This window comes from Cupressus sempervirens, chromosome 11 (genome assembly GCF_028749045.1).
Source record: "Cupressus sempervirens isolate cs-2001-9-10 chromosome 11, ASM2874904v1, whole genome shotgun sequence".
NCBI classification, from domain to species: Eukaryota; Viridiplantae; Streptophyta; class Pinopsida; order Cupressales; family Cupressaceae; genus Cupressus; species Cupressus sempervirens.
The window spans coordinates 277,106,021-277,394,378 of NC_143128.1; the positions used below are offsets into that span (position 1 = coordinate 277,106,021).

Here is a 288,358-nt window from a genome sequence, read left to right on the forward strand (position 1 = left end):
CTCCCGCCTTGCGCGACCAATTCCTCTCGCCTTGTGAACATGCGGCGACCCGGAAACAATCCGCGGTCTCAACCTACCAAATTTGGAATATTCTTAGTTAAACAGTATACATCACAACAACTATATTAAAAAATTTCTTCGTTAAGATATGATATGATATGATATGATAGATTTTAATGATATGATAGTGATGGGTTTGTATTCTTTCCTTTTTAACATTATTTATTCTAAAGAGATGGAATTGTAATATTAAACTGTGTGATCAGCCATGCTTTTATATCAGAATTCATACCGCATTACATTTCCCTTCATCAACTCACCCCAATTCATGAGATTATGGGTGAGTCCGCTCAAGCTCCATTATCTTGGAAAACACTTGGACCCAAAATTAATTTGGTACCCATCCTATCAAATGTTGAAGTCTCGGCTTCATCCGTTTGGTTACTCCGTATTGTTTATATCATTGGATGTTTGTTACAGGCAGCTCAAGTCATAGCATTGACAGATCCCACTGAAGGCAAGTTCAATTTATGCAACATTTTGTTTTGTAGAGTAGCATGCTGTTTATTGACTTTATGCCATTTTTGAATTTAACAGTTGCTGCAGTGAGATCGCTTTCTCGTAAGTGGAGTATTGATTCATCCCCAACATGGAACCTCACAGATCCTTGCTCTGGCCTAACCATTTCTACTGCAAATATTGGAAATCCTGGCATCAAGTGTGACTGCCCAGACACTAACGGAACCCTCTGCCACATTACACAAATGTAATGTCTACAATAACTGAGTTGCTCAATGAATTGTATTATTCATCATACGATTTATTAATTTCTATGAAACAAATAAAACTGACCTAGGACCTCATATTAGTAAACCAAGCTCCCCAGCTATTGGTCCCTTTGCAGTACCGAATTTGGGTTGTTCTTCCAACAGAGAAGTGTTTTCCCAACTCTTCAAGCAACATAGATCATATGTAACGAATATTTTATTTGAGAAATCTTTGGTGAGGTTGGGAAACTTAAAAGAGAAAGTCGTTTCTTACATGTGAGTTGGTGTCTGAGACTTCCTTTCAAGGATTTTAAAAAACTGCTTAATGATAAAAAAAATCTCTAAAATTCATAATGTTGTTTGTTGTTATTTCCTAATTAAATTGGGTTGGAATTATTGTATCAAAATTTCAGATCAATCCATTGTCGAAATAATTAAAAACTAATGATAAAGAAAATATTTTTCAAATTTTATGCTCACCTAGTTGTAAACCCGTGCTTACTAGCTTAATAGTTTCTAAACAGTTCATCCAACAAAACTTTGACAACTTAGCAATCCACCTACATCATTCGGAGTAGATTTGAATGGAAAACCCAAATACGTTTTTCCACATTTGTTCCATCTTAATGTGGTATTCCAGTAATTTTAGAAAAGATCGAAGGAAAACATAATGGGAAGTTCCTTTTTTTGGAACGTTGGCTGAATAAGTTTCTTAGTTTGGGATTGGATGTCGAATTCGAACTGAAAATACTAACACAGATGAAACTAAAACAGAAACACTAACAGAACTCAGAACACCGAATTTTGCTGTGGTTCACCTTAAAATGCTACGTCCCCTATCCACAGGGATTCTCTGATTTTGTTATCTCTGGTTTTTTGTGATTACATCAGGTCAGCCATTTAAATGGCGATAACTTTATAGAAGAGCAGTCACCCAATAACAATCTAGAAAATAGGAGAAAAGACGATGGTTTTTACCACCACGAAGCTGTTGCAAACAGCATATTGGTACCAGTTCACACCAACCAAGGACAGTTACAAACAGCTCTGACATGGGTGTTTCAGTCAGCGCGGGCAGTTACAAAATGAGTGGGCTTTACCTGCGCAACAATCTCCCACTCAAAACGAATCACCATCAGAGAAGAAACATCCATTTCTCCCAAGCTCCAGATTTGAAATCACTTCTGTAAAAGACCGGGAGAAACTCTACAGAGTTCAAACTTCTCTCTTGAGCAATTTGATCAGAGCATCTGCTGGGTTCATATCAGTAATGAATTTTGACCAGCTGAAACCTGTCTCTAGCAAGTACCAACAGCTTGATGACGACTATGGAAAGCTGGATTTTTAGCCAAATGAATGGCACTAGCACTATCACAATACAGAGTAAAATCAGATTGCTTGCACCATAATTTGCCTAGCACACACTGCAACCATATGATTTCCTTGGTTGCCTCAGTGATAAAAACATATTCAGCTTTAATAGAAGATTGAGCAACCACCTGTTGCAAGTGGGAAACCCAGCTAATTGCTGCCCCGGCAAAAGTAAACACATAACCAGTGGTAGACCACAGCTCATCATAATCTCTGCTTTATTAGACTCTGCATAACCACACATTGAGTGTCCTTACAAGCAAAACGTAAGACATATGAGAAGTACTTTTTAGGTATAGGATAAGCCATTGAACTGCTTGCCAATGTGATTTTCCTGGATTACTCATATATCTTCTCACATCTCCCACTGCATGAGCAATATCCGGACGAGTACTAACCATGGCATCCATGAGACTGCCAACAATGGATGAGTATGGAATATCATCCATTTCTTCTTCTTCTTCTGGAGTTGGACACATTGCAGAAGACAAACAAAAGTGATCAGCCAAGTGGGTACAAACCATAGTTACACTGCCCTGGGGGATGAAGAGATGTTGGAATGGGGGAACAAGTTTCCGAGCAGGGGGGACAAAGGAGCCTCAATTTGGGGATGGCAGGATGACATCAGGGGATGGGATGGGAGGGGAGGGTGTATACTATATACTATACACTATGTGCTAGCTATGAAAAGATGTATAACATAGACAATATGATACATAAAGATGTAAAATAAAAAATTCTAATTTTATAAAATTTAAATACTTGAACATTGAACTATAAATATTAGAATTTTAAATACTTGAATCAGCAAAGCCAAATAATAATAGTCATAGATATCAAATTTCCAAAATTATGAGTATCTCATCAATCATCATCAAGGTGATTACATTGAGAAAGTGCAACATAATGTCAACTCAATATGATATTCAATGTTCAATGTTCATATATCAAAATCAAAATGCCAAGGGCCAAGGCCTAAAATGTAGTGAATGAGGCCTCTAATCATCCCTTGAGAGGGCAGCAAGTTCGTCATCATCGGAACTATCAGACTCTCCAAGGTTAAGAGCCGCGAAAGGAACGCCAACCAGTCTTGCTACATCCTATCGTGTTGTGGGGCTCTCCTTGTACACACGTGTCTTGCGATCATTCATAAGCAATAACACAAGATACCATGTACAACCACTAGCTTCTCTGCTCTCAAAGAGGGAAGCCTGTTCCTCTTAATAGAGTGGATAAAGCTACATGTAGACTAGTTCCTCTTAGAAGCTAAAGAACCAAATACTTGACATAACAATTAAATGACTACTATGAGAAAAGTTGAAAAGTAAAACTCTTAAGTTCCCTTAAAGTTAAAAAATAAAGACTTAAACATTTTTTGAATACAAATAATTATTAAATTGGTTTTGAATTTGAGGAACTAGATACTTGAGACAAGAAATGAATATCTAGTGTGGTAGTTGTTGATTTCGGTCCATAACAAGTCCAGCACAAAATGGGATCCTCCTGTGCCATAATTTATAGGTCTTCCTTTGCTACAACCCAATAACCCCTAAGAGTAGCGAATTTGATCCACTCAAGGTGAACCTTTGTATTAATGTTTTAAGCTTTAGTTGGATAAACCTATGAATAATTATATATGAGATATAATTTGTTAATTATATATAAAGTTATTATATGTATGTGTGTGTGTGTGTGTATGTTATTATATAAATTATGTAATTAATGAATAGACATGTCCCTTCATGTCTCCTCACAACCTTATTTCCAATATAAATGCGAGAGAGATTGCTGCATTTGAAACAAATAGAAATTATGGTAGTATTATTTCATTTGCAGCAATCCTCTGATTTTAACATGGTATCAGAGCTAGGTTCTACTCCTTGGCTGTGAAATCCAGAAGGAAAATATTGTGAAGTCTGTGAAGACAAATTTGAAATCAATACCATGTTTCCTAGGTGATGATTGTGGATCCTTAGATTTCACACAAACCTTTATTGGAGACTGTAGAGTTAAGGACTTGTCATTCATGAGAAATTGTGCAACTTCTCTTTTCACCAACTTTGTTTCTACTTACACTCACAATGACCCTATTAAATCTATTGATAAAAATCACATGCCCCTAGGCAATGGGGGGCATAGGCACTCTTTTAGTACCATTATTGATCATAATTTAGGATGCATGCAACAAAGTGTTGAAACTCATTCTTTATCCACATCCTCTCATATATCATCTCCTATTAATAAAGAACTTTATTTTCCTAAACTCTTTTTTGCTAATGTGATTAGTTTAAATTTGTGACTACGTGGATGATTCTTCAGACGATCTGAGTTGGGGTCAAATATAATATTGATATATATCTTTGATTTCCCTATAGTTGGCTGGAACATTAGTGATGAAATTGTAAACTCTTGTGACAAAGACTGATTTGATTATTTTTTGTTTTATTTCATATCTGCCATGAGAAGTATTGGTATTCCTAGTGGGAAATCAAATAGTAATTCAGTCATCTTTATTGGTTTGATTCTTTCCTGTCCACCAAATGACAATCTTCTGATTTTGAACTCAGAATGTCTGTGTCTGTGTATCATATGCAACTGAGGATATAATGCGATCATTAGAAGGAAGTTGTAGAGGTTATGATTGCTGTGGTATGAGAAGTTGTTGTTCAATGGTTTGTCGGATGAAGGCATAGGAATAAGGATCAATGAAATATGATTGCCAAACTAAAGAATCTGAATCAAAATGGAAACTATTTCAGTTGCAGTGATCAAGAAAGAAATATTGAAATTAGATGATGTACAGCCAATGGGCTCTGGATCAGAATGATATCTTCAACATCTGCAATGGTGATATTAATGTTGTCAAACCAAGAAAATTGTCACTCGGTTCAGAACAAATTGTATTGTGAATATAGAGATTGGAAATTTCTATCACTTTGCTAATGTTGATGTTTGCAATGCCTCAATCTCAGTATGATGTATCTGCCGAGAGATCTTTCATATTCAATAATTTGGGTCTGAAATTGGTGTCTACTAACTTGCTTAACTAAAATGGGTACATCGTGTAATCTGGCATGGGTGTACCACGAAAGAAAAGGTCTCTGATTTGTGCAGTGTCATGATTTCCAAGAGTCTTGAAAAGATGAAAGGTTTTTTATATGCTATTCTATGGAAGGAAGTCATGTGTATAAAACTCTCTAATGCAGCGCCATGCTCTTTAAATATCGCATGCAATATGAATGAAACATGATGAGTCTTATAAGTTTCAAATTCTTCTCTCTAGAATGTGGCTGAAGGTCTACACATAGGTGAAGCAAAATGTGACTGCCTGCGTGCCCGAGCACTATGAGAGTTTGAAGCCACCTTCATGCAATTAATTTGATAAGTCCTCAAGCTGCAAACGCTTGATATTAATATATTATTATAGTGATTGTAATTTGTACAGGATCCTCTAAATACATATATATGCAACCTTGATGGTAGAAATATCCAATGGAACAAAACTTAGTCACCTTTAATGTTGCAAGCATCTTCTGCGAGGTTCAATAATTTTCCTGAGGTTTAGACGCATTGGAACTCCTGTGAGTTTGAAGATTGGCTTGATGAACATTGTTGATGAGATCCGTATGAGAAATGGTGACAATAGACTCCATCAATCACATTCTAAATGACCAAATAAAAATTAATGAAGTAATGATAATCCATTTTGACAGGTGGTTGGTTGGTTGTTTAAATTACTAAATTTTTCAGTTACAACCCACTTTCCAATTTACAAGGCATTCAATATACTCTCTTTCATTTGAATGAATAAGTGTGTTCACTAGGGTGATTACATTTGTACTATACGAAGAAGGATTGCTGCCACCCCCTCTACAAAGATAAGATATGCATCTAAAATTCTTACATGGAGAAGATTATTGTGCTTGTCTCTTGAATAGAGAAGAGGGACGACTATCTTCGCTGTTGTGGTTATGAAAAAGAGCCATATTTTGCATGGAACGACTATGGTGGAGTAGAGGCAATAAACTTTATTCTTTACACCTGATATCAAGGGTTGAGGGTTTTGAGAAAACCAAAAACATTGGAAATTGGAAACAACTCGTAATTTTCATCTGTATATCTTGTGTGCTCTAAGACTGAGTTGAATCGACTTGCCTCTTACAGTGTAACCTTAGCTGTGACGAGATATTGAATCACAGACAAGTAATAGGGACAAGACTACTAAACAAAGAACTTTTGCAGCATCAAGTACCTATTTTCCACAATGGTTGTTCTATTTAAGATGATAAGAGTTTCGTGAACAGAGCATCACAATATTTGGAGCATAACATAACAATGATCAAGAAACACTGAGATTACGTACGGATTATTGGCTCACTCCTAAAGAAAATTGGAAGATATGTTCTAACTCCATAAAATGGAATGAGCGGGAAACTTTACATTGTGGGGGGATAACATAACCAATGTTCCATTTTCACTTAAACCATCTTTAAGAGGAGAGATGTCAGTGAAGGGACATTATTAGAGTTTCAACTTTTAATAATCCTTTGATTTGATGCATATGGGCCTTCATTGGAGTAACTTGTATCAAAGATCTGCAGATAAGTATTCATTAGCTTTGAGTATTACTAATCTCTATATTCTCTCTCTTTATTGTATTTCCATATGTACTATAAGAGTTAATTGCCTTGCCTTTTTCCCTTGTTTCTAAGGATTTTTTTGTAGGAAAAAGAGCGGTATATTAGGCATGCTACCTAATATGTGTACCCTTCTATAACAAGAGGGAGTTTGGCATATTTATCAAAGAGGGAGTTAATAGATGATATGTCTTAGTTTGCTTCCAAGAATCTGTCATATTGGTTTAGGAGTAGACTATGCTGAGATAGTTTTTCTACTAATCAGAAAATTATAGCAGTTAAAGGGACTATTATTCATGGGATGAAGTTCCATGTGAACCAAGGATGTCTAGACTATAACATTCCTAGATAGATGTATACTTATTGAGCCAGGGAGCATGACAGTTTATTAGAGGCAATTTTGGACAAAGAGAGGGAGCAAATAAGAGGACATGTTTCAGATTCAGAGTGAGTCTTGACACCTTATTGGAAATAACCTTGACAAGGAGGTCAAAAGGTTAGCATTTCTTCATGAAGAAGAAGTTCCAAGTGAAATCCCTTGTAATTCATTCTTCTCTATGAGAGATAAGTTTGAGGTGAAAACCTTATTCTCTAATACGATCCATGGTGGATGTCATGACAACACCATATGATAGTATCAATGATGACTTCATGTGTGTATGGGCCTGCCTCCTATGTATATCATGAGGAAGTGATGACTTCGTAATGATTATCACTTGTACTTGCAAAAGTTATTTAAAGGTGACGATCTTACAATAACTTAAATCATGATATACATTTTATGTATGTTGAAATAAATCATGAAAGACTTTATCTTCTAAATCAGCAACTAAGTGTTAGATGTTATCAAATTGATGGTCTATAAGTTGTTTGTATAGATATATGGTAGGTATTTGGTGAATACATTACCTTGATTTTCTAACAGGCCATTACTGTATTGAGTACTTGGTGGATATCATTAATTTGATATTCTGATAGGCCATTACTCAGAGTCATTGGTGGATGTCATTAATTGATGTTCTGATAGGCCAATGCTCATGCTACTTGATATGATATCAAATTAGTACTTGGTGAATATCCTATGTTGATATTCTGATAGGCCAATACTTGTATGATTTTATATATTGGAAGTCTTCTGATCAAAGATTTCCTTTGTTGTATTATTTCTAAATATTACCAATGGTGTTCTGTTTATCCTGTGTTTATCCACCCTAGCTAAGAGGGAGTATTAATGTTTTAAGCTTTAGTCGGATAAACCTGTGAATAATTATATATGAGATATAATTTGTTCATTATATATAAGGTTATTATGTGTGTGTGTGTGTGTATGTTATTATATGAAGTATGTAATTAATGAATAGACATGTCCTTGAAGGGACATGTCTCCTCATAACCTTATTCCCAATATAAATGTGAGAGAGATTTTATGCATTTGAAACAGACAAAAATCATAGGTAGTATTATTTCATTTGCAACAATCCTCTGATTTTAACACTTTGCAACAGTCTCAGAGTCAAACATCCTATCAATGTACTTGAGTAACCCTTCCTTTACCAAGAAAATTAAAATTCCAAAATATTGGCAAATAGAAGATGCTTGTTATGGAAAGGTTAAAGTATCAACATGTATAACAATATAAGACATAAAGTTGATTAAAATAAGTAGCATGATATGAATCACCTCATCATCATAGTGTGACTCTACCAGTCCTAGGCATGTATCACTTGGGATTTAATGCATCGATGACCATATGTAGGGGAGTGTTTAGGCTGGCCCATTTATGTTGAATGATAGGCCAAATGTGCTCATGGTAGAATGCTAAATTGGGATCCTTCTCTTGCAATGTTGCCTTGATCTGGCCAAGCATAGAATCGGTCACTCATACACCTCTCCAAGGCTACACACATCCCCATCCCCATATCTGAGGTCCTAGAAAATTGGAGTGATCATAGAGACTGTGTATTTTGCATCACTCCAAAATACATCACTCTTTACTATCTCCTTCACTCTCCTTCCCTATTCAGTCTTGGATCCATCCCACCTATTCCACCCATTCGTCGTAACCATGAGTTGCAGTGGCTCTTGCAACTCAAGCATTCTCTCCAAAAGAATGTAGTAGAATGCATATCTAGTCTCAACTGGTTTAAGGAGCTCCTTCGCGAAGCTCCTAAAGAGTGCATGTAACATACCATTTTTACTAATCTGAAAGTAGAGAACATATTCTAAGATTATAACCAAATACCATAACATAATGACATAAAGTAGTTGATAATCCATTCCATCATAAAGAAAGGAAACTATTAACTGAATTCATTATACAAGATATATAATCAGAATTTAAGCAATGACCATATTTATTTCATATGAAAGACAACTAATTTTATTTCCATTACAAGCTTCTACAATTACATTTTGAAAGAAACTAACAATTTAACTATATTTTCAATTATATATTTCAAGTAACATAAAAAGTAATGTACAAGTAAAAGATTTAGAATTTGTACATGTAATGTAATAATTGTCGATGTGTTGTGCAAACCTCAACATTTGGTGAAAAGGAGAAGCATTGACGTTGGCTTAATCTCCCAATCGCGGACCTTAACATATCCTCACACAATCTCTTAGGAGAAAGGCCCTCCTTACCTCGGGTTTAGGCTTGGGGCACCATAGTCCTGCTATTTGAGCATTCTGGTGTTAGAGTGTTGGCTAAGCAGTAGACAAGGTTGTGGAATTCTTCCAACAACCTCCCCTCTGTCAGCTAGCACTTTGACCCCTCTAGTGATCAATTGTGGCAAGCATGCCTCTAATCTAGCTTGGCCAAGGATTTAGGTGGGCAAATGGATAGTCCGATCACCACTGCTCGACTTGACAACTAGATATATTTTGGACAATCATGAGCTGACTTGGATTGAACAGTTCTTTTAAATGTTCATGCACTTTAGTTACTAATTTACAATTTATTTTGTAGGGATATCTCTCCTCTTCACCCATCTATACTTGACTCTACTGGTCATGGGTGCATCCTAGGAGACTGTTGGTAACTATGTGATTCTTATCAATTAGAATCTGTGTATTCCAATTTGATTCTTATCTCAATTGGTATATGGAAAATGCCAGTGTGCAAGTCAGATATGTATACTTTGTGCAAAATGATGGGACTGTCCTTATGCAAATCGTACAATATTTGTGCATTCAGCCTTGGAATCTTATCGGATTAGACTCTACGGGTCTGCACTCGATATGCATAGATAAGAAAACAAATTGTGTATAAAGATGAGCAGGGCTGATGCTTGCCAGAATTCTTATTACATCTTGAGCCTTGGTTACGACCCAGATACATAACCAAGCTTGTGATCACACATTATCATAGTAATTCTTCATTCTACAGTGGAATTCAAAAAGAAAGATTTGCATTGTAAAAGGCATAGCATAGGAAATATGAAAAGACTTGCAAAAAAAGGTTTCATGACTTGATGTGCAACTCAATTTGTTGTTGCGATCCTGTGGCACAACTCCACTCGATATCACTAACACAAGCGTGGCTAACACTGTCATTCAAGTATGGTAATATGATCCAAAATATTGATGGCAAAATTATAGAGAGGGAAGAGCTTTGACTCAGAGCAATTGCATGCCAAGAAAAAAAATGAATGACCATCCTTTGTCCTCAGCTGCAGGGAGAGAAAGATAAAGCCTCCCATGGCTTCTCTGATTACAAGAAAAGAAGCTCAATCAAGGCCAAACATTGGTTACAAGAACTTCATAATTTTCAAAATTTAAAAGATTGATGCTGCTATGAAGGTGGCAAATGTTCATCGACATGAAGCCATAATTAGAACGTAAAGATTATACTTTCTTATGCTTTATATAAATAAATAAATATTATGTCATCATGCTATTGAATTCTACCTATAGTTGTACATACACACACATGCGTGTATGATTTTGAGAGCACATGTACTTTTTTAATCATTGTATTGCCTGTGCACTCACGCATATACACATATATGCAACTTATCGATGTTAGCGAAATAACATGGTGTCATTATATATATATATATATATAGATACACATATACATATATACATATATATAAAAAAAGTGACAATTGTTGACCATTCCACAGTCTCACAAGTAAAAGAGAGGTAATAATTTTTTCAAGATATTAAATGTTTAATATTTCCCTTATTATAAAAACTGACCAAGTAGCTCATGACTATCCAAGATATATTCCGTTGCCTAGCCATTAAATCCTTCACTTAAGTAGTTATAACCCATACCTGGTGGTCTAACAATGGACTAAGTTGGTGCCCCATTCCTTAAATCTCGTTTAGCAATGATTTCCCCCCTTCGCCTGCTCCTGCAACCAAAAATGCATAATTCCACAATAATATATGTTCCTCCATTTAAATCAAAATGTCAAGAAAACACAATAACTGATAACTGTCATAAAGGCTAACCACCACTAACATTTAAGCATTCATTTTTTCATCGAAATAACAGAAATCAACTAACAAGTCATTTTCACATGAATCAATTTGGTTAACCATAACTTCCATTTCACCAGATCATGACATCTGAGAGTTTTTAACTAACCATTACAACAATTGTAAGATTATTTTAAAAGATCAAAAAATTGGGGATGTAATAGTGCATGTGAAGTGTGGTTGTTGCAAATATACATCTACACATCTCTAGCATTCTTGACCACTCTCTTAATTCAACCAATCTTTCCCATGTCCTTGACTGTATTGTTCATGGCATGCACACAACATGGAGTTCACCAAATATGTCTATATGCTGCCTTAACAAACCTTCTCACTGCTCTACACATAGGTGCTACATCAGTCACCACTTGGACCACATTTTGCGACCCAATCTCCTCTCTAGCTGTCCGAAAGATGTCGAACTGAAAATCAACATCCTTTCGATGCCTTGTACAATTAACTGCCTTGAGAAAGAATGGGCCATTTGAGCATGTAACTATAATATTGATAGTGGACAGTTCCTAATGCCTGTCCACCCATCCATGATAATGCTGCATATTGAGTCCTCCCAAAATACCCTCATGGTCTCCATCATTTGACCGATCTTGGCATACTCATTATCTAAAATTGTGGTCCTCAATTTGTGCTCACTTGGTGGCACAAATGATGGTCCTCCCCCCATTGCAACCTTTTGTAACATCTCCTTATGATAAGGAGATCAAGCTATATGAAGTGGTATGCCATTGGAAAAAAAAGAATCTACCAATGGATTCCTCTATCTCCTCTTTTATCTCCTCTTTCATGCATGTATTAAATAAATCTTCTATGGGGTTATTCTCAATTGTCACCTTTTGTTTCCCATTGCTTGGTCCCACTTCAGCCATAACACTAAAAGTGGAAGAAGGTCCTAAGGCTATCTCATTAAATGATGATGCTCTTGGCTGCAATCCAGGAGAAAAAACACGTGGCCGCCCTTATAATTGCTGCTCATATGACTACTGAACAGATTAAATCTGTTGCCTACTAGGTAAGGTAGTAGGCATCTGAATCCCCAAGTCATATGAATGCCCCATATTGTATAATGCAATTTTTTTTCTATGGCTTAGAAGCTCAGGCTGCCACACACCTTTTCCTATCCAAAAGAGGAAGTGTGCATTTACACTAGTGATGCTACCAAACCATTTTGTACCACATATGTTGCATTTCCACTTCCTTGTGCCACCACCTGCTTGTATTAGAGCATTTATCCCGATTGTGAACTCTCTACGAGGCGATTTTGAATCATATTTACCCCTAACCCGCTCTGTCAAAAGTGTAGAGGGGCAATCAGTAGATGGTGGACTAGGTGGCCAAGTATTTGTGGATTGAGATTCAGTTTTCTCATCCCCTCGTTGTTGTGACAAGCTAAAATTTCATAATAACTAATCAACTGAAAATATCTCAAAATAACATACATTTCAATTTAACATGAAAGGTAGCTATAACTATTTATGCATTTATCTATTTTTCTTTTATCGACATAACAAGTAAATGATTAAGTAATCTAACTGCTTTAGTCTATGCACATGGAAATAATCATTTCATCTAACTATAATTCTTATTCGAAATTGGCAAGATATTACAATGAAATAAAGTACCTCATTTATAGATGATTGCAAAAGCCATTGACCTTGAGTTGTACAAGCCTTGGCTATCCGAGGATAGGATAAGCAGTTGCATTGGGCTTAACCTGCCAAACACAAATTTTTTAAGTATCCTCACACAATCTCTACCGAGAAAGACCCTCCCTACCCTGGGAATTAGGCTGGGGGAATCAGTGTCCAACCACTGAGCATCCTGGAGTTAGAGTATAGGCTAGTCAGCTGTGGACATCTTCCATTAACCTATCTTTTAACTACTAGCACTCTAACCTCTAGTGACAATAGCAACAAGCATGTTGCTAATCTACCTTGGCCAAAGATTTGTGAGGGCACTGTGCACCCAATCATCCACTGTTTGACTTGACAGCAAGACTACATTAAGGACTATCATAAGCTGACACAGTTTCTTTTAATAATTTACTTTCTTGTTTGACTTACTGATGTTTCCTTCTTTTATCATGCAGGAGTATCCTTTGTTCACACCCTTCATCTCGAGCATATCGGTCTTCTTGGGTGATTCATTAGGTGGATGTATGAGTAATGGTAATCACAGCCAATAGTCTGCCTATCTAGCCTTGGCTAATTAAAGATAAATATGAATTCATAACTTACTAGGCATGGTCAACTCTTTTGCCATTCTGGTGTTGGCATTTAAAAAGAAAATTTGGTAATGTTTAAGTATTCATATAACAACCAGTATATCTGTCACTCTGGCGTTGGTAACATAATGATAGTTTCCTTTAATCAATTCAGTAATCAACCATTCTAGCTTGCTAATACACATTAGTGCAGAAGTTTGCCCTTGACAAATTTAAATCTCCGAGGTACAAAATTCTCATCGTAGGAAGCATATTGCAAAATGCCCCTGTATAAATTTGCACTTGTACTAGTTTATATTTCAATAATACTTTCAAGAAATTATAAATATTGCAGTTTGGCATAGTCATGCCATTCATAAGAAGATCATCGTTTCATTTACAATCAATAAAACAACATAGGAAAATCTTTAAATGCTTTAGTCAGGCATTATGATCTATTCACAAAATATATCGATTCATGTGCAGAGGTAACAACATGATCTGGTTAATGGTCGGATTTGCATAGTACGAGCAGCTCTGGTTGATGCACAAAATGCCTCCTCCAAGAGGCTTCAAAATGCAATGATGATTATGGATTGATGTAAGAAACCCTAAATGTAGACGCCTGTAAGGGTGTATCAATTACAGTGAAAGTATCGAAAGTAGAGTAGGGATCGGAAACGAGGTAATAACAGTGTCTTGATATTGCAAAGAAGAAAAGATATATGCAATCAAGAGCCATCATGTGAAATGTAGCCTTCTTGGCTTAGTTATAAGCAAGATACAAGGGTGGCAGGAGTTACAAGATTCTTTGGCCATTGGCTCATGTAATAATATTAATATTGATAATATGGCCATCCAAAAATAAATAATAAAAAGGCCGATGAGAGCAATATAGAAATGTGGGTGCTCAAAGAGAAAAATAAACTATTGCCAAGAGTTATTAATTCATCTGTAACACTTAGTACACTAGTGTCATCCACCACCTATGTATACTTGTGTATGTATATACGCACATATGTATGTATACGTTGTATATTAGCAACACATTTAACATATATGTCATATATAATGTGGACACATACATACATCTAATTCACGCATACATACATGCGTACCATTTACCTATACTTGCATATACATACATACATACATGTATGTATATGCAAGCATAGGTAATTGATATGACACTAATGTACTAAGGCATGGCAACATCACATGAAGTTCTGAGATCATTGTTACTGATTTTTGACTCATGTCAAAAAACTCAGTCCTAACTAGTGAACTAGTGGAAATAAGCTGAATGTACATGTCCTCCCACACAAGCGGTGAGGTTACCTTTCACTACGAAGAATAATCCTATTGTATTCTAGTGAAAGTACAAAAAGAAATGAAATGAATGAGCACAAGGATCATAAGGAGCCAATCATTGCTTGGTTACGACTGGTTGTTGCATGCTTGGGTTCCAGTTTGGTCGTTGCTCTAGCTCTACGAAATCTAGGACCCTATGATGAAAAGAGAAATATGAGTTAGATCATTTCGATCTAAGCAATGCCGGCTCACCTCCCCTCAAATGCAAAAGCATTTCATTCATGTTGTACTTGCTTAGAATTGGAAAAGGTATCAATAATAAAGTATCAAGTGGAAAATACAGAAGGAATGCAATGCACAGAGAAACTCCAAGCAATTAAGCAAGTAAAGTCAGAGCAGCAATAGAGTAATAGTCTCACATGCAGTAATCAGAAAGAGAAATACAGAACATAGTAATCACTGTGTTACGGGGGAAGTTACAGAACAAGACGTCTTTTTTCAATAAAATCAAAGCATTTCTAGCTGTGATTAAGTGAAGCATTTGAAGCAGTAACAAACAATCAAGCTTCATAGAGATCCTCATCATAAAATTCAAAATTTATCTCAATACTATAGGACAAGTTATATAACAGCCTCATGAATGACAAAGAAAGAGCAGATTTTGTAACGGGGGCTGCTGTAGCTGCACTATAACCAACAAAATGGAAGACAGTAAGCTGTAAGAGCAATTTTATGATAAGCTTCATGAACAAAGTGATAATTCAATGCTAAAAACAAAGTGACATATACAGAAAATTATAACAGCATACAAAGCAGAAACTTCAATATCACCAGGTGCCCATATCATCAAAATGGCGTCAATATAATGGTACAGTTTCAACAGAGTGAAAGCAAAATAAACCATAAACAATGTAGGAGAGGTTGTATTTTTGTGATGATCTACAAGCATGAACCCTTAATAGAAAACTTCATCTGAAATACCCATTATATGAGAATAGGAGTTCTCTCTTATGCAATTTTTTGGCTCTTGGTGATTTTCTTGGTCCTTTGAGCAAAATTTCTGTATGATTTTGTAACTCGGTGATATTTGGAAGCTACCTTGGAGACTATTTTGGCACATTTTTATCATCTTCTTGTCATTTGTAGAGTTGTGTTAATATGATTTGATTGAACTGTTTGTGAAAGCTTCATTTTGCTTTCAGTTTTGTCTCACTTTTGTACCTATTCTATGATAAATGTATGGCACAGGTTGCAGGTTGTGTATTGCAGATGTAATATGTTCTCTATTGTGAAAAGTTTCTTTTCCTTTTATGAGCAAATAGCCATTTCAACTTTCTGCGAAATATTTATGTGCATACATTAAAAAGACAAGTTGTGTGAGTTTTTTTGAAAATTGTTTTATGGTTTTCAAGTGTAAAAGTTCTCTGAATATGAATATCACAGATTCAAAGTTCAGGTGCTTCACCATAGGTTTAGTTTTGTTCTCCGTTATCTTTCTATCCCTTCCCCTCATAAGTTTTTCAAGTTTTAAGTGAAACATCTTACAGGAACTAGCCTAGAAATCAGAGGTCTCACTTCAATTGCATGTCCCACATCGAAGTGATTCCCATGTTATACCAAAATTGCTGAACTCCTTCAGTTCAATATCGGGTGCAAATTTTGGTACTTAACAATCATCACATATCAAAAGTTATTACTTTTTAATTAATGCGTAGTGTTTTCTTATTAGTGCACAATTATTGACCGGGTAGCTCGTGGTAGTCCTTAACATACTCTTGCTTGCCTAGCTGTTTTACCCCTTAGCCTTGGTGGTTAGGTTTCATACTTATCAAATTCTAGAGGAAGTGGTGTCCCTCACCTAGCTCCTTTCTTGGCAATGCTTCCCCCCTTCGTTGTGCTCTTGCAAGAAGAAAATCCTCCACAATAATATCATATTCTTCAAAATATTCAAAATAATTTTAAAAAGCTTTTAATTATAAATCATAACAACTAACTACCATTTCATTTCTCATGAAAGAATAACCAAACTTCCCAATATTCCAAAATAGCAATTTACAACATCATACCTGATAACTAACATGCCATCTTCACATGAAATCCTAACTTAACCATCTTACTATTTCACATGATCATAACCAACTTTAATTGCCAACTGACTTCATATGAAAAGCATGACTATATGAGTTGTTTAAACATTAAGCAAAAATTAGGATATAACATACACTTTACCTTGTGATTCATCGTCCTCGATGAATTACACAAAGAGAACAAACAAAAATGCCCCATTTACATCATAATAATCATTGTATCAATTTGAAAATCTGTTTATAATTCAAGTTTTTGGAATTAAATGTGGAAATTTTTGGAAGATTTCATCATAACCTTCTCAAGTGGTATTTTCTTCGGTTTATTGGTTGTACTAGACCTTGCATTAGGTAATGTCTTGATTTCACAAGTGAAGCTTACACACTTTGAGTATTCTGAGTGGATCTATGTCAACCACCCTTGGCTCTCGCACCTGCAAGATTCTAGTCAATAATGTACATTGCAAGTTACATATTTCTTAAGATATGAAATGTGAAATACATTATGCATTCTGGCAAGGGTTGGTGGTAGAGCAATTCTGTAAGCCATAGGGTTTACAACTTCCAACACCTCAAAGGGTTCCACATATCTTGGGGTTAATTTGGCATTCCTACCAAATTTGATAGTACTTTTTTGGGGTTTGACTTTCAAGAGGACCTTTTCTCCTACTGAGAACTCCCTAGGTATCCTCTTCGCATTTGCATAGCTTTTCCTTGGTCGTTTGCCTCTTTCAGTCTTCGATGAATTTGAACTACCCGTTCATCTCTAGAAGCATCTTGGGCTCGACGATGATCCAGTCCTCAGTTCTATTCCAACTCACAGGGGTTCTACATTTACGCCCGTATAGGGCCTCAAATGGTGGCATCTTAATAGTAAAATAGTATGAGTTGTAAGAAAATTCGACCAAGGGAAGGTACATCTCCCACTCATACTGTTAATCCTACAATATACTCTCTAAAGGTCCTCTACAACTTGGTTTACCCTTTTTGCATGACCATTTGTCTTTGGATAGTAGGCTAAACCAATGTTTAGCTTTCTACCCAAAGTGAAAAACAATGTTTGTCAGAATTTGGATGTCATCCTCACATCTCTGTCAGATATGATCTTTTCCGGGACTCCGTGAAGTCGAAATATTTCCCTCACAAACTTGTGAGCTATTTTTGGTGCTTTATCTGTTAAATTTCTAGGGATGAAATGTGCTACCTTGGTTAGCCGGTCCACCACTACAAGAATGGTATTATGCATGTTTCGTGTCATGGGTAGCCCTTGGATGAAATCCATTGTGATTATTTGCCATTTACATTCAGGGACTTCGTTTGGTTGCAATAATCCTGTTGGGTATCAGTGCTTTGCCTTATCCCTTTGGCATTTGAGGCATCCTGCCATAAATTCTGTTGTTTCTTTCTTCATACCTTTCCAAAAGTCTAATGGCTTTATATTAGCCAACATCTTGGTTACTCTCGAGTGTCCTATATAAAGGGGTGACATGCTTCTCTCAGAATCATCTTTCGAATCTTTGGGTCCTTGGGTATATACATCCTATTCTTATATTTCAGGAGTCCATCTCCTTCCAGTTGGTATCCTTCATATCGGGAATCTTGAGGATCCCTAATGGGTGCTTGACGAGCCTCATTGTAAAAGTCTTATCTAGGCAGACACTGCAACACCTGCTCCGTGAGCCCCATGTTTATTACTACCATGGCTGAAATATGTCTTCACCTACTCAAGGCATCGACGACTTTATTTTCCTTACCCTTGATATAACTAATCTCAAAATTGTAAATTGGTAAGAATTCTACCTATCTTCTCTGACAAGCATTGAGGTTGGGTTGGGTGAATAGATATTTTAATTCGTGATGATCCCACCTGAGTTCAAATGGTTTTCCAATTAGGTAATGCCTCCACATCTACAAAATATGGACAATAGTTGCTATTTCTAGGTTGTGTGGTACATAATTTTGTTCATAGTTATTTAGTTTCCTAGATTCATAAGTGATGACTTGGTCTTATTGCATTAGGAAACCCTACAGTCCTTCCCTAGATTCGTCTGTTATAACGACAAAATGGCCCTCAGGATCTAGTACCCTAAGTATCAGTGCAGAGATAACTTATCTTTTAAATATTCAAAGGCTGCTTGACACTTTTTAGACCATATGAATTTCTTGCCCTTTTGTTGTAGGGTGGTGATGGGATGTGCTATCCGAGAGAAATCCCTAACAAATTTCCTGTAAAAATCTGCCAAACCCAAGAAGCTTCTAACTTCTGACACATTCCTAGGCACTGACCATTCCTTGATTGCCTTGATCTTGGCAGGGTATACTGCTATCTTATTGGCTAATATAATGTGTCCTAGATACTGTATTTCTTTGTGATAAAAGAAACACTTGGATTTTTTTTGTACAACTTGTGTTCACATAGTGTTTGCAATACTACTTCAAGGTGCTTCTGATGCTCTTCTTCATTTTGGTAGTAGGCGAGGATATCATCGATGAAGACTAACACAAACTTGTCTAAATAGTCTTGGAATATACTATTCACGAGATTCATAAAAGCAACAGGGGCATTATTAATCCAAAGGGTAGAACCGTGAACTCATAGTGCCCATAGTGAGTTCTGAAGGTAGTCTTAGGTTAATTTTGGAAGATATTGTTGCCCCTCTCATGTGATCAAATACGTCATCAATCCTTGGGAGTGGATATTTGTTCTTGATTGTGACCTTGTTAAGCATTCTATAGTTGATGCACAATCTCATGGTTCCATCCTTGACAAATAGTATTGGGCCCCTCCAAGGTGATACACTTGGTCGGATAAGTTTCTTGTCTAACTGAACCCGTAACTCCATTAGATTTATGGTTGACGGACAATATGGTTCTCGTGATATGGGTTTTGTCTCGGGTACCAAGTCTATGGTGAAATCAAATACCCTAGAAGAGGGTAGGCCGGGAAGTTCCTTTGGAAATACATCCCAAAAATCTCTGAGATATGGATAGTTCTCTTCAAAATTTTTCTTCATCTACCCCCATGGTTATACAGAGGTAGAGACGAAGCCGGGCCCAACCCCTTGCTCGTCTTGATCCTTATCCCTCTGTACGGGATTTCTTGGTACCGGGAAAGGACCATTGGTCCTTCTCTCTTTCTTCTGGTTGTTTCTTTTCCCTTTTTGTAGCTCTTTTTTTTTCCGGTCACCATGGGGTGCTCCTGTTGGTTACTTGTCTTCATTGTACTGTTGTATCTTTCAGTCCCTTAGACCCTTGTTGGTCTCTTGTTGGACATTAATATCATTATCTTATCTTATCTTATCTTTAATCTCCCATCTTTATAGATATAGTCATCCTGATAAGTGGTTTCTAGGGGTTCTCTCAAGTATTCAATGTTTACTACAAAAAATTCACACCCCTTGCTTCTGCATCTCTTAAGTTGCATAGCTGACCATTTGTCGAGGTTTCACTTCATGCATAATCCCTTGGATGCTTACAGGATTGGTAAAGTCGGATTGACCATTGGTAGTAGACATAGCAGTAATGAGGGGAGGCAACGTATGAATGATGCACAATGAGTTAATGCCAGAGAGCATGAGGGGTGAACATTGAATTTGCCCCATAATCACCAGAAAAGGATTGTGAGGATGCTAAGGAAATAGACGTAGGTATGAAAAGGAGGTTTTGCAGACAAGAAGGTCGCAAAAGAACAGTAGGAGGTAATAAAACAGTGGATGCAAAACTAAGGGATTTTCCCTTTGTAACATGTCCCTGAGGAATCAAATTGAAACCATTGTGAAACAAATCAAACTTAACAAAATTATTAGAAGTTGTGCTCTATTTTTGCAAACTTGAGAAAGACTTTTCATTCAACACAACATCATGATTGCGAATCACTTCCATTGCAATTGAATCCCAAAGGTGAAAACCAAATTGATCCTCACCATACCCCAGAAAATACACTTCAATTTAAAATCCAATTTAGTTCTGCATTCTTTCAGAACATGCACAAAAGCATCACAACCAAAAACTTGCAAATGAGTTAAAGAAATTCTCTTACAAATCCACCTCTAATGTAGAATGTAGAAATCTAGGCAGGATGAAGGCGCATGATTAATGAGATAAACAACAGTATTACATTCCTCCACCCATAATTTCCTACCCAAACTGGCATTAGAGGGCATACAATGGGCTGTCTCCATGATTGTCTGATTCAACCTCTCGGATGCACCATTTTCTCGAGGGGTGAACGAGACTCCCTTGATCCTACGAATGCCATGATCTGCACATAAATTATCAAACTCCAATGAACAAAACTCACTATTATTGTCAATTTTAGGACACTTGGTTTTATAAGTACTCTGGTTTTCATTGTTCAACAAGAGCTTTAAACTATTTTAATTTTGAAAATACCTCAGATTTCATATTCAGCATGTAAATCCATATTTTACATGTGCAATCATCAAGAAAAACTACAAAATAATTTGCAGAGCCAAATGATGTTACCTCCATCAGACCGAACATGTCTGAATGCACAAGCTCTAGGGGAGATGATTTCGGTTCATGGCCCATTCTCAACAAAAAGATTCTATGTTGTTTACCATAAAGACAATGCTCACACATTCCAAGGTCAATCGATTTAAGACCTGGGAGCTGACCTCGTTGAAGCATTACTTTAAGATCCTTTTTTCTCAAATGCCCAAGCCGGTTATACCAAAGTTTGGCACCACTGTCCATAGCAGCTATCACTGCTTCTGCTTCACCATTACACTCTAAGACATAAGAAGTCCCTAATTTCATGCCTTTAGCTAGAACCATCCGACCTTTATTTACTTTCCAAGAGTAGAGTAAAATTGTAAATCAAAACCTTGAGCATAGAGTTGACTGACAGAAATCAGATTTCATTTGAGAGAGGGAATGTGTCTCTTTATTGTCTCCAAGAAACACTCAAACAAAACCTTCCTTATAGTTGACAAATGCACTCTGGCATGGAGTCGCATGGAATGAGGCACCAGAATCAAGGACCCACAAATCTTCAGTCACATCACATGCAGATAAAAGTTGAACACCATCATCAGCAGTGTTGGCTTTACTATTACGAACCATATCTTGGCACGTTTGGTAGTTCCAACACTGTTTCTTGGTGTGACCAGATTTAACACAAAACCAGCAAGGACCCAGTCTTCCTCTAGAATTAGAATGCTTTACAGATTTAGACTGCCTTCTATCCTCATTCCTGCTCCTATCTTGACTCCTACCTTAAATTTTTGTACAAACAGCAGTTAAGGCGTCTCCAGAAGATGATTCCTGATTTTTGTTTTCTCATAGCTTCACTGAGAAGGGTGGCTGCTACTTCATCAAACTTAATCTTACTTTTAGCAGCTACTGAAGTACTAATTGCCATTACAACCCCTTCCCAGCTATCAGGCAAAGAAAATAATAGCAAAATGTCTTTTATTTTATCATCTAGAGTTATTCCAACTGAAACTAGTTGACTGACTAATATATTAAACTCATTCACATGCTTAGCCACAAAACCACCCTCTTTCATTTTTAGTTTGTATGATCTTTTCATGACAAATACCCTTATTGGACGCTGAAGCTATCTGATAGAGCAAAGACAGCTTGTTTCAGAAATCATGTGTTTTCTTGTCAGCTGAAACCTTGAATAAGACATTGCTGGGCAGTGATAAAAATATGGTTGATCTTGCCTTTTGATCGTGCTTCTCCCATTATTTGTCTGACAAATTGCCTTTCCCTTTCAATTTTAATTTTTTTCAGAAGGGCATTCAAAAGGTCCTGTTTAACCAACAGTGATTCCATCTGCACTTTAGACAGTACAAAATTCTGGCCTGCAAGCTTTTCGATTTTCCATTTATCTGCATCATCCATGGCTTCAAAAGATCTTCACCAATTTCCAGAAAACCAAATCAAGCTCTTGTAGCTCTGATACCAATTGTAGAATTTGAACTGAAAATACAAGTACAGATGAAACTAAAACAGAAACACAAACAGAACACAAAACACCGAAATTTACATTAGTTCACATAAAAAAGGCTATGTCCACTATCTGCAGGGATTCTCCGATTTTATTATCTCTGGTTTATTTGATTACATCAGGTCACCCATTTAAATGGCGATAACTTTATACATAAAGTAGTCACCCAATAACTATCTAGGAAATAGGAGAAATAGAAGATGGTTTTAACCACCACCAAGAAGCTGTCACAAACAGCATTTCGGCACGAGCTCACCAACCGAGGATGGTTACAAACAGCCCTGATATGGGTATTTCAGTCAGAGCCACTGGTTACAAAATGAGTGGGTTTTACCTGCCCAACATTGGAGAGCTTTAAAAAGTTTCTAGTGTGTCAATAGCTCAATTCATCTGAAAAGGACTGGTTCTCATCTCAGTGATGGATCTTAAAGGAGAACTGAAACTTCAATTTGATTTCTTTTCATACACAACTGTTTCTAAAGAATCTTTTCCTAAACAATGTAGACCGTGAAAGCTTAAAATTTAAAACCATTGTAAATATTTGTTTAGCTCAAAGATTTGGGCTACCTGAAAAAGACCTTAAGAATAATAAGGACCATATTTCACTGTTCATACTGTCATATAAACCCAGTCACATTCAGCTAGTGTTTGATGTGTTAAAAAAATTCACTACATATTGCTACATCATTTGTTTAAAAAGCTTACTTTTTACTCTTCATATAGATGTTGTTGGTTGGCAACTAGGCTTTTGTTAATATAATAAGAACTATGTTATGTCCGATTCACTCGAGTTAGAAGATTTATATACATTTTCATTCTATAAGTATAAACCATTCTTGCTCAACTTAATTATCCTAGATTATCCTGAGAGGGATTAAGAATTGATGAAGTTTTAGGTTCAGCTTGGTAAACATCTTCTTACATCAACTCAGGTGAATTGAATTTGTCAGAATCTTGATAATCCCTCAAATTTCAGTTCAGCTTTGTTGTATAACTTTTACCTGAAAAATTCTTCACATTTCTACTCAGATTTGTTGAGTTTACTTACGTTTGAAATTTTTTGTCAACATTACGCAGTTAAACCATGAAGAGTTATTGTTAGTTAGTAGTTATTTACCCTAATTTTTCTACAGTGAGGTTGAGAACTTTTTAACAAAGTGGAATGATAATTAGAAATGTGTTCAATACTACTCCATTGGGGACCTTTCTTCTTTCAGGTGGGTCAATGCATTGGACAAAACAGGAGAACTTCCAGAAGAACTGGCTAATCTGACTTACCTCTTTGACCTGTAAGTTTAAAGCTTGTTGGTTAATATGTTTCTGTTCCACTTGTTTGGATGATAAAAACGATGTTCCCTATGTGGAAATATTAACTCAGTGAAAAACATATTAAAATCCCCTATTAGAAAAACAAGCTAGATAGTATATTGTCTTCAAATGACTTTTCTTTTGATGAAATTTAGAAAAGTAATACTGTGATAGATTTTTTGTTCCTCTCTAATATTGCATGAGATGGTTCTGTGGATTTTGTTGGTAGAAGCCTGAACAGGAACTGTTTCAGTGGTCGCATTCCTGCTTTCTTAGGGAACCTCATCAACCTGCAATACTTGTGAGGCTTTCCTCTTTCTCTAATGTTCCACTTGTTTTAGTTTAAGACACCAAATCAAAGTCACGCTCATCAGTTAAATCACTATGATTCATTTGGGTCACATGGGTCAGCTCATTCAAATTTATTTACTAACAGAACTTTGATTTGTATATAAATAAATCTTACACTAATGGTCAAACCATAAAAAACATTCTTTTTTTTGCAGGGCCCTTGGCATTAATAACTTTTCTGGTCCTGTACCAAAGGAGCTTGGTAATCTTCAGAACCTGAAATCATTGTAAGCTTTTTCTTTCTATCCATCCATCAATCTACCTGTATATTTAGATATTGCATATTTACTTGAGAAGAGTGCAGGCTGCTCCATAATGAATCCATGGATCCATCTATCTCTATATTTCCTAGTTACTCAAGGAGAATGCAAGCTACCCATTCAAAATAGAGCAGTGGATAGAGGTTGACAAGTTTTGATTCTTTTGAACTTTTCATCCATCCTGTCCTATATTATAGATTCACAATTAGCTCAGTTGGACTGATGTCTAATTCATTTACATAAATATTATGCCTTATAACTTTGTGCAATTATGTGCATTTCATAGTACCATATCTATTACAAAAAGACGTAGAGTGTCTATATTGCATCACACAAACAACTGGAAAATGAACTTGTAAACATAGAAGGGAAAATTTATAACATACACACAAGATTAATAACAAAAGATTTACCCAGAAAAACCAAGTGGGGAAATCTGGCAAGTAGGATTGCACCATCAATTTATTATCATGAATGACTGCAAGATATAAACTCACAAGACTATGAAATACAATCAAAACCCCATCTTTTTTGTGTTGCATTTCTCCATATGTTCTTTATTGCTCTTACTAGTATATGCTCTGCAATAATAAATTCAAACCTTAGATGATTATTCAGTTACTCCCTTAAGATTCTTGCTGACCAAAGTATATTGAAAACCAACAAAGGACTGTGGTCATGCTGTGTTATCATAAATATTTGTCACTTTTATAGCAGATTTGGTTGTAAATTAATTGTCAGCTTGGGTGGTGTAACTTATATTGTAGTTATAAAGGATTGCGTCTTAACTAAGAAACATCAGTTCTACAAACAAAATGTCCAATATCAGGTTAGGGATGTCATTTTGACAAGTCCTCCCTGGACCAAAAAAAAGTATTGTCTTGATTGTGTTTGTGCTCCAATTGTATGCTCCCAAATCCTAAATGAAGTGCTTCTTTGAGTGCTAGATTTGTCCAATTTAGGTCTAAAGATGCATAACTTATGATCGGGTGTGAGCAACAATGGATCTTTTTGCTAAGGTGGGTAGTGCCTTTTTCAACTTAAGGCTTCTTTAGGCCAACGGGGGCGGGAAGGGAGGGTGTAGTGGGCGGAGTTCCTTGAGGTGTTGTATCAAAGATAACTATAAGGAAAGGAAATAAACCGTCAATCAAATGATACTTATTGCATAAAACACTTTCATTTGTCTGTCATTAAGTACCTATACATTGGCTGGATAATATAAGGGTTGGGCATTCAAATAAAGTAGATGAGCACCCTTGCAAATATTTTAAAGATGTTTCTTTGACAACCTCTAATGAAATTGCATATTTATGTGCATGAAAGTGAACGTAACAATAACAACATTGTTATAACTAGAAGATTAATTTTATGTTTCCCGAGTTTGCTGATGAGATGGAAGTTTGAGCTAAAGAAAATGAGGGTTTTTATCTAGTAGGGGCAAGAAAGTTTTAGGTTTTATGATCCAAAGGGAAACACCAAATAAGACCCACTTGATATCTCAATGAAGATAACAATAAGGACTATATGTCTAGATTCCACACATAAGTAGGCTCTATGTATGCAAACAAGCAATAGATGAGATAGTTTAGATTGTAGGACATCCTAAACCTATCTTAGATATCCATAAATAAACCTACACATTTCTCATTTTATTTTGATAAGATGCCTTGTAAAAGATTCCAAGGGAGTTTTTGTTTTTTGCTCAAACCCGTGACCATCCCCCCTTGCAAGACCATCCTCGTGCATCCATGTTTTCTCTCCGCGTGATCACCCCTCCGCGCGCGTGACTGGTTCTCTACTTCCGCCCATTATGATTCTGCATGTTGGTGATTGACGAATTCTCTGGTTTGTGTTGGAGTCGTGTGTTCCTGTTTTGGTGTGTTTGCTTGGTCCCATCCTTTGCTTCTGCCCGTGGTTCTGCCCTTGTTCATCCCCTCAGTCTAGGGTATATTCTGTGCTTGTTTGTCTTCATCTCTTATCGACAGTTCTCCTTGCTTGTTCAGATGGGTGTTTGCATTTGGATGGTTGGGTGTTTACCGCTGTATTTCGGCTGTTGCTTCTTGCACTTGCTTTCGACTTACCTGTGTTAGAGTTCTTCCCAGTTGTGTTGGAGCTTTCTCTTCATGTCGGCTACAACCACTATGGTGCTGAATTCCGACAATAATCTGCTGATGCTTTCAACAAGTAGTTGTAATCTTTTGGCCTTCATTTTGGGGTCCTAGTCCAATGGGTATAATGTGGCATGTGGTTGCTATCCACTTCTGATCTAAGTAGGCTCTATGTATGCAAACAAGCAATAGATGAGATAGTTTAGATTGTAGGACATCCTAAACCTATCCTAGATATTCATAAACAAACCTACACATTTCTCATTTTATTTTGATAAGATCCCAAGTTTTTGTTTTTTGCTTCCCCCCTTGCAAGACCATCCTCGCACGACCATGATTTCTCTCCGCGTGATCATCCCTCCTTGTGCGTGACTGGTTTCTACTTCCATGTTCGTTATGACTCTGCATGCTGGTGATCGACGACTTATTTGGTCCGTGTTGGTGTTGTGTGTTCCTATTTGGTCCTAACCTTTGCTTCCGCTCATGGTTTTGCTCTTGTTCATCGCCTCAATCTAAGGTGTGCTTTGTGCTTGTTTGTCTTCATCTCTTATCGATAGTTCTCCTTGCTTGTTCAGATGGGTGCTTGCATTTGGATGGTTGGGTGTTTATTGCTATGTTCTGGCTGTTGCTTCCCATGCTTGCTTGTGACTTTCCTGTGTTAGAGTTTTTCCCAGTTGTGTTGGTGCTTTCTCTTTGATGGGACTCTAAATTTTGGCAAAATTTAAGACATCCATTTATGAAATAATGCTGGAGACTTGATAAAAACTTGACAGTAATGTTGGTTTGCTGAGGAAAGGAAAATTTAAAGATGCAGTAGTAGTGATGATTCTTACTATGCTGTTTGCATCATTCAATATAAGTCTACAAAAGATGGATCAGTGTTTAGTGTAATGTGCGACATAGAGATATTAATCCACAAAACATCTACTATGCAGCTAGAGAGGATAATCATGGTAGCAGGAACAATCAAAGCACACGAACATCTTTCACCTCAGCAATATTAATGACATCTTTGACACATGGCTAGGATTACAAAGTGTTTTGTCAATTTCATTCGGCCTCCTATTCTGCCATAGAAAATACCCACCTCCAAATAAAATGCCAGACTTGCAGTCACATATTGTATATGCATTAGGACATCTTGCATATGAAGCTTCTACCTAAAAATTTTTTTATGCACATATGTCAATGAACTAAAAACTGTATGTATCACACTAGCATGAAGATTTCCTCGAATCCATTTATCTGCCAATATAGGTCCAGTCACAAAGAGTGTGTTAAAGATTAAATAATTTCAGATAATTTGCATGGAGCTGCTCAGCACTAAATTTGCTTGGTTGAGGATTATGAAAGTGATCACATCTATTATTTAAAACTGTTTTGTCAGAAAGATGGCAGGAGCTGGCCAAACAAAGGCTCACATTTAAAGTACCTATATTCAAGCTTTGTCCTCCACACTACCACATACAGGGAATCTCAGACAGCTGGTTGCAAGCGAATGTCTTTAATATTGTCTTCTCTCAGCAATTGTACATAATCCACATACTAAACTTCTTGAAGCCCCTTGGCAATCATAACTATGAGGAAATATACAGCTTCTCACATTTCACTCATTTTGAAGCTCAGGCATTTCATATCATATACCACAAGACTGTCCTCCTCCAAATGGGAGAATGATAGCTACAGAATTGATGATGCTTCACCTTTTCAACACTCAACCAGACATTGAGGTTATTGCACTAGTTAAGACTTGACTGTTCGCCTGTGTTGATGTAATATTGTCATCAAAAAAGCAGTCAGAGATTCATTGAACTCACGCCCATACCCAACACAGTTCGAAAATACATATGAATAATGATGCAAACTAGGTTTGAATTCGGGTGTCAAATACTCCAGACAGAGCAAACTTGTGGACAATATGAATCACGGTAAAATGTATGCACAGAAATCCTAGATTCAAAGGACTGGAAAAACTTGAGAACAAGGAAACATGTGCTGCACTTTCACAAATAACTATGTATGCCATCACTTCAAAGTCAAATCCAGTTTGAGCATGTGTAGTCTGTCTGTAAGGATTTTCCAATCGCAAATGCTCTGAAGCCTCAATGTTAATCCCCAGACCACACGCAGATGATGTCAGGGCTGTTGATGTACGAAAGAGACTTGCAGGTCAAGAGGACGATACCAGAGGTGAAGGCCCTAAATAATTATCCACCGTGGAGGCTCGAAGAAGGCCCAGGCTCAATGCGTAATGCCTCGAAGGAAAGTAATAAGAGACCATCGTCTAGTCACTTTACGTCACTGGAAAACAAAGAAGAACAAAGAACAAGCATAGCACCAAATACATTACGCAATGGTCATAGTTTCACTGCCGCGGGTGTTGAAAAGGAGAGAAGAATTAGGACACGAATATATATCTAGTGCCGAGGGTGATGGCAATAACGTGTATGTGGTAAAGGTACGGGAGCGATCAAAATCAATTGAATATGGCTTCGAAATGTTATGGATATACTTGGCGATTGGGAACATCAACAAATATTGTATTTGGTGCCACGAATTGGTTAAGTGATTCTATAGTATTAATCTTGGCGTCTCTACAAAAGTTCTAGGTGTTACATCTTCCATTGGACGGATGCTTTCGTTAAGAATGTAATCTTATAATTCTGCATATTGTTATTGCAAGTCTGGGCATTATGTTAATCAGTCTTTAACAAATAATGAAATTTTTAATGCAATTAAAACAATGCCTTATCAATGTTTTAAATGAAATAATGAGAAGGTGCAATTTAATAAAAGATACAATGTTTCATATTGAAACATTACACCTATTTGTGAAGAAGGATATAAAAGAGGAGCAGAAAGATACAATTCAGGGGGACATATCCGAACATTCAGACATTCAGTAGAAGAGAAGTATTTTATATTTATTGTATGGAGAGATAAGGGCAATAATATGATTTTATAATAAAATTCCATTATTTTATTATTATAAAATTATTTTATTTTAATAATAAAATAAAAATGTTCTTTGTTTATCAGTAATGGCATGGAGATTTAAAACTCAAGAGAATCGTCCTTCATAAATATATTTTAAAATTCTGTATATGATTTTGTTATCAGATAAGTGGACATGGTCAATTAAGCATTTTTAAATTTGATTATCACAAGTGTTGTGAAATATTTAATTGTTTCCGCAGCTGTGTCCAGTTTGTCTCAGTGGAGTTAAAATTCAATCTGGACTAATTTAAGATTGCATCATAATCGGTCTGTCGCATCTAGATTATCAAAGTTATTGGTAGTACAAGTGCATTGAACATTATGAAGTTGTATGTAAAAATTCTCTAAAGTTGACTCTATCGCCCGGATGAGCAAAGGCACTGGTCTTTTTATTGAAGTCAGAAAATCAATATATTCCTCCTGCAAGCATCAAATTCATTATTAACAAAATTTATACAAAACATTCAAATTATAAAGTATTCAGCATCTAGTTTCAGTTTCATTTTGATCGAGTTCAAGGACCTTGCCAGCCGAGGAACTCGTAAAGTTTAAATTCGCTATAGAAAACCCTTGAATTGAGTAGTCAGTGTTCAAGGTGAAGGTTTACCCGCCTGGGTATAGCGGAGCCCGAAGTGCAGGGGAATCTAAGTGATTTTCGTTCGTTGGCCAAAACTGATTGAGAAGTCCTATCGGAGAAGTGGCAGGCTCTTGGATTTCCAATCTGCGGTTTTGAGAACCAACACTCGTCATGCTGGTTGCAACCGCTATGGTGTTGAATTCCAACAATAATTTGCTGGTGCTTTCAACAAGTCGTGATCTTTTGACCTTCGTTTTGGGGTCCTAGTCCGATGGGTATTATGTGGCATGTGGTTGCTATCCACTTCTGGTCTGCATCTTACCTTCCACTATGACATTACCACCTTATGGTGTTGTTGCTCTCCACTTCTAGTCGTTGTGAACTCTGTTTGCTAGTTTCTTGTCCCGTTTGTTGGTGTTCTTTCCCCGCTTAGTGCTTATTGTTTTGGCATTGTTCGGTGCTTCACCATGGCTGCTAGTGACGACCCACCAATCCACCCTCCATCTCTCACCTACCAAAGGTTGTTCGATAAAAATCTCCTTGGGCTGGTCCCCTTCCCCTAGATTCAATTTCTCTAGCTTAGCCTCCTCATACTCTATTCTTTTATCCTTATGAAATGTGTGTTGGAGTATAATCAATTGAGGCCATACCTTCTATGTACTTGTAACCCTATGGATATCCTTCCTCAGGTTCTATCTCATGAATCTGCAACATATTACACTCTAGTTGATATACTTCATAACCCCCCATTTGCTAGTGAAATTGGCTGTTGAGGGAATTTGTTACATCTTTTGAACATTCTCCCAACTGCTTAATGTCTTCTTTGTCTAGTTTGATTCCATTGCCATCCTCTCCCTCGACTTTTGAATCAAAAGCGAGTTCTTGACTGGAAGACTGACTCCTTAAGTCAATTGTGTATTTCTAACCATCTTCTTCGATGGATAGTGTATTTTTATTCCAGTTGTAATTTGACTTTGTTGAGATTAACCATCCTCTCCTCAATAATGCATCATATCCCTTCTTCTCCAGGGTAATCACTACCAAAACTAGGAAGAACTGCTGAGTCCCAATCACCACTTTTTGTCCCATTAAGGTTCCAATGGGTTTGATCCCATGTTGATCTACTCCTACTAATTGGAAAGTGGGTGGCCAAAGGGTTGGTTTCCCTAGAGCCTTCTAAGTTTTTTTAGGGAGGATATTAACACTCGAACCTCCATCTACAATAGTATAGGTCAATTCGCACCCCATAATCTCCATCTCCACCACCACCAGTGTCCTTCCCATCCCTATGGTAAATATAGAGTTATTGTCCTTACCCACTTTTACTTCCTCCTTCAATGGTTCCTCCTTAGTATTGTTTCCGTGAGCTATTGCCACCCTTAAATGTGGTAGGGCCTCCAACAAATCCCCAATATTTACCGATACAATGGTCTCTACGACTTGCTTCATGACATTAGTTTTTAGGGTGGATTTGGTGGAGGAAGTTTAAGGAGTACTTACCTTTTCTTCCTTATCCATTAAATCTTGAATATTCCTCTTGGCTTCATCCAACCTCTCCTTTTCCGTACTCAAATCTAGATATGTGAGTTTTCTAGCTTACATCCTAGTGATAGCTAATACTCTTGCCTCTAGTTCTTCTACCTCCAACATGTTCACATTTTTTTGTTTGGGACAGTAGGCATCCTCGTGATTACCTAGTCCACACCATTTGTAGAGCATCCCCCCATTTTGTCCTCCACTTTGACACTCATGTGCAGAGTGTCCCCATTAATTGCATCTCCTACGTTGTATCATGGGCTGCCCCCTTGATTCATAATGAATTCGGCTCCTTGGTGAGATGTTATTACTATTATGTTTGTACCCCTCCTGTTGTTTGGTATCCTCTAGGTGATGCTTCCATGTTTTTGTTGCATGGAGGAGTAGAGGGAGGTGTGGATGACTCTCCTTGAGTAAAAAGTACGTGGGCATTACGTGCTTTCAAATTGTAGGGACAATCCTTAATAGAGTGCCCCATTACCTGACATATGTCACAGAATGCCTTACTAGGGCAAGTGTTCTTCGTGTGTCCTTTTTCACAACTTGTACACCATAATTCTTTTCCTTCCTATTTCTCCTCCTTGCTTCCTATTATTTCCTTCATCATCCTCATCATGTCTTTTTGCAATGCCTGAATTCTATTAGATTCATCCCCACTTTCTTCAGAACTCACTCCTGCTTCCGTGCCTCCTTCCTTTAGAAATTTTGCTCACTCTCTATATCCATCGCATGTGTACATCCCTCAACAAATGATGACTGCGGACAATTTTCATTTTCCTTTGTAGGGACGAGGTTAGCCCTTCAATAAACCACATTTTCTTAAGCCCATCTACGGTTTTGTTATCCAATTTTCCTATTAACTCCTTTAGTATCTTACTATATGCTCTTACAAATTCAGTTTTCCCTTGTCTTGTGTTGTATATCTTTGTTACGATCTCATCCTCATCCTATAAGAGTCTAAATTCCTCCTCGAAGGTTGTACATAGATCCTTCCATGTGGCCTTCTTCCTAGCCTCCAAGTCTATCTACCAATCAATAGCCATACCCCGTAGAGTGGCAGGAAATGCCTTTAGCTAGTCATCAGTGTCATTTTCTCCATTCGCTAGCCATATAGCTATGCAGGTTCTACAATGTCTTGCAAGGTCTTAAGTTCTGCCCCCTGTGAACCTTAGGAGTTTTTGTTTTTCTGTGGCCCATCCTTTTCCTGCTCCTCCTTTGATTGTTCCCTCTTGTTGGTACTATGTTCCCTCCTGTTGGGAGTGTGTTCCCTCTTGGCAGGAGGGTTTCTTGGGTGCTTGGTCTAGAGACTTCATTTCCCCCTAGCTCCTCTCCGTGACTAGAGCTTTGTTCTTTATTATAACAGTGTTCCCTACATGTCGGGGTCTCGGGATCCATCCACCCTTCTTTCTTTCCCCTTCCTCCTGACATTGCCAAATTGGCAATGCCCTTTATTGTATTTTCAATTAAATTCTCTTCAAGTTGTTTTGGATCCTGGGATTGATTAACAAGTTCTCTTAAGTGGTGACATCCTTCTTCCTGTTCCCTATTCCATAGGAGTTGCCGGAAGGTAGTTTCCCCCTTGGTTTCTTCTTCTTGTACTCGCCTTGGGTCCTTGTTTGGAAGTAGGGGCATGAATTATTTTATTGCCTGTTTGTCTTCCTTGGATTCTCTCTCTCCTGAAGTTCCTGTTTACTTCTTTGGGCTAACTTTTGGAGCAATTGTTGCCTTTTCCGCTCTCTTTGTAGTTCTGGTCTTTCTTCCTCTACACATACCATGTTTCTTGCCAGTAATTGAGGAATTTTCCCAAGGCCGTACACTGTTGGTGGTAGCAAAAATTTGTTTAGTATTGTTTTTTTTGGAACAACTCTCTTTTGGGCTTCCCTTTGCACGTATTGGTCAACAGAGACTTCCCAGGCTACTACTAGATTGCATGTCACCTGATCTTCTCTTGTGATTTCCTCCTCTTCTCCATCACTCTTTGTTACTTGTATTCGTGGAAGGAACAGTCTACCAATTACTCGATTTTGTCTAATATATGACTTCTAGGATTGAACTTAGGGAAAAACACCAAAATGTAGAATGGATACTAACCAGAACAATAAAGCATATATTCAAGATACAAGAATCAACAAAGTATTTCATACCAATAGTATATGTACCAAAGTTGGTGAGGGAAACCATTATATTTTATTGATTACCAAAAAACCACAAGTACATTCAAGCTCCAATGTTTCTTAAATAATGGTCGGTGGGTTAGGAAAACCAACCAATGCAACCCCTCGCTAGCAAACTACCCAAATCCAAACTATCCATAAGTACATAATTGTATTATTACGTCCTACATGCACTTCTCACAATATATACCTCATTGGAATCTTGGTCATCACCAACAACCCCTGCATAAGATGAAGCTACAGGAAAATGTGGTGCAACATGTGTTTCTCTATTCCTCTCAGAAAATGCACTCATCTCAATTGCATTGATAACACTTATAACTACAACTGATACAGCCACATCCTCATCTTTATCTATGGATATTGGAACATCATCAACTGTTGCTACAGAAAACTGAATTGTGTATGCAAATGGTGTAAACTGTGCCCAACTCCACTTAGGTTAGTGATCAAACATCAACCTTAACAAGCGGATTGTCACAAGACTATGTTGTATCCATCTCGAATAGAGGATTGTCCAAAAGTGAACCTCAATATTGTGTTGATCTGCATTATGACATGAGACTTTTCTACATCACTCTCCTCATAATCAACCACAATGTGTGTGCTATCATTAGTACATGCATCAACAACCGCATGCGTACTGCTAAACACCTCAACAAATGGTTAAATTGGCACGGAGGTATCTTTTGATTTAACAATATCATTTTATGCTTTCATACCCAGATTTTTGCATTAAAAAGTCATGTTTTTGTTCAAAAAACTCAAAAAATGGCTTTTCAACTCATACATTTGGATCAAGAGGGGTCATTTTTTAGTTTTAATGCGTGCTCTTGTCTTTGGAGACCACATTTTTGGCCTTCTCATGTCAAATTCGACCATTGAATGTTCATTACATGCAAGTACAGAAAAAGTCAAAAAGTTGTCTAATAATCCGGATTTGAGGGAGAATTGGTCTTCAAGTCTATAAAACTTGCTATTTTGGCTCTTTAACCTCCAAGTAAGTGGACATTTTCAAACTTGCTCATCAATTCATGCTTATCTTACTATTTCCATGCATATTATGGCTTGTTATTATACATTTGCCCATATATATGCCATGAAAAGTGCATTTTGCCTTTAAAAATGATGAAAATTCTCATTTTTCACACTTTTGGAATTTCCCCAAATTCCAAATTCGAATTTGCACTTGAAAGCAATTTGCATATTGACATGTTTAAGACCAAGGCATGTGTTTGTTTTGTGCTTGTTTTTCGTTGTTTGCTTGCTTTTTTGTTTTTCTTCTTTTGGAAGAAATTGCAAGTTTTTTCCCAAGAATTTGAGCACGTTTCACTTCATTTCACATTCCATTTCCATCTTTCCATGTCACAACACTTCACATCTCATCCGACAAATGCAGTTACATGTTTTCCATCTCATTCACCATCCGCACATGCATGTAATCCCATTTTCTATTTCCATTTTCACTCATCTCACTTTTTGCATCCACTCACACGACACGATTACATGAAATGCCTTACGTATAATTGCATCCAAAAGGTCCGATTTTGATTAAAAGTCACTTTTTGAAAAGTAAAAAAGATGTCATTTTTATCTTTCATGTATTTTGACTTCACCTTTTCACCAAAGATGACTATAAAGTTCATTATCCCTCTTCCATTTTCCATTTCCATCCCTCCATATGCATTTGTGCCTTCATGAGCAATTACATGTTTTTGCATCATTCCATGCTTTGCATCTCATCCATTACCTACACTTACATGTAAAGTGCGTCTTCCATACGCCTTTGCATCACATTTCACTTTCCATTCCTTATTACATGTTGCATTTACATGTAATCCATTTATGTGCAATGACATCTTGAAAGCCCAAGTCACTTTTTAAAAGTCAAAAGTTCTCATTTGCACGCATTCCCATGCGTCAAACACTTAAAAAAAGAGAGTTAAAGGTGTTGATGGAAAGTTGTTCCAAGTTTACATCCGGACATCGTCAAGAAGGTTTTCAAAGTGTCAGAGAATCTAGTTTGTGCTGATCGACAAAGGAGAATTCACGACAACTTGAGGGAGAACAGTTGGATCACATCAAGTTTCCACATGACATTGGACAATTCATCAAAGTTAGAGGTTATCAAAAGACGCAACACCATGGTTATCAAGGTGAATGCAACGGTACAAAGTACAGGAACTTCCGATCCTGTGATCATGTGGGATTGCATCGTCAAAGCACAAGGCCCTTCAGAACAATCCCTAGGATTGTTTCCTTCTTTTTCGTCTTCTTTCTTCTTCTTTCATTTTTGTAGTTGGAGAGGATGCATGACATGAAAAATGTAATTACATGTAATGCGAGTTACATGTATGTTAAAAGATGTAATGTGAGTTGCACGTGCAGTTGCATGTAAGCCTAAAATTTCTCTTCTCATTAGATCGGGTCAAAGGTGGTTGAGTTGTTCCCACTCCATATTTTTCTCAACTCTTGTACCTACATAAAGGAGTGCCTCCTCATTGTAAAAATCATCTTTTGTTGTATGCAAGAAATCTCTGCCACATTTTGCAAGCATAGCTTTGATTGTGTAGTACGAATTTGGGAGAAAAGCAAATAAAAGAAGCAATTGGATTCAAAGCTTTGATTGGAAGCAATTGTGATAGAGCAAATTAGAAGCTTTGACTATAATTTGTGCCTATTGTCTTTGATTCATGTTATTACTGTGTGTTCAATAATAGAGCATAGTGATTTAAGAAGCAATCGGAGCCGAAGCTTTAAATGAGAGCGGTTGTGGAAATATATAGCTAGAAGCTTTGTCTGTAGCTTATACTTCCTTCTTAATTCACATAATAGTCAAGTTATTTTTACTTTTAGGAGTTTGTGCCCTAATTGTAAAACTTTTCCATATAGAAGTACGACCAAAGCTAGAGCCAAACTAGTACATTTTCAGCTAGCCTTTGAGTTAGTAAAAGTTTATCGGTATCACTGTTTCTAGCTCTTGATAGAAGTGTAGTTAGAGATTCACCCTGCCCATTACTCGCTCCACGAGTAAGTGAATTCTCTCTTGAAAGTTAAGAAGAAATGATATTGGTAACACCCATTTTACAAAATCTCTCGACTTCTTGCTTACCTTGAGTTGATCCAAGGAACAGTGAGAAGGGAGGGCCTTCCCTTTAAGGTAGGAGAGACTCTGTCTCACATGCTGTGGCTGGTCATCCTATTTTGCGACTGGATTTTTACCCAAAACTGTTGGTTGGTCAATGGGCCCTTGGTCTATTGGTGAAGTTGAATGACTTACAAAGAGCCCATCAGGGATCAAGTCTTATTGAGTGCAAGGCTCCGACATCATAAGGGATGAGGCCGGGATCGTACCACGGGTGATTTTGACGGTGTGGATGCCCCTCAGTCATTGGCTCTAAGCTGAAGAGGTTTCAGGCACGAGTGGGCCTGTATCGGGATCCTAAAAGTCTATGTGATGGCCTTCGCTGGTTGGTAGCTCGTAGGCTTCATGCTTTGTTGGGCTGCCTCGCAGGTCTGAACCCTCCATTAAAAAAAAAAAACCTACCGGTTGCAAAATATCCACCCAACACTTCATTTTTTTGTCGGACGAGTACTCTCAAGTTTAACTCTCACATTTTTATAGACACAAAAATCTAGGGGCAAAAATGTTGATGCATGCAAAATGCTTGTTAGAATGTGTAATTCACGTGGTGTTTTTGTTACAAAACCATGCATTTTCTCTTTCAAGATGTCAATTTCTAATTTTAATACATTTTGTAATTGATTTTTACCATGGTTACGAGGAGACCTGTCTCCCCCTTAAAAGAAACGTCCTATAGACAGAGATGCGTCTCGGAGACTTTTTGATCTTCGGAGACCTTAGAAAAAGGTTGGAGACTGCATGACGAAGTCTCCTGAAGTCTCCCAGTCTCCTAATCGAAATACTGAAGTCTCCCTGAAGTCTCTTGATAAAAAATAAATGTAAAATATAATATTAAATTATTTATGTATTTTAGCCCTCATTTTAATGTTTTTAAAGAAAAAATTAAGACCAGTGACAATTTAAATGATTTTTTGGAGAGCGTGATAACTGAAGACCTTGAGATGGATGATCACAACCTTGTGGAGTAGATGATAGTGCCATCAACATACTAGTACTAAATAGATTTTGGTTTTTGTTTATTGTACTAAGTTTGTTCAGTTTAGTTTGTATATCGGCAATTTAGCATCAGACTATACTTTTTTGAATTTGAATATGTAATGATAATCTCAGCAATTATCAATCTGATATGATGATAATCTCAGCAATTATCAATTTGATATGATGATGATCATATGCAATATTCGGAAAACAAGTATGACTGTGAGATACCGTAATGTGATTATGTGAGTTTTGAAATATTTGACTCTATTTTAATGTGACATTACTATTATTATTTACTTTACTCTTTTGAATATGTAATGATAATCTCAGCAATTATCAATCTGATATGAATTTGAATATGTAATAATAATCTCAGCAATTATCAATTTGATATGATGATGATCATATGCAATATTCGGAAAAATTTGAATATGTAATGATAATCTCAGCAATTATCAATCTGATATGATGATGATCATATGCAATATTCGGAAAACAAGTATGACTGTGAGATACAGTAATGTGATTATGTGAGTTTTGAAATATTTGACTCTATTTTAATGTGACATTACTATTATTATTTACTTTACTCTTTTAGTTTTACACTATTAGTACTTTGTATTTAGCATTAGACTCTTTAAACTATTAAAAAAAATTGCTGTCTCCAAGTACCCCTATCTCCTATTTTTGAAAAATTGGCATACCAGTACTAGTACCAGTATTGGAGACCTCCAAGTCTCCCCGTCTCCCATTGACCTTGATTTTTACAAACAAAATATGTTTCTTTAAGGGATTTTAATATTTAGTTCTTTCAATGTTGCCGAGTTTTTGTCAAGTTTTCTCCGGGTTTTTGCGGAGTTAAAATTTTTGGGCTTGCCGAGTACTCTCCGAGTCCGGGTTTGCAAACTATGGTTAGAAGAATCCCCTGGTCACGATTGTCGGCTTTCTCATCTTCAACACCTATTGCAAATTTAAATGATTTCCATGCTTGATTTTCTACAGTTATAACTATGAAAATTCAAGCATGTAGGTTGTTTAAATGAAAGTTTGTTCATATTGGAAGTTTGAACGATTTGCAAACTTGAATTATCACCGATTTAGTAGTGAAAATTAAAGCATGTGTGCCATTTTATTGATTTTTTTCTGTATTGCAAGTTTAAATGACTTGTAGGCTTGAATTATAATTGAAACAATTTAACACTTCCAGACTCCAGCTTAGAAAGGATTATTTTGTAAGCATCGTAAAAAGTTCAGACTCCCTAGAATAATACAAATGCAATGGCTTTGAATTGAATTACCTCTCAATGGGATCCAATTTGGTTCATTTCTTCAGACTAATTTATCTTTGTGTGAGTTGCATTTATTATATTCTTGTCCCTTTAGGAAAAAAATGTTATAAACTTCTAAATGCAGTCTGGTGAAGTTGAATAATTAAATTCAAATCTATGCATACTTATCCTTTTCACGTCTCTCATAAGTAACCAGCTTTAAAATTGTTCAAAGTAGTATTCAGATATGGAAGATTCCAAATATATCTCATGATTTTTTTTTCCTCCAATTCAGGAGCTTTGCGTCAAACAGTCTTAATGGAGCATTACCACCAGAGCTTGGTAACCTGACTCAGTTGGAACAACTGTAAGCTTGATATCTTGCACTTGGAAACTACTACTTTAGTAACATAATTTGATTGTAGATATAACTAATTGTAGTTTAGATCAATATCTGATAAAAATAATTTAAAAGATGCAGTCATTCCAATATAACTGCCAAGTCTCTTCTTGTACATCAAGGCTGACTCAAGTAATACAACATTTTCGCATTTGTACAACCGTTTTAGGAAATATAACTTTTTATAATTAATTCCTACATTTTTTCTCCTATATTATTGTAGGCAGTTCTTGATTATGTGGTAGATGTTCAATTGTAAGAATAATCATTCTTGTTGATTGGACAGGTATATTGAGAGTGCTGGAGTAAGTGGAGAGATTCCAAACTCTTTTAGAAATCTACAGAAATTGAAGAAAGTGTGAGATTGTGCTACAATCACAGCCTGTGCTCATGTTAGATTCACAGATTCCATAATATTTTCCACCTGTTTGGAGGATACAAATTCTCACTTTTGTTTGGTCCTGCAGGTGGGCATCTGATAATCTATTTACAGGTTCAATACCGGATTTCATTGGAAACTGGACTGATCTAATTGAATTGTAAGATGCTTTCTCTGCACAATTTGGAATTTATGGCTGTGAGTTAACATGTATCAGTTGGCCATTAGTCGAGCTCAATTTATACTCATATATATGTGTGTGTGTGTGTGTGTGTATGTGTATGTGTATATATATATGTATATATATGTGTATACACACACACACACACACACATATATATATATATGCACATGTGTGTTCAGGGTAGTCTGCTTTTAATTACCATATTGTATCATGTTACATTGGAACTTCTGTTGCAATAGGAGAGAATTTATAGCCCCAAGGTTCCTTGATGTGACAACTTCCTCAGCATTTGTTCATAGATAGTAGAGTCCCATCTTTCCTCAGTAACTGTTAAACTTATTTTATGCTGCATAATCTAATGAAGCAATTCCTGGAATGTAAAACTGGCAGTGTAATAACCCTTCCTTGCTGTACCCAAAAGCTAATCTAATCAGACTGTCTTTTTGTTAAACACGTTACATAAGGCCTTTAAGAAATTTTAACAAACACTCTGCTTGCTAGTGTGGACATAATGTTAACAATCTTTGCAAGGAACATAACTTCATATTTGCATAACAGTGCACTAAATTTGACAACGTGAATAATTTCCATGTAAAGCATGAGATGCCATGCAACACACAGAATAATATAACAATTCTTTGCTAATAGAAAGTTAATTATTGAGAAATCACAAATAATATCTTCCAGTAAACAATAGCCACAAAACAACAGTAATACAAAAGCTAACCTTGCTCTACAAATTCTTCTAGAAGTGGTTCACTCTGCCTTGATCCTTTCCAAATATCTTTTATAAACCATAACAGTCAACAACAATGATTGAAAGTGCATATTATTTTGTCTAGACTCAAACTGAAATTATTTAGAATGTAAACTCCTCTGCTAATGTAGATGACTCTTCAAACATAATGGAAATTATTTGTTTTTTCTGATAGGCTAATGGCAATTATTTCTTTATAGAAAGTCGTATGGTTGAATAAAGTACTATCTAGCTCAGTTATGACCCACTGTCTGCTGCATTTAGGTATCACCTGGAAGAGGTAAGTTCTCAGATGCACATAGAATAAGGATCCTGATAGTACAACCAACCTGTATTCACCATTTAGTAGCAAATCATACCATTACATTATAGTATTGGCTTAGCAACCATAAATATATGACGACCTGCTATATTTGATACTAAATGCCAGTTCCACTCCATGATATCTTCATAATTCTACCTTCCTTGTTTGCTGTGATCTATCCTTTGCCAAAGTTTGATAAATAAATCTTTTGATATATTGATATTTACTAGAGAATCCTTGATATCTTCCTTTTCAATAATATGATATTAATATCCAATATTAATTATTTGGTCAACTTTTATCTTCATAACATTATATCATATTCACCCACGGAAATATTATTTAACGACCTTAAAAATATAATATTTAAAATATAAGCTATAATCGCCTGTGCAAGTATCACGACCTATATATGATTCCGGAACAAAGTATTTTCATTAACTTCACAATATGGAGAATATTTCCCTTCTGCAGAGAAACTTGACTGATTCACTGGATGCAAATCTCCATGGGTAATAATAGAAACACTCTCTTCTAATATCCATGGTCGTCTGACTTCTGTTAACTTCAGGTAGGCACAATTAAGAAACTTGTGATGATTTTTCCAAGAACCACTTAGAACAGGTCTCTCATTGTTGAAATTGAAAAACTCATGTACACCCCCCAAAATGAATTTGAGAAAATTCTCAAATCAAATAAATATCAATTCTGCAAATCATAACCTTCTCCACTCCATCATTAAATAATATTATGCTTCAGTTTTATTTCAGTAGGATTATAATTCATAACTTTAACTTCCAAAAATAGTTATTGAATATTTATCATTTGTAAAAATATTAAATAATTAAATATAATTATTTTTTTGACTTGGAAATTAATAAAATTTCCAAAGCTTTCCAAATGGGGAGATTACACAGAGGGTGCCAAAAACAATTAAATACCATGTTTCTTGAATTTACTTGTCATATGTGATGACCCAAACATATGTTATTCTTAACATAACTTGTATAGTACAAACACGTGTTGCACAAGTATACCGTGTGACTGTTTGAACTTTGAAGACAAGGTGTCTTGGTGGAGTTTCTTGAATCTAGCTAAAGGGACTTTGAGTTTATGTACTTCCGACATTCATTGGAAAAATATTGGTACAAATGTATTAACAATTCAAGATAGTGATTTTTTGGCACACCTAACATTTTTCCTGCATCTTGTGATAATCTACCTAAAATTTTAACATGTGTTATTTAGAACGTTTAGTTTGTGGAAGAACCCGACACGAGATTGATATCCTCTCACTAAGATACCAATATAAATGAATGAGCATATTGTAATTGTTACACTATACTGAGCACTGCATTCTGGAGTCAAGGCTTCCTCCAAGAATACATACAAAAATCTGTTTTTTCCTCCATTGTAAATATTTGACCACCATATATCATTGGTATTGAAATTTTTTGTGTTCTTGCCTACTATTTCAGGTCCAATCTTTATCTGTTCTATAGATTTAGGTATATATTAACCAATTCGTTATGCAGGAAGGTTCGGGGTACTGCTCTCAAGGGTCCAATTCCTTCAAGCTTCTACAACTTAACTTCTTTAACGACTCTGTATGTGTTGTTTCATTGTAACTTTTGGTGCTTGTTCTTATCTTGTCTTTGTTTAATCGATATTCAAACGCAAGGAAGTAAATCAAATCATTAAGCGGACTCAATATGACCATTTTTGATCTATTCTGTCTATTATTAATCTATCAGGAGAATAAGTGACTTAACTTCAGGTGTCACATCACTGACATTCTTAAGAGGCTTGAAGAAATTAACACAACTGTAAGTAAAATAATGTGCATCTAAATAGAGAATTATTTGTTTATTATATAGTATTTTTTAACTCATTATATGCTGTGCAGAGTCCTGAGAAACAACGAGATTTCTGGCGAAATTCCTTCATATGTTGCTGAATTGAGTGAATTAACTTACCTGTAAGCTAATGTTACGTTAAGTCATATTATTTTATTTGTTCTGTCTTTTTATCCCTTATTCAGCATGGCCATTTTTGTTCAGTGATAAGTCAGAAAGAGCAGACAGTAATTTTAGATTCATTTTTTCCTTCATTTTTTCCCCCTTCAGAACAACAATTAAACTGATTTCTTGCAGTATACCTGATGTGGGGAAAAAATTATTTCACATACTCAGCTACCTATATAAGTAAATCACTGAAGCAGACTGCCTTGTTCGATAAGAAACCAAAATCTTTAAATGTTTCTAACTTTGGGATTGATTTGAACTACATTTTGCATGGTTTATTAAAATACCTATCATTATAATTATATAAAAATCAATATTGTAGCAATGCAAATACATATATGGTTGAGGGCAGGTATACATTGGATCCAAATAATGAGAAAACAAGACACTTTTTGGAAGTATACTAAGGTCAAAATGTTAAGGAAAAATAAGAAAGAAGAACATGTCGAATGTCTGCATAAGCATAAGATGAAGTTATGCCCTACATGTGATGATGAAAGTATTACAACATTGATAAGGCCTACAATTTCCTATGATAACATAAATCACTTATACATCAACTTGAAGGGAAAATCTTTAGTTAGGTAACAAGCTAAAAATTTTGACAGACAAGAATTTTTGCTCATCTTCTCAAATGATTTTTTTCTTTTTCCTTTTCTGTAACTTAATAACTATTTGTGCTAACAGGGTTGACTTGGCACTAAACTTTTGTCAATTAAATAATCAATGGTTCTTGGCACTCTTGCCTCTTGAGACCATCGTCCCAAAATTCTAGAACAATATTTCACTTTTTAGGCCAAGGGTTATCATCATGAAAGTGAAACTGAGGATCTATAGATTATTTGGGGTTAGAGGCCATTGAATAAGATTGGGTAATCTCTCTTGCACTTTTGGTTTAGCTAAAAATCAAGAGGGTATTCCTAGAAGTGATCCTAAGGGTATTGAAGGTGTGAAAAAATTAAATAATAAGATAGTTTTTGAAGTGTCGCAAGTACTGAAAACACAAAAACACAGTGATAACACCGAAATAACATCAGAATTCAGAGATCATTGATTAGAAGTAGAACCAATGCACAATAGATATAATGATGCCACAGATGCAATGCATGTGAGCCCTTCCAACAATGATATATCTATGTTGGGAGTTGTGCATATAATCGATATCAAAATGATTTTTCAATTTGTGAAATGCAGATGGTGCTGATACTGATCACTACTATGAGTAATCTTTGTATGCTGAGTGGAATATTGTTGATGCTGATACTGCGCATAAGCCACCCTCTGTTTCAATTACCATGGCTGGGATGTTAAATGGTTGTGCAGAGTTATATGAGTGATCTGCAAATGCCGAACCTCTAAGTTTTTTGAATGCTGCCATGCCAATGCCATGGATAGATGCATTTAGTATGTATATAAAGTAGAGGCCACATGGATGCTGAAGGATGATAGAATGAAACAATCACAGACACGAAGTCAGGGCATAGGGTATGATAAGATGCCTCAGCTGTAGTATGCTGCTTGGTTATGACGAAGGTAAGTTTGAAAGCATTTCTTATCTTTCCTAGCTTGTATTCAAGTCTCTCAAATCACTTGATATCCTTTGGACGCCATTTTCCAAATTCTTTGCATGTTGCACATTGCTTGGTCAAAACATTTGCTGAAATGATGCAGTTTTTTGCTCTAACTTCTTACACTTGGCAAGCTATGGATTTTGACTCATCTCTTGCAAGGATTGAGTCAAGATTCAAAGTCTATCTAACACTTCATCTTGCAATCTTTCTAAATCCAAGAAATCTCTTTGATTGCATTGTCAAATTTTTCACTAGTGTTTAAAATGATTTCATCTCTTGCCTCTTGATAAAAGGGTATGATTCCTTGTTATTTTTCCTTAAGGCATTTTGGTCTTGTTGTTTTTTTTATTGCAAGTCTTTCAATTTACATTTTCAGATTTGCATGTTTTGGCATATATGTTATCTGTTCTTTTTCTTCTGTCTTTTTCTTCAAGTTGCATATGCAAGGTCCCATTTATTTGCATATGCAGTCGGGGTAAAATCTCATTCTAATATGGAAGGAAATCTTTGTTTTCCCCTCATTAGAATGTAAGTGCAAGTCCCATCAATATGCATTCCATGAACCTCCATATGGCTGCCCTATGGCTGAAAATGAATTTCCCACATGCTTGCCGGATACATAGCATGACTTATGCCTATTGAAGCATGCTAAGTTTCCTTTTCAGTACACTTTACCAAGGTAAGTTTGAAAGCAATTTCTATCTTTCCTAGCTTGTATTCAAGTCTCTTAAATCACTTGATATGCTTTGGACACCATTTTCCAAATTCTTTGCATGTTGCACATTGCTTGGTCAAAACGTTTGCTAAAGTGATGCAGTTTTTTGCTCTAACTTCCTGCACTTGGCAAGCTACGGATTTTGACTCATCTCTTGCAAGGATCACGTCAAGATTCAAAGTCTATTTAACACTTTATCGTGCAATCTTTCTAAATCCAAGAAATCTCTTTGATTGCATTTTCAGATTTTTCACAAGTGTTTAAAATGACTTCTTCTCTTGCCTCTTGATAAAAGGGTATGATTCCTTGTTATTTTTCCCAAGGCATTTTGGTCTTGTTGTTTTTCTTATTGCAAGTATTTCAATTTACATTTTCAGATTTGCATGTTTTTGCATATATGTTGTCTCTTCTTTTTCTTCCATCTTATTCTTCAAGTTGCATATGCAAGGGCCCATTTATTTACCGGTGATAAAATCATGTTCTAATATGGAAGGAAATCTCTGTTTTCCCCTCATTAGAATGGAAGTGCAAGTCCCGTCAACGCTGAAAAAGAATTTCCCACATGCTTGCCGGATACATAGCATGACTTATGCCTACTGAAGCATGCTATGTTTCCATTTTATTACACTTTACTCCTCATTTGCACATTTTAAAGCTCGTTGGCCGCATATGCAATCCACTCCAAAAAACCTATTTTTGGCTATTCTAGTAATTTTTGAGTCATTCTGAGCTTGACCCATTTGGTCATTTGCTATCCCTAACTATTCCATTTCCTTTCCCTATACATATCTTGCTTGAATTTGTGTTTTTACACACCTAGGTTTGCTATGGACCCTTCATATGATAATGTTCATACACTATGGAACTTTCATGTGATAGTTGCGTAGGCACACCATTCGACAATGTCAAGAGAAGATACACTAACAAAAGGGAAAGAGACTACTACTGGATTGAATGACATTCTCAAGTCACTCAATCATGAACTCGAGTTTCTGGACCAAATATTGGTGCCTAGAACAACATGATGGAGATTGATTTGGACTTCTTGTGTGAGTACGAAGTCATCAAGTTTGTTGAAATGTGCCATGATTACGCACATGTGATGACCAACAAAGAGAAAGTTCTACTGAAGGCTTTTGTCAAGTCTTTTTCATTTTTCCTAGTTTGTCAAACCTATGCTTATTAAAATCACTTAAAGTGGACCTTTTTCATTTCATTACATGTAAAAATCACTTAAAGTGGACCTTTTTCATGCCATTGCATGTAAAACTCAACTTAAAGTTTAAAATCACTTAAAGGTGGACCTTTTTGATGCCATTGCATCTAAACTCACTTAAAACGTGCAATGACATCAAAAAGGTGAGCTTTGGCCTTGAGTTTCATATGCATGTTTTTAAAACATGTAATCACCTAAAAAATGTGAGTTTTTAAACTGAAGACATGTTTTTGATATATGCATACACCTCCAAAGGGTGAGTTTTGAAACTAAATACATGTTTTTAATATATGCATACACCTCCAAAAGGTACGTTTTGCATTAAAACACATGCTCTTGCCCTTCCAAAACCCGTTTTTGGAGAAACTTCATGCAATGAGTTCTGAGAACACATTTTTGGTGTTTTTGCTTGATTTCCTCCACGAAATTTCTTGAAATCTTCTCCGTTGGGGTCATTTTTGCAAATCTATGTGTTTCCAAACATTGAATGTTGAGATTTCATGCTAAAATCAAGTTCTTCATGATGTTTTTTAGTCATGTTTTTCTCAAAAGACATCCTTTTTTAGAGTGATTTAAATCACGTTTTGCAAGGAAAAGAGGCATTTTGGCATGTTTGATTATTTGCAATAAATTAAGGGTCATGTTTTTGCAGTTGGAAGTCAAAAACAAAATATTTCAAGCTCTTAGAGATTCACGTTTTTTCCAAAAATGTCCCAAGGGCATGCATTTGCCAAAAATGTTGGGAGTTCGAGCATTTTTAGTGCATGTTTTTGGCATTGTCCATCAAAAACGCCTCATTAGCTGTCCACTACAGATTCCTCTTGCAAAATTTGAAAAGATCTAAGTTTCTTGGAGAATTTTCAATATTGGAGCTTTTCCCTTCATTTTTAGCACTTAATCATCATGTAAGTGGACATTTTCCTTTTTGTTAATAAATTTGTGCTTATATTGCTGATTTTATGCACATTTTAGCTTGATGATTGCCACTTGTTGATTTTGTTGCCATGGAAAGTGTATTTTTCCTTTAAAAATGATGAAATGGTTCATTTTCATGTTTTTGGTTTTTTCCCAAACACCAAATTTGAAATTGCATATTGAAGTGCTTTGCTTGGTGACATGTTTGAGTCATTTGCCAAAGGTACGTTTTTCTATTGAAGTTTTTTTGTTGTGCGCTTGCTTTCGGTTTTTCTCCATTTTGGAGAAGTTGCAAGTTCTTTCCTAAGAACTTGAGCATGTTTCATTTCACTCCACATTCCATTTCATGCAAGAGCATCATTTTATTCCATTTTTATCTTTCCATATCATAACACTTCGCTTTTCATTCGTCAAATGCGATTACATGTTTTTAATCTCGTCCATCATTGGCACGTACATGTAATCCCATTTTCCATTTCCATTTCTACTCATCTCACTTTCCATATCCAATTGCATGACATGATTACATGAAAAGTCTTATGTGTAATTACATCTCTAGAACCCGTTTTTGACTAAAAGTCACTTTTTAAAAGGCTAAAAAATGTCATGTGCATGATTTCCCATGTACTTGGACTTCACCTTTCCACAAAGACGTGTATAAAGGTTCACTTCACTTCAACGCACATTGCATTCATTCTTCCATATGCATATACACTTCATGAGCAAAACACGTCATTCCACTTCCCTTGTCATAACACATTTTATATGCACTTATATGTAAGCTCATTCTTCGTCTGCATTCGGATGTCATCTTAGGTTCCATTCTTCGTTATATGTTGCATATACGTGTAATCCACTTTCCGTGCAATGACATCTTGAAAGCCCAAGTCAATTTTTAAAGTCAAGTCTTCATTCACACGCATTCCTATGCGTTCCACTTTCATGTTTCGAAGCATATCCATCCTTCCAAGTCTGACTTTGGCCCTTTCCATCAAAATACATATGCTTTCCAATTCATTTCCAACCATCATATGTGTTCCATAAGTATCTAATCCATACTTCGAATACCCACTCCTTATGGATTCGTCATTGTAACTCAAATTTCAAAGCGTTCATGGATTCAATCCCATTGAATTTTTCATGTTGCAGCAAGTCAAGATATGCCAGAATTTCTATAAAGAATGAAGACATCTAGTAAATAAGGCATGCTTCAAATCAAAGAAGCGAGAATTCTTCTGGTCTCCATTTTTCCAATGGTTGTTTGAGAGCACGAGTTCGTGACGGAACGCGCCAAACACTTTGCTTCAAAAAAGAAAGAAAGGTAAAGGTGTTGGTGGAAAGTTGTTCTAAGTTTATAGCTAGACACTGTCAAGAAGGTTTTTAAAGTGTTGGATACTCCAAAATGTGCCAATCTACAAAGGAAATTCATAACAACCCAAATGAGAAAAAAAGCTTGATTACATCAAGATTTCAAATGACAACGGACAATTTGTCTGAGTGAGTCAGAGGCTATCAAAAAACACAAGACCATGATTATTAGGGTGAATGAAGTGGTACAAAATACAAGAACTTCTGATCTTGTGATCATCCGGGATAACATCGCCAAGTACAAGGTCCTTCAAAACAATCCCTATGATTGAGTGTCATTTGATTTCCACAATCCATTAGTAAAATCTGATTGGTTCTTCTGGAAGTTGATTGTGTCTGAAGTTTTTTGCATCAACGTTTCGGATCACACACAGTGATCCATTATTTTTCTCTTGCTCTTCATCCTGATGATGGATCACTGTGTGTGATCCGAAACATTGATGCAAAAAACTTTAGACACAATCAAATTCCAGAAGAACTAATTAGAAATCCCTATGATTGTTTCAATTCTCTTCTGTCTTTCTTCTTCTTCTTTCATGTTTGTAATTGAAGAAGATGCATTGCATGAAAACATGTAATTACATGTAATGCGAGTTGCATGTAACCCAATAATTTCTTAGTTAGATCGAGTCAAAGTTGGTTGAGTTGCTCTCGCTTTTTCCTCCACTTTTTTATCAACTCCTTTGCCTATATAAAGGAGTGCCCCCTCATTTTGAAAATCATCTTTTGTTGTATGCAAGAAAGCTCTGCCACATTTGTGCAAGCATAATTTTGATTGTGTAATATGAATTTGGGAGGAAATTGAATAAAAGAAGCAATTGAATTCGAAACTTTGACTGGAAGCAATTGTGATAGAGAAAATTAGAAGCTTTGACTATAATTTGTGCCTATTGCCTTTGATTCATGTTACTATTGTCTGTTCAATAATAGAGTATAGTGATTTAAGAAGCAATCGGATTTGAAGCTTTGATTGAGAGCAGTTGTGGCAATACATAGACTAGGAGCTTTGACTGGAGCTTGTATTACTATCTCAAATTCATGAAAGATAGTTAGAATTCCCTACTTCTGGAAGCCTTTGTGCCACAATGGTAGAGGTTATTCTTATAGAATAGGTTAAAATAGGACTTAGAGCCAAACTGTTATGCTTTCAGCTAGCCTTTGAGTTAGTGTTAGTTTATCGGTATCACCGTTTACAACTTTAGATAGAAGTGTAGTTTGAGGTTTTATCTTGCCCATTACTTGCTCCATGGGTAAGTGGATTCTTTCCTGAAAGTCAAGAGGAAAGAGTATTGGTAACACCCCTTACAAAATCGCTCAACTTCTTGCTTATCTTGAGTTGATCTAAGGAACGGTGAGAAGGGGGAACCTTCCCTTTAAGGTAGGTGAGACTTTGTCTCACACGCTGTGGCTGGTCATCCTATTTTGTAATTGGATTTTACCCAAAACTGTCGGTTGCAAAATATCCACCCAATAGATATCAAAGCACAAATATGAGCAAAATGGAATTAAATAAACCACATTTGAAGCAAATAAAAGAGAATGCAATAGTATAACAATGAAGGAAAGAAGAAAGTTCAGCTATGTTTCCAGATTAGCATTCAATGTAAACCTTCAAAACTGAACAATAACGTTTAAGGATTAAACAAAAAATAGTCTCATTTTCATAGTACATAAGTTAACAATGCAACCCACATTTTGATTGCAATGGCTAAGGGTTTGTTAAAAAGAAACCTCTTCAAAATAAGAAAAGATAAGTGGACGTAAATGAAGAAGTAGGAGTTTTTACAAGAGAAACATGTGCATACTTACTAGCTGAAGGACCAAATTTCACAACAAGAAGAAAGGATTTCTTTGTAGACTTTCTTCAAGAGATATCTACAACAATATCCTTTGCTACAAAATGCGAAACAAGATATGGGAGTCAAATAATGTAAAAAAAAATGTACATATATTTCTCTCTAAAATCTGCCAAGTGTTTGTAACTTGTGGCATGATAACAAACAAAATCTCCATTATTTCCTCCAAAACTCCAAGTTCGAAACCAAATGCAACTTACAGAGTAAAAGAAGAGAATCCAGTTGTGGCAACAAGTGTGCCTCACAACACCTGTAATCAATAAAAAACCGTAACAATGTTGAGTCAACAATAGATTGGGTGTGAAAATTAGCTGATGGAAGTCCAGAAAAAATGAAAAACATCATCAGAAACATAGTGCCAAACCTTTCAAAACAAAAGACTTCTTTGATGCAACTGATCAAATTATAAGTGAGCATATTAATGCGGTAAACCATGATGAAAAGGCATAAATTTGTGGCGGAATACAACCAACACTTCCTGATTTTCTAGAATTGCGTCAAAATACATAGATGTAATACGTCATAAAAAGTCATGTAAAACTCAAAAAAAAAAAACAAAAAAAGAAAAAAAAAAAAAACTCCTTTAAATTGCAGCACTCACCTAAAGATCCTGTCACAGCAAGGCAAGGCTCTAAAATGGCATTGAAATGCCCAAAATTCAGGTGTAAAATGCTTCAGAAGACACAAGAACTATCCAACATAGGCGGCTAGGGTTTCAAGACCCATGTTTCTCGCATTCTCCATTTTCCAAATACATTCATGACCAAATGAATTTTGATTTTGGTTTTTTATCTTTCCCTCAATCGGAATACAATGTTGTGTGGGGTCTGCCCATGTAATTGTGGGAAATGTGATTTTTATTTAACATAGTTATATAAATGACTTTATTCATCTAAAGTTGTATATTACTATGTTAATAAAAACATTATTATTTTGTTGTGAGTATTTTAAATGTAATTATTGTTATTATAATTTTCTTTTTGGATCAGTAAATGGCCGAAGCCTAGATTAATTATTATTATTTATTGTAATTAATTATTTTTATTTGTTAAGCGAATTCGAACCCACGACCTCCCACATGAGAGGCTGACAAGTTACTGTTGTGTTGTAGGCTCTTGCCTGCTTTATTGTTATTATAATTGATGTTCGATAAATCAATTATTTAATAATATTTCTTTTTGCAATAGAATGATAATTTGGGGAAAGATTTGAATTTTAAATTCAAGATAAGGGTAATGGAGTCGTTTGTTGACTAAGTGTTGCTAGGGATAGGTGGTATTTCTAATTGCCAAAATTTAGGGGTTGGCTTTAGTTTTTGAATTATAAGTTGGAGTTTCATGAGTGATTGTTTAGTGGTGGCATTTGGTAATTGCCATGTGTCCTAGAAGTCACTTAAGATCACGAGTCTTACATGATGACTTTTGAGTCATTGTAGGGCTGATTTTGGGAGTTCTTGGAGTTTTCATCATGGACAGTTGATAGAGGAGTTTTAGATCAATGGTACACATTTTGGAGGTTCCCAGAGTCATCTTTGGAGCACTTTTTTCTGATATCCAACTTGCATTCCCTGATTTTTAGGGAAGGTTTATTACGATAATAGATAATCATCTATTATTAGTTAATGGTAATCTATATTGTAATCTATTGTATATATTAAAATGTTTCTAATATTTAGATAACTCTAGTTATCTGTTAGTTTTTTTAGCTTTCTTTCAATTAGAATAGAGTGTTTCTATTCTTTATGATTGTTTCTTAAGGAAACATCGTTCCATTCTTTTATATATAATGACCTCTTGGTCTCTATTAATAACAAGCAAGTATTTTACAAATTACTTCGTAATATGGTATCAAAGACAATACTTCAATTTTTTTTGAAAATTTTATAATTTCTTTTGAAATTATTTGCTCCAAATTTTTGAAATTATTTCTAAATGTTGTATAGGGTTTCTGGTTTTTCGTGAAACTCCTCTATTCGTATCTGGTTCTTGACTAGGATTTTAAGGATCTGGAAATCACAATTTTTCTCTAGGCAAGAGCAAAATCACGAGCTGAAAATCACGACATCTACAACAGCTCGTGTTTTTCAGAATTTTTGGCTTGGAGTTTTTATTTGGTCTGCAACTTGTGTTTGCAATCGTTGGGGGCTTGTTGTTTCTTGCAAGTCACGGTGTAGAAATTGATATTAAACTCACATTTTTGCTCTACAACTCGCGATTCTGATCAACACCATTTTTTGGTGTTTGGAGCCTATTTTTCACCCATACACGTGCCCTAAACACCGTTATTTGGAGTTGTTTTTGCATACTGAATCGTTTTTTGCTTCATTGAAGCTTTAATCTGCTACAAAAATGACTTGTTTTGGCTTGCAAACTCTATTATTCTTTGCAAATTCGACCTTCAATGGTTGTCGACTAGGGCTTTCTTCCAAACCTTGATCTTTCAGCTCGATTTTTTTTTTTTATTCCAAATTCTTGGTGGGTTTTTCGAGAGCTCAACTGGGTTGTTAGATTTTTCTAGGTGCCTCGATTTTTGTGCTTTGATTGTTGAGCTTGTGGATCTAGAAACTGACAACATATTCTTTCTAATTTTTTTGAGCTCTCTTTTGGGTCATGTTTTTTGAGCTCTCTTTTGAGCCTCAAAGAACGTCCGTTGATAGTTTTTCATGTTTTTTCATTAAAAAATGTGCCATGGCATCTCTGACAAACATTTTGCTCAAGCACAACTCAAAATTAATGGTTGAAATTATGGCACTTGGAAGAAGCGGATCATCACAATTTTTGAATATTAGAATACCAATGAACTTGTTCTGGGTGTTACGAAGCGTCCGACTGCTCTTGGTATGGATCAAGATACTTGGGATCTGAATAATCGAGAAGCGGTGATGCTTCTCAAATTATTTGTCGTTGATGATCAACTCTCTTAGATTCCATCTGGCAAGACAGCTACTGAGATTTGGACACATCTCAAAGGTCTTCATGAGACTTCTGACAAAAGTAGAGCTTTCTTCTTAAGAACATTCTGTTTTCTATTATCATGGATGAGCGAGCATCGCTCCAGGCTCACCTGAACAAGATTCAGGAAATTCATGATCAGTTGCTTGCCATTGGTCACAAGATGGAGAAAGAGGACATTGTGGTATCACTCTTCGAAGTTTACCAAATTCCTATGAGCATTTTATCGAGAATCGCAACATCACATCTTTTGGTGTTGATATGAGGTTCACTGATCTCTGCACACTTCTACTTCAGCAAGATTGGTGGAAACAATAGTTCAGTAGCAACTCCAACTCCACCTCCATAGAGCAAGCCTTTGCTGCTAAATCCTTTCAGAAGGATAAAGGAAAGTTTCAGCAGTCGTCTCACCAGAAGTCTTCTGCTGCAACTTCAGATGGCTCCGAAAAGAAGAACATTTAGTGCATCTATTGCCACAAATTTGGACACATGAAGGTTGAATGTTGGAAATGCTTAGCTGCACAATCTAAACAACCAAGTTCGCAACCCAAAGCAAATAGTGCAGAGCTCACTGAGCAGATAGAATCTACCTTTTACACCTTTATGGCTAAAAGACCTGCAGATCATGTGATGTCGTCTACCTAGTACATTGATTCAGGTGCCTCTCGTCACTTCACCCACCGTAGAGACTGGTTCACTGACTACAATTCTTACATAGATTCTGTTATTTTTGATGGCAGAGAAAAGTACACTGTTGCCGACAAAGGCAACATTCAAATACAATCTATTGGGAGGAATCTCATTTTTCTTGATGTGTACTACGTTCCAGGGATGGAACTAAATTGACTCTCAGTCAATTAGTTGCTGCGACATTCTCCATAGTTGGATGTCACCTTCAGTTCACATTAGTGTACCATCATTGATAGGGCGACTTAGTCTATTTTTGCAGTGGGTTTTGAGGATCGTGGTCTTTTTTAACTTACTAATTCTGATGATTCTCGGGACTTAGCTATGGCTGCTCATCAGTCTTCTGTTAGCACACTTTGGCATCAATGATATGGGCTCTTAAATATGTAGTATCTCTCTCAGCTTGCTTGGGAAGAGCTTGTCCTCAGTTTGCAAAAGATTCCGACTCAATAGCTTGGAGTTTGTGATGCATGCCAGGCTGGGAAGAAACATTACACACCTTTCCCTAGTGGTGATTCATGGCGAGCTTCTCAAGTACTTTAGCTTGTTCATGCCGATATCTGCGACCTTATCGCCACTCATGTTCTTGGGTCCAGGTATTTTCTGTTGTTTGTTGATGATTTTAGTAGAAAAATGTGGATGTATTTTCTTGAAAAGAAATCCGATGCATTTCTCGTATTTTAGAAGTTCAAACCTTTAGTTGAAAAAGAGTCTAGGAAATCTATTATTACCCTTAAGTCAGACAATGGGGGGCAATTTGTTCTAATGAATTCTCCAACGTCTTGGATACTCATGGCATCAAACGTCAGTGAGCCACACCCCACACACTACAACTAAACAATGTCGTTGAACATTGGAATGGAACAATAGTTGAGATGGCTTGATCCATGCTCAAACTCAGATATGTTCCAAAGAAGATTTGGGCAGAAGCAGTCAACACTGCAGTTTATCTTTTGAACCAGTCACCCACAGTGGCGGTTAAAGGTAAAACTTTAGAAGAGGCCTGGTCAGGTTGTAAGCTTAGAATTAGTCACTTGAATGTTTTTGGTTCCCTTGCTTTTGTTTGGATCACTGATGCGTCACACACTAAGTTGGATGCAAAAAGTCAGAAACTCATGCTTGCTGGATACAATAGTCTTCACAAAACCTACCGCTTGATTGTTCTTGAGACATCTCGTCTCATCTACAATCATGATGTAGTCTTTGATGAGCAATAGGAACCTTTCATGACCGTTTCTCCTGTTCCTGGTCTAGTAGACCAATCTATAAAGGCTCATGATTTAGGAGTTAGGCTTCCATTAGGTTCACTTGATGGGAGGGCTACAAAAGCTCTTGTAGCTCCAGTTATATCAGTGATCCCCGTACAGACGCCTCCAACTTCTCTTGCATTTCAAAGGACTTCTTTGCTCTCAAAGTTCTAATCCTAAACTTAGTGGGTTCACAATTTCAGATTGGGGAGGCCCTGTTGACGATAAAATGTCAACTTCTGGATATGTGTTCAGTTTGGGATCTGGTGCAATCATATGGACTAATAAGAAGCAATAGGCAGTTTCTCTCTCCTCTACGGAGGGACTGTTAAGGCAGGATGTGAAGTTGTGTGGCTTGGTCGGATGCTTGGGGATATGCAGATGTCACTAGCAAGATCGATTACTCTATTTGTTGATAACGAAGGCATTATCATGTTAGCTTGAAATCCAGTCTTCCATGAACGAACCAAGCATGTCGATGTTCATTGTCACTACATACAACAACTGGTTGAAGATGGGACAATAAATTTGCAGTATGTTCCTACCATAGATCAAAATGCAGACATTCTCACCAAGTCTCTTGGTCCTGATAAGTTTGTCAAATTCAGTGGACAACTTGGTGTTGTAGATAGATTCATCATTAAGGGAGGGTATTACGATAATAGATAATTGTTTATTATTAGTTAATGGTATTCTATTTTGTATTCTATTGTAAATATTAGAATGTTTCTAATTTTTAGATAGCTGTAGTTATCTGTTATCTTTTTTATCTTTCTTTCGGCTAGAATAGAATGTTTCAATTCTTTGCGATCGTTTCCTAAGGAAACATTGTTCCATTATTTTGTATATAATGACCTCTTGGTCTCTGTTAATAACAAGCAAGTATTTTACCAATTACTTCATAATAAGGTTGTTGAGTTTGTTTATTGTTATATTCTTATCCTTTTAATGAGAAAGGGGTTTAGTCTTTCAAGTAGATTTATGTATATGTGATAGATATTTGTCCTTGGCATTGTTCTTCATTTTCTGGACTATTCATTTGATGGCCTTTGAGCATAATACAGTTTCCTCAACATGTTTTTGAAAAAGATATGTGGTTGTATAATTGGTGATTGATGCTACTTGATGTGTTTTGTTTAGAAACCTTTTGGTAATGTCTCATTTTTGCATCTTTCGCAGTTAATATTTGTTACTTATAGGTCATGAGTTGTGCACTTAGGTGATATATTTGAATGTGATTAGTTTCATTTCATAATATTCATTTGGAGCCTCCTCTTGAAATACTTATATGTGTAATGAGTTCTTCAAAATGTCTGGTGTATATATGCCAAGGTTTTTAATTGTGTGAAGATATAACATTGATATGGAGTATCACCTGTTTTCTACGTTTTATTAGAGATTTTCATTAAAGTTATTTTCTTTTCCCTTTTCCATGAAGTTTATAGTTCTCTATGGGATAGGTGAAATATCAAATTAATATCATATAGGATCCGTTTGTAATGTCCCCATTTTTGGCAAGTCTACGCAGTTGATGAAGTTAGCTCATCATAGTGACCCTCATGAGCTGACAGGGTGTTTTAGGGGTCTTAGTTGTGGACTTACTATTTTTAGTAAGTCTATTATTGGTAGTTTCTATTTTTGGCAGTACAATGGGTGGCTGGGCAGTTAGTCGTCACTTGTAGTTAATCAGGTTAATAATTGCTTGAGCTCTTATTGTTTATATTATTGTAATAATGACTTTAAGAGATATTTCTAAAAAGTGAGTTGGAAAGTTTCTAGTATTGAGTTCTTTTGAAAAACTTCCACAATTTATGAAGTGGAGTATTAAGGAAACCTTGGCAAACGAAGGCTTATAAATGAGACCTCATTTCATTGGGAAAGATACGCTTGAATATATATTTGCCTTTTGTGCCTTTGTGGCTTTTTCCCTAAGTTTTGAATTGTGTGCCCTTGCTGAAGTATAAGGGTTGAGTCTGAGAAGTTCTTGGCAATTGTGCTGAAGTATACAATTGCCCAACATCTCCTATTGTATTTGCTGTAGCTAAGGAGAATAATTTTGAGTATATTTTATTTCGTTCTAGATTATCTTGCTAAGGGTTTTGAGAATTTCCTGAGAATTATTTTGAGAATTGTTGCAAATCGTTGCTGAGGTATAATGATATGCATACTCCTATTGTGCATACTGTGACTTGGAGATTGGTTTGAGATTGTTGCTTGGTGAGTGAGGAGAATCGAATTTTCTCATCCATACTGGAGACGACATTCTGGAAATTCGATTTGTGGTTATTGAAGGCTGCCCATTGACATTTAGTGATAGCGTCCCATATAGTAATGCTTGCCTTGGTGAGCTTGGAGCCGAAATTCATCTACCAAAATGTTGGATGACATTGGTTTCAAGACCTGTGATATACTAGCAGTCATGCGGGAACCCAACTGTCAGCCACCTGTGCAAATTGTAGACCTATGACTAATGTGTATGAGCTTGCAGAAGCCATCAGGTGTATACACTTTGCTTGGACGGGTTGGTTTTGCATCTAAGTCACTTGCGTTTTCCTTGTAGGGCCGATTTTCACATTTGGCTTTATAGCAGGCTCCTTTTCTAAATTACTTTCAGCATAGTTGAAGATATCAGATTTAGCATTTTGGCCCAGGATATGATCAAACTAATAAATATTGCAATACACTTCAAAATCAGGTTCATTTGAATTTGTTCTTTTAAGCAATAAATAAAATTATTTGGTGTTTCAATTACTTGAGGTGTGAAATTCAAATCGAAGTAATTATTTTCTTTTAAGTAATTTCTTTATTCAAAATTGCAAAAATCATCAAAAGGATTTTAATATAAACATTATAAATCAAAGAAATTAGTTATACTCAGTATCCCAACTAGAGACTAGTCTAACTCTTTACAGTGGTATCAGAGTGGTTTCCTGCTAGCCTGCAGGTATTGGGCTCCAAAATAGTTGTTAGTGGTTAGTATGTGATCCATTATTTTCTATCATGGTTGATGATGGGAGATTTGTGTCGGGTATGCACTACACCTGAAGAGGATGTAATTCTCCTCCTAGAGAAGGAGAGCCTGAGATTCAGTTTGGTTCGGTTGGAAGTCTAGGTGGTTCTGGTGGCACTGGACTATGACTCATATATGCTGAGGTTGATATAGAAGCTCTGCAGGCATTTAGGAATATTGCAGCCACGCAACAACAGGTGATAGGTATACTGCAACAACTGTTTGATACTCTGCAACAAATAACACTTCCTCGAGGATGGACTAGGGAAAGAGCCCGATGTTTCTGTTGGTTCTCATAGATCTTGAGTCGAGGATAGAACCCGAGATTGTGTTAGGTATAGAGATGCAGATCGGGTTTGAGTTGAGGATCGTGGTAGATTAGCTGACAGAGTTGACATATATACTAGCACTCATGATGGGCTACAGAGGCCCATGTTTTTGAGACCTGAGATGGATGTAGTCAGTATTGAGCCTGAGGCCGCTCCTTTTGTTGATGATGTGTTGGCACACTTTACGGAGTGGAATGCTTTACCACAGTCTGTTCATGATGATTTGAATTTTGATAGTTTCCTAACTTAGGAACGGGAGCATTCCAGAGTGAGGCCAAGACTTGAGAGACAACGACCTCGACAGACTGAGTTACATGAAGTTGCCAGTAAGATGATGTTGGAGAACTTTGATGGTACTGGGAGAGTCATAGCTCAAGCTAGGATTCATAAGCTCGTCACATATTTGGTCTTTGTGTCCTATGTTAGAAGTGGACCTATTAGATTTGGGGTGTTGCATTTGGACGGAGCTGCCCATGATTGGTGGTACCATGGGTTAGTTTCTATGTGACATGATCGGATCACTTCCTATCAGGAGTTCGTGGATTGCCTGATCGAGAGATTTGATAGGAAGGATCCAGAGGTGTACTTCTGTGAGTTGGCTTAGCTGAAGCAGTCTGCTGGATTGGAGAGTTACATTTGTGAGTTCCAGAGGCTTTCAGTCATGGTTTTTGATATTTCGGAGCGCAGACGGGGTATGTTATTTATGGAGGGATTGAGTGAGCCACTCCGTGGATGGGTGAAGTCATTAGACCCATCTTCTCTATAGGTAGCGATGAGGAAGGCATGAGACTTGGAATCCTCTTTTTGAAGCAAGGTTGGTTTGAAATCTTCTGCTCTTCTGTCTGATGATGAGGAGTCTCCACCAGTTGTTGAGGACAAGGGCAAGTCATTGGGGAGATTTGATGACAGTTCTAGAGAGGATTTAAGGAGAAGTCAACTTTGCTATTGGTGCAAGGGGCCTTTCTCTAAAGGTCATATTTGCGCATTGAGTTCGAAGGGAGCAACGAATCGTGATATGTGGGTTTATACTCATGTGGTTGAGGATGAGTCGTTACAGCAGCATTAGGATGTTGATGAAGATGATCATATTGATTATAGAGTTTATACTGTGATGAGTATTTATAGTTTGGTATTTGACTCACATGTTTAGGATTTGCACCTGGTACAAATTTGGTCTGAGCCGAAGCTGGATTGTCTGCAAGATGATTGGGTAGGCATAATGAAGGAGAGTGTGTTGAGATCCAATAAGGATTTGTGTGTTAGTGATGTTTTGACCTTTACATCATGAACACAGGTACTTGGTGTTGTATTGCATATCATATTATTGGTTTTGTTGATGGTATTGCCATTTTGTTGGTTCAGTAAGGACATGAACATCACTTGCTTCTTATGGGATCCCAGTGGAGGTTCTTGTACGATGACGAATTGCTTGAGGAAAAGCAATCTTGGGGAGGGAGGACTGTAATGTCCCCGTTTTTGGCAGGTCTACGCAGTGGATGGAGTTAGCTCATCATAGCAACCTCATGAGCTGATAGGGTGTTTTAGGGGTCTCAGTTGTGGACTAACTATTTTTAGTAAGTCTATTATTGATAGTTGCTATTTTTGGCAGTACAATGTGTGGTTGGGTAGTTGGTCGTTACTTGCAGTTAATTAGGTTAATAATTGCTTGAGCTCTTATTTTTATTTATTAATCATTGAATTGCATTATTATAATAATGACTTTAAGAGATATTTCTAAAAAGCGAGTTGAAAAGTTTCTAGTGTTGAGTTCTTTTGGGAAACTTCCACAATTTTTAAAGTGGAGTTTTAAGGAAAGTCTGGCCAACGAAGGCTTATAAATGAGAGTTTATTTCATTGGGAAAGACATGCTTGAATATATATATATATATATATATATATAGACTTTTTTGTGCCTTTGTGGCTTTTTCCCTGAGTTCTGAAATGTGTGCCCTTGCTTAAGTATAAGGGTTGAGTCTAAGAAGTTCTTGGTAATTATGCCGAAGTATACAATTGGCCAACATCTCCTACTGTATTTGTTGTAGCTAAGGAGAATAATCTTGAGTATATTTTATTTCTTTCTAGATTATTACGCTAAGGGTTTTGAGAATTTCTTGAGAATTATTTTGAGAATTGCTGCAAATCGTCGCTGAGGTATAACAATCTGCATATCTCCTTTTGTGCATACTATGTCTTGGAGATAGGTTTGAGATTATTGCTTGATGAGTGAGGAGAATCGAATTTGCTCATCTATACTGGAGACGACATTTTGGAAATTCGATTTGTGGTTACTGAAGGCTGCCCATTGACATTCAGTGATTGCGTCTCGTATAGTAATACTTGCCTTGGCGAGCTTGAAGCCAAAATTCATCTACCAAAAGGTTGGACGACATTGCTTTCAAGACCTACGATAGATTGGCAATTGTGCTGGAACCCAACCATCAACCACCTGTGCAAATTGCAGACTTGCGGCTAATGTGTATGAGCTTGTAGTAGCCATTGGGTGTATACACTTTGCTTGGACAGGTCAGTTTTGCATCTAAGTAAGCTGCATTTTCCTTGGAGGGCCGATTTTCACATTTGGCTTTATAGCAGGTTCCTTTTCTGAATTACTTTCAGCATAATTGAAGATATTAGATTCAGCGTATTGGCCTAGGATATGATCAAACTAATAAATATTGCAATATACTTCAAAATCAGGTTCATTCAAATTTGTTCTTTCAAGCAATAAATAAAGTTATTTGATGTTTCAATTACCTGTGGTGTGAAATTCGAACTGAAGTAATTATTTTCTTTTAAGTAATTTTTTTATTCAAAATTACAAAAATCATCAAAAGGATTTTAATATAAACATTATAAATCAAAGAAATTAGTTACACTCAGTATCCCAGCTAGAGACTAGTCCAATTCTTTATGCCATCCTAGAACCTGAAGGTTCAATCATATCGTAGTTTACCAACAAGCTCATGATTGTTCAATGTTACTCCAAAATTGCTGAAGTTTTAGGACATTGACATCCGGGTGCAAATTTTGGAGATAACAATTTGCAAAGCTCATTATAAGTTCCATGGTTACTGTTATTGTTGCAATTATTTTGGGCACAAAGAAATAGAATTTAGAACATCAAAACAACATATGAATGATTGAAAAAGGCCATATCATACACAACATTTCTCCTACACCTTCAATGGATATTGTTACTTTTGCAACAAGTTTGGTCATAAAGCTCTAAACTGTAGAAGCAAAGAAAAGAGCACTTCAAATTGTAGAAATCAAAATTCTTCTTCTCCGTTGGTTTATCTTGATATTTTATGTTCAAATTGTAATAACTTTGGACATGCTGCTCACCAATGTAGAACAAGTTTTCCTACAAATCTAGCAAAGAAAGAAAATCATCCTAACAAGAAGGTTTCCAAAAAGAAAGAAAAGTCACTATTTGTTCCAATAGCTTTACATGCTTGAAATAAGAAAGATAGATGGTATGTTTACCGTGTATGTTCAAGACCAAAGTAACGTGACTCGGACTCAGCTCGGACTCGCCAAGGGTAACTTGACTCGTGACCCGGCTCGGACTTGCCAATGACTTGACGATGACTCGACAAAGTGAAAAAGCCTCAAAATTTTGAGATTTTTTAGGATTTAAAGAACATTCCATGCACCCATTATTGAATAAAGCTTAAACACACAATAACATCATGATATAGAACGTAATTTCATCACAATGCACATACTTAAAAGTTAAACATACATCGATTACATAAGTACAAATTTCAAACTACAAAGGTAAATTGCTAAATACTAAATAGTAGCTGAAGGAAATAGAAAAGTAAAACATAGATATATAAAATGATAAATCATGAAACCCATCAAAATGTATGTCAAATCCATGAAATCCAATACATCAATAGTCATCATCAAATGTTCCAAATTCCGATCAAATATTAAAACTTAAACAAAAAATTAAAACAAGACTATAGCTATGGCTCCTAGTCCTCATCTTCATCTTCATCCTCATCCTCATCCCCAACCTCAACCTCAGGCTCAATATAATCTATAAAATGCCTCTTAGTAAGGTGTCTAAGGTAGGTCTTGGATGACTGATTAGCCATAGTATTAGCCTATGAGGTGCCTCTAAGATCAATTGTACTCTCTGGCTCTGCCAGTGCCTGTGAGGTGCCACTAGGAACAACTGTAGCTCTCTAGTCCTCTGCTGCCATAGTCACGGCCTCAGCCTCTCTGTCTTCTTTGTCAACCCACTCTAGGTCCTCATCATCAAAGACAAGATCAGTAGCCTCAGTGGTCCACTCAGACTCTGGATCAACCTCCTCTAGAGTAATCAGAGAGGTGTCACTATCCAAAATCTCCTTGGCCCTAATGCTCAGGTTGTAATGCACAAAGACTAGCTTATTCATTTTCTCCATAGACAATCTATTACGCCTCTTCGAGTGGATGTGCTCGAACATGCTCCAGTTGCATTCACATCGAAAAGCACTACTTGGATTGCTCATTATGCGAATAGCGATTTGCTGAAGGTTTTTGGTTGAAGGCCCAAACATTTGCCACCATTTATTTGAATTTTGAAAAAAGGAAAAGAAAAAAATATTAGTCTCATTTCAAAATTTGAACTTTAAAGCTAGAAATTTAGAAACTAGATTGTATAAGGCTTAAGTTGCAATTTTTACCTGGCTGCAATTTTGTACGACCTTCTTTGCAAATTTGACTTGAAAAAATGGGCCTTGTTGCATTATTATAGGTATCCATCTCAAGCAATATATCTGTGGCATTAATGGCCATCTTCGATATCACCATGTATAGGCCACTAAGAACCTCCTCATCTACCTTGAAATCTTCATGGAAACGGTATGCCGGATTGAGGTAATAGGCTGCTGCTTGGATGGGTTTATGAAGCCGATTTTGCCATCTCTTATCAATTATGTCCCAAATAGGGCCATAGTTGTCCTCAACGCCTACATATTTGGCCTTAATAGCCTCTTTGACCCTATCCATGCCCTCATATATGTAGCCCATAGTAGGCTTCTCCCCATCAACAACTCATAGGAGGGTTACAAGGGGTTGAGTGATCTACAATTCAATTAAACATAAAAAAACAATTTAGTGAATGATGAAATTATGCAAAGTTGCACAATGAAAATAAAACACAAAAATATGTATGAGATAAATTAATTTATAAAATTTTGAAACTTAAGCTTTTAAAATTTAAATTACCTCCACAATCTCCTTACATGGCTCCCAAATTTTTTTATCATAAATGCATTTTGTTGCATCTATCCCTGTAAGGGTGGGGGTAAAGAAGGAGGAACTCCATTGTGGACCAACAAACATGCACCTCAAAGCTAACCTTGAACTCAACAAGGATTTTAGTGGTGATAAAATTAGAGGCAAATCCTGTGATACTGGGATGAGCCAACTCCTTTCCCTTCGTGTATTCCTTCATAATGCTGAGGACCAAGCCATGATTATAGATGAACTTGCAAAGATTTTTGGCCTTACCAACACATGATTTCACCCATTTAAGCTTGCCAATATCCTCTAACACGAGGTTGAGGCAATGGGCCACACATGGAGTCCAAAAGATTCTTGGGAGCCTCTCCATCAAAAGTTTTTTTGCAGCAATTTTAAATTAGTTAGTAAACAATTAAAAATTTAGATGTGTTAAAAAACTTTTAATTTTCAAAATTTAATGGAAAAATAAAATGAATTTTTTAGAACTTAGAAGTTAAAATTTTATCTTCAGCAATATAATTAGCTGCATTATTAGTCACCACTTGGACAACATTCTTTTCCTCCACCTCCCTTATGACCTCCTCAATAGCCTCACATAAGAATTTTGTATTTTTGACATGTGAGGAAGCATCTATAGACTTCAAAAACATGGTGGATCCTAGAAGTGAAAATTAAACAAAAAAATTATCATTGAATAGTCAATAAAATTTTTATTTATTTATTCAATCATACATTAAATTTTAGACTTTGAGAAGTAGAGGATGATAAATTAACTCCTCTAGAAACAAGAAAATTGAGGAGAGTCCTATTCCTCCTATCTGTCCATCCATTCGTCATAATGGTACACCCTCTTTGGCTCCAAATCTTTCTATGGTCCTCCAACTCAAGTTTAATCTTCTCAACCATTTCTAGTAAGAGGGGGCCACTCAACTCATCTTCAGTGGGAGCTTTAAACCCCACGCCACAGATGGCAACCACATCGATCATCCCCTGCCAATAAGGAGTCCTATTACATTTATAAAAACATTTTAATTAGCATATTTCAACTTTAAGTTAAAATTATAAAATTTTGTTTTAAAAATTGAATTTAAAACTTAAAATGTAAAAGAATCAAATATAAATGAAGTTGAAGTACCTATATATGGAATGTTGTAGAAATACCAAAACTTGCAAATTGCTCTTCTTTCAACTTCATGGATCTCCCTATTTCGGACCAAGCTCTCAAGTGAGGGTTGTGCACTAGGAGTGGAATGTGGTACAAAAAAATTGTCCAACCTAGATTTTCTGACTCTAGGACCAAAGGTAATGCCAGTACTACTAGCAGGGGCAGCACCACTAGCAGTGCAAGGAATAGATGTAGAAGAAGTACAACTAGCAAAAGCACTAGGAAGATAGGGGGAAGGGAAGCACCTTCTCCAACACAACCTATTCAACATTGGGGTGTAAAACTAGATACAAAAGTAGTTCCAGATGAGTGTGGAAGGGAATTGGAACCAATCTGAGCTAACTCCGCTAATTGTTTTTGTTTTAATTTCTTTTCTTGTTCATATTTTTTTAAGGCAACATAACAAAAATGTTTAGCCTCAGGAGTTGCAACTTTACAAGGCTCAACATCATGACGACATATACCAACAATATGATATTTCAATTTATTTATCCCCCTACTATTAACGACCTTACAAAATAGACATTTTTTTGAGTTCTACCTCTACCCGAAAAGTCTATGGTGTACTTCCAACACTCATCTTTTTTATTGCCTTTAGAAAGCTTTAATTTTTTAGCTGGACGAGCCATTATGAGTAAGGAGAAATGTCAAGGTTGCTGCAATAAGACATTTTAGACCAAATATTACCATTTAAGCATTGTATTATATGAAGATCTAAAGTAAAACAAAACCCATAAACATACCAAAAAAATTCATCTAGAAAACCCATAAGCATAGAGAATTTTTTTTTCAAAATCCAAAAAATCAACTCTTGCCTCTTTGAAATGAGTTGAGAAGTGTTGAGAAGAGCTCTTATAAACTCCTTGATGATCTAAATGCAAGCATATAGTTGCTCCAATGTCACAAATGCAAGCTTTTCTGCTCTTCCTTTCAGCTAGTTGCAAAACAATGACACTTTATTTCTCTTCTCTCTCTCTCTCTCACAATAGAGTGTTATAAAAGCCCTTTTAGGGTCTTAAGGATAAAAAAGAACCAAAAAAATATTAAAAAAAAAATTGATTTTTTATGTTTTCACTTTGTTGGACGTTGAATGTCGTGGTCGGGTCAAGCAAGTTGTGATCCATGAGTCACCCTCCCTGACCCGCCGAGCTCGAGTCACGGGTCATTTCGACCCCGCAAGCCCTTCTTGGCTCACTGAGTCAGGAGACTTGCCCGACTCGCGGTGAGTTTCGTTACTCTGTTCAAGACGCATGATATGGGGCAAAAGAAAATTCATTTTATTTGAACCAATTAGTGATGGATCCGTAAAATTTGGTGATAGATCGAAATGAAAAATAAAATGAAAATGAACTCTTAGTCTAGATTATGGAAAGTCTAAAACAAAGGATGTCCTATATGTAAAAGAACTTAAAAAAAACTTCTAAGTGTAAGTCAGCTTTGTGATCAAGGACATAACGAAATAATATTTCATCCTAGAGGTCGTGAAATTTAGGACAAGAAATTGATAGCTAATGCTAATAGAAGAGAAAATAACTTATATATTCTACAAGACATGAAAAATGAGAAATGTTTCTTCGCTCAACAAGATGAAAATTGGCCGTATTACAAAAGTTTGGGGCATTTAAACTTTGACAACTTGGTCAAAATCAGTCGTAAAGTAGCTGTAAGAGACATACCAAAATTATCAAAACCTACAAACAACATTTGCAAACAATGTCAACTAAGAAAGCAAACAAGTACATTCAAAACTAAGGAGTACTCTATATCAAAGTCACTTGAACTTGTGTGTTCAGATTTATGTGGATCAACTAGGACAAAAATCCTTCAAGGAGAGATGTATTTCATGTTATTTATTGATGACTACTCTAGGATAACTTGGGTAGCCTTTCTAAAAGAAAAATCAGAAGCACTTGACAAGTTCAAAGCCTTTGAAGAACTGATTGAACATTAAATGGACACAAAGAAAATGTCTTAAAACAAATAGAGGAGGAGAATTCACATAAGATAAGATAAGATAATGATATTAATGTCCAACAAAAGACCAAAAAGAGGTCTATGGGCTTGAAAGATTACAACAGTGAGGTTGACATCAGTAGGAGCACACAAAAATAAATGAAAACAACCAAGGCAATAACAACAAAGAACAGAGATAGAGAAAGCGCTAGGAGTCTTTCTTGGGCAAAAAGAAATCAGTCACTGAATGATACACATGCCGATGTGTAGAGGCACTGTACTGTCTCTAGCCACTTACAGAGGAGTGTCACTAGTGCAAATAACTGGAATGGGATCTAACGCATCTAGAAAGCCTGTTAGATCGAATAAAGCTAGAAGGCCTTTTCACACCACGCAAAGGGGATAATGGTGTAAAAAAGGCAGTAATGAGCTAAGTAGATGAGTGCCGGTGTGGAAGTAATGCCTAGATCATGCTATCACGGAGCGTGTTGGCCTCACAAAGATAAAGTGCAAGACATCTTTGATCATAATAACTGAAAAAGTCATAGATAGAGAAGCACTCCCGGAACAAACAAAAGAATCTCCCTTTGATCTCATAGTCAAGGGCAATGCTAAATGGATTAAGATAGTAGAATTTGATGTGTATTGTGAAAAGAAATGAATAAAAGACAACTTTCAGAACCTATAACTCCTCCAAATAATGGAGTTATTGAAAGCAAGAAGGGGATGGTTCAAGAGATGTCAAGGGCAATGCTAAATGGATTAAGATAGCTGATTCATTTTGGAAAGAAGCAGTAGATAAAACAGTTTACATTTTGAATTGTGCAAAAATAAGAGTAAACCATGATAAGACACCTTATGAATTATGGAAAGGAAGGCCAACATCAGTCAAGTATTTAGAGTCTTTGAAAGCACATGTTAGATAAGAAGGGATGAAGATGACTTGCTTGAATTTGAAGCTAGACTAGATGAAGGAATCTTTCTTGGATATTCATCTAAGAGTAAAGCATATATATGTTACAATAAAAGACGTCACAAGATTGTGGAAAATGCAAATGTAAGGATTGATGAAGGATTTGAAAAGATTAAAGGCTTGCCATTGCATTGTTTAGTATTGAGTGACGAAAGGCTCACCATTGCATTTTTTAGTATTGCATAGGTCGATCATTGCAACCACATGCTAGATGTTGTATGAAGTGTTGGATGAACTATTGTATTAGTCCTTTAAACAATTTGATTCGTGGAGTCAATTTGGTGAACCACTCCATGGCCTGGCCTCCGAGACTCAGAGCAAAAAGTCTTGTGAGGTATGTTTGCTCATACACAAATTTAATGCTAAGGGCACAAAATTCCCTTACATGGTCTTTCGGATCACTATTGTCATCATATTTGTCATTTTAGCATCTCTACTCTTGAGGGAAATGACTACATGTACAAATTTAGATCAAAGGGGAATGGGCATATAGCCTCCAAGGAATATTTGTTCTTTGGTTGTTTTTTATCCCTTTTCTTTTGCAATAGTTCTTTTCTCATTTCCTGTATCTGTCGTTTGAGGATCGAAATGGAGGATTCTTCTTCATTTCGTATCAATGCTTCCAAATCAAAGTTATACTGAAGCTTTACCCCTTGGGATGCAAGTTGTGCAAAATATTTATCTTTATCATGGCTAAGCACCACCTTCATTACCTTTTCAAATTCTTATCTTGTGTGAAAGCCAAGATTTCCTACTCGGTTGGCTTATCATCAGTTGTGGAGACAGGTGCCTGACTTTTCTAATTAGCCCCTCTTCAATCGACATCTCGTTTGTTGATCATCCTCTTGGCTTTGATTTTCCTCTTGACTTTGATTGTTTTCTAGGTTTCGATCTCAATTGGCCTCACTGTCACAATTGAAGGGCTAATTATCAAACTTTGACATGTTGGGATGTGAGATATATAGTGGTGGTGAGTTTGATTTTGATTTTGACCTTTCTTTCCAAGATGCTAGTGTTTTATCCAAAGCGTCATCAATAGCTTTACGGGCCCTTTCTTTCTGGCTCCTTGTTTCTGCTGGCACAAAAAATTGTTGTGACCACAACTAATAGGCAACTAGGTTTATGATATTGCTACCCTAGACATTATAGTGTTTGGCTTGTCTCAAGATGTATTATTTTGAATGGAGAATTGATTATGAACTTGTTACAAGTACTAGTGTTGAGGCCTGAATATTTGATGGTATGGAACTTATGAGCAAGGTTGATATTGAAATTGATGATGAAATAAGTCCAAGACAAGTTCTACACTATACAGACTAAAAGAGGTAATCAATTTTCCAAAGTCGCTTTTCATAAAAGGACACTTTAGACCTTCTGTCAGAAAAACTAGACTACTGGTGCAGATAGAGCCTTAATGACCAAGGATTGATGTTTCAATTGTTGTTTATTTGTCAAAATCTGTTGTTTGATTGCCTAAGACAGTCTGATAAAACTCTGTAAAGAGTGCAATAATGACAAGCAAGACGATAAATCTGCCTTCTATGTGCAATAAAATTCCTTAACCGAACGTGATACAATTTTTATAAGGACAAAATTCAGAGACTTCTTGCTCTATATCATACAATAAATCTCTGTTTTGTGTCATGACGAGATGCACATTCAGAATGATGAAATGCCTTGAAGGAATGTGATAAAATTTACTATTCCCGTGCAATAAGATGTTAAGAAATACAATGAAATGCTCTAACTGGGTGTGATGAAATGCTTTGGGAATCTTTTATCGTACTATATTTTGTACTGGTGTGATCAAGTTTGTACATTGTTGGTTGAAAGTTTTGTTTGCCTTAGCTTAGTTTCCTTGTTCTAATCAGTTCGAAACTGTTTGTAGCAGAGTTTAACATTTGGACAGCAAGCACAAAGATGTTTACTCACTCAAAGATCATGTTTTCAAGATGATAACCATAGATGTAAACAACAAGACTTGGAAATGCTACAAAGCAAGCAAGTATGGATTAGCATTATATGAGCTTGTAAATGTCATTTTTCTCCCACTTTGCTTTGAGTGAGTACTTGATATAGGACTAGTCTTGCAAGCGCAAAGTAGACAATATCGCAAACAATCCTACAAGGGACAAAACAATTTTATAGGATCATTGTGAAGGGGATTTGACAACTCAATATGTGTACTTTTTTATCCCTATAAAGTAAAATTGGTTGAGGAAACTAAACCTTTGCTCACAACTTATGTGTATCAGTGCAGCTCACAAAGCTGTGTTACCCCCTAAAGGGTGCTCGTGTTTTTTCTGTTTCTAAGAGCTCAGTAGAATATGTTGAAAGGTTAGCTTGCAATGAGCATCGGTGTCATATTCCACCTTTAATCGCTCAAGTGGATACCCGTGGTAAGTGTCTTCAAGAGAATATCTCCCCCCTCCTTGCACAAAGATTATAGCTCCTTTTGGAGATGAACCGGATAAGAAAACTATCAATAAGGAGTTTAGTGAAGGCATTTGTTCATACCCGTGCCTCATAGTGTCGCAAGAAGGATTAAGGCCTCACAGCCCTATGAGCACCTAAAAGTGTGGAGTCTCGCAAGCAAGATTCAAGTGGCTCCACTCTAAACAACATCCAAGTGTGTACAAGGAAAATATCAAATCAATGATGCCAAAGACAAATTGAATATGTCTCCCAAGATTTTGATCTCAAGGGAGTGTCTTGATTATAATGAGTTGGAAGGGTTGGCATCTACCTGTTCTCACGTGGAGCTTTTAACCTCAACCGAGAGGCCCTCTAAAGCTTAAAGCATAAGTGGATAGACATCCGGTGTTTAGATTTGTTATTTTACACAAGGGAAAGAGCATACTTTCCTACCCATTTGTGTTCTCCCTAGCACACTAGACACACGTTTATCCAAGGGCTTCTCACAAATGCTAAGCCAAATCCTTATAGGTTTTTTATTTCCTCACTTGGAGAAAAGAGCATACTCCCTCAGCAAATGACAAAACAAGTGCAGTACACCTTAATTAGCTAAATGTGCCTATGAAATCAACTAATAAAGCACAATGTTTGGTTGATATTTTGATGGCAACCCGCAAAACCACGCATTGGTAATCAAGAAATTTTGTTCTTTGGCCAAGGCAATCTACAATATAAAGCATTAGTAGTGTGGCTTTGAGTCCTTGACCAAGGTGACTTGCATGCACAATGTTAGTTCAAATAAATCACAAAATATCCTACATCAAGTAGAGTTAGAAGTCAAAATGGGCTGTTAGAGAGCATGTGAGACCCAGTCAAGCATCAAAATTGCAAAAATTTAGCATTTAGACCTCAAACAACACTTTCTGCTTTGGTGCAATAAAGCAGTCAGAGACATTCTTTCACCATATTATTGTACAGTGTAATGTCTCTACCGCATGTGATGAAATGCCAATTATATTCTCTCGTAGGGAAAAATACTATGATACAATGCAATGAAATGTATACACTCTTATATCGTACGTTGTAATGCTCTAATTGCATATGATAAAATGCACAACTTCTTTTATGGTGAGATAAGATGCTCTTCTTCTATGCAATAAAACACTCCATCTTTTTGATTGTACGATATGAGGAAGTTTCACAATGCAATAAACGACGTGTTTTTTTCAGAATTATGGGCCCAAGAGTGCCAAATGGAGCTAAAAACTTGTTCTAGCCCCACAATAGGTGCCGAAATGTGTGTTCAGATGTGCTCCAATACTTAACACCCACACTTTAATAAATTATTATTTCTATAGGGGGTTACGAGCAAATGAATGAAAACTTGATAAATAACTAAAACCCTAAATAAATCAATCTTTTGCTTCCTAGATAGAGATAATGAAATTTGAGCTTGGCTCTTAGATTGATATACAGATCCATTATTAGTTACTCTAAAATGAAGATTCAAATGAGATTGGATGCATTTATTGAATACACCACTCAAAGATCTTGGTTGTTGCATGCATTTAAAACTATGAATGATAAGAAAATAACTACAAATTATGAGAGTAGATACAATGAATTAGTGATATTAAGCTAAAGCATTAAATGACATTTACAAATGAATCTAGATACAGAATGGCATTATATCACTACAATGCAAGATAATGGATCCCTTGAGCTAGGGCAAACCTCTCTTGTATAGAATCTCAGAGGCAATGAGTGGCTAAGATGCAAAGTGTACAGACGGTTAAGATTCTTGCTTCCATGATCCATGTGAGTGCACTTTATAGGTCAAAAAGGTTTCTTTTGTCTTTTAGAATGATTTAATCTTTTTGCATTTTTGTCTTTTATTCCTATTTCTTAATTTATGTGTGCACATGTAAATGGTCTCACTTTATTATAAGGTGAGTTGATGTTTAATAAAGTAAACTATGATGTCATTGCAAACAGCCTTTAGTACTTTAGGATTTGATATTTTTGATGTTTGATTTGAATGCATTTGATGATTGATTAATTATGCAAATTGATGGATACATAAGCAGGTGTTGTCTAGCATTTAGGTTAATTAATCAAGATTACGGACTTTTGAAATCCTAGACCATTTTCAAGTGATTACAATTGTAAGTTGTTTATACAAATAATATATATACTGATAAACCACAAAAAGTTCAATGCTGATCGAGTATAGCACTATTGTCTATAAATGTCAGAAAAGACTTTTAAATCTGTCATTCAACATCAATGACAGATTCAACAGTTCATATTGTGTTGGTCAAAAGAAAGGCATTGTTTTTATAATCTGTTCTAAAAGATTATATTCTTCATAAGCCAAAATTAATGAGAATAGCGGTAATTTATGAACATCTGGAGTGAATTTGTAGATTGCATAGGTATGTAGTACTGGATTTCTGTATTGAAAACGTTACTTGACATCGATGACAAACATTATATTGCTGACATGACACGGGATTATCCAGCTTTGCAGCATTGGGGAGGTCGAGTCTTAGTAGCACTTCATCGTTCACTACCCTTTGTACTACAAGATTAAAAGGAAGGTTCCATTGTCTCTTCAAGGAGATGCAATCACTCTCCTCCTTCAGATACATAGAATAGGGGTTCCCTTCCCTTTATCTTTTGAAAGCTATTAGGCTTCGCGAGCACACTTCAACACCTGCATACCATGACATCTCAATTCAGTCAGCTTATTACTTCCTTCTTCACAGAGCTTGATTGAGCATGGGACATGAAGCATCAGCTTGGCCTCACCCCTTGTTCTAGATCTATTAAGCCTAGGACAAGCTCCTATAAGAAGCAACCTTCATCTTCGAGGATTACTCTGAAGAGGCCCAGGGTTCTGGCTAGTCCTATGGCCTGTCTCCTTGTTTTGGAGTTCTTCATGGTTGTTGAAAATCCTTAGTGGTGTCCAGCGGGGTTTCAATTGCACCCTCTCTTTTTTTTTTCTTTCTTTCTTTAGATGCCATTTGGTATTGCTACTGTGGGATGTCCCCTCGTTGTTCTCGACAATCCCTTTGACCCTTTTTCGCGATCTTTTGTTGGACATTAATAAATTATCTTATGTAATCTAGTACTATCATTATCAGACTTTACAAAATATGAAGTCTTTTTATTAAGAAAGCCTAGAAGAGAAATCATCCGAAGTAAAAGAGTTGTAGTTCATGAATATTTGAATAAATTCCCTCGTGAAACTAGCAAATCACATTGTACAACAGAGCCTATACAAGTTGGGTCAAGACCTGATAATAGGAACCTGGGTGCTTTCTCATCTTATCATATCCAATTGCACCTGATATTTCCTTGTTCAATAGAGGATAGAATACACTCATTAATTTTTATTCTATGTTAATGGTGTGCAAGGCCCTCATGAACTGAACCTTAACCATTTTTGCAGCAATAATATTTTAGGTATGGTTGTAGGATATGATGTGGCAATCCACTTTTGTTGGCCATGGAACTAAGGATGACCTTTAAAAGTCCTATGATCCTTGCAATGATACAAAAGAAAGTTGACAAAAAGAACAAGACTTAAACTTGATAATTGGCATCATGCAATTTTAATGTGCATAGTATGTGTAGAAACTTAATGTAATAAGTTGTATGTCACTAGTGGGTTGAATTTTTACATAAATTGAACTTAATAACAGTGGTATATAACTCAGAAGTAGAATATTGTTTCCATTTCATTCTTTTTGATGAAAAGTGTATTTTTTGGGTATGACTTTTGTTCTAATAAAAATAATTCCCATGTGTTGATTTGTTTGTTAGTTGTTTATCATTATGGTTGCAATAAATTCTTTTAAGAATTTCAGAGTTCCATGATGCGTTCCAAGTCTTCATTAAGATATTTTGTAATGGTTTAGCCAAAATTCATAGGGCAATCATAGCAGTAGTAAAAGGGATTGATTTTAAACGCATTCAGTAAGTGATGGTGTTGTTATGCAAAGAATGAGAGGAATGAAAATTGAAAATAAAGAATTTTATGGGTCTTGTGAGTGATCTTATTTATCAATATCTACTTATTTTGAACTATCTGTTTGTTAGGGACTTGAGTTTTAACAATTTTACAGGAGAGTTTCCTGCTTCACTTCAAAAATTGAGGTCTTTGACGTTCATGTAAGTGACTTTCCTTAAAAAATACTGTATTTTCTCAAATCATAAGTATATTCAAAAGTATGTACACTCAAAATTTGTCTTAGTAATCTCACTATGGTAGTTGATAATGTGGATCTCCTTGAACACAATTCATGTTACAATAATTGCAGGTTTCTTGGAAATAATAACATGTCTGGGAAGCTTCCTTCACAAATAAGTTCATCCCTTATATACGTGTATGATCTCTCTCTCTCTCTCTCTCTCTCTCTCACACACACACACACACACACACACACACTCACACTCACTCACACACACACACACACACACTCACACACGCGCGTGCGTGCGCAAATGCACACACACGATAAATTAAAAAAATACACAAATCTAAAGCCCATGGGTATTTGGCATGTATGCAAATTAGTATATATAATATTCTTGCATGTTGCATTGACCATTGAATGTGCACGCCTCAAGATGGTTGCACTTAAAACAATTAATGCACATTGGAATTTAACTACCATAAGAAGGTCAAGTACCATATGCATTTGTGTAATGCTCTCTAGTGGGGTGAGGTAGGTAGGTTTGATGGTTTGTTACGACTTAGATTTCAATTGAAGGATATAATTTATGCATTTTAAAACATAAGCTCCAACAACATGGTTAAGTATAACCAAGAAACTTGATTGAATTGTTATTTGTGTTTACTTGAAATTAATACTCTTTAATGCCCCTTTACTCACTGTTGAAAGGGTCTGCCTTCTCCTCTCAATCTCCTTTGATTTCCTAGTTGAAGCTTTCCTATTGCTGCTTTCTTCTTCATTAGAAGCATTTGTTCTTTATATTAAAGAGTAGATCCCTTTACACCTCTCTCCCGTAGTCCTCTAAGTTCTTTTGGCATACCCTTTACCTTCGCCACCCCCCTTCCACTTTGGATCATTGCACATTTGTCTCGCACACTTCCACTCTTTATGACATCCCCGACCAACCTGCCATCCACCTCACCATCCCTCCCCACTGTCATCTCTTCACCTTCACCAACATTTGTGAGGCCGTTAGATCCATGTGCAATAGTAGAACGGTGGACGAGGGAGGATTCGTGGCAAAACTCTTCAAGCTAGGTATCATGGTTTTGGGGTCCTACTTTGTACTCTTTGATAGGGTAGTTTGCACTGATTGTCCTCCTTCTTGGTCACACCACATCGTCCATACGATCCAAAAGGCCAGGCTAGCTTTGGACCGCAAAAACTACAAGACCGCCATGGTCATGCACATAGTTTGCAAACTCTCTGAGTACTCTCAGAGTTGCCGAGTACTCTCAAGTTTTTTTGCTAGGCAAGTACTCTCAAGTTTAACTCTTGTGTATTTATAGATGTTAAAAAACGTGGGTAAACATGTTGATGCAGGGAAAGCGTTGGATTAGATGCATTTTTCACATCATTTCTAGTGCTATAAAACTATACATTTTGTCTCTTGAAAAGTAAATTACTAATTTAATACATTTTATAATTGTATTCTACAAAAAAAATATGTTTCTTTAAGAGATTTTAAATTTTAGTACTTTCTGAGTTGCCAAATTTTCCCTGAGTTTTTGTTAAGAACATGCCAAGTTCTTTTCGAGTTGAAAATTTTGGGCCTGTCGAGCACTCTCTGAGTCTGAGTCTACAAACTATGGTCATGCACACCTTTCCCATACTGTACATTGTAATAATTTGCTGAGGGGAAATGTTGTGTAAGAACAATAGTAGAGATGATTATATGCTGGCCGAGGATGTCCATGCGGTGGTAGGAAGTGTCGTATGGTGGTGTTTACAAGTCATAGTCTATAGGACGATGGTATAGTTCTGTACGGTGATGACACATAGTTTCGTAAGGTGTCTCTGTGAACGGAATATGGACGGATAGGTAGTACACTGTATGGTGTGGAATGGGTGCAAGGTGGTGAGTGGAGTATGATAAGACGGTGGCACGAGGTCTGCATGACATGCACGACAAGTGGGAGAGAATGCTGTACAACGTACGATAACATGATGTGTATAACCATTGGTGAAATAGGTGTTTATGTGGAGATTCCTGCAAGCTGTATGATAGTATGAATGGAGCAATGGGGGTTAGCGTGATAATGTAAATGCTGGTAAACCACAGAGAAATATATATATATATATATATGGTGAATGCACAAAATGTATGAAAAGCACATATAATTGGTTTCATTTCAAAAAACAATTATATTTGTAGAAAAGAATAGTGCTCCGATTTTCTAGATCCGAGCAAAGCAATGCAAAGAACAGAATAAGGTGAGGGTTGAAACTTGCTAAAATTGGAAAGCCAAGTAGGGAAGATCTTCCACTTTCGAAATCATAGAACTCCAACTAGAATTCACAGTACAATAAAATAATCCAAATTGCATACCTAAGCAACTCAACCTCACAGACATATATACCCCATGGGGGGAGAAACCAAGTGCCAACATAAAACACGACAAACACCTACGAAAATAATAAAAATAAAAATGGGTCCAAGACATGCTAAATCAATCATCCTTGTAATAACGTATTAATATATTGTTTATTTTATGATGGGAACATTACAGTCCTTCCATCCCAGAATTTGCTTGCCCTCAAGAAAACACAATGCTAGATGCTGAAGAAGTTGTTCAACTTCCCAAGTGGGATCATCGAGTGGCAAATGATTCCAACATACCAAATATTCCTTGATGCTGTGATTCCGCATTTTCCTTTCTTGTAAGTCAAGGATTTCGACATGTTCCAATATCGGTCTCCCTCCTTCATTTAGAAGTGGCAGGTTGGTGGATACTTTAATGTTCTATCCTACAACTTTCTTCAAGCAGGAAACATGGAAGACAATGGGGATTCAACTTGCTTTCAGTAGCTCAAGCTCGTAAGTAAGTTCACCTATTCGTTGGGTAATGCAATACGAACCATACAATCGTGGCCTTATCTTTTCTTTGCCACCTACCTTCAATGATGATTGTCTGTGTGGTTGAAGTCAGAAATATATTAGTACTCCTACTTCAAAGCTTCTTTCACTTCAATATATGTCTACATACATCCTCTGTTAATTATGCACCTGTTGTAGGTTTTCCTTCAAGACCCTCAAAATATCCTATCCTTCTTGTAGCTAGTCCCTTGCGCTTGGTGCACAACTATCACTCAATATCATATCCACAAATGAATGGGGTTCATTCTTGTAAAATGCTGTGAATGGTGCCATTTTGATAGACATATTATAAGTAGTGTTACAACAATACTCCCCAAGATGGAGCCATTTAATCCACACTGTTTGTTATGTTGAAACATAGTTGCTAAGGAACCCCTCTCTCCATTTGTTCACAATCTCTGTTTGTCTGTCTATTTGAGGGTGACAATTGTTACAGTAGAAAACGATTCTTCAATTGTATATTGTCATTGATCTTTACACAAATGTCAGTATTAACCGAGCAATGCAAAGTTTATAGTATTAATCTTGTATATCTCAGTATTAACCAAGCAGTCGGGTAAAGAAGACTTTCTAGTATTAACTGAGAAGTTGGCTAATATAAGGATTTTTGCTTGCTGTTTTGACCAAGTAGTCGAGCATCAAAGGCTTGCAGTATTGACCGAGTGGTTGGGCATCAAAGGAGTCACAGTAATGATCGAGTGGTCAACATTAAAGGAGTCATAATGTCAACGGAGCATTCAATCCTAGTATTGACTGAGTCACAACATACTGTAATTAACTAATATTTTATTAAATGAGGCCGACTATTTGGATGTTTATTAATGTTTTGAAATGGTATTCAAGCCAACTTTTCTTAGCTTATGATATATAAGAAAGGTCAAGTTGTGAAGATAAAAGGAAACAAGTGGAATATGAAATAAGATGGATATGTGAGTGAAGGCAAAAGGGCAGAGTAGGAAAGTGTGAAAGATAAGTTGCAAAGAAAACTTTGATCAGGAAGGATCCATAGGTCAAGTCAGAACATAAATCTGAATCTGCAAAGGAAGTTGCTTTATAAATCCGGTCAAATTGTTGTTTCTTTCTAACCATTGTAGTAGTAAAGAAATCTCTTAACAAAGTTGACTTAACAGTCATTTTGTAAATCCTCTAACAAGGTGACATTTGAAGATTGAAGTGTTTTATAACCTTTAACAGGGTTGACTCCTAAGAGGGCTCACTTCAGAAGAGTGAAAATTATTATGACTAGTTGCAAGGCGGTTTTTCCCAAATTGGGTTTTCATGTTAAATTTTCGTGTCATCTATGTTCATGTTATTTGCTTATGCTTTATGTTTCTGCAATTAAGTTACTAAAGGTTAAAATAGATTAATAATCTTAAGATTGCTTTGTTAACCGCGCATCGGTAATATTATAGTGTTAACCGAGCTATTCAGTATTGCATGATCAGTGGAAGCTTGTATTGACATCTAAGGGACAAGGATTTTTTTTTGTGGTAACTGATTCACCCCTCCCCTCTCAGATACTCTCTTACATTTCCAATGATTGGTATCAAAGTAGTTGGTGCAAAAGATTCTGATAGTGATAATGATGAAGATGAAGTAGTTTATATTGTTGTTAAAGATGAATAGTGAGGAAAATGAGAAGTTGACACTTATTTCTCGTCTAAGAAAAAGTGATACATGGATCATAGATAGTGGTTGTTCTCATCACATGACTGGTGATAAAACTAAATTTGAACATTTGGAACATTATGATGGTGGAAGTGTTAGATTTGGAAACAATGAACCATGTTATGTAAAGGGAAAAGGAATCATAGCATTAACTGATGAAATCAAATGTGAGAATGCCTATTGGGTTGAAAGATTAAGACAAAATCTACTTAGTGTAGCACAGTTGAACAATATAGGATACAAAGTTGAATTCGTGAATGACAAAGCTAAACTATTGAATGGAAAAGGAAAACTAGTTGGAACTAGAAATTAGACAAATGGAAATTTGTATTACCTAGATCTCACTGAAAGTTCATGCTTGCTAGCTAAGATAGAAGAAAGTTGGCTATAGCATAAAAGAATGTGCCATGTTAACTTTGATAACTTGATCACCATAAGCAAGAACAAAAGAGTAAGAGGCATACCTTATCTGAAGAAACCTAAAATGGGCATGTGCAAACAATGTCAAATTGGTAAAATTAGTGAAAGAAGTTTCAAAAGTAAGTCCTACAATTCTGAAGAAGTTCTGGAACTTGTTTACACAGATTTTTGTGGGCCAATAGGGGTGGAAAGCTACTGTAGAGATATATATTTCATTCTATTTGTTGATGATTATTCTAGGATGATGACTGTAATGTTTTTGAAAGATATTGCATTGGCAATTGGCATAGTTGCAAGATATTTTGCTAATCCTAAAGAAAATCACATGATGGCAGTCAAAAAAATTCTGAGATATCTAAAAGGAACTGAAGATTATGGATCATGGTATAAGAAATGAGGAAATCTTGAGCTGACAGCCTTTACTAATGCAGATTGGGCAGGACGCGTTGATGACAGGAAAAGTACTAGTGGAGGAGCATTCATTCTTGGAAATGGCTAGTGTCTTGGACAAGCAAGAAGCAGAATTGTATTTCTCAATCCATTGTAGAGGTAGAGTATATTGTTGCAGCAGTTAATTGTTCTAACATAATGTGGATCAAGTAATTGATATCAGGAATGAAGGAAGAAGTCAAGGAACTAGTGGTTACCTATTGTGATAACACAAGTGCAATCAATATATCCAAAAATCCAGTGATGCACACAGACAAAACACATTGCAATCGAATATCATTTCTTAAGGGAATTGGTTCAAGACAAAGAGGTGAGATTGAAATATATGAACACCAAGGAGCAGATAATAGATATATTTACTAAAACTTTACCTAAGGATGCATTTATGTATATGAGAGGTAAACTAGGGGTTATTACCCTATCTGATGCTTACTAAAGGAAAAGATAGTGTGGCATCAACCAAGCTTCATTAAAGATCAATCAAGTTGATGTAGTATAATATAGAGCATATTGGATATTGCACATAAATCAGTACAAAATGTACATAGTAACTTCAAAGTCTGTATCCTTTGGCAATTGATGTCAAAGAGGGAGATTTTAGTGTCAACATGGAATACTAAGAAAAGTTTAGTATAAATGAAAGAGGGAGAGTCTTGATATTCAGATAATGAAATGTACAACAAAAAGGGAGAAAATCACAACAAAGAATGCAATAGAGACAAATCCAAGTAGAATCTCAGAGGAAGTTAGCATGGATGAGAATCATAATGAAACTAAGAATATTATCTAGTTGCTCATACTTCTATCAGTTTATGTTGACATGTCTTGCCATCAATGCCAAAGAGGGAGTTTGTTGAAAACAATTCTTCAATTCTATATTGTCATTGATGTTTACACAAATGTCAGTATTAATTAGCAATGCAGAGTTTATAGTATTGACCTTGTATATCTCAGTATTAACCGGGTAGTCGGGTAAAGAAGTCTTTCTAGTTTTAATTGAGCATTTGTTAATATAAGTATTCCTGCTTACAGTATTGACCGAATGGTCCAGCATCAAAAGCTTGTAGAATTGACTGAATGGTCAGGCATCAAAAGCTTGCAGTATTGACTGAGTGGTCGGGCATCAAATGAGTCACAGTGTCAATCGAGCGCTCAATCCTAGTATTGACCAAGTGACAGCAAAATGTAATTGACTAATATTTTATTAATTGAGGCTGACTATTTGGATGTTTATTAATGTTTTGAAAGGGTATTCAAGCCGACTTTTCCTAGGTTATGATATATAAATAAAGTCAAGTTGTGAAGATAAAAAGGAACAAGTGGAATATGAAATAAGATGGATATGTGAGCGAAGGCAAAAGAGTGTGAAAGATAAGTTGCAAAGAAACATCTGATTAGGAAGGATCTAGAGGTCAAGCCAAAATGTAAATCTGAATCTACAGAGGAAGTTGCTTATAAATCAGGTCAAATTGTTGTTTCTTTCTAACCATTATAGCAGTGAAGAAATCTCTTAACAGAGTTGACTTAAGAATCATTTTGTAAATCCTCTAACAAGGTGACATTTCAAGATTGAATTGTTTGAAGACCTCTAACTAGGCCACTCCTAACAGGGTGATCTAAATCCCCTCTAACAAGGTCATACTTAACAGTATGTTTTGTAACCTTTAATAGGGTTGGCTCCTAAGAGGGCTCACTTCAGAAGAGTGAAAATTATTGTGACTAGTTGCAAGGTGTTTTTTCCCAAATTGGGTTTGCACGTTAAATTTTGCTATCATTTGTATTCATGTTATTTGCTTTTGCTTAATGTTTCTACAATTAAGTTACTAAAGGTTAAAACACATTAATAATCTTAAGATTGCTTTGTTAATCGAGCATCAATAATATTATAGTGTTAACCGAGCTATTAAGTATTGTATGATTAGTGGAAGTTTGTATTGACATCTAAGGGACAATGATTTGTTTTTGTGGTACCGATTCACCCCTCCACTCTTAGTTAGTCTCTTACATTTCCAACAAAAATCTCCCTTTTTGACATCAATTGCCAAAGGATACATACTTTGAAGTTACTTTGTATCTTTTGTACTAATTCATATGCAATATGCTTTGTATTATCTTGTAATAGTTGTCTGAGGGTGACAACTGTTACTTGGTGACAACTTTGCCCTGGCTAGCCAAAATAGTTTTATCCATAAAGTGCTGAGGAAAGGACTTCCCCTGTCGCTTATTATATTTTGTGGTAATCCGTGCAGGTGAAAAATCTCCCTAAAAAATAGATCTGCCACTTGTGCTGCCTTGAACTTGGAGGAGATGGTGAGAAAATGTTTGTATTTTGTCAATCTGTTGACTACCACAAAATTGCTGTCTCAGCCTTTAATGTTTGGAAGTTCTGTAATGAAGTCCATGGAGATGCTATTCCACTTTTGTTCAGGGATTGGTAATGGTTGTAACAAGCTAGCTAGTAATGTGTGTTCTAATTTTTTTTGTTGGCATATGGTACATTCCCATACGTACTGCAAAACATCATTTTTAAGACCCTTCCATGAAGATCTCTCTATAATCCGTTTGTAGATTTTGAGGTATCCCAAGTGTCTAGCTAACGACGAAGAGTGCACTTCCTTTAAAACTTTATGTGATATTCCCACATGAATAAGATTTAATAATAGGTGTGAGTGCTAAATGTGGGTCGCAGACCTTAGCAACAGACTTCAACATAGTCATTCTATAATGAATTCATCCGAGAATGAACATCAAATTGTTCATCCCGAAGCACCCAATCATGTCGACCTGTTACCTTCTATCTAATTGGGATTTTAAGTTGTACTCTTAGAATCGAGAGTTCAGTGGCCAGACCAACTAAGAACAGAGGATTTCAATGTATGAATGCAAGATGAAGCTAAGGAAGTAAATGGGATTAAGCTATATGAATGCAAGTTAATCTAAGAAAGTAAATGAAAGATTGATCTAAGCATGATTGCAAATAAAGCTAAATGACAGTGTTCTATAAGAAAAACGCAATTGAAAGCTCTTGAATACACAAATGTTGAGTATTCAAATTGACATAGCTTCTTTACTCACAAATTGCATCCCCCTCAATCAGAGACAAAAGTTCCCAATTTATAGAATCCCAAAACCGATCAATGGTGGAGATGAAATTAGATGAATGGTGGAGATTAGATGAGAGTAAAGTTCGAATGAAAAGTTTTCATGTGAGAAGGAATTAAAGGTCTCAGTACATTTAATTAAATTAAATGATCCCCTTTAGCTGAATACACATGAAAAACAAATTAAATATATTTGGTTTAATTAAATATCACATATAATGAGATTTTGGGGTGAATATAGCATCAAAATGTTCGACTGCACAAGCATTCTATCGTGTTGGTCCCAAAAATTTAAAATGTGTTCTGGAGCTGTTTATTATGCATGGTAGATGTCGATTTTGGTCCAAAAATGGATCCAGAACAATCGCTTATGTAGTCAAGAGGGTGATGCAACATGTAGAGAGCCTTCTATCTTTCACTTTGTCAAATGCAAGAAAATGTGCAATTGAAACCCTGCTGAAAATGCAAATCTAAGAATGAGATGCAAACCTAAACTGTATGCAATCATTGAACCATTACTTATATAGTTTTCATCATTGAACCATTACGATATAGTTTTCATCACTGAGTATTTTGTTGATAAGTCCACCGAATGTAGTACAACCCTCATTGATATTTCCATCACGAGGATATGAATATAATATTAGGCATAGTTTTGTCGGAATTAGATGTAAGCATTAAGGCACAATAAGCCAGAATGACGAGAACATCTTTTCCTATTGATTTAGCAAGCAAACATAAACATCAAAGCATAAACGCTAGGATGACTAGAATGTTTCTTGAATACAAGCATGCCAAACATGTAATAGATCCTTCTCATGCTAAGTATTCTATCCACAACAACCCTTTATCATTTGTGACCTAGGACATAAGTTTGTTTAGTGTACCTACAGTGACCATCCATTCACTTCTTAGGATGGGCATTCATAGTTACAATAGCATACATTATTCACTCAGGAAAAAACAAGGAGAAGAGCCAACATCAGCTATGTTTCCATATAAAAGGAGTCAAGCTACACATGGCCATCCAACATTAGATATAGGCTCTTATAGTGGACGCCCCTTTTATTTGGATCCTTTGGATCATTGGAACTAAACAAAGAAGCAAAAAACAAAGAAAAGATCATGCCCTTAGTCCTTGCTTCTCTTGTCGAGATGGACATCCTAGAGTCATTCGAAGGGGAATGACGAAGAAAAAGAAAAACACACAAAGAAAAGCTAAGCATAGCTCAAACAGTTTCAGTGTCAATTTAAGTGGATTGATGTCATGTTTTAAGTTCACAGTGATTGTGAGAAATCTCATTAGTAGTAGGGCAACATCAGACTTAGTTAGGACAACTGGTGATTGATGCATGAGAGATTGTAAGAGCATAGGACATTGCCCCCTAGACTAGGTAGGTTTCCCCTACATTGTGGCCAGTTTCAATCCATGTAGGTATGAGCAGTATCTCGAAGATGGCTGAGAGCTATGCATAAGTAAGAGCAACAACTAAAGCAAGAAATTTCAGAAAGTAAAGAATTGAAAGCGGGAAAGCGAAAGAAAAGAACAACAGTATAGAAGCTAGGAGGTGCACCGCTACATAAAGCATTTTGACCAAGAGGCGCCTAGTTACTAGGTTTTCACCATCTTGGCAAAGATTTTTTTTTCACTACCATGATGCTTGTTTGCCAGGTTTTCATCAATGGCACTTTTTCTTCTATTTCAATCTTTTTGTATTTTTTAATTTTTTGGTATTATCAAGGCACCTATTTTTAGGTTTTCACCAGGATAATAGATTTTTTCATGACATTTAGCTATGTACAAAGAGCTTCAAACAATATCAACTTTAGAACCTTTTCAGATGAAGGGTGTTGATTAGCTCCCTAAGCAATTCTCCTTCAGTAGTTGAGAGTTGATAAGCACTTGATCCAAATACTGTAGTGACGATGTATGGATCAAGCTTGTTTGGCTTAAATTTTACCTTCTGTACCTAGTGTTGCTAATTCTTTGGATTCTCTCTTAGAATGAGATCACCCACTTGGAAGTCCCGTGGTTTGACTTTCTTGTTATAACTCTTGGACATTCGCTTTTGGTAAGCTCTCAAATGATTGAACGCCACTTTTTGATATTCATCCAGTAGTTCCAACTCTTGTAGCCAAGATATTTGACAGTCATCATTAGTGATGAGGCCTTCTAGAGTAGGAATCTTGACCTCAATTGGAAGCATAACATCCACTCCATACAAAGAAAAGGGCGTTGCCCCTGAATGTGTTCTAATGCTTGTTCTATAAGCCCATAGAGCCAAATTGATTTGAAGGTACCGGTCCCTTCCAGATTTGTTGATTGTGCAGTGTATACTTTAAGGATCGCCTTATCCTGTTACCTAGGGTAGTAGATGGAAGACGAATGTTGCATGATTTTGAATTTTGAACATAGCTCTTTTAGATCCTTGTTTTGGAATTGGCCCCCTTTGTCAGTGATAATCAAGGAGGCTACACCATACCTACAGATGATGTAGTTTAGAATGAACATAGCTACAGTTTTTTCAGTGGCTTCAGTAAGAAGTATTGCCTCGAACCACTTTGTAAAATAGTTTGTAGCGACGATGATGAACTTGTGTCCATTCGAAGATGGATGAATCTGACCCACCAAAGCAAAGGCTCATTATTGGAATGGCTATAGTATGATGAATGGAATCAACTCCTTGGTTGGAGCGTGGATCAGATTGCTGTGAAGTTGGCACTGCTTGCAAGATTTAGCATACTAGATAGCTTCTTTCTCCGTCTTTGGCCAATAGTAACCAACTCTAATACATTTGTGAGCTAGTGTCAGGCCATTTGAGTGGGATCCGCAAATGCCTTCATGTACCTCATCTAATGCATGTTTATCGGGGTCTAGACACCCAAGGACATACAATTCGTTAGCTATGATGACATATTGTGAAACATTTTAGATAAGGTGACCTTTTTCATTCTGGGTTAGAGTTTTCGGAACAATCTGGTCACGAAGATAGGAATAAATATGATGGTAGCGGGATGAAGCATGTCCTATGATAGAACATATCATCTAGGATTAAGGGGAGTCGTAAGCAGGGTAGGGTAATGTTTCCACCAAGAACTCGTGTTCGAACTCATTTTTCGACATCTGAAGCTTGGAAGCTAGAGTAGCCATGGCATTTTTTGCTTTGTTATCTGCGTGGGGAATTTGCTGAAAATTGACATGTGCAAAGTACTTCAGATCATCAACCATTCGTTTGTAGGCATCAGTTTCTTATCCTTTGTTTGATAGATGTCATTGACCTTGTTGATTACCAACTATGAGTCTCTTATCCATCAAAGAACGTAGTGCATGTTTAGTGAGTTAGAAGCAATATGGACTCGGTCTTGTAATGGTATCTCTGCCAGCTGATCGACAATTGGTTGCCCTTTGATGGCTTTGCTTTCAACATACTCGATGTCGAACCCACTTAGTATCATGATCCATTTTGCAAGCTTCCTTGTTTGAGTTGCTTAGCAGATATTTCAATGGATCAATCTTTGTAACTAGTCTTGTGGTGTGGGGGAGCATGTAGTGTAATATCCCCATCATAAAATAGTTTATTAATCAAATCTTTGTTAATGGGCCGATTGATTTAAAATATCTTGGACCCATTTTAGTTTTGTTTCCGTAGGTAAGTTTAGCTGTTGGCTATCTTTGTACACCCTCGAAAAGTTTTCCCAAAGGGTATTTAAGCACAACTTGTAGGTAGTCGTAAGCATGCAATTTGGATTATTTCTTTGTACTACGAATTCCAGTTGGGATTCTCTGTTGTTTACCATTTTGGAAGTGAAAGATCTTCCCTCCTTAGCTTTTTCGATTTCGGTGGGATTCAACCCTCACCCTATTCCGTCGCCTTTAATACTTCACTTGGATTTGACAAATTAGAGCACCATCTTTGGCAAATACTAATTGAAGGTTATTGGTGTTCTAATCTCCATTATTGTTTGGTTCTATCTGATGAATTTGGATCTCTAAGTTTAGATTGCATGATTGAGATTTTTGTACTTTAGGAGAATAGACAAACTAGAACTATTTATCACTATACGACCCTATCCTTCACCACTATATGACCCTGTCCTTCACCACCCTACGACCCTGTCCTTTACCATTGTACAGACTTGTCCTTTACCACCGTATGACCTTGTCTTTCACCACAATACGACCCTGTCCTTTACCACCGTACAGGCTATTTTGGCTGCCATCATACAGCTTGTCCTTGCCACCGTACAGCCTACCTTGGCCACTGTATGGACCATTTTTATTGCGGCCGTATAGCAAAACACTAACTCTATATGCCAATTCCCTGATCGTACACCTTCTAGCCTCTCTCTTCCCCATCGTACAACCCATTTCAGCAACTTGGCACAGTGGAAATTAGAGGTCACAAAAGATAAGAGTATTATGACGTCTACTACTAGGAAGTAGATCATCACAATGTTATCAGAGCTTTGATCCTGCCAGCCTATGGACAATGAATGAGAGTTTATAGCTGAAAGAGACGAACCCATTCCTATGATAGAATGGTTGCCGAACTAGAACTCACAGCTGGCGAACTCGTGGACTACTGAGAGAGCTTCCGAGGAATCAGACACAAATCAATGATACTCAGCAACTAATGGAAGAGACTCTCAAGAAGTTGGCAGGCAATAAAATAGCCAGAGAACAAAATAATCACAGCGCGGACTCGGTGTGCAGTAAAACAAACTCTTATCCAGCATGCTCTCGACCTTTCATGCCCTCTTTTCCCCCACGAATGGAGGCACCACCCGGAGAGAAGTAACCGACCTTTGAAAAAATGCAAGAACAGCTAAGAGAAGATTGGAAAAATGCGCATTTGGAGGAAGATATATCCTACAAAGATTATGCGGATCTAAGAATGAGATATTCGGGAGGCGGAAAAAGAGGATACTTTAATGATGATCTAAGGAGGAAGTTGAGTAAAGTAAATTTGTTACCATTTGATGGATCTGGATCCATATCTGCGCAAGCATGGGTAATGAAGGCCGATACTTACTTCTAGCTTAATCCTATGCTAAAAGAAGTAATTAAATTTGCGACATTACACTTGGAGGGAGTTGCACATAAATGGTGGCACCATGGCGCCATCACACTTGGGCATGATCAAATAAATACCTATGCGGAATTCACTGCGAGATTGATAGATTGATTTGACGGTAAAGATCTGGAACTCAATTTCAAAGATTTGGCACAGTTGAGGCAAACTGGATTGGTTGACCAATACATTATAGAATTTCAAAAACTCTTTGTTTTGGTCACAAACATTTCTGAAAGAAGACGAATAGTTCTCTTCATGGACGGATTGATAGAACCACTGAAGGGTTGGGTAAAAGGGTTCAATTCTACCACCTTGTCGGAAGCCATTAAGATGACAAGGAGTATGGCATCATCAACAACGTCATCCTCATGAAGTTACTCATTCCAAACCGTCGATGTTTTCGAGGGACAAAGATAACAAACCTCCACCAAGAAAGTTGTGCATGGACAAAGCTACCTGACAAGAGCTCTGAAGGAAGAAACTATGCTTCAATTGCAAAGGACCATGGGAACCTGGGCACAAATGCCTCGGAAAAGGAAAGATTCATTACATTGAGGTCATATTCGATGATGAGGACGGACAAGAAGAAATAACCTTGAAAGACAACCAACATCATGACGATACCAACATGGTTAGTTTGAACCGTACAGAAAGAATTGTAGCATTGGTACGGCATGGAGGAGCTATTGTTCTAGCTGAGAGCTCGAGGTGCACGGTGTTTCGTGTATGGGAACCCTTCAAGGACAAAGGATTATGGTGATGCTCAATAGAGGGGCTACTCTAAACTTCATAAACTCATCTCTAGTAAAGTGAAGAGGTCTACCTTTAGAGATGCACGTAGGATTCCAAGTCAAGGTTGCCGAAGTGACTCTTCTTCCCTGCACACACCTTGTTCCTCAGCTAAGTATCACATTGGTGACTCACACAGTGACCAAGGATTTCTTCATAGTGGACCTTAATGACATGGAGGTTATTTTGGGCATACAGTGGGTGGGGACACTTGATGAATACACTTAGAGCTTCAAACGGATGGATTTCACTTTTGTTGTTGATGGAAAGAAGGTTGTTCTCCACAAAATGGCAAATGAGGGTCTGAAGGAAGTTTCTGCACAATAGATGGAGGCAATTTTTCAATGGGATGATGTTGCTTGGGCTGCACATTGTTTTGTGTCGACAAAACCTATAAAAGGGAAACAGATACCTCCCTAGGATGATGATCGCTAGAATATTTTAAGTGAACATGATAAAGTTTTTATCGACATTCCTCTCGGCATACCGCTTCATCGAGGGTTTGAACATACTATCGAGTTGGAAGTAGGAGCCTAGCCGGTCATAACCACATCCTACTGCCATCCCAAGAAATTCAAAGATAAGATCGAAAAGACAATTCGGGAAATGCTAGAGAAAGGATGGATCTGTCCCAGTTATAGCCCTTTCACATCATGTGGTATTGGTTAAAAAAGAACGAGATGATGTGTATGTGTGTGGACTACCAGACGTTGAACAAAAAAAGAAAAAAAGAATAGATATCCCATTCCAAGGATAAATGAGTTGCTAGATGAATTACATGGTGTAGTCTATTTTTCGAAAATAGATCTTCGTTCTAGATACCATTAGATCCGCACGAGGGAGGAAGATATGGAAAAGATGACTTTTCGTTGTAACTACAGGCACTATAAGTTCTTGGTCATGCTATTCGGATTAACAACTGCACCTTCTACATTCCAACCATGCATGAATCGCATCTTCAACAAACAATTGTGTAAGTACTTATTGTTATTTTTTGATGATATTCTTATTTATAAGACATGGGAAGAACACCTGAAGCATTTGGATGAAGTCCTAAGGATTATGAAAGATCACTCTTTGTTCACCAAGCAATCCAAGTACGAATTCAGTATGACAAAAATATTGAACTTGGAACATGTCAGTAAATATGGTGTTCAAGTTCATCAGGAGAAGATTCAGGCTATCCTTGATTGGCCTCCCCAAAAATCACTTATGGAGTTGTGAGGATTTTTTGGACTGTGCAGTTATTGTTGGAGGTTTATAAAGTGTTTCTCTTAGCTTAGCTCACCGCTAATAGATCTAACAAGAAAGGGGTCCTTCCAGTGGAATGAAAAGGCACAACTCACTTTTGATAAGCTGAAGGAAGTAATGAGCACTTGTCCCGTGCTTGCTTTACTTGATTTCACTTGGCCGTTCATTATGGAGTGTGACACATCGGAAGAAGGCATTGGTGCAGTACTGATGCAAGATAGACACCCCATAGCCTATGAGAGCAAAAAATTTACACAAACAAAATGCTTATATTCCATCTACGACAAAGAGATGTTGGCCATCGTACACGCACTAACCAAGTTCCGATAGTATCTGGTGGGTAAAAGTTTGTCGCTCGTACAGGTCACAATAGTTTGAGATATTTTCTAAAGCAAAGGGACTTGAACGAGAGGCAACAAAAATGGGTAAGCAAGGTTCAGGCTTTTGATTTTGGCATTGAATATGTAAAAGGAAAGAACAATGTGGTTGTAGATGCTTTGTCTAGAAAACCCACCATCTGCTTACTAACCTAGATTTCAGCTGACTGGAAAGCACATTTGTTGGTGGAATGTTTCAAAAACACATTTTCTTGTGAGCTAATGGATGGCAACACCCAGGATGATCGGTACAAAGTGGTGGATGACATCATTTACTATAAGAATCGAGATATTTTTAGTGCCGAAATCTAAATTGAAGTAGAAAATCTTGGAGGTACATGAATCACCTGTGGTAGGACACCCGGGCTTCCTCAAAATGTACAGATGTCTCAAGGAGAGGTTTTCATGGAAAGGACTTAAAGGAGATGTATTGCAGTATGTAGTCTGCCAGTAGAAAAAATCCGAACATACTCTACCTACTGGATTACTGCAACCTCTGCCAATTCTAGAACATAAGTGGGAAAGCATCTTGATGGATTTCATAATTGGACTTCCCAAGGTGAACGAAAAGGATTGTATCTTCGTTGTGGTTGACAGATTGATAAAGTACACACATTTCTTCACCATCCGCTCAAATTTTTAGGCCGCACAAGTTGCCAATCTATTTTTTAGAGAAGTCATTCGTTTGTATGGGTTACCTCGAAACATTGTCAATGATCAGGATGGGCGATTCATCAATATCTTCTGGATAGAACTATTTTGGTTGGCAGGGACAGAATTGTCACCAAGTATGAGTTCCCACCCTTAGACAGATGGACAAACGAAGATTGTGAACAAGTGGCTCGAAGGTTACCTTCAGAACTACGTTTCAACACGAGCGTGGGTCAAATGAATACACCTAGGAGAATATTGTTACAATACCATGTACCACATGTCTATCGGGATGACACCATTCAAAGCTCTATACGGGTATGAACCCCTCTCCTTCATCGATAGAGTTTTGGGAGACAGTTGCGCACCAAGGGTGATGGACTGGCTTCAGGAGGGACATGACATTTTAAGATACCTAAAGGAAAACTTACAACAGGCACAAAATCAACAAAAGATGTACATTGACAGACATCGAATAGAGAGGAGTTTTGAAGTAGGAGACTTGATCCACCTCAGGCTCCAACCATACTGACAATCCTTATTGAAAGAAAAGGGAAAAGAAAAACTGAAGCCATGATTTTATGACCCTTATCATGTAGTTCGCTGCATCAGTGAAGTCGCCTATGAGCTGGAACTTCTGGAGGGGAGCCATATTCATAATGTTTTTCATGTTTCCTGCTTGAAGAAATCTGTGGGATAGAATGTCACGGTAGCTACAAACCTACCACCACTCAATGAAGAAGGAAAACTCATATTGGAACCAGTCGAGATTATTGAAGTACGTGAGAAGACCCTGTGGAACCAAACGGTGAAGGAATATTTGGTATGCTGGAAACACTTGCCGTTGGACGTTGCAATTTGGGAAGGTGAGCACATTCTTCAGCATGTGGTATTGCGTTTTCTTGAGGGCAAGCAAAATTTGGGACAGGAGGACTATAATATCCCCATCATAAAATAGTTTATTAATCAAATCTTTGTTAATGGGCCAATTGATTTAAAATATCTCGGAGCCATTTTAGTTTTGTTTCTGTAAGTAAGTTTAGCCGTCGGCTATCTTTGTACACCCTTGGAAAGTTTTCCGAAGGGTGTTTAAGCACGACTTGTAGGTAGTCGTAGGCATGCAATTTGGATTATTTCTTTGTATTGTGAATTCCAGTTGGGATTCTTTGTTGTTCATCATTTTGGAAGTGAAAGATCTTCCCTACTTGGCTATTCCGGTTTCGGTGGGATTCAACCTTCACCCTATTCCGTCGCCTGTAATACTTCACTCGGATCTGGCAAATCGGAGCACCATCTTTGGCATATACTAACTGAAGGTTATTTGTGTTCTAATCTCCATTATTGTTTGGTTCTATTTGATGAATTTGGATCTCTAAGTTTAGATTGCATGATTGAGATTTTTGTACTTTAGGAGAATAGACAAACTAGAACTATTTACCACTGTACGACCTTGACCTTCATCACTGTACAACCCTGTCCTTCATCACCGTACGACCCTATCCTTTACCTTCGTATGACCTTATGCTTTACCACTGTATGGCCCTGTCCTTTACCATCACATGGCCTTGTCCTTTACCAATGTACATACCTATCCTTTACCACCATACAGCCTTGTCTTTCGCCATAGTACAGCCTTGTCCTTTACCACCGTATGGACTATTCTGGTTGCCATCATACAGCTTGTCCTTGCCACCATATGACCTGTCTTGGCCACTGTACAAACCATTCTTACTGCTGCCGTATGGCTGAATACTAACTCTATATGCCAATTCCCTGATCTTACACCTTCTGGTCTCTCTCTTCCCCACCATACGACTCATTTCAGCAACTTGGCACAGTGGAAATTAGAGGTCACAAAAGATAAGAGTATTACGATGTCCACTATTGGGAAGTAGATCATCACATGTAGTGTCTAAGCTTTTGAGAAGCAAAGACAACTGCCATACAAGCTTTCTCACTAACACTGTAGTTCATTTCATATGAGACCAGTGTACGACTGATGTAGTAGATGATTCGTTCTTTATTGTTTTGATCTTTTGGAGCCAATAGGACACCCAAAGACGAATCAGTTGCAAAGATGTACAAAATGAGAAGTTTCCCATGAATAGGAGGCATCAATATAGGTGGGTTGGCAAGATATTGCTTAATCTGTGTTAAGCTCTTGTCACACTCTTCATTCCATTTATAAGTCACACCCTTATGCAGAGTCTTTGTGAATGGTTGTGATTTGTTTGCTAGCTGTGAGATGAACCAATGAATAGACTGGAGTTTACCTTGAAGTCCTCCCATCTAACTAATATTCCAAGGTGGAGGCATTTCCATGATAGCTTGGACCTTTTCACGGTCCACCTCTATGCCTTTTGGAGAAACAATATATCCTAGCAGTTTTCTTAATATGACTCTAAATGTGTACTTCTAGGAATTTAGTTTGAGACTAAACTTTTCCATGATGTCAATTATAGGACCTAGGATCTTAAGATGAGTCTTTCGCTACATGTTTTTAGCTAGAGTATCATCAACGTAATCTTTCATTGTTTTGTGCATCATATTGTGGAAGATTGTTGTGACAGCTCATTCATATGTAGCTCCAACATTCTTCAAGCCAAATGGCATCATGTTCCAATAGAATTTCCCCCATGCACAGGTGAAGGATGTCTTTTCTTGATCTTCTGGTGCAATCTTAATTTGGTTGTAGTCAAAGAAACTATCCATTAGTGAGTACATTTCATACCTAGCCGTCATATCAACTATCATGTTGATGTTAGGTAGTGGAAAGTCATTCTTTGGGCATGCTTTGTTTAAGTGTCTAAAGTCAGTGTAGACTCTTATGGATTTGTCATGTTTAGAGACCGAGACTATTTTAGAGATGCATTCAGCATAGTTGATGGCTCGAATGAACCCGTCTTTCAGTAGTTTCTCCAGTTAAGCTTTGACCAAAAGTGCCATATGCAAATGCATTTTCTAGAGTTTTTGTTTCATACGTTTCACACCTAGTACATTGGACAAGTGATGCTTGATGAGATCAGGTTCTATACCCGACATATTTGAGTATGTCCATGCAAAGTTAATTTTCTTCTCCCAGAAGAAGGCAGCGAACTCTTCTTTCTCTTCAGCTGATAGTGACTATGCAAGATGTATGATGTGCGGATGAGCATCGATGACCTTTCTTGAAAATGACTAGGAAACACATCAAATAACCCATCTTTAGGTACCTCAGAGAGGTTTTCACCTTCAAATACGTCTTTTCTTTTTTACTATTTTAGGCTTTGATACTACCACAGTGTGGTTTTAACCATCAGAATGCTTGCTTTTTTTCTTTTTGATTGTATGACTAAGATAATTGATGTCAGCTTCAGTCATGTTTACATTGTGTTCACTGGTGGAAGACAGTAAAGGTTCAAAAACATTTAGGTAACAGGCGAGCGCATAGTCATTTTGGAACATGGGGAGTTCACTAGATGTAGAGTTTGTGTTCTAGTCTATTAGCTCAGGATAGACAAGTGGAAGAGAAGTGATTGGTTCGAGTGCATTCATGACGTAGTCATCAAAAACATGTACAAGTAAGTCAAGGCTTAGTGCAATTTTGTCTAGAGGTATGTTCAAATCCCTTTGATTCCTAACGACATTAACCGAAGACAAGCTGACATTGGTAGAGTTAGACTCGTCAAACTGAACCCTAGACCGCTTTCCTACTTCGAGCAGGTTTTCATGTGTACACCATGTCCACATCTTTGTTAGAAGTTGCATCCGAGAGAGAATCAAACTCATACTCTTGAGAATCAGTACTACATGGAGGTATGTTGAAGTATTCCCCCATAGTCATGGGTACCCACTCTACTTTCTGTGTCATCTTGATTTTGTTCAACTCTCCCAATAGTGAGAGTATGACTAGACTCACCTTGTTCCAGTTGCTTCAGGGGAGTATCAGTAGTAGTTTCAATAGAATCACAGTTTCAGCATTATTGACACGTGGTACAAAGTTATCACGCTCTTACATCCCAAATTTTTGCTTAATTTAAAACAATCTTCTAGCCATTGAGACTTCATGTGAAGCTAGTTGATCGGTAAAGTTGTTGCGATAAATGATTCATGTTAAATTGATTTATCGATAAAGTTGTTGAGATATTTCATACATGTGAAATGAAACTTCGGTTAGTAGTTATTATTTTACGTGACATGTTAGATAGCTGTTATGATGCAAATTGAAAAAATGAATATCTTAGAAATTAAAAATGATTATGTAAAATCCACTTTCACCAGGTCTTAACTAACATCTTAACATTTTAAACAAATATAGTTAATACTTCATATTCATAGGAAGATAGTTATAACAACTCTGTTCATGTGAATGAGATTAATGGTTACAAATTAGTTAAACGAAAATTTCATCACTAACAATTGAAGACACCATCAATGAATTTAATATCTACACATCATAGAATTCAAAATCGAAATCCGTCTAGGGATGCTTTTGCAAAACCTAGGTTAGTCCATATATACCGCTTAGGAACAAATAGCTATACCACTTTATCAAAATGCAAATACCATTTAATAACACTATATCATTTAGAGCATCAAATACCACTGTATCATTTAGGGCATCAAATGCCACTGTATCATTTAGGGCATCAAATACCAATGTATCAATTAGACCATCAAATACCACTGTATCATTCCTTTTTCTTTCTATTGCTAACTATGGCAATAACATGCAGTTAGAAGGTAAGCTCATTTTCAATATTCACATAAATGAAAGACTGATATAACATTCCATTAGATAAACCTATCCCTTGCATATAGATATATTCCATGCTCAGTTGGAAGATCAACTGATCTAACTGGTTACCAATTACATTGACAAGAAAAGTTGCTTTCATTTAAAGGAAATAACTAAATTGATGATATAAATCAATCCTTTATAACTTCTACTTGTATAAACATCATAAAAGTAAAATACCTGTTACCAATAGATGTTTGAATGCACAACTTATCTTGACATCTTGTGGAGAAAAGAAACATTGTCAGGGGCTTAACCTCCCAACCTTGGACCCTTAATTATCCCCACACAATCTCATCTACAAAAGGCCCTCCCTACCCGGAAATAGACAGGGAACACCTTGCCCAACTGTTGGGCATCCTGGTACCATAGTGTCAACCCACCACTCAACTAGTCATCAAGAACTAAACATTGGACTACCATGAGTTGACTTAGTTTGAACTCTTTTAATTTACTTGCTTATTGGTTACTGATTTTTATTTCTCTTATCATGCAAGGATGTACTTGAGGGTTTAATGAGTATCAACACACACCCTCATCTCGACCATATTGGTCTTCCTAGATGAATGCTTGGGTAATTTGCCTCTACACACACACACACACACACACACACACCTAGGTCAATGGCTGCAACAAAAGATATATATTACTTGTCTTTCATAAGAGTACTGAAAACATTCTTTATTCGCAGTCAATGCATTCTAGACGAGAAATATGGTTCTTTCTAATTTGATTCATTAACACATGGATGGTGTACTTATCTCAAAGTTATATTGACGATACCCTTGTACAATTCGGCTCTCTTAAATAGAGATCAAAAGAATACTTACACATACTTGCAGTTAGCACTTTTCTTATATTATACAAATAAACAAAAGTGGAGGAAATCCGCGGGTTTGTAATCATTCCATTTCCTGGACTTAGTATTGATATTGTTTCCTTCATTTAACAGACCAAACTGTTTAATTTATTGCTTGAATTTAGAATAGCACAAGAAGATCAATTATAAACATGACGTGAGAGTATCTAGCTTGACTCAAGCTCAATCTCGTGGTCAATCAATGTTGGAGATGGGAGCTTGTTATCCCGTGCATCAATGAAAGAATAACTTTGTCTTGGGAATGGAAGCTGGTAGTATGAGCAATAAATCATACACACTCAATGCAGCACAGACATACATTCTGATTCGGATTGAAACAATAGCTTTGTAAATATGAAACTTCCCCGCAAGTAGGAGTATTGAAGAGCAGCAAGCTAGAGATGGGGGATAAAATAAGAATCCCATCATAAGCATAGATAAAAGGCTCATTGCTATGTATGTTCGGTTACACAAGAAAAGTTGAGGTGGCTAGGAGTTACAACAAAGCCATCTGTTCACGTGGCTATCATATTTAAAAGGCCATCTCCAAAATTAATTAAGTCCGATGGAAGAAGAAAGAAATATAGAGGGCCACTGAAGGCAAAAATAATAATCAAGACCCTCGTCAAAGGTGAAAGAAATAATAATATTGTCTTAGTATATAACACCATGGTATCTATAGATACCTATATATGTGTGTATGTATGTATATACATGTACATGTGTAAAACCCCAATTATATATTTCTTACATATATGCCAAATATCAAGTATGCATATACATCCTTATATATATAAAATAGGTTTACATATGTACACATATAGATGTATGTACATGTATAGATATTTAGGTATCATGACATCAATATGATAAGACATGCTTATGCACCAAGAGGCTCCAACAACACAATTACAAAGGTACAAACTTGGTCAAATTTCAATTCATGCTTAGTGATTTCTTTTATTATTAAATGATATATATAATCTAACAGGTTAGCTAATGGTCGTCCAATGTACACTCTTGCTTGTCTAACCATTTTCCTTTAGCCATTGTGGTTCATGACTCGTACCTATTTGCCTAGTGATGATGGTGCTCCGCATGTCCGATTCCTTTCTGGCAATGCTTCTCCACTTCAACGTGCTCCTGTAGAAAATAATTTTTCCATGAGAATATCATATTTCTCACTATAATCACAATTAGTATAACAAATTATTATTCATAAATTATCATAATGGCTAACCACCATATTACTTCATCTTTCCAAGATTTCAAGATCACAATAATAACGATTAACTTACATGTCATCCTCGTATGAAATTATAATGATGAACCAACTTAACATTTCATATGATCATAAATAATTTTACCTATCAACTGACCTCACATGGAATCTCAACGGCTATATGGACGTTTTTAAATTGAGCCAAAAATTGGGATGAAAGAGATTATGTGATATTTTATTTATATTTCAAATTATGAATATATGTTATTACGTCGAAACCATTTCCTTTTTGGAAGAGCACGATGAAAGGGGGAGTGTTGCCAAAATGAGAGTTAGGAATGGGACACCAAAACCCATTGTCAAACCATGATCTATGATATCTAACCACCTGGATCAAGGATGAAACAACTAGACAAACAAGAATGTACAAAGGATGACCATGAGCTAATCCGTTAAATTATAACATTATAAAAAATCAAATAAGAAAGATCACCTTCATTATGTGGACTATCTCAGTATATCTTGCAAATTCTATCATGTTAGTATAATAATATCATGTCTATACTCCTACTTGTGTGGGTATAAAACATGTACGTATGTACAGACACACACACGTATGTAAATCTCTTATTTAGCATATACATACATACATACATATACATGTTAAGGCTACTCAAACAAGCATGAATATAAAGGGGCAACATTAATATATAAAGGCATGAATGAAGATTTTTGTTGCCACCACCCTTATTCTTTTGTTTTGAACCTTGGCAATGGTTTATTTATTTTCCTTGAGCTACCACCTTTTTCATATCTCTTTTATGGCATGGAGGTATATGTTAAGTTTCTTTTTATTCAACTCTGAATTAGAAGGCCTGTGCAAACACTTTGCCACCTCAATCATTCTTGCGTAACTGAGCATGCACGTGGGTGTCTCTTTGCTTATCTTGCTCGCTTCATTAAGGGTGCATTATATACATTGCTTCTCACCCCTCTTGGGAAGTTCTTCTATGAATTTTACTTTCACAGTAATTCGTTCTTGTTCATGCAATGTTTTCTTTGCTCTTTCCAAGCAATAGTGTGATCATAATCGACGACTGTCTCTGAATTAGCCGGGCCTATGAGATAGTCCAACATTCCTTATACTAGACAAAATTGAAAGCTTTGGTAGCACAGGCAGGTAGCATATACCTAACTCCATCACATTCATATTTCCAAATCGCGCTTATCGATCTTAGGTCATGCATTAAATTTTAAATACTGTTTATCGTGCTTAAGTCATGCATTTTGAACTTGCCGTCTTGCCTCATAGAGAGGGCTTCTGTAAACATTTTTCCTTGGAATCCACAATCAGAATGTTTCAACTTGAGTATTCTTCTTTCTATTGAACTATCTGGTTGTGAAAAGACCTTGCCTGTGATAGCATTTTGAATGTGATAACATGTATGTTTTTCTATCAAAGAGTGCTAACTCATATAGAGAATGGTCAATATATATCTGAGATGTGGTGGTACTCCATATGATAAAGAAATAATCAGAATGAAAGCTTAACTCATTTATGATGCCATAGGCCAGAACTGACATGAAAGATGGCATTGTATATCCTCTATGAACTCGATATCACATAAGAGACCTCCCTAGAATTCATCCATGAGGACTGGCATGGTCGAGATGAAGGGAGAGAGTGAGAATAATCCTGTAATGAAAAGTGAATATAATCAATAACAACACTCAACATTTAGTAACTAAGTTAGCTCATGGAAATCCTTTGTGTAAATTTCTTGTTAAGTTGAGCAGTGGTTGATTAGGCATCTATGTTGCCCATCTGAAATCCTTGGCCAAGGTAGGTTAATGGCATGATTACCGCTGTGATCACTAGAGGTCAGAGTGCTAGTAGGTAGAAGATAGGTTGATTAGATAGTGTCCACGACCTCGACAGCTGACTATCTGACTCTCTAATAGCAGGATGCTTAGTGGTAGGACAGGGGTGTCCCAAGCCTACTCCTAGGGTAGGGAGGGCCTTTCTCAATGGAGATTGCATGGGGATACTTAAGGTCCATGTTTGGGATGTTAAATCCATGGCAATGCTTCTCCTTTAGATGCCAAGGCTTGCACAACACAGGGACATCAACATCTTCTTATTCTTTGGTATCTACTTCATGTTTTCATATTTTCAATTGATGTAAATATTTTTATGTATTTTAAATTATGTATTTCTTACTTCTAGATGTCGAGAAATTAGATCTATGAATTGCAAGTGAAATGGTAGTTTTAACTGAATTTCTTGTGAACCTAATAGTTGAAATGATAATTAGTTCCTAGTTATTTGGAAATATAATTTATGGTTAATTTGTATTTTCCCTTTCATGTGAAAGAGTAGAATAACTGATATTACTGCAACTCTTTTCATTCAGCTAAGACTGTGATGTTGTTTCATTTATTTAATGGTTAAATAGTTTTCAGAAAATTAGTATGTTACAGAAGTAGCTTGACTTTGTATTAAAATTATCATAAATTACATTTAGAATATATTTCTACCTAGTATAGGATGTAAGAGAGTAGATTTCCATAGGCCATAATCATTATGTTTAGCTTTTGGATTTATTGTGTAAAATTTTAGATTGCATCACCGTTTCAGGTTACACCTTGTGATCCATCATCAGGTTCATGAACTGTAATCCAAAATGTTGATTCAATCAAAATTTTACATGGTAAATCCAGAAGCTTAACATAATAGCATAGGATGTATCAAACAATTTCATAAATATACAGGTTGATAACCAAAATTGGTACGAAGCTATTTAAGCCCTCTGACAACAATTGTTTCCTTGGGTGAAAACATTTTGTCTTGCTTTAGGAGATCTTACTCATGTTTTCAGTGTATTAAGATCTGTCAAACACCCGTTATCTCATATCTTATTCTTTCATAGAAGACGAATCTGCTGTTTTCTCTGTCTGTTTCTTATGTTTTGAAATTGGATCATTGTGTTGATGTCAAAATACTAAGTTTTTTTGTAATTATAGATAAACTAGGCATGTGTGAACAGAAATCCCATACTTTGGTCTTTATTTTTTTTGTTTTGTTCAATGTCACTTTTGAATTTTACTTATAATTTGTACTAATTTTAGTATTGACCTCCTATGCACCAGAGATCTTTCTTACAATCAGTTTACAGGAACTCTTCCAACCTGGTTTGATGACACAAATTTAAAAGTGTAAGTCAAAAGGGAGCGGATGCTTTTAGTGAACCAAGTCATCAATTGCACCTTCTCAAGCATTTTAGAAATAGATTTGATAGATCTCAACTATCCTGCTGCTTTTCATCTATTTATACAATTACGTACTCTCTTATTTCTTATATGAGCATCCTTTGTTCAATAAATGTGTCTCTTATTTGGAGATATATTCATTAAGGTTCTTTCTGTCCGTTTTATTGAATAACATACAAAATTTAGTTTTGTCCGTGCAGAAATCTGGTAGGAAATTACTTGGAAATAAATGGGATAAATAATGGGTAAGAAATTCGCTCCATTGTTGTAATATATTAGTGAAGAGTAACAATGAGAATATTAATCGAACATTATGATCCCAGTAGTTCATATTCTACTACATGAAGGGAAATACTGCAATCTTCTTCTTCTTTAATATGATAAATTCAAGTCAATGGGAATGTTGTTGACTGCAGACTGGCTTGCCTCCAACGGACTTTTCCTTGTAATAAAGGAGCTCCACACTGTAAGTTATCCAAGTTTTTAAGTATAGCCAAGTGCAAAGTTGTTTTTATTAATAATAATAGTAACAAAATTACTACAATTTATGCCAAAGCCTTGTAGTAAGAAAAAGTTTTTTTAGTAATAATGATAGTAACAAAATTACTACAATTTATGCCGAAGACTTGCACTAAGAAAAAGATGATAATATCAAACTTCAAACCAGTCCTTGGAGACTATAGGACTAAAGCCAGGGAGAACAAAAAATGGAGCAGATAGCACAATTCATTGAAATCAAATGCAAGGCCAAATAAAGAGGAGAGAGATTAAAATGTACAAGATACCAGAAGAAACAAAATCCAACTTTAACAGATTAGAAATTCTTGGAATTTATTTTTCTTGGTAAATTTTTAAGCTATGTTGTTAAATTTGATAATGGAAACGGTATTTCATATCCCCTATGAGATCTTTCAATCTTTATATTGCCCAGATGTCATTTCATTTCCAGAATTTAGCACAGAGAATATATCAGATAATCACTGACCCAAGTAATACCACATCTTAGCACAGATTCAGAAATCTTCTTCCGAATATCATTAATTAGACAGAGAATCAGAAGATAAAGCTTCCAGACTAGCAACGATAAGTTTATTACGTCCTGCACAATAGGGAGGACTCTGCCCAAACATCTGTCAAACTTCGCAGCAGTTGATAACCACCATCATAAGTAATGAACCATTGATAAAATGAAGCTGTTTTCAGATCATAACATGTGCCATGATTGTTACAGCCAAGAGTTATGGCACACAAACTCTACACCATCTATTGGCCAGTCAGAGAAGCAAAGGAAAGTCTTTCTTCAACCTGGCTAGAACCAGCAAAATAGCCGTCCTTTGATGTGTCCAGCCAGTAACTGGTACAACCAATATAGCATCAATACAAATTTGTCGATGTCATGTTTAGGCGTTTATTAGTTCGCGAAATAAACTTTATATCTACGTCTCCAGTGATATGGTTCCAGATTGCGTTGTAAGCCACGTGCCGTTTGCAAATACCTTCACACCTGTATTCTCATAATACCTTCGTACGGCTTGAACTAGTTCTTTTCTGCTTTAGATCTTCTCAAAGAAAAACGTCCAAGATATACTTCAATGGAACGGCATAACCATGAGACAACCATTACATTCGCGGAAATCTTTATTTAAAATTTATCAATCTTCATGCCACGGCAATCATCGGGCCAAAATAATGTTTAACGTCAAGGTTTGAATAGACAATCAAAAGTCGCCCAAATACCATTCACCGGAAACATACTCTCGGCGAAGGACTCTATAAATTAATTCAAATCAAGCCGTCTCCTCAAAAAGTCGACCTGCTAATATTTAATTTCAATCTAGGTGTACGGCTGGGAGATGTGAAATAATAATATTTCCAATCATTCAACTTTTCAAATACTTCATTCCAGACGGCAGGAAGATGTTAATCGGGATCCACAATACTATGGGATGTTGAGGATATAAAATATTCAGATATCTTTGAATCCCACACCGAGCTATGTAATTAAACTGATAACCTTTACCATTAATATTCAGAAATATAAAATTTTCAGAAAACAATATGTTTAACTTAATTCAGCGTCCACATATGTCACGTTTGAATTTCGAACATCTACAAATACACACAATAGTGGAGTCTGAGGGAATGCGCTTGTCAAAAAGATTAGTTTCGTGAAGGGTTTCGTCTTCAGGAATTCAATTCTTCAAACCAAAATAATATCTGAACATGTTCTGAAAAACCCTCCCCATCTTTAATAGCATTCTCCAGGAAAACTGTTGGCCTTCATAAGCCTGTCTCTTGGCATTCCATTTATTTGCCTTTTAAATCTTAAGTGACTTTTATTTTAATTCTGATCGATATAAAAAATCACTTTGATTGCTTTATTAAATAATTAAATTAAGTTGTCATTATGTTTCAACTACTGTTTATAAATTATTATTTAATTAATTTTTTTTCAATTATTTAACTAATTTCTAATGTCTCAAAAAAGGACATTACAAGGTACATGGGAACAATATGCAGGTAAGCAAAATATTCATCTACTTATTTATTTGCAGTCTTAAAGACAAAATTATGCTCAAAATAGTAAAATATCATATTGAATGCAAATGCTGAACAAATGTATGTCCCTACCAATATACGTCAACAAACTTATGAAGTCTTCACAAGCATTACATCATCATAAAAAATTGATGGATATGGTATCAATCAAGAATTAATGCTTTAATGGACTAGGAACAATTGTGGCAATATTCAATGCTAATGGACATAATCACAAACACTTCCAAATCTGTGTAATGACCAAATGTTGAACCAAACTTCTGCCCAGATCAATAATACAACCCTAGAAAAGGCAGTAGTACAATTTGATAAAAGACTTGTATGGTCAAAATAAATGTCATAAACTTCAATTATGGATGTAAATCTTAAGATTCCTGTAGCATATGGTATTGAAATACAAAGGAACTACTGAAAGCTAGAAAATAACACAAAATTACCCTGTTGGCTGCACCTTCACATCGACTTCACAAATAATGTCATAAATGAGATCTTCTATGTTATCCCAAGTTTTTAGGATAGGGACAACAGCGAGGGGGGACATGTTTCCAAGTCCCTATTTTTCTTCAGTTATTTTTGGTGATAGCTTGGGGATGACAAAGGGAAAGATTAATAAAAATTAGGGAAAAAATATATAGGGAAATTTTAAATATTCATACGATTACATGGATAAAATATGTCCAAGGAAAACAAATTACTATTTAGCAAAACTCAAACCTTAATTCAAACAGCTTTCATAATTTATTGTCAATACATGTCATATTACCAAATAGCATATAGTTTAACAACAAAATGTCCGAAGATTTCAATTACCATATGAAAATACAAAAAAGAAAACAAAAGGAAAGTGCACTTCTGCCCCTAAGTTTCATCTCTCAACATTGTATCAAAATCAGTGTCCTTCAAGGTTTTGCCATTGTGAAGGTCTTCCACATCCAATGAATGCCTCTACTGCCTCCTCGTTAATCTTGGTAGCATGTTCACAATCAAAACCCCATTATAAAGTTGGAGTCTACTGATACTCTAAAGTCTGACATACATGAAGTGGAGTCGATTGAGGAGTGAAACCATCATCAATATGCACTAGTTTTGATGATGAAATATATATCCTAGTTGGTTTGGTGATCTTACAGAGGAATCACACTAATTATCATGGAGTTCAGAGTTCGAGGTTTCAAGAAGCAACAAAAATATGAAGGTATTTTGATGATTGATTATTGTTATTTTTGTAGAAATTTTTGGTGGTTTGAGTGCTTTTCATTCATATATCAAACTAGTGAAACAGTTGCCTAGGGCAGGTGATGCCCTTTTTGCATGCTAAGGCTAGAGGATTTGATGAATTTTCATTATTATCTAGCCAATATCATTTTAGGAGCCAGGAGATCAATTTCCAAGCATTTTTCAGTGACTTTTTGCAGCGATTGAGCAATTAAGGGGTTCAAACCATGGCAGGTTGTACCTGTTGACTATGGTTATTGTAGGGGGGTCTATAATGCATGGTTGTTTAATTTTTGGACATTTTTCTGTCTTAAGGTGGTGTACAGAGTCCAAACTATATCAAAGTTTACTGGTGATACCCATGGTTGAATCAGGCTTAAGAGATGCATTTGTGAAGAAACTGGTCCTACTCTTACTTTAATGTTTCAGACTTCTAGTGTAAAAAACATTCATTTTCTGTAAATTGCTTCCCTTGAAAGCCTATATAGGGCTGCTCTATAGTGCGCAAGAGCTTGGGAAGTTGTTAGGCAACTTTGCGGTAGGGTCTTGACAGATAGATTGTGTTGTGCAGACCTGCAAATTCCTACTTTTGAATGGTAGCAATATTTCTCAGCTTGTACTGTACTGAAACTTATTATTATTCTTTTCCTCTTTGTTTCTGTGGGTTGTGTGGGAGCTGTATTTTTAAATTCAAGTTGACTATTGCATTTGTTGGGCATTGCAATTGGAACGATCTGAGTTTCTATTTGCTGCCCTTTGTTTTTGTGCCTTGGCCTTCACTCAGTTTGTTTCAGAGTGGTTTTGGCATTGGTTTCCTGTTCCTTTTGGTTTGTTGCTTCTCTCCAGCATGGTGTACTCCTGACCAACCTTGTCGTGGATCCTCAGACAGTCTATTGTTGTGGCCAATCCTGCCTATCATGGATCCTCCTACTCTTGTAGGGTTTGCCACTATTCTCACTTACCAGTGACTGATAGAGTGTATTACTAAACTTGAATTACAGAATGCATGCCTTAAAAGTAACTATGATTCTCTATCTGCAAAACTTACAGAATAGCAAGCTCTGATTGACTCCAATTCTCTATAGATCTCAGACCTCCCTGCTAAACTTTTATGTGCTACCTCTGAAACCGCAGGCCTCAAGGAAGCTGTGAACTCTAGCACATTATAGGCTTTTGATATCAAGGATATCATTAACAAGCAAATAGAGCTAGACAGTAAACATAATTCTCAGAAAATGGACAGTGAACAACAGCTTAAAACCTGGGCTTCTCTCTAACACAACAACAACACCACGCCTGTCTTCGGGGTTGAGGAGTTAGTGTAGGCCAAATTGGCAGACGATAGAGCTCGGAGGTCCAGGGAGCTTAAATTGAAAGTTCATGGTCTTCCGCCACCCATTGTTAAGCCTTTTGATGCTGCCAACGCATTCCTTTGCAATCAGTTAGGCTGCTTGACATTTCTATTAACAGAGCTTGGATTTGATATGAATTGTTAGATTGTGTGTACTTCAGGCATGCGGAAAGTTTTTCCCTCTACCTTCAAAGATTTATCTCAATGAGGATCTTACTAAATCACAGGTTATTGAACTCAAGCAGGCCTATGCTCTTGTTGCCACTGCCTGCCAGGAGGGTAAGTAGGTAGTTACCTGCAGCCTTAATGTGGTTATCAAAGGCAATCCTCCACTTGGTTGGGACTTTAGGCCTGCTTCCCATGCCAAATGACGCTCATTGGGTTGGGATGGGTTGGAGAGGCCATGCGACTCTTTAACCGTTCACTGTTTGAATAGTAATGGTATTCTTTGGTCTTTGCTAGGTCTTTTTATGGATGTTGGTACTATGGATGTTATTTTTTTTATTGAGACACACGAGTCTTACTTATCTCGTTCTTGGTATTCCTGGGTATCAATCGCTCTCAGCTCATCGGGTTGAGGTCAGGTTTTCTCGGGGTCAAGGGGTCTGGTGGGTTCGCCTGCATCATCTGCGATCACCTAATCAGCATGATGAGTATTATGCATTCAAACATCTTTGCTAGGTTTTTTTGGGTCTTGTTGTCTTGCATTTTGTCACCATAGAATGTAGGTGATAGTATGAAACTTTTTCAAACTAATTTCGCATTTCTCTGAATTGAGTTTTCTATTTAATTGGCTAATGTTGATCGATTAATCAAATCCAATTCATGTAACAAATTCTTTAAATGAAGCCTTTTGTCAAGTCCTTTTCGTTTTTTTGTTTATCGAGCCTATGCTTGATTTTTGAGGCCTTGAATGTCCTTTTTTCCTTTTTTGAGTGTGTTTGTTGGGTTTTAGTCCTTTGGTTTTGCTCAAGTCATTGCTTTCGATTTTCCCTTCGGTTCGGTATATCTTAGAGCTTAATCAGAGTTGGAAATCAAAATATATGACCATTTTAGTGCCTAAAAAGTGGACTCTCTGGGTGCAACTGCACGAATTAAAAATATCATGTTATATTTTTGAATTGACATTCACTTTTTGAAAAATATAATATAAATTCACTTTATGTTATGTTTTTAAGTTACTCTATCATTTTTGATTTTTCACTTTAAGTAACTATACTACGCTTTATGTTATATTTTAAAGTTGGGTTACTTTTTAATTTTTCACTTAAGAGACCATATTAACCATATAGTTTGATTTAATTTTTTATTTTAAAATCAAATGCTCTAGAAAATATTACTTTTAAAATGATGTTTGCACATTGGATTTTTAATATGATAGTGTAAATGTTATTTATGGCCCATTTAATTAATATTTTATCTCATTCTTTAGACCCATTTGCATATTTAAAAAACATGTAAATGCATCTAGAGAGTGAGTTTTTGAATTAAAAGCATGTAAATGCCTTTATTCAAAATATGTAATGGCCTCCTAAGGATGAGCTAAGCATGTTGCATGTTTTCCAAATATGCATATGCACTCCAAGAGTGCATTCCACATGGTCAAGCATATTTTAAAATATGGACATACATCTTGAGAACCCATTTTTGCTTAAGATGCTTGTTTTAAAATTATATTTGGACATTATATTTTTAATATGATGGTGTAAATATTATTTATGACCCATCTAAGTAATATTTTATCAAAAATTAAATTTCCATGTGCTTCTTTGAGTACTTAAAGTTATGCATCTCATTCTCTAGACCCAATTGCATATTTTTAAAACATGCAAATGCATTTGGAGAATGAGCTTTTGAACTAAAGGCATGTGAATGCTTCTTATTCAAAATATGCAATGAACCTCAAGAATGAGCTACACAGAGAACATATTTTCAAAATATGCATATGCACTCCAAGAGTGCGTCCAACATGGGAAAGCACATATGCTTGTTTTAAAATATGCATATGCATCTTGGAACCCGTTTTTGCTCAAGATGCATATTTTTAAATGTGTATATGCACTCCAAGAGTGTGTTTTGGCTTAGAAAGTCCAAATGCATATTTTTAAACATGTAATAGCATTTAGAGAGTGCGTTTTGACATTAAATCCATGCATTGGCCTCTTAAGAACCCGTTTTTGGCTCCTAGGGCAAAAACATTTGTCATTGGCCATCAAGAACCCATTTTTGATGATTTCTCTTAGATTCTTCTATGGAATGACTTGAAATATTTCCATCAAGAGATGTTTTTCCATCCTCATGCATTCCCGTGCATTTGGCAACCTCATTCATGCTAAAATGTTTTATTTCAGCTCCTTTTGGAGCCACATTTTGAAGAAAAACACCCAGATTTGGGCCTTCAAATTCATGTTTTAGCCAAATAAGGAGTCGTTTTGGAGTCTTAACGATTCTAGATGACATTCGAAGACACGTTTTTACATTCTAAGGTAAAATTGATCCATGTAATGCCCTTTTAGAACCACGTTTTTTACCAAAACGGGTTTTCTTTCATGCATTTTGCCAAAAACGTTTTGTGTTTTGGATTTTATTGATCACGTTTTTGGGCACATACATGGAAAACACCTCTTTAGATGCTCATTTTGAATTCGTCATTGCAAGGTTGAAGAGGTCCAAGTTTGTTAGAGAATTTTTCAACATTGGAGTTTCTTTCTCTATTTTTGGCACACAATCATCAAGTGGACATTTTCCTTCTTGCTAGTTAAATTCATGCTTATCTTGCTGATTTTATGCAGGTATTGGCTTGATGCTTTACACTTGTTGATTTAGATGCCATGAAAAGTGCATTTTCCCTTTAAAAATGATGAAATGGTTCATTTTCATATTTTTGGTTTTTTCCCAAACTCCAAATTCGAATTTGCATATTGAAGTAGCTTGCTTGTTGACATGTTTGAGTCTTTTGCCAAAGGTATGTTTTCCCTTTGTGTTTGTTCTTGTGTTTTGCTTGTTTGCTTTTCAGTTTTTCTTCATTTTGAAGAAGTTGCAATTTCTTTCCCAAAACAAGAGCATCATTTCATTCCACCTCCGTCATTCCATGTCATAATGCTTCACATCTCATTCTTCACATGTGATTACATGTATTTCCATCTATCATCTACACATAAATGTAATCTCATTCTCCATTTTCATTTTCACTTATCTCACTTTCTGCACCCAATCACATGTCACGATTACATGAAATCTCCTTTACATGTAATTGCATCTTGAGAACCCACATTTGACCAAAAGGAACTTTTAAAAGGTCAAAAAATGTTATTTGCATGTATTACCATGTACTTGGACTTCACCTTTTCTTGGAGATATTTATAAAAGCTCACTTTGCCTTCCTTTCTTAGTGCACATTGCATCCATTACCTTCATATGTAATCACACTTCATTAACCAATTACATATAAGCTCATCTTTCATCTGCATTCACATGTCATCTCACTTTCCATTCTTGATTACATGTTGCATTTATATGTAATCCATCTTATGTGCAATGACATCTTGAGAACCCATTTACATGCATTTTCATATATTCCACTTTCATATCTCAAAGCATATTTTTCACTTATCATTCCTACTTCATGAACTCTTTTCCATCTTCTGCATATGCATGATGTCTCTTTTTGATATCATCTCATTGGATCTTTGAAGTTCCTGAACCATGCTTTGAGTCAACCTTTATGGCAATATTCTCTGATGATATGTTCACACTTTGGAATTTTTGTGTTGCAGCGCAAGCACAAGAGATGCCCTCACCATCAAAATCTAAAGGCAAAATGAAATACCAGTTTGATAAAGAGTTGGCTCATGCAACTCAATCTCACGTCACGTCTATTCTTGACAATATGTCAGATACAAAGATCAGACATGTGGGCATGACTGATTTCTTGTGAAGGTTAGAAGCTCCTGTTAGTCATGAAATGAAACGTATTAAAATAAGTAATATTCACTTGGTGTCCACATTTCCCGTGGCTGCCTTGGAACTAGAGTTTGTTCTTGAATGTGTGAAACGTTTAAGTCCAAAGTCAAAGATAATCAAGGATGCTGATGGTAATGTTATTGTAAACCTTGATCTAGAGGTTATTGAGAAGATTTTCAAAGTGCCGCAGAGTGGAGAGTGCATAGATCTGACTAAAGAGTCATCTTTGGAGATATGGAATGAGAATAAGGGAAATTATTAGAAGAATGTAAATCTATATTGATTGGTTTCCGAGAGAAACAACTTCTCAAGATGGCCAAGAGCCATTCATAGATCTAATTTCAAGCCGGAATAAAAAGACCTTGTCATCTCCCCATTTTAACAAGATTTTATAAGAAATATTAATAATAATTTATCAATAACAGAACTAAATATTAAACTATAACATAAAATATAATTATAATTATAATAAATTATAGACAATTAATATAAACTATTCTATATAAGTCCGATAATACATATGATCATAAATATAATAATAAATAATAAATAAATAGTATTCAAATATGCTTATAATATATATATACATAATATGATTACATGTTATAATAATCATCAAAATGAATAAAATATAACTAACAATGTCAATATAATGATATGAACCACCTAAATATGGTAATGATAATAATAATCATAATTCAAATAAACATATTAATAAATAATTTATTATTATCATATATGTCATTAGTGTAATCAATACTAAGCATAATAATATAATATAAGTATTTTATTATACTTGTATTTATTATAAGTATTTTAAATTATATTTTAAACTAAACTATAAATATAGATTAGGTCAAATAAATTACCAAAAGTAACTAAACTAATAGTCATGAATCTTCACCCACCCACATATATTAGAGGGAAACTATGTTTCCAAGAAGGGCATCGGATGATTTTGGTTCTTCATTTTGGAATGATCAGGAAAAGGGTCTTCACAATGGTATCAGAGCTACGATTCTGCCATCCTGTAAATGATAATGCAAACAATATATTGATGAAGAAAAATCTATAATGGTTTTTGACTCTAACTCTCAAATATCAATGGAAGGCTTGAACCTTTATTACCACGAAGTAAGATATGAGAGCACACAAACCAATTGTTGTAAAAGAATGGATGCTACATCAATAGTTATATGCATATTTAAAGAATAAATCCAAACCATATTTATATTTCCAAATTGGTTAAACCCGCCTACGAACGATACACAAGCACCAATGATATGGAAGAAAGGATGCAATAAATATATTATTTGATGGAGTTCTCACTGTTCTAGAAATTGGACAACAAAGAGGAGAAAATGAACAAATGTGATGATTCATAATGCATCCCATATGTTGCCATCAATGACGAAGGGGGAGATTGTTGACAATTTGGCTAGGTCAGATATTTTGATGTTGTCATTTATGGCAACATATTAATTACATGAAGTGAGCAAAGCATGAAGATGAAGTTATGATAGACTTAGAAAATTGTTTGAGTGTTATATAGTTTATCTGGCAGAGCAGTTAGAGTTTTGATTGGCGAGCTTCATAGGCATAACATAGACACGTGCGGAGTTAGGTACAACTACTTGAGACTGTGATGATGATGTGTGCAGGTTTGCAAGACAGCATGGCTAGTACAAACAGTCATGATGAATTTACTGGTTACAACACTGTACAGGTAGAACAAAGCACGATAAAGAAATGTGTATTTTGATTAGTGGTCAATATCTTTAACCAAATACTTTTGATTAGTGGATCATTTTGTGGGTACCATCCCCACCGGGGTTTTCCCTTGGCCAGGGTTTCCTTAGTTAACAAAATATGGTGTTATGAGTTACTTTATTGCATGGTTATGTTTACTATTCAACATAATTAGTTTACTTTCTTATGCAATTTATAAAGTTATTAAAGATATCTAGTTTTGGGCAAAAGTTAGTGAAATACTAATTCACGCCCCCCTTCCCCTTCCTCTCCCCCCCCATCTTAGTATTTCCTATTTCTAACAGTATTGTGGACTCTTAATAATTGATATTTCTTGTCATAACCGGACTTTGTCATGGAGAGACACTAGGAGCGGCACATGCATTAATGTGTGAACAATTTGTATTGCATGGTAGATACACAGGAACAAATGGTGAATTGTATATGAACAAGTCTTCAGTGTGGTCAACAGTTTATCGAGGGAGCTGATCTCCACATAAATGTTGGCAGGGAGAGACAATATATAGTATTGGGAGAAATGAATAATATAATCTGCAATTTTTATGAATAATCAATGCCCAAACCTAATCAATTCATGAAAAAGATTGAGAAGGTTGATCATTTCATATAAACAAAAATTACTTATGAGGTACATTTAGCAGTAAGGAAAGGAGGCGACCAAAACACACAACATTGAAATGTCACTTTCAGTCCCAGCTGCAAAGTATATAGTCCATTATAATTCTTCAAACTTAGGACATAAGCAGTATAATGATATATACTTCGTACCAAATTACAAGGAAAGAAAAAAATATAAAGAAAAAGAGCTCACCGAGTCAAGAACCTTTTTTAAAACAATCTTATTTGAATCTCCTTTAAGAAAACGATTGCGTCATTGGCATAGTTTGACTATAGAATCCTAAAAACCTACCAAAAATGCCCTCATTTCTGCAAACTCATATTACTAATAACCAAGGCCTAATTAGTGTTATTCTTGCAGATATATAAATTCTACACTACATGTAGTAGCTATATTGTTGAAGGATGATATGTAATAATCCTAACCGGTTATAACTTCGTCAAACACTTTGCAAGCAAGTTCTAATACCATTGTAATAACCTTTTTCCGGCTATAACTTTATAACACCAATTTCTTTTACTGAATTAATAGTTTGGTAATTTGTCAAACACTTGGCAAATATTCCCACTCCATGCCAACTCCTTTTGAGCTATAGCGTTAATGGGACATTACTTGTTTTGAATTTTTAAATATAAATAATGGTAAAGAAAAGACAATGCTAAATTTTAACAATTCACTAATCAACCAGTTCTGAAATCAAAATGCTATTGCAACATTATTTATATGAACTCAATGGACATTTAAAATTACATAGTGCGGAACCTGTGATTACTCCAACATTCTTCAATGCTGATTGCAACAGTAAATATGAGCTCCTCACATGAAACACAGTCCCCAAATTGAGTTCCCAGGCAACTAATTAATGATTTCAGGTTTCTAATTGTTGGTTCCAGGTCTGTATTGATGCCTAATGCTGTCTTAGGGAAGGGATGGCAGCCTCCAATGATACCGAACCACCTCTCAAAACGATCGCAGGTGCTCTAAAACTTGATCATTGCCCTCCAATAATTAATTGCAGCCTTCCACAAAGTCTAAAATCACTGCCAAATACAGGGACAACAGCCACAGTACATTCCTCTTATAACCACGCCAAACAATAGACAATAATGGTGTTCTAAATCACAAGTTCTCCAGCCACAATGAAATTCCCAAGTGCAGTAATAACAGTCGGGAAATACTATAATTTAATTCAGACAATTCTTAGAACTAATTCACAATACCTCAGCTGTGAATTATCAAGCACTTCTTAATTCCAAAACCTTATACTTCAGCAAGGGCAAAAAAATCCGCAAACTCAAAAACTCTTCGCAGGCAACAAAAGCAAATAATCAATTAGATGCTTTACTCATGAAATGGGCTCATATTTATAATCTCCAAATGGCACAAAGTTTCCCAAATGAACTTCACATAGGAAGCTTCCCACATACAAAATTAAAATATAATAAAGTGTCATTATAAACTAATTTATTAATTACTTTTGGCTTCGAAAATGACCTTTTCCACCATAACTTAAAATTCTGACACGTGAGGCCACTATTTCTTGTTCCCTTGATTTAAAATGTTTCGTCTTGATTGCAATGAGCTATGATACTGAGGTGACCAACCAACAACACCAAAAAAAATAGCAACCTTAGTGTATTTAGATGAATAATAATAATTCACCCATCTTGAGAAAACAACTCAAGAAGCATCAGAATCGAAATATGACAACACCAAAGTGATCTTGATGATGACAGATGATGAATGAACCTGATGGGGTGACTTACTATAAATAGACACTCCTTCCAAGATTCTTAGAGCTCAAATCAAAAGCCCAAAATAAAAACTGAGAGTATCCTCCAACTCTAACTCAACTGAGCTTATTGGAACCAATAGATTGACTTACTATAAATAGTAAGTGCCTCAAACGGAGCCAAACACACCGTAAGATTATAGTCCTTGCTAAAAATGGGGACATTATAGTCCTTCCTCCCTAAGATTATCCCCAAGCAATCTTGAAGCAAAATGAATATCACAATCCACCTGGATCCCAAAGGTAGAACAGCATACTATCCCTGCTATGTACAAGCAACTCCTATAGCACCAACACCCAAATAACGAACATCAACATTAGAATCATCTAAAAACTGACTCGAGGTGCTGATGAAGGGAACAACCCATCGGAACTCAATGCAATTGAAATACCATATCTATCAACACCTAAGTCCCCATCAAATTGATACTCACACCCAACTGCACTATGGAGATGGTAACGACCATAGGTACTTGAAACACTACCATCAACTCCAACCTCTGCCAAATTGTCTTGAGTGTGTAGATGCTACAAGGGGTCTAATTTGCAACTATCAATCCCATCTGCAAAAGATGGTGCTAACCCATCCCATAGTGGATGTATGAAACTGGAGCCAACCTGCATTGACGTGAAACCAAATCCTCTACCTATGGGTCAAAATAAAAGTAATCAATGCTCCTCATAGTGTAATGTTGATAAAAGCTCCCAATCTCTGTCAAGGTCTCATTAGTATCTGTTTGTGAATTAAAAGGTTGCTCTAATCTCTAACTTTGAACTATTGGTCGGATGGGATCCTGGGCAATCCTCTCAGCAAACCCAACCTCGAAATCCCTGTGGGGAAGCATAGTAGACAGAGTCTCTACAATCTTTCCCAACAACCTCCAAATGGCACGAGAGCCTCGGATGAGAGTACGCTTAGACAATTTGTATGAATCCTCCTATATATATGAACTCTCGAAAAGATACTCCATGAAAGACTTTGTGTAGTAGAAATTATATGTGGAAGCATCAACCTACTCCCCTACGACCCACAACTGATCCATCTGAAAATGTGGCCCTGCCAACTGTCCAATGGTACTAGCTATATAAAATGAAGAAATAGATTTGCTTCCGGCAGAAGGAAGAAAATCACCATGAGAGCTTGTCTCTACTGATGCTCTCACCTTCTTTGTACCTACTACACCCATATGTTGGACGAATATGTTGGCCACATTATCACGTCCATCGTTCCCAACCATAGAAGCAAACTCACCACCAACCACAATATGCAATTGAACTAGATTTGGGGTTGGTGTGGTCTAAACATGCTCCAAATCCATGGTCATCTCATCCAATCATGACTGTGACTCCTAAAGAACCAATTGAGTACATTGAAGAGAGTCCACAGTCACCTCAAGCTCTTGGGTGAGCTCAACCAGCTCCTTTTTCGCTAACAATGTCTCATAACAGGTGCTACCCCACTACAGAAGGTAATCACTTTCATAAACTAGTTACGAATAGTTATGCTTCAAGATCTTGACAGCCTCTCGAAGCGCATGAACCTTTGCTACAAAAAGAGTACAATCATCGTGCTCATCAAACATAGGAGCACCCCAACCACATATAGCCAACATCTGACGGACCACATCATAATGCTCAAAAGTTGAAGAGATGTCACTTTCACTCACCTTCACCTGATTGGTCACATAATGCCTTTGTAACCCCTACCTCCTATGCAAGCTCTCTGTCTCACTAATTGCACTGTGATAGGAAACCGAATTAGAACTACCCACCACAAGTTCACTCACTACATGTGTGCTATTGACCTCACACAACTCTGCATCCAAGATACAACTACTATGTACCTCAATCGACTCCTCATCTGAAGAAATGGAAGCCTTCGCAATATCAATATCCCCACATGTCTCAACTTCCACCTCAAAAGATAGACCCTGTAAACATCGATTTTGGGACCCATCCAAAACCTCCTCGGAGTCATTAGTTGATAACTGGCAAGGGATATCATACACGGTACAGCTCGTAGCATCCTCAAATGGATCATCAGGTGTGTCCATATTGTCTTTATCCACATCTCTTGACTTTGTTGTAACACCCATATTTCTAACATCAGAGTTGGGTGACTCCATGCATGCCTTGGTCCCACCTAAGGAAGCATCTGCCTCCTGTACTAGAGCAACACTATGGTAGTTGACATATAAGTCCCTAATAACAACTCCCTCCTCCGTAGAGTTTGAACAGTCAGTGACAACTACATCATCAACTGCCTGTGAATTAACCATAGCGACTACTTTGGAAGCCTCAACTTGCTGAAGCTCAGTGCTGCTATCCACCGCAGGCACCAACACATCCACATGTCCTGTGAAATGAGTCCATCAACACTACGGATAGGACTAGCAGGTGCCGTACTAAATATAAGTACATCTGCATCATGGATACTTGTCAACGAAAACTCAAGCTTTCTTCCCTGCAACTTCGATGTCTGCCTTCTAAAGGAGGAAACCATATACCTTGCTGCCCTCTCAACTCTCTTTGGAAACAACAAGCTCGCTGCCAACCTCTGTCGATGAAGCTTAAGCTTCTCCATACTCTCCTGCAAAGTATTCATTTTCGCGCTAACTTCCTCATTACTCTACTGATAGAACTACTAGTCCTAGGTTTGTCCATGGCTAGAAAATGTTGGAGTGCTGGTCACTCCAAATGAAACAACAAATCTGAAAATAAAATAATTTTCCTAGCCCACAAGATGACAAGAAACCACTTTGATACTACTATAATAACCCCAACCAGTTATAGCTTCGTTAAACACCAAATTATTTTACAATTCAGTTGTTTGACATTTCGTCAAACACTTTGCAAGTAAACTTTGATACGATTGTAATAACCCTTTGCCGGCTATAACTTTATAACACCAATTTCTTTTATTGAATTAATAGTTTGGCAATTTGTCAAACACTTGGCAAAACATTCCCACTCTATGCCAACTCCCTTTGAGCTATAGTGTTAATGGGACATTCCTTGTTTTGCATTTTTGAATATAAATAATGGTAAAGATAAAAACAATGCTAAATTTTAACAATTCACTAATCGACCAGTTCTGAAATCAAAATGCTATTGCAATGTTATTTATATGAACTCAATGGACATTTAAAATTACGTAGTGCAGAATCTGTGATTACTCCAACATTCTTCAACACTGATTGCAACAGTAAATATGAGCTCCTCACGTGAAACAAAGTCCCCAAAAATTTAGTTCGTAGGCAACTAATTAATGATTGCAGGTCTCTGATTGTTGGTTCTAGGCCTGTATTGATGCCTACTACTGTCTTAGGAAAGGGACAATAGCCTCCAATGTACCCAACCACTTCTTAGAACAATCGCTGGTGCTCTAAAACCTGATCGCTGCCCTCCAATAATTGATTGCAGCCTTATACAAATTCTGAAATGACTGCCAAATACAGGGACGACTCCTGCAGTATATTCTTCTTATAACCATGCCAAACAATAGACAATAATGATGTTCTAAATCACAAGTTCTCCAGCCACTATGAAATTTCCAAGTACAGTAATAACAGTTAGGAAATACTATAATTTAATTCAGACAATTCTCAGAACTAATTCACAATACCTCAGTTGTGAATTACTAGGTACTTCTTAATTCCAAACCCTTATACTTCAGCAAGGGAAAAAAAATCCGCAAACTCAAGAAACTCTACGCAGGCAACAAAAGAAAATAATCAATCATATGCTTTACTCATGAAATGGGCTCATATTTATAATCTCCAAATGGCACAAAGTTTCCCAAATGAACTTCACTTAGGAAGCTTCCCACATACGACATCAAAATATAATAAAGTGCCATTATAAACTAATTTATTAATTGCTTTTGGCTTCGAAAATGACCTTTTCCACCATAGTTTAAAATTTTGACATGTGAGGCCATTGTTTCTTGTTCCCATGATTTAAAACTTTTCGTCCTAGTTCCAACGAGCTACAATACTAAGGTGACCAACCAACAACACCAACAAAAATAACAACCTTAGCGTATTTAGATGAATAAAAATAATTCATCTGTCTTGTGAAAACAATTGAAGAAGCATCAAAATCAAAATCTGACAACACCAAAGTGATCTTGATGATGAAAGATGATGAATGAACCTGATGGGTTGACTTACTATAAATAGATGCTCCTTCCAAGATTCTTGCAGCTCAAACTGAAAGTCCAAAATAAAAACTAAGAGCATCCTCCAACTCCTCTAACTCAACTGAGCTCATCGAAACCAACAAATTGACTTACTATAAATAGTAAGTCCCTCAAATGGAGCCAAACACACCATAGGCTGCTGGAAAGCCTATAACCACACAACTGAGACCCTCAAATCCCTCTATCAGCTCACGAGGGTTGCGATGGTGAACTAACTTGGTCAACTGCAGAAACTTGCAAAAAATGGGGACATTACACGATATTACATATCATTAATTGCAAGTTCAAACTTGTGATATCCATAAGCAATCTTTCCAGCCTATAGTTGCATACATTTACATATTAGTTTGGAAACAACAATCCAATTGCTATATAATCATAGCTAATAACACATTTGCTGATATCAATTAGGAGAATATTAATATCTTTTAAATATAAAACAACTTGTATAAGCATTATAGTACACATCAGTTATAATAGTGACCCATATCTTACCTATACATTATTTATTTAAAGAATATTATTTTCATATATCGTATCAATTGCATTGTCGATACAATTCATGTCATAATTCTTACTGAGGATTATGGGGAAATACGTTTCTTGTAGCCAAGCTTACAGAGGAATTGCCCCTACTACGCTAGCCATAACTAGGGGGACATTACAACATGGGATTCTAGGACCAAATCAAGGAGATGTCCAATGCATCCATTGCCTTAACCATATGATTTTGGGCATAAGCCGATTGAAATATCATCTTGCAAAGATTCCATGCAATGATATTACACTGTGATAAATGTCTAGAAGAGGCTACAAGAGTGGCTTTGGCAATCCTTGAAGCATGGTTACAAAAGAAGGCAGCAAAAAAAGGACATCAGAGGCCATGGCATCCACAACGGAGGGGTTTAGTTCTACAAGATCACAAACAAGTGTAGAGGCTTCTTCTTCGATTGAGCCACAAATATGAGGATTAGGAAATGTGGGATAGTTTATATCAGCCTTTTGGGTTCCATGTAACACTCCTAGTGCTCAACCCAAATTGCTAGGCACTCCATGGAATAAAGAAATGCATGCAAAGACAAGGGTCGTGGTTGCAAGGTTTTGGTACTACAACGATATTTCGTTTAATGCTTTATGTAGTCAAAATTGGGATCAATTGGTCACTTTGATTTCTGCATTTAGCAAGAGGTTCAATCTCCCAAGTCATTATGAGGTGAGTGGGCCCTTGTTATAACATGGGGTACAAATCATTCATCAACTTGTGGAAGAGAAAAGAAGAGTTTGGGAATAGAGAGTATTTCTAAAATCAGTTAATGCCTTTGATCAAGTGAAAAATGTAGACTTTGTGCAAGATGTTGGATGAGGTGGTGGTGGAGGTGGGAGTGAGTAATGTCATCTAAATTGTGGCTGATAATGCCGCTGCATATGTGGTAGCTAGTAGACTTTTCATGGATAGGCATCCCACTTTATTTTGGAGTCCTTGCACTGCCCATTGTCTTGACTTTCTCCTTGAGGACCTAGGGAAACTAAGTTGGGTGGAGAAGGTGTTTAAAGATGGAAGAAATATCACAAAGTACATCTATAATCACACATGGGTCCTAAGTCTTATGAGAGACCACATTAGTGGTAAGGATCTTGTGCAAGCATTGGTCACTCGCTTTGCTACTAATTTTCTCAACTTGCGAAGCATATTTGCCGCATTGAACGACTTGAGAAGTATGTTTGTGAGTATGGAATTCTTAGAGAGTCCTTATGCCAAGAAGCCTAAAGCAAAGAAGGTTGTGTTTGATGTTAGATTTGACAAGCTAATGGACGAGATCATCAACATAATTTTTCAATTCTTGATTGGTGATTTATAATATAATTTTCAAATATTGCAATCTGCTGATTTTTGAAAAGCATTATGTTTAGGTATTAGAATCAATGATGAGGGTTTTGTGAATGGTGGATAGGAATCAAAAGCCCATGGGGTATCTATATGAGGCCATCGACAGGGCCAAAGAGGCCATTCAACACTTGTATGAAAGATCCCTGATGGATCTCTTCTGTTGATCTGCTGTAATTTTATATTTTTAAATTTGTTTTCTCTGTTTATTAAAATTTTCTTGCTGAACTAGACAGAAGTTGCAGAAGGGTTTGATTGTTTTATATTTATGATGATTTTTCAAAAAGTAATAAGTACAATAACATGAACCAGTTCTGAAAATGTATTCCAAATACATTTAAAGCAAAGTCGTTTCAAGCAGATTTTTTGAATATACGCCTAATATGTAACCAAATGAAGATTTACAATAATATCTAGATGATTACAACAAAAAATAAAGCCAACCTGAAGGCGTGAAGGTGAAATATGAGCCCAGAAGGAAGCTATGGCCAGAATCCGGCTCTCAAATGCTGTACGTGGGAAAGAATATGGCTGCTAGATGCGGCCGTACAACTACAAAGTGCCCACAAGTAGGTAAAATTCCCATACCCCAGCTAAAACTCTGACTCAATATTGTGTTCCCCAAAAGAAACAATGCACAATCTCCAAGATGCTTCTGACTGCAAGAAACCAAACCACTGTTTTGGGGGCTGCGTCCCAAATAGGCAAAGCAAGTGGGGTTGGTGTCCCAAATACTGAAAGCTCAATCAGAGCCCAAAACACAAATCCAAGATGTAATATGTCAATAATGTCTTCGAACTTTGTCTTTACCTCCTTATAACCCACCAAACTTAGCTTGAACCCTAAAAGTGTCCCCATGTGGTGTTGGGTTATAAAATAATATATCTCTCATTTTTAAAGTGGTCAAGTATCTAGAAAATGATCTTTTTCCCAATAGAAAGAAATTTCGTTCACCGAAATGCTCTAAATCAAAAGAGAAATATTTAGAGAAGTTCAAAACCTTTCCAATGAGCTATTACACCAAGGGATATTCACCCAGACGAGGCGAAAAAACTCTTATTACTCCAAAATGGCTATAACTTAGCCTTATTTAAATTATTAAAATGCTAACTTAGGAGAATATTTAAATATATTAAAATATTTTGCAAATAGCAAACTGATAGCCAAAACACCTCTACAAGGTGAAACTGAACTCGTCACCTCTTGTGATTGATGCCGGATAATCTGAAATAACTAACAGTCTCATCCCTCAAAATTAGGGATACTCCTAAAAAATAGGAACATCTCTAAATCTCTCGAAATTGAAACCATAGAATGATCTCGTAGAGACTCAAGACTATAACCCATCTCCACCTCCTAAAATGTAGGAAACTCCTCCTACAATCAAGGAACTGCTCTTAACTACCCTCCTATTGTTTGAAACTCCAAATCCGAACACTGTATAACCTGACTGAGTCTCTAAACACCACTGTCGACCTACGAGACTCCCTGATAGGCTAACTCTATCATCTCTGATGTCCACTCTAGAAAGGGGACATGACATGTATAGGTCAAATGAGACCAAATATAAACCCACATGGAACATAATCGATCATAAGTGGAACCGACAACTCCACCAATATATTCATGCAATTGCCTACTAGTTGAACCCCGAGTTTTATTTCTCCAACACTTTTAGGAGCAGATTTAGAGGTTCAAGTTGACTTGGACACATGTATTAGGCGATCGGTTTTTGATTTGGACCTTTGAGACCTCATACTTGATGAGTTATAGAGGTACAAGAGGGAAGAGGGGCCATTGTTTTCTTTTTGAGATTGCAAATGTAGGAGATACACCCTGTAGCTAGGTAAAAAATAACATGTGTTTAATTTTATTTTACTGTTTATTTCTTTGATTAAGTTTATTTGAATCTTCATCACATATAAATGGTTTTTTAGTTCCTTGTAGAGTTGTAGTGGGATAATTATGGTGGCACAACACCTAATCTTCAAAAGCTTGCCATCTAAATATTATCACAACCCTATAGTGCTTTTAGTTGTGAGAGAAATTAGAGTATGCAAAGAAATGCAATAGGTTGACACAAAAGCACTTGAATGACTTGGTTTATGTGTCATACAACCTTTTGTTGAACGAAAATAAGGTAAATGGTAAGATTTCGTGTGAAGCACTTGACTTGGATGACATTGATCTATATTCAGTAGATTGGATTTCTTCTCTTGATGGTGGTGGTGTAGATGCACATGTGGATGATCCTTTATTGGCTGATGAGCAACTCGCTGAGTTTGAGATGGAGGCAGATGATTGAGATGTAGAAGTGGCAGCACGTGACAAGGAATATGAACTTGGTCATCCATCAGAGACTTCTCTTGAGCCTGAGGCACCTATCGAGGATGTTGTGCCGGCAAATACTTCAACACCCCCCATGCGGCAGCAGGGATCTCTTTTGAGCTTTAGTTGTAGAGGCAATTGATGATTTCTACTTCAAGTTTTCATTGATATTAAAACTTGAACTTAATATGTATTTAGAAGTTGTTGTTTTGTGGAGTTTGACTTCTATATGTATTGAACTTAATTTTATTCAGATACCATACTTATTTTTAGATATATGTTTCTGTCACTATGTAAATCTCCTAAGTTTTAATTGCAATGAATTACTATTTGACTCAAAAGTTTGATTAATATATGGTAGATATCTCAAATCAGTATATGTTCTACAAATTTGGTGTGTATATGTGTCTCTAAGAATATTTTAAGAAATTGCATATTTTCAAATGTTTGATAGAAGTGTCAATTTATTGTCCAATATTTTGCCGAGTTTTTGATGATTTTGGGATTTTCAATTTTTTTTTGGGCCTGCCGAGATATTGCCGAAATCGAGTTTTTCAACTTTGATCTACACCATGAGAGGAACCAAAATGTGCAAAGATCATTAGTTTCAACACAAACGTTCTACATGTGGGGAAGAACCCTTTTTGTATTGCATTTGAGATTTGCAAAATCTCTCTTGATCGATACAATATATGTCGTGGAGATCTCTGTCTTTGACTTCAAATGACATGAACATATGTATGTTGCCCACTATCTGTGATCCTCGGGCCTGCTCTCTTACTAGTGACAACTGCTTCAAATGTCCAAAACTGAATGCCCCTTTTATAGTCTTCTACCATGCATAACCAGCAAAAATAACTTCTACCATGAATCCCCCTTCATACTTTGTTCTAATTGTTCCAAAACATGTCTTTAATTCGCTCTTTCTTGCAAAAGCACTGGAAGAACTTGCTAAACATGGTTTGAAATTGTCATCACAAACCAAATTGTGAAGGATGAGAAAAAAAATGCCCTAATATGCAAAATGTGGTTTTAGTGATGATGAACAAGCTACAACCAAATATATTCACCTTGGACAGGCTACTTATTGATCTGCAAGCCTAAATCTGTATTTGCCTTTTCCAAAACCCATTTTTGTGCCCTATACGGGCTTTAAGCTTGACATTGCAAGTTAAGTGAAAGATTTTTTTATGAAATAAGGACCTTTTTGCCCTGGACAGGCTTCTTGGAGCTCAATGCAAGTTAAAATTGAACATAAGAAATAAAAGACTGGATCCTTGAATCAATATGCGCACCTAAAATCCATCCATAGCAGTGAACAGGCTTTTCAAGACGTTTTAAAAGCCCAAAATTGTTTTAGCAGCCACCAATCTTTGGAAGTAATGATGGGATTTTATAACGAATTTGAAATTCTAAAATCGGAGCTCCAAGTAATGGTGGGCATTACAATAGAAATTGCAAAGCACAGAGCATAAGAATGCGCTTTTAAGCTCATATGCAAGCCAAAGACATGATGAGATGATGTAATGAGGCGGCAATAGAATTTTTTAATGAATTTGCAAGTTGAAATGAGTAAGGACAGGCTTTTTAGAAGCCAAAACAAGGCAAAACGATGTCTTTGAACAATCACCTTTGGAAATCCATGCACAAAGCAAAAATGGGCTTCTAATTTGTATCAACAAGTCAAAAATGATGTATTTAGTTAGTGACGGACTTTGGAATACAACTTACACATTTAAAACATAATACAACTGGCCCTCCAAAACTAATGACGGGCTTTTGATTATGTAGTACATCTTTTATAAGTTCAAAAATCATGTAATATACATTAAAAGCATCATCTATATGTTGCAACGGGTTTTGGTATATGAGAAACATGTTTTAATGTTATAACATTAGCAATGGACATACTTTTGAAAAGGCTTTACAAGTCATTAAACATAAAACGTGCTTTCTAATATTTAATGCAAGTAAAAAATGCCACCCATAAGCAATAACAGACTTCTTAAAGTATTTGCAAGTCAAAACATGTTTAGTAAACTGATACTTTGTAACAGAAAACATATAAGTTAAAAAACATATCTTTGAAAAATGGGTTTTTGTTGTGCATTTGTGCAAATTTGAACCTTTTTAAAGATAAAACATGTAATAAGACATAAAAACCCCACTAACATATTAAAATACTATAGAAGTTCACATATTTTCTTGCAAACATGGACGATGGAGTTTTAATTCCATATTGCACATAAATGATTCCCAAGATGTCATGTAAAGGCCAACAAAAAGCCCAGTTCTGCAAGATTTGAAATAAGGATTGAAGACAGTCAGTCATGCTTAAAAAGCCGACGTAAATTCCTCAATAACTCTTGAAATACAACACTGATTAAGGACTAAGATAGCTCAAAAGGAGCGGAATTGAAAATCCAATCAATCTGGGACAAAAACAAAACCAAAAACCAAGCAATCAAGCAAGAAAAATAAAAATGACTCGAACGTTACCAAAAATCATGTTCTTGCAGTCACGGAAGAAAAACCTGTAGTTGCAAGAAAACCAAAAATAAATTTGGCAAAAACCTTCAGAAGTGGCATCTATAGGATGAGAAATCTAGGCCAATTCAAATTACAATCCTTCGAAAAACATCCTTTTGAACATCAAACTTAAAGAATTTTGCTTACAAAATCATGAGAAAATTACATAGGGTTGTCCAATTTTGTGAATTCAAATATGAAGACAACAAACACAAACTTACAAAACATCTATTTTCGAAATATATCAAGGGTCCCCCCAAATTTGGGATATTGTATGAGGACCATCAAAACACAGATGAATTTAACTTGAGCAGTTCCACAAATGCAATTTCGGCAGGTTCCATTGTGGATCATCAATTAACTGCTGGGTATGTTTTCTCACTTGTTTCTGGACCTATTTCTTAGCAAAGTAAATTACAACACATTGTTGCATGATCATCTGCAAAAGAAGAATATAAAGCAGCATGTAATGCACGATGTGAAGATGTTTGGTTATGTCAAGCTCTTTACGATCTTCACATAGATCAATGTGCGCCAACACTTGTTCTTTATGACAATTGAAGTGTTCTCAAGATGGCTAAGATTCCAATTTTTCATGCCCACACCAAACATATTGAAATTCATCATGATTATATCCAGCACCGTACAACCCACAATACAGTCTGTCTTCAATATTGTCCAACTGAAGAACAAGTTGCTGACATAACTAAAAGACAAACTACTCAATTCAAATTTGTAAAATTTAGGGATTACTTAGGCATTCTTTCATGTTTTATTATTGAGGGAAGGGTGTGACCACACTATTCCTCTTATTTTTTGTTTGCTTGTATTGTGAGAGAGCGATGTCCACATTCATCAGAGAAGTGCTTATATGTGTTTAAATCATTGAAATGACAACCTGTTAGGTTTGTAATTAAGGGAGGCTGTTGGTATATTTGTTCACATAGTTTATGATAGGCTGTTAGTATTATGTGGACTATTAGAAAATATTAGTTGGATGTATGTATGTTTGTTGAGATGTTAAAAATAACTTGTAAATTTAGAGGATTTGTTTCCTCTAAAAATGGATTTGATAATCCTCTAAATATTTAAGTCATTTGATTGAATAATAGCATATGTTTTCTGTGTGCTCTCAAACTTAAAAGAATCAAGCATTTTGTTTAGTTTCAAACTGTAATAAAGCTTGTTGCTCAGAAGAAGTAATACTAACCTTTCTTTTCTTGTCCAAAGCGTGCTGGAACATATTGTTGATTTTAAATTGACTTGTAAATTTCCAGATTCTCACTTTGCCATAAACTGCGGCGGCTTACAAGTGATGTCCCAGGTAGGAATTGATTATGAAAGTGACACTAAAACACTTGACGCTGCCTCGTTTTATGTGACTGATACACAAAAGTGGGGAGTCAGCAATACTGGAAATTTCCTGGACAATTCCATGCAGAATTTTACAATATCAAGTCAATCTCAATTTACAAATACATTAGATACAGAACTCTACCAAACAGCACGTGTATCTCCCAGTTCACTGAGGTACTATGGTTTAGGGCTTGAAAATGGACCATATACAGTAAAATTGCAGTTTGCTGAAATAGATATTCTAGACACAATAAGCTGGAAGAGTCTTGGAAAACGCATTTTTGATGTTTCTGTTCAGGTATGTTGAATCCTTTTCTAATGCTTTGATTTGTATTTCTAATTCAGAAAAGTGGTCTTCTATTCCCTTGTTTTTGTATGCAAAGAGAGTAGATATTATTTTCTGTACTTCTCCGTTCGATGGTCCTTCACTTTTTGTAGTGTGTGCATGACAACAAAAACATTAGTCTTATCAGTCATATTGCACGCTATGTCATTTGGGTTTTTAATTTACCTTTTGGGTAATACTAGCTCTGCATATTACCTCAGTTCAATTTTTTGTCCCCTGATGTTGCAGGGAAATAAAGTATTAACAAATTTCAATATCCAAAAGGAAGCAGGAGGTTCATTTATAGCAGTTGATCGAAATTTCAGCATAAATGTAACAGAAAATTATCTTGAAATTCATCTTTTCTGGACTGGGAAAGGCACATGCTGGTCTTCAAACCAAGCACTCTGCAGACCTTTGATATCAGCCATAAGTGTTAAACCTGGTAAGGGAAGTGGTGGGACTTTTATATTGCTGAATTTCATTTAAAGATTATATTAAAGTAAATCAGAACATATTCATCTCGGGCATGACGGCAATGCACAAAAACTAGTATTGTTTTTCTAAAATACATTATTTAGCGACTGTCTGCAACTTTATTTACATAGTTTACAAATAGACATTGGAAACCCCAGACATCATTACTACTGAATATTCTTTCATCTGTTTAGAATTCACTCCTACTGTTTCGGATCTTCCACTTTCTAACTCCCCACAAAAGAAAATCAAGACTGGAGCAGTCATTGGAATTCTTTTTGCTGGAATCGCTGGTGTTTTGACATGTTTTGCCTTTATCATTTTGCGGCGAAGAATAGCCAGAAAGTCATTAGAAGCACATGGTCAGGAACAAGAAGATAATGGTAAGATTTTAATGAGGTGAAAATTCCATTTGGGTTGATTTTCATTTGGTGGAACATGTTAATGTTATTGATACCCATCATGTCTTGCTTCATTATCAGCACTCCAAGGAATCCAGACACAACTAAACATTTTCAGCTATGCTGACTTGAAGAATGCAACAAAAGATTTTCATGAAGAAAATAAGTTAGGCCAAGGAGGCTATGGCACAGTTCATAAGTTATGTTAATATGGGTTCCACTATTTGCATTCACTTGTGTATAGAAATAAATTCTATATATCATACATAAAGTCTCCATAATTTATGTTTCGTAGTAAATTTTTCTCATTTCTCATGCCACCTACAAATGTTTTTCTATCCTTGAAATTCCACCTAGAAACTTGTCTCATTTTTGTGTTTTCAACTATGATGTTATAACAGGGTATTCTTCCAGATGGTAAATTAGTAGCAGTGAAGCAATTGTCATCTGAATCTAAGCAAGGAAAACGTGAGTTTATAAACGAAGTAGCTGCAATATCTATAGTGCAACATAGGAACCTTGTTAAATTGCATGGATGCTGTGTAGAAGGAGAACATCGCATTTTGGTCTACGAATGTCTGGAAAACAACAGTCTTGCACAAGCTTTATTTGGTAATAGTAGATGAAGAACTTGAATTGTAAAATATTTTGATTTCATTCAGAAGCATATATATGAGTTTCATGTATGCCAAAATGCAGGCAATGAAAGATCAAAAATCCACTTGGACTGGCCTACTCGGCACAGCATATGCATTGGGACTGCTCGTGGGCTTGCTTACCTTCATGAGGAATCCAGTGTCCGAATAGTGCACAGAGACATCAAAGCCAGTAACATCCTGTTGGATAACTCTCTGAACCCTAAGATTGCAGATTTTGGGTTGGCTAAACTATTTAATGAATCCGAAAGTCACATAAGTACCAGAGTTGCAGGCACAATGTAAGACCAGCTTGGCTATTAGTTTTCAGTTTTCTGAAACATATCAGAGATAACAGTTATCTATAATCTTTAGAAAACAATATAGCTTCTTATGTTGTAAGATGCTATGTTTACAAGATATTCTTCGTGGTAACACTTTTTGTTCATGTATTTTCTCTTTCACATGTATAAATGCAATTCTGTTTTGTAAGACAGGTTGGTAAATCTACTGTACATGTTGAAGCTTTTGAAAACAGCAGGAAGTTGCCCTGCCTACTTTTGGATGATCTGACTGGAAATTTTTTTGTTTGAAGAGGGTATCTAGCTCCGGAATATGCTATGCGAGGTCACCTTACAGAAAAGGCTGATGTTTTCAGCTTTGGGGTTGTCACTTTAGAAGTGGTGAGTGGAAGGAATAACACAGACACAAGCTTGCCACAAGAGAGTGTCTATCTTCTAGAATGGGTGTGTATTAAGCTAGTAAATTCATTGAATTACGCATCAATTTTAGTTTCAGTCTAGTATAGCCATTACTAATGACCACCACCTTCTGATCAAATTATAGGCTTGGCAACTGCATGAGCAAGACAGACTGCTGGAATTGATGGATCCTCAACTTCAACCAACATACATAGAAGAAGAAGTCCTCAGAGTAATTGCAGTAGCCCTTCTTTGTACACAAGCCTTGCCTGAAATGCGACCATCAATGTCTCGAGTGATAGCAATGCTGACTGGTGATGTAGAAGAAATACCTGTTGCTTCTCGCCCTGGTTACATCACAGATTGGCAGTACAATAACCATTTGGCTGCTCAAGATCCTGGAAGTACATCTATTGCACTATTACCGCAGCAGAAAAGCACTGAAATCTTGCTGCCTGCTGCATTGCCCTTACCTGAAAATGAAGATATGATTCCATCAGTGGTCAACCAGGCTTTAGAAGATGACCAATGAATATTAAATAATTTATTTTATTGACAATTTTATAAGATCTAAGAATTGGAACTGAATGCTAATGTTCCCACCTCACATATTTAAATGTGATATAGTTGTGATCCTATTCATAAACTCTATACAATAAATGCGATTTTGGGCTTTGCATGCTTATCTGTGGATCCCATAAGCTGTTTGACATCCATTCATCTATCTCCACTGATCCCACATCTCTAAAGTGATTATAATGCATGTTAATCTTCAAATTCAGGATTAGATATAGAATTGCTAGTTTTCATGTTTGGCATTTCATTGTTTTATTTGATATGTCAATGTTTGTTGTATTGTCATAACTTCACTAACAGTATTAAATGTTTCAAAAGTATATGGAAACAAAAAGATACATAGATTCTTGTGGAAATCTTTGAATGTATACCTGCAGTCTTCCAACTGTGTGTCCATACTTCACTAACAATATTAAATGTTCCAAAAATATATGGAAACAAAAAGATACATACATTCTTGTGCTCATCTTTGAATTTATATCTGCATACTTCCAACTGTGTGTCCATAAGCACAGGTAGAATAATGGTTACAATTATTCACACATCAAACACTACGACGGGTAGAATTTCTATAGTCAAAATGGCTTTTGACAATTTTTTTGGTTTGTTGAATTGAATGCATTGCCATTGATGCCAAAGATATCTCTAGTATGACATTTAGCTTGAAACTACAGCCTAATTATAATATTACATAAATTTGAGTTGTATTTCTACTGGAGGAGGCAGTGGGTGGCATCACCAAGGAATATAATGAAAATGATATATAAGGTGGCAATATGCAAATCAAATCAAATAAAGAGATATTAAAATTAGAACAATGGCGGTATAGTGAACCTGATAAAGTTAGTGAATAGAGGTAGTCAATTCAAAACACTTACCATTCATGAGCAGGATTTATGTGGCGTTTTTATTGGGATTGGTCAAGTCCAAAAGAATCACTTGCATTTAGTCTCAAAGATAGCATTCAAGTATTCAATATTTTTTTGAAAAATAGGTAGTTATATTCTATTAAAATGTAAGCGTTTCCAATAAGGAAATAGATATTAGACAACTATTTTGGTTGATGTCGTAAGTATAAGCCTCTGTTTTATAAGATCTTTGTTTTGTTGGCATTAGTTGTGAGGGAAAACACATTAAGTTAAATTTAATATTATCATGTATGTATTTATGATATTTTACAAAATCAATTCGACAATATTGGGACACTATTAGATATTTCTTTATAATTATTTTTAGTTTCTGTAAAGAAGAAAACATCACTTTAATTAATTATTTTCTTCAGTTTAGAGCTTGTGATAATAAATTCATAACAATATTAAATATTTAAAAAATTGCCATAGTTATATTGATATGATGAAATAACCATACTCTATATTGATTTTTAGTAGAAGTTGAGAATTCAACTTCACAAGCCAAGTCCTTACAAGCACGCTACCTATTACATAAAGAAATCTAGCCTTGAGAATAATTTTCTCAACACAATCTCACAGGTTTATATTGATTGTATAAAAATATATGTTACCAATGAGAAAATGAATCCTTCAAAAATGATGAATTAAACCTTAGATGCAAAGCCTCAAGCAAGATTAAATTGGCTAGTGTTAGGTGTCACAATCATAATGAATGCGACAACTTAAGCTATTATTAGCCTGATTTAATAAAAGGAAAAATACATAGATTTAGTTTGAGTAAATAAAGTAATTAAAGGGCATCGGTTGTTAATTAATTAGACAAGGTCCGATTTACTCCAATACACCTATTTTTTATATACTCAGGGATAAATTAAAGAGCTAATGATGAATGCAAAATTTAAGTTTGAATGAGTCTATACAACAAGGCCTAATTAGGTACCCATGTACAAACCAATGTAATTCTCACAAATAGAGAGGAGAAAAAACTAGTGGAAGAAAGCTCTTGTCCAAAAGAGAGAACAAGGCATGCAAATAGTACATGTGGTGAGAATGAAGGACTCAAGATGTCCCCTTGAGTGTTGAGTTGATCATTTACATTTGAGGTTCCTCTCATAGGAGAGAAATAAAGAGACAATGTATCCCCACATAAGGGAAAAGATCCAATATTGAAGTTGTATTCTTGAGGATGAATGTTGATGAAGACATAAGAGCAAAAAACCACATTTCTCTCCTTAGCAAAAACCAGACTTCACCGCCTCGGGGGACAGGGGATGACGAAAAAGGGGACAAGTTACTGGGATGGGGGGAAAGTGACGGGGGATAGGAGAGGTTTTATATGTTGTACATATGATACTTAAAATATGAGCTATGAAAAGATGTATTGCAATATAAGATATAAAGTTGTAAAAGAGTAAATAGTTGAACATTGCATTGAATTGGAACATTGAACATCAAATATAAATAGTCAAATAAAAAAATAGTCAACATCGAGACATCCCCCATTCTCAGCAGAGGTGGCAAAATTTGGTGGCATTACTAGAGACAAGGGAATAGAGCCCCCAAAGTCCCCAGTGTGTCCTTGTCTCTGAGATGTGGGCAAAAGTGGGGTGTGGATGCATCCCTGTGTTACTATGGAAAAAAACAAATATAAATGCTAAGGACAAAGCAACCCAATGAAAGGAGATGAAAGGAATAGTCTTATAAGGCATGTCATGAAAGACTTATCACTATCCCCATGTTGAAATCAAATGATACTAAATCAATTAAATAAAATCTAAATGACTGTAATGATATTTGATGAACAACTTTTGAAGGCACTAGACATGGGATGATTTGAATGCTCAAATCACCATAAAAAGAAATGAAATATCCTCAATCGTGTCCCCAATGTATGGAGTGTGTGATTTATCAAACACTATTTGCAATGTAGGGCAAGTACTCATTCCACAAAGTAGAAATTAGAAGGAAAAAATCAACGTCTTGAACTAAACTTATCTTTGAAGTAGGAGATAGAAGAGTAGGCACAACTTTTAAGAACCATGATGGTGATGGAGGCATACATAGGCTCAATTGACCAAACATCTCTATGAAGTAGGAGATATAAGAGTAGGCACAACATAAGTCTTAAGAACCATGATGGTGATGGAGGCACACATAGGCTCAACTAACCAAACAACTCCTTAGATATGTGACCCATTGCAGATACATGAAAGCCAAGACTAGTTAATGGACCTCTAGGCTTAGGTAAACCAAATGAGAGAACTTAGATAGTCTTGATGCATGATAAACACCACCAACTGCAATAATCCTTTTACTACACATCTTTGTTGAATACCAAATCAAATCTTAAATCAATTGTGTTACCCTACCCACTACGAGTAATCTAATATGTGATCATGTGATTGGCTGAAATAAATGAGATAAGAAGCACATCATTGAATGTGCTTGTTTCAAGTCAAATGCATAGATGGGTGAGCCTTAGCCACCTAAGTGAAAAAATGATTGTTTATTTATCGCTAAATATGCATTGATTTCTTGACAGATCTAATGTCATTATGTTTTGTTAACACACTATCATAAATTTTAACTTCTATTAGTTTTCATTTTTACTATTTTTTATGAATATAAATGACACTTATGAAACCATTCTTGAGAACTACTTATGTTGGTTATAATGATAGTGAAAAATAGTTTGAAAAATAAGCTTTTGATAAAAATAATATGTTTATTGTTCTATGAGCAGGATATATAGTTACTATGTAAAGACCTTTTTTATAGTCTATAAATGTACGTATGAGACATATACTCTATTATAAAATTACTATTGAACAGAGCATTGCAACTTGATTTTCTCCATGCAAAAAATAATGAAAATATAAAATTGGTAGATCTTGTATTTTATATGTTTTAATTAATTAAATCTATAGGATATAAACTATGTTAACAAAGAAAGTTGTAAGAAACTACAAGGAAATATAGTAACCCTTTGTCTTTTATTCTTTCAAGATATATGAAATATTGTAAGGTCTTGTTACTAAGGAAAAGATTGACCTTTTTTCCCACTAAGGCATATTTTATTTGGCGAGTGAGGCTCTTGTTGAGTAGTTTTTGACATACATGAAGATTTTCTACTCATGGAATCATTGTATTTTTGTTTCTCATTTTATGTGATTTTCTTGGTTCATCAGTTTAAATGTTCAGTTTTATACATCTTTCAATATTTGTGTTTATATGATGCTTTCAACTTCAATAATCTAAATATGTTCTCCATGCTCACTCATGTTATAGATAACTTTGCATGCATAATGATAAACTTGGTAATTGTATTGTTATGGGACTCATATTTTACATGATAAAAGTTGTGGAGGATCAATTCAAGGTCACTTTGAATTGGTATACCACTAATTAACTCTGCCTCCCCACAGTAGACACTACAACATTTGGGGTCAAATTGCGATGACAATTTGTGACAGTAGTGTAATTTGTGGGTGATTTTCATGTGTTTTTTTTGCAATTGTCCCCAAAGTCATTGCAATACTGACATTGGCATTGTAATTGTGACATCAACATGATTGTAAACAAAAAAGAAGAGACATGACATTAATCATTCCCATTTGATCGATTGTGGAGAGCTATGCATGAGAGAGTGTGGAGAGCTCTGAACAAGGGTATAGAGAAGTTGCAAAAGACTATGGAGATCAATGTGGAGATCTACAATTTTTTTGCCTAGCCATGCCCTTGCTCTGCATTTTGTTGCTCTTGCTTTGTATTTTGTTGTCATGTTGTGCCCTTGCTCTACAATTGCATTGTCCTACCATGCCCATCTTCGTGCCCCTGCTCTGCATTCTCCCTACACAAAAGATTATCATTGAGTATTACTGTAGTCTTGGTCTACATTATTAGTCTCATTCATTTCAACATGAAGTATCTTATATGACATGTCTTGTGGATCTTTGTTGTTAATATTAGCAATGGTTCAGGATTAGGGATTTGAAACTACATGATGGATTATAGGAACAAATTTTGATTGGCAAACAATAAGAAGAGTGCAATTTTCACTTTCCATAATACTATCCCTACAGTAATATAGCCACCTTCAAATATAATAGTTGTTTTATATAATCATCAATACAATCTTTAGCATAACAATTTCATGCTTGGTTATCAATTTGATCATCAATCATTTTGTTTGAAAAATATCTTCTCCTTGTAGTATTGATTTGATTTTCCCAATTATATGTAGCCAAACCATTGAAATAGCCATTGGAGTAGCAGCTCCTCAACACTAGACGCTTTACATTAGTTGAAGCTAATTTAGTGGTGATAGTGATTTATCAACTTTCGGGAGTCATCACTTTTGACTTCGATATGGGTTTTGGTTGAAATTTTACAGGAACTCACGTGAGGAGTTATTTGGATTGCCAATTGAGCTCAGCTCAGTAGGTGGCCATTTCAACTTTTTTTTGGGAGCTTGAAATTTCATCTTGACATCTAAAATTGAGTCCTTGTGTTTTTTCTTTTCTAGTTTTTTAGAAAATTGTTTATTTAATAAATCCAAAATCATACTCTTGATTTTGTAGATTAGTTGGCAATTCATCTTGCCTTAGTTGAGGGCTTTTCTTGGGAGAAATCATGATTCGTAGCATGGATTTTGGAAATTACCAAAAATGGAAAACTCTTTTTTTTTTCCAAAAATTTGCCAAATATGGTAATTTTCAGAACTGTAGTAAGTAGGCATTTTCTTTCATTGTAGGGCATAATAGAGTTGGAGAAGTTGAATGAAGAATCTAGTTTTTTAAAAATTTGTGTTGTGTTATTATTTTTCTGAGTATTATTTTGAAAGGGGTTTGGGCTACATCATTTGGTATTAGAGTGGGAAGATGGCTAGGAGACAAAGAGGAGGTGTCACTCCAATGCAAAGATTTCTGTTGGATATGTAGAGGCAGATTAAACAACTACGATGTGGAGAAGAAGGACACAGAGCCTTTGAATGCTCAAATTATAACATGCCAGACATAAATCAAGGAAGATAACCTAGAGTGAACCTGGCTCAGCTAGAAGAGGAGGAGCAAGAAGTCTCACTAGATGTGTAACATAAACATTTTCCTAAACAAGTTTTAATCCTAAATTAAACTGATTTCCTATTTCATTTCACATGACTATGATTTCCATCAATGGTATAAACTAGATATAAATACTTTTCAATATACATTTCATGAGATATTAGCATTTAACTTCATAATTAGTTGAAAGTAAATAACAAAAGTTCTTGAAATAAAATATCTAGAAATATAATTTGAAATATTATGATTTTTTTATCATTTATCTACTTCTAATATTCAACTGAAAATAAACAACAAATGTTCTTGAAAAGAAATAACTATCAAATTACAACTTAAGATATTTGTGAACATTTAACTCCTTTATCTAATTAAAGTAATAATTATTTGAAAAGTAAATAACTTTCATCTAGAAATAATTAAACATTCAAAAATTTAAAGAACATACAGTGATATTGGTGAAACTTCTTTATTGGTTGTCCAAGCACTGGCTTTGGTGAGAGGAGAAGCATTGGCATAGGCTTAACCTCACAACCACAGACCATTACTTATCCCCACTTATTCTAATTTAATAGAACGACCCTCCCTACCCTAAGGTTGGGCTTGGGATGCTCATAAATCCAACCATCAGAGTATCCAAGTGGGTTGAGTCCCAACAGTTATTTGACAAAATAACTAAAGCATCTAGACAATCATAAAAGATCACTTGTTCGACAAATCTACCTAATTCCACCCTGGCCAAGGATTTTAGAAATGTGGTTCAATAAACCCAATCTCCACCACTCGGCTTGACAACATCCTTCATGAGTGGAACATGCATGAGCTAATTCTTTATTTAATTCTGATGTCATTCTTGTTTTGCATATTTCTCTACACCTCCTCACCATTCTCAGGCCATGAAGCCAATGATTCCTTGGTGCTTTCAGATTAAAAATCACAACGATACTTTACACCTTCTTCACCACATACGACATTTTTGCTTGGTGAATTCCTTGGTGTACTAATTTTAATATCACACTCTCATTACTTATCAGGATGAGATTTATTCCAACTAGAATGATAACTTTCTTTACTTGAGTCATAAATGAATTGAGAGAATTTCTAAATTATCATCTCACATGTTTGGATGTATATGGATAACGAAACACGGTAGGCTTTAATGCATAAATTAGTGTCATATGATTGCAAGGAAAATGGCAGACTATTCAAGCAGTTCCATAATATCTTAAAAGAATGAATGACAGCCTTTAAAAGAAGGAAATGACAACTGTTATGTTATAATTTTAGTGACATATCATCACATGCTAATGCTATGGAAGTTGATGATCAAACTGACAGCTTAAGGAATAAACTTTATGATCAACATAATAGAAAAAGAAGTGAGAAATGGTTCATGGGTTGTAACAATGCCTTACGTGACTTTGCACAAAATGCTTGCAAAGAATCCTTGCGTTTGGGATGAAAACACCAACCTGCTCTCAGACACACAGTAGAATGTAATTGGTTTATATTGGAAAATAATGAAATCAGAATAGTGTTGACTAGATAATGATTTTGGTATAGAGCTTTGTCACAATGATGATATTCAACAAAGAGTTTGATTACCAAAGGAGAAAGAATGCTAATGGAGGTGAATGCCGATAGATGACTAAAGAAATTCATAATATAGATTGAGCTTGTCTCTATGGCTTCCTACAGTTACAAGACTCAATTCAAAAGCCATACAAATTGAATTAAAAGAAAAAGAAAGAAAGGAGGGAAAAGTAAGAAAGAAAGAAGTTGAAAGGTTTCAAAAATTATTATTATTTTATTTTCTCATCTATGCTTACATGTATGAATGATAGAGTGGCATCATTGGATTACTATTTATAATGTAGTGGTGTCATTTTATTATTATTTGCATATGACCATATTTGAGAATATAAAATAATAATTAAATAATATTAATATTTGATAATTCTTAAAGGTACGAATTTATGTTTATTTTACATTGTTTTATTATAATGTTCCACTTTATAGCTCATGTGGTTCTACCATTAAATATGTTGCCAAGTCCTAGTAACCTTGCCAAGATAGTTTTAGGTCAAACCTATCGATTTTGATGACTGAACTATTCAACCATCCCCTTTTGATGACCCCATTTCACAATGCTTCCCCTCTCTCCTTAGTCTTCATCCCGTAATTATTCAAAACAACATTCTTGCCAAGACATCAATTCAAGATTTATATATTGCTAATTCAAAATCATCAAGTGATCGTTAGGGATTTCATCAATGTCAAAATAAATAACTTTAAATGCTTATCATATATGTACAACAACTATAATTAACTAATTGAATTTCACATGATCATGAATAGATTGATACAATGACTATAATTAACTAACTCACTTTCATATGATAATTAAATCGATACAACGACTATAATTAACTAACTCAATTTCACATGATAATGAATAGATTGATACAATGGCTATAATTAACTAACTCACTTTCATATGATAATTAAATTGATACAATGGCTATAATTAACTAACTCAATTTCACATGATCATGAATAGATTGATACAATGACTATAATTAACTAACTCACTTTCATATGATAATTAAATTGATACAATGGCTATAATTAACTAACTCAATTTCACATGATCATGAAGGAATACACAACGACTATAATTAATTAACTCATTTTCACATGTTATAACAACGACTATAATCAGTTTTAAAATTTAGGGTAAAATTTGGGATGTAACATACCCACCCCTTAGATTTTTCATCATCCTCGATGAAAATAGTAACATATTGTACTTAAATAGTTAAAATAAAGGAAATAAGATATTTAGTTTCAACTTAAGAGAAAAGGTAGGGATATTTTTGAAAAATATCATGATTATCTTCCCAGGTGGCATTATGTTTTGTGTACTAGTCCCATTGGACCTTTTACTGTGTTACTTCTCGATTTTGTAAGCATAGCTTACATACCTTAAGTATTCTGAGCGGTTTTACCTCTATCACTCCTAGCTCTCACACCTACAGTAATTTCCAAACAATCATATGCTCATGGTGACTAACAAACTTTTTAAGGTAAGGCATATGGAAGATGTCATGCATCCTGGCAAGGGCTAGTCGTAAAGCAATCCTGTAAGCTACTGGGTTAACAACCTCCAAAACTTTAAAGGGTCCTACATATCTTGGAGCTAACTTAGCATTCTTGCCAAATTTGATAGTAATTTTCTGAGAGTTAACCCTTAGTAACACCTTGTCCCCTATTGAGAATTCTTTGGGTGTTCTTTTAGCATCAACATTAATCTTTAGTTTTTCATTTGCTTCCTTCAACCTCTGATGAATCTAAAGTACTTGTTCTTCCATCTCTTGAAGCATTTAAGGCCCAACAATGACCCTATCTTCCAATCGATTCCAACTTACCAAAGTTCTACACTTACAACCATACAAAGCCTTAAAAGGAGCCATTTTAATTGAAGACTAATAAGAGTTATTATATGCAAATTCGACCAAGGACAAGTATGTTTCCCATTGATACTATTGATCCATGCAATATACCCTTAAGAGATCCTTTAATACTTGATTTACTCACTCGGTCTGACCATCTGTCTTAGGATGATAGGTTAAACTTATATTCAATTTGGTACCCAAGGTTGTAAATAATTTTTGTCAAAATCTAGAAGTTATCCTAGCATCCCTATCTAAAATAATTTTCTCTAGAACCCTATGTAATCTGAAAATTTCTTTTATGAACTTATGATAAATCTTAGGTGCTCCATCAGATAAATTCCTTGGTATGAAATGTGCAACCTTAGTCAATCTATCAATTACAACCAAAATAGTGTTGTGTCAATTTCAAGTCATAGGTAGCCCATGTACAAAATCCATGGATATTACTTGCCACTTCCACTCAAGTACCTAATTTGGATGCAAAAAACCTACTGGGTACTGATATTCTGCCTTCACTCTCTGACATTTTGAACAACCTACTACAAACTCAATTATTTCCCTTTTCACTCCCTTCCAAAAATATAAAGGTTTTATATTAGATAACATTTTTGTTACCCCTAGATGTCCTGAGTATGGAGCTGAGTGATATTCTCCTAAAATTAATCTTCGTAATTCAGGGTTATTTGGCACATAAATTTTGTGGTGACATCTCAAAAATCCATCTTCTTCTAGGCTAGACTTTGAATACTTGGGATCCTGTGGACCTCTAATAAGTGCCATGCTGATTTCTATGTAAAATTCATCATGCTCTAAATGCTGTAAAATTTGGTCTCTTAATCTAAAATTTACCATAGTCATTGCCGATATGTGTCTTCTTCAGCTTAGGGCATTAGCCACCTTGTTTTCCTTTCCTTTAATGTAGCTTATGGTGAACTCATAATCTACTTAAAATTCTAGCCATCTTCTTTGTCTAGCATTAAGATTTTGTTAAGTGAAAATATATTTTAAACTTTGGTGATAAGATGTAAGCTCAAAAGGTTTTCCAATTAAATAATGCCTCCACATTTGCAAGGCATGCACTATTGCTTCTAGTTCAAGGTCATGGGGTGCATAATTTTGTTCATAATTTTTCATTTTCTTAGACTCATAAGCAATGACTTGTTCTTCTTGCATTAATACACCACTAAACCTTCACTTGATGCATCAGTAATAACCACAAATTGTTTCTGTGGATCGGGTACCCTTAAGATAGGTGCAGTAGTTAGTTTTTTTTTAGAAACTCAAAAGCTAATTGGCATTTTTCCATCCAAACAAATTTCTTACCCTTCCTTTGGAGGGAAGTGATTAAATACACTATCCATGAATTTTTTTTGACAATTTTTCTGTAGAATCCAACTAATCCCATGAAGCTCCTGACTTCAGATACGTTTCTAGGTATGTGCCACTCTTTAATTTCTTTAATCTTAGATGGATCTACTGCTATATCTTGTGCTGAAATAATATGCCCTAGGTACTAAATTTCTTTTTGATAAAAAGCACACTTAGATAATTTCTCATATAACTTGTGTTCTCTAAGTCTTTGTAGAACTATCTCTAAGTGTCTCTGATGTTCCTCTTCACTCTTGGAGTATATTAAAATGTCATCTATAAATACCAATACAAATTTGTCCAAACAATCTTGAAATATACTATTCATTAAATTCATGAAAGCTACGGAGGCATTAGTTAATCCGAACGGAAATATTGTAAACTCATAATGTCCATATCTAGTTCTGAAAGAAGTTTTATGTATGTTCTCATACTTAATTTGTAGTTGATGGTATTGTGATCTTAGATCAATTTTTGAAAATACAATTTCCCCCTTCATTTGGTCAAAAATATCGTCTATCCTTGGCAAAGGTACCAATTTTTGAGGGTGACTTTATTAAGCATCTTGTAATCTATACATAGTCTCATGGTTTCATCTTTCTTTCTTACAAATAACACTAGGGCTCCCCATGGTGAGATACTAGGTCAAATCATCTTATTATCCAACATATCGTGTAGTTGAATCTGTAACTCCATTAACTCCATGGTGGTCATTCTGTATGGGGTCCTAGATAGGGGTTCCACTCTTGGTATCAAGTCTATGGCAAAATCAAATGCCTGAGAAGGAGGTAATCCAGGGAGTTCCTTAGGAAACACATCTTGATAATTCTTCAAATAGGGATATTTTTCTTCCAAAGATTATTTTAGTTTTTGCTTGATTTCTCTATCTTCATAAATATAGTCATCCCCATATGTGGTTAGTTTAGGCTCTCTTGTATCGTCAATCTTAATTGTGAAAATTTTACAGCCTCTTCTCCCATATCTCTTAAGTTGCATTGCAGAAATCTATTTTGATTTGATTTCATATTTGATCCCTCAAATACTTGTTGGTCTACCTTGATCATCCACACAATTTATATTTTTAGCAAGGAAATTTGTCTTAGCCTTATGTTCACTGAGCTAATTAACTCCAATGGTAATGTTATATGACCCTAGCAAAGCTACATATAAGTTCAATTCTGTAGATAAATTCAGAAAATCAACCTGAGCTTCAAAAAGGCATTGCTCTACCTTGGCCCTTGACTGGCTTACATACTTGACCATCCATGGTTTTTCCATAAAACTAGATCTTTTCATAAATCTACTTAATAACCTAGGTGATATAAAACATTCAGTTGCTCTAGTATCAATTAATATGGGCACAAGGTTTCTATGGATCTTACCTGGAATTTCAATGGGGCCTATCTACTACTTTGCTTGCCTATTATCCAAGGCTGCATGAATCCTCTATTCAAAGACTTGTTACTTCTACGGTAAAGATGAACACTACAACTGGTTGAAGTTAGGCATTACTTCTTAAAATGATTTCCCCTGCAGATAAAACATCCTCCTGATGGTTCTTTATTCTCATTATTTCTATCATTTTTGTTCACATGAAAATTTCCTTTTTTATCTCTTGTTCCATTGCTTTTATTTTTAGGTTTGTGATTCTTATAATCCTTAAATTATTTTTTCAATGGTCCAAAATTAGTGCCTTCTGAATTCTAGGTAGTCTTTCTTTTGTTGTCTCGAATGGAGTCATCCTTTCTAATCTTATGCTCTTGTCGAACAACTTTTTCCAAAGACTCTTCCATGGTTCAAGGTGCAAGAACATATATAGCCCCTCCTATCTTGTTATTCAATCCCATAATAAACTTTCTCACCTTCAGGTTGGTGTCCTGCTGATAAGGCGGTACACATTTAAGCAATTGAGTAAACTTGTCCCAATACTTATGCACTAGCAAATCTCCTTGTTTTAAGTTCTAGAAATCCAAGAGTTTCTGATCATAAAAAGTCTGAGGAAGGCAATGTCTCTTAATTATGTCTATGAACTTTTCCTAGGTGATGTTAATAGTTCTAATGTTTTGCTCAAATTTAGTATTTCCTCACCAAGTTGTAGCTTCCTCGATGAAATGATATATACCCCATACTGCCTTTGAGGTCTTAGAGAAGTTTCTAATCTCGAAATATTGCTCCATTTTAGTCAGCCATACTTTTGCTTCTTCTCTAGACTCAAAACTAGAGAAATTAGGTGGTTTAATTTTCTTTATATCTACTGATAAATCAACCACTATTTCCTTCTTTTGCTTTTCTGATTGTTTGGGAGAGGGGGTTTCGTTACGTTTAGAGATTTCCAAGTCTACTATAAAAGTGGGTGTGGTTTGCACTTCTTCATGATTTTGCCCCATTTGGGCTACCATTTCACTCATCCTTCTTTCCATGGTTTCTAGTTTTAATTGTGTTTCTTGCAAAATTTGGAGTAACAATTCATTGGAGGATTGGGGGTTCTCGCGAACTATATCTTGATTTTTTGCATTTCCACTGTTATTCATTTTTATGTTTCAGGTCTTTCACCTGTTAGTTTACAACTGGGTTAATGTGCAAAAAGAAAATTTTTACTAGTGAAAAGGCATTTCAAATAACTCAACAAACAATCAATTTTCTTAATTTTATTTCATTTGCTCAAATTTTCATTTTTATTGCTCAACTAAGCAATATTATTTACAATCTTTATTGCTCAAAATCATTTATTTACAAATTTTCATTTCTCGACTAAGCAATCTTTATTTACAAATTTTTCCTCCATTGAGGATATCTACATTCACACAACATCTTTATTCCTTCTTTGTAGCATTATATTTTGGTTCAGTATGGTACATGCCTCGTACCTTCCAAGACCTATGAAAATGGAAAAGGGGGCTGCTTTGTTGAGCATTCTAGTTCTATATTAGTTTGTTTCTATATGCCACCTTCTTGGTAAGAGTCCATTTGAGTCTCTCATTCATATATTGAATTGCCTGGCTCAGGGTTTCATTATCTTGAGGTTCAGAACAACAGGAGTAGTCATACTTAGTCATGTTTCTAATAAGATAGGGAAAGATTGGATGCTGAGTTTTCTTGCGGGTTGTTTTACGTACTAACATCCTGTAGTCATTTCAGATCTCCATTAACTTTTTAAGAAGGTGATGTGCCCTAGGTTCAGTGCTAAACCCAATTCTCTGATACCATATGCAACATAAGGATTTTCCTAAACAAGTTTTAATCATAAATTAAACTTATTTCCTATTTCATTTTAAATGACTATGATTCCATCAATGGTATAAACCGAATATAAGCACTTTTCAATATACATTTCATGAGATATTAGCATTTAACTTCATAATTAGCTGAAAGTAAATAACAAAAGTTCTTGAAATAAAATATCCAGAAATACAATTTGAAATATTATGTTTTTTAATCATTTATCTACTTCTAATGTTCAGTTGAAAATAAATAATAGATGTTCTTGAAGAGAAATAACTATAAAATTACAACTTGAGATATTTGTAAATATTTAACTCCTTTATCTAATTAAAGTAATAATTATTTGAAAAGTAAATAACTTTCATCTAGAAATAATTAAACATTTAGAGATTTAAAGAACATACATTGATATTGGTGAAACTTCTTTATTGGTTGTCCAAGCCCTAGCTTTTGTGAGAGGAGAAGCATTAGCATAGGCTTAACCTCTCAATCGCAGACCATTACTTCTCCCCATTTATTCTAATTTAATAGAACAACCTTCCCTACCCCAAGGTTGGGCTTGGGACGTTCATAAATCCAGCCATTAGAGTATCTAGGTGGGTTGAAGTCCCAACAGTTATTTGAAAAAATAACTGAAGTGTTTGAACAATCAACAAAGATCACTTGTTTGACAAATTTTCCTAATTCTACCCTGGCCAAGGATTTCAGAAATGTGGGTCAAAAAACCCAATCTCCACCACTGGGCTTGACAACATCCTTCATGAGTGGAACATGCATGAGCTAATGATTTATTTATTATATTCTTTATTTAATTTTGATGCCATTCTTGTTTTGGAGATTTCTCTACACCTCCTCAACATTCTCAGGCCATCAAGCCAATGATTCCTTGGCTCTTTAAGATTAAAAATCACAATGATACTTTACACCTTCTTCACCACATACTGGCATTTTCGCCTGGTGAATTCTTTGGTGTTCTAATTTTAATATCACACTCTCATTATATATCAGGATGAGATTTATTCCAACTAGAATGATAACTTTCTTTGTAGTGCCTCTCCCATTTGACTTTTGTAAGTCATCCTAATGGATGCAACCTTGATGATCTTTTGTTGTGATGGGATCATGATTGTGACCCTGAGTGGTCTACACCGTTGAGGTGTTTGGATTTATGTTTTTGTATCTGTTGCTTTGATTATGCTTTTGACTGATCGTTGAGATTATGATGTGATTTTTGGTTCACTGAGGTTTGTGCTAGTGGTTACCAGGATCGATGTGGTATCATTAGGATGTTCCGTGATTACCCTGAGATATGTGCAGAGATTGCACTGTGTACTTTTTACCATGCTACACTGGACTAGGTTCCTGTAGCAATGGTTAGTCATGTTTATGACAGTGTTTGCTTATGTGTTTTTAGTGCCTTTTTAATGCAGAGTAATCAATCGTTATTAAATGCGTAAGTAATTAAATGGATTGTCCATGTTGATTATTTGGTTATGTGCTACAGACATTTACCTTGTTGTATTTTTTATTAGAGAGATATTTGCTACTCATGTGATGTTTTACATTTGAGATGACCTGAGGGTCAAATGTTACTCTTTGATTCCAGTATCATAGATATTAGACTACTATGCTGTTCAGTTAATCATATTGCATGATGATGCCATTTTGAGATGACAATGTGTTTTTTGATGTTATCTGGTTATCTGGTGTTTGGACATATCTCTTATTATGTTGTGTGATGGATTTAATGCTATGGTTATCTACTTCATTCCTGCGTTGCTATGCCTTTTGCGAACGTGAGTGATGTAAATAGATTATTTTAATATAATTAAATAAATGGTTAAATTAGGTGATTTAATACATTTATTGCTTCGGCTATGTTATTATATGCAATTGTACTTGATTGTTTTGTTTAGTGTGCAGGATTTATATCCTTGGCAGTGGCACATGGAGTTAGTGATTCAGTCGTTCATATTTTACCAATGTCACCTTTGTATGGTCGATGTATCCTTAATTAAATGTTTAATTTAAACCTTTCGGTGATTATTAAATCCGAACTCATTTGCATTATGTGATTAGACTAGTAAGTGTGTCTGTGCATTTAGAGTTTCGCTTTGTCGCGAAAGTTGTTTAGGAGATTTATGTGTTTTTGTTTTTTCGGGCTTTTTAATTGATTTATTTTAATTTTTGGCAGCTTTGCCATAGATGAATTCCTATTTATAGGAATAGCCTATTTTTGTTTGGGTCGATTCGGGGGTTAACTAGGTTGGCTGGTTAAATACCCTAATCAATTATTCACCTGAAAAGTGAATAAATATCCAAAGAGGAATTTAATTCCTCACTTCTCACTTTCAAATTGGAAAGTTGGAGAGTAAAACCCAAAATCCTCTTCATGAGGATTTACTGTTTTGTTCGTTGTGGAAGCTACGGGCGTGGGATCGTCGCGAGGTTGGGCTCGTTGGATCCAGCTCGGGGAAACCTTGGATTGACGTGATTTTTAGCTACTTCTGCGAGATATTTATTTTATGGTTCAGATTCCCGTTTTGCCCTTTTGGCTGTGAGGTAGGGCTTTCCCGTTCTATTGTTTCTGCTCCGTTTCAGCTTCTATTTTTGGTAGCCATTTGTTTGGAGGCTGAGAACTAGTGTTCCCCTCCATTTTCGTATGCTAGTTCTACTTGGTTGGGCGGGTATGAACATTTCCCTTTTTTTGGGATAAGGGTTTGGGATTTTGCGTCGTTATGCTGGCCGTTTTTGCATACGGTGTCTGATTCCATTTATTTTTGGATTTTTGGGGTTTTTGAACCCAAAGGCCAAATGGGTTTTAATTTTGTAATTTTCCAAATTTTTAGGATTTTTACCTCGTTTTGCGTGTCACCCTGTTTTCTCGAGTTTTCTTGGCACAGTGTGGGTCGTGGACCTTGATGATTTGTTTGGATATCAGTCAGACCACGTTTGCACTTTTATGTTGCATTGGGATGCGTGTTGCATCCTTACTCCCGACGTTGTGTTCGGTTGAGTGATTTTATACCTGTTATGGTTTTTGTTGGACCTTTGCTTTTGTTCGTGAATGCTAGGATTCGTGTAGAATCCATACTCTCGGATTGAGGCCGATTGAGTGAGTTCATGATGTTTGGTCTTGTTACATCATTGGGATTCATGTAGAATCCATACTCTCAGATTGAGGCCAGTTGAGTGATGTCATGATGTATGATTTTATTGGCTTTGGGATTCGTGTAGAATCTGTCCTTCCCGTGTTGCTTTCAGTTGGGTGTTTTCTTTGCATTATGTTCTCATTCCTGTCCTTGTGTTATGACCTTCGTGATGGTGGTGCGCCACACACGAGTACGTGCACGTACATTTGTTGGGTGACTTGCGAGGCCTGATCATTTGCCAAAAGTTATGATCATTGGGGTTGGGATGGGAGTATGCATGCCCACGGGCACTTGTTGTAGGATGAGCATGGGTAGGGTAGGGTAGCATTTGGAGGGGGCTTCTATCTCGCAGCCCGACGATCATGGTGTCATGGGTTGGCAGAGGAAGCTTTATATAAGTGATAACTAAATAAAATGTGTGATTGTTAATAAAACTTAAGATAAGAAAAATGTGTGAGCACCCGATTAAGTTCGAGGACACAATGTGTGAGCACCCATTTAAGTTTGAGGACACACGGTCTGAGCTTGGGCTTTTTGATGCCAAGCGACTCTCTAGGATGTCAGCCCCTACATAGTAGCCTATTGAGTGTCTGACCAAGACCTTTACTCCTTGCATTGTCTTAGGATCTTGGTTCAGCCATCATACTGTCTGGCGTGAGTGTTAGCCTTGGATGTTGTGCTTTTTGTGTGTTTGTGGTTGGATCATTATCTCCATTAGCATGGCGGGTGTGGACCTATGGGTGCCACGTGGTTGGGAGGCGTAGCTACCTTTACCACTGCTAGGGATCAGTGTACAGAGACGATCTTTTGTCCTAGTGTGACCGTTGCTAGATGTCTTCACTTGGTACTTCAAGTTTCGGAGTATGCTTTCTTGTGATTTATGCTTTCATTGGGATGCTTGTATATCATGTTTAGATGATGTTATTTTATTTGGCGCATTCCCTTATTATGATGTTTAGCATATGATTAGATGATGTGATTTGCTTTAGTAGTATATCTATTGCTTACTGCTATCTAGCATGTGATAGGTGATGTTATCTACTGTTGGATTATCTTATGCGTTATCACAAGCATGTTAGATTTTCTTATGCTATTTTGTGCATGTTTTAGTAGTGACGTACCTATTACGACAGTACCGACGATTTGGTCGGTGGCTTGGGATGTTACGCGCGGGGGATGGCTAGGATCCACGATGGTCTTATGATGTTATTGACGGTTGGGAGGAACCACGTACTTAGTTTGGTTGTTTTGTTCTTGAGATGTATTTATGTACATTGCGATGTTGCTTTTGTTCTTTACGATGTTTATTTCAGTGTGTTCTTTGCTGCTGTAGTTTAGATGGATAGATGTTCTCCTTTCTGTGTTGGTCTTGCGCTCGAGTGTTCATTCCTCGAGCCTTCGTGGATCTGGTACTCCCCGATGTGGAGGTTCTTTTGTCGGTTTTTCCCCATTTTTGAGTTCTGGAAGTGTTTTTACTTTCTATGGGCGACATTTGTTCAGCATTGTGCGACACTGATAAAGTATCGCACGCCCATAGAAAGAATGTCGTACAATACTATAAAGTGTCGCACGCATTACTAGAGAAGTGTCATATGACACTGGAAGAGTGTCGCACGGCTTTATGAGAAATGTCACGCGATACTTTTCCAGTATTGCACGCCTTCTTGAGAAATGTCGCACGAAGTAAGGGAGAAGTGTCGCCCTCCCTTAGTAAAAAGTGTCGCACGATTTTTGTGAAAAACCTGCACGTGCCATCAGCGGGCACTTTTCTTCATGATCCGATCTTTTTGAGAGTGGTTTTGGATACCCTTTTGGGCGTTCTTCGACCCTATGCTGTTGCATTTTGAATTCTGTCAGTTTCTCTTGAAATTGAGTTTTTGCGTTTCTGTTTTAGTCTCTTGGGGTTTAAAATATATTGTTTAAGTATAATTTCTTATACTTAAGATATATTTTAATATATGCGACAAATCGTTTGAGATAGGTTTTAGACCTCTCGGAGATAAGTTATGGATTCTAAGAAATTTCAGGGCTTTAGAAATCCAGACTTAGCCAATTTTTAGGGCTTCAGGATTTCAGGCTTAGCCAAATTTTGGGATTCTGCATTTTACCCCAGCTTGGTGTTTTGTTGATGAGTGGTCATTTCTTGTGCCCTCATCTTGTGGTGGTGGTTGTTGGCTTTTGTTTGGGTGTGTCAGTTAGGTAGTGGCGTTCGGAGATTCGTTGGTTGCCGGGATTGTGTTGAAGTCTTCCATTGTGATCTTTGTGATCCCTGTATGATGTTGTCTTGTGCATTCATACTTGTAAAAAAAAATATCTTGGCTTGATTTGAATCCTTGTTTCCAAGGATCTCCAGGTGGGGCATTACATTCTTGCCTTGAGACATAAATGAATTCAGAGAATTTCTAAATTATCATCTCACATATTTGGATGTATATGGATAAAGAAACATGAAAAGCTCTAATGCATAAATCAGTATTGTATGATTACAAGGAAAATGACAGACTATTCAAGTAGTGCCATAATATCTTAAAAGAATGAACAACATACTTTAAAAGAGGGAAACAACAAACGTTATGTTATAATTTTAGTGACATATCATCACATGCTAATGCTATGGAAGTTGATTATTAGATTGACAGCTTATGGAATAAACTTTATGATCAACATAATATAAAAAGAAGTGAGAAATGGTTCATGGGTTGTAACAATGCCTTACGTGAATTTTCCAAGAATGCTTGCAAAGAATCCTTGCATTTGGGATGAAAACCCCAACCTTCTCTTAGACCCACTATAGAATGGAATTGGTTTATATTGGAAAAGAATGAAATTGGAATAGTGTTGACCAGATAATGATTTTGATACAAAGCTCTGTCATAATGATGATATTCAACAAAGAGTTTGATTATCAAAGGAAAAAGAATGCCGATGGAGGTGAATGTTGATAGATGACTAAAGAAATTCATAATATAGATTGAGCCTATCTCTATGGCTTCCTATAGTTACAAGACTCAATTTGAAAGCCGTAGAAATTGACTTAAAAGCAAAAGAAAGAAAGAAGGGAAAAGTAAGAAAGAAAGAAGTTGAAAGGTTTCAAAAATTATAAATATTTTATTTTCTCATCTATGCTTATGTGTACGAATGATAGAGTGGCATCATTCGATTACTATTTATAATGTAATGGTGTCATTTAATATTATTTACATATGACCATATTTTAGCATGTAAAATAATAATTATATAATATTAATATTTGATAATTCTTAAAGGTAAGAATTTATGTTTATTTTACATTGTTTTATTATAATGTTCCAATTTATAGCTCATGCGGTTCCACCATGAAATATTTTTCCAAGTCCTAGTAACCTTGCCAAGATAGTTTTAGGTCAAACCTATCGATTCTAATGACTAAACTATTCAACCATCCCCTTTTGATGACCCCATTTCACAATGCTTCCCCTCTCTCTTCAGTCTTCATCTTGTAATCATTCAAAACAACATTCTCGCTAAGACATCAACTCAAGATTTATAAATTGCTTATTCAATATCATCAAGTGACCATTAGGGATTTCATCAATGTCAGAATAACTAACTTTAAATGCTCATCATATATGTACATCTATAATTAACTAACTCAATTTCACATGATCATGAATAGAAAATCGATAAAATGGTTATAATTAACTAACTCAATTTCATATAATCATGAATAGATTGATACAATGATTATAATTAACTAACTCACTTTCATATGATAATTAAATCGATACAATGGCTATAATTAACTAACTCAATTTCACATGATGATGAATAGATTGATACAATAGCTATAATTAACTAACTCACTTTCATATGATGATTAAATTGATATAATGGCTATAATTAACTAACTCAATTTCACATGATAATGAAGGAATAAACAACGACTATAATTAACTAACTCATTTTCACATGTTATAACAATGGCTATAATCAATTAAAAAATTTATGGCAAAATTTGGGATGTAACAAGATTTGGGAGAAACCCTCATGACGAGGAGATCAATGATCATCCCAGAAAAAGATGAAGTTCCTACAAAGAACTCTAATTATCATGGCTCTGTATCAACATTTTTAGAACTAGATGCACTCTAGTGGAAAGGTATGTCAAGTTATTATTGATGGGGTAGTTGTGAGAATATGGTGTTTAGAGAAATTGTAGAGAAATTAAATTTACAATGTGAGAATAACCCTCGCCCTTATTGTATTGCATGGTTTAAGAAAGGAAATAAAGTAACAGTTGATAAAACATGTTTAGTCAGATTTACCATAGGAAAATTTTATGAAGATGAGATATGGTGTAATGTTATCCTTATGGATGCTTGCCATATGTTGTTGGGAAGACCATGGCGGTATGATAGGAAGGTTATGCATGAAGGGGAGAAAAATACTTACGCACTTGGAAGGATGACTCTAAACTGGTTTTGTTTCCTCTTAAGGATGAAAAGAAGAATGAAACCATGTTGTCTACAAGAGAATTTGTCAAAGAAATGAAAGTAATAGGTTGTTGTTATGCACTAGAACTAAAAAGAGGAGAAGAACAAGAAAATGTGGTGCCACCTAAGGCAATGAAAGTGTTGGAGGAGTTTATTGATGTTGCTCTCGAGGTACTACCTGGTGGTCTCCCACCCAAAAGAGATATTTACCATCATCTTGATCTTATTCCTTGAGCAACTTTTCCTAATCAAGTAGCCTATTGGTTGAATCCAACACAAAATGAAAAGTTGAATAAACAAGTGTCAAAACTGATGCAAAAGGGTCTGATTAGGTAAAGCATGAGTCCATGTGCAGTACCTGCATTGTTGACTCCAAAGAAGGATGACACATGGAGGATGTACACTGATAGTAGAGCAATCAATAAGATTACCATTAAGTACCAATTTCCTATTCCTCAAATATAGGACACGATGGATGAATTAGTGGGGGCTAAGTACTTCAACAAGATTGATCTCCAAAGTGGCTACCACTAGATCCACATTTGAGAGGGAGATGAATGGAAGACAATATTTAAGACAAGAGATGGTTTGTACAAATGGATGGTTATGCCTTTGGGCTTTCGAACTCACCTAGCACATTCATGTGGCTAATGAATATAGTGCTACAACCTTACATTGGTAAGTTTTTTGTAGATTACTTTGATGATATTCTGATCTATAGTAGAAGCAAGGAAGACCACTTACAACATCTGAGAATCATCTTGAGTGTCTTAAGGAAGGAGAAGCTATTTGTGAACTTGAAGAAATGTAGGTTCATGCAAACTAGTTTGACCTTACTAGGTTTTCTCATTTCTCAAGCTGGTGTTCAGATGGATCCAAAAAAGGTAAGAGTAATCCTAGAATAACCTAGTCCTTCTAGTATAATAGGAATACAGAGTTTTCATGGATTGGAAACATTCTACCAAAAGTTTATCCAAAATTTTAGCAGTCTTGTAGTACCCATAATAGACTGTACTAGGGGAAGGGAGTTCACATGGACACCATATGCTAAAGAGAGTTTTAAGTTCTTGAAAAAAAAAGTAACTAAATCTTCTATATTGACACTTCCAAATTTTGACAAAGTTTTTAAAGTAGAGTGTGATGCTTCACATGTTGGGATAGTTGTTGTTCTTAGCTAAGCAAGTAAGCCTGTGGCCTTCTTTAGTGAGAAATTGAATGAAGTAAGAAAGAATTATTCTAGTTATGATCTGGAGTTTTATGCAATTATTCAAGCATTAAGACATCGAAGGCACTATTTGATCCCACACTAGTTTGTGTTGTTTACTAATCATATTGCTCTAAAATATCTCAACATACACAATAAGTTGAATAGTCAACACGCCAAGTGGGTATATTTCTTATAGGGATAAACTTTTGTCTTGAAGTATAAATTTGGAAAACAAAATCAGGTTGTTGATGCCTTGAGCAGGCGTGCTACACTATTAATCACAATGGAAACTAAGGCAATTGGTTTTGATGTTATTAAAACCTTATATAAAACTAATAATGATTTCTAGGAAATTGTAGAACAGCTAAAGGCTTCATCTTCTACTATGTTGGATCATGTAAAAGGTGACTATTTTTATGCAAGATGGCTACCTCTTTAAGGGTAAATAAATATGTATACCAAGTGGATCCATGCAAGAAAACATTATCAGGGAATTTCATAGTGGTGGACTAGCTAGGCACTTTAGAAAGGAAAAAACAATATACTTGGTTAAAGATAAATATTATTGACCCAAGATAAAGAGGGACATCACTAAATATGTGGCAAGGTATAGAATCTATCAAGTGGTTAAAGGATTCACTAGAATACATGATTCTACATGCCTTTACTAGTACCCACTGAACCATGGACTAATGTGAGTATGGATTTTGTATTGGGTCTCAACACACTTAGCGAGCTAATGATTCTATTTTTGTGGTGTTTGATCAATTTTCAAAAATGGTCCACTTTATTGCTTGTAAAAAGACTAATGATGCAACTAGAGTAGCATAACTTTTCCTAGAAGTTGTTTGTTTATATGGCCTTCCAAAGACCATTACCTCTAATAGAGACACTAAGTTCTTAAGCAATTTTTGGAGGACTCTTTGGAGGAAATTAGGAACACAATTATAGTTTAGTAGTTCTTATCATCCTCAAATGGATGGACAAATAGAGGTAGTCAATAAGAGTTTGGGTAATCTGTTATGTTGCATTGTGGGGGAGAAGCCTAAATAGTGGGACTTGGCATTGCCTTAGCTAGAATTTGCCTATAACAATTTTGTTAATAGATCCACCAAAAAATCTCTATTTCAAATTTTCTATGGGTGAAACCCTCAAGGTGTTCTAGATCTTGTGTCACTTCCCTTGGGAGGTAGAATTAATGATGATGGAGTTGCTTTTGCTGAACACCTTCACTAGCTCCAACAAGATGGTAGAAAAAAATTATAGGATAGTAATGTGAATTACAAGATTGTAGTAGATGCTACTTGGAGACAACAAATATTCGATGCTGGTGACTTGCTGATGGTTTACTTGAGGCATGAACGGTTTCCTTCAGGAACCTATCATAAATTGAAGTATAAAAAGATTTGGCCTTGCAAAATCATCAAAAAAATTAATGATAATGCTTATGAGGTCAGCTAACTAGAAAATCTTGACATTTCCCCTGTTTTTAATGTTTCTAATCTATACACATTCCATGGAGATGTTCCCAATATATATGAGGGCCAAGGAGTGGATTGGCAACATCACCTCCCCAACAAGAAGACGGAAATGATTGCCCAAGTTCTTGACACATAGATTACCTCCACAAGGCATGGTCATCATAATAGATACCTCATATAGTGGGACGAGTTACTTGAAACAAAGAGTGCACAGTTATCTTAGTGGGCAATAATGTAGTTGGGTCTAGTAAAATTGCAGCAATTCATAGACAGTCACTTGTAGGAGCTACGTTTCTTTCAAGAAGAGGAGAATGATGTATCAACTTCTGAGAGTCATAACTTTTGACTTGGATATGGGTTTTGGATAAAATTTTATAGGTAGTCATGTGAGAAGGAGTTATTTGGATTGCCAATTGAGCTTAGCTCGATAGGTGACCATTTCAACATTTTTTTTGGGAGCCTAAAATTTCATCTTTACCTCCAAAATTGAGTTGTGTTTTTTTCCAATTTTTTAGAATGTTTTTTTTAAAATAAATTTAAAATCATACTCTTGTTTTTGTAGATTAGTTGGCAATTCATCTTGCCTTAGTTGGGGGCTTTTCTTGGGAAATAATAGGATTCATAGGATGAGTTTTGGAAAATACCAAAAATGGAAAATTTAATTTATTTTCTTTTGAAAATTTGCCAAATATAGTAATTTTTAGAATTGTAATAAGTAGGCATTTTCTTTCATTGCAAGGTAGAATAGAGTAGGAGAAGTTGAATAAATAATTTGGTGTTCTAAAAATCTATATTGTGTTATTATTTTTTTATGTATTATTTTGAAAGGGGTTTAGGCTATGTCAGCTAGTTGCTACTTTGAGGTCATTGAGATTAGAATCATGGATCGTAGTATTATAGATCATATCCACTTTCATCACTTTGGAGAGGAGGGAAAAATCAATTTCTGAAATCAACATTATGCACTTTGCCCTGCGATTTATCATTTTTTGTACTCCAGTAACAATTCGGTTAAACCCGTGATTCATGTGATGCCCGCTATGATAGTAAGTAGATCATAGTTTAGAATCTGATGTACATTAACCTACAATCAAAACATATGAGAACATGATATTTAGAATGCATATTCTTGTAGAACATAAATAAATTAAATCTTGTAGAGAAAATATTTAAGGTTTACACTCACTATTTACAAATCCTTTTTTATTTACTTATAGTGTAGTGAGAATAAAAATTTGAACTTGATAAAGGCATGAAAAAATAATACATTTCTTAAAACTTATTTTTAATTTCTCACCACATTATTTAATATAATTTTGAAATATTCAATGCATCAAGAAGGAGAGTAAGTGCTTCAAATGTATTTAATGATCAAATAAACAAATTCAGATTGGAAAAATATTTAAGCCTTCATCAAATGTGCATTCTTATTGCTTTGGAAAATATATACAAAATCATACTTGATTTGGAACTGTTTGCATTACGATAAGGTTATGCACAAAGAAATTGGTAGATGATCGCTTTAAGAAAGATTTTCATTTGTAATCTAAAGTGATTAATGAAATATATATTCCTCAAATTTAGAAAGAAAAAGGAAAAACCATTTTATTATGTATAAAATATAGTGAGGTAAATGAAATCAAATATGGAAATTTATTGTTCGAAAACATAGACTTGAGATGATTCAATATACATACCCGAGGAATCTTGCAACATCTAGGAGTCAAAATGTGGAATATATTTTTAACTTGTGGATATCACCTGATTGGTCATGAGTATCCTATTAAAATGGTATTCAAAATTCAAAATTCTACAGAATTTTATAGTTTGAACACAATCAAAGGATAATGTCACTGGACTACAATGATTTTAATATTTTGATCAAGATAATTGATTCATAGAAGCCTTATATAATCCTTGACACTGGAGAAACCAAAGAAGGATGTTGATTTAGTTATAGGACTTGCAAACAAGGAATCCATGTTTTACTTTCTAAGACAAGTTTAAATAAAGTGTATGACATTTTTGTTATTACATTAGTTGGATGAATAATAATTCAAAATTATTTTATTATATTTGAATGAATATTTTCTTACTCAAAAATATTTTCACTCAACTACAATTATTGAGCTTGAGACAATGGCGTTGAATGGTTACATAAATGAACCCTCTATTATAGATTTAGAGACCCTAGGTGAAGAGGAATCTCACTCAATAGAGTAGGTCCAAAGTATGGAGGTATCTGCTATTGAATATTAAACAATAACTAAATAATAGACTCCACCTATCAATAATGAATTTAAGCCTACACTTGAAACACCAATTGTAGTCCATGATGTTGCAAAGGAAGTATATGCATCAATATTAATTACTCTAAAATATTTGCATGGTAAGAAGTTTTGTGCAATATCCTTAATTAATTTATTATAAGTGGTTTTTGGAACCTTGTAGAGGCCAAAGTTATATTGGAAAATATAACATCTATGGTAGAATAATCAAATATATGTAGTTATTCTAGACAGAACTTCTACCTACTTTGCATATACCATATATATATTTTCTAGTAACAAGTAAGAAAGTGTATATTTACAATAACATAGTGTTTGTGTTTACACCATCTCTCACAACTGTAATAGAAAAAAGGTGTGACCAACTGCATTTTCTTGTATATCAATTTACTAAGCTTCATCAAACACCACCCCTTTGAATCATATAAAATAAAATACCTTAATGGAGAAAAAGACAATTATCTACCAAAAACATTAAAGACAAGTATATTGATGTATCTCATTCTCAAAATTTTTTCCATCATCCACTTTTTAAGTGTACTAGGTGTACCAATTATAAAATACTTAGTAAAAGGTTCACACCTTTTGTCATATTTTGTAACATCAGTAGGCATAACACATGTTGAAGTTGTGGATGTATCCTTGCCCATTTTAAAATGGACTTCTTGATTATATATATATATATATTTTGAAATAAGGATTGTATGAATTTTTTTTTATTCACATGATGATATTTCAAATTACTACAAAACCAAATCTGGATAGAAACAATAACAACCTATATTGCCAACTCTCTTGTTGGGCATACACAAACCGCATGTGGTACATTAATCTTTAGATTAACTCTACTCAAGATACCCAAAAAAAAGTAGTCTTTCCAGACCCATTGTGAGCCTGAGCAATTAAATTTTGATGAGATGATTTGATAATCATGGAAGAGAGTTATTGCTTGAATTTTGCTCAGCTTCTCAAATCCCATCTTTGAATAGAGACCCTTGAGTAGTTTAGATGAAACGTTCAAGTCCTCAAATGCTTTTTCTAAAGCATAAGGAGTGTCCCTAGTAGTAACGTACCTTAACATTTCATCTAGCAAAAATAATTTATACTTTCAGATAAAATTTGTCAAGATGCATGCATTGGAAAGCACTCAATGACCATCTTCTCAATGAATAGAAGATAACCTCTACTATTTTGATAAATGAAGATTAATAGCTCATAGTATGTATTACTATTTATCAGTGATATGAAATTCGTATGTAACCCATCAAATATAAAAGTCTTCCCATCTAGTCTATCACATGTTCTTAATTGTTTTGATAAAGCTTTGGAATAGTTTGTGTACCCCTTGACATTTGGTGTCTGTCATTTTAGGAGAAGCCTTGCTTGTTGCATACATTCAATTACTATATTGTCTAACCTTGAGCCACATGCCTTCTACCCCTTCTCTTGGCTCAACTTCAACTACACACATTGTTTTCTATCATTCTCTCAACATCTCAATAGCTTATAATAAAATCCACACAATTTTAGAATATTGTGACATGCTATACTTTATTCAAATATTTCCAATGTTAAAATGTTTTTACATACATACATACATATATGTATATATATATATATACATATACATATATATATGTATATATATATATATATATGTATATATACATATATATATATATATGTATATATACATATATATATATGTATATATACATATATATATATATGTATATATACATATACATATATATACATATATATATATATATGTATATATACATATACATATGTATATATATATATATACATATATATATGTATATATATGTATACATATATATACATATATATATGTATATATACATACATATATATATGTATATATATATATACACACACATATATATACATATATATATATATATGTATATGTATATATATATATGTATATATATATATATACATATATGTATATATATATACATATATATATACATATATGTATATATATATATATATATACATATATATATATACATATACATATATATATATATATGTATATATATATATATATATATATATATTTTTTTTTTTTTTTTAAAATTATAAAATTTGTTGAAACTTTAAGTAAAACATAAATTTTGTTGAACAGTTGTAAACTCTTAAAAAATTCATTCTTATTTTCTATTAGCATTGATGGGCACCCCTCAAACAAAATCAAAATGAAGAGGCATAAATGAAACACAAATTATGAGATTTCCTTCATTGCACCCATATATTCTCTTTATGTCCCTAAGCTAGACAATAATGTCTATTGGTTCTCATCGAAAACTAAGATAATTAGTTCTCTGCCACTATCAAAACTTATCAATTGGAGAAAGATAGTCCAAATAAGTAATCAATATGAAATTAGAGTTGTGATGATGTAGTAGATGGAGATATAAATGGAGCATATTTATAGGGGTGAGATGGGTTGATCATTGGGTGAGAAATGTGATGAATAGGGATGAAGTGTAAAGGTGGAATGTTGAAAAGGAATAATGGTGAATTTGAGTGAGGTGAGGTGAAATGCATTTTCCAAAAATTATTTTGAGTTTTCCAACCATTTATGGTTTTAATTAGACACCATATTTAAGTCTACCACTTATGAGTTTTGAATAGATTCTAAAAGAGTAACTTCAATAATTCTACCATCTTCAAAATTGTATGTGTGAATATAAACATTAAGTACAACATGTCTAATACATTTGCAGATATACACATTAATTACACCAATTTTTTTTTCAAAACCATATGTGTAGATATAAACATTAAGTACATCATGTCCAATATTTTTGCAGATATACACATTAATTACAGAAATTTTTTCTTTCAAAACCATATGTGCAGATATCAACATTAAGTACATGTCCAATTTTTTTGTAGTTATACAAATTAATTACACCAAATGTTTCTTTCAAAACCATATATATTTACAAATAGAAATATTATGTACAATATGTCCATTGTTTGGTAGATATACACATTAAGTACACCAAATTGTTTCTTTCAAAAGCATATGTGTAGATATAAACATTAAGATCTAGCAAGTACAAACAATTCAATAAGGGTACAAAAAAAAGTTATTCCCATGAAGAAGGATCATGTCAGATAATACAAGGGAATTTGATGAAAATAGGGAGGCAATCACTAGATTGTTATCTAACTTTCAAAGAGAAGGTGATGGAAAATTTTATTGTCCTTGCAAGAGTTGTAATGACTTAAAGACAAGAAGAATCAAAATCAAAACAACTAAGAAACATTTTAGGTAGAAGGGTCACATTGAAGGGAATTTGATTATCTTCCATTCGTAAGTTGTTTTTTATAGTGTTTTCACAATTAATATACATATGAAGCACAAAATGGGGGTTTGGTTATCACATTGAAGGGGGGTTTGATTATCATCATTTTTATATAGCTTGATCTCCCCAAGGTAGTATGTGATATAGACTAGTACATCTTAGAGGAACATGGAGGTGTGAGTATTGAAGGAGAAGATCATGATCCCATGGAACATGATGATCATGTGCCAACAAACACATATGAAGATGGTGTACAAATACATTGATCCATGAAACATTTGGTACTGGTGGTGGTGATACTACTATTGATGATGATTATGATGAGGATGACATTGAGATTGTCCATGATATACCTCTAATTGAGAAGGAAAACACAACCATTTATGAAGGATCCCAATCAACTCTTTTATTTTTTGTATTATTTTTGGTGAATTTGAAGGTTATGAATGATTTATCCAACATAACAATGTCATGTATGCTAAGGTTTTTCATATACATCATTATAGTCTATAAAAGGTGAAACACGTACCATTAAGATTATTTATACTAAAAAATTATATTTTTTTGGTGTACATTGATAGTTGACTATTTGTTACCACCATCAAATGTCCCCCCTTGCTCATACCAAGAATTATGTGCCACTATGAAATGTATTGGAATGGAGCATCAACAATAGATGCTCATCCTGAAGATCATGTTATTTATCATAAAGAACACAAAAATGAAATAGAAAGACCCAAGTGCCATACAAGAAGATATCAAGATGATCAAGTGACAAAAAAGGTGCCTCACAAGGTTCTTCATTACATCTACATTATTTGAAATGTTAAACAATTATTTAGGTGTAGTAGCTTGACACAATTTATTGATTACAATGCAGACAATAGAAGTCGAAATGACATTATTCGAATTCCTACAAATGGTTTAACATTTATGGATATAGAGTAAAAGTGACCACACTTTAAGGGAGAACCTTGAAATCTCAAGCTTTCTCGAGCAACTAACAATGTCAATCCATTTGGAGAGATTAGATTTGTTTACTTGATGTGGCCTATTTTTGTTATCAATAATAACTTTCCTCCACGGATGTCAATAAAAAGGGAGCATAGTATGTTGGAAATTATTGTTCTAGGTATTTTATTGTTTTATTGTTATCTACATATAATTATACATCTTGGAGTGAAATGACCATAATAATTATTTGATGTTGTTCATTCAACTAAGTAAGTAGAAAGTGAAAGATATGAATGTATATATTGTGCCTCTTATGAATGAGTTGCTGGTGTTATGGAATGGTTTCACTATGTATGATATCTCTAGACCAACTGGACAAAATAATATTCAATTCCATAAAATGCTTGTGGACAATTCATGATGCCCCAGGGTTGACACATTTTTGTGGCATGTTATGCTAAAATCTAGATGTATGTGATAATACTAATTCCAAAAATGAACATATTTGATCCAATTGTATCGTTATCTTGTAGGTCTTCAAACAAAGGGGAAATTTGAATGTCAAATGTGTGGTCCAAAGATGAAATATTGTCATTAGTAAATAAGATGTTTGACAAGTATAGGCACTTCCTCGACAAAAATCATAAGTATTGAAGTGCCAAAAAATATATTTTCAATGGGAAAGAAGAAACTACATTAAAGCCACAAAGAATGACACCTCACCTATGGCAGATGAAATATAATATAACTTGAGGTACTATTGCTCCACCTAATGGTTTATGTTTGAAAATTATAAATTTTGATTATGTTTTGTTGGCTAATTATGTAATTGATGATCATGAAGGTCATCAAGGTATCACTGACCACCTTCCAAAGGGACTAAAATGTTATCCTAGAGATTTTAGTAGGCTTCCCTACTATGAGAAGCTACAAATTGTGCATTTGTTTGATACTATGCATATTGGAAAGAATTTAATAGAGACACTATGGAAAATATAGGATGGAAGGCATGCCAAAGAAAAACTTGCCAAAATTTGTATTAACATTCATGATTCCAATCATGCAATGGAAAATATATTTGAATCAAATAGAAATGGAGACCAGATTGATGCAATTGCCCTTCCTTTGTTATTAACAGAGCAATAAAGTAATGCCATAAAAGAAGTCATACAAAAAATAATAATTTCCTATAGGATTTTCTACTAATATAAGGGATCTCATATCAAAGAAAAGTGAATTTGGGTCAGGGTTGAAAATGCATGATTGACATCCCTTCATCAAGGTAAGTCACAATCTTTTTTATTTACAATATATTTGTGAAACTGCATTCAATTTTTATTGTATTACATTAGAAAAGAATGAAATAGTCAGTTGATAATTGTTGTAGTATGTGCTACCCCTATTGCTCCCAAACAACTTCGATAATAATATCAAACAATTGATATATGATCTTGGAAAATACATGAGGTAATAAGTGATATTTGTTCAATATTTTAGACAAGTAATATATTGTAAACTCTCATATTTATATTTTTTTGTGTCTTGAATCCCTTGTGGGTGGTTGTCATCTAAAGAAATCCATAAAAAAGATATAAATTATTGGAAAAAAAGGATTTGTCTACTAATGTGTGAAATGAAAAAGTGTTTATCTTCAAATTTTTTTAATGCATAAGAACACTACCTCATTTATCAAGTTAAGGAGATTGAATTGTGTGGATATGTACAATCTAGGTCAACATGGATGGTTGAGAGACACTTGAAATTCTTGAAGGGTTTGGTTCAACAAAGTTCTCGAGGGTTCTATGGTTGAGGGATATATGGTATACCAGATGATGGTGTCTATTACTCAATATCTTCATAATCTTATAACAAAGACCCATATAAATTGCATTTGGGATCTCAAATCCATTAAAAAATTCAAAGGGGAGTACTTGGTGGGGAATAGTAGATTTAGGAAAGTGAAAGGTAATAAATAATAAGATTCTATTGTAGTTAATTAATTCTTCATCTTCAAAATAAATCTATTGTAAGTCATCTATTTACTTTTGTACAGTTACTAAAGAGTGGGATGCAATACATTTGTTTATTGCAAACAATCAAAGATTGGATGATGGGATGAATTGAACAATTTCAACATTCTAGTCATAGATTAAAATGGGAAAACATGTCTTCATTGGTTATACAAGCTTATTGTAATAGATATCCCAATGTTACACAAAAGGAAATAGATTTAGCATATGGTTTACGAGATCTCCATATACTTATAAGTTTGTTAATAAACCATATGTTTTTGAACTCATGATGCAATAATTTATATATTTTTGGTATTATTGTATGTGAGACACCACAAGGCTATTTTATGCAATGGTTATAAATTTTTCATTGAATAGTTTGATGACATGAAGAGAACTTGTGATTTTGGGACAAGTGCAATCTTCTAGGTGACCAATATTTCATCTAGAATTGACTTACATCCTCGAGAATCTCAAAATTGATACTATGCCATTCTGATTGATATACTTGACAATGACTTTAATTCCTTCAAATTAGTTCTATTTGTAGTCAAATGGTACAAACTATGACTCAATTAAAATGATCCTAATAGAACTATTATTGAGCATGAGCATGGATTTCCAATGATTAATACAAGGTTGTTTGAGCATTTTGGAGATGAGCCCTATGTTCTTCCAAGCCAATGTGATTTAGTATTTTACTTAGAGGTTTTACATAAGCTAGGTTGGTCATTTGTTGTTACACATGATCAAAGAGGAAGGTTGATAAATTATAATGTGATAGAAGAAGAAGATATCAAGGAAGAGGAAGAAGTGGATCATGATCGAGAGTTAGTCAATGATGCTCCTAATGCAAATGATGTTGCTAATTATCATGATGATGATGCTTCTACTGATCACAATGATGATGATGATGATGATGATGACAACAATGATGATGACGACGATGACGATGACAATGATGAACACAACCACAATAGTGGTGGTGACAATGTTGTCATTGATGACAGTCCTGATGATGAGATGGATGAAGAATAAAATCAATGATAGGGGGTTTTATTAGCTAACATTGAAATGGGGTTTGCTTATCAATGACAAGAATGAAATGTATAGTTATGTGATCAATGCCTATGTTATTCAATATTGAGTTCTTGATAGATCAATGATGTTAATTTGATTAACTTGTCATGTACCTTTTACTATTTATAATTCATATGTATATGTGTCATGAATTTTTTTATCTAACATAAGAAAATTGATTTACATATGTAGAAACTTGAAGCCCTTTCACAAGCATCCCACACAATCTCAAGGATCATCAAGTATAAGTAAGTACACCCCATAGAGATTAATGCCTTTTTCCACTTGTAAAATATCTCTCTCATGACCATGTATCTATCTTATTTCATGGAGTGCAAGTACTAGTGAATAATTATTTTTCATATTTGTCTTCCTTGAGCGAGGAAAATGTAAGAATGGAAGAAGAAAGTGAGACATTTAGTATGTCTAAATCAAGGACATTGACACGAGGTCACAATATCAAAAAGAAATTCAATAAGTGCATGAAATTTTTCCTTACTCAAGGGAGTTCATTTTCTTATGATGATGGAAGTGAAGGAAACTCTAATGTGCCCTTTAAGTATAAATATCTACAGAAACAATGGGTCCCCGATGAACTTCCTCCAATAAACACTGATTTCTATGTTGGAGAGAGAATATACTGCATAGCACCATCCTCATTACATGGTTTGGGCCTATTTTCCATGGATTTCATAAAGGTCTCTTACAACAAGGTTGTTGAATTGAATTATGTTAGACCTTACTATGATTATAGTAGTTGGATGTAGATTGTTGGATTAAAAAAAGTATGTGTAGGTATGCATTTGCTGCAAATTATATACAACAAAAAGTTAGGGAACAAAGTAAAATAGTAGCTATATACATTGACGGAAGGCCAAAAGCATCAAGAAATAGTACTAGTTTTATAAATAGTACACACCCTATGTCAACTAAGAAGTGACCCAATTGCATATTTGAGGTGCGTGAGGGACATTGTGTATTTATGTGTGATAAAATTAATACGTGGAAGCGAATAGCTTCTTATTGATTACAATTTGAATCACATAGATACAAACAAATCCACTTTCATGGGCAAGGTTGTACGTACTATGCACATTTAAAATCAATTACAATCAATGAATCCAACACACCATTAAATTTTTATATATTTTTTCTAACTTAGAATAATAGCAGATGTATTTTAACATGTCTTTTTTTTTTATAAATATAGGGCTACAATATAGCTCAACAACCATAGGATACACATGATGACAATGGTTCTCATGTGACTTCTTCTTCCTGACAAGTAAAATTCATTGTTGTTGTACAAATTAGACACAAGAAATATGTTAATGTATATATTTTTTAGTATGTTTTTATTTTGGATTGATTTTAAATATAGCGCTAATAATATTGTTCTCACAAACAAGTGTTGATTATGAAAAGGGAAAGGAAAAAGTAGTCCACAAGGAGCCACACAATGAGTAGGATAAATTCATGATTGATTTTGTGTCAGCCGCTGATCCTATGGTTGCAATGTAAGAGGTGCTCCATGATTTAGTGAGAAGGTTAAAGAAATTGTCATCAATTCATCCTTTGACTCCTCAAATACAATAGAGGGATGATGAGTTGATGCACCTAGTTGAGACATATACAATAAGCATTAATGTAGTTTTTAATTATAACTAAAGTTCAATAATGGTTTTTATAGTACACTATTTTATTTATTTCAATAAATAAAATTCATATGTGCTATTTTAATAGAGTATACTGAAGAGGTTCAAGGGCAATGCCCCAGAGGATGATACTTTAGGTGGTTCAAGTACATCGCATGTTCTATCCTACATTTGTGTTTTGCTTAAACAATATTTTTTTTAATAGCTCTAACAATCTTATTTTATTGTGCTCTAGCAATTTCATTTTTTAGTTCCTACTATTGATCCTATGTTCACTACACTGCCTTCTACAAGAAACATAACATAAGAGGTAATGCCAACTGCAAATTTGACAACACGTAGCATAGCCATAGATGCAATGGAAATGCCTATTGGTAACTAGATTCCTCTTTCTCTCTCTCATTTTTCATGTATTTATTTCATGTGAACTGTTATTTCTTAGGGGGCAATTTGTAATATTGGATTCATTTTATGTAGGAGGCAATGAGGACATTCCTAGGTGTACCTATGTTAGATGTATGGGAACACTAAAGAATTATGATCAATTGCTCGTGAGCAATTAAGATTGTCTTCCCCTAAGAGTAGCCAACTTCCAGGTACTTTAAAGATTGATCCTTTCTTTTACTATACAATATTATACTCATAATCAAATGCACTAACCTCTCATTTAGACCCTTGCAATAACTACTAAATCCCATTATTATTTTGTAGGGAATAATCTATTTTATGGAAAACTTAATGATGAATGTTTGTGCATGTTTGGGCCAACCATATGTACAAGGTATCATATTTTGATTTCATTTCTAGATCATGTTTCCCTTGATCAATTTATTCAAATAAATTAAAAGGCAACTTCATATCATTTATGAATTTCTTTTCTTAAAAGGTGGAATATACAAACTAAAGAATTAAAGGATAAACTCATTGATGCCATGATAACACTTTTTGGACCCAACAATGACAAGACTAAAATGAAAAATAACCCTTATTATGAGTGCCCCCCCTATATTCCTATTATTGAGTGGGAGAATCTTAAAAAGGATGCCACTGAGAAAAAAGAATACATGGTGGAGAAATAGTACCATTGCAGGAAAGAAGGTATGTCATAATATTAAGAATGAAATTATGTACTAATTACTTTTAATACTTATGTGATCTAACATATTTCAAACTTCACATAGGTTTCCTAACACATCAAAGGCAACTGAAGAAAGAAAACATAAGCACATGCAACACAAGCTTGATTTGGGTGGATATTGAAAACTTGTTGCACCAATTGTAAGTATAAGTAAATGAAAAATTATTTGCAAATATTTATAGATTGTAAACAATTTTGACTTGATGAAATTGATTATAAAAAAAATTCATGATACCAAGAAAAAAATGTAGGCTATAAAATTTTAAAAACAACTTCTGAAGAGGACAATAAATTAACCTACAAACAAGGCTATACAACCATGGCTGAATGACTTTGGGCAATGAGTGTGAAAGTTTCTTTTGTTGGATCTATCTGTGAGGTAAATAAGCCAATTGATTTTTATTTTGAATTGAATACTTTAGCAATTACTGTATTTAATATTAAGTTCCAAAAATATAAGTCATTATATTTGTTTTAAGTAAGGAAATAATGATTATGTATTTGTTTAAAACTTTAAAGTGAATATATTTATATGTATTAAAATGAATGATTAATATTTATCAGTATTTTTCTTGTATTTATATGTATATATTGTTGATAAATGTACCAATTATTTACATTGAATTGCAGTCTACCAATCCTGATACACCTCTCGAGCACCATGGAGACATCGATTCAAATTTGGATCGTAGTACTGAAGGTATATATTTTCTATTCAATTTTTTATTTCTGAATTATTAATACAAGTAAACATTTTAAATTGAATTTGGTATAGTAATACAAATTTAACTATGATGTGTTGGGATTAAGAAAAAATATTGTATCGCACTTGTAGGGGATGCAGAGGTTGTTCCTAATGAACATGTTGATGTTCAAGCTGAAAAACAAGATGATGTGGTTGGACAAGGTAAAGAGCACTGCAATGTTCTTTAAAATCTTTAAACTCTCGTATTTTTTAAATTTAACCCTTTTATTTGTTATTGTAGAGGACCCACCTTTACAAAGGACAATGAGATCACATCCACAGGTGAGAAGAAATATCAATTACAACATGGATATGCCTTTGCAACAATATAGGGAAGGAAAAAAGGAAAACAGAAAAAAGAAATGATTCATGTGGACTTATGTAACTTATTTGATAATGATTGATGTTGATGTCTAGATGTTTATTTATGTTCTATTGAATGTTTCAGTGAATCTTATGTTTTAATGTTAATGTGAATGTTCTAATGAAACTTATGTGTTAATGAATATTATCCTATTATAATTCATGAATGCTACATTTTATTAATAAAATGAATGAATTTTAGATGGTCACGAGGAATTTAGATATTAGGGTGGGGGGGGGGGGGGGGGAGGGGATAGGGGATGGGGAGTGGGGGGTGGGGCCAAATGAGCTTCCATCATCATGTGGTTGGCCTTGATTAGTAGATAATATTAAACTATTCTTGAAACCAAGTGAAGCTCAACATTAAGTTATGATTCCATGAAAACTAACTATGTGAATCTCTTAGTTTCAGACAATGCAGAAGGAGGCCATATTTCAATATGCAATTTCAATTCATATGCACACGACATTAGGTGAAGCTAAAAAAATGCAACAGGTTTTCATTTTTGTTAGATGTATTTAAATAGGTGTTTTAAGTTATAGTCCATCATGAAAATTGTAATTTTGACTCTTATAGGCAATGGTAATGTCCTAACATGCAAGCAAATCAAGATATTTTATGTGCTGGCTTGTTGAGGACATTCTCTCATCCATAGTAGCTAGAGTTCTAACATTAATGATGGTCTATTAAAAACTTAATATATCTTTTAAATAAATGTAAATGTGGTGGGTTTATTAAGCTCCACCTATTGTCCATGCATATGGGATGCAACTGCACATGCATTCATGATTCAAAGTGACATTCAGAGCTGGGTGGGCACCTGCAACTTGATAGATGATTCCTCTATGGGGTAGATGGTATTATCAATTGAACCTTGTAGCTTGGACACTCTATGGCCTTTTGTCTTTGTAATATGGATATTGATGGGGACCTATTGACCATTTTCACCTCCCCCCTTGTTTTCCAAATATTGCCAATTTCATAAAACTAGGGTGGTAGCCTTGATCCACATCCTTTGGACTATTCATTTATTTCCATGAAAATTTTGGAGGGATACATAAAATATTGGTCAAAATGTATTTTCTTTATATCCCTAAGCCTTAAATTCTTCATATTGCATGTTATGTTTTATGAACATTCCAAGTTGTGACCATGCGACTACCTTTCATCATCCTGTCACTGTGTTTTATACCTTAATTGTCAGTTGGACCATGAAGGTGAAAAATGGTTAGGATTGTAGTTTGTCACATGGTCATAGGTCAAAGTCCTATCTTCAAAGCCTCAGAGGACCCACGATCTTTCTAGGTGTTAGATTAAAGAAGATCAATGCTTGGCATTTCTACACTTTTTGAAGTTGCCCAATGTTTAGCTAATGTGAGGAAGTGATAGGTTGCCATGTGGACTTGTGGGACTAGATCTAGTATGTGGGCCACAGATGGGGATGTGTTAGATCAAGTGATAGATTGGTGATGCTTGATTAGCCAAGAGTGCTGACAATGTTAAGGTTCTTTAGTCATATTGTTGTCATTTAATCTCAATAGATCAATGATTGGCATATCCCATAGTTTCAAAATGCTCGATGTTTAGCCACTATAAGAATACGAGCATATGCTAGATGTCATGGTGGGCCAAGTTCATGAAGGATTCCTTTTCACATCATTGCAAGGGTCAAGAATATCTCATTGAATGAGGGTTTATTAATTCAATCGATTCACTCCATCGATGAGCTTGAAAAGTTTAAGTTGTGACCATGGGAAAGTCTATAGCTTAGTCAAACCCATTTAATTGTAGCATTGTGGGTAGAATTTTCAAGGTTTGCAATCTCACAACATCCCTATTATCGTGACATTGTAATGGTCTCATGGAAAATGGAAAGTTGGTGACACAATGTTAAAACAAGCTGAGGGTTATTATCTTATGATGTGGTAGAAGATTGTGAAAATGATTTTTGAGTCTCATGATGTTATAATAGTTAGTGTAATCATAGCATCGTAAAGATGTTAAATCGTATGAAGCTTATAAAGGACACAAAACCATACAAAGTGTTGTTGTTGTTAGATCCTAGGGTGAGATGATGGAAGCTTTTGAAGCTACAAGGGGGAAGTGATCATAAGATTGTAAACATGGAAATGGTGGGCTAGGTGTAGGAGAAAGCAATGATGTTGTCTGATGATATGGTGGACAACATGTCATATGATCATAAGGGTAACTGCTTAAGGCTTTTGAGACTAACAAATGAAGGAAATAACCATCATATTATCAAGAGTCAGAGGCAACCGTTATGACATGGCTTCCAATGTTACAATAGGGTTAGCTAACTACTGTTGTATGATCCAAAGGAAGAAAGAGAAAGCAACTAAAGTCACAATAAGGTTAGTTGACCACAATTGTAAGATCGTAAGACCCTAAGTTTATGTGAAAGAGCATTTTTTTCTGAGGTGGAAAATGATAGGGGTTCTTTAACCAATAAAAACATAGGAAAGATATGGAGAAGGAGTTGAATTTAATTGACTTGATGACTTAACTAATCTGGTGAATTGAGAACAAAAGGAAAGCAACTCTTTAATGGTAGATCAAATCTTTTGATCATCTAGAACCACTTTTGGTGTTCTCCATGACTAGTAAGCATAAAGGGCAATCCTCTTGCCACTTGGTTATCCTTTTGTCTGATCAAGTAATAATGGTCATTGATCTGTCATTCAAGACCAGATTTGGATATAGAAGATCAAATTTTCTAGTATGGGAATGTGCATCTGATCATGATCTCTTTTGATCAACAGTTATTACTACTCTACAATCTCAACTCTACCTAGTTAGAGTTTGAACTCAATGTAATATCAAAGTTATGCCCGAACTCTATAATAGATAGTTGTAAATATGTTTGGAGGGTTATTCCCTGTCTGTATTTTGTAGTAGCATTATGCTTTGCAACTTTTGTCCTCCATTAGTGAAATCTCCCTTCCTTACCTTTTCTTACCATTTTGTTATCTCGTGCATGTATATACCTTGCAGAGAATGTTTTCTTTCTATTTTCTTAAGTCTATATGTTGTGTTTAATCTATTGGAAATCATTCCATCAGTGGATATTATCCTTACTTTCAAAATTTCATCAATTTTAGACCATTCAATCTAGGTGCATCACCTCCTTTAGATTAGACTAGGTAGTTTGATTTCTTGCATCTCCTTCTCCCTTTTCCTTCAAAGTGTAGTTAGGTGCATCCTAATTGTAAGGAAGGTAACCTTCTCTAGAGATTCAACCTTGGAGTGAAAGTCCCACACTTGGAGGTCATTTCCATGTTACATGAGGTTGCTTAAGGGTCATACCTCAAGAAAGGGTGCAGACTTTTGTATCAATAGGACCTTCTTCACTCTAGAGCTTTTGTTCTCTACCAAGGCTACTCCTAGCCTATCTAAGGTTCCTATCCCAACCCCAACCTAGAGGACTTGCTTCTAATCCCCTCTCTCCAAGAAACTCACCAATCAACTTAGGTTTCACTCCTTCTCACTCCACAACCCCAACTATGCATCTTTTGACATAGTGAGCCAAAAATCCACCAAATGCATTCCAAGGGTCAAAATCAAGTTTTCACCATCTTTCTATGGTTCTTGATGCTCTTCACTCCATTCTTTATCCTTTGGGTAGGTCTATCATACCTACAACTCCAAATTGCCTTGTTTGCCCTTGTAGACCTAGGAGCCCCTATTAGCCCTCTTTAAAAAAAAAAACATGCAATAACTCACAAAAAATAATAACAAGGATTGTTATTTCCTTGAGGACTTTTTTTCTCATTAAGCTAGGCTTGAATATTTTCCAGGTCTTAGGTCTCTGTGGTGTCCATACTATACAATTGCAGTTTATAGGAAATCGTAACAATACTCTTACCAAATGCTTTAATATATGCATTATACCTCCATCTCTAATCTATGGACACCTAACACGCCACTCTACCATTTCCCATTCAGTATTGGCATGTGCTAGTCATCTATTCTCATTAGAATTCCATTACAAGCCTTCATTGCACCTTTCCAAGCCTTCCTTTCTTGCCTAGGGCTCACTTGTAAATTTTTTTTCTTGACTACCAAAAACTCCAAAACCATTTTTTACATAATGTATAGGGTCTATTACTTAATTCTAAAAGGCCATAATGATTTGACCATGGAAACTCAAGCTATAGCCATTTTAGTGTTGGTTTCTCCAAACTGGACAATATAAAGGTAAAAGTTAACTAATTTTGAAAACCTACTGAAATCAAAACTTAAGAACTAAAAAAACCTTACAAAAAAAAAAAACATCAATCCTAGAAACTATTCCATTCCAAACAACAAGCTATTCAATCAAGTTTCTTTGATCAATCCTTCAAAGTGTCATTTTTTGATCACAAAATGCTCCACATATAGGTGATGTCCATACAGATGCATGTCCAACCCTTGGAAATGAGTTGGAAAGTTTTTAAATAGGTTCCCTCTTAATTTTTGGCCTTTGGTTTGAGCCATAACTACCCATGTTGCCCTTTCTCCAAAACTATGCAAAAATTACTATTAAATTGCAAAGTTGTTAATGAGCAATTTTGACAACTTTTGCAATTTTAAAATCTAAGCCCCCAAAATTCAAAAGTTTTATTTCAACCTACATAAATGAACCTAAAAAATTTAAGGACCTCCCTTGAAAACATCTTTCCCTTTTAGGCATTTTTCCATGTTTTGACTTATAGAACAATTTCTAGCAATTTTGTGCCTATTAGGACCTACTTGTTCAAAACTTGACTCACACTCAAATATTACCTAAACCACACCTCCTACATCTATCTTGGGACTTTATATTGAGACCTTATTCAATCAATGGTTGGTTATACCATTTACAAACCAAAACTAGAGTTAGGGTTTTACCTTACCCCTAGGTGCTCCTGCACCATTTTCCCCCTGTGAGAAAAAGTCCAAGGTACTTGTGGAGAGAGGAAATCCTTTATGATGCCATACTTCTTGAAATCATTCTCAGAAATCCAAGCTACCTCAAATTTAGGTGTATCTAACCACTTCACTAGATGTTCTTTACAAATATTGTTCCTTGTACTCTTTTTCACTCTAGAATCCAATATCCTCTCCACATGTGGTTGCTTCCTTTTAGGCACTTGCATGTCTAATATATCCCTATTTATCTTTTTATGATACTCTTTTTCATCTACCCTTTGAGCTTTATAAGGTATCAAGTCTTTGATATTAAAGATGAGAGAGATAGCCATGTGTTTGGGTAAGTCTACTTTGTAGGCATCGAGTCCATACTTCTCTAGTACCTTACATGGCCCAATCCTCTTCATCTTCAACTTACTAGGGATGCCCTTCTATAACTTGGCTTTGTTCAAATACACCATCACCAAGTCTCCCACTTGAAATTTTAGTTCTCTTGTCCCCTCATCCTTCTTCTCTTTCAACTTCTATTTTTCCTCCATCAAGGTTTGCTTAACGTGATCATGCACTTCTTTCATGGACTAAACAAAGTCATCAGCATGTCCACTAATGTTGTCATGTGCTGGTAGGTCTCTTAACTTTGTTATGCCCCTTAGGTGTGTGCCATACACTATTTGAAAAGGGCTTAACCCTTTTATCACATTCTTACTATCATTGTAGGAAAATTATGCCTGAGGTATGAATTTCTCCCAACTCTATCCATACTCCTTGGTAAGACACCTTAAGAGGTTGCCTAGGACCTTGTTGATGACCTCTATCTACCCATCTATTTAGGGATGGTAGGAAGAACTATGAGCTAGGTTTTTTCCCAATCTCTTCCATAAGGTCATCCAAAAGTGCCCTATACATTTGACATCTCTATTAGCTACTATGCTCCTTGGTAAACCATGTATTCTAACCACCTCCATAAAGAAAAGATTGGCTATATTGCTTGCATCATGTGTTGTTTTGCATGGGATGAAATGATTCATATTGTTGAACCTATCTATCACCACAAATACACTATCTAACCCAATCCTAGTCCTTGGAAATCCCACTATGAAATCTATGCTGATGCATTCCCAAGGCCTATTAGGAATGGGTAGAGTTTGATTAAATCCCACATTGGATGAAGTGCCCTTTTCCTTTTGACATATACTACACTGTTCCACATACCTTCTCACATCCCTTTGCATCTTGGGCTAGTATTAGAACCTTTCCACTAGGTCTAGGCTCTTGTTAAGGCCAAAATTCCCACTCATGCTTCCATTGTGCTTCTATTGTATGAGATTCTCTCTCCTAGATCCCCTTAGGATGTGCAACTGCTAACCCTTAAATAATAGCCCATTTTGCAAAGTATATTAAAAAAAGTCATTATAGAAATGTTTTTCAGAGTTACTACATAGCTTGTAGGCTTTTGAAAAATCAGTATCCTCCTCATATACATCATTGAATCCATCTAGTCCCATGCTCTGGAGCTTGACCTCTTATGCTATTAGAAACCTCCCACTCAGAGCGTCTGCCACATTGTTACCCTTCTTGTGTTTTATAGTGAAAGCGTAGGACTACAAGAACTCCATCCATTTGATGTGCCTCAAACTAAGCCTCTCCTATGAGTTGATAAAACATAGCGCTTGGTTGTCATTGAAGAAAAAAAATTCCTTAGGCAATAGATAATGCCTCTACTTTTGTAGTGCCTCTCGTGTTTGCAGTCTATACCTTGTCTATTTTGATTTGAGAGATACTTGATACTCTTACTTTGTACCTTGTGATGACCTGAGGGTCGGATGTTATGCTCTGATTTGGTACCATAGATGCCATACTACTATGCTGTTTGTTTTATCATATTTTCTTGTTGATGCTATTTTGAGATGATAGTAGATCTATGATGATATCTCATTATATGGTTTATTTAGACATATTTGTTGGTTATGTTATGTGATGGATTTTTATGCTATGGTGATTTACTTTATTCTTGTATTTTTACACTTTCTACGAATGTGAGTGATGTAAATGGATTAAATAGATATTTTAATACATGTTGCTTCAGCTATGATATTATATGCAATTGCACTTGATCATGTGTTTTAGTGTGCAGGAATTATATCCCTGACAGTGACAGATGGAGATAGTGATTCAGCTATTCATATTTTACCAATATCATCCTTGTATGGTTGACGTATCCTTATTTAGTTATTTTTAATTAAAACCTTTCAGTGATTAGTAAATTTGAACTCATATGCATTATGTGATTAGACCAGTGAGTGTGTCTATGCATTTAGAAGTTCACATTTGTCATGAAAGTGTTAAGTGATTTTCTGTGATTTTGGATTTTTAGGTTTAAAATCTTTTCGGATTTAATTTTTGGCAGCTTTTTCTTGGGTGAATTTCCATAATGGATAATAGCTTGTTTTCATTTGGATCGATCCAGAGTTTAGCTACTCCAGTTGGCTAATTTCTAAAATCAACTATTCACTCAAAAAGTGAATAAGTATTGGAAAAGTGAATTCATTATTCACTTCTCACATTTTAGAAATAGAATTTGGAGAGCAAATTTGGAAATCCTCTTTTGAAGGATTCTTGTTTTGTTCATTATGGGAGCTGTGAGTGTGGGATCTATGTGAGGTCGGTCTCGTTGGATTTGGCTTGAAGAGTTTATGCTTTTTCATCATTTTCAACAGATTTGATGGGTGATTTATTTTATTGTGCAAGTTACTATTTTTGCCCCTTTTGCTATCAAGTAGGGCTTTCTCGTTTTATTTTTTTCGCTCCGTTTTAGCTTCTAATTCTTGCAACAATTTGTTAGGAGGCTGAGAACTAGTGTTCCCCTCCATTTCTATTTGCTGGTTCTGCCCAGTTGGTTGGGTATGAATGTTTTCCCTATTTTTGAAATGGGGGTTTGGGTTTTTGAGCCATTATGCTGGCCATTTTTGCATACGGTGCTCGATTTCATTTATTTTTAGATTTTTGGGGTTTTTGCACCCAAAGGCCAAATGGGTTTTAATTTCAATTTTTTTTTCAAATTTTGGGGTTTTTACCTCATTTTGCGTGTCACCCTATTTTCTTGGGTTTTCTTGGCACAATGTGGGTCATGGACTTGGATGATCCATTTGGATATCCGTCAGACCACTTTTGCACCTTATGTTGCATTGGGATGTATGTAGCATCTATCATCCCAATTTTTGTTTTCGATTGATTGACTTTCTGTTTGGGTTCTCATCTAGTCCTTTATTATGATCTTTGTGATGGTGGTGCGCCACACACGAGTACATGCATGCACATTGTTGGATGACTTGCAAGTCTCGATCTTCCATGGTATTTCCAAAATTGTGATCTTTGGGGTTGGGTTGAGAATTTGCATGCCTACAGGCACCTATTGTTGGATGAGCATGGGTAGGGTAGGGTAGCATATGGAAGGGGCTTCTATCTTGTGGTCCGATGATCATGATGCCATGGGTTGGTAGAAGAAGTTTTATATAAGTTATAACTAAAGAAAATACTAGGTGGAAATAAAATTTAAGATAATAAAATGTGTGAGCACCCAATTAAGTTCAAGGACAAAATGTGTGAGCACCTATTTAAGTTTGAGGACACACGATCCAAACTTGGGCTTGTACATGCCAAGTGACTCTCCATGATGTCAGCCCCTACATAGTAGCCCATTGAGATATCTGACCAAGACCTATAGTTATACATTATCTTTGTCTTGGATTCAACCATCATACTGCTTGGCATGTGTGTTAGCCATGGATGTTATTTTGCGTGTGTTTGTGGTTGGATCATTATCTTCATTAGCATGGTGGGTGTGGACCTACGGGTGCCACATGGTTGGGAGGCATAGCTACTTTCACCACTACTAGGAACTGATGTACAGAGATGATCTTATATCCTAGTGCAATTGTTGCTAGATGTGTTCACTTGGTACTTTGATTTACAGAGTATGCTTCTTGTGATTCATGCTTTCATTGGATGTTGTTTATCATGTTTAGATGATCTTAGTTTTGATGCATTCCTTATTATGATGATTAGCATGTGATAGGTGATGTTATCTACTTGCAGGTTTATCTTCTATTGTACTACTAGCATGTTAGATTTCCTTATGATTTTGGTTATTAGCATGTTTAGTAGTGACGTCCCTATTATGATAGTATCGATGATTTGATTGGTGGCTTGGGGTGTTATGCACAGGGGATGGCTAGAGCCCACAATAGTCTTATGATGCCATTGACTGTTGGGAGGAACTACGTACTTGGTTATTTTGTACATTGTGATGTTTCTTTAGTTCTCTACAATGTTCCTTCTACACTTTTATTCTTTCTGTTAGATGGTTAGATGTTTTTCTTTCCATATTTCCTTATTCAATTTGAGGGTTCTTTCCTCGAGATGTGGATCTGGTACTCCATGGTGTGGAGGTTTTGAACTTAGTTTTAGTCTATTGTTTGTCCTTTAGAGTTTTTCTTTAGTTCCTCGAGTGACCTTTTATTAGCATGGTTTAACACAAAAATGTATTGCATGCCTATTGTAACTGTATCATAGAGGTGTGCGACAAAATGTGTGGTGCACCACCATCACAAAGATCATAACAAAGGACTGGATGAGAACCCAAACAAAAAATCAATCAATCGAAAAAAAAAATTGGGATGATAGATGCTACATGCATCCCAATGCAACATAAGGTGCAAAAGTGATCTGACATATATCCAAATGGATCATCCAAGTCCACGACCCACATTGTGCCAAGAAAACCCAAGAAAATAGGGCAACACACAAAATGAAGTAAAAACGCTAAAATTTAAAATTTTTTCAAAATCAAAACCCATTTGGCCTTTGGGTGCAAAAACCTTGAAAATCTAAAAATAAATGAAATTGGGCACCATATGCAGAAACAGCCAGCATAATGGCTCAAAAAGCCAAACCCCCTTTCAAAAATAGGGAAAACATTCATACCCAACCAACTGGGTAGAACCAGCAAATGAAAATGGAGGGGAACACTAGTTCTCAGCCTCCTAACAAATTTCTGCAAGAATCAAAAGCTGAAACAGAGTGAAAACAATAAAATGAGAAAGCCCTACTTGACAGCAAAAGGAGTAGAAATAGTAACTCGTGAAATAAAATAAATCACTCATCAAATCTGCTGAAAATGATGGCAATGAGACCAACCTCGTGCAGATCCCATGCTCACAGCTCCTAGAACAAACAAAACAAGAATCCTTCATAATAGGATTTCCAAATTTGCTCTCCAAATTCTATTTCTAAAATGTGAGAAGTGAATAATGAATTCACTTTTCCAATACTTATTCACTTTTTGAGTGAATAGTTGATTCTAGAAATCAGCCAGTTGGAGTAGCTAAACTCTAAATCAATCCAAACAAAAATAGGTTATTATCTATAATAGAAATTCACCTAAGGCAAAGCTACTAGAAATTAAATCTGAAAAGATTAAAAACCCAAAATCATAGAAAATCACTTAACACTTTCATGACAAATGCAAACTTCTAAATGCACAAACACACTCACTGGTCTAATCAAATAATGCAGATGAGTTTGGATTTACTAATCACCAAAAGGTTTTAATTAAAAATAACTAAATAAGGATATGTCAACCATATAGGGATGACATTGGTAAAATATGAACAGTTGAATTACTATCTCCATGCGCCATTGCTAGGGATATAATTCCTACACACTAAAACACACGATCAAGTGCAATTGCATATAATATCATAGCCAAAGTAAAATGTATTAAAATATCTATTTAATCCATTTACATCACTCACATTCGTAGAAAGTGTACAAATACAAGAATGAAGTAAATCACCATAGCATAAAAATCCATCACATAACATAACCAACAAATATGTCTAAATAAACCATATAACAAGATATCATCATAGATCTACTATCATCTCAAAATAGCATCAATATGCAAATATGATAAATTGAATAACATAATAGTATGGAATCTATGGTACCAAATCAGAGCATAACATCTGACCCTTAGGTTGTCACAAGGTACAAAATAAGAGTATCAAGTATCTCTTGAATCAAAAGGTATAGACTACAAACACAAGAGGCACTACATCCTCCCCCACTAGCATAGGCTTACTCCTAGAAGCTAGAAAAAAGGTAGGGGTACAATCCCTTCAGTTGTGAAGCATCCTCCCAAGTCACAGAGGTCTCATCGCTCAGGTCCCATTGGACCCTTACCTGCTCTATGCCCTGACCTCATAAGGTTAGCCTCCATTGCAGTAGGATATGAATGGGCTCCAAAGTAAGCTGCCCATCTGCTACTTGCAAAGCATCCCAATCAAGAACATGGGTCACATCTGGAACATACTGTCATAAAATAGAAACATGAAAAACATCATGAATGCACGATAGGCTAGGTGGCAATGCTAGTTGATAAGCAACAGGATCAATCCTCTCAAGGATCTCAAAAGGTCCAACAAAACATGACACCAACTTAGAGCATTTCCCATAATGAATGGGGCTCTTCCTTGGATGCACTCTCAAAAACACCCTATCACCAACAGAAAAGTGATGATCCAACCAATGAGCATCTGCATACTTCTTCTGCCTATCCTGAGCAGTAACCAAATGTTCCCTAATGTGAACAACCTACTGCTCCATATCCTGAAGCATCTCTGGATGTAAAAGAACTTGGTCCTCTAAATGATCTGAACTCAACGGGGTATGACATGGTCTATCGTACAAGGCTTGAAAAGGTGACATGCCAATAGAACTATGTAATGGGCAACCTTTTATTAGCATGGTGCGACACAAAAATGTATCGCATGCCCATTGTAACTATATCGTGTGTCCCCTGATTTTGTCATACGCCTCTTGGAGAAATATCATGTGATACTAGAAAGTATCACACCTCCTTGTAAGAAATTTTGCATGACACTCTTAAAGTGTCGCATGCCTTTAGGAGAAGTATTGCCTAGCCCCTAAAAGTGTTGCCCTCCTTCTTTAGAAATGGCACACAATACTTTCTTGTGTTGTATTAAAGTATCACCTAATTTTTGTAAAAACTTGTGCAGGCGGGCAACAAGTACTTTTCAGTCTGGTCCAAACTTTTTGAGAGTTGATTTGGATACCCTCTTTGGTGTTATTCAACCCTATGGTATTGCATTTTGATTTTTGATGAGTGTGTTTTTGTAGTCAGTCTCTTGGGGTTTAAAATATATCATTTAAATATATGTTCTTATACTTAAGATATAGATAGGTTCCAGACCTCTGTGAGGTAAGATAAAGACTTTAGGAAATTTTAGGGCTTCAAAATTCCACACTTAGCCAAATTTAAGGGCTTCAGGATTTTAGACTAAGCCAATTTTCAAGAGTTAGCATTTGTCTATTAGCTTGGTTGACCTCATTTGTTATCTTGTTGATGTTTTGGTTAGTAGTGGCATTTGGAGATCCATTGGAGTTGGTTGATTTTCAGTCTTCCATTGTGATCTTTATGATCTATGTAGGTTGTTATCATGTGCACTTACGCTTGGTTTAAAAAAATAAAAATTCTTGCTTATTTTTCATCCTTGTTTCCAAGGATCTCCGGGCGGGAGATTACAACTTCTTAAGGGCTTGAACAAACTATGTATAGAGCTCTAAGTCATATGCTAAATACCTGGTCTTAGCTTCATTACTTGCCTCTCACTAAAAAATTCTACTGGTCTTCCCTCTTGGCTCAAAACTGCCCCAACTGCTATGTCACTAGCATCACACTCTACCACAAATGGCTTCTCAAAACTAGGAAAAAGCAATACTAGTTAGGTTGCCACTTCCTTCTTCAACCTCTCAAAACTTTCATTTTCTACCTTGGTCCATTTGAACTTGGTCTTCATGCCTCCTTTGATGGTCTCATTCATTGGTGCACAAATCTCACCAAACTTTCTCATAAACTTTGTAAGGAAACTCAACAATAAGGAATATAACCGTTTCTACATAACCCATAGTAGATCTAAAATAAATATGAAATTAAAATCCACATGCAAGAGAATAGACAAGATACCCACAAAAATGTGATACAAGATATACCCTGGGAAACCCTCAGTGAGGGAAAAAGCTAGCCTCCAAAAGCATCCATCACAATGTATTATTCAACAAAAAATACCATTGCAATACAACCATGGAAGCCTTCAAAGCTATAGCCATAACTGAGAAAACTATGTAAACAAGCATGAATCCACACTTCCCATGCCATGCTTCCAACCTTCACAAATTCTCCCTTGGCTAACCTATCAAGCCTTGTCTCACTCGACTCTTTCCTTTTGCCCTTCTCACTCACCAACAACTACCCTTATGGCTGCTTATATAGTAGCAAGTCCCACAAAACCACCAAGTGGTATTACATAAACCATGTGCTACCTAACACATTGACCCCACATTTAATATTGGGCATTTAATTCTTTTCCCCAATATTAAATAATTACATAAAATATTATCACAATGTTATAATACAACTCATTAAGAATATTTCATGAAATTTTTTTCATGTTTCACATCCATCTAGATACAACATTACATAATTGAATAAAATAATACAATATAAAAATATTATACAATGTATGCAACACCCATCATCTAAACAATCTCCCACTTTTTGTAGACATTGCATAGGGTCAATCCATAGCCACATAAATGAATAAGGGACAATCCCTCCCAGTACATCCACCATCATGGATCAAAGTACATCGAGTGCTCCATCTTGGTACTCACAACAAAATCAAAGTATCCAACATCTCAAACATAAATGATCTCAGATCCTATTATGCCACTAAAACTGGACATACATAGAAGCCATCCAAAGATAAAACCACTCAACCTATCGCATTAGAAGATCATAAAATATTATACCAAATGAAATGCCAAGCACAAAAAAAAATCTGATCCAAAAGGTAATCACATGTATCTATAGTTGTCAAAATATCCATAGCTGAAATAGCACCCACAAGTGCCAAACCCATCCAATTATCCATACCTCCAAAGGTATATACCAAGTTAATCTCACATCATCAACATAGCCAATCTATAACCTACAATCACAAGCCTTAAGAGCAATACTTGCCACATATATACCAAGAAGCTCCCACTACAAAAGATAATGCCAAATCTATAAACAATCCACTCACACCATCTCAAAGAAGTGAATCCATGTAGTCTCAAGGACATCCATAATACATAAACTGATATCCTACAAGAAAAACTCTCATAAAAATCTCTAGTAGTCTCCCAAGCTCTCCACAACAAATAGAGGAAAGAGATAAAAGAATAACCATGTCATCTCTCACATGACATACATGAGCAAAAACTAGTGATCACAATGTCCAACCAATCTCAAATTCAATGTAAGAAAAAATTGAACATCTAGGAAGATAACCAAGCCTAGAGAAATCATGCAAATCATAACTTGTATCATGTCCTTCTACACACACCTCTAGATGTAAACTATGCAAGTATGATCTCCTCCATAAAACCCCAACCAAGAAGCCTCAACAACACCCAAACCATACCATATAACTAATCATGGATGTAAGCCTCACACAAGAAGATCAAACTCATAAACTATTCCTAAACCAAGGAATATGCCCAATATAAAATCATCTTCCAAACTCAAGCAACATAATAACATATGCAAATGGAGATAAAAAATGGTAAACCATCTCTCAAATCAACCCCCTAGAACTAACTCATGTAATGTAGCTCAAGATCCATATCCATGAAAGATAAGCATAAATATAATGCAACTAAGAGAAACAATGGGCTATACCTCTCAAGTAGCAAACTGCTGAGTAGACCAAGATTGGGGAATGAGAATGCTCATCAAGATATCCAAGTCTTCAACCAAGACTCAGCTAAGAAAAATTTCCTCTCAAGTCCATATCAGGTGACTGCCTCTCAGACTCCCTGTTGAAACCATCAACTATCTCAACAATATTTCTCTAATCCAAGAGAAATCAACATAACCATCGTCTCTAAATATCCATGAGCACCTGTAACCAATCAATTCATGTCAACTCCAAATGCAACATAGCAGTATCATGAAGTATCTAACTTATGATCAATGTACTCAATACCAAGAAACTAAACCAATTTTAATGTCAATATTCTAACTATGGCCCTAGAAACATAAACATAATAACATGATCTAAACTACTCAACAGAGACAACATGCTCCATAAGAACATACTATAACATGTCAAAACTCTAAACATGTATCAAGAGTATACCATGACATAGTAATGAAACCATCCTCACACCAAGGATAACATATCAAATGAAAGCATAAACCACACCTTTGCCAAGGACCCTGTGTGTCCTTAAGATGAAACCATCTCCACGTGTCATGAAGAAAACCATCTCCACATACCATGAAGATAACCATGAACCCTATGAGTTCTCAAGATTTAACCATCTTCACACACTGTGAAGATAACAAGTGCACCATGCAAATGTCAAAGATGCTTCTACAACAATTAGATTTAAGAAAAATCTCCAACATCTGCAAAACTCTCAATAAATACATCAATGCCAAAAACTCCCACTCAACCATGGTATCAAGTCACCTATGGCATCATATCATCCATATCCTACATGAAGATCCTCTATGTCTACACTCACACAACTAAAATTTCAGCACCAAGTGAAACCATGATCTCCAAACCAATAAGATACAAACCAAACCAAGAACTAATCCTACACTATCACCCCATCACCATCACAAGCTCCCACTAAACTATGTATCCAAGCTATCCATGAAATCATCATGAAAAAACCATCCTCTAACCATGAGAATCAACTAAGGCATCAAATCATTAAAGAACTAAAAGTGCACATCATGAGTTCCTCAAAAGAAACCAAATAACCATGATCATCAACTAAGAAGATATACCACCATAACAAAAAATCAGGAATCCAAGCCAATAAACATCAAGGATGTACATGTATATTCAATCATGTCATACCAAAATCCATGGCACGATGATCATATCCATGAACTAAGCAACTAACTCTCAATATGTCCAACCTGTCAGCATAAACTAGTCAACCACAATTGTCCACCATGACTGTACCTGGTAACAACATCTCATCCCTTCTATATGAAGAAAAATTAAAAAATCATGTGACCTAGGGTATAGACAACTCAAATCCAAGAAACCAATATGAATATGTATCAATAATGAAAGATCAATGGGAAAAGACAACCCATAACCAGACCATAAATGTAACCTATAAGTATAGATGACTTACAACACTACACAACTTGTAGACCCAACAAGTCATCATACATATCCAAACCAAATACTGATAACCATATCATCATGAGATCAATTTGAAATATGAACTGAGTATACAATGGCATCAAATCTTAAATCTCCAAAATATACAATGTCATAAACTTACAATGTTACCATAGTCAATATATACCATAAATTGTTTAGATCAATATATCACAAAATAAATCATGCCAAACCTGCACCAAATCTAAACCAATATGTAAATCTCTTCAAGAGCTATCTGTTGACTATCCAAAGTCTAAAATCTGACTTCGTATGCCCAAGTTATGCCCTAATTTGTGCTCAAAATAAATAACATCTAACTTTAGAGCTCTTAAAACTAAAAAATGTCAAAATCATAGAACCAAACCTACACCAAGTTTTAGTGCTCTAAATTATCTTTTCAACACCTGTACGAAGTCTGAAATTTAATATTTTGAGAGAAAGTATGGCCATTTTATTAAGACCGTCTTTTTACCATTTTCACTAGGATTTTTTTTTGGTGATGAAAATTTGATGGGATTAAATTTGATAGCCATCACAGGATGAAACTAAAAAAATTCTTTCATTTCCTTTGAACACGGTCAAACTAGGGCATATTATGTATCAAAATTTATGGAAATGTCAACTTGACTCCAATGGTGAGGTCTGTTTCTACCCAAGAGATCATTTCTGCAAGCTACCTCCTAAAGCCCTCATTTAAATGAAATATCTAAAATACCTTTTGACCAAAAATTTCACATGCCCAAATCTACCAACATCCCATCATAACAAAAAACCAAAAAAACCCTCAGATCTATAATAAATAACTCATATATCTTGTCTTTTCTTTTATCCTCTCATGCATTCTTATGGATTCAATCTAGGGTTACAATAATAAAACCATAGCTCCGATACCACTTGTAAGGAAACTTGACAACAATGAATATAACCATTTCCACATAACCCATAATAGATTTAAAATAAATATGGAATTAAAATTCACATGCAAGAGAATACACAACATACCCACAAAAATGTGACACAAGATATACCCTGGGAAACCATCATTAAGGGAAAAACCCAGCCTCCAAAAGCATCCATAACCATGTATTATTTAACAAAAAATACCATTGCAATACAACCATGAAAGCCTTCAAAGATATAACCATAACTAAGAAAACTAAGTAAACAAGTATGAATCCACACATCCCATGCCATGCTTCCAACCTTCACAAATGCTCCCTTGGCTAATCTGTGAAGCCTTGTCCCACTCGACTCTTTCCTTTTGCCCTTCTCACTCACCAAAAACTACCCTTGTGGCTACTTATATAGTAGCAAGTCCCACAAAACCACCAAATGGTATTACATAAACCATGTGCTACCTACCCCTTTGAACCCACATTTAACATTGGGCATTTAATTCTTTTTCCCCAATATTAAATTATTACATAAAATATTATCACAATGTTACAATACAACTCATCAAGAATATTCCATGGAAATCTTTCCATGTTGCATGTCCATCTAGATACAACATTACATAATAAAATAAAATAATACAATATAACAATATTATGCAACATATGAAACACCCATTATCTCAACAAACTTCCTATAGAACTATGCTAGGCCATGAAAGCTTCTAACCTTAGTAGTAGATCTAAGAAGAGACCAACTTAAGATTGCCTTTACCTTGATTTTGTCCATTTTCAATCTTCCTTGGGATACTACAAAATCCAAATACGCTGGCTTCTCTTGTCAAGGTTTACTGTCAAATTCTCCTCTTGAAGCTTCCTCAACACCATTTCTAAGTGCTTCATATGCTCCTCCTTTGTCTTTCTGAAGATAAGGATGTCATCTAGATATACAAAAAAAAATACTCCTATATAATCTTTCAAGACCTCATTCATGACTCTCATGAAGGTACTTGGTGCATTGGTAAGGCCAAATGGCATGACCAACCACTCATAGAGACCCTCAGTAGTCTTAAATGTAGACTTCCATTCATCACTCTTCTTCATCCTAATCTGATAATAGCCACTTTTGTGATCAATCTTAGAAAAGTATCTAGCTCCATCTAGATAGTCCATTAGGTCCTCTATTCTAGGAATTGGAAAACTATACCTAATTGTGATTCTATTGATTGCTCTAGAATTAGTGCACATTCTCCACTTACCTCCTTTTTTAGGTGTTAGGACAACTGGTACCGCATATGGACTAATGCTCTTCCTAATCAGCCCCTAATCAAGAAACTTTTGGACTTGTCTTGAAATTTCTTTGTTCTACTCTAGAGTCATCTTGTTTGAGCTTTGTTTGGCAGTGATGCTCTTGTATGAAGTCAATTTGATGACTTATGACTCTCTTTGGAGGTAATGTTGGTGGTGCTCCATCACAAATCATATCCTTGAATTGATCCAATAGGTTTTGTACCTTTGTAGGCATGGGTGTTTGTGAAGTTGGATTCTCTTCCTTGGGCTTTATCATGATGGCATACCCTACTCTTTTACCTTCCTTCAAATCCTTGAGGAACTCTTTCCCACTCATCAACAATGTCTTAGCAATAGCCTTTTATACCTTATCTTCTTTCACTATGGACTGTATCCTATAGGTGACTCCATCCTTCCTGAAAGAGTACCTATTCTCCTTCCTATGATGCACTACCTCCCTGTCATACTACCAAGGTCTTCCTAACAAAAGATGGAAAGCATCCATGGTAAGCACATCACATAGGATCTTATCCTAATACTTACCAATAGTGATGTCTACCCATACTTGTTCACTCACTAATATGTTTTGCCCCTTGTTCAACCAAGTCAACCTATAAGGACACACATGTGGAATCTTTGTTAAACCAAGCTTTTGTACTACTTCCTCTACCAATATATTGTTAGTAGACCCTGAGTCCATGATCAATTTACATATCTTATCTAGTATTTTCAAGTAGTTTTTAAAAGTGCTCTTCTCTACTTGGGTTCCTCCTTTACTAGCTCCTTAACCAAGACTCTCCTCAACATGAGGTTCTCACCCTTGTCTATGTCAAGGTCCACTTCTCTTATTTTTGGATTGTCTTCCTCTTGGACATTAGGGATCTTCTTCTCTCCATAAGATGTTGATGCCTTCTTTGGACATCTATAGGTAGGATGCCCCAACTTTCCATAGTTGTAACACTTCATATTGCTAAAGTGTGAGCCTCTGCTATTATGCCTCTGCCACCATTATTGGATCCCCTACCTCTATTAGAGCCTCTCCTTTGACTTGTCTCACTAGCTTGCTCACTCCATTTGGAGACTCCATAGCTCCTCTGTTAATTGGTCCTCCCACTAGAACCACCTTTGAAATCCTTACCTCTACCTTTGCCTTTGGAACTTGAGTCTCCTTTCTTCCTTAATTTCTCTTCCACCTTCGTAGCCATCTAGAAATAGCTCTGCAATGTGGTGAGACTGAACAAGCTCAACTCATCTTGAATAAACCATGTAAGGCCATGTAAGTACCTTTCCACCTTGATGTTCTCTTCCTCTTGTACTCTTCACCTTAGAGCCAATTTTTGAAACTCCTTAGTGTAGGTAGCCACATCAAGATCCTTCTTGTTGAGATTTTGCCTCTACTTGTGAATCTAAATCTCATAATCTTTTGGAAAAAAGGTCTCGTTTATCTTTGCTACCATATCCTTCCAATTGGCTATTGGTTTGTTCCCTTCACTCTCTCTTTCCTCTTGCACAAACTTCTACCAAGTTAGTGCTTGTCCCTTCAATCTTGATTAAGCAAATCTCACTTTCTGAGCCTTTTTTGTCCCTTCACATTCAAAATAGTTTTTGATACTCTCAATCCATTCTAGGACCACCTTTGTATCCATCTTTCCATGGAATAATGATACATTTTCAAGATTCTTTCCTCCAAATTCTTTAAGGGCTTTTAGGAATGGCTCTTGTTCACCAAATGGAGGATTAGGTTTAGGTATTTCATCCTCCAAGCTCACCGTCTCTTTACCCTTACTAAAGTCTTCATCTTCTTTTGCTTGGACTACATCTTCCATCCCTTCTATGGATTCAATACCACTTTGATGGGGAGCTTCTTCACTCTAAATCTTTTCCGCTCTACCAAGGCTACTCCTAGCCTATCTATGGTTCCTATCCCAACCCCAACCTAGAGGACTCACTTCCAATCCCCTCTCTCCAAGAAACACACCAATCCACAACCCAAACTATGCATCTTTTGAAATAGTGAGCCAAAACTCCACCAAATGCATTCCAAGAGTCACAGTTCTTGATTCTCTTCACTCCATTATGCATCCTTTTGGTAGGTCTATTATACCCACAACTCCAAATTGCGTTGTTTGCCCTTGTAGCTCTAGGAGCCCTTATTAGCCTTTCTAAAAAAAAGGAACATGCAATAACTCACAAAAAATATTAATAAGGCTTGTTTTTTCCTTCATGACTTTGTTTCTAATTGACCTAGGCTTGAATATTTTCCAAGTCTTAGGTCTCTATAGTGTCTGTATTGTACGATTCTAGTTTACCCATATTTGGAGGGTTTGCTGGGCAATGACAACAAAAATCTTTGCAAATTCTCTAATATTTGCATCAGACCTTCTCCTTAGGTCTATGGATACTTTGACACCCTACTCTACCATTTCCCATCCAAGATTGACACATGCCAATCCTCTGTTCTCATTAGAATTCTATTACAAGCCTTCGTTGCACCTTCCCAAGCCTTCCTTGCTTGCTTAAGGATTGCTTGTAAAAACAACTTATTGACTACCAAAAACTCCAAAACCATTATTTACATAATATACAGGGGCAGTTACTTGATTCCCAAAGGCCATAATTATTTGACCATGGAAACTCAAGCGATAACCATTTTAGTGTTGGTTACTCCAAACTGGACAACAAAAAGGTAAAAGCTAACTAATTTTGAAAACCTACTAAAATGAAAACTTAAGAAATAAAAAACCTTTCAAAGAATCAATATATTAATGCAAGAAACAATTCCATTCATAATAGTAAGCTATTCAATCAAGTTACTTTTCTCAATCCTTCAAACTACATTTTGTAATCACAAACTTCTCCACATACAGGTTTTGTATGTATAGATGCATGTCCAACCCTTGGAAATGAGCTAGAAAGTGTTTAAATAGGTTCCCTCTTACTTTTTGGTATTTTTTTAGAGCCATATAATACCCATGTTTCCCTTTCTCCAAAACTATGCAAAATTTGTTATTGCAATTTTACAAAAATTGCAAAGTTGTCAATGAGCAATTTTGACAACTCTTGCAATTTTGCAATCTAAGCCCCAAAACTTGACTAGTTTGATTTCAACGTACATAAAATGAACCTAAAACACATAAGGACCTCCTTTGAACACTTATTTCCCCATTTTTAGGCATTTTTCCAAGTTTTGACTTATATAGCAATTTCTAGCAATTATGTGCCTACCAGGACCTAGTTTTTTGAAACTTGACTCACACTCAACTCTTTCCTAACCACACCTCCTAAACCTATCTAGGGACTTTATATTGAGTCCTTATTCACTCAATGATTGGTTAGACCATTTACAAACCAAAACTTGAGTTAGGGTTTTACCTTATGCCTCGGTGCTCTTGCACTAGAGATGTGGAGACCAATTTAAGGATGACTTGAAAAAGAAGTGGCTAAGTGTATAAATTTTCTAGAACTTATGTCAATTGTTCTAATTTGAAACTTATATCAACTTTTCTAATTATGAAAATTTTCTAACATTATATTTTTTTGCTTTAATGCTTGCTGATGGTGACAAATGGATTGTGTTTGCCAGATATAATGCAAACAAGAACTTACTAGGATTGCACCAAAATATGAAGTGAGGTATCTAGTATTTGGTACTTTTCTAAGCTATCTAGATAATGAAATCTATAGATAGAATTTAAGAGTTCATTATGCTAAAATATTGGTTGCTTCAACTAAGAGAACATAAGGTTATTCCTTTCAAGCAAGGTCTTGAATGTTTGGTAAACTATGCTTATGACTTATGGTATATGAATATTATAGTCTAAATAACTTAAGGAAGATTAATTTTCCTTCCACTAGAATCCCTAATTATAGAAATAAGGGACTAGAATAATCAATTTAACACATACGGATAGCTCATAAGTTTTAAGACCTCCATCTTTGCTAGATATTTATGGAGATTTATATTTAGTTAATGTTTACCACTGAAAATAAGATTTTTCTACTTCAATGCTTGCTAATGTGAATAAATGGATTGTGCTTGGAAAATTTAATGCAAACAAGTTTACTAAGATTGCATCAAAATATGAAGTGAGGTTTAGTATTTGGTACTTTCCTAATCTATATAGATGATAAATTCTATTGATAGATTTTAAGAGCTCATTATACTTAAAGTAAACAAGATTAGATTTTGGTAATTTGTTGAATTAGTGCATGCCATTCTTCTTATCTAATTGGGTTTATCCCTTTGGAAAATAATCTGAACACGTTATAAAGCTTACGAATAATCAGATTGACACAAGGAACAAATTGAGTGAATCCATCAAGACTAGATATCACTTTAAATTCTTTGATCACAGTTTTGTCCCAACAATGATGATGAAGAAACATCCAAATATTTTGAGATCTAAATGTATGTGTTAAAGATATTTTATCAATTGAGAATCTAAGATGTGAGACATTTTGGCACACTGCTAGAAGTTATATTCCCTGAAGTATACAAATATCATTAAATGTAAGAGGTAAGAAGGTTTTAAATGGAAGAAGAAAATATTAGAATGTTGACTAGAAGCTATAGCTTTTAATATGCTTTAAGAAGTCTAATGTTAGTCTAGTATGATTGAAGCTTGTGAAAATATAGCATTGGACAAGTTTAACCAACTAGAATTGATGGTAGAAATATAAATTGGACTAAGAAACTATTATAGACATGATGATTAATAATTGAAGTTGTCATATATAAGTCATATTAAGAATTAATTCTGGAAGATTATATGTGATGTTAAAGGTTCTACCATTGATACTTAGACTTGTCCTAAATTTATGACTCAAACCACAACATCACTTGATTTTGAACAAATATTATTGTTGCAAAAACTACTCATTTATAAATTATTTAAGAAAGCTACTAGAAATAACCATGCAAATATCACATCTATGATGGACATTTGAAACCAAATAATAGCATTAGAATTTAAGATGTAATTGAGCCCACACTCTCGAACTATATAAATTCCAGTTTTTCCTATAGTTGGGGATCAACCAATGCATATGTGATATACTTAAATAATGCCTAGTTTTTTTATTAGCTAAAAAGTTCTACTACTATCTAATGTGTACTATTTTAGTGAAGGACTTTGCGATGTGTTAATGTCACTTGTCAGTCTGAGGTTACATCTCCTTAAGCAAAGACCACTTGAGGCAATGAAATTCTCTTGTAGTTAGTTTCATTTAATGAAGCAATAGTTAGAATTTTTATTTTCTTCCATTGAATAAATATTATACTTATGATTCTTAAGTGATATAATTTAGTAATAAAGTTAGTAGTTAGAATTAGAGATTAACTGTAATACATTCATTTTCTCATCTCTACTTGAAACCACTGTTGTGTAGACATATTTCATATTTTAGCATTGTTTTATCTTAGTCAAATATTGAACTTGGTTTTCTCTATGTAATTGATAGGTGACTTAGAGAGTTCTTGGCTACACATATGGTACCAACATCATCCAAGAATATATGTCCTTGGTCGATAATTAAATGAACTTCTCTAGTTCAATGGGTAAGTGTAGGACTTTCAACTGTATTAAGCATGTGTACTAATATCTTTTTTTTTTGGGGAAGTATTGTGATCAATGAGATTAAATTTATTAAAAATATCAAAATTTTACAATTCATGGTTATGTGCTACATTTCTGGGTTAGATTGTTTAGAAGTTTTTACATCAACATTTTGTATCAACTTCATGCTATATCATCATTAATATTACATCTCTACAGATGTCTTTTTTGAATAGTTCAGATATCATTATTCTTGTTCATGTCTATGTCTCTATACTTTGAGTACAACTCTATCTGGTCAATTTTTTTTTACGATGTTCATTCACTGAGTCAGAGCTTTCATGTCTTCTCTTTTGTATTTGCAAGCATGTCTTCTAGGCTTCTTGCATGTATTAATTTTAAAACTAGTTATAATAATAATTATATTCATTTACTTTCAGGTCTTAGAAGATAGTATTTATTCTTAAAGTAGTTATAATAACTACTATCAAATCTTGAGTTAGGTCACTTTGCCTATGCCTGCATCTGCAACTATGTCTTTGCCCCTGAAAATGCGTGCACCTACATCTGCAATTGCATCTTTTCCCTTGCGGATGTTTGCTCCTGGGTCTACTTTTGTCTCTATGTAGGCCTCTATGTGGGCCTCTTCAAAGGGCATGGTAGTGGTTGGGTTGGGTTGGCATTTTTCATTCTACTTTTTGTCTTGCATGATGATGCCATAGATGGGATTCTTACTCCGTCCTCTCTTGCCTGTGCTTTTGGTGGCCTCTCTGTGGTTCCTGTTGGGACAACTACTTCACCTTTTAGTACTACTAGTAGATTTGTAGTCTCTTACACTGATGTTGCCAATTATGAGGCTCCCATGGGAGGTCAGACTGTATGTTCGGGGCTCTGTGATGATGTGTCAGTTGCTATTAATAACCCAATAATGATTGATTTAGAGCCTGATATCATTGATGAGATCTCCACTTATGTGGATGATTTCTCCTCCACTGCTGCTATCTTCTATTTTAAGGGTTTCTGGCCCTCTTTGTCAGAGCTACACACCTATTTTTCTATGTTTGGGAGCCCTTCATTTCAAATACAACTCAAATATACCCTGTGGTAAGGAGTTTTTTCATTGTAAAATTTGAAACTATTGAAGATAGAAATTCCATCATGCTCCATGGTTTCTCATAGGGGGAGAAGTTTCCCTTGATGGCTAAACTTTGGTATAAGGAATTTGACCCATCAACAAAATCTTTTAATAAGGTTCCTCTGTGGGTTAGGTTGCCAAATATCCCCCTTCACCTTTGAGTGGATACTACCCTAGAGGTGGTGGGGGATGCCCTTGGGGACTTCTTGTTGGTTGATACTACATCTTACAATGTGTTTTAGATGACATATGCTCACATCCTAGTTGAGATTGACATCTCCAAGGGATTCTCTTAAATGATTAAGTTGGCCTCTCTGCTTAGATCTTGGATTAAGCTTCTTGATTATGAGGGTATCCCCTTCCAATGCAGGAAATGCCACAACACCAACCACCTTGCTACTCGTTGCTCCTCTATAAAATCTAGATCAAAGAAGTCTCCTTCCTTGTGGAAGGGGGTTTCAGATGATCAATACACGGTTTAGAAAGCCCCCTCTATTGTGAATGATCACTCTTCTCAGGATGATTTGGTGGTGGACTTGACTACTATTTCTGATGGTATGACTTCCCCTATAGTGGTGACCTCTTCTATTCACCCTCTTTTAGATTCTATATCTAGTGATTCGACTGTTGCCCCTTCTATGGCTCTGTCTTTGGATATTGCTGCCCTATCTTAGGATGTTGCTATCCCTTCTTCTGTTGTGGTCCATTCCTTGGTTGTGGGGGTTTTAGGGCTAGTTTTGGTGTTAAAATGACTTTGCATGGTAGAAGGTGACTGATATGGTGGAGGATGGATGGATCATAGTAAAAAGTAAAAAGATCAAGCCCTCCACTCCTTTTGATATGGAATTACAATCCCAAAAGATGGGATCAAAAGGGAAACTTGAGTCCCTGTTACAAGTGTCCCATTTTTGGTTCTCCTAGCTCTATTGGACTATTGCTCTTAGTTGTCTATCATGGTAAGGCACTTATTGTCTATTTCTCTTTTTACCATGGGGATTCAGGTACCTGTTCAAAACTTTTGTATGTGGCTAATAAGCAATACGTTATCTGCAATGCCACCCTAGTCACATTGTCTTGGTTGGTGACCTGTTTCACCTTTGGGATATTGTTTTTTTTGGTTTGGGCTTCATTAAAAATTTTATGATTTTTAAAGGGTCTTAGGCTCCCTTCAAAACCTATTTTCCTTAATCAAAAACTACTATCAAATCTCTAGGCATGGAATGCAATCCATAACCTCGAAAGTAGCTTAAAATTTCCTTTCATTGACATTTTAGTAGAGTTAATAACTAGCATCTGAGTACTCAAAATACTAGCACACAAAATCATCAATATTTTTATAGTGGTTATCAACTTCTTTGAAAGGGCCAATTAATGCTAAAGTAAGCTTCGTTGTTAACTTGTGCAAAATTAATAACTACTACAAATTGTTTGATATGCTTTTGATGATTAACCTTTTCTTCGATTCATATTTCCTTGCATCTTGAGTAGTCTATTTTATTCATATTGAAGTTCAACAGTTTAGCTACTTCCTCAAGATTGGTGCATATACTAGACAATGATTGAGTAGATGTAAAGAACTTCTTACTTTTTTCTATGTTTTTCTCAAGGCACTCACTCTTTTTCTTAGACATCTTTATTAATCTCTCCAACACAGATCTCAACATACAAAGTACTATTCCTACTTGAGGAATTTTCTTAGATTTGTTCAACCCTTCTATGCAAACTTTTTGTGAGGCCTCACCTGGTCCATCATAGTATATATGACATATTTACATTATGATACTTCTAAATTGATGTTTGATATACTTTAAAGAGTACAAGATTATGTTATTTTAATATCTACATTTTGATGATCCACATCTATGTCTAAACATTAAGACCTAAATGATATAATTAATGATTTTGTCTATTTACTAACCTTTTTCAATTGCTTTGATAGAAGTTGAATTCCATAAATGCTTGTATGTAATGTTTAAGTGGGGGTATACTACTTGCTTTTTGATATTTGAGACTTTGATATTTTGACAATTATTCCAGGCTTAGGTGGATAGTGACTTATTTTATCTATTGACTTTGACATTATAGTAGTGTTTTACATCTACGTTATGCACTAAGAACTTGATATGGTATATGAAATGATCAAACACATATGGATGCAGTGTTAAGACATGATAGAATTATATTATAAGGTGATGCAAAATGTTAATTGGATTATGATGATTTATGATATCCAGATAGATGATTATGATAGTTTATGATATTCAGAATTGATATTCTAACATCATGAATAATTTATTTGAAATGATTAAGAAAGGAAATTTAGTTTGAATTATGTTAATAAGGATTTCATAAAATTTAAAATTATATGCATTTATGATGTATATATTTTATATGACCTCCTTGGACTACTGATGCTTGAGTTTAATGTGTAGGAAGTGGAACCATGGAAATTCTTGGGGGAAACAAGTTCCAAGCCTATATGAATACAGTTTAACCAAGGTGAATCTTTGGAAGATTCAAAAGCCTCATTGTGAAACTATTTTTCTTTGTAAATCTAAGTTTTCTTGTATGTGGAAATGTTTAATCATAAGGATTCATTAAGGGCATTCCATGATGATGTGGAATGTGCTTGTATGTGTCACTTGACACTTTTGGACTTTGTGTGTAATGACATGTCATGTAGGGTTTTGGTCAAGGTGGCATTTTACACTAAAACTAATTACCCTGTTAATGAGTAAGTAAACCCACTTGACAAGGGGTAGGATGAGTCACAATAAAAGGAAATTCAAAATTGGTCTTGGCTAGGGTTTTGAGGGGTCATTAGGTGGTCCCAAAATGTCTTTTAGGTGAAAATAAGTTACCCATATGATAGTACATCATGCTAGGGACCTAATTTTGACCATGTGAGTACCTAGACAGGCTAGGAGGCCCCTTTACCCATGCATTCTTCCACCAATTCGAAATTTGAGTTGTCACATGTATTTCTTCCATGTTTCCACTAAGCCAAATATGGAAAACTTAGAAGGAGACAAGTATGCAAGAGAAAGTGGCTTGATGTCCCTACTAAAAATAGTTAGTGGGAAGTCCTTATTAGAGAGTCTTGGTCAAATTAGTGGGTGTTCACCCACTCTCTAAGTTTAGATATAGTTAGGTTTTGGAGGGAGATTAACGAAGCTCTACAAAAAATTTCTTTGCCTTAGCTTCGACCAAGATTAGTGTTTTCAAAACATGATCATTTCCTTCTTTTGAATATGCAATTATGGAGAAATTTGTTCTAGGTTCATGCAATGTATTGTGAATCTTGTATTGTGGATTTTGGGCATTATGAAGTGGTGTTTGTGAATCTTGTATTGTGGATTTGGATATTGTTTTGTGATGTTTGTGAATTTGTATTGTGGATTTGGGCATTGTGTTGTGATGTTTTATGAATGAGTATTGTGCTCATGTAGTTCCTTGATTTTCTTTCTTGATCTTGTTGTTCTGATTAAATGTCAAGTGTTGATATGGGTGTGAGGGCTTTACTCACCCTTTGGGAAGGGAAGAGAAGTCTAGGGTGAATGGCTTAGTTTGGCTTGAAATATAGTTGCGAACCTTGGAGTATGGGCTCCATTATATGCCATATTCATTCATATCTTGCTTTGAGGGTGATAAGGGGAATGATGGTGTAGAAAAGAAAATTATGGAGTATGGTTATTCAAAGATGTTATGGTGGCATGTGGAAGATTTTTGTGAGAAGCCCCAAAAGGGAATGAAATTTTAGAATTATGAAAGCCTTGAAAGAGCATGAAGATTATTTATTTTAGATATGTGATGATATGGAAAGTCTCCTTCTTGAAAGCACACCTTCACCCTATGTTCAGTTGTTCCAATGGTGAATCATAGTGTAAACCTTGGAAGGGAGTATTATGTGTTATCTTGTAAGTTTCTCATGCATGATCATATGTTGTATGAGCATATCCTATTTGGGTCTTGTTTCCCCTACTTGGTGGGTGCTTTGTAGAAGCCTAGGATGGGAGGTGAGCCTCCATTGTTCCAAGTTTGTGTGCATGTGCATGTTTTGTGAAGATGGTTTCCTCAAAGGTGTTAGGGTTTCACCCTTGGAAATTTTGGAAGATCCAGTGTATAGAGAGACCAACCTCTTCATGCTACCATAAGAATTGTTGTAAAGCTTAAGCTCTATTATGTTTTCTTCTATTGTGATGTAAAGTGAATTTTTGTATCATTGTTTGTCATTTGAAATTGTGAAAGGAATGATTGAGAATTTATGTATATAATCTACTTGTAAGGAATGTTCATTGAGAGATTTGATGTATCGTGAAGAAGTTATGCACTAGAAATTTCTTCTCATGTCATTCGTAAATTATTTAGTATACATATTTCTTAAATGTAATGTGAAAGAATATTATGGGTAGTGTAGGTCAATTTAAAACATGGGTGTTTGCATTGCAAATTTATGCGTTATGCATTCAATAACATGGATGAAAATCATCATGTCTGATATCTCATTGTATATGCATGATTATTAATTTAATTGGATTTCAAGTTGAAACAAAATTCTAGATAGATAACACCATTCTATCATCATATATATATATATATATATATTCACTTAAATTCTATGGTAGGACCAAAAAAAAAAAGCTTGAGAAAGAAAACACATAGTTTCAAATCCATGAAGAGACTTGTTGTAGGTACATAATATCTCTCTGGAAAATGTATGCAGGAAGGAGAAAATCTTCCTCCAAAATACAGTGCAATAAATTAATAAAAATAATATTGTTGGTATCTTATGCACCAATAAAAATAAGAGAATACCTTGACTTAAAGAATGACTCAAACACAAATAAAATACCTAGTCCTAAATCATATGAAGAAAAGACTCCCATTAATCCCATGACCCTTGTGTCACTATCTAGAAAAAAATGCATAGAAATATATAAAATAACTAGGACTATAAATATAAAGGGGTAGACATTACCTTATAAAACTAGAAAATAAGAAACCTCCATACAATAATAAACTAATTTCAAATAAACAAAACAACACAAAACAAAAACACAAAACTTCAAAAGCAACGTCCACCTTTTCCTACCATCCTCTTGGAACATGAAACAAGGTAATTATGGGTTGTTTTGAGGCTGACAAAAGTCAGCAAGGACTCTCCACATTTTTGGCACCATTCCATGGGAATAAAGGGTAAGTATTGTAAAAGAAAAACACTAAAAGTTTTGATGACAAGTCCCCATCATTACCTAGGAAGTTGGAACCATCTTGGGGCCTTGTAAAAAGTATTCATGGATGTGACACTTGTTTGAAGACCAAGTTGGGAAAAAGGTAGATTATTTGTTTGAAAGTTTAGTTGTTACGTGGGGAATAGTGAATGTCTAGGTGGGAAGGGATATGAGTAGATAGTAGGTAGGAATTACTTTGGAAAAAATGTTGGTCACCTCTTTAGCTTAGTAAGTCATGTTGTAAGTGAGGAAATTATTATTAGCTTTGGGTTAGGTGTTATTAAAATTAGTATAAAGTGGGAGCATGTAGCAAGTAGGATTAAGGAAAAGATTAGAGGATAAATAAGATAGGTTAGTAAAATTGCTATGGTTTCTTCTTTCATGTAGTGCCTACCCTCGTTCACATCTTTTCTAGACTTATTGTTGCTATTATTATTAGACTATGTAGACTAGTTTTATGTTGATGGTTTAGTGGTGTTGTTTTGACACTATCAGATATTATGATAGGGATTCGGTTGATATATGATGAGATCATTTAGATTTTACATTTCATGTATGCATGATGATCATTACATTGTTTTCAGTTATTAATGATGATTCGTTAGATGGTTTATTATCTCATGTGTTTTATTATGGTTACTTACCCCATACTTGCATGTGTATGGTGTGTGTGTTTTCTTATTGTATGGCATTTTTGAGGTTAAGGAAGGGAGTCGTAGTCACCTTCTTAGTCGGGATCTACACAATGCACCACTTCCTGCCATTGTCTGTTTAGCTTAGCATTATATATTGTATGTACATGCATAGTTTTTTTGCAGGTTGCAGGTATCGGGTATTGACTTCCCTGAATTGCCAGGATGAGCGTACCCTATTATACTATCTCAATGATAAGAGAAGGGAGATAAATTCTCAAGTCCAAATCCCAAACCTAAAAACCATTTGTCCTAGTGAGTTAGGACAAGTATCAGAGTTGAATAAACCCTTTTATGGTTAAATTTAGAGAACAATTATTTTAAGAGGAAATTCTTAATTCATCACAAACTGCCCTGTCACTGCCCCTTTCATAGACCTGAACTCAGTTATTCATAACTTTTTATCGTGGTCAAATTTATTCGATCGCTCCAGTCAGAATTGGCGCAACTTGGCCCTCTCCAACATATTTCAATTTCAGCTCGATCCAACGGTTCATTAGGGAGATATGGCTATCGTACTGAGACTGTTTTATTTAAGGACAGATATTTCTCCATTTCCCATAACCAAGAGTTCTTTATGCTAAAACTTCACAAAAAAATAATATACCAAAGCATGGAATGGATTAAAGATATTATTGCAATCTTCCCTTATTAGAATCTTATTAATATACATTAGTTTTATATGGTTTATTATCTAATCTATTTAAATCAAATTTAATTAAGATTAGTTAATAGTAGAAGAAGTGTAATTAATTATTAGTCAATCTAAGTAAATGGATTTTTAAATGAGAGAAAATTAAAAGAAAAGAGATTTTAATAGTGGAATTTTTATAATGTATATTGAATACTATTTAATATATATTAAACAATTTTAGAGTTGTTTAATGAAGATGATAATGTTAAGAATTTGGAGATTATTCATGTTAAAATCTACAATGAGTCTTATTGGTTTGTGATAGGGATCTTTTTCAAACAACGTTTATATAGACAAAATATTATTAGTACAATTAGCAAATGGAGTCTAATAGTTTTGAGGAGAAACTTTTATCTATCAAAAAAATACATGGGTTAGGAAAAACGTGAAATTTCTCCACTTAATATAATTTGGGAATACATAAACTGAGACTTTTAAATTCAAATTTGAAAACTTAGCAAAACCAAAACATGTGTTTGCATCGTGTATTCTATATGCTTCTTGTTTTGGGTTTTGGGTTAACTAGTGTTGACTAGTCCTAGGTTGTTACTAGAGGCTTGGGGGTTATGAGATGTGTTGGCATGTTGATCTTATTTGGTCTCGATCTTTATAAGCCCAACCATGGTAATGTGATTGTATGCTCTATGAAATGTTTGTATTTACTATTTGTATTTGTTCATCAGTCTTCATGTGTGAAGCTGAGATGTATGTGTATGAGACACTTGAGCTAATCATTTTTGAGTTATTGATCAGTTATCCTTGATTATTTTCTAGTTGCCATGATGGGATTAAGATGTGGATTTATTCTTGATGATGTCATGTTGTGACATGTTTGACTCAACCATTTTTGGAGTCTTCGATCAATATGATTGAGATATATATTTTGGTTATTGAGAACGATTGGATACTTTGATTATCAGTGATACTTCAGTTGCCAATAGAGAGCTATTGTGTTCATGTTTTTCTATGGATGTTTGCTCATGGAGATTTGATGCTTTTATGCATATTTGATGATTTTATGGATTATCTTTTGTGATTTTGAGATTTATGAGTCCAGGAGCATTAGGGTAGGACATTTGCATGTAGTGATGGGAAGTGGCTTGCAATGGGGGCCGGGGCCCTAAGAGGCTGCCAAGGTAACTCATTGTAAGTTGGATTAATAAGTGATGACATTCACACCTAATACTAACAAAATGAACCTAAAAAGATAAGTGTTTTGTTCTCGCCCATGCCTTGAGTGCTTGTACAGGCTAGGATGGGAGTAGTGAGACGCATGATTGCGACCTTGCATTCCATAGTATGCCTCGTCAGTATGAGAGGATACTAGTGGCCGCATGAAATCAGTATGGACCCGTGGAGTTTAGCTAACTGCCAGGGTAACTTGTATGTGATAATTGCGATGACACTTTCCTGCTTACATAGTAGGTTCCTACATGTCATTGTGTGCCTCTGGGAAGTAGATGTCAGTTTCGTGATTGGAACCTTTGAGTTAGTATACTTTTAGGATTCCTGGATTATAGGGATTTATGCTATGTGATTTTGATAACCTGTTTGGGACTCTAGATTATCTCCTCAACACGGTGGGAGTGGAGCACTTAGGTACCACGTGATCGGGTGGTAGTGTATTTTCCACTCTTATCATTTGAGATTCATTGAGACACCGTGGCTGATGCGTCCTTCGTGATGGTGGATATGTATCCTTTTATTGATGATTAGCATATGTTAGATGATCCTATCTTATGCTTATATTTGCATGTTAGATTACTTTCTACATATGATGTTGTATATGTTAGGAGTGACATTCCTACTATGTTAATACTGATGATCTCTTCGGTGATTTGGGGTGTTACGCACAGAGGGATGGCTAGGGCCCACGATGGTCTAATGATGCTATTAATGGTTGGGAGGAACCGTGCACTTAGTTAATTATCTTTGATCTTATGATGGATGTATATGTATTCTATGATGATGTATCATGAGTATCATGTGATTGTCTTTGATGTATCATGGATTAGAATAGGATGATGTACCTTATTTCACATATGTATATTCTTTTAAGCCTTCATACCCTGTGACATGTACAGTGGATGATTGAGCATTTAGAAATGTAATGTATGAACATTGGACTTATCATTATTATTTCATATGGTTGTTGTACTAGATGGATTCGTGTATGTAATTTAACGTTAAGGGATCTTAAAGAATGTAATCTGTTATGTATGTTATGTTTACTTTTCAGATGGACATTGCTATTGCTTCCATTATTGTGAATAAGTTATGTATGGTATTTACTTTCATGTAAAAAAAAAAAAAATGTTACCAAACTTAGTGAAATTCTAGGTTAATTCTTTGGATCGATCCCTTGGCGGGGCATTACATTTCATATAGGAGTTAATAGGATGATTTAAGAAAGAATATGGGTATCAAGATATAACTTAGGGTATCGATTTAATTAATTAATTTGAAAATTAAATATGTATATAGGATTAAAATTATTATGTAGGTTCTTTTACTAATTTAATGAGTCAAACAATAGTGTATGGGGTTCAAGATTTAATAGTGGAATGAATACTTTAGATGGTCTAGATATAGAATAGAATGGTAGTCCAGTGTATTAATTATTAAGAATTTAAATTGCAAATAAACTTAGTATTAACAAAAAGGGAAGTTAGAATCATGGTTAGTATTAGTAATAATAAACTGAAGGTCAAGTTATTGTATGAGAAAAAAAAAACATAAAAATAATAAATTAAATATATCTATATATATTATAAAATAAAATAAAATAAAATAAAATAAAGCAAAGATATTCATTCAGAAGGTATCACTATATAGAAACATGAAGGATAAACAATAAAGGATTTTAAATTAGTAATACATTATAGAATTTGGAAAATGAATCAATGATAAATGATTTAAAATACATAGTTGCAAACATCTAGCTACTTGAAGTTGTGAAAGAATATAGTGTAAGATTAAGGATTAGATGGGACATTGAATGTAATGAGATGTAGTCCTTTACCTAGGGCAATCATTCACAAAAACAACTATGGAACCGTTATAACAACATTAATGCAAAGATTGTGCTTCATAATTTCATACATAAATTTTCCTCAAGGATGGGATGTGAACCCGATACGATAATATTTCCTAGTTACTATGTCATAACCTAGGTGGTCAATTTATGTAAGGAAATAATTTGGCTCCCTGTGGAAACTTGAAGTACATAATTTCAAATGAAAACAAAAGTCCTTTTCTCCAATTAACTTTATCATCTCTTAACTCAATGATTGAACTAGTATCTTCTAATACCATCTAGAAAAACATGAATTGTGTTCTAGGCACTCCATAAATTGATAGAAAAGTTATTAACCAGTATAGATGTACACCTATTATCTTTAGTTCTCAAAAAAAATAAAAATTGTCAATTGTATTTTGCCTTGTTAAAATTAGGACATGACACTTTTCAAGCTTTGAAATTGTGCTATTTGTAGAGTTTTGTTGTATAAAAATTATCAAAGAATATATAAGATATGAAAATCAATAATGGGCTAGAGTAAATGATAGAGGAATAATACTATCACTAGTTATTAATTTGATATAGTTCTGAAATGGAAATGGGAAAGTATACCATTACAAGATGCTTGCCAAAGCATGCATTGAGCATCTCCATGATTGTCTGACCATCATTGATATGAGATGCTACCACTAAATTCGATCCTCCATTTCTCTTCTCCCCTAACTATATTGGACACCAGCATATTAATATTCAGTATAGCCGAGGCCCCATTTTCTAATGAGTTAAGCCATACATCTATTCAATATATTGATTGACAGAAGGCAGGCAGGCCTAGTAATTTGACATAAAAGGCCTTCCCTTATTATCTTTTGTTGAAGGAGAACCACTTGAACATTCCATGCTATCTTTAATGTCTCCAACAAACTTCCATCTTGGGTTACAATTTTATCTTTACCCCACTTTTACAATCCATAGAAAATGAGGCATGGGTTGCTCTAAACACCCAAGTCTCTGCAAGAGTGGAATCACAAAGAGAATTTAAGCCATTTCTTAGCCATTCAACTCCATTCATCTTCTCTAACAAGGAAGATAAACATCACTAGGATATTTTCTATCATTTTCCTTCTTTCCTCACGATAAGATGGCCCAATTTTTTTGTTCTTCTCACTACTGCTCATTTTGCAGCTCCGCTTCTCCTCAACAGTCTTCTCAACAACAATCCATTTCTATTTATTCACCTCCTCCACAACAAAGCATTACTGCCCATTCCCTCACCTCCTCACCTTCGCAAGAACCCACTCCTAGTATGAATTATTTTAGGAATTTCTTACACAAGTTCAATGATATAAGTTAGATAGATACACTAATTTAATTTTTAGAAGAGCTTGTGAAGATCGTGGTAAGTTATATGCACATATGTTTAATTTGTGTAGTTCATATGAAAACTCTTTATTGCCTACTATAAATTAAGGCTATACTGAATACAAATATGTTGTTATCCAATACAGTTAGGGGAGAAGGTGATGGAGGATCTAATTCAGTGGTAGCATCTCATATCAATCATGGTTAGACAATCCTGGAGATGCTTGATACACACTTTGGCAAGTATCCTATAATGATATACTTTCCCATTTCCATTTCAAAACAATATGAAATTAATAACTAGTGATAGTATTATTCCTCTATCATTTATTCTAGATAATTATTGATTGTCATATCTTATGTATTCTTTGATAATTTTTGTACATCAACACTCTATGAATAACACAATTTTAGAGATTGAAAAAGTTTGTATAGAAGGGCTGAAAGGCTTAGAGAAAATTCCTTAAGTAGGAATAACACTTTGTATGTAGGGATCCATGTTGGAGAGATTTATAAAGATGTGTGAGAAAAAGAGTGAGTGCCTTGATGTTGGGATGTTTGACCAGTCTAATCTTAATGTATGATTTTTCATTTTTTAATAACTACATTTAAAAGAGTTGTTTACATGACTAGTAGATGATAAAATGAAGTGTTAAAATAAATAGCATGATAATTTTGTTATCACAGTCATGAGTCATGGAAGACTGTGAGTATTAGTGGAGAAGGACAATCATATAATAAGGAAAACAATGATTTTCCTAGTTACAAAATGAAGTGACAGTGTAAAAAAATTGAAAACAGTGATAAGTCACTATTGCAGGATAAGAGTATCACATAAATTTCACAGATAAATGAGAAAATGATTTCAAATAAGGGCATGTGAGTGATTCAAAGGATTCTTTGTTACATTGAGAGAATTCAAAAAATAATGGAAAAGATGTTTTGATCAATACATTAATAACAATGAATGTATATGATAACACACAAACTATTTTCTCAGAATTTGAGAAGAATTTACCTATTATAACTAATGTCATTGCCTATTTCTACTAAACTAATGGAATAAATGATTTCACATTGTATAATATGTTGCTTGGTTTATGACTTGGTGAAATTTGGTTTGAAAAGTTGCTACTACTTCTTACATAAGGTGTTTTTGAATCATTCTTTCTGATTGATGAACCATATTTTTTTGCAACTCACTTAGATTTTCCTTTATAGAAGCCTACCCTTCGAGATTTATATAGTTAAATTTGGGGATCACCAAAGCTTTATTTTTTAATAGACTTGGTCTTTTTTCTATGGAGCCAGTGATGATCCTTTTAAAGAAACTCCTAGGTGGAGTACCTATGGGTGAATTATGTTTTGCTGAGTCTATCAGAATATCCTTGGTACTAAGAACATTTTTCTTAGTCAATGAGATAAATCCTTTTTGAGTTGTATTCATTGTAGTATGATAATCCATATTATCCTCCTCAATCAGCCTTTCCTCCTCAATAGGAAAACATCTAGTATGCTCTTGAACTTTCTTTGCAAACAAGTTGGAGTATGTGTCTAGGGAATTTGTGACAATTTGCAACACTGATCCACTTAAACCATATTATATTGATTCTGTACCCACATTTCTTTTCATTGAAGGTGTCCTTTCAATATCACATTTTCCCATGCCACCTAGCCCTTATTGGAAAGAGAACTCTGAGACATAGCTCCATGTGAGTAAGGGCTTGAAACCTCTCTAACAACAAAAGCAACATAATCATTACAAGCAATATTTTTTTAATAATTTGACTAGTTGTCACAATTGCGATGTCCTATTCCAACAGCTAGCCATCACTTGTACAACATAGTTGTCGCAACAATGCAACTACAATGAATAGTTCTGATAGATGAACATGACTTCCACAACACAACTATTGCATTGACGTTGTAATTGTAATGGCAGAGTGGAAGCTTATCAAATTGTAATGGCAGAGTGGAAGCTTATCAAAACATAATTATGAAGGTGTATCATCACAATTACAATGTTGTGAAGATGAATTCTTGTCCCTTACTTCTTCCAAGTTACTACAATCTTGTCCATTGCTATTATTATGAATACCTTCATTGTCACAATTTGCGATAGCAAAAGTCTAATGCCTATCTGATGGGAGCCAATTCATGGTTTGTCACTTCGGCAATGGGTAGACATTGCAATTTCAACATCCTGCTATTGTAATTTAGGTCCAAATATAGTAGTGTGGTACTCCAATAGTAGAGAGGTACATAAGTCTTTACTTGAGTCAGTTACTTATAGGACAATTTTTAGGTATGTACACATATTGATATTATTGCTCAAGTTGATTGTTTATAGTGAAATTGTAAAAAATAGAAGTTTGTGTTAGAATGTTTACATGGATAAGAGAGAGTCCTTCATGAGGAAAGAAGAAGTGATAAATGTATTTTTCCAATCTTATTTTAGCTTAAATTTCTAGATAAGTGTTTAGTTATCATTTGGTAACTTGTGAATACAAAGTTACTCAATATTTAGCCAACAATTAGCTTAGAGTCAAATTACTAAAATTATATTCATTATCACATAGATATTTTTCTAATTAGTAAATGATGGTCAACTCTAAGGACACTCACGAGGAAATAAAAAATTTGCAATTACTTTTTGTTGAGTCCATTAGTGCCCAAAAACCTTTCAAAAATTGATGCATTAATTTTGTGGGACCTATAAAACTCATAGGACACTACACTAGATCTTGTTGCATCATCTTTGTGACTTTTTATTATAGTCCTTAAAAATAGTTTTAAAAAAACTAATGGTTCTATTGTTACAGATCAAAAAAATCATCACAAAGATTACTTTTTCAATTAAAGCAATACAAATAAAAAGCTAAAGCTACAAGTAGTGGCTTCTCTTTTTTATGGTCTAGGGTTTTGCACAAAAAAGAATGTAGATCCCATGAGAAAGTTGACAAAAAGAGATATCTAGTTTCAACTATGTACTATTCTTGATTGGAGTCAAAGAGTTTACTGATTTATAAAAATGTTTTTTAGTACTTTAGATCTCAATCTTTTAGAGCATTGTGACTATTTTTGGTTGTTAACCAATTTGGCCTCACCTAAGGGTAAAATATTATTTGTGTATGTTCATTCAATCCAGTATGCTTATAATTCACAAAAAAAAAAATTATATTGTGGAACTTTTGAATAGAATTATAAGAAATGTATTGTTAGAGATATAAGGTGTATGGTACCATGACTAGGAAGATCAACGTCTTGTCATTCTCCAGTTGTATTAAACAACATCTAATAAGATCATTTAGTATACTTCTATTTAGTTAGTATGTGAAGAAACTAAAGATTCTCATGAGATTCTCTATATCTAATAGTTATAATTACAAGAAGAAAATGATTTACTAACCACAAAATTCTCCAAAACTTATATATAACTATTAAATCACTAGATGTAGTGTTAGAAATAGGGAATGCTGAGGGGCATGGGTGAGTCACTATTCTACAACTTTTTGCCCAATTCTGGATATTAGATATTCACCTCAAACTTGCATAAATGATTAAACTAAATTTAAACAATAATGATAAAACCATAAAGAAACTCACAACACCATATTTTTTAACTAAGGAAACCTTGGCCAAGGGGAAACCCTAGTGGGATGGTACCCACAAAATGATCCACTAATCATAAGTACTTTGTGAAAGGTGTTTACCCAGTTAGGAGCCTATTACATACATCTAGTGTATATGTCCTTGTTTAGAGGGATCTAAACCTTGTTAGAGGCCTTAACCCTATTAGGAGTCATATTAAAAAATGTCGCACTCAATTCTTTTACAATAATATACAACTTTATAACTAGTATAGAGAAATGCCAATAATTGATTGTGTTGATATCCCAAATATCCAGTCAGTCAGTCCTTTTTTGTACCTTGCTTCCAAACATGCATATGCACCTCCTCTCTATTCTAACAATAAAAATAACATCTAACCAACATCATTAAAGTGTGCATATCATTAACATAGCATAACATTACAACTGGCATCTTCACCAGACCAAAAACTCTTCCTTTCTACTCTTTTTAATTGTTCAATTAGTCTTGCACTCCTCTTGACATGTTATCAAAATCAATCAATTAATTTTTATAGTTGAGGGTTAAAATATATTATGTCATCCCTAACTTGTCAATTTCTTGATTTGACAAGGCAAATCACTTCCTTGACCAAATTGATCATTATATACCATATGCTTTTTTCTACAATGTCAAATTGTCACTAGCATTTCCTTCCAAACTTATGCAAATGATAAAAATAACTTTAGTGGCCTTGACTATCCATAATACCACCCCTTGGAATTATAGCCATTTACTTAGTTCCAATGATGCTTTCAGGAAAAAAACTATCTATATAATGCTTTTAGGAAAAAAAACTATCTACATGTACACTTTTCTTCACTAGTACTTGACATTTTTTTCATCATTAAATACCAAACTTAACATTTACCTTTAGCAACATTAACTTAGTGTAATGTTTCCATTAATGAAAAAATTTACCAACTTACCTTAGCCAAATTTCCAACAATCTCCCCCTCTGGCATTGATGGAAATATTGTGAAAAATTGACTCAGTATAAAATATGTTCTTCAAATTTTAAAAACTTTGTAAAATTTGGTCAATAAAAATGTGTTGATCAGCTATAAAAATATTACTTACATGCCTCTTAATTCTTTACTTTTATACTCTCCCTTAGGTTATACTTGTATGCTATACTTCTTCTACCCTTTAGTAAATAATTGTTTCTCTATACATTTTCCACGACTTTTCATTGCATTTACTCCTAGAATTCCTTTTGTTCCCACTGTCTTCTCTCTCCCTTTGACATGAATGGAAAATATGAGTTAAAATTGTATATACATGTCAAATTTTTGTTCCCAACTTGTTCTAATTTTGAAATGCCTACCCCTAGTTTACATTCAGTTATTATTGCCGAACTCTTTTAGGCTAGTTTATGTTTATGCTTGATGATTAGTAACATTATTTTCTAGACTACTAGATATTGTTTTCATACTTAGTTGATTATATGATGAGACTAATTTGGTACTAATTATTTCATGTATGCATGATTATACCTTGATGATGATTATTCATAGTGAGTTCATTTATTTGATGATGTTAATTGATGGATTATTTGTAAGTGTTTTCTATGAATACTTACCCCATACTTGAATGTGTATGGTGTGCATGTATGTTTTCTTTATGTATGATGTTTCTGATGTGGTTAAGGAAGGGATTCATAGTCACTTGGTAGTCGAGATTTACACAAAGTAACACTTCCTACCATTGCCTATTTAGTTTAGAATATATGTGTTTTTACATGTGTGGATTTTATGTAGATTGCAGGTACTATGTATTGACTTCTTTGAATTGTCAGGATGAGCATACCCTATCGTAATATCTCAATGATAAGAAAAGGGAGATAAATTCTCGAGTCCAATTCCTAACCTTTAAACCAATTGTCCTAGAAAAATCAGGACAAGTATATGAGATAATTACCCTTCTAAATTCATCATATGACATAAATTCATGATTATAACCCTTGAGTTTGATCTTGTATGTTGTATTTTATGATGGGTTTTCATATTTCATCTTTTAGGTCTTTGGTGATTTTTTTGTTAATTAAGTCAAATTAAAAGATTAACTAATGATTTAATTAAATGAAAAATTATTAAGATAATTTCAATATTTAATTATATTTAACTAATTGAGAAATTAATTAAATAAAAGAACTAGATTTCAAGAGAAATTTATAGTATAATTTTAGAACATAATAATATTTATTTAATTTAATAATATATTTAGGAGATCATTTTTTAAATAAATGCAAAATATTATTATTACTTAAGTTAATAAATATTATATTAAAAATGCTTCAAAAATGAATAAGAGAGAGAAATGAATTATTTAATAAAGTTTAATTGCATAAAGCTTATGCATGAAATTAAAATATAATAAAATAATTTTAAAAGAGAAAGCAAATAAATTTAATAAAGATATTTTATATTGCAAAAAAGCGTGCATGAAAATGTAAAAGATAAGTAAATAAAAAGTTAAAAGGTTGTGATCAATGAGTTCCATTGCGTGATCGCACAATCAGTGCCCTAAATTTAGGAGAGAACTCCATATTGAAGATTGGGAGTTCATTTTGCAGGGATCAAAATATTTGGAGAAGGAATTTCTTCGAGAGAAGGTTTTGAGAGAAAAGAGAATTCTCTCACAATCTTTGGGTGGTTGCATATTAGCATTAGATTCAGGTAGGATCTTGTTCTTTATTCGCATAATAAATTATGTTATTTGATATTCCTATTTACATCGCTTTTGTTGAATCTACTTGCAAAATTTTGTCTATGATGAATCTTTCATTGTGAATCTTTTGGCATTCCTATCAATTCTATCTGTATATGGGGATTGAAAAGAAATTAGTAAAACCCTCCTTCTATAGATTAAAAGTTGTTACTTTAATCGGAAAGGATTTTGGGAAGAAATTAAATTGTTAGAATGCAAAATTTGATTAGTTTGTTATATTTTCCCTATTAGAGTATTGTTAGAACTTTTATTTAAACATAAATATATTTTGAGGGAGGGAATTGTTTAAAAATAATGATTTATATTAAATTTTTTTTTTAAATTAAATTAAACAAATTTTGGGAGGGAGGTGGGTTTCATTCCCCACCTCCCCTCATGGCGGAGATTTAAGCCACAACTGCACGCAATGAATACTGTGGCAACAACAACAATACCTTGTACTGCTATTGTATCCACAGTAGCCTATGACTGACAACCTTTAATGATCGCACAACAACCTTCAATGGCTGGTTGGAGGGCCTAAAATGTTGTGTATATTGCATTTTAAAATTATTTTTTATTAATTAAAAACTACTTTAAATTTAATTATTATTTATTAATAAATTTTTTTAATTATTAATTAATTAATGATTAATATGTTATTAATATAGTTTTTATTTTAATAATTATTAATTAATTAAATTAAATTAAATTAAATTAAGTTTAATTAATAATAAATATTATCTAATAAACTTTTAAATTTATTTATTTTATTATTATTAATGATTTTAATTTTTAATAAAATTATAATTATTTTATTAGATAATCACTAATTATTATTTTAATAATTCAATAAATAATTTTAGGATATTTAATTATAATCCTTGTAATCTCATAAGATAAGGGCAATTGTGCTTTATGTTCAAATATGGGAAATGAGTTAAGTGGTAAGGGTAAAAATGTAAATCTCATCTACTTGAAAACTTACATTGAAATGAAAATTTAAACCTTATTGTTAACTTAGACTATGTGTATGCTAATTCAAACAAAACTCTGAAGCTACATTGTTGACTGTATGTGGTCTTATGTTTTGGGTTTGAGTTGACTAGAGGGTTGACGAGTCTTAGGATGTTACTAGAGGCTTGGGAGTTCTATGTTTTCAATGTCATGCTGATGATTTGATCTTGATCTTTTAAACTCAAACATGGTAATGTGTCTGGTATGCTCTATGATGAGTTTTGATCTATTGTTCGTTATTGCTTTCAATGTTCTTGTGTGAAACTGAGATGAATGGTATGACCTATTTGACTTAACCTTTAAGTCTTCGATCAATTATTTTTGGGATGCTTTCAAGTTGCTTGTGAAGGACTGAGGTATCATTGTGAATTATCTTTTGATGCATTCTAGTCACTTGTATAGGACTGAGGTGAAAACTATGATTCTTGGATTTGTACTTTTATGAGCTTAGGGTAGGTTATCTATATGTAATGTTGGGAAGTGTCTTGCAATGGAGGTTGGAGCCCAAAGTGGTTGCTAGGGTAACCCATTGTAGGTTATTTAATAAGTGAAAACACTACACTAAATGAGAGTAAATTGAACCGAATAAGAGTCTTTATCTTTCCTCCCCCATGCCTTGAGTGCTAGTATAGACTACGATAGGAGTAGAAAGGAAGCTTGGTTGTGACCATGCATCATTAGTATGCCTTGTCAGTATGAAAGGATATTAGTGCTGCATAGAGTCACTAGGGGGCTAGGGTCAAGCTAGATTGCCAGGGTAACTCTAGAGTTGATTCATGTGATGACACTTTCCTGCTTACATAGTAGATTCCCTATGTGTCTTTGTTTGTTTCTAGGTTTAGATGTCATTTTATATTGGAACCTTTGAGTTATATTACTTTTAGGGTTTTCCTTGACATAAATATTAATTTTGATTTTTGGGATTGATACCATGTTTGGGACTTGTGACTATCTCCTCAGTGCAGTGGGAGTGGACCTTTTTGGGTTACCATGAGGTTGGGTGGTAGTGTTATTTACTTTTTCCATTGAGATCCATCTGTAGATGCCATGGCTTGAGTTCTTTGTCTACATTTCCTTTCATTCTATCTTTGTGTATTATGATGGATGGTTATATTTATTTGATGGATGATTTTACTTATCGTATTGTATCTTGTTTCATGGATCTAAAAGGGATGATATAATCTATTTTATAAATGTATATTCTTTTAGCCTTTCATACCGTGTGACATGTATAGTAGTTGATTGTGCATTTTGAATTTATGCCAAGTGGAATTTAGAACAAATGAATATTATTTAAATGGAATGGACTTCTTGTTATTCTTTCATGTGGATGTGTTATTTATTTGTCTTAGTATTAATTAAAATTAAATGTAACTCAACATCTTGGGATCCTTAAGGAATGTAATCTATTATGTTTTCTTATGTATGATTGTTTGTTATTGCTTCTACTACTTTATGATTTTTTTTATATGTTATCTTTGAATTTTTTTTTTGGCAAATTTAATAAAACTTTAGGTTAGTTCTTTTGGATCCCTTGGCAGGGTGTTAAAAATTCTAAGGTAAAACCGTGATACAATCTAAAAAGAATTCTCTTTAGAGTCTCAAAATCAAAATACCAAGTCTTCTTTATAGATTATCCCACATGAATTACTACACATATCACATCTACAATAACTTTTTCTCCATTAAAGTCCATTGGCATAAAATTTGCATAGGATTTCTTTGCATCTTGTTGTCCTGCATTTTGTCACCACAAAATGTAGGTAACAATAAATTTTTTTTCAAACTAGTTTCACATTTCTCTAATTTAAATTTGGTATTCAATTGGTTAATGTTGATTGATCAATTAACTCCAATTCATGTAACAAATCCTTTTACTAAAGGCTTTCATCAAGTCTTTTTTCATTTTTCTATTTGTTGAGCCTATGCTTGATTTTTTAGGCCTTCAATATCCATTTCTTTGTTTTTGAATGTGCGTTTGTTGATTTTTAGTCCTTTGATTTTTTTCAATTCATTTGACAATTTTCCTTTCAATTTAGTATATCTTAGGGTTTAATCGGAGTTGTTAGCCAAAAGATATGACCATTTTAGTACCCAAAAATGGACCTTTTTGATGCAATTGCACAAATTAAAAATATCATGTTATATTTTTAATTTGAGTTTTTATTCTTGAGAAATATGATATAAATTCACTTTATGCTATGTTTTTAAGTTACTTTATCATTTTGATTTTCAATTAAAGTAACTATAGTGCACTTTATGTTATATTTTTAAGTTGAGTTTATTTTTAAATTTTTCACCTAAGTGACTATATTAACTCCAGTAAATATTGCCTATTAAATGATATTTGCATGTTATATTGTTAATATGATAATGTAAATATTATTTATGTCCCATTTAAGTGATATTCATAAAAATTAAATTGACATGTGCTTAATTTACAACTTAAGTTGTGTGCAACATGATTACATGCAAAATATGCAATTGCACCTAAAAGGTGCTTTTTTGTTATGATAATGCATGTAATCTCAACTTAAATATGGAAAGACATCAAAAAGTTGAGATGTTTATGTTTTATGCATTTGCACCCAAAATGTGTGTTTTAGGCATAGAAGTGTTTTTTTAAAACATGCAAATGCACACAAAAGGTGTGTTTTGGCCTTTGGTTTGCAAATACAAGTTTTAAATACGTGTATTTACACCCAAAAGTTGTGTTTGACCAATAAAACAAGCAACTGCATCTCCTAAACCCATTTTTGGCCAAAAAGAATATTTTTTAAACATGCAATAACACCCAAAACGTGGGTTTGGGTCTAGGTTTCATATTTAAAACATGTAATTACATGAAAAAGGTTTGTTTTGCATTCAACTTCATGCATTTGACTCTCTAGAAACCATTTTTGAAGATTTTAGGCAAAACTTCATGTCATTGGCCTCCAAGAACCTATTTTTGGTGATTTCTCTTAGATTCTTCCATGGAATGACTTGAAATCTTTCCTTGAAGAGGTGTTTTTGCATCCTCATGCATTCCCATGCATTTGGAAACCTCATTCATGCTATTTAAAAATAAAAATAAAAATTTCAGCCCCATTTATATCCACATTTTGAAGAAAAATGCGAAGATTTGGGCCTTCAAAATTTATGTTTGGCCAAATAAGGTATCGTTTTAGAGTCTTAACCATTCTAGATGACATTGGAGGGCACATTTTTGCATTCTAAGGTGAAAATTGATCCATGTAATGCCCTTTTAGAACCACATTTTTGACAAAAATGGGTTTCTTTTCTTGCATTTTGCCAAAAACATTTTGTGTTTTGGTATTTATTGATCATATTTTTGGGCACATACATGGAAAAAGCCTCCTTAGATGCTCATTTCAAATTCATCATTGCAAGGTTGAAGAGGTCTAAGTTTCTTTGAATTTTTTTTGACATTGGAGTTTCTTCATCCATCATTTTTGGCATACAATCAAGTAAGTAGACATTTTCGTTGCTAATAAATTCATGCTTGTCTTGCTGATTTTATACATGTTTTGGCTTGATGCTCACACTTGTTGCTTTAGATGCCATGAAAACTGCATTTTTCCTTTAAAAATGATAAAATGGTTCATTTTCATGTTCTTTTTCCGCCATACTCTAAATTTGAATTACATATTGAAGTAGCTTGCTTGTTAACATGTTTGAGTCTTTTTCCAAATGTATGTTTTTCTTCTATGTTTGTCTTTGCATTTTATTTGTTTGCATTTTGATTTTTCTTCATTTTGAAGAAGTTGTAAGTTAGATCCCAAGAACTTGACCATGTTTCATTTCACTTCACCTTCCATTTCATGCAAGAGCATCATTTCATTCCATTTCCATGTTTCCATGTCACAAAACTTCACATCTCAACCTTCACATGTGATTACATGTATTTCCATCCATCATTCACACATACATGTAATCTCATTCTCCATTTCCATTTTTACTCATCTCACATCCCGCACCCAATTGCATGTCATGATTACATGGAAATTCTTTTACTTGTAATTGCATCTTGAAATCCCAAGTCACTTTTTAATAGTCAAGAGTTTTCACTTATATGCATTCCCATGCATTTCACTTTCATCACTGAAAGCATATTCATCACCCACTTCATGCTCTCTCTCTCTCTCTCTCTCTCTCTCTCTCTCTCTCCACCTAGCATTTTCCATCCTCTAGATATGCTTTTCAGTTCATTTACATCCATCACATGTGTTTCATATGTATCTAATCCATAATTCAAATACCCACTCCTCAATGATTCATCATTGTAAGTCAAATTTCAAAGCTTTCATGGATTCAATCCCATTGAAACTTTCATGTTGCAGCAAGTCAAGATATGTCATAATTTCTATAAAGAATGAAGACATTTAGTAAAGAATGTGTGATTCAAAAATGTGAAAATTCATTTCTTCTCCATTTTTCTTATGGTTTTCTGAGAACTTGAGTTGAGTGAGAATGCACCAAGAAATTTTCTTAAAACAAAAAAAAAAAACTTAAAGGTGCCGATGGAAAGTTATTTCAAGTTTACATCTAGACACCGTCAAGAAGGTTTTCAAAGTGTTTGAGACTCCAAAATGTGCCAATCTACAAAGGAGAATTCATGATAACTTGAATGAGAAAAAACTTGATCACATCAAGATTTAAAATGACAACAAAAAATTTATCAAAGAGAGTCAAAGGCTATCAAAAGACATAACACCATAGTTATCAAGGTGAATGTAGTGGCATGAAATACAGAAACTCCAAATCTTGTTATCTTCTTTCATGTTTGTAACTCGAGAGGATGTATTACATAAAAATGTGTAATTACATGTAATATGAATTACATGTGTAATGACATGTAACCCAATAATTTCTCTTTTAGTTAGATTATGTCAAAGTTGGTTGAGTTGCTCCCACTTTTTCCTCCATCTTTTTCTCAACTCCTTTGCCTATATAAATGAGTGTGCTCTCATTGTAAAATATATCTTTTATTGTATGCAATAAATATTCTCCACATTTGTGCAAGCATAACTTTGGTTATGTAGTATTGATTTGGGAGAAAAGTGAATAAAAGAAGCAATTATATTCAAAGCTTTGACTGGAAGCAATTGTGATAGAGAAATTTAGAAACTTTGACTATAATTTGTGCCTATTATCTTTGATTTATGTTATTATTGTGTGTTCAATAATAGAGCATAGTGAGTTAAGAAGCAATTGAAGTTGAAATTTTGACTAGAAGCAATTGTGGTGATACATATACTAGAACCTTTGATTGTAGCTTGTATTGTCATCTCAAATTCATGAAAGATAGTTAGAATTTTTGTACTTCTAGAAGCCTTTCCATCCCAATGGTAGAGGTTTTTCTTATAGAATACAATATAAATCATCTACTTATAGAAGTATTTGCACCCCAATGGTAGCGATTTTTATTATAAATTAAACATATAGGACTTAGAGCCAAATTGGTATGCTTTCAATTTGCCTTTGAGTTGGTGTTGGTTTATTAGTATCGCCATTAACAACATTAGATAGGAGTGTTGGTTTTATCTTGCCTATTACTCACTTTTTGTTACCTTGAGTTGATCCAAGGAATAGTGAGAAGGGGGAGCATTCTATTTAAGGTAGGAGAGACTCTGTCTCACATGTTGTGGCTAGTCATCCAATTTTGTGACTAGATTTTGCCTGTAACTACCAGTTTCAAAGTATCCACCCAATAGTTTTTTTGGTGACTTAGCTAGAGACACAATGCACATTTGAGAGCTTCACACTTTAATTTGAAGTAGACCATGGTTTTTTCATTGTAATTGTTTCACATATTTATGAAGGACATGTATATTGCCCAAGGTCCTTGGATAAATTATTTTGGACCATTAAATCTAGCTCCACCTCTGCATGATCTTCTTGATGGCTCATGAAATAACTTTCCTAAGTTTTCAATGATGAACAACATCCTGATGAGCATATTGTTTCTTTCTACATTGCATGTAGTGTTCATGCTATTGAATACGAGTATGTATTAGTAAGTTTATTTTTGGAAACTCTACAAGGTGTGGCTACTGATTGGTTTTACCATTTACCACTAAGTACTATCATAAACTAGGCTAACCTCATAGCCAAACTTGAAGAAGGTTCAAGCCTCTTGAAGATGCTCATACAGTATTGGTACAACTTAGTCACCTGAAAAAGTTGCCTCATGTACCTATGCATGAATTTGTTGCTTGTTTCAACAAATTGACAAGAAGAATTCTAGTTCCCCACCAACCTACAACTGCAAATTTTAAATGTTTATTTCTCAACACTGAAATTCTTGGAGTCATTTTTCTATTAAGGAGAGAAGTCCCATCTACTCTCATAGTTGCATAGATATTGAAAATTAAAATTGAAGATGATCTTATTCTTGCTAGGAAGATAACAATTGAAGTAAGTGAATTTGAAGAAATTTATCATCCTTTAAATTCATCTTCTTTGAGCATGAGGACAGATCATGTAGTACAAAGGTTAGCAATTGAGATACTTTCCCTAAAAAAGAAAATAGCTCAAGGCATGTTCTTTGTTCCTCTTGAAGATGTACTAAGGAGGCCTCTTCCAACTTTTCCTCATAGTTCTATTTTTTGGAATAAACAAAAGTTAGCTTGACCATCTAAGAAGCTTTCAATTGAAGCACCCTTAGCAAAGATGGCAGTGATACACCCTATATCTAAAGCTAGTGATCTTGCTATTCTCTTCTAGGAAAAAGAAGAAGACATAGCTTATGACTCTCATATCTAGTGCAAATAGTCTCAGAAGGCCCATGATGAAAAGATGAGGAAGGAAAATATTTCTTCCAAGGATCAAGATGGTTGTCATAAAAGTAGGCATGCAAGCGAGTTCTAATCAAGCTAAAAATGATGCATTTGTGTCTCAAGGTCATGAACTTGGGAACACTTTGCATAAATGTTCTATCCCATAGCTTGAAAATGAATTTCTCATAAACAATAAAGATTTTCCCAAGTCATAAGTTTTTGAGTAGCATGTTTAGGAAGGAAGTACAGTAATGTCCTTACAGAAATCCCATGAGCAAAGTTTTCTTGAGTGTCTTGAGGTGATAGTAATTGATGAACTAGTCAAGCAAGTTGTAGTTGACATCAAAAGTTTATAATTTTCTCGATCAAGGGGATGTCAAATCCGACATCTTGCTTAGTTGGAAGCTAATGGAAAGTTAAAGATTCCACATGTACTTGAACATGAAAATACCACTCAAGAAGATGTTAAAGAAGAATTTTCAGTTCTAGAGGATTAATTTCAATTCATGTACCTTTCTTGGAGTAGTAGTACACATGATTCATCTCAAAAAGGTGAATTCCTTCATTTCTTCCAAGAGGTGTTACATCAGACACTAATATTATTGCTCTAGTTGTTCATGTTCCATCAATATGGAGTTTCATATGAACATGAAAGGTATTGCAAGCTACTTAAAAAATGTGGCTATTTTATTGAGGCACTAAATGGTTTAATCTAAAAATTTGTATTTTTGGCTGGTTTTAATTAGGTAGGTTTTCATTGTTTTCAATAAGTGCACTTGCACATTTTTGTTTTATTAGATTTTCTTTTCTTTAGTCACTTTAGTTTTTATTTTTGGTCGCCTGACTCTATAGCCCAATGGAGTGGATGAAGGAATTTAGAGAACTGGATTCTAAGTCACTCTTTGATTCCAAGAATAAACAAGTAACATTCCCCAGACAGAGCTATCTATTGTCCTACATTTTGTCACCACAAATTGTAGGTAACAGTACAAAACTTTTTGAAACTAGTTTCAAATTTCTTTGAGTTAAACTTATTATTCAATTGGTTAATGTTTATTGATCAATTAACTCCAATTCATGTAATGAATTCTTTTACTGAAGGCTTTCATCAAGTCTTTTTCATTTTTCTGTTTGTTGTGCCTATGCTTGATTTTTGAGGCCTTCAATTTCCTTTTCTTCATTTTTGAGTGTGTGTTTGTTGGGTTTTCATCCTTTGTTTTTCCTCAAGTCATTACTTTCAAATTTTCCTGTGATTTGGTATATCTTATGGCTTAATCAGAGTTGTCAGTCAAAAGATATGACCATTTTAGTGCTAAAAAAGTGGACCTTTTTTACCCAACTCATGAATTAAAAATATCACGTTATATTTTTATTTGACTTTAACTTTTTGAAAAATATGACATAAATTCACTTTATTTTATGTTTTTAAGTTACTTTATCATTTTGATTTTCACTTAAAGTAACTATAGTGCACTTTATGTTATATTTTTATGTTGAGTTTGCTTTTTAATTTTTCACTTAAGTGACTATATTAATTATATAGTTCAATTTAATTTTTTATATTTATGTAAAATGCTTTAGTAAATATTGCTTATTAAATGATATTTTCATATTATATTTTTAATATGATAATGCAAATATTATTTATGTCCCATTTAAGTGATATTTCATCAAAATTAAATTTACATGTGCTTAATTTATCACTTAAGTTGTGCACGACATGTTTACATGCAAAATATGTGATTGCACCTAAAAGGTGAATTTTTTATGAGAATACATGTAATCTCAACTTAAATATGCAAAGACATAAAAAATTTGAGATGTTTATGTTTTATGCATTTGCACCCAAAATGTGTGTTTTAGGCTTAGAAGTATATTTTTAAAACCTGCAAATGCACCCAAAAGGTGCATTTTGGCCTTTGGGTTGCAAATGCAAGTTTTAAAGACATGTAATTGTACCCAAAAGGTGTGTTTGGCCAATAAAATATGCAAATGCATCTCCTAAACCCGTTTTTGGGCAAAAAACATATTTTTGAAACATGCAATAGCACCCAAAAGGTGTGCTTGGGTCTATGTTGCATATTTAAAACACATAATCACATGGAAAATGTCCATTTTGCATTAAAATTCATTTTTTTTCCTCTCTGGAACCCATTTTTGAAGATTAGAGGCAAAACTTCATGTCATTAGCCTCCAAGAACCCATTTTTGGTGATTTCTCTTAGATTCTTCCATAGAATGACTTGAAATATTTCCCTCAAGAGGCATTTTTGCATCCTCATGCATTCCCATGAATTTGGAAACCTTGTGCATGCTAAATTTTTTTAATTTCAGCCCCATTTGGAGCCACATTTTGAAGAAAAATGTCAATATTTGGGCCTTCAAAATTCACACTTTGGCCAAATAATAGGTCATTTTGTAGTCAAAACCATTCTAGATGACATTGGAGGACACATTTTTGCATTCTAAGGTGAAAATTGATCCATGTAATTCCCTTTTAGAACCACACATTTGACAAAAATAGGTTTCTTTTCTTTCATTTTGCCAATTTTTTTTTATGTTTTGGTATTTATTGATCATGTTTTTGGGAACATATAGGAAAAATGCCTCCTTAGATGCTCATGTTGAATTCATCATTGCAAGGTTGAAGAGGACCAAGTTTGTTTGAGAATTTTTCAACATTGGAGTTTCTTTCTCCTTCATTTTTGGCATACAATCATCAAGTAAGTAGACATTTTCCTTCTTCGTAATAAACTTATGCTTATCTTTATGATTTTATGCATGTTTTGGCTTGATTCTTTACAATTTTTGACTTAGATGCGATGAAAAATACATTTTTCCTTTAAAAATGATGATATGGTTCATTTTCATGTTTTTTCTTTTTTCCCAAACTCCAAATTTGAATTACATATTGAAGTAGCTTGCTTTTGACATGTTTGAGTCTTTTGCTAAAGGTACATTTTTCTTCTGTGTTTGTCTTTGTATTTTGTTTGTTTTCATTTTGATTTTTCTTCATTTTGAAGAAGTTGCAAGTTCTTTCCCAAGAACTTGAGCATGTTTCATTTCACTCCACCTTCCATTTCATGCAAGAGAATCATTTCATTCTATTTCCATATTTCCATCCATCATGCATATGCACATGTAATCTTATTCTCCAATTCCTTTTTTACTCATCATATGTCATGATTAAATGAAAAGTCTTTAACAGGTAATTGCATCTTGAAAGCCCAAGTCACTTTTTAAAAGTCAAGAGTTTTTATTTACATGCATTCCCATAGGTATCAATTTCATGTCCCGAAGCATAATCATCACCCACTTCATGTTCTCTCTCTCTCTCTCTCTCTCTCTCTCTCTCTCTCTCTCTCTCTCTCTCTCTCTCTCTCTCCATCTACCATTTACCATCTTCTATATATGCTTTTTGGTTCATGTACAACCATCACATGTGTTTCATAAGTATCTAATCCATACTTCAAATACTCACTCCTCATGGATTTGTCATTGTAACTCAAATCTAAAAGATTTCATGGATTCAATCCCATTGAAACTTTCATGATGCAACAAGTAAATATATGCTAGAATTTCTATAAAGAATAAAGACATCCAGTAAAGAATGTGTACTTTAAAAAAGAAGCAATTCATTTGGTCTCTGTTTTGTCGATGGTTGTTAGAGAACCTAAGTTCATATGGGAATGCACCAAGATATTTTCTTCAAAAGAAAACAAGAAGTTAAAGTTCTTGATGGAAAGTTATTCTAAGTTTACATCCGAACCCAATCAAGAAGGTTTTCAAAGTGTCTAAGACTCTAGAATGTGTTAATCTACAAAGGAGAATTCACAATAACTTAAATGAGAAAAAACTTGATCACATCAAGATTTTAAATGACAATGAAAAATTCATCAAAGAGTGTCAAAGCTATGAAGAGACATAACACCATGGTTATCAAGGTGAATGTAGTGGTACAAAATATAGGAACTCTCAATCCTGTTATCATATGGGATTGCATTGCCAGGTACAAGGTCCTTGAGAACAATCCCTAGGATTGTTCAATTCTCTTCTATCTTTCTTCTTCTTCTTCTTTCATTTTTTTAATTGAATATGATGTATTACATAAATTTTTTTAGTTACATGTAATACGACTTACATATGTAATGACATGTAATTCGGTAATTTCTCTTTTGGTTAGACTCTGTCAAAGTTGGTTGAGTTGCTCCCACTTTTTCCTCCATCTTTTTCTCAACTCCTTTTCCTATATAAAGGAGTACTCTCTCATTGTAAAATCTATATTTTTTTGTATGTAAGAAAGATTTGCCACACTTGTGTAAGCATAACTTGGATTGCATAGTACCAATTTGGGAGAAAAGTGAATAAAAGAAGCAATTGGATTGAATATTTATTTGGAAGCAATTGTGATAGAGAAAATTAGAAGCTTTGACTATAATTTGTGCCTATTTTCTTTGATTAATGTTATTATTATGTGTTTAATAATAGAGTGAAGTGAGTTAAGAAGAAATTGGAGCTTAAGCTTTGACTGGGAGTGATTGTGGTGATACATAGACTAGAAGCTTTGGATGTAGCTTATATTGTCATCTCAATTTCATGAAAGATAGTTAGAATTTCCCTACTTCTGGAACTCTTTGTGCCTCAATGGTAGAGGGTTTTCTTATAGAATATAATAGAAATCATCTACTTCTAGAATTCTTTACACCCCAATGATAATGATTTTTCTTATTAATTAAACAAATAGGACTTAGAGCCAAACTAGTATACTTGCAATAAATCTTTGAATTGGTGTTGGTTTATCAATATCACCATTTACAACTTTAGATAGAAGTGTAGTTTGAGGTTTCATCTTGCCCATTACTCACTCTGTGGGTAAGTGGATTCTTTCTTGAAAGCTAAGAGGAAAGAATATTGGTAACACCCCTTACAAAATCTCTCAACTTCTTTCTTACCTTGAGTTGATCCAAGGAATGGTGAGAAGCCAGGGGATCCTTCCCTTTAAGGTAGGAGAGACCCTGTTTGTGGCTGGTCATCCTATTTTGTGAATAATTTTACCCAGAACTATCAGTTGCAAAATATCCAACCAACACATCTAATAGAGTTATCAACTTCATTTTTAGCATGTCAATCTTTGGTGTCAAGTTGTTTCCAAATAGATTAAATCTTGCTACTATCCTTCTCCTATCTCTCTCCAAATTTTCTAGATTTTCAAAAGTTTTTCTTACTCTCTTATTCATTTCAATCATATTCAAATCATCTTTCTCAAGATCTCCTACGATCCACTCTAATTTAGCCTCATCATCCCTTATATATTATGTGACATCCATAGTAAAGTGATGTGCTCTTGTGCAAGCAGTATACATCATCTTTTATTTTGATATACATCCTCTAATATGCTTAATGTATGTGTCAATAAATTGTAAATCATTCATTATGTTGTTTTACACTTGATGAAATAGCTTGGCTTCAAAATCAATTTGAGATTCTAATTTCACTAATTCTTCAAGTGTAGAGAACTAATCATCAAATTCTTTAATGACTTTGTCCAGGTTCTCTATGTCATGTCTATTTTTATTAATTGAATGGGTGAAGGTAAATATTTCTATAACATTTCCAATGCCTTTTGAAGTAACAACTTGTGCTTCTTTGTCTTCTTTCTTGATTTCTCTTTTGCTTTAGCATAGGCAAATAGTGAAAGATGCATAAAACTATCTTTCTGCATGTCTTCTTTCATCAGCTTGGTGATATCCTATTCTACATTGGAACTTTCCAAAAAAAATATGTTCTAGGTGTTGGTGCAGTGGCAACATCCTCCCCTTTATTAGATATTTGATGTGACAACTAGTCTTTCACCTACCCTAGCTTCCTCGAGGGACACCATAGGTATTCCATTTGACCTAATAGGGTTGCTAATTACCATAATCTTCTTAGGAACCTAACCATGAGGTCCTAGGCCATTCAACTAGTACACACCAATTATTAAGTTTCACAATTCTTCACCACTACAACCAAATCCAAATTCTCAAATGAAAGCCCAATGGTTGAATGGTAACCTAAGAAGGCATTTAGATCTCCTTTAAGATTCACAACCAAAATCACACTTGAAACCCTAATCAAGTTCCAAATGGGTGAATGGACAAAGTTGGGTCACAATTCTATGGAATGGACCTCTTTCAAAATAGGTACTCAATTTTAACAAATCAGGTACCCATTATGGTTCAGGTGCCCAATTTGCATTAAAAAATCAAATACCCAATTTTTGAATACAAATTAGATACTTGAAGTGTGATTTAAAAATTAGGTACTCGATTTCTAAAAATTGTAAAACCTACTTTTTATTGGGTTTTTGCTCATTTTCATTGCCATCAGAAATAGGAACCTGATTTAAGCTTAGAAATGGGAGCCCATTTTTGGATTTCTACTAAACCTCTGTTGCTATTTTTTTAGTGTACCAGGTATTTTACTTTGTTTTCTGGTATTTTATTTCATTTTTTTTAGTTTTATGCTTTATAATTCCATCAATTTATTACTTTTTTTTTTCAAATTTACTAGTTTCTAAGGTGTAAAATTATAAATTTCCATTGTCAATAGATTTCTACTTAGATTATTGTATATGTTAATTTAAATAGTTTTGTATCTATCATTTTAATTTTTTTTTTGTAAATGTTCATTTTAAGATTATTATTTCAGATGTTTCGATGTATTTAATAAAAGTTTTAGCGGTGAATGATTAGATAGATGTAAATTAGATTGTTTAAACATGTAATTACATTAATGTTTTAGATTTTTTTCAACTAAATAGTAATTAATTATAAATTAGTTTGTAAACCATATAACAAAAAAAGTAAAACTAACTATATTCCTAAGTCAGATAACCTCAACCTAACCATAACATTACAATAATTTAATATAAACCCTAAACATAAAACTAAGTATTAAATGTAATCCCTTACCTTAAAACCATAATTTTAACTCTAAACTCTAGATTCATGTAACTCTAATCATAATCCCAACTCTTTAATCCTAACATTAACTAAAACTCTAATCTTAAACAATCATGTAACCAAATACTTAACACAACCTTAGCCCTAATTATGACATAAATTTAGATTCTCTTAAATTTTATTTGTGATTTTCAATAAGTAATGTTTCCCTTCAAAATGAAATATAATTTTAAATCCCATACTCCAAATTATGTGTCATCATAACCATTTATCATTCCATTGTTTAGTTAGATAAATTTTACAAGAATATTTTTAATAATTTAATGACCATATTTTTTATTATAAAATTACACACTAACCCTAAACATAGTATTAATCTTGATGTAGAAGCTCACTCTCACCATAATTATAAGCCTAATCCTAACACTAATTTATTTATTTTAACCATTATATAATTAGAAATGAGAAACCTAACCCTAATCATTAATTTGAAACCCTAATACAAGTATCCTAACCCATTTCTTAAATGATAAATTTAATCCTAAATGTTAAACCCTAATTCTAATTGTAACTTCAAATCTTAAACCTAACACTTGATCCCTAGCCAAGTAACCATAACAGTAACCATAATGAAAAACTTAATCTTAATCCTAACCATATAACTAAAATCATAATCCTTAAACCTATCACATGATCCTAAAATGTAAACCCTAATTCTAATCCTAATTTTTAAACACTATTTTTTCAAAGTGCTAAACTATAATCTTAAATTAGGTCATCCATCAATTCTAAATCTAATCCTAAACCATAATTCTAAATTCAAATGCCTAATCTTAAATGATAAGCCTTGAAATAGTAGGCTCTATAATCCTAAGTCTTATATCTTGTGCCCCAATCATAATGTTAATTACTCTACCCTAATTCTAAATAGATAACCCTAAATCCTAACCCAAACCACAATGTTATTTATGTTAAATCCTAATTGTTTGAATATTGAACTTTAATCATAATTGCTTTAAAGCATAATCCTAAATATTGAAATATAAATGTTAAACACTCATATTAAATTTCCTAGAAAATACATACCATAATCATAATCATATTTCTAATTTAATGATGTAAACCCATACCATAATCTTTACCCTAGCCCTAATTCTAAACGTGAAACCATGATTATAAATGGTAGACCCTAATTGCTCAATAATGCCCCAAATGCTAAAATATAAATTACTATAAACTAAATTAGCCCAATCTTAACCATAACTAAAAATTGTAATCCTTAAACCTGGCACAAGATCCTAAAATGTAAACCATTATATAATTAAAAATAAGAAACCTAACCCTAATCATTAATTCAAAACCCTAATAAAATTAGCCTTAACATTAAAGTTTACTTATTTATGTTCAATTAGCCTTAGCCTTAACATTAAAGATGTACATTTACATTATTTACATTTTAGATTTATTTTATTAAATAGTAATTTTGTGATTTTTTATGTTTTTTAAACATATATGTAGATTATATTTGATGGACCCACCCCCACCCCTTCCCCCTCCCCCTCCCACACCCCTAGCCCCATCCCCTCCATGTCCACCTCCACCTCCACCCCACCTCCATGACCACCTAGTCCTCTTCCATAACTTACCATACAGGATTTGAGGGAGAGCATGAGGCACAACCTTTGTGACCTCATGCATGATATTCATACCATTAGGAATGAGGCCCACCCCCTCCCCTTACCTACTTCACCTTGAAGATAGTATGCAAGGTGTTGTACACTCTATCGAGCATTTGGATAGTGCCATCAATAGCTTTAGATTATAGAGGAAAAACATGCATGCCTTCTATTCTAATGGCCTATCCTATAGAGAGGTCCATCAAATCAAATTAAATAAATGACATTTTAAAAGATATTTTGTAGACCCTAAGATAGGTCTTGAGATTAGTGAGAAGAAGCCTCACATTTCTATTAGATGGTGCATGCATCCATGTATATCAACACACTTTTGGGAGTGGTGGTGGATGGTATTTGACCATCCACCACACATAAATCATGAGGTACCCAGTTACTTTCTAAAGAAGCTTTGGCTGAGTTTGAAACCCAATTATTTTGATATTAGATCATTTCAAGGGGTTGGTAGAGGGATGCCTCAGGGTATGCCTGGGGAAAAGTTGAATGATAATGAGGAATCACATACATCCTCAGCTTCTTATACTTCTTCCTACACCAGTTGTCCTAGTGCCTCACCATCATTGAGTAGTGTCATCTACTCTTACTTCATTGAGTGCCCTTTCGAGCAATTTCATAGAGAAGTGGACACAAGCGACATATATTTGTCCACTTGGACACATTTGTACCAATTGTGGAGGTATATGTAGAGGCCCGTAGAGTGATGTTGATGTGGCACATGATGACCTTGATATTGAGAGTAGTGATTTTGATGATGATGCATATGCTTCTCATTGTGATGGTAGTGATGATATTGATGTGTCATCATTTTTTGACCTTCTACATGGAGAGGGATACAATTAGGAGCAACAGGTAAAAAATTAATTAAGTACATAATTATTTTCTTTCTATATATAAGTGTGTAATTGTATTAACCATATTAATGTATGCTGATTTTCAAATAATAGAGGATGGATGATATTATTCCTCTTAGGAGGTAGTATAGTGTTTTTTTGAGAGCTATAGACGTTGCCATGCCTCATATGGTATGCACTTTGAATTACACTATAAATAATATACATTCTGACTCAAATTTAATAACATGTTCTCATATGTTCTATTTATCTAATTTTGTAGGGATTGTCATCTATTACACAGTTTGATGTTTGTACAGGTCATGATCCATCAATCAATGAGGCACAACCTCAAATACCTATAGTATGAACTTTTGAAGAAAAATGATTTGTGCTATTTTTATGTACACATTGTTATAATTAACTTATCTTCAACTTTGATTCATGTATAATTTTATGTGTTTTGGTTTTATGAATAGGAGATGGATCATACTTATCCATATAGGCCTCAGTATAGTTTATTTTTGACCCATCTTTTGACCATTTGAGACATGGTAGCATACTTGTAGACACATCTATGATGCTGGCTACTACTTAGGTATGATATATATGTTTTTTATTTCAAAAAATGTAGTGTAAATTATGTACTTTTTAATTCACGTACTTTGTAATTCATGTATATATAATTTTGACTCAAGGTTTATGTATCCATAATTTATTTGCAAGATAGATTTTTTTGAAACCCATTTCAATTAAGCATGTACATATTGTCTTGTTCGTATGTGATGGACGATGCCCCACAGGGTTACACACATGATGAGACACCTCATGTTACATAGGATGATCCATCCAAGTCCTCTTTGCATGGAGTAAAGAGGGCTACAAACTAGATAGATTAGGTCTTTTGGCACCTTTAGATTGTGTTTTTATGTCACATATTGTTTATTTTGATACACTTTGTATTAGGACAATTAATTGTATTATATGTATTTTTTGACTTCATAGATCATGTTATGACATGTTAGACCATATACTATATTTTTATGACTTCTTATCATACTAGTGTTGAAGTATAGATTATTATGTTATCATGTTGTATGTATGAACTGTTTTCTTTATTGTGACATATTTTATTCATGTTATGACACATTTTTTTAAGTATATGGTACATGAATAATAATTTTAATAATTTATATAGAAACATTAATTTAAACATTTTTGAATGTAAAAGTAATGGAAAAAATAGGAGGTCATTACTTGAATTGCGAATTAAATATGAATATGAATATGAATATGAAGTGCACACCTTTAACTTTCATAAAGAAGTGAACTATTTTAAAATATTTACAACATCTTTTACAATATATGTAAGACAATGTGAATGGCATAAATATAAGTAAAATCAAAATATAAAATTGGTTCAACACATTTCTTCAAATGAGGTCCTGCAAAATAAAAGTGTAAAACAAAAACATGTGTTAATAAAAGCATAAATTAATATGAACTATCTGAATTGTGTAAATACGTGTAATGTATGTACTTTCTATGTGTAATTGCACAAGGTGTTGATGTTTGATCCACCTTAAATATTTAAAGTTGCATAAATTGTAATTGAGATTTGAATAAGAGGTATATATAAGTTCTCTAATTTGGTATTGACAATGAATACATACATTTAATTTAATTATATAAGTACATATATAAAAATAGCACAATAAAGAAAATTATCTTACATGTGTTTGATTTAAATATAGTCATCCCACTATACCATCTACATCCTGTCTCTTTTGCAATGCATCTATGATTGTCTCATGCTCATCCATTGAAATTGTCCATAGCACCTTATTGGTGGGTCTCCCTTTGTATCTTTCTAATTTTATATCCATTGCCACAACCAAATGAGAATAGTGTAAAATCTTATTTTTGGATTGGTAGTCTTCAAATGCTAGTAAACCATTTCTTCTTATTAGGTATGTACATAGCTAGGTTCCAACTACAACAATAGACCCAATTGGATACTCAAAACTATCATCATCTACTTGATGACATATCAATTTTTTTGTAGGTTCCAAAAATCTAGCTCACCAATACTCAATCTATTCATTGTTATAATTAGGTGCAATAACATCATAAACATGTCCTACAAGATAAGATAAAGTACATAAACACTTTAATCATATGTGTACATATATAAATAATATATTAATGATATGTACTTGAATTATATTAATGACATGTACATAAATAAATAATATAAACTGAAGCATGATCACAATAAAATTTAATTAAATTGTGCATACCAGGTTCTACGAGGTTTGAAATACAAACATAGTCTTCTGATGCAAAAGTAACATTCTGGCCTTCATTTACTATATCATCTTGAAAATGTGCATTAGTAGGTGCTAATTATTTTTGTTGCTAATCTTCAACCCATTCTATATTCTTGCATTCTTCCCATTGACCTACAAGACAAAACTAACAAAAACATTATAGTCCAAGTGTTAGAATCTAAACTCCTAAATGAATGCCATTTAGCTCACCTCCTAATTGTGTCACACTCATATTTTGAAAGGATATTTTTCTCTTCAATTAGGTAGAATAAATGTTTGATTGTAGAGTTTTGACTTGATAATGTGTATAAATATTTCTTACACCATTCCAAAATCTCATGTGCATTTTTGAATTTGGCTATTTCCTCAAAATTTTAATTTCTCTCTACTAAGGGCTCTCTTCATGCATGCACCAGCACCACCATGCTCTTCTTTACTATGTCTAGCCTCAAAAAAACTCCACACATGTTGGATATTAGTTTTCTTATGTGTCCTACTCAACCAATAGAACATTCTAGCATTCTTGAATTGTCCTGTACAACTATCTGACCATATCCAATGTTGTGTCATTTGAATTTGTCTCTCTTTTAAATTATCATAAAAGACCTTGAATCAATATTGGACAAACTTAGATGAATTAAGTTTATTATCACTCATATAGAAATGGTACTCTCTCAATATTTTTTGATCACCTCTGTACTATCAAGTGCATTCCTATAAACTATATGAACATAAATTGTTACTTGCACTGAATTGTAATATTTTGGTTGTACCTCATCTTGTGGTGCAAGTGTTTAGTTGTTTGCAAAGTCAACAAATAAAATTATAGTGCCAATTGGAAACACATCCTTATAAATGCAAAATTGTCCATCAAGCCATCTAGCATATTGAGAGTGTTTAACATATTTTGGTATGATCACACTCTTGAACTCATCCATAAATGCACAAAAACTAACTTTATCTGTAACTAGATCACACATTCTTCCTATCTTCCCATCCTTCTATGGATATTTAATGGTTTTGAATCTTTAAACATCAACTAATTTTTTTCCAAAAGTAGTCAAAACATTTTCATGCAAACATTCATCTAACAAAGAAAGATTTCTACGCATATCACATGTACCAAAAAGAAATGGATTGAAAAGAAAGTATTAATCATTAGGTGGCTTACAAAACAAACCTGATATGAAATCCTTTATAGCTTGAGGTGGTATTTTGATACCACATTCTTGCAACATTGCTTTACTATGAATGGTACCACATATAGATCAAAATACATCATAGTTGTAACGAAATTGAACATGAGTTTTACAATAATATGTGATTCTTTCCTTGTTAATCCTTACATACCATGGTTTACACTTTTCAAAAGATCTTTGACTAATGGTAATAGTTAACACCTTACCATCTAGAAATTTTTAGAACAATTTAGTTTGAGTCATGTGCAAAAGGTGTTTAGGATGTGGATCATGTATTTTTGAGCCAATTCTCAATTTAAGAATATATCTTGAATTAGGTGATACTCTTGTATTATCATGCCAAAAATTTTCAACCAAACTTATGACTTCACTAGTAAGTTTCATATCAGATCTCAGAAGTCTACCACTAGAAGTCTACAAACTATTTGTTGGATCACATTCAAAGTTTGCCCTTCTCTTTAGAGCTCTTTTTAAAGTCTTATGATTCACATTAAGATATCCACTTATGTTACTAATCAATCTTTTCTCAGTAGTTGATTTGTTAACTAAAGTAGTTGTTATTGCTCATCACGTTGCATTCTTATCTTTAGATAGACTTCTCTTTCCAATAACATCAAAGGCACTAGCAATAGTGGATATAACTTGTTTTAAAGACTCATTTTTATTCTTGGGTTTCACATGCATTCCTAACCTTTTCATTACTTTTTGCATTTTAGAAATTTTAATTAGTTGCAACATCAAGTGAAATTGAAACCCAAATTTCTTATTATAAACAAAATGTCTCTATAATCTATTAGTGTGTCTCCTAATTTATCTCCGTGAAATCAATCCATGAAGATTATCTAGCACATTATTTGAAAAATGAAAATTATGTTCATGCACTTCAGTATCATTCAAACATGTTTGTTCAGTACTTTGTGTTTCTATGTCTACATTCATACCATTATTATTTTCAATTAGCATTTCATTTTCAATTTTATTTGGAATTTGAATCTCTTTTTCATTTTTTCTTGGTATTTTTTTCAGGGCATGCATTTCCATTAGAGTTTGTTGTGCATGGTCATTTGGAAATCTATTCTCATAAAGAAAATCTAGATCATTTAAATTGTAACCTACTTCTAAAAAATCACCAATTTCATCATGAGAAAAAACTTGAGGGTTTGAAGACACATATGTATTGAATTTTTGATTAGAATGTGCACCTAACTCTCCTTGTATAGGGTTCTCTTCTTCAGCCTTTTCATCCATTGTGGTATCATCAATGTCTTTCTCCTTTCAAACATTACTCAACTCTCTCATTCTTTGTCTTCTCTCTCATTGACGCTATGATTCATTCTCTTTTTTTGTTGCAATCTCATCATTTGTCGAAAAAATTATTTTCTTCTTTCTTCATTGTTTTGATCCCATGCTTGTACTAGTTTTGAATTCAAATCAATAGCTTGCAAATTGTAGAAGATGATAAGAAAACATAATAATTATGATAGAAATTTGTTGTTACAGTTCAAAACTATCATTCAATCATTGCAATCATTTAAAAATGCTTTGTGGGGCATCTTTTGGGGCCCAAAAAATAAATCTAAATTGGGTACCCGATTTTGTGAACGACTAAATTCAAATCGGGCACCCAATTTTTGAATTGCAAATCAAGTGCCCAATTTTGGTGCCATGGGTGGGAATTTTCCATGGGCTAGAATTCCCATTGGGTTTTGCCTTAGGGAAAAGCATGGCATAGGCTGGATGGGACCAAGCCTATGCCTTTATGAACCAAATTTTGACTAAGGCATTTAATCGATAATTTCAGGGATTGTCTTAATTTTTATACAGTCATCCTCATTGATTTTTTTGACAAAATGAAAACCCATTGTAGGTTTTACTATTCTAATTTCAAAAATTGTAAATTTTATAGTATTATGAGTTCATTTTCTATTTTTCCATTATTTACTAAGAAAAACTATCTTGTAAACATAAAATAGTGAGATTCACTAAAACTTTAATAACTTTTTTTAATTTTTCATATTTTTAAAATTAATTTACATGTCATCAATCTTCACACAATTCTTTGAAGTTTAAAAAAAATCCAAAAAAATTAAATTTTGATTAAATTATGGCATCTGTACATGAGAGGTTTTAGAAATTAGCTTAATTGTCAATTAAAAATTAATAAAAAAATATTCCTTAAAAAATTCAAGACAATTATTCTCATCAATCTTTGGTGTGTAAGGTAACTTTGTTTAAAAGGATTCACAAAAAATCATTTAGTTGTGTCAAATTATGGTTTCTTTACATGAGCATGGTATGGTCTTGAAATAGGTATTTTGAAAAAGTGGTTTTTAAAGATCCATACCAAAAAAAATTCGATCATATGGGTATACAAATAAATTACATATTCAGAAAGGAAATTCCAAGCACTACAATTCTTATTTATGAAGTTTTTTTTGTATTTAATCTCTAAATGCCTCAAAGTTTTGTGTCAAATGACAATATATTTCAAAAATAGGAAAAACACTTCCACTTTTTGGCCAAAAGTGAAACCCAACTTCTTGCACTAACCCAAATATCAAGCAAGAATTCACTCAAATGCTTGTAATGGGGCTACAAGAAATTATCCCTCCTAATGAAGGAAATCTCAGATAACTTGCAAAAGTCCTTAACAAAGGGTCAAACAAACCTTCAATATAGACACCCTTTTAAGAGAACACGAATATTTTGGTGGTTTAGGGTTATCAACCTTTCTATATAGTATAACCAAAAAAATGTACGCAAGGGTTTTCAAGGTTTAATAGGTTTTTTGAAAAAAAATATGTTTTTCCCTCCACTAAACTTCCACCAATGGCTCCCATTGATATTGGAGATTCATTACACACTCTCCTAACACTTACCAAGCTTTGATTGAAGTATCATGAACATTCAATCACTCTAACACCTCTACACTTGATTGTGACCCTTAGCCATGCATCTCTGGCTCACCTAGGGCATCACCATAGAAATGTTTTCTTTTTTTTTCCAAGGGCCATCCTTTTTTGTACAATATGTACAAGGAGTCATCTCCCAAATTCGAAGAGGTCGTATAGATGCTACAGTGGGAGAGGGAGTTATGACTCCATTTTGCTCAGGCTCTTGCTTTAGGAAAACAAATAATGAAGAAATAAAATAATTCATTGAAGCACCTAAAACCTTATAAAATCACAAAATAAAACTATATAGAATCCCAAATCAAACTAATCTAACACTTCCAAGCATAAAAGACCCAAATCTAATCCATTAAAATGCCAAAAGCTTCAAAAGCATAAAATTGTTACTATGAACTTGCTGCTCAGTCTATACACCCAAAATTGTTCCCAAATTCCAACCCTGCAACAAGGTCAAGGATGGCCTTAGAAACACATCCCAAGTCTCTTCCTAAATATTTTAGATAGTTACAAGACACTAACTACAAAGTTGTTCGAAAGCAACAAAAAGTTTTCAATGTTGTCAATGATAACAATGACAACTTTTGAGCAACTTTTACATCTTTTGGAGTTTGACCTTGAAACTTGATCCAATGGATACTAAAATTTTCAAAAGTCCTTAAATGGATGAAATACAAGTAAAAAGGTCCTTAAATCCTCATTTTGGCGATCCCACCCTATTAATAAAAAATATGCCCCATTTGGCCTCATTGAGAAACTATGAGCAACTTACCCTAAACAACTTCACCTTAGGACTAGGCTAGCCTATTATTCACCTAGTGGTGTGGCTAGAACCACTACAATAAAAAAATACCCTAGGATCCCTAGGTCCTCCATGAGTCCAGAGAGGTTCCCCTACAAAAGAAAACTATGTCACTCCTGTGGACAATAGGTCTTAGGGGATACCAACTCTGTTGAAATCAGCCTCAACAACCCAAGTTACCTCTGAATCAAGCTTGCCCTTCCATTTGATGAGGTGCTCCATTTAAATCTAGTTTTTGGTGGTCTTCTTCACTCTTGAATCCAATACTTGCTCAACTTCCAACTTGTGTGAAAAAGGTACTACTACAGCCTCCAGATCAGTATAGACCCCATGACTTCTCTGAGGTAGTGTACCCTTGAATTCAACCAAATCCTACACATCGAAGACATTAGAGATGCCCAAATCTGATGGCAAATCAATTTTATAGGCATTGGTTCCATATTTGGCTAGGATTTTAAAAGGTCGCACTCTCCTCATTTGTAACTTGGTTGGCATACCTTTTTGCAATACAAATTTGTTCAAATACATCATAGCATAGTCACCAACAACAAACTGAATGTCTTTCCTTCTTTAATCCATCTTGGCCTTTAGTTTTTGTGTATTATCTTGGATAGTTGAGTAAAAGTACAAAGTTGTGTCACCTTTTGAGTTGACTTATTAGAGTGACTGAATTTGAGTATTTATATCTAAAAATCAATTTTATTAAAACATATGATCTAGATAAATTTATTCTAGCTAAGTTATATATGGTCTCACACTTTTCTAGTTGGAAATGGCTATTAAATGCATATTTTATACTAGCTTGTATCCAATTACTAAAGAAATAAAATTATTTCAAAAAAGTAGTTTTTCAATAACTCTTACTAATTTTTATTATATTTTTTAATAATATATAAACACCATTTTATAGAGCTTAGAGTCAAGAATAATCTCATATAGAGTTTATAGTGTTTTAATTAGATATAGTATATTGTAATTACAAAATTCTACAAGCACATATTTTAACACTCGAAAAGATGTCAGTTTTGAGAAAGAAAATATATTAAATCATATCAAAAAAATCTAAAAATTATATGATGTTTTAGAGGAGAGAGTCCTCTTCTAGAATGTATAATTTTTCTCTTGGTTAGAATTGATTTTTTTTGAAAAATGTGGTGGGAGATGAAAACTATTGATTTTAGGTGAGTTGAAATTTGAATCATTATAAAAGAAAAAGTATAGGTCTAAAGCTGATTTTTATTTTTGATTGTTCTTGCTATATATGTTATCTATAACATAGTCTAAGATCAAAAGGAAATAAACTTATTTCCCTATAGTTTTGTAGTGGGAAGTAGACCCCCAATTTTCAACTTTTTTTAGCAACTAGAAAATTGTCTTTAAAAATTAGAAAAATATATAATTTCTTATTTAAAATAATTATTAATAATTAAAATCCTAAACTTCATCCATTTCTACACATTTTATTATCTTACTTCATTTTCAAATTCAAAATAATAATACCAATTTTATGTCATTGAAGGTGAATAGTTATACTGTTGTTAGTGTTTTCCTTTACAAAAGGGCGACATAGGTTTGTGCTTTCATCCAGTCTTCTTGACTTGTTCTTGGATGTCTTTCATGGTTTGGGAAAAATCTTCAGCATGTCCACTTCTATGTCTCATTCCTCCAAGATCCCTAAAACTCACATACACCCCTTGGATGCATTTCATACACAATTTCAAAGGGACTTTTTCATGTGGTTCTATTCCTACTATACTTGTAGGCATACTCTTCTTGTGGAATGATGAAATCCCAAGTTTTCCCATACTCCTTAGTTAGGGACCTCAAGAGATTACCTAGTACCCTATTAACAACTTTAGTTTGACCATTAATTTGGGGATGGTAGGCTTATCCAAATGACAAGTTTGTACCAAGTTTTCTCCACAAGGTCTTCCAAAAGTGACTCATGAATTTTACATCCCTATTTGAAACTACATTCAATGGAAGGCCATGAATCCTCACAACCTCTTTGAAGAACAAATGCACAATGTGGCTTGCATCATTGGAAGTTTTGGATGGAATGAAGTGCCCCATATAGATGAACATGTCAACAACTACATATATACTACCATAACCCTATTTTTTCTTGGGAAGTCCTACTATGAAGTTTATGCTCACACACTCCCATGGTCTATTTGGGACTGGTAAGGGTAGATAAAAACCTGCATTACCCATGCCTCCCTTAGCTTTCATACATACTATGCATTTCTCTACATACTTAGTCACATCTCTGACTAGTTTAGGCCAATAGTAGAATCTTTAGACTAATTCTAAAATTTTGCTGACACCAAAGTGCCCAATCAAACTTCCATTCTACTTCTCATGTATTAGCTTCTCTCTTATTGATCCCCTTCATATACACAACTAATTACCCATGAATAAAAATCCATTCTATAATGTAAATTTGGAGAACTTTCTATGAAAGCGATTCTCAAAGTTAGAACATACCTTGTATGTCTCAGCCAAGTCTTCATCCTCCTTATAAAGACTCTTGAAGCTCTCTATCCTAGTGCTATGAAACTATACCTCTTGAACTATTAACAACCTTCTTCTCAATGCATTTTCCACTTTATTCAACTTCCCTTTCTTATGATTGATTATGAAGGTGAAAAATTGCAAGTACTCCATCCACTTAAAATGCCTATTGCTTAACTTTTCTTGGGTGTTAATATAGCCGAGAACTTGATTATTTGTAAATACTAAAAAAATTGTTGGGAAAGAGGTAGTTGTTGAGTTGTCATTTGGCATGATGCTTAATGACAGGAATGGAATCCTTTTAAACTCTGTTAGATTATGGTGACTAATCAGGAAAGTATTGTACATACTCCATAATTTTTGGTACTATTCGTAGATTTTTCATTTTTAGATTCACCACTAAAGTTATGGCTAATTTATGGCCGACATGTTATAACCCTAAAGTTGTTTAATACTTTTATAAAAGGGTTTAGGGTTGGGTATTTTCATTATGTTGTGATGCAAAATTGCTTCTTGCAGCGGTATTGAGAAAATTATAGACTATAATCAGGTTGTAATCACCGGATTGTAATAAGATCAGACTTTCTGTTTGGTGGACATAGCCTAGGGATTGGGTGAACCACGTTAAATCTTGGTGCCTTGCATTCATTTTTGTATGATCTATTATTTTTCTATTATTGGTTATATTTTCATGTAGTTTTTTATTTATGTCCGTGGTTTATCCTAACAAGTGGTATCAGAGCGAGGTTGTCTTTCAGTTATCCTTTGCAGGAAAGTCTCATGGTTAAGTGGGAGTCTCACAGTTGAGTGGGAGCGTAGGTAGATGAGGGTAAGCTAAGGGTTGATAGGTTTAATGGGCAGAACTTCCAGTTATGGAAGATGAAAATGGAAGACTATCTTTATCAGAAGGATTTATGGAAACCGTTGGAAGGCAAAGCCAAGAATTACAGATCTATGTTAGATGTTGAATGGGATCTTTTGGACAGAAAGGCACTCGGAAGCATTCGGTTATGCCTAGCACCATCGGTGGAATTTAATATTAAAAAAAAGAAAAGATGACAGAAGAGTTGATGAAAACCCTAGTGACACTGTATAAAAAGCCCTCTACTTCAAATAAGGTATTTCTAATGAAGCATTTATTTAATATGAAATGGAAGAAGGTGGGTTTGTTGCAGATCATTTAAATGAGTTTAATACTATTACTAGTCAGTTATCTTCTGTGGGTATCAATTTTGATGAATAAATTAGGGCTCTCTTGCTTTTGTGTTCTTTGCCTGAAAGCTAGAATGTCTTGGTAATGGTGGTGAGTAATTCTGTTCCTGGATCTAGTACCCTAAAATGTGAAGATGTGATCGGTGTTGTTTTGAGTGAGGAAACTCGTAGGAAATCCTTAGGTGGATCTACATCAGGAAGTGCTTTCAATGTACAAAGCAAGGGCAGAATGATTGAGAGAGGAAGTAACTCTAGAAATCGTGGGAAATCAAGAGGAAAGTCAAAGGGGAAGAGGTCTCAATCGAGAGGACCAAATGATTGCTGGTACTATGGGAAACCAGGGGACAAAAAGAAAGATTGTTAGAATGGAAAGAAAATTGAAGGAGATAAATCAGATGTAGACAAGGAGGCAAATGTGGTAAGGAACAAATCCGAAGAGGATGCTTTGCTTATATCTTTAGAAAGTGTTGATGATTCATGGGTTTTAGATTCTGGTGCTTCATTTCATGCTACACCTCATAGAGGTTATTTCATTGATTATGTCCAAGGGGATTTTGGGCTTGTTTATTTGGGGGATAATGAACCCTATCAAATTGTTCGAAAGGGAAAAATTAAGATTAAGTTGCATAATGGGAATCATTGGCTACTACATGAGGTAAAAAATGTTCCAAGGTTGAGTAAGAATTTAATTTTAGTGGGGTAGCTTGGTGATGAGGGTTGTGTAGTTACTTTTAATGGTAAAAATTGGAAGGTTTCAAAAGGTTCCCTTGTAGTAGCAAAAGGTGTGAAAGTAGGCACCTTATATCTTTGTACAGGTCATATTGTTCCTTCTACTTTGATTGTTTTAGAGAAAAATGAATGTTTAGGAACAATTGCTACAGTTGAGCAGGGAGAAAAAATAGTTGCTATAGATTCTAGCACATGAGTGAGAAAGGTATGAAAGTACTTCATTCAAAGAAATTTTACTAGGTTTGAAATGTGTTAATATGAATTTTTGTGAAAGTTGTGTGTATGGAAAACAAAAGAGAGTGAGTTTTGTAAAGACTAGGAAAGAAAACAAAAAGGAGAAATTAGAGCTTGTGCATATAGATGTATGGGGAGTAGCTTAGGTATCTTCCCTTGGTGGATCTCATTATTATGCTACATTTATTGATGACGCAACTACAAAAGTATGGGTTTATTTTCTTAGACAGGAATATGATGTATTTTAAACTTTTAAGAAATGGAAATGCTTGGTTGAAAATGAGACTGGTAAGAAATTAAAATGTCTTAGATCTGATAATGGTGGTGAGTATTATAGTCATGCATTTGAATATTATTGCTCCACTAATGGTATTTGTAGAAAGAAAATTCTTCCAAGGACTCCATAGGAAAATGGAGTGGCTGAACGCATGAACAAGACTATAATGGAGCACGCAAGGAGCATGAGGTTGCACGTTGGGTTGCCCTTACACATGTGAGCGGAGGCTATTAATACTGTATTATATTTGATTAATAGAGGTCCCTCTACTCCTTTGGGCTGTGGTATTCTAGAGGAGACATGGACTGGTAAGAAGGTGAGTTATTCTTTTCTCAAAACCTTCTATTGTGAAGATTTTGCTCATATAGAGTCTGAAACTAGAACAAGCTAGAAGCTAAATCAAAGAAATGTGTTTTTGTTAGATATGACATTAATGAATTTGGTTATGGGCTTTGGGATTTTGAAAATCATAAAATTGTTAGAAATTGGGATGTCATATTCAATGAGAAAGTATTGTACAAAGATCTATTGCAGCAACATGAGAAGAAAAAAGATGATTATGTAGTGCTGGATGATACTCCAAAAGCTAATGTTCTAGACATTCCTCATGATGTGAAACAACTGCAACAACAAATACCACACACACCAGTGAATGTTAGATGGTCAACAAGGCCAATTAGACCTCCACAAAGATTTTCTCCCTCTTTGTATTCTATTTTACTTACTGGTGCTGGTGAACCTAAAAGTTATGATGAAGTTGTGTAGGTGGATACTAAGATTCAGTTGGAGTCTGCAATGAAAGATGAAATGGACTCTTTGCTAAAGAATAAGACATGGGATCTATGCACGTTTCCTACAGGTAAAAAGGCTTTATAGAATAAGTGGGTTTATAGGTTGAAAGAAGAGGAAGGAGGTAAGAAAAGATTTAAGGCCAGGTTATTTGTAAAAGGATTTGCATAGAAAAAAGGGAATTTATTTTGATGAGATATTTTCTCCTGTTGTTAAAATGACTTCTATCCATACCGTTTTAAGTCTTGTGGCTACTAAAAATTTGCATTTAGAGTATCTAGATGTTAAAATAGCCTTCCTTCATGGTGATTTGGATGAAGAAATATATATGGCTCAGCCATTGGGATTTGAGGTCAAAGGTAAGGAGAACTTAGTGTGCAAATTGAAGAAAAGTTTATATGGCTTGAAGCAAGCACCTCGGCAATGGTGTCTAAAATTTGACAGGTTTATACATGTGCATGGCTATAATAGGTGGAATTTAGATTATTGTGTTTATTTTAAGAGGTTGGATGATGATAGCTACATTATTTTATGTTTATATGTTGATGACATGCTTGTAGCTGGGTCTAACATGGATCATATTAAGGGGCTGAAATGCCAGTTAGCACATGCATTTGCTATGAAGGATTTGGGGGCAGCAAAATAAATCTGCAGAGATAGGAAAAATAGAACATTGATGCTATCTCAAGCTGATTATGTTGAGAAGGTGTTGCAATGTTTCTCTGTGGAGAATGCTAAAGCTATCTGCACACTTTTCCCTGGTCATTTGAAATTGAATAAGGAGATGTGTTAAAGACACAGGAAGAGGAGGATAAGATGTCCAAGGTGCCCTATGCTTCAGCTATAGGAAGTTTCATGTATTCTATGGTATGCACTAGGCCAGATATTGCACATGTCGTGGGAGTTGTTAGCAAGTATATGAGTCATCTAGGATTTGAGCACTAGAATGCTGTCAAGTGGATTCTCAGATATATGAGAGGAACATCCAATAAGTGTTTACACTTTAAGGGCTCTACTACTAATTTGCAGGGCTATGTTGTCTCAGATTTGGTAGGGGATATTGATACTAGGTGGAGTACTACAGGTTATGTCTTTACTATTGGTGGGGCAGCCATGAGCTAGTTTTCTAGGTTACAAAAGATTAATGCTCTATCCACTACAGAGGCAGAGTATGTTGCTGCTATAAAGGCATCCAAGGAGATGATATGGCTTTAGTTCTTCTTGGAAGAATTGGGACATCCTCAGAAGGATATTTATTTGTTCACCAATAGTCAGAGGGCCATTCATCTTGCAAAGAATTTAGCTCTACATTCTAAGACCAAACACATATAGTTGTTGTACCATTTCATTTGGTTAGTTTTGGAGGATGGATAGTTAAAGTTGGAGAAGATACATACAAATGACAATCCAGTAGATATGTTGACAAAGGTTGTAACAAGGGAGAAGCTAAACTCCTCTTTAGCTTCGGTTGGTCTTCTAGACTGAATATGAATAACAGAACAGTAGAGTCCAGGGTGGTTTGATTCAGTGGGAGCCCCATGTGGTAGTGGTATTGCTACAGGATTAGTCTCCAAGTGGGAGATTGTTGTTTATTGTGGACCCTAATTAGTCCCCAAGTGGGAGATTGTTAGATTGTGGTGATTGATCAGGAAAGTACTGTACGTACTCCATAATTTTTGGTACTATTCATAGATTTTCCACTAAAGTTATGGCTAATTTATGGACAACATGTTATAACCCTAAAGTGGTTTAATACTTGTATAAAAGGGTTTAGGGTTGGGTATTTTCATTATGTTGTGATGCAAAATTGCTTCTTGTGGTAGTATTGAGTTGTAAGGGATTACAGACTGTAATCAGGTTGTAATCATGAGATTGTAATAAGACCAAACTTGGCTGTTTGGTGGATGTAGCCTAGGGATTGGGTGAACCATGTTAAGTCTTGGTGCCTTGTGTTCATTTATGTGTGATCTATTATTTTTTTGTTATTGGTTATATTTGCATGTAGTTTTTATTTTTGTCTGTGGTTTATCCTAATAAACTCCTCTCTTGAAAAGCTAATCTAGGATCAACTCCAAAGTTCCTGATGATCTTGTGAACTATTGTAACCCATTCAGTAGAAGATAAATGTGAATGATCATGAGAAGGCCTTTTGCTGGTTCGACCAATTTTGGATAAGATGTTGAATCTTCTTGCTATCCCAAAAGAATAACCATACAAAAAGAAATATATTTTTGTATTTTACTATTTATAATGAATGCAATTTTAACTATGCAACTATATGAATTCCTAAATTAACCAAGTACTTGTAAAAGAAAATAATGAAGATAGGGTAATAAGAAGTTTAAGCAAATGACTTGAAAAGTAAATCCCTAATGGACACAATCCATAGAAGCAACACATCTATGAGTGGAGCCTTTGAAAAGATCAATAGGTAGCTAATGAAAATAGGAGCAGTGCTTCCTTAATTCCACTAATGCAATCATCGATGGGATATTAGTAATCGTAAGATGTTTCACTTTTCATCAAATCACAAGGCCACAGAAAGTGTTCTCATGCGAGACAAAAAACTATGTAGGAACAATATGGTGATCTCTTCTCTAACTAAGTATGTTAAATTTTTTTTTAAACACATGGAAAACAATAGAACTAAAAGATCACTCAATCAAAATAACACAACAAAACTATTGGCTCCATTACACTCCATGAACATACATTCACAAAATATAACACACTCAGGCAATAAAAACTACATCTGAATGAGAGCACCAATAGCATATATTATTGCATAAAAATAATGGCGTAGAATACATATTAAATTCATGAATTTATAGGAAATCTTCTCCTCAATTTGTGTTGAGAGTGAGAGATCTCTTCATGCAAATATATGATTAGAACTAATAAAATAAATCTAATTATATACAAACTAAATCTCTAACTGGTGCTAAGTAGGACTCCACCCTTATTTATATCATTTTATGGGTGCACAAGCCTTTACATGTCTTAAAAAAAAAACATGATAAAATAAGAAAAAAAAGCCATTAGATGATATAGGAGTCTCTAGAGATGCCAAAAATAGAAGCTCAACCTTCTCTAGAGGTTTGTAGGAGTTAAACTATCGTCAAGATGCATTTTCAGTGCATGGAAAGCTCTAAATTTAGAACTAGTAGTTAGCTATCAGTGCACCTCTAAATTCTTCAAAAAATTCTAGCACACCTTTGGAGAAGTGCTCCTTGTGCACCTTGCACACCTTGGGAGATAGGTCCAAAAAATGCAAAATTTTCCCAAGTGTCAAAATTGAAATTCTATCTTCTAGGTTTTGTTACCCTTCATACTAGAGCTATGTCTAATTTTTTCCTCTTGAATTTTTTTCTCTTGAATTTCAAGAAAATCCAAAGCATCATACTTGTCTTTTACTACTTGTCAATAGTTGCCCACCTCTATCCGAGTCTCTACAAAATCTCCCAATTTAGCATCCAATTCTAGAAATGTCTCCTCTATCTTAAATGTTTGTCTAATATCTTCATCAACCAAAGATTCATCAAATATCTTTTGAAACTATTCAACAACTATTTGCACTGGCAGGAGTTTATCTCTTGACTCATCTTCAAAAATGTCAAGTCACACATCACTATAATATTTCTCTGCTTCCAAACTTTTCTCTTGGGTTTAATCCTTGAGCTTGTGAATATCCATGTGCAATGTCTCCATTACTTTATTACCATCTAATATCTTCTCAATCCAATCATCTACCTTATCTAACTCATCCCCCGTATATACATCCATTAGCATATGATACCACTAACATTTTATTGATTCCAATGCTCAAAGGTCATTTCCACATGTATGCACCTCATTCATTAATCCAAAATCCAAGTTTAAAATGGCAACTTGTTTCTTTGCATTATTTTGCACATGGTGTAATAACTTAAGGTTCACTATATTATCTGCACACCCTTTTCCTCAAAACTTTCTCACCATAATTGACAAGCCTTCAAAAATGGATCCACCTATATAATTTCCTTTTCTTTATATTTTCTCTCTAAAGTAGCTTCAAGAGTGGCCTCCAGATTATTTGGGTCAATAGGACTGACTAACTCACATATAAATCCCCTCATGATTTCATTATGCTTTATCAACTTGACCAATTCAGCCTCAACTTTTTCTAAGTGATGAACACTTAATTCCTATGGTGATCATCAATTTAGCCATGTCCATAGTTGGCTCTCCTAGCAAGACTTCATTGATCTAATAATCATTTATGTTCAAATCCTCAATATCTGTATGTAGAGGAGGAATAGCAAAGTGAGTGAACAAGTCTCGATTTTGGTCCTTCATAATGAAAGCCAATGTATGTGCATCACCCTTAGGTAATTCAGGCTTCATGAGAGCTTTAACTAATTCTCTTGTTCCCTCATCCTCATTAGAATACAATTTCCTTTTATGTCTAACAATCACCTCTTTTCTTAACCATCTTGGAGTTGTTTTCATTGGAAACTTATATTTAGATGAAGAGGGGGTTTGCTTTGCTAGACCCTTTCCCTTATTGCTCCTCTCTAGAATCCTTTCTTTATTTGAGGGATCTACATTATGCATCCCTATACCTGTTGAGTCCATAGTCCTTACCTCTATATCCTAGTAAGTTTTCTAGGGTTCTTCATATATTTTTTCCTCCTTTGGTACTTTATTGGTGGGTATATTTTGTGGTTATTCTTCTTGCACTGGTTACACCTATTCTTCATTGACTAGAGGGAGAGGACTAGCTGAACCTTTATCCACTAAAGATACATCTTGAGCTTGTGATGGTGGGGCACCTAGAGGTCCTTGTGGAGAAGATGGCAATTGACTCCAATCCTCTTATGGAGGTTTATTTTTTGATGTATCCCTTATCTTGTCACCCACTAGTTTAGTGCCTACAAGAATGAAATAAAAGTCATACATCTTAAAGACATTAGCCCCTTGGTCCTCTTGCTCATCAATCCACTACTGTAACTCATCCTTTGGAGTTGTGACCTGGCTAGGTTTTGTAGGAATGGATGAAAACATTATAGTGGAACTCCTTCTTTGTTCTACCTTAGTAGCCCTAGCTAGATGAGTCCTTTGACTCAAGGGAAGGTTATCCTCTTCATCCTCTTTAGCTTCTTTAGGAATAAATTTTGGGACTGACAAAAAAGGAATTTACCTTTCTTATCACCTTTTGTCTCATTGTCCTTTTAATTGGAGATTTCATCTTTTTCTTCTAGGGAGCTAATGGAGAGGCTTCTTCTTCTTGAACTTGTAGAGACACCTCTTTTTCTTGATCTTTAGATTCTTTCTCTTGTTTTGGTGGTGGCACCAACGGATTATCCCAAGTCTGAATGACTTCTTGGGCTTGAGTCCCTTCAACCTAGGGCTCAACTTGCTGTATAGAAACCCTTTTCCTTTTATTCTTTCCCTTCTATGCCTTGAAGTCTCCAACTTCCCTACCATGTTGATACACTATCTCTAGCTTGCTTGGAGATTGAGCTGTGAATGTTGCCACTATAACCTTTGCTCCTCTACCTTTCATTAGGTTGGCTATAGCTTGGAAAACTATTGTTTGTGGAACCAAGTCTAGCTTGAATGGTCTCTTAATCCATTCCTTGGTCAAATAGATGATATTCCTTTCCCTATTATTGATATCTACATTTTCTTCTCTATTAATTTTGACATTCATGATTGGTCGATCGTATATCTTATCTCAATTATATAGGAGATTGAAAACATCTAGAGTGTCTTACTAAACAACCTTCAATGGGACCTTTATTTTCAAAGCACTACCTTCCAAATAAAGAGTCATCCTACAACAATCCATTATTCAAATCTTGTAGTCATCTACTTCATTCATCCAATGATCCTCTATAGCATCTTCATGTTCAAATTGTTTTCTTTCCAAAAATTGGACTATACTAATGTTTTCAAAACATGGACTAGGGGATTTATAATCCCCTAGGGGATATTGATCCCATTCTAACTCAAAAGTCATGATATCCTACTTTTTCTTGACATCGAATGAACCTATGCTGATGGGCTAGGCCTAGGTCTTTCCTTACTTTTTCATATGTAGATGAGAGTTGTCATACAATCTTCTTAGGATTTATAGTTGTACCCATTACCCTAAAGTAAGTGAATGTCTTGAATTGGATATAGTAGGCACCTATTTCTATAATCTTTGTTGCTACCTCTTCTGACATCCTTTTTTCATATTCTCCCCCAATGAACTAGATGATTGAAAAAATGAAGGCATCATTCACTAATTTGTATTCTTTACTGTGATCTAAGAGCTTTTTCTTCACTAGTTGGGGGTTATACCACATAAGGCCATGTATTAACATCTTGCAAGTTGCCCCTCTTAAACAATCTTGGGTAATCTATATTTTTAGCTATTAATAGACACACCAAATGAGATGTCATATAAGACCTTAGATCATCTTTGACCACCACCAACTATTTATCTATATTCTCACCAAGAATTATGGCCCAGTCAATTGGCATCTTGGTTGTTCTTATGATTTCAATGAAGTGTACCATCCAAATGTTTAAGTGTCCAACTACTGGTAATCCCATGATTTTTCTTAGAAGAACCATGGAATGTCCAATATTATCCTTCATGTAACCTCTTGTCATATCTACTTTCCCAACTTTTCTTCCCAAAGGTGTTATATCAATGAGACATGAAGATTGGATAATTTCTATAGCTTCTTGTTCATGATCTCTATACCACCTTTTTGTTTGATGGTATGTTAGTCTTATATACTAATATGCCCTTGGAAGATGGAAAACTTTCTTGATGTTCCTGGTCCTCAGATCTAAGATGATCTCCTCTGTTATACTTTTCACCAGTCTTACCTCTGAAACATAATTCTCTGCCAATGCCATAACCAACTCAAAAGATTGTATTGAAATTGGGTGTGAAGTTTTTTTTAATAACCCCAATCTTATAAGTGCAGACACTATTGGGGGCCTCTCATTTGGTTTTTTGTATAAAACCAAGAATGTGTTCCAATCAATATGGCCTAACTCAGAGTCTCAAATCTTTGAATGTGCATCTTAGAAGCATGATTTCGATAGAACACCTTGAAGTTTGAAGACCACCAATTTTGGAACCATCTTTGCAGTGAGGGAGGATGAGGAAAAAGTGATTTTACCTACACAAAATAGGATTCCATTAGTCTAAAAGGTTGAAAACAAAACCCTAAACAAACCCTAGTTACAAAAAAATAGAATTCAAAACTATGACAAAACTAGCAAAAAACAATATTTTACACTCTGTAAGACAAAAATTTGGCACACCTTGTGCACCTTAAGGGTGTGCTCAAAGTTCCTTTCCTCCTAAGAAAATGCTCAAAATGTAAGGGTGTGCACATAGTGCACCTTGTGGGGTGTGCTAGGTGCACATCCTTAACTATGTGTAAAGAAGAGGCTATGTTGAACAAGGGTGTGAACATAACACACCTTGTGGGGCATGCTATATGTGCACCATTAAAATAATTAGGAGGAAGTTTCTATTAAAAGATGCACATGTGAACACCTTGGATAGGTGCACACATGTGCACCTTTCACTAAGGTGAATGTTTGAGCTTTTTCAAAGTTTGATTTAGGTGTTTTTATGAGAAAAGGTGCACCAAGGTGCACACCTTTTCCCTTTTAACTTGGTGTATTTTTTATATACTATTGTAGAAGATTAGTGCACCTCTCAATGTGTGGAGATACACTCATTAGAGATTAAGAAGAAGAAATGAGATAAGAGGAGGGAGGTGTCTCCGACTTTTATAGGCTTGGGACGGAGTGCACCTTTGGAGATGCACACCTATGCATATATATATATATAGGTGTGTAGTTCCAAAGGGAAGTGCTCCCACACTTGTGTGCTTAATGCACTACTACATCATGAAGGGTGCGCTAGTGCACACCTTTGGACTCCAAACTCACTTTTCTCCTCAAAATCTCTAGTTTCTGACAACTGGGTTTTCAGGTAGAGGGCCAGACTAGGCTTAGACACTAGGTAGAACCCTAAAAAAGATTTAGACCCTAGATTATGGGTTAGGAAAAACAAAAAATTGCTAGGGGGTCCCCATTTCTAAGGAGAAATTGGGTGTGTGTTGTGCAAACCACAAAAAATAGCCCCAACAAAAATGAAGAAATGACAAAGGCATTTCTCTACTAGAAAACATCCTTTTAAAATGTATCAACTAAGAATTGAGTTTGAACACTTCAACTAGCTTTTAAGTTCCTTGTTTATCAAAACTTTAGAATCCAAAATCTTCAAGCTCAATGAGTGCTCAGTGTGTTCATTCCCTTTGACATTTCAAGGTGCAAACTTATCATCAATCTTTAACAACCTGGAAACAATCTTCTGCTCCATTGATCCTTACATCCATAATCTTTGTAGATCATATGTATCAATCCCCATCTGACCAAATGAGAGAATCTATTCACAAGGGCTCTTAGTGGGCCATGTTTTCTATGTTTTAGGTTTTGAACAATCTTTTGAGTTCCACTTCATAGAGCTTGCATGTATCCATTTGATTCTTCCATGAAGTGATTGGTTAGATATTAGATAGCCATTTTGAAGTGCATATCTCTATTGTCAAACCTTTTTTGGAATCTTTCATTCTTAACACCATCTTTTCTTTTTATATTCTCTTTTTGTACCCTAACCATGCTTAGATTGTGTGGAAAAGGCATTGGTGTCATTTCTCATATTCTTATTTAATGTGATACCCACATGCATTCCTCTTTTATGAACTTTAGGAAAACTCTCACACCAAACAATGATCTTAGAAATTCCTTGAAAATACCTTTTGTTTGAATTGGTAAGCTTTAGATTGTCCCATGCTACTATCAACCTTGATTTGAAAGCACCAAGATAGTTAATTTTTTAAAAATTTGTGTTGAGAACTATCAATCTATGATCATGATTTCAAGACTATAAGTTCTTTATGACTACAAGTAGCATCCACGTCCAGTTGTTAAGAGATATATATCATCTGAATGTTTTGGTAAAGAAATACCTCTTCTTTCAAGTTGAAACTACAAGGAGTGATTTGTGAAATATGTCAAAGCAGAACCTTAATTGCACCTAACCCCCAGTCTAACACAAAAACAAAAGAAACAACTTGTAAAGAAAACATGCAATTGAAAAAGGTAAACACACAACTGAAAGGGAAACACACTCGCAGAAAATAAATGCTCAATCGAAAAAATTTATTTTATTTTATTTTATTTGGGTGTTGAAGTAATGTTTTAGGAACTTCCCATTGACTGGAAAAAAGACCAATTCCCCTTGTAAGGAACTCAACCTAAAAGTATTTTCTCCTTGAATTTCCATAATTTGATAAGGATCAATCCATGAGTGTTGAAACTTAGTGTGGCTACCCAAATTTTCTTTTGCCTTGTCTCATAGAGGAACAATGTCAGATATTTTAAATGATTTAATCATGGCCCTCTTTTTGAACCACCTCTTTAAAACAACCGGATGTTTTTCCATATGCTCTAAAGTAGCCATCCATTTTTCATCCATTTCTAAGAGAATCATTAATTTGATTTGAACCCTATTAGCATCTTCAGCATATCCACTCATGAATTTCAAAACTAGAATCTTGAGTTTTAATGGAAATATTGGCTCCTATCTATAGATGAGTAGATATGGGGATGTCTCCAAAGCATTTTTGATCCCTAACTCAGTCCATCCATAAGGCATATTTGAGCTAAGTATGCCAATCTTTGGGATTTTCCTTCAACAAACATCTTATCATCATGATCAAGTTTTTATTTGTGGATTCCGCTACACCATTCCCTTGAGGGTAATAATTCAAAGAGAACTTGATTATAAGTTGATTTTCTAATGCTCAGTATGTAAGGAATATTGATGCAAAGGATGAACTGTTATTGCAAAAAAGGAAGAATGGCATCCCAAATCTAATAACAATATGCTCTTCTAGGAGAATAGTGACTATCTTAGCAATGCAGTGTCTAAAAGTTTCTACTTCTACCCAGTGTGTACAATAATTGATAGTTGTAAGAAGAAAAGTGTGTCTAGATGATGATGGTGGGTTTAATGGACCAATGAAATCTGAACCCCACTTTGGAAAGGGGTGTACCTTGAACACTACTTGTAATGACATTGTAGGATGAATTTCTATATTAGCACTAGTCTAACAAATGTGACAAATATGCACACCTTCAAAAGTATCTTTGAAGGTCATAGGCTAGAATAACCTAATCTTAAAATCATATGGGTCGTAGCCTCTATTGAACCATGTCTTGTACCATACCTATCATGAAATTGTTCCAGAACTTCTTTTACTTCTTTGCATCCTAGGCACTTTAGATAAATCCCTTCATATTTCCTTTTATATAATTTTCTATCATGTAGCATGTAGGATTCACACTTCATTTTGAGTCCCCTATGTTATGTACTATTCATTTGGGGTATTGATTTTGTAAAAGATAGTAAACACTATCCTAGTACCAAACATCCATTATTATACCTTGGTTAATATCAACTTGAGATACTATAATCTTCTTCTAATCTTCCACCTTTGTTTCACCATCAAATTGGAATTTCTTTTCATCCTTGATCTGGTTATCAACTATCATTTTTGATAATCCTTGTCCTCTTACCAACTTCATGGGTTGAATCTCTAAGTCAAACTCTTGAAGGATTTCCATCCATTTCTCTCACCTTTCACCGAATTCATTTTGCATTAATAATGATTTAATTGTAGGATCAGACACAATTGCATATACCTTGCTTCTGAGTATGTAATGGCATAATTTCTTTACCATTTTGATTAAAGAAAAAGACTATTTATCAAGGTTAGAATAGTTTAACTCAACATTTTAAAGAGGGAAACTCATAAAAGAAATGGGCCTTTCATCTTCTTTATCCTTCTTTTGCATAAGAATCCCAACACATGAATTTTTTGAAGTAAAAGAGTATATTTTGAAAGGTAGTCCATAATCCATACTCACTAGTATTGGGCCCATAGAAATGGCCACTTTGATATCTTCAAATGATTTCTTAATCTCTGGAACCCATTCTATTTTTGCTCCCTTTTTGAGTAAATCATTAAGGGGGTGAACTATCTTTGCAAATCCACTTATAAATTTTTTCACAAAATTTATCTTCTTGGAGAAAGACTTAAGTTCCTTCTGATTGTGTGGAGGTGAGAATTTTAGAATGGCTTCAATCCTCTTAGGATCAATAGAGATTCCAACTTCACAGATAATGTGACCTCGAAGATTTCCTTTAGTAACCCCAAGTGAAGATTTCTTGGGATTAAGTGATATGCCATACTTATGACATCTATTGAATGCTTATCTTAATATAAGTACTTTGATCCTTTGAAAAGATAGTTTAGTCATCCATGTATATGACTATACACTTTTTTATTAATCCCTTACAAGATTTTTTCATGGCTCATTGAAATGTAGCCCCTGCATTAATCATCCCAAAAAGCATTCTTCTATAAGAAAAAGTCTCCCATTTCATCATGGAGGCCATCTTTAGCCTATCCTCTTCATTAACCATTAATTAGTTATATCCTGAACATCCATCCAAGAAAGACATCATTTTGGAACCACTAAAAATTTGTAGAACTTCATCCAGTTAGGGCAAAGGGTAGTTATCCTTTTGACATGCTAGGTTCAAATTACAAAAATCTACACACAGACAAATCTCTCCAGTCTTTTTCTACATAGGAATCAAGTTATCCACCCATGTAGAATGGCGAATGGGGAAGATAATCTTAGCATTGAGTAATTTCTTGACTTCCTTCATTATCAAGGGTTTGATAATAGGATTAATAGGTCTTTTCCTTTGATGGAAGGGTTTGGCATCTAGTTTCAATGGAATGTCATGCATAATGATTTCAGGATCATATGTTTTGAGCTCTTCATAGATCCAAGCAATGACATCCTTGTATTCTATAAGAAATTTGAGCATATCTTCCCTTTCCTGAGTGTTGCATGCCTTTTTGACCCTTACCATTTTAGGGTCTTCATCCATACCCAAATTATATGAATTGCATTCCTCAATCCCCTTTTCTTTGACCATTCTTTTGTTAAGTGTTGATTCATCTCAATTAATGATGTGCTCCAACTCAACCATCCCCTAAGGGATAGTGTTAGTCTTCAAATTTAGGATTCCATCTTCATCTTCAAGTTCATCATCCTTAGATTTTTCATCTGGAGTGTCATCAATCTCTTTCCCTTCAAAGTGGCCATTGCACATGATAAATTAAGCTATATTTTGATCATCCTAAAGGACTTGGAAGTTCATAATATTGTCTAAGATAGATGGGGTAGCAAGCAATTCTACTAAAAATCTTTTCAAGTTTGTTCTCTCGATTGGTTGTAATGCACTAGTTGAAATAGAAAGGGCATCTACTGTCATGCTTTTCCTCCTTGGAATGGACTTTATGTTTAAAATCTTGATCTCGTCCATTAGGTCCCATACTTTCTTTTGGTAAGTGAACAACCTCCTATCATTGCAAGAGTGTATCGACTTCACTTGTCTTATCACCAACTAGGAGTCTCATTCAATTATGAGAGCTGTGATCCCTTTCTGTAATGTGAAGAGAAATCCTTGAATCAAAGCTTTTTACTCTACAACATTATTAGTACATCTAAACTATAATTGATATGTTGCATAGAAAGACCTACCTTTTGGGTTGATTAACTCAATACCTGTGCTAACTCCTAATTTGCACTTGGAGCCATTGAACCTAAGTGTCCAAATGAGTTCTTCCTTGGACTTTCTAACATTATGCTTATTCATCTATACCTTTTCTTTTACTTGGAATTTAAAAGATTATTTCTTTGAAATCCATTGTAATCTCTCACGAGGTGGACTTGATGATTTCTCATTAGTAGTCCTTGATATGGGGGGCCTTATTTATCCTAAATTTCTCCTATCAATTCTATAATTTTGTCCATTTTAGGCTTCGGATGAATGACTGCTGAAGTCCATCCTTGACCTTTTATGTAACATCTCCTTCTTTGGACCTTGATCATTCCTAGTGGAGGAGAAGATAAACCTCCCCCATCTAAAGAGGTATCACATTATAATGCATTTAGATCTTCAATTTCATCTTCAACTTTTTCCACAGATTCATATATGTTTATAGAATTTTGACTTTCTATTGGTTAATCTTTTGGGATTTCATTTTTCTTTATTCCCATTATTTGTGTTAATACCTTAGTGACTGCTTCTTGGCAATGTGAACATTCAAATTCTGAAAGACTAGCTTTATGCAATCTAAAAAATCCTAGAAGAAGTAAGACATTTGGATTTTATTCTTCACCTAGGCATTGTAAGTTTTCCACCAAGCTATCTATGAATTGCATCATAGTTTCTTCTTTTGGGATGAGAATCATGGATCTTTCATTGTGATTAGTTGAAGTTGTATCACAATCTATTACTTTATAAGAGCCCAAATTTGATTGTAAGAATGCAACCTTGTTTGGTGCATTGTATTTTGTAATCACTATTTTTAACTTTGGCTCTACATCTATCTTGATCTAATTATTCAACCCTTTCCATGGTAACCACAATTGAGTAAAATCTTTAGAAAACTATCATCTTAGGCATTTTGTCCATTCTCTACTTAGTAGCAATCTATATGTCTCAAGAATTTCCACCACATGTATGTCAATGATGTCTTGAATTCAGGGATCAATGGTTAACTATATCCAAACATCTTTCAAGACACCAATGAATTTTACTTCCATTTCCTAATTGTATCACTTTTTGATTAGAGGGATGAGGAGTGACTCCCAACCTTTGTGCTATCGAAAGTGGCATGATATTACAAGAAGCTCCTAAATTAATTAGGCAATTGTGAAGATTCTTCCTGTATATCCTGATACTAAGCAAAAAGGGAGGTACCTCAATCTTGTCTTTGAACATAATTGGCATGGCCTCTAAAACATTAACCTATTGTGAGACTATTTTTTGAGGAACAATATTCACATTAAGGGTTATCTTTGTATGATCTAGAGTTTTCATATTAGGACAATTTTGTAGCATGTCAAACATGGACATGTTGGCCTTTGTTCATTTCAAAACTTACATTGCACTATACTTTTCAATAAACCATGTAGGATTTTTCAAGATTGTAGGCATATTTCCTTGATTCTGATTTTTCTGTCCTCCATATGGGGGTCTGATTGATACCAAATTATTGCTCGCTCTTAGATCTAGAGGAGTTGGTTGCAATGTTGGAGGAATCCCATCTTTCATAGGTTCTTTTCAACTTCATAGATTGTAATTATTCTAATTGTCATTTTGAAAAACAAACATCTCTTTTGGTTGCATATTTGGTTCTTGACTGAATGGGAAAGAAAATTCTTCACTAACTTGTGGTTTCACCTCTGTATTTTGTGAAAAAATCATAATATTTTATTAGCATAGTATTAAATGGCATGGGAGGTACAGTATAATTTGTTTGAGAATTATGATTCACTTCTTGATTTCCATTGTAATACAAACCATCATTGTTAGGTGCATTTTGACTATTTTCATACTAATTGATGTCCACATAGTGAGTGTTATTATTATTGTTATTTGTAGGAATGCTTCCATTGTTTGAGCGAGTGTTCCATTATCAATTCTGTCTTTGGAAACTATTGTTGCAATTGGGAGGATTGAAATTGTTTCCTCCATTATTGTTTCTTGCATTGTTGTTTCCACTAAAATTCCTATTGTAGTTCTAGCCATAATTGTTGTTGTTATTGTAAGGAACATCATTATTTCTCTAAAATTTGTTATTCTTTCCTTGCGACAACCTCAAGTGAGTTAGTTCATTATTCATTTGAGACATGGTCTTCTTCATTTGACCAAACTCAGAGGCAAAAGTGTTCTCTATTTTAGTAGAAATTACTACCTTTTGCTCAAAGAAAGCAGCTTTTGGAGGTTCATATCCTGGATATGTTATAACTGGGGTTGGTGTAGTGGGTTCCTACTATAATGGAATTGGATTCATTGGTATGAATTGGCTAGACATTACAAGTTCTCCAATAGGATATGTTGGAATCGTTGTAATAGCCTGAGTTGGAAGCATCAATTCTCCTCCATTAGGATTGGCCTACTTTGTAAAGGTAATTGCTTCCAAGAAGACTTTATACAATTTGTTGATATGTATTGTAGGAAGTCTTCTTAGGAAAATAGCAGCAAGGTGGTCCATATAATTTAGGTAGATTTGAATTATGGTTTCAATCGGTATAGTGTATGGTGTTTCTAGCTTGCAATATGCCATATGAGAGCAGTTGTTGAAGTGTGAGACTATCTTGGCTGGGTCCCTTTTGATTGATATGAATTGATGATGTATCAAGCTGGGTTGATGAAAGTTTTCTATTATTCCAAGAATAATTTTTTGAAAGTGTTCTAGTTTCAAACACATCCAAGTAGTAAATTAACATACCAATTAAAAGAAACTTCTCCCAGTGAGTATGGGAATAAGTGAAGAACCACTTTCTCATTAGAAATCTTCTTTTGGTTGCAAATTTCCTTGAATACCTTGATGCAATCTTCAATTTTTCTTGTCTCTACATAGATTAACCTTGGACAAAAATTCTTAGGATTCTTGGGAAGGTCATTGAGTACACCTATTAAGTTGATTGGTGAGTCTACAACATTTGTGAAAAAGGCCATTGAAGGATTTGGTAGAATAATGAGTCATAGTTGTGGAGGTGGAACTGAGGAAGATGATGAAATGTTGAATGGAAGTGGTAGAACTCGAGGGAATCCTTTTTTGTTGCGATGATTACAAAATTGGATAAGTTTGAGGAACTCATGTGTACTAGGTGAAGATCTCAAAGTTTTCTGAAATAGAGATGATGGATTAAGATTTTCTAATTTGTGTCAAATTCTAAAAAAGTGCACCTTTGTAGAAGCACACCTCTCCAAAAAGTGCACCTAGCACATCTTGGAACCTTGTGCACCATGTGCACCTTAGAACCTTGCACACCCTATGGACCTTTGAATAGTGATAATTCAAAAATAAAATTGAACTTGTAAAAAATACCAAATTTTGAAATTGCAAGTTGTTTTCTTCTATTCCAAATGCTTAGGGCTCTCGTTCTAGCACCACTTCTATTAAGTTTACATTTTTCATGATTCTTAATCACAAGAATCCTTTCAAACTCCTTTCTTGAAAAGCTAATCTAGGTTCAACTCCAAGGTTCTAGGAAATCTTTCAACCTACTAGAATCTACTTATTAGAAGATAAATGTGAATGTTCATGAGGAGGTATTTGTTGGTTCAACCAATTTTAGATAAGATGTTAAATCTTATTTCCGTCTCAAAAGAATAACCACACAAAAAGAAATATATTTTAATATTTTTCTATTTATAATGAATGTAGTTTTAACTATGCAACTATATGAATTCCTTAATTAACCAAGTGTTTGTAAAATCAAATTACAAAGATAGGGTAGCAAGAATTTTAATAAAATGACTTGAAAAGTAAATCCCTAATGGACATAAGCCACAGAAACAACACGTCTACAAGTCAAGCCTTTGAAAAGATCGATAGGTAACCAATGAAAACAAGAGTAGCACTTCCTTAATTCCACTAATGCAATTGTCGATGGGAATTAAGTAACCATAAGATGTTTCATTTTTCACTAGATCTCAAGGCCACAAAAGTGCACTCATGTGAGACAAAAAGCTATGCAAGAACAATAGGGCGATCTCTTCTCCAACTAAGTACATTAGCAAAATTTGTAAACACATGGCAAACACCAGAATTAAGAGATCTCTCAATCAAAATAACAAAATAAAACTATTGTCTCCATTACTCCATGAACATATATTCACAAAATATAACACACTTAGGCAAGGATAACTACACTCTAAATGAGAGCACTAATAACATATATTATTGCATCAAAAAAATAGCCTGGAATACATATTACGTTCTTGAATTTATAGGAAATTTTCTCCTCAATTTGTGTTGAGAGTGAGAGATCTTTTCATGCAAATATATGCATAAAAATAATAAAACAAATCTAATTATGTACAAATTGACTGTTTAACTAGTGCAGAGTAGGACTCCAACCTCGTTTATATCATTTAATGGGTGCATGAACCTTTACATGTCTTAAAACAAAAAATATATGAGAAAATAAGAAGAAAAAATCAATTAGATGATATAGGAGTCTTTGGAGATGCCAAAAATAGAAGCTCAACCTTCTGTAGAGGTTTATAGGAGTTAAACTATCATTAGAGTGTATTTTCGATGGATGGAAAGCTTTGAATTTAGAACTAGTAGTTAACTATCAGTGCACCTTTAAATTCTTCAAAAACTTCTAGTGCACCTTCGAAGAAGTGCACCTTGCACACCTTGCACACCTTGGGAGAAGCATACCTTGAGAGACAAGTCCAAAAAATGCAAAATTTTACCAAGTGTCAAAACTAAAATTCTAGCTTCTAGATTTTGTTCCCCTTCATACTAGAGCTATGCCTAGATGTTTTCTCTTGAATTTCTCTATAATCTCTATCACTTGGGTTGTATCCAACAAATCCAAAGCATCATAATTATCTTTTTCTACTTGCCAAGATCTTCCCACCTCTATGAGAGCCTCTAAAAAATCTCCCAATTTCACATCCAATTCTAGCAATGCCTCCCCTGTCTTAAATTCTATCTAATGTCTTCATCAATCAAAAATTTCTCAAATATCTATCGAAACTATTCAATAGTTCTTTGCATTAGCAAGATTTTATCTCTTGACTCATCTTCAAAAATGTCAAGACATGCATTAATATAATATTTCTCATCTTCCAAAATTTTCTCTTGGGTTTGATCCTTGAGCTTGTGAATATCCAAGTGTAATGTCTCCATTACTTTATTACCATCCACAATCTTCTCAATCTAATCATCTATCTTATCTAACTAATCCACCATATATACATCAATTAGCATACAATACCTCTAAACTTTTATTGATTGCAATTCTTGAAGGTCATTTCCCCAGGTATGTACCTCGTCCATCAATCCAAAATCTTATTTTAAAATGGTAACCAATTTCTCTACATTATTCTGCATATGGTATAATAACTTAAGGTTCCCCTATATTATCTACACACCCTTTTCCTCATAAATTTCTTTCCATAACTGACAAGATTTCAAAAATGGATCCACCTATATAACTACCTTTTCTTTATCTTTTCTCTCTAAAGCTACTTCAAGAGTGGCCTTTGAATTATCTAGGTCAATAGGTATGCCTAACTCATGTAGAAATATCCTCATGATTTCATTTTTCTTTCTCAACTTGACCAATTCAACCTCATCTTTTTTCTAAGAGATTAAACACTTCTTTAATTCCTGTGGTGGCCATCAATTTAGCCATGTCCACAGTTGGCTTTCCTAGCAAGACTTCTTTGATCTGATAATCATTTTTGGTCAAATCCTTAGTATTTAAATGTAGAGGAGGAGTAACAATGTGAGCAAAAAAGTCCTAATTTTGGTCCTTCATAATGAAATCCAATGTATGTGCATCACCCTTAGGTAATTTAGACATATTGAGAGCTTCAACTAATTCTCTTGTTCCCTCTTCCTCATTAAAATATAGTTGCCTTTTATGTCTAACCATCACCTCTTTTCATAACCATCTTGGAGTCATTTTTTTTTGAAGACTTATATTTAGATGAAGAGGAGTTTTGCTTTGCTAGACCTTTTCTCTTATCGCTTCTCTCTAGAGTCCTTTCTTTCTTTGAGGGACCTACATCAAGCATTCCCATATCTAATGAGTCCATAGTCCTTACCTCTATATCTTGGGAATTTTTGTGGGGTTCTTCATATATTTGTCCCTCCTTTGATACTTCATTGGTCGGTCTTTGTTATGGATCTTTTTCTTGCATTGGTTGCACCTGTTCTTCATTGATCAGAGGGAGAGGAGTGGCTGAACCTTTATCCACTAAAGATACATCTTAAGCTGGTGATGGCGGGGCACCTAGAGGTCCTTGTGGAGAAGATGGAAATTGACTCCAATCCTCTTGTGGAGGTTGATTTTTTTAGTTTATCCCTTATCTTGTCACCCACTAGTTCAGTGCCTATAGGCATGAAATCAAAATTTGACATCTTAAAGACATTGGCCCCTTGGTCCTCTTGCTCATCAATCCACTATTGTAACTCATCCTCCAAAGTTGTGACCTAAATAGGTTGTGTAGGAATGGATCACAACATTATAGTGGAACTTCTTCTTCATTCTACCCCAGTAGCCCTAGCTAGATGAGTCCTTTGAATCAAGGGAGGGTTATCCTCTTCATTTTCTTCATCCTCTTTAGCTTCTTTAGGAATAACTTCTGGGACTGACGGAAAAGGAATAACCTAAATCTTATCACCTTTTGTCTCCTTGTCCTTTTAATTGGGGTTTTTATCTTTTTCTTCTTGGGAGATGATGGAGAGGCTTCTTCTTCTTGAACTTATAGAGACACCTATTGTAATTAATCTTTAGATTCTTTCCCTTGGTCTAGTGCTGGAATCGACAGAATAGCCTAAGTCTGGATGACTTCTTGGGCTTGATCCCCTTCAACCTCAAGCTCAACTTGCTATGGGGAAATCCTTTTCCTTTTATTCTTTCCCTTCTATACCTTGAAGTACCCAACTTCCCTATCATGATGATACACTATTTCTAGCCTAATTGAAGATTGAGCTATGAATATTGGCAATGTAACCTTTTCTCCTCTACCTTTCACTGGGTTTGTTGTAGCTTGGAAAGCTGCAATTTTTGGAATCAAATCTAGCTTGAATGGTCTCTTAATTCATTCCTTCATCAATTGGATGATATGCCTTGTCCTATGATTGATATCTACATTTTATTCTCTATCAATTTTGTTATTCATGATTAGCCGATTGCATATCTTATCTCGATTATATAGGGGATCCAAAACATCTAAAGTGTCTTGCTGAACAAACTACAATGGGATCTTTATTTTCAAATCACTACCTTACAATAATCCCTTATCCAGATCTCGTAGTCATCTACTACATTCATCCAATGATCCTCTATAGAATCTTCATGTTTAAATTGTTTTCCTGCCAAATATTGGACTTTGGCGATATTATCAAAACTTGGACAAGGGGAGTTATTGTCCTTTGAGGGATACTAATCCCATTCTAACTCAAAATTCATGATATCTTGCTTTTTCTTGACACTAAATGGACCTAAGATGATGGGCCAGACCCAAGTCTTCTTATGTTGCTTCCTTACTCTATCATATATATACAAGAGTTTTCATACAATCTCTAGCAATATGAGTCTATCACATGGATACTTTCTAAACTTGTTAGGATTTGCAATTGTACCCACTACCCTTAATTAAGTCAATGTCTTGAATTGGATGTAGTAGGCACCTATTTCTATAATCATTGTTTCTACCTCTTCTGACATCCTTTTTGCATAGTCTCCCTCAATGAACCAGATGATTGCAAAAATTAAGGCATCATTCACTACCTTGTATTCTTTACTATGATCCAAGAGATTTTTCTTCACTAGCTAGGAGTATACCACCTAAGGCCATGCATTAGCATCTTACAAGTTGACCCTCTTAAACAATCCTAGGTAATCTGTAGTTCTTGCTGCTAACATATACACCAAATAAGATATCATATAAAACCTTAGATTATCTTTGACCTCCACCATTTGTTCATTTAAATTCTCACTAAAATTGTGGCCTTGTCAATTGGCATCTTGGCTGTTATTATGGTTTGAATGAAGTGTACCATCCATATGTTTAAGTGTCCAGCTCTTGGTAATCCCATGATTCTTCTTAGGAGCACTATGGAATTTTTGATAGGATCATTTATGTAACCTCTTGTCATATCTAATTTCCCATCTTTACTTTCGAAAGGTATTCTATTAATGAGATATGAAGGTTGAATAATTTTTGTAGCTTCTTGTTCATGATCTTTATACCACCTTTCTACTTGATGGTATTTTAGTCTTATATACTAATCTGCCCTTGATGTATGGAAAAATTTCTTGATGTTCTTGGGTCTTAGAGCTAAGGTGATCTCCCTTATTATACTTTTCAACACTCTTTCCTCCAAAACATAATTCTCTACCAATGCCATAACTACCTTAGAAGATTGTACTAAAACTAGGTGTGAAGTTGTGTTTACTAACCCCAACCTTATAAGTGAAGACACCATTGGAGGCCTCTCATTTCATAAAACCAAGAGTTTTTTCTAGTCAATATGGCCTAACTTAGTGTATCGAATCCTTGAATGTGCATCTTGGAAGTGTGATTTTGATGGAACACCTTGAAATTTGAAGACCACCAATTTTGGAACCATCTTTTTAGTGAGGGAAGACAAGGAAGAAGTAATTTTATTTACACAAAATAGGATTCCATTAGTCTAGGAGGCTGAAAACAAAACCCTAAACAAACCCTAATTACAAAAAAAAAACTGGAGTGCAAAACTATGAAAAAACTAGAAAAAAACCATATTTTACACTCTATAAGATGAAACTCTAGTGCACCTTGGGAACCTTAAGGATGCACTAGGTGGTCCTTTCCTCCTAAGAAAATCCTCAAAACTTAAGGGTGCACATATAGCACACCTTGTGGGGTGCACTAGGTACACACCCTTAACTATGTGCAAAGAAGAGGCTATGTTGAACAAGGGTGTGCACATAACACAACTTGTGAGGTGTGCTATGTGTGCACACTTACAATACTTAGGAGGAATTTTTCTTTAAAAGATGCACATGTGTGCACCTTGGATAGGTGCACACATGTACACCTTTCACTAAGGTGAATGTTTAAGTTTTTTCGAAGTTTTACTTAAGTGTTTTTGTGAGAAAAGGTGCATACCTTGTGCACCTTGGATAGGTGTGCAAGGTGCACATATTTTCCCTTTTAATTTGGTGTATTTTGTGTGTGCAAGTGTAGAAGATTAGTGCACCTCTCAATGTGTGGAGGTGTGCTCACCAGAGATCAAGAAGAAGAAATGTGATAGGAGGAGGGAGGGTTCCCAAGCTTTTATAGGCCCTAGATAGAGAAAACCTTTGGAGGTGTACACCTAGTCATGTGCATACTTCCAAAGGGAAGTTCTCCCACATTAATGCTCTTAGCGTACTAGTGCACACCTTTTGACTCCAAACTCACTTTTCTCATCAAAATCTCTAGTTTTTGACAACTAGGTTTTTAGGCAGAGGGCTAGAATAGGCTTAGACACTAGGTAGAACCCTAAAAAAGACCCAGACCCTAGACTAAGGGTCTGGAAAAACAAAAAAATTCTAGGGGTTCCTCATTTCTAAGAAGAAATGGGGTGTGTGCTATGTAAATGACAACCGTAGTGTCTCCACTTCCTAAGAGACCGAACTAGGGCATAGAGTTCTAGATCATAGGAAGAACACCTCTTTTTGGCTTTATTAAAATTTTCACTAAATAAATCTATTGGCCTAACTTCTTGGCTTAACACTCCCCCTACTATTAGTCCATTTGCATCACACTCTATGGTGAAAAGTTTCTCAAATCTAGGCAATTGCAAAATAGGTTGGGTAGCTACTTGCATCCTTAACATTTCAAAGGATTTCTCTACTTCTAAAGTCCACTTGAACTAAGACTTCACCCCACCCTTTATGGTATCTAGTAGGGGTTCACATATACCACAAAAATTCCTAATGAATTTTGTATAGAATTTTTCTAGACCATGAAAAATCCTTATCTCAGTAGATGTAGTAGGTGGTGGCCAATTTAGGATAGCAACAACTTTCTCTTGGTCCATCTTTAAAGATCCTTGGACACCACAAAAACCAAGTACACCAGTTCTTTCTTGAATAAATCACACTTCTTAAGGTTTATAGCAAGCATCTCCTTATGAAGTCTTGGTAACACTAGTTCTACATGCTCGATGTGTTCTTCCTTGCTCTTGCTAAAGATCAATATATCATCTAGATATACCACCACAAAATTTCTAATGAAGTCTTTCAACACTTCATTCATGAGCCTCATGAATGTGCTAGGAGCATTAGAGAGACCAAATAGGATCATAAGCCATTCATAAAGCCCATCTGTTGTCTTAAATGCTAGTTTCCACTCATCTCCCTCCTTAATCCTGATTTGCTAGTATCCACTCTTCAAATCTAGTTTGGTGAAGTACATAGCTCCTCCAAGGGAATCCATGAGATCCTTAATCCTAGGTATGGGAAACCTATATCTGATTATGATCCTATTTATGGACCTTGAGTCCATATGTAGTCTCCATTTTCCTCCCTTTTTGGATGTTAATACAATAGGGACTGCACATGGGCTTATGCTCTTTTTTATCAAATCTTGGTCCATCAATTCTTGCACTGATCTTGCCATTTCTAGATTTTGGTCTAGAGTGATCGTGTATGATGCTTTTTTTGGTAAGGATTCACCATGAACAAAGTCTATTTGATGAATTATGACTCTTTTAGGAGGTAGGATAGCAAGAGTGCCATCAATCACAATGTCTTTGTACTTCTTAAGAAATTCTTGAACTTCTGTAGGTAAAGGGCCCTTGACTATCTTATCTTCTTCCTTGGACTTTAGCACTAGTACATAGCCTTAGCTCTCTTCATCTTTAAGAACTTTAAGATGGAGTGATATTGTATGATGCTTTATTTGGTAATGATTCACCATGAAAAAAGTCTATTTGATGGCTTATGACTCTTTTACGAGATAGGATAGCAGGAGTTCCATCACTCACAATGTCTTTGTACTTCTCAAGAAATGCTTGAACTTCTATAGGTAAAGGGTCCTTGACTATCTTATCTTCTCCCTTGGACTTTAGCACCACTACATAGCCTTAGCTCTCTTCATCTTTAAGATCTTTAACAAATTGCATCACACTACATAACAACACACTAGGATCTTAGACTGTGACTCTTCTCCCTCTAACAAATATTGAATCTTAAAAGTTCTTCCTCCTTTCTTGAAGGATATTGAGGTTTCTTTGCCATCATAGAATATCTCTCCATCATACTGCCAGGGTCTACCTAATAGTATATGGGAAGCATCCATGGGAAAAATATCACACAATAATCTTTCCTTATACACTGCTATAGAGAAGTCCACCCAAGTCTATTCATTCACCAATATGCTTTGACCTTTCTTTAGCCAAGTTACCTTGTATGGATTCACATGTGGTGCTTTAGCTATCTTAAGCTTCTCAACTACATTCTTTAATATTATGTTATTAGTAGAGCATGAATCCACCACCAAATTACAAATTTTTTTGAGGATCTTGCATCTGATTCTAAATAGAGCTCTCTAATGCTTGTGTTCCATAGGAGCAGGTTGTTTGATCAACACCCTCCTAAACATAAGGTTCTCACCTTTCTAGGACTCTATGTGATCCACTTCATTGTCCTTGTAGCTAGAGTTATCCTCTTGTGCATATGCTACTCTCTTTTCATGATTTGAAGAAGAGGGCTTTTTAGGGCATCTATATGCAGGATGGCCTAGTTGACCACAATTATAACATTTCACACTAGCAAAGTATTAGTTGCTTTTTCTTGATCCTATGCCTCTATTAGAACCTCCTTGGTTGTCTCTTCCTCTTCCATATCCTCCTCTAGGAGTGCTTTCAATGACTTGCTCTGCCAACTTTTTTCACCTTGATTCCTCTATTCATTTCCTCTACCTTGGTAACCTCCTCTTTGTCCTCTCTAATTTCTTCCCTTGCCTCTATCTTTGAAATTGGAATCCCCTTTCTTCTTATTCTTTTCCTCCACCTTTAGTGTTAGTTGATGGAACCTTTGAACTATAGTAGGTGTCCATAAACTAAGCTCTTCTTGGATGTTCCATTTAAAATGACCAAAATACCTAGCCACCTTTATTGAGTCTTCCTCTTGTTTCTTGGATATGAGGCATAAGCTTTGGAACTCCTCTGTATAAGAGACCACATCCAAGTCTTTGTTTTAGTCCTTGTCTTCTCTTGTGAAGATGGATTTCAAAATGCCTAGGTAGGAAATTCTCCTTTAATTTGGTAACCATGGCATTCCAATTGGCTATAGGCTTCTTTCCCATGCTAATTATGTCATCTTGGACATATTTCCACCAAGTTAAGGCTGAACCTTTATGTCTTGACTTAGCCACTTTGACCTTTTGTACTTTTGATACCACTTCACACTCAAAATAGTTCTCATTTCCACCTAGGGCTTTTATATCTTTCAAGAAAGGTTCCTCATTCAAGATAGGGTCTAGCTCAGGGACAACATCTTCTTCTCCTATCTCCTTATCCTTCTCATTGTCTTCTTCTTCCTTCTTTTTAGTAACATCAACAACTTCATCTAGTTTTGTCTTTACCTCTTCCAAGGATACTTCAAGGAGTATATTCTTCTCCTTTTTCTCATCAAATTCCTTAGCTATCTCTGCATTAGTCACCATGTTTGACTCATTCACTAACTCTCTAGTAGCTGCAGACATACAACTCCTTCCCAAGTCTTTAACTTTATCTAATACCACACTGATGTGACAACCAATCTTGCTCCTACCCTAGCTTCCCCTAGGGAAACCTTAGGTATTCCACTTGACCTAATAGGGTTGCTAATTACCCTAATCTCCTTAGGAACCTAACCATGAGGTCCTAGGCAATTCAACTAGTGCACGCTAATAAGTAAGGTTCACTATTCTTCACCACTAGAACCAACTCCAAATTCTTAAATGACACCCCAATGGATGAATGGTCACCTAAGAAGGAATTTGGACCCCCTTCAAGATTCAAAACCACAATAACACTTGAAACTCTAATCAAGTTCCAAATATCATGAAAGAATTCACTAAAATGCTTGTAATAGGGCTACAAGCAATTAACTCTCCTACTAACAAAAATATTAGATAACTTGCAAAAGTCCTTAAATAAGGGTCAAAAAAACCTTCAGAAACCCTTTTTAGAGAACTTGAATATTGTGGTGGTCAAAGGTTCTCAATCTGCCCGTACAATACGCCCTCAAAATATGCCTAAAAGCAAGGGTTTTCAAAGTTTAATAGGCTATCTGGAAAAAAACCTTGCTTTTCCCTACATAGAACTTCCACCAATTCTTCCCATTGAGATTGGATATTCATTACACATTCTCCTAACACATACCAAGCTTTGATTGAAGTATCATGAACATTTGATCACTCTAACACCTTAGCACTTGATTGTGATCCCTAGCCATGCATCTCTGGCTCGCCTAGGGCATCATAATAGAAATGTTTACTTTTCTTTCCAAGGGCCCTCAATTTTTGTACAATATGTACAAGGACTCATCTCTTGAATCCCAAGAGGTTGTACAAATCCTAGGGTGGGAGAGGGAGTTGTCACTCTATTTTTCTTAGGCACTTGCTTCAAGACAACAAACAGTTCAAAGAAACAAAAAAATTTATTCAAGCACCTAAAACCTTATGAAATCACAAACTAAAACTATATAGAATACCAAGTAAAAATAATACAACACTTGTAAGCATAAAAGAACCAAATCTAATCCATTAAAATGCCAAAAGCCTCAAAAGCATGAAATCGTTACTATGAGCTTGTTGCTCAGTCTATACACCCAAAATTGTCCCAAACTTTTGACCCTACAACAAGGTTGAGGATGACCTTATAAAAGAATCCCAAGTTTCTCCCCAACTATTTCAAATAGTTACAAGATGCTAACTACAAAGTTTCTTGACAGTAACAAAAAATTGTCAATGTTGTGAATGATAACATTGACAACTTTTGAGCAAATTTCACATCTTTTGGAGTTTGACCTTCAAATTTGATCCAATGGATACTAAACTTTTGCAAAGGCCTTAAATGGATGAAATACAAGTAAAAATTTCCTTAAATACTCATTTTGGCCATTCTACCTATTAGAGTAATTATTTGTTTGCACTTATTAATTAAATCACTTTGATTTAATTAATTAAGTTGCCTATTACTCTAGTTTGCTTAAGCTATCTTGTAGGTGCATATAATTAATATTTTATTAATTATATTGTGCAACCTAGCTTTTTTAGGCTTTAGGTTACCCTTTTTGGGTTTTGATCTCCTTTATAAGGATTGATCTCTTTGTATTTTTTATTAATGAAGATCCGTTGAATAATATTTTCTTCTTCTAAGTTTTTTCAGATCAAACCCTTGCCTCTTCTTGTCTTTTTCTTCTCCGTAATAGGTTTTCTGCATGCAGGTTTTCTTGGGCTTTGTGGATTTGTTGTACGCTTTCGCTCAAATCCTACATGGTATCAGAGCCAGATCTGCTGTAGCTTGTTCGGTGTTTCAAGAAAAAGAAAGAACAAGGGTTTGGAAGATCAGATCTGGTGTTTTTTCAATTTTTTTTTGAGAAAATAGGGGGTCACTAATTTTCAAAGTAGTTTGAGGCCAAACAGACCTCACAGATGGATTCAGAAGGTGTCAAAACCCTCGTTTTGATATAAAACTTGTCCATTTTGGGCAACATTGGTCTGGGACGCAAATTTTTTTACCCCACAGGCTAGTACGACCCCTTGCACGTGTTACGAGGCAAAAAATTGAAAAAAAATTGCAAAAAAAAAACTTAGGAGCTTTTTAAATCCCACGGCGATTAGTTAACTGCAGCGAAACTGCTGCGGTCATCGTTACGGTTACCGCTCAGCAGCTCTGCAGTGGCTCCGCGGTGGCTCTACTACAGCAGCACCTCCCACCCTCCTCTGCCGCCAGTGGCTCCGTCGCCTCCTCTGCCCCACTTCAGCCAGCAAGGGTGGCGCATTTTTTAAAAGTTTTTTTTTCTAAATTATTTTTTTAATTAAAAAAAAAAAAATTTCATGTATTTTCAGAGGCCTTGGGGGTTTTTCTTCTGTAACTCGAGCATATGGATGTATTTTTTTGATCTGAAAAATGCACCAAAAAGATGGTTCCGAGACGGAGATGCTGGTATAGGTGTTTTTGGTTTTTGATGTAGTTTGGTTGCCTATTTTGGTAGTCAAAGTTGGATGTTCTATTTTGTACTCCGGGAGGCGTATCTTGAGCTTCCGATCTCTGATTTTGGACTTCTTTATATTGCTAGAAAGCTCTTTCTATGCTCTTTCTAGTGATGTTGGTTGTTGTTCTAGATTTTTTTCCAGGCACATCCTATTCAATATTTTCTATTTTAGCATTCTGGTGGATATCTTGATTGTTTCAGGTCCGAAGATTGATTTTGTTACTTCAGTTGCTTCATTTTGGGCTTTACCTTCTGTTGTTTCAGCCTTATGTTTTTTTTTATTATTTTTGATATTCATTGTAAGCATCTTTATGAAACGCACTGAGATAAAGTGCCACTCTTGCATTTTGAAATCCTTTTCATCATTGTGATTAGTTGTACTTGCACTATTTTATAAAGTACCATGGGGGGGATAGTTGTTTGCCGCTTATTGGCCTTCTTTCTCTTTTCTCTCATGCAGTGTCGATGACACGTGCCTTTATTGGTGTTTGTACCTCACTCTTGATGTGTTTGGCTCCTATGTTGTAGGAGATTTTTGGCCCATCTTTTTAGTTGCCTATCACCTTACCTGCCTTAAGGGGAGGTTACATTGTTGTTCTATGCTTCTTGGTTGATGGTTCATGCCTTCTATTTCCATGGAGGTTCCACAGATCAACATTTTGACAGAGTTTTGTGGTTCTTCATACTTCAATGATTCTCTTCTGATCTCTCTTTGTTCCTTCTTCTAGAAGATTCTTTGCTATCTCTTTTTGGAGTAGGGTTTTTCCCATGTGGTTTTATCTATTTCTCCTCTTTATAGAGTTTTTTTTTGATTGGGTACCTGATCAGGCCTTGTTGCCGAGACCCAATTTTACTTTCATAGCTGTGCTAGGTTAGCTTACCTCCTGAGCTTCGCTTAAGGGGGGGTGTTAGAGTAATTATTTGTTTTCACTTATTAAATAAATCACTTTGATTTAATTAATTAAGTTGCCTATTACTCTAGTTTGCTTAAGCTATCTTGTAGGTGCATATAATTAATATTTTATTAATTATATTGTGCAACCTAGCTTTTTTAGGCTTTAGGTTACCCTTTTTGGGTTTCGATCTCCTTTATAAGGATTGATCTCTTTGTATTTTTCATTAATGAAGATCCGTTGAATAATATTTTCTTCTTCTGAGTTTTTTCAGATCAAACCCTTGCCTCTTCTTGTCTTTTTCTTCTCCGTGATAGGTTTTCTGCATGTAGGTTTTCTTGGGCTTCGTGGATTTGTTGTGCGCTTTTGCTCAAATCCTACACTACCCTATTAATAAAAAGTATGCTCCACTTAGCCTCATTGAGAAACTATGAGCAACTATGAGCAACTTACCTTAAACAACTTCACCTTAGGACTAGGCTAGCCCTATTATTCACCTATTGGTGTGGCTATTAAAAATACAAGACAAAATACCCTAGGAGCCCTAGATCCTTCATGAGCCCACCTAGGTTCCCCTACACCACTATTCTTTGTTGTACTATACAATTGTTCCCTTATATCACTTGACTTTTCTTTATAATTTTCCCATCTAGGACATGTAGTATCTCTTTGTAATTATAATATATCTTTTAAATAACCTTCAAGGATACCCTCTACTACTTCATATCCCATATGATGGATAAATAGGTTTCTAGGTTCTATTTCTTTTATACAGGTGTAGTCTATTTCTACCATGAAGCGTATAGTTTCTTCATATTTCTCAACCACTGATGTAGGTATTCTAACCCTTTTTTTCATCTCCATCTGAACACCTTTAATCATGCCAAAGATATATGCAGTCATCATAGACTTGGTATGCATGTTGTACTAATATTCTATCTATTCAATAGTACACTTATTAGTAATCCATGTTGAGTGTAGCATATTTGGAAACTAATGAAAAATGTGGAAAAAAAAGTACACAATAAGTGATCCAAATCTAAAGGGTTGATACTTAGCATGCTTAATCCTCTTAAAGTTCTCAAGTAACTATTATCTTAGGAACTCACAAACATTAACTTTCTCTCTTTCAATAACCATCTTATAAGTTGTATGAAGGAATCCAACTGAAACTAAATTGGGTCTTGAACTATAGTTCATCTTGTATCCATGGATTTTGCTAATACATCTCACATCAGTTTTCCTAATGTTTGAAAAACTCATTCCTCTTCTCTCTCATTTGGGTCATGTATTCTTTTCCAATTCCTTCTTCCCAAGATTTTTGGCTACAATTATTGTATGCCTATGTTTCTTAGTCTAATTACTTTGTGAATCAATTCATTTTTTATCATTACTGGTTGATGTCCCATCCAAAAGAAATAGGGAATACTAAGAAGGGGGTGACTTAGTATTCCACAACTTTTTTCCCAATTATGGATATCATATATTAAACTTTAACTTTCATAAATGATTAAACTAAAAATAAATAATAAGAAAACTATAAAGAAACTCATAACACCATAATTTGTTAACTAGGGAAATCTTAGCGAAGGGAAAATCCCAGTGGGGATAATACACACAAAATGATCCACTAATAAAAAGTACCTTCTAAAAGGTTTTGACAATATTAGGAGTCTATCACATACATATAGTGTATTTGTCCTTGTTTAGAGGACTAGACCTTGTTAGAGGCCTTAACCTTGTTAAGAGTCAAATATTATAAAATGGTGAGCTCATTGCTCTTACAACAATATACAAATTTATATGTAGTATAGAGAAATACAAAAAACTAATTATGCTTCAATATCCCAAATATTTGGTCAATCCTTTATTTTATCTTGCACCCAAAAATGCATATGAACCTCTACTCTTCTCTAACAATCGAAATAACATCTAACCAACATCAATAAATTGTGCATATCATAATCATACTAGAGCATTACAACAAGCATCTTCACTAAACCAAAAACTCTTCCTTTATATTTTTTCTTTGTTCATTTGGCCTTGCATTCCTCAATGCATTACCAAAATTGAAAGCTAGCAGTGGGTTAACATCCATAATGTCATCCATACCTTATCAAGTTCTTGATTTTACAAGTCAAATCAATTCCTTGACCAAATTGATCATTCTATACCATATGCTCTTTTTCTATGATGTCAAACTATCAGTAGCATTTCCTCCCAAAATTTATGCAACTGATAAAACTAACTAAATATTGGCCTTAAAGATAGCATATAGACTTTCTATAATATCATTACTCAAACTTGTAGCCCTGTACCAGCTTCCAGTGAAGCTCACTAAAACAAATTGTCTACATGTTCACTTTTTTTCTAACTAGTTCTTAGACAATTTTCTTCATCATTAGATACCAAAATTAAAATTTATATTCAATGGCCTTATGTTATCACAATGTTTCCATAAATGATAAAATCTACCAACTTACCTTAGCCAACTTGCCAACATCTAGTGCATTGAATAACTAAAGTAGAAGAAACAAAATGATCACCACATTAAGTAGCTTGAATCTCAACTAGGTGATAACATGATTTTCTTTACGATTATCTTCCAATGACATTGATTAAGATAGGACAATACAATATATTCACCATTTTTGCCAAAATGGTGCACTTGAATCAAACATGTCAGATTGAACATTATTAAAAAAGTAAATGACACTTGATTCGAATTATATTTAAAGTTGGATAGAAAGTCTAACTAAATCTCTAGTTCTATAGACTATACTATTAAGGCCCTTGTGACCATTTCATTTTTAATAAACTTTGGTATTTTTGGTAGCTTTGCAGTATCTTATTCTTTCAAATCCATTGTGGATAATCATTGAATTTATTTAAATAATAATTATTGATCAACACTTCTCTTGAAACTCTCGTATACATTCTCTATTTTAGTTCATTCCAATTGATTAAGGCTCTTTATTAACATGTTTTATTTTTACAACGATTCAATTAATTATGGGTAATTATTTTTGAGTATTAATATGATTTATAGTCTTAATTTATATATAGGAACTTATCATGAAAATAAACTCTTTTCACATGCTTCAAGTTCTATTAACAACTTAATTTTCATAGCATGTAACTCATATGGCTATACTATATCAACCTTAGTACACAAAATAATGATTACATATATACATCATGTGTACTATCCTAGAAACTAAATAATCTTGATATAGTTATTGATGGTGAAACAATCTTATAATTATCTATAACACATATTAGTTGACGTTACGTGATTTTGAGTGTCATTATGAAGCTTTTATTAGGAACATGAAGTCAAACTATGATGAAACTTAGAATTTAACCATTTGTTTAAAATAATGATGATTATGATATAACTTTAGTAAAATATCCCATAGTTTTATTAAATAAGGGACCAATTTAGTTTCATCTTTGAGCACTACCTGAATGAGAAAAAACAAAATGGAATACATTTTAATAATATATGCTACAAGGCCAAAATATTCTATGGTACCAAGACTAACAAAAAAGTGGCAGCACATAAACCCAACCCTAAGACACAAGGACACAAAATCCTAAGTGTGTTAGCCTTCTTGATTTAAGATCTTCTATAGTGGACCTTCTTGATTAAACATATGTATAAACCTTTATCCAACATTTTCTCACCAAAAGAGTCTAGATTTTCCACTCTCAAAATACCTACATAATTGATATGCATTTCTCTTTGTATTAAGCACCTCATAATAGAGTGATGCAAACATAAGTTTCATTTTAACATTCATAGACAAAGATATCAAAGGGACAATCGACCTTTCATAATTTATACATCTCTAAATTTTTTTGAATAAAATTTTAATCCTATTTTGATATATTTAGAATTTAGAAAAATTAGGCATAAATTAATTTTCAAACAAACAAAACAATCTTTCATAAGTATTCATAGCCTCTCCTAGTGCATCTTTGTGTCACTCTTTTTATCAATCTTCTTCACACTCAATTTGATTTCTTCTCTACTTCCAACTCTCTTTCTTTCCATTTTTCATTGGTGCAAATTAAAAAATATCCACTGAATTATATTCATTTTTTACACATTACCAAGAGCAAGTTGCTCCCTCTTCCTCACAACTCCCCTTACATTCTTCTAGATCACCTCACATTCCTCTCTTGATCCCAATGATTCAATTTTTTTAATTAAAATACCCAACATCATGTTGGAAAATAAACAAAAATTACTACAATGTAAAATTCTCTTCCATCTTCAAGTTTATGGCATTAAAATCCTCATGATTTTATCTACAAATAACATTTTAGAAGTTAGTGCAATCATTTGAAACCTTTTATTATATCTCCTTTCTTTAAATTGGTTTGTTCTATTTAAAATGTTGTGTTGAGCTCTATTATTGTACTTATCCACAAATAAAAACTAATTATTCTTGTGTTGAATTGAGTTTTGTGTTACATAAACCCTTTTTTGAGAGGTTCTCCATAATGCAATGTTTATAAATAGATTCATAGTAAAAAGAGAGTTACTTGAAACTTGTTAAATATAAAACTTATAATTATATTTCAGCTAATATCTTGTATCTTGATTAAATCCATACACATAACTTTTAGTTAAAATTTATAGAAATATGATTTTATTTTTTAACAATCCTATTTATTTATTTGTAATTGTACTTCAAAATTTATTAATTCTGAATTCTTGTTCACTTTGTATAATAATTTCTAATTGAGACTATTTGAATTAGATTAAATATCAATTAGAAATTTCTAAATATCTAGCTAATTAAGAATGATCAAATTGCTATTTTGTACCTTTAATCCAAATTAGGTTTTACAAAGGTAATGTTTAAATTTCTTTAAGTTTTCCCTAAACTAAAATTTTTTTATAATTCAAATTTCTTCAAAATTTTAAATATCTTTTTTTGGCATTGTAAGACATTTTTACATTGCTAAATTTCCCCCAATATGAGAGGCACATATTTAATATTATTTCTAGTGGAGGATCTTTCCCCAACATTCTAATTATCTCAACAGACTAAACTATTTGTGCAAATTCTTATTTTTAAAGTTTGAACAAATGAAATTATTTGTAATGCTTAGAAATACCAAGCATAAGAAAAAATAATATTAAAGGATACAAACGTAGATTAGAAATGTTTTTATAAATGAGTATGCTCAAAAGCTCACGCATCATGTGTGAAGTGTATTGAAAGTGCGTAGTGAAAATATAGAACAACAAGACAAAAGAAAGACAATAAACAATCTAATTTATTGTGGATCACCACAACTTGTGGCTCAGTTCACATTGAAAGCAGATGAATTATATTATTGATAATTTGAGTTTACTATAGATGCAACAACATGTATATAGCATAAAATGATCAACTAAAGAGACATGATAATTGGAGTAAAAACCCAAGGCAATTGATTTGCTTTGTCATCTCAACGATCTCCCACTTGAAGACAAAAAATGCTTCATCTGATCACCTATTCCTCTACTCTACATGTTGACATATTTTTTTTAACAAGCCTAAGAGAAGTCTTGATAGTTTTGAGCTTCTCCTTGGCAACAACATAAGCACCATGTTTTGTCTATCTCTAGTAATAGTCATTCCAAGAATCTTCTTGGAAGCCCCTAAATCTTTCATGGAAATTGAGCAGCTAACTCTTTCTTCAACTTTCTAAAAATTTATGGAGAGGAACCAACAACCAACATGTCATCAACATAAAGTAGAAGAATAATAAACTCACCATCAAAAATCCTTTTATAGTAGACAGATGGGTCTAATTCACATCAAGTGAAGTTATGTTCAGTCATAAAATGATCAAATTTAATATGCCACTATCTTGGGGCTTGCTTAAGCCCATAAAGCTATGCTTCAATTGACAATAGAGATGATCTTTTTCTTTTTGGACAAAGCCTTCAAAGTTCCATGTATAACTCTTCATTGATGTCACCATGTAAAAAGGTTGTTTTGACATCAAGCTTCTCTAATTCAAGATCTTGAATAACTACTAATCCCAATACTACCCAAATTATAGATATTCAAACAATTGGTGAGAAAATATCATCAAAATCTAGTCCCACTTGTTGAGCATAACCTTTGACAACCAAATGAACATGATACGTCTTCCTTCCTCCATCCTACTCTTTCAATTTGTATACCCAATGATTTTTAAGAGCTTTGTGATTAGGTGGAAAAGACACCAAATCCTAGGTTTTGTTAGGCTTGAGAGAAGTCATCTCTTCCTCCATCGTGATCATCCACTGATTCTTATTAATCAATTTAGTTTGATCTAAGATTAAAATCTTAGGCTCTGCCTCCTTAGAATAAAGTAACTCATGATCTGGAATCCTTCTCTTTTATGTAGACCACCTAAAATCCTGAATATGTTTCTCATTCTCATAATTTCTTCTTAGCAATTCATAATCACTCCCTTTTGAAATAATGCATCGATTCTTCTATGTATTGAAATTATGGCTTGTGATATGATTTTGTCCACTATCATATGTTTGCCCATTAGAGACATCCGTAGAGTCAAAATGTCCTATAGTTGGTTTTTGAGGATGCATTTCTAATGTGGTGTACATCCTTTATTCATGCTAAGGATTCTCTGAATTGAAAGAAGACAACTCCAATAGTGATCCAATGGGAAAACTTGAATAGTCACCACCATGTTGGATTGTGCAGTCCCATGACCGCACAGTCACAAGAAGACTATGGAATTTTTAAAGCCATCATGTTCCCCATAGACTAGAATTATGGTTGAATGTGTCATGCTATCACCAACATGAGGAGAGATGTGATTAAGAATACTTCGAGCAGCTTGGTCAAGAGAATTAAGTCTACTAAACACACACTCATGACAACAATAAAAAATAGTATTTCCATCATGCCTTGTGATTTGGCAAGCATCTTGGCATGGAGTATTGTTGGGATCCACGATAGAGACTCTATGAGAATCTCTACTGTGATCAGCAAAAAATAGAGTTATGTGGTGACAAAACAATATTTCCATCTCTAGGGTTGTGGTTGCTATACATATTTGAAGCAGATGTGGAGATTGAATGGCATCAACAAGAGCTTTAACAAATAGTTCACCTACACTCCCAAATGCATCTCCACCACTATGATTGGTCTGCAATGTTTCATATCCTCTATGTGGAAATGTTGACTGATATGGATTAGTGTCTAACCTAACAACTCTTTGTGCATGCCCCTATGGATTTTCCAGATCATGACATTTTTTTAGGATACTTCTGAAACTAAACATTCAAACTCCTATGTGGTGTGAGTTTTTTGGCTAAATTTTTTGTAAGTCACTAGAACTACAACTTATAAAATGGGAACTTTAGGCTACAATGTAGAGAGATAAATCTCTCCTCTCAACAATAAGGGAGGTTGATTTCTTAACATAGATGGCTACAATAGAGACCTAACTGGAATTGACAAATGGGTAGTACTTTGAATCAATTCCTCTTTTCCAAGAATGATTATACTATAAAAAAAAAACTATTTGAGAATAAACAAAATATATTTATTACTACAATAATACTAGTGGCTTAGATATTTATGTAGGAACAACTTCTAAAGAAACTGTTACAACTTGATTTTTATGATTGAGAATATGAGCCCACAATCTCCTCCAATCTCTTTGAATAAAAGTTGAATAACTAATAAGGCATAGAGTCTCTTATTAACTATTCAATTTAAAATGGTGTACTAAGAACTAAAACAAAAAGTTTTTAACTCTTTATACTTGCAACCACTATTAAACTAAAGTAATCTTGCTTCATAAAGCTCAAAGTCTTCAAGAACAACACCAAATACTCTAATACTTCACAAAGAGAGAAATAACAAAGTCAAACTAATCAATGCAACATACGAAACAAAGATTGATTTCAAGTCTCATAACACAAAGTTTGGAAAAATTTGTTTCTTTATTGACTTCAGTGATTTGGAATAAGAAATAAAAAGCCTTAAAGTTACAAGCCCAACCTTCTTCTATAAAGAAAAAGATGATTATTTACAATGATCTCTCTCCTTTATATATAGGAAACTAGGAGAGAGATAGGTGGAGAGAAAAGAGTAACACTTCAACCACCTTGACTTATTCTCTAACAAAATCTTAACTAACTAATTTGACTTGTTCAAAGTTGCATGCCAAATGTAATTACAACTTTACTACATGAGTTGATTATACAGAGACATGCTATTTTGTACTTACACCATAATTTCTCTTTACATGTAATCTTTGTCATCATACTCTAAAACATATGAAAATTTTGAAATGTTCACAGAGTCTCAACTATTTTTGCAAATTTCTACAATGAGTTACACACAACTTCAACATAAGTGTTGCATGAGCATCTTACATCTTTGAACAATCTTGCATCAACTAAAAATATTTCTTGTTTTATGTACTAGTCCTAAGCATGTGACTTCTTATGTTTCTTATTTCTCAAGTTCTATGTTGTTATCTACAGTCCTTGTTTCTATGATGTTTTCATCTAGTGAAGTGTGTTATTCTGATTAGCATAGTTTCTTTTGAATATGTATCATCTTGCACAATTAGGATCCGATGCCTAACACACGTGTAGACCTACCTTTAAGTGTACATGATTTCATATTGTCATTTGTGTGGATCTTGGTTACTCTTTCAAGTATAGAGCTATATTGTAATTAAATGCTTGATTAGCTGACTTGTGACTTAGCTAGCTATAAAATAAGCTTGGATAGATGTAGGAATAAAGGTAATGATAGTGAATAATTAGGGGACAAAAGATAGAAGATTGAAGATACAAGCTAAGGCTCAAAGATTGTCAAATTTTATTTTTGTATGACCAGAACCTAGAAGGCCTCATGATTGGAAAAGTTGTGGTTTATTTATATGTGAAGTGAAATATTTATACCTAAAAATATGTTGCATCTATCCTTGTGTTATCTTTGGTTTCATTAAGTTATGTATAGCTTCCATGTGCATCTCTAAGTGAGGAGTGTTAAATGGTTAAGTCTAATTTATTCCACATGTTGTTAATGAATACAATGTTCTTGTGTCACTCAAGTTCATTATTGTAAATTCAAAAACCATTATGATCTTTTGATATGTACTTGTTGCTTCCAAAATTTCTTTGATAGAAAATTCCTTTTTACTCTATAGTTCATCTAGTGAACACTTTTAGCTTTAAAATGCATTCATCACACTAATATCAAAATCATCCACTTCAAGTTGTAAGCGAATAACTTCAATGAACCCTATAAGAACATCCTCTTCTTTCTTAAGCTCATTGTTGTCAGTGATAACTCTACATGATATTTTTTTTAGCATTTTTTGATCATGTCTTTCTACTTATTAATCTTTATCACTCTTGTCTTCACATCTTTTACAAGCTATTGCAAAACTTGTTCTTTGTTAGTCATTAGGTGCTTGTAATCATGATACATGATCTAAGTAGATGAGATAATTTCATAATCACACAAGGCATCCAAATCAACCTCTATCATGTTTTTCTAGGGACCAATGTCTTCATCCAACAATTCTAATTGTCATTTAAGTAATTCTTGAATATCACTTAATTCAGCAACAACTTCCTTTCCTTTCCTTAGCATATTGTAGATATCTTGAATAATTTGAGGATCATGTGATTCAATACTAGTAGCCCACTCATCTAAAATTTTTGTTTTTCTTTTAATTAATTGTGTACACTTAAAGGAAGCATGTTTGACACTTGAAAAATATTTTTTTATATCTTCAATTATTTTAAAAAGATGTGCATTCTCTATTTTCAGCATATTTTTCTTTTCCCACAACTTGTCATTTCTCAGAACTAATGATTCAAGTACATCTAGAGCATCTTGTCTATAGCCCAAGTATTTTTTCTTGCCAAGTTCAATTTTGGAAAATTTGTAATCAGCAGGTTGCTTTTCTTTTGTTTTTTTTTCAGCAAAAGGTTCAACAGCTTCTGTAAACTTTATGTTTTTATCATCTACCACAACCCAAGACACTATCCTAGATTTTTATTCTTTGAAACCCTTGGTTTGGTAACTTGTCTATCAAACTCTTTAGGTGAGATTTCTTCTTTCTTCCTCTTTTGTGTGATGGTTCTCAAACATGAAGGAAAAATAAAAGAATCTATGCCAGTTGTAGTAGTAGTTACTATGGTATGTACTAGATTATCTTGCATAATTGTAGTGACTATGGAAGGCATCTCAGTCTGAATGGCTATAGGAGTAAGACTACTTTGTGAAACTTTAATCATGAACTGTTCAAATTGGGTTGAAGTCACATCAATTATAGCTAAAGACTAAAGTAAAATAGAAGGTATGAACATAGAATATGTGATAAACACATTTTCATAGTCTTTCATTTCTAATTTAGGTGCAATAGATGACATAGGCAAGGATTTTGTTATCACCATGGGTTAGTGCAGGTGTTGAATTTGGAAGAGAGGTTGGTGCAAGAACCTCAAGAGGACACATAACTAGTGGTGAAGGATCATTTGGTCTCCTATCATAATCATCACTTGAGTCAATTAGGATTGCTTGAGTTTCACTCCCTTTTACCTCAAGTATTCTCTAGTCCTTCCCTCCTTTGATGGATAGTTTGGGAAAACTTTGAACAAGAGGTTTAAATGTTGTTGATGATGTATTATCCTTATTCTTTCTCTTTATCTTAGAACTCATCCCAATGGGACCAACAAGATCAAAATATTCCTAGGCTTTATCTTGATGCACTTGAGACCTCTTCTTTTAGCCAAGTATTAGTATTGGCAAGAATGGATTGAGAATGATCCCAAATTGAGGTGTTTTCCTAGCATGATCATATAGGAGGAAGAATTGATTTTTTTTCCACATTATGATGAATATAGTCAGGGTCAAATATTTGATCATTATCCTTAAATCTAATATGGATTATAGATAAGTTGAAATCCACAATCTATTTCATAGTTAATTGAGTGTACTCCATGCGTTGTATATCCACCTCAATGCGTACATCAATACAAATTTCTTCTAAGTGATGTATGTGTAGGAATTTTTTTCTCGTCTTATCATGTGGTTCTCTCTAGTTGAAACAACTTCTGGTTGTGAACTTCTTCAGTGTGATTCTTAAAAGTTCAAACCCCATATCGTTTTCTTTAGGCATGATATATAAGGAGTACCCATAAATCTTCAAGGGATTGTGTGATTAAATACCCACACCTAGGTGGTGCAAACTAGATTGATAAGCTTGCAACTCCATGAGTTGTCTTTCATTCTATGAGTAAAATTTTGTCAATAGGTTTCCTCGAAAAAGTGTATGGCTCTCCCTGAAACATCCAACTAACAAATATGTGAAGTTGGGAAACAATAGAAACATACAACCATACTCATTCACTTTGTTCGATTCCTTATCCAAAACTCATTAGTCTAGGAGTTCTTTGGCAAACAAGCATTTGTAATTCAAAGAAGGCATCCTAGACCCTTTTGAAATGTATTCAACTTTTCTTTAGAGGAAACTAATCATAGTATTCCTACACATGAACCAAAAATGTGTCATTTTTGGTTGATAGACCTCTGAAGGAACCTAGGGAAGAAATAATATAGACCAAGTAGGAGTTCATGTTGAACACACTTGTAGTCAACATGTTCACCAACTGTTTACAGATTACATCATTCACTAGTTCAGCCAAAAATTTATTCTTCTTTTATCTTATAATGAGAGAGATGCACTTGTACATCTAGGGTTAAAAGGTTTTTGAATCCTTGAGCCCTGATGAGGTCATTAATCTCTTCTTTGAGATCACATCGGCACACAACTTTTGGTCATCGAACAAGATTTGGCTTCTTAGTGATTAACCAATTATTATTGATGAAATAGGTGCAATAGGAGGTATCCTCATTCCACTACTCCAAAGTCTTTTGCCTTGTTAGTTTTATGAAAACTAGAGTGTGAGGAACATGAAAAATATGATCAATAGTCTCAAGATCAAGATTAATGATAGTATTACCATCTCAATCTCTGATAGTTCAAGAGGGTGCATCAAAATGTCTTGCCATGAAAGAATGAATTTTGATTTATGGGCTTCCAAGGGAAAAGTTGACAGTAGATGTATATGGATTTTCTTGATCTATCCCATATTCTTAGTATCCAAAACATTGACTCTCACAAGTAAATATTCAATGTTCATATGAGATATGTCAACATCCTACACTTCAACACAATGGGAAGTTAATTTTGATGGTGGAACGAAGTTATGGTATTGATAATACTGATTCTTTATTTTATTTTTATCTTTTCATTTTGTTGGATCAGGTTTGTTGACATTGCATAATGACATTTCTACACAATTATTAAATAAAAATCCCATAGTGTAAGAACATCTTCATGTGAGGGGTCCATGTAATTTGTTTTTATGTATAAAAAATGGGTATAGGACAATGTATGGATATAGAGAATGGATGGAATGATTAAGAACAAAAAATGGACAAATTGGTCAAGCTTAGAATGGCTCAAATATGAGTAAAATAGCCAAAAATCAATTTTTTTTGGAGTGGATTGCATATGTGAAAAACAAACTTTAAAATATGAAGATGAGGAGTGAATTGTAATGACATGGAAAAATAGATTGCTTAAATAGGTGTAAGTCATACTGTGTATATAGCAAACATGTGGGAAATATTTCTTTGGCCATAGGGAAACCATATGGAGGTTCGTGGAATGCATATTGGTGGGATTTAAACTTGCGTTCTCATACAATAAAAGATAGACTTTCCTTCATATAAGAATGACATTTTACCCCAACTGCATATGCAAGTAAATGGGACCTTGTATATGCATTAACTTTGAAGAAGAAGATAGGAGAAAAAGAAGAGACACCATATATACAAAAAGATGCAAATTTGAAAATGGAGATTGAAAGACTTGCAAAAAGAACCTCAACAAGAAAAAAATGACTTAAGGATAATAAGGGAAAACACACCTCTCTTCACCAACCACAAAATAATAATGTTTTCTCAAATCTTTGGACAAATATGAAAACAAATCCAAGAGATGTTGAATTAAGATTTATTTGAAATCATAAAACTTATATAGATTATGAAATCCAAACATTAAGGATAGTCAAGGTTCAAAGTTGGACATGTGGAGATAGTTATAGGAGATTAAATGCCCAAAACTTGCAATCAACTTTGACCAAATCAAAACCATGTGCTTTCAAAAATGGAATCTAGGGCATCATTTTAAGATTAAAAATGATAAAGAACAAGTTGGAAATTCAAATACATACCCTGAACCTCTTCTTGAAGTGATTGGAAACCATGATCAATAAAGAAATGTGGAGTTTTTGACTAAAAATGTAACGTAGATGAGATGTTTTCTACCAAACGCATGTGTTGGGGAACATGCTTTTACTCCAAAAATTTCCACTTATCAAAAAACCTCCAAAAATATCTTGCTATTTGGTCAAAAATGGATTTTTTTTCTTGATAGAATTTTCCAATATGTTTCTCATACATAGACATAGTTTTAGATGGCATTAACACTTGAAAATAATTCCAAGACCTTCACCAAACAAGACTAGAAGTTATAACACAATTCTTGAATGAAAATGCACATACCAAAATAGATGTAATAGCAAGGAAAATCACCACCTATCAAGAACTATTCAATGTTTCCTTCACACACATTTTTCAAGGGAAAATGCATATTTCAAAATGCATGTACTAGCAAGAAAATCACCACTCTTTACCTTATAGAGGAAAACACAACTTAAGAAGGAAAGCACATGTATTTAAAACATGTGTAATGGCAAGAAAAATCACCACTTAAACCTTTATAATAATAGGGTAAATATAAGAAGCTGAGTACCAAAACCACGAAAGTCCTTAAAGAAAAAACTTTGTAGCTAGAAATAGGTACTTGTTTATTAAAAAATGGGTACTTGCTTTAGGCTCAGATGTCCGATCTTAAACTCAAAATTTAGGTATACATTTGTTTTCAAAATTAGCACCTATTATTTTCAAAATGGGTTCCTATTTCTAAAAAAATTTAAAAACTAATTTTTCCTGCCTAAAACCTCATTTTTACCCACTTTTAGAAACAGGTACCCATTTTTTGTGTGTACCCATTTCTTGAAATTTTAATTTCACAAGCCATGGGTTGCATTGAGTTTTGGGTTGGGATAGGCTTGGTAGGACCAAGCCTATATCTGTGACAGAAAAAAAATGGCTAAGGCACTGCAAGAACATGAAATTTCAGTCTTGCCACAATTTTTTGGAGGACTTTTCAAATGAATTTTTGATGAAACAAAAAACCATTATAGTAATCTTTGTCTAGATTTTAAAAATATAAATTTTATAGTGATATGATTTATTTTAATATTTTTACAATATTTATCAAGCCAAATTGCTACCTAGAATTCAAATAGTATAGTCAACTAAAATATTTATAAGTTTTTTTATTTTACATTTTTTGAAAAATGAATTATATGAAATCAATCTACATAGAATGTAATACAAATATATTTTTAATTTTTTTTTGAAAAAGGTGAATTTTTTATCAAATTATGGTTGTCACACACTAGGGGTTTTCAAAATCCACTTTTTAGTCAAATAAAAATTTATAAGAAAAAAAATTCAATAAAAAATAAAGAAAAATATTCTCATCAATCTTTGATGTGTTAGGTACCTTTCCCCAAAAAGAACCACAGAAATTCACCTTTTTTCTCCAAAAAAGGGTGGTCGTACACATGTGTGGTATGATCCTAAAATAGGCATCTTAAAAAGCGATTTTTGAACATGCCTACCAAAATGTAATTTATGCCATGTGGGTATCCCAAAAAATTACATATTTGAAAACTAGATTCTGAGCATAACATTTTTTTCCCAAAAGTGGGACTCAACTTCTTGCACCCACCCAATACCTTCATTAGACAAGTTTTTGGAAGTCATTGACACATTTTTAAAACACATGCAATAGGGCAAGAAATCACTACTCTTGTATCTTTAACTTATGACTTAGTGCATAATGTACTTTTGGGGTCCATCAACATATCTTAAATGACATGTTATTGAGCGAAAAATCTCTACTATGCTTTAATGGAAATATAAGTCATTTACATGTATTTTAAACATATGTAGTTGGGCTAAAAATCATCAATTTATCTTAAGCTAGTGGAAATGAGGTATAAAATATCTCATACACATGCAGTTAAGCCCAAAATTGCCGCTTATGTCTTTGAAGAGCATTTGCACATTATAAAAATATGTAAGTTGGTTTCAAACGTCCATTAAGTGGTTATTATAAAAGATGTATATGCAATGAGTCTTAAAAACTTTGTTTGAAAGCATTAATATTATTAAAATAAACTATACATGAAATAACATGTGTAAATGAGTTAGATTTTTCCACTTACATCAATTAAATAATCTTAAAATATGTAAATACATATTAAAAACCTAATTAACACATTAAAATTTGTTATTGCATATAAAAAGTCCATTTAATTTAATTCTTGGGCTTATAATTTATTGGAAGTAAGCTTTCACATAAAGATTTGCATTTTGATGTATCCAACATGAAATAAAACCCCCACTTTTAAGCGCTTAAGTTATCTTATGTGATTAAATTTAATATTTAGCTATATACTTTAATAAAGTAACATGAAAAATAGTCTTGAAATAGGATATTTTCATAAAAAATTTAAACCTATAGTCAAATCAACTCGAAATGAGTTGAAATTTAAAAATGGACTACAAAATCCACTTTAAATATCAAATATAATTTATATCATGATTTCACCAATAAAAAAAACCCACTTTTATGAATCTTTTAAAGTGAGATATGCAATTCTCCTGAAAAATCCATTTTTACCCCTATAAGTTGAGCTAGACAACTCCAATTTTGACCTAAGTTAGCTCCAAATGAGTAGAATCCCAAGGGTGATTAACCTAAGGAAAAAAAATTAAAAAATATTTACAACACAAAGGAATGAAGAAAGGATATGAAGGATTTCCAACAATCGAGTGTTTGTAGTCAGAGAAGAAAAACTCTTACCAGTAAACAATTTGAGATTCAACTCGACAAAAACCTTAAAAACAAATGCAAGTTATAGAAACATTGAGTTCAATTTAGGGATAATGAATTAACTTTATAATACCACATCAATGCATTAAGACTTAAAGGGTTCACCTACAAATCCATAAGAAAATTGCATAAAGTTGCCTCAATTTTGTGAAGCCAAAATTGAGGAAAATAGATCTTTCTTCAACAAATTCTTCAAACTATTGATTAGCATGATTAAGGTCCATGCTATTAGAAATAGAGGATGATGAAAGAGAAACATTTGGGGCTAAAATAAAGGTAGGAGTAGTATACATAGGTTGAGGCTAAGGGTTCACTATTATATGTCTTGAATGGCAAAAATGGATAAAGGAATGAACTCTTTGGAATATGTTTCCTTTGACAGAGCTAGAAACTTTGTCTCATTAAAGACCACATCTTGACTACTTATAAGTTTCTTTGTAGTGGGATCCCATAACTGAAAACCAAACTAGCCTTCACCATAGCCCATAAAGATACATTGTTTGGATTTGGGATCGAGTTTTCTCCTTTTCTCTTTAGGAACATGAACAAAAGCTTGATAGCCAAAAATTTGATGATGTGAGTAGGAAATCCTTTTTCCTAGCTATCATTCCTCTTTGAGAATTCCAAAGTCCAAATGATATCAAGGACTACAATTAATCAAATGCACTTTTGTATTATGGGATTCTGCCTATAATTCTTTTCCTAAACCAACATTGAAAGCATGCATTGATCTTTCTCAAGAGTTGTTTGATTGAGCCTTTTCACTGTCCCATTTTCTTGAGGGGTGAATGGTACAATTTTCACCCATCGAATATCATGATCTACAATTTTTTTATCAAACTCTAATGAACAAAATTCACCCCCATCATCTATTTTTAAACATTTGATTTTGTGCCCACTCTGATTCTCAACACAAGTTTTGAAAATTTTAAACTTTGAGAAAAATTTGGATTTTTTAGAAATCATATAAATCCAATCTTTCTTAGTACAATCATAAAGGAAATAAACAAACTAGTTTTCTCCTCCATAAGAGGTTACCTCTGTGGGACCAAAGACATTCAAGTGCACTAGCTGTAACATTGTTGTCTTCATATCATGACCATTCTTAAAAAATTTGACTCATTTTTGTTTCCCATGAAGACATTGTTTGCAGAATTGCAAATCCACTAATTAGAGACCCAGAAGATGATCTTAGTTAAGCATAACCTCTAGTCCCTTTTTTCTCATGTGGCCTAATCTTTGATGCCAAAGTGCCACATCACTTCCTATAACCATCATGGAAACTCCCACCTCATTTTAGTTTCTACAATATATAGGCCACCAACTTTCTTTCCCTTTGCAATAATCATGGAACCTTTAGTGAATTTTCATGGGTCGATAAGAGTTGTGAGAAATTATTGGGTGTACAATTGACTTACGAAAATCATATTCCTTTTAAATTTTGAAACATGTTGAACATCTTGAAGCAACCATTGAACACCTCCTTCTAATGATAATATAATATAACCCTTCCTAATAATTTTAGAAGTATTATTATTAGTGAAACAAAAACTCCCAAACTTACCTTCTTTGTAATTTGTGAAGACTTTTGTGCAAGAAATGTGAAAAGAGGACTCAGAATCAATTACCCATGAACTTGAGGTTGTATCACTTGTTGAAAGAACCAAAATACCATTGTCCATACCATGAATGATGTTTTCTTCACTGTCCAAAATATTTTCTTGTGCCTTCTTATATTTTTGACAGTCCTTCTTGACGTGACCAACCTTTTTGCAAAACCAACAACTACCTTGTCTACCCTAGGACTGTGATCTTCTAGCTGATTGAGATTTATAGTTGTTATTACTTCTACCTCTATGATGGCTTATGCCTCTATTTTTGTGCTAACCATCATTTGAGCATCATCAAATAAAG

The 288,358-nt window shown here is 34.6% G+C and overlaps 1 protein-coding gene across 3 annotated transcripts; it reads left to right on the top strand.

Annotated features, from left to right (window-relative positions):
- The first annotated feature begins 248 nt into the window (after positions 1-248).
- On the top strand, positions 249-131,039 carry LOC149529190 (putative LRR receptor-like serine/threonine-protein kinase At1g56140). 3 transcript variants are annotated; one of them, XM_089811646.1, is made up of 25 exons: positions 249-517; positions 598-766; positions 24,071-24,142; positions 24,391-24,462; positions 24,668-24,739; positions 39,854-39,925; positions 40,245-40,316; positions 40,426-40,497; positions 43,118-43,189; positions 43,337-43,408; positions 43,489-43,560; positions 75,323-75,394; positions 75,544-75,609; positions 102,128-102,193; positions 102,448-102,492; positions 102,664-102,713; positions 127,737-128,113; positions 128,390-128,585; positions 128,812-129,000; positions 129,100-129,216; positions 129,418-129,486; positions 129,565-129,630; positions 129,718-129,955; positions 130,249-130,399; positions 130,500-131,039. In XM_089811646.1, the coding sequence occupies exons 1-25, from the start codon at positions 337-339 to the stop codon at positions 130,884-130,886; spliced, it is 3,087 nt and encodes a 1,028-aa protein (XP_089667772.1). In that variant the 5' UTR covers positions 249-336; the 3' UTR covers positions 130,887-131,039. The 3 variants fall into 3 exon arrangements, with proteins under 3 accessions (XP_089667772.1, XP_089667771.1, XP_089667773.1); XM_089811645.1 differs by having other exon boundaries at positions 129,418-129,630; XM_089811647.1 differs by lacking the exon at positions 129,565-129,630.
- Positions 131,040-288,358: the final 157,319 nt, after the last annotated feature.

Excerpts from the sequence above, each read along its gene's own strand:
- LOC149529190 (XM_089811645.1), top strand. The coding sequence starts at position 337 with ATGGGTGAGTCCGCTCAAGCTCCATTATCTTGGAAAACACTTGGACCC. Across the intron at positions 102,493-102,663 it reads ATAAATGGGATAAATAATGG|ACTGGCTTGCCTCCAACGGA; the intron begins GTAAGAAATTCG and ends TGTTGACTGCAG. Across the intron at positions 130,400-130,499 it reads GTGTCTATCTTCTAGAATGG|GCTTGGCAACTGCATGAGCA; the intron begins GTGTGTATTAAG and ends ATCAAATTATAG.